Source organism: Vigna unguiculata, chromosome 9, assembly GCF_004118075.2.
Source record: "Vigna unguiculata cultivar IT97K-499-35 chromosome 9, ASM411807v1, whole genome shotgun sequence".
NCBI lineage: Eukaryota > Viridiplantae > Streptophyta > Magnoliopsida > Fabales > Fabaceae > Vigna > Vigna unguiculata.
The window spans coordinates 43,278,518-43,523,223 of NC_040287.1; the positions used below are offsets into that span (position 1 = coordinate 43,278,518).

Sequence of the window (244,706 nt, forward strand, 5' to 3'; positions counted from 1 at the left end):
TCTAAAATTATATAATTTTAAAAGAAACCAAAAAATCATGCAAAACTGCACATATGTCTTGGTAAAAAGGTTAATTATAATAAAATAAAAATGTTAAATATATTTTTTATCTTTTAACTTTTATTAAACTTTAGAGGTAGTCCATCTTTTAAACTTTTGTTCAATTTAGTATCACATATTTAAAATTGTATGGATTCAGTTATTTCAACAAATTTTGGTGAGATTTATTTAATGTTTTAAATATATTTCATGATAATATTTAAATTATTTAAACCGTTTGACACACTTTTGCGTCAATATCAGTTGAAAGATATATTTGAAATATTAAATAAATTTAAAAAAATTTGATTAAAAAAATTAAATTCATACATCACTAAAGATAATGATTAAATTTGACCAAAATTTAGAAAAGAAAAACTAATATAGACATATGACAAATATAATGAACATAGAGCTATCTACATAATTTATTTATTTTCAAATAGTGAAAAAAGAGAACTTTTGTTCCACCACATGTTTTTATTTTCCTTTTCTTTACTTCTGTATTTATTCTTTTAAAATGAAACTCACGATTTATTCAAATAGGAAGACTAATTTAAAATATAACCCTCAGCCTCATGAGTGTGTCTCGTACCAATTAGGCTTTCCTACAAACTCAACCAATAATTTGTCTTTCCAAAATGTGAAATATTTTCGGAAATGTGAAATTTTTGGACGTACCTGGGATTTCATGGAAAAAGAAAGTGCCGTACAGTTTTTGGTTGGTGGCCAAAAGTTATGAATTTTTTCTTCACATTTAACACCTTTGTAAAGCTTTCATTTTATTAATTTCACTCTATTTTGATAAATTAATAATTACAAATATTTCTATGCTTACTAAATTAATAAATTAATCCGTAAGTTATAATCCTTCTATTTATATTAAATTTAATTTATTCTATAATTTATAAAACATATCATTTCAATAAATATAAAATACTTTTTTATTATATATATATATATATATATATAATAACTCTATTACATATTTTTTAAAAGAAAATTAGTGTACATATTTGGTGGACAATTTATCATTTTAATATAAAATATCTTCTCTAGTATGCTTTTTCTTATCCAAACATCTAAAATTGGTAATATTGGTCTATTTAATTTTGTGGCTTTTAAAGTTTAAAACTTTGAAATTTCAATTAAAAGAGAGTTGTCAATTTTAACATTTTTATTTATACATGTATGTGTACTGATGTGATTTTTAAAATTATATAATTTATTGTAAAAAGAGAGACTATTTCAAAATAAACAAGTTTTAAAAACAAAAACATGCTAAAATAAAAACATTTTTGTTTCCATTTCAAAAAAGTAAACTTTTAAGAACATTTGATAATGTTGTTGTAAATAATCTGAAAGGGTTAAAAAATAAAATTAAAGAATTAATAAAAACTTCAAGATTTCGTTGTATTTATAGTTACTAATATATCATTTTTCATTTTAATGGCTAAAAAATACTATTGTTAAAAATGAAAATTAAAAATTTTAATATTGAGAAACATATGACTTTATTGGATATAGAAAAATATAAAAGTTAAATGTAAATAGATGGTGTTTTTAAGAGTGAAAATGGAACAATAATGATATATAGTGGTTAACAGTAAGGGTGGCAATTAGGACCTGACTCGCAGAAAAAATGCAAGGCGGGTCAGGGCAGTGAGCCCGTAAGTCCGCATAGGCCCGCGGCTCGTGCGACAGCCCGTGCGGGCCGGCCCGCAAGCCTATATAAAATTAAAAAAAAACTTGAACTTGTGTATATTAATTACTTCTTTTATGGACTCTTGTATTAACGTTTCAAATTCTTGTATAACTGAAAAAGATAAGTATTATGTAAGTTTTAATTTGCTAAAATTGAAAGAATACATTGTGTATGTCATAGTATGAATATGATGAAAATGTTGAATTATCAATTTATCATCTAATTCTCCAAAGTCTTTACTTAATTTTGTGAACTTCTTAAAGTTTTCCAATTTTTAAACATTGAAAGTTTTATCATAAAAATTTTAAAAAATTTTTAAAAAAATAAAAATGAAAAAACGGACCGGCCTGCAAACCTGCAGACCAAGTGATATGCGAAACGAATTAATATTTTCGACCCACACAAAATATACGAGACGGAACAAACCAATCCGCGTTACGTAAACTTTATGCGAGCCAGATCTAAAAACGGATCGGACCGACCCGCATTGTCACCCCTGGTTTTTGTGCATAGGGACGTTGTTAACCGGGCAAGGTAAGGATGGTGTGGGTTTTTCACGTATTGTGGATGGAAAACGAGGTTCATTCATAGGATATCATCACTTATTATTGTTGTTATTTTAGTATTATGTCCCACATTCATCAACTTTATCTGCCACTAAGGGGACCAAACACTGCAATGGCCCCACATGTTCAAATCTACACTATATTTTTTTCATCATTTCACCGTTTATTTCCCAAGACTCAGGAATCCACACCAGATCTTTAATCATTTTAAAATTACTTTTTAAAGTATTAAAGATCGAAGTTAAAATATCTGACATGATAAAGTATAAAAAATCACTCATACTATCATAAGCATGAGAAACAATGAACATTACACAAATTATGGTATTAAAGTGAAGAGTAGTTTGTATTTTTCTTTTTGTAAATAACGTTAATGTTCCCAACTGTTATGGAAGTAGAATAAAGTTGAAGTGGCCAGCTAGAAGATAAATGTAAAACTAGTTTTTGACAAAAATACCGGTTTTAGTATAGAAAAAACGGACTGCATTAGTACCACAAAAAAGTCAATAACAAGATAATTGTGATTTATATATGACATAAAATGTTTTACCAGATCCATTTATTTAGAATAATATAATTAGAAAGGAAAAATCCAAAAAAAAGAAGTAATGTACGTATCATATAACACTCCTGTAGCAAATATTAAATATTTAATGAGAAAATTATTACACTTTTAACCGTCTTAAATAGTTTTATATCATGTTTCTGTTGGAAGTCTCACATCGATTAGAGATAAGGTTAATTCACAATATATAAGTGGGTTCAATTCTCACCTTACAAATTGATTTTGTGGGGTTGAATTAGGCTTAAAAGTTTACTTCTAACATAGTATCAAAACCGATTCCACCCGATATCGGGTCGTCAACGGATCACCCACTAATTTCTAGTTCCACGAGATTCTCAGCGTGAGGAGGTGTGTTGGAAGTCTTACATCAACTAGAGATAAAGTCAATTTACAATATATAAGTGGATGTAATCATCACTTTACAAGTCAGTTTTGTGGGGTTGAATTACGCTTAAAGTTCACTTTCGGTATAGGTTTCTATAGATACTTTTGATTTTATTGGATTTGAATGGTTGGAATCACGTTTGGGTTGTAAAGATCAAGGGAGAGAGGATTAATTAAGAAAGCGATTTGGAAATAATAGAGGCTTAAGTGATTAATCCATTTATTTGGTTCACCAAACAAGACTCTGGTCCACGGGCGTGTCTAAGGCAACTGTTTCTTGTCCACTACTGTTTGACTATTGACTATTTGGCCACTAGATTCCGCACACACACAGAATGTACCACTCATCACTTTCTCAATTTTGATTTTGCTTCCGCCATTTCAAAACTTTAGACTAATCAATTCCTTAATGCCAATACTTCAAATATAAAGATTAGAAACTATGATATAAAAATTTAGGGAAAAAAAAAAGGAGAGTAGAGATAAATATTAAAATATATAATGAATAATAATTGATAAATGATGTATGTGGAGGGCGAATGAAGCATATTATATAATGAAATGAATGATGTAATAGGGTAAGGTAATGATGGAGAAGGGTAGAATTTGAGGATTGAAGATAAAATGGAATCTCAACGGTCATGATGTATAGAAGAAGACAGTGTCTGTAGCAAGGTGGCAGCGTGTAATAATCGCGTAGGAATCATAGACAACCTTACCCTCCATCTTTTCTTTTCCTATTTTTCAACCATAATAAATATTAATTATTTAATCTTGCAGTGAATAAAAATAATTTTGGTGCATTTTGGGAATAGTAGCGAAAGAGAGAGGGGAGGCAGACACTAGCACGAGGAATGGACCAGAAGCAGTTAGTAGCACTAGAATAATAAAAGAAACCGTGGGCCCCAGAGGATATGAATTTTCCTCTATCTTCCATCAGGCCCACAATAGACTGGGCCCACTCTTCAAATTCTTGGCCGCTTGTGGGCTCGTCGCGGATTTCAAATCTATTTTTAGTTTCCGCCTTTCATTCCTTGATATCCTCCACGTGTCATCTCATCTCCTTCTCCCAAAACGCACACATCCACTAATTAAGCGACAATCTTTAAGTACGTGGTTCAAACGTTCCAAAACTTTTTCTTTTTCTGTTTCCTTTTTTTTTTTGAAGTTTTGCAACAACAGACTCAAACACAAACACTCTTTGACTTCCTATTAAATTATTCACTTCCTCTGTTATTGTTGTAGATATGACACGTTATGAGTATTAATTATGAAAACATTTTGAAAGCAATTATGTTAACTCGTAATAATAAATGATAGTCGTGAGTTGAATGAAAAAGTACATTCACAATCCCAATGTATCCACTAAAGTTTAGGTTTTGCATTTTTAAAGAATTTCAAAAATCATAAAAATAAATATGACTTATCTATCATGAAATAAATATTAAACATGAAAAGTAATAATTTCAAATTTTATAGGAAATGAACTAAAGCAAAAACATTTTATAAGAACTAAAAATAAATTTTTTCACTTATAAGACAAAAAGTAATGATTAAAATATTTAAAATATAAAGAAAAGAATTAAATTACATTAACCAAAATAAGAATTCCCTAATTTTATATGTCAAGCCATACTTTTTGTTAATTTAAAGATTTGCAAGCTTAATTAACTTTAATTTAATGTTAAATATCAATTTCAAAAATTAAAATCGTCACTTTCTCGTGTTTGTGTTTTTACATTTTTTAAATTTTATAAAAATTTGAGTTAAAATCAATAAAAAATATATAATTAATTTTTAAAGTAATTATTATATGTTAGTTAGAAAAATAAAATATATATATAAAAAAGTTTTTAAGATAAGGTTTAATTAGTCAAATGATACCTACTTTAGTTTAGATGTATCATTGTGATATTTGCTTTTAAAAATGTGTCAATCAAATCCCAACTTTTGAAGAAGTGTCTCAATTAGATCAATTCCAGACAAAAATTATTAAAGCCATTAACTTAATAAATGACTTTTACCACTAAATTTTAATATAAATATAAATACTTAATTTTTTAAGTCATTTTAAATATCAATACCGTTAACGATGTTAATAATTTTTTTTCTAAAAATGATCTAATTGAGACATCTTTTCAAAAATTGAGATTCTGACACATTTTTAAGAGTGACAAACTAACACATGTAAAAAAAAGTAGGTACGATCTAACTAACTAAATAACAGTTAAAGATAAAAGAAATTTTTATAATAACAATTAAGAAGAGATTGTTAGAATAACAATAATTAAGAATAAAAGTGTAAATATAAAATATGAAAAAAAATCTTTTTTATATATTGTTATAAATTACATCTATCTATGTTTCTTTTTACATATTTATCACATGTATATAAAATATTCTCTATGTGTGGTGGGTGTATTAATGAAATATAATTATTAAATTAAACAAGTTTTTACACTAAGGCACTATACTTGCATCATGTGCATTCATATCTATTAGATACCGGTACGAGTCACATATTTTCTTTATCAGCATTAGTACGAGTCACATGTTAATGTTTACACCTTTTTTTGTTCATATCCTTATGATTTTTTCGTTTGTTATTTTCGTCCCCTACAACAATAATGACTTCTTTAATTAGGTTCATTAATGTGATTCTATTTAGCATTTTATTTCATGTTAATTGACCCATTGTTGTAATGTTTACTTACTATATATATTCATTAACATTAAAACATTTTTTTTATGTCTGTACGAATTGAACTTTGCAATTATGTTACTTATAAATAGTCATGGAAAAATATTTCTTTTAAGGGTTTTTTTGTACCACAATGGTTTTTGCTTTTTTTTTTTTTTTTAATTCACCCACAAAACTAAGACTTTCATTTGAGAATAAAAGATTTACTTTATAAAAAAAACAGTAGGACATTTATAAGAGTAAAGTTTAATCCAATGATTTGGCAAATTAGATCAAATCCTTATGTCAAATTAAAAAAAAAAATGCGGTATTAGTTGTTATTGAAATTAAAACTAAAATCTATAACAATAAAACAATAAAGAAGATTTTTTTTTTTATATCCACATTTTATAATACCTGTTTTATTTTTAGTTATTTTAAAAATTTATTATTTTATAAATAATTTATTTTTAATTATTTTTTTAGAAATCTCTTTTGTCTTAAACTATTATTTAAATTTTCTTTTTACGTATCTTTTTTTATATATTTAAAAACTATTTTAAAAATTATATATTTGTTATTGATCTTAACTTAAATTTCTTAAAAATTAAAAAATACGAACACAGACGTGACAACGTCCGTGTGTTCGTTAGTTAAAATTAAAAAGGTTAAAAATATTTATTAGTAGTACTTTATTATTTTACAATTTTCTTATAGACATAAAAATCTGGTTGAGAGATAAGCTCTTACTAAAAAAAATAATTAGATTAGTTATGAAGAAAAGTAAATATTCCCTTTCAACAAGATTATCCAAAAAAGTTTTATAAGTTAAATCTTTTAGTTCTCGATTTTTTTTAACACTCTCAAATAATATATTAATTATTTTGGGTCTATTCTTCTTAAAATTTTCCCTAAATTATAAATTAAATCATTTAATGTTGTGAGAGGTCTCATATCATGAAAACTTATCCTAAAATTTACTTTTCATGTTATAACATAAATCTAATATTTTGTCTTGAACCTATATCCCAAAGTTTTTTTTTTTTTTTTTTTTTTACTTTAGTATTTGAGAAAAATATTAAAAGAAAATTATCTTCAGTATTTATTTTTCTTATTTTTAAAACAGGTAATCTAACCGTTTTCTCTTTGACATTAAAAAGGAAGTTACGTAATTTTCTTTCTTTATTTTAATTGATAATGTTTCTTTCCTATTGCTAATTGAAGAACACATCTAACACTTTTTTATATATTAGTAAAAAATTATAATCAAATTATGGAATATTTGTTCATTAATATATAGTGAATATTTCAGATTGAATAAAATGATTCGTAAAGGGTAATATTACAAATAATAACATATAATAGTACATATAAAATTTGTGTGATTTGTCATGATTATAATTATATTTTATTTTAACTTTAATGTTAAATAGCTCACCTTATACCTTATTATGCAGTTATTAACTTCCCACTATGATTATAGTTAATATACTTCAAATTTGATATGATACGTAAATATTCAAAGTTAATGAATTTAATTATTATGGATTTGTTAAATTATATAAGTGTTACTGTTAATATTTTTTTATGTAAATCTAAGTCTTGTATATTTATCAGATGATAATCTTTAGTATAATTTACTTAATATTGATATTCTACTTGTTATATATAAATATATATATATATATATATATATATTTATTTATTTATTTGATAGGGTTAAATATGTTTTTGTCACTTTAACTTTCAGTGAAAATTGAAAATATTTCTTCTTCGAAACTTTTGACTAATTTAGTTTCCCAACTTTGGAAATGTATGTATTTAGTCATTTTAATAATTTTTTAAGTTTATTTAACGTTTTAAACACATTTCATAATAATGTTTTAGTTGTTTACATCGTTTAACTTATTTTTGCTTTAATATTTATTGAAAAACATGTTTAAAATGTTAAATAAACTTAACAAAATTTTACTAAAAAGATTAAATTCATCAACTTTTAAAGATAAGGAACTAAATTAGTTCAAAGTTTCGAAGAAGGACTAGTTCTAATTTTCACTAAAAGTTGAGAGAACCAAAATATATTTAACCTTATTTAATATTCTACTTGTTATATATATATATATATATATATATATATATATATATATTTGTATTTGTGATTGATATAGTTTAGATTTTAAATAAAAGTAATTTGTTGTGACTTGTTAATTAAGATGTTTTTTTTTTTTTATCAAAAACCTGAAATGAACCTTTGTTTGTAGAAGTGACAAGATTTTATAAGTTTGGTGGAATTTGATAGACCTTATTTGATTTTAAAATTAGCGTCAACTTTTTCGTCTAAACTTTTTTTTAGCATACGCATTACGAAAGTTGTGATAGAAAGTGTAACGCATAATTTGAAATTGCTTTCAAGGTGGCGATTATACAGAGAGTTTGAACTATTTAGAAAATATTCCATTTCATGAGAAAAAATTAGTGTGAGTTGGTATAATAGCATAAAAACTGTTTCTCTTAAGCGGTTGTCATTTCTCAGATTCCTTTTGTTTCTTTTCTTTTGTTTTTATTTTTCTCTTATACTCATCATACAAACAGTTGAAAGACTGGATGAGAGAGAATTTGGGGTTCAGAAAATTTTCAGATTATTATTATTATTATTATTATTATTATTATTATTATTATTATTATTATTATTATTATTATTATTATTATCTATAACTATATATAAAGGGGATTCCCTCTTTTGTGTCCACATTTCATAATTCCAACTTTACCCTTTATAATTTAATTATTTATTAAATTTTTAAAAATTAACGGTTACTTTTACAAGTTTTTATAAAACTATTTATTTATCTCCTTCTTCTTTTTTCTCCTACTATCCATCAATATTTATTTTTCTCATATTTTCTCCATATATTTCACTTTAATTTTTATAAATATACTTTTATTTTGTTCATTAACTTAATAACATTACAATATCATCAATTATTAATATAATTCAAAAAATGCGTACATACAGACGCGATAGCGCCTGTGTCTACGCTAGTTATTATTATGATTATTATTATTATTATTATGATTATTATTATTATTATGATTATTATTATTATTATTATTATGATTATTATTATTATTATTATTATGATTATTATTATTATTATTATTATTATTATTATGATTATTATTATTATTATTATTATGATTATTATTATTATTATGATTATTATTATTATTATTATTATTATGATTATTATGATTATTATTATTATTATGATTATTATTATTATTATTATGATTATGATTATTATTATGATTATGATTATTATTATTATTATTATTATTATTATGATTATTATTATTATTATTATTATTATTATTATTATTATTATTATTATTGTTGTTGTTGTTGTTGTTTCGGGTGTAGGGACCTAGCGCCACTAAAAACCACTTCAATTTTACTCTTCTTTTCTCTATGTCTCCTCCCTTCGTAATCTGTTGTAGCTTCTTCGTCAAGAAATCTTCCTCTTTGCTCGATCGGTTGAACAGACGATCGGGGTACCTGTCTAAAAGGCTTCGATGCTTGCTTAAGTCAGTTGATGGACCGATCGGTGTATAAGTATAACTGCCGTAATAAATTCGAATTTAAGATGCTCACCAACCTACCTTTGGGCCCTATTTATAGTTTCCGGTGGACATGTAATTAGGGTTCCTTAATCACGACCCAATGATCCTTTAATCAAGATTACTTACTTGTTTAATGTTAATTAATCTAGCTGACTGGTCTCGTTTGGCTGATCGACCGATGGCCTCTTGACTAGGCTGGTTATCTTCTGAGTTTAACAACCTTAAGTGAATAATTAATCTATATGGCCGATCGACTGATGATCATACGTAAAGCACTACGCGAATCACCTATGAGGCTGATCGACCGATGGATCTCCATGGGTTGATGCGTGATCAACCCGGGGATCGATCAATCGACGGTCCTTTACGAGGTAACGCGTGATTCGTCTGTGGGACCGATCGACCGATGGTCCCTTACGAGGTAACGTGTGATTCATCTGTGGGATCGATCGACCGATGGTCCCTTGTGAGGTAGCGTGCGATTCATCTGTGAGGCCGATTGATCGATGATACTTTATAGTTCATCTGTGAGGTCGTTCGACCGATGGTCCTATTTTATAGACAAGTCCTTTCGATGGACCAGATGAATGTGCGTTGTCGATGGTCCGATAGGACATACAGTACAATTATTATATTTTTTTTTATTATTTGGCACATTTTTTTATATTTTGCATTGTCGTTTGGAGGGTGTGAGTGAGTGATATAATTTTCATAGAACAAAAAGTGAGAAGGTACCGTAACCAACTACTTAAGAATTTATAATCTATTTAGATGGGATGTTCTATAAATTTAAATATATTGAATTATTTTATTTAGATAGGATAATTTTAATTTCATATTTAATCAATTATTTTAATTTCAAAAAATTATTTAATATTAAAATAAATTCAATAATTAAAATATATCATTCATGTAAATATAGTGAAAAATTATGTATAAGATCAATATCACTTATACAGAAAATACATATAGGTATTTTATTTATAATAAATTAAATATGGACTAAGTTCAAATTATAAATAATGATAGAAAATACATAATAATATATAAAAGAAAATAAAAGATAAGATATAAAATATATAATATATCTAAACCTTTTTCTTAAGTGAGTGCATATATAAATTTAAGTTTGTTACAAATATAATTAACAGTATAAATATATGTTAACTGATGACTTGAGTTAATTCAGAATAATTTCTCAAAATAATGTTTAAGACGGGTTTAAATATAAAAAATTGTAAAAGACTAAATCATTGTGATAAACTCAATTTTTGGTATAGAGAATGCTTATTAACAAAGTGACTACAAAAAATAACTTGAATCACACGGGAATATAATTGGAAGTAATACCAACATTTTGTGCGATCGTCTTTTTTTAACCTGTAAGGTATAACACGTATATGGCAGAATTGTGAAAATTAGATTAGAAAATCTTTTGTTCATCGTAAATATAATAAAGTATGACTAGTGGCGGATTCTAGTGGGGCAGGGAAGGGCTTGGCCCCCCAAAAATTTTAATTTTTTTCAATTTAATATATATATATATATTTAAAATTTATTAAATTGTAGGTAGTATATTTTAGAAATTGATGAAAATTAAATTGTGTAATTTTTCATTTATTTTATAAAACACAACATTTAGTGTTAATAGATAATAAAATATAAAATTAAATATAATAAAGAATAAAAATATTTAGATTTAATTTTTTTTTGGTCCCTCTTTTTGTCAAAAATTGATCCTACAATAATGTCAATTATACCAACAAAACAAATCAAAGTTTCAATTTTAATAAAAAAAGTCATTGATTTGTTTTTAAAAATTTAAGAAATTTATCGTAAAAGATCAAATTGTATCAAATTTCAATAATTGAGACCAAATTGAAACTAAAAAAACTACATGACCAATTTAACATTTTTAAACCAAAACATGAATCAAAAGAGTAATTAAACCAAATATTTTTTAACATAATTTTTATTTTCTTTCACATTATCTTTTTAGTTCTTCACAAATTGTAATAATTTCTCACTCTGATATTGTAATCATTTTTTACTCTCATATGTTTTCTTTTTGTTTTTGAAGAAAAAAAAGTTATAAACAAACTCATTATTTTTGTTCTCATTTCTCATTTATTGCATCCCTTTCTTGTCTCTTGTCTCAATAATGAAAAACATTATTTTTTATCTCATGAGTTTTTTTGTATATTCATTTTTTTTATGAATATAGAAGAAAAATAAATAATATATTATGTGTTTTTTCATAACCAATTTTTAATTATGACTTGATTATAATGTATTTTTCTTTTAATAATTATGTGTCTCAATTATAAAAAAAATACTATGATAAATTATTTTTTAATGTTATTTACAAAAGAAAAGTATATTGACAAAGAATAAAAAAATAAATTCATTTTTTAAAGTGATAAAAAAAGAAACTATTGATGAAAAAAAGATAAACTTTTTTTCTTTATATATTTTAAAGTATTAGACTAATTATCAATTCAGTTAGAGAATTTATTTTTTAAAATATTATACTAATAATCGAATCTAATAATCTCAAAATTATATTACTTTGGTCTTCTACTTTTTTATCAAGAATATGACAATGTCTATATGTGCGAATAACATGAAATATTTAAAATCACATAAATAATGTTATTTTTAAAAATGCAAAAACAGAGGAAGTTTTCATACTGGCATAAAAGAGAGCATGGGCATGAATTTTGAGTATAAACCCAAAATTTAGTTTGATAGACTTTGTGCGTTTAAAATATAACGTTGCTTATGGTTGTAGTGAGATTTTGTGGGAGGTAACCATATAATAGGTTTATGTTGTCTTTTTCATTTTTTTGTGTTTTTCTGCAAGATTTGAGACAACCTCATTATCCTTATTTATTCATATTTATTATCATTGATAAGAAAAAAGGACATTGTTCTTAATTATTTTCAATAGATGTTGGTCCGCACTATTTTTCAATATTGTTCTTAATTATTTTCAATAGATGTTGGTCCCCACTATTTTTCAATTGGATTTTATCAATGTTTTTTTAGATTTTGTGGACACACAGTGCTGCAATCTTGCTGTTTACTTTATATGATTAATTTTGATGGGATAAATGGTCACTTTAATATAATAATTATTAATATATTTCGCTTTTTAGTTTAACACACAATTTATACTAATAATAATAATATTTTTTTATTTTTTATTTATTTTATTAATAATTGAAGTAAATTAGTTTTTAATAATTGTTGTATGTTTTTATTAAAGAAAAAAATTAATATTAATATATAATTAACTTGAAGACTTCTTTTAATATTAAATACATATTAATACTAGATTTTTTTATGGTTCTTGATTAACATTAACTGAAATTTTTTTATTTTTATTTTTAATGACATAAATTCAGATTATTTTTCAACAATATTTATTTGACAATTTTTTTACGCACTTTTCAATCGGTGTTTTTTCTGGATCGCAATAACTTAAAATACTTATTGTTAATGTTAGTTTAGTGTTTTACTAATTGATATTATTTATTTTTTACACTCCTTTAAATCATCTACTATTTATATTTTTAGGTTGTGTAATACTTTTTTTTTTCTTCAACTTTTACAATTTTTTACATAAAGAATATTTTACATTAGGCACTCGTTTTAAGTCCATGAAAAATCAAAGTTGTATCCGAATTTCTTTTTCATTTGTCATTTTAAAGAATTTCTTTATAAAATAATGTTCTTTTAAAAAGAATGGAACCCATCAGACACCTTATTCCCGACTTTTAAAAGTAATTTTAAGGGTTGATACAGAAAAATTAAGAAATACATTGTGTTTCCCTTTACATTATAGTTTTGTTATCTTTCTCGTTTATTAATCTTGCCTGATATATTTTTCATTTATTTTATACACAGATACACTATGTATGAAATACTGTATATATTTAATATGTTAATATATTTATTTTGAAAATAATAAGATATATTATGTAATATATATATATATATATATATATATATAAAAAGATGTATAATAATTTTTTAAATCTAAATCTAAATCTAAATTATTTTATAAATTATATATTTTATTAATAAGTATTTAATATATCTTAAAATATCATATACAAATATGTGGTTAAGTTTAAAGTCTACTTTTAATATGTATCAGAGTTATTGTTTAAAAGAAGTCTATCATAGCGAGATTTTTTGGACATTCTGTTTCATCCGCTATCGGACCCCGCTAACGAACCACCCATTAATTTCTAGTTCCACCAATGAGATGAATATACCTCGGTGTAAGAGAATGTGTTGAAAGTCTCACATCGACTAGAGATAAAGTACTTTCATATATATATATATATATATATATATATATGGTACAAATCTCACTTTACAAATAAATTTTGTGGGATTGAATTAGATTTAAAATTCATTTTATGCATGATCCAAATTGAATCAGCTCATAAATTTTAAATAAAATAAATCATTTTACTGTCCAATAATAAAATAACACACGTAGCATGTATTGACAGAAACATAAACACATAACATTTAAAAAATAAAATATAGTAAAAGACCCCTTGTCTATGTTTTCCATCGTATTATGCCCTTTGATAATTTATTTACCGAAAGCTAATACATTGTTACGTTCTCGAAAATGTAGATAATGTTTTTAATATTGTCTTCTTTTCTTTTCTTTTCTTTTTTTTTTGCTGCCCTTTCAATTCTATACCTAACAATTGTTCTGACGGTATCCAAATTTTGTATTTGTTCTCTCATAACTTAAAAAAGTTCCTCAGATTGCATCCATTTAAATAATAAGATTCGTTCTTAGGGTTCGCTTTTTGCAATACTAAATAAAGCATGACGCAAGCTGATAAAAAGTCACAAATAAACAAACAATTTCTCACTTGCGTGTGCATATAATTTATGTGTTTTTAATACATTAGTATTGTCTCTTTTTTTCATTAGTTAAATTACTAGTTTTGAAAACAAATTTTACTTATTAATCTAATACGTAAAAATATTTCGTTTTAACATATACCATTTAATCCATATAAATTTAACAGATGGAGAAAACAATTACGAATTTCATTATAAAATTACAAATATTAAAATAAATTATTTTAAATACAAAAAAATAAAGTTTATATATATATATATATATATATATATATATATATATATATATATATATATATTACTATTATTATGACATATTACGAGCATCAATTTTAATTATTATTGTCTTTAGTCATTATTTGGTTATAATTGTTTTTTTTTTATCGTGGTAACTTGACGATAATGTTAAACAACTCGTTAGAGTTTCACATAATTACCAAAAGACATATATATGAGGAGAATTAAATATTTAAGTTTGCTGGTTAGTAAGTTTAATATGATTAAAAAAAATTCTTTTGTTTTTCAATGTTATATATTCACGTACAAATTATAAAATTAATTTTATGATTTACTTTATTTTTTCATAATACATTTTTTATTTACTTTAACAAATATTAATTTTAAAATTTTTCTATGACACTCTAAAAGTTTGTACAAAGTTTCTCAACGCAAAATGCAACCTAAATTTATACAAAAATATACACAAAAAAAAACAAATATTAATACAAGGCTAGTTAAAATAAAAAAATAAGTTATATTTGCTTCGACGTTCTTCCCATATGTGTCACATTGTAAAAAAATTGTCTTTGAACTTGTTATCCCATAATATTTTAGTTTATGTGACTTACATTTTAGTAAAGCATGAACATATTTATTATAACATAAATGTCGAAACTTAATTAACAATAATTCACATAAAACCACAAATTCATACAAGATGTATAATCTTCATGCAAGATAATAAATCTATATATTTTAAAAGTTTTACCCCAAACCAAATTACAAAATACAATCAAATGCATTTAAATCATTAAAATAATCTAAAATTTGTTCAAACATCATTCTTCATGTGTTTCGAGTTATTTTTAACAAATCAAACAATATAAACAAAATGATAAGAAACAAATTACACTCAATTAAAGCACATTAAAAACTCACTTTAATAATCATATAGTTTAACTTTCCTAACCTGTAATATCTATCCTTAAAGTAAAATTTAATCTACACAAATTAATCTACGAAAAACTTATAAACCTAGAATAAAGTATTTAAATATAACGAAAATTTAATGACAAAATCATAAGAAAAAAAATAAAGAATTAAGAATATTTAGAGCAATTTGAAACTTATTTTGTGTAGAAATTTCATAGCATATGCATGTTACTTACATTCTTTGCTACAAGAAGGTATGATCAGATTATTAAAGAGATAGAGTATGAAAAAGAAAAATAGTAAGAAAAAAAATGTTTAAGAGAGAGAAGAAAATAGTAAGAGGAAAAGAGGTACTTCAATTTTTTATTCAGAGTTATATTTAAAGAATTTTTGTTATTTTTTTTTTTACAGGATACTCAAATTTTGAATTAAAAATTATAAATGACTTGATGAATACTTTTACAAAGAAAAATTATGAGGGTGAGCTGCTTATATATGGTTACGCATATTAGTTTATTAACTTCTATAGATTAATCCATTTTATTTTATGTTTCACATATTTAAACATATTTAATGGAGGACTAAGAAAAATAAGATAAACCAATATATATTTCCAACCCTATTTTTAATATGATAATTTCTTATTTCTCAAAAAATGGGCCCACAACATAAGTTATTATAATAATTAAAATATAACCATTTTAAAGTAAATGAATCCATAAAGCAAGGATAAGAGTGCACTTGTGGCATTAGTTAACATGCAAGTGGTGATATTAATAGCAGACTAATTATATGGATTCATCTATAATACAAACAAGAAAGGAATATAACCTAATTTTATGAGTTATAAACAAATTATTTCAACCTCATTGTTAGTAACCTAATTTATGAATTATAAAAACCTTAATTTTATTAAATATGGGCCAACATAAGTTATTATGAATAAAATACTTTCATCCTAATTTAAATATGATAATTTATTATTCCATAAAATATGGGTCCACACAAGTTACTACAATGAGTAATTAACTTTCAATTATTTTAAAACAAATGAATCCGTAAAGTGAAGATAAGAGGGTGTATATGTTTTAAATTTGTGTTAAAGTTCCTCTAATCATCTTACCTTACTTTAAATCAACTTACTTGTATCACTTTAGTTTAATTAAACTTTCTCTAACTTTATTTTCTACAAAATAAAGAAACTTTTTATAAAAAAAAATGACTACAAGAAGACACTATAAAAAGCTCATATAAATAATCAAAGATAAAAGGTACATGTTTCATTAATTAGCATGCAAGTGGTGATATTAGTAATCGATGGAGTAATTTTCTATTATAGACTGAATATACGGATACATCTACAAAATAAAATAATGTGAGTTAATTTGATGAATATATATATATATATATATATATATATATATATATATATATATATATATATATATATATATATATATATATATATATATATATAATTATTTCTTAATGACTTGATTTAAATAAATTATTTTAAAACTCAATCCTACTAAAAGTAATATTACTATAATAAGTTATTACATTTAAAATACTATCTACTTTGAAATTTAATAGTCTTAGTATAATATTATCTTTAAAAAACAATTTAAAAGATTTAAGGAGGGAAATATAGTTTGATATTCGTTCATAAATGATACAATACTATCTATTATATATCTAAGATAATGTTAATGTAATTAAATTACTGAAATAGATATTTTATTTAACCGACACGTATCTTAAATTGAGGTTATATTTGTAGACATTTGATGGTCGGGATCCTGCAGTGAGGATGACTTTTTTCCTTCTTCCTTTCTAAACAATTACAGCCATAGTGATTAAACTTTCTCTTGAACAAACTAAATGAAACGTGTAACCCAAATTAACCACCTTAACCATATATATATATATATATATATATATATATGCTTCACAAATATCAGTCTCTAGAAGTCTCAAGACATATAATAACTCCTCATTTGCCACCATATATTTGTATTCTCATCAAAATTTTATTTACACTTTAATTATATTTATTATACTCAATAAACAATATTTATCATAATATTTAAATTATTTTATATCACTTTCAACCCACAATTAAAAACTTAATTATGTTAAATTTACATTTTCGGCAATTAATAAACTTATATACAAATAATATTACAAATATAACCAAAATATAAAAAAACACAATATATAACAATAGTTAATTATACATAATTATATCAATTATATATTTGTTTAATTGATGTATCTATTACATATAATTAAATTAACAATTAAAATCTTTAAAATCATTTATTTATAAATAATTAATTTATATATAATATTAAAATATGTTTTCAAAATAATAAAATTTAAAAACAAAACACAACCGTGTTAATGCACGAGTTTCCTACTGGTTGGACTACTAAAACCAATCTTATAAAAGGAATTATTATAAATTTTTTAAAAGAAATATATTTTGATTATGAAAAGTTAATTAAAATAAATGTTTAATAAATTTGAAAACTAGATGTATCGCTCGTTGAAACATAAAGTGAGACATGAATTAATGTTTCAGGCTCATAAAACATATTATTTTAAGAGTTATACTCATCAATTTAAAAAAGGAAGTCATAACAATAAAATAATATATTGTATATTGAAATATCAATAACTAAATAAAACAAGATTAAAGTGTAAGCTTACAAAATTTTTAAATTAAATATGTTTTTATCTTTTAACTTTAAGTGAAAATTGGAATTAGTCTTTTTTCATCACTTTGAGTCAATTTAGTCATTCAACTTTAAAAATGTATGGATTTATTCATTTTAATAGATTTTCGTTAAGTTTATTTGACGTTTCAAACGCATTTCAGGATAACATTTGACTTGTTTACACCGTCTGACACATCTCCTCTTTACGTGTTAGGTGAAATAATACGTTTAAAACACAAAATAGACTTAACAAAATTTAACAAATAATCTTTAAAAATTTGGTTGAAAAAACTAAATTAGTTCAAAATTCCAAAAATGAATTAATTCAATTTTTTTCTAAAAGTTTAAAGACCTAAAACATGTTTAATCTTAAATTTTCTTGTTGGAGTAAAAGTTGTAAGAAAATTAAAAAGAAAAAAAAAACAGTTCCATACAATGAGATTTACAAAAATAAATTGAAACTTTGTGTAATAACTCTTGTAAGAAAAATGACTAAGTAATTTTATTTTATTTATGGATTTTGACCTAAAAACGAAAAGGAAGTATATTCAAAAGATCGTTCAAACACAACACGCATTCATTACTCAACAAAAGATTGCACCAGATTTGCTGCTAAATCGTTATAAGTGTGGCAGCAATAAAAAAGTGGGTGATGAAATTAAAACAAAAATGGTTGGTAGTAATGATTCAGAGAAGGCTTTGCGAAAAAGAGAGAGTAAAGAAATGAAATTAAAGAGAATAAAACAAGAAGGGTGATGACGCAGATGCATAGAAAACTTTATGATTCGGCATGCACATATGTGGAAGAAAATATGGCGAAGAAAAGAAGGAAAAGAAGGAAAAAGCGTAAAACCCACTTGGATTGTATTGGCCATGTTTGTTTAAGTTATCCAAAATAAAAGAACATGAAACGAATTTGTGTCCTAATTTTTTCTGGTCATGCATCATCGTATACGTCGACACCTTCTGATTAATTGCTTTCTCCCACATAATGCTACAACCATTATCGTTTGCTTTTCCGACAAACATTTTTTTCATACCACACCATTCACGCAAACACTGTTCACTTCCTATGCCTTTTAAAACTGAAATTGTGGATATCATATTCTGCACAAACATAACACTTTAAATTATTTCTATTTGATGTTCGTAACCAAATATGACAACTAACAAAACGAGACAAATTTTTTATTATCTAGTGGTATATGAAAAATTATTGCTACAAGGTCATGTTATTTAAATTAAAGAATGCTAGAGTAGCGTATTAAAGGATAATGGGTCATGTTTTGAGGGAGATCATAGTGTCAACACCAATTTCTTTTGGATGAATAAAATATGATTTGAAAAAAATAAATATTTAAGTAATTTTGAAGATTAGAAATTAAAATAAAAACTTTCTGAATAAATGTAATAGTGTTCCTTCTTTTCTTTACTTGAGTTAATTATCTCAAAATTAAAAAAAAAATTATTGGAAACTTGAAAAAAAAAGGAAAAAAAGGAAAAAGAAAAAAGAAACGAAAAGAAAAACAAGAGAAGAAAGGGAAAAGAATAAGGCTGAGCCTTTTCTGTTTGGCCCAACTCTCTCTGAAAAAAAAAAACAGTCTTATGCTTATTTAATTTTATTTGTTGTTTGCACCTCAACTTTTTACAATTTTAAAATCTCATCTTTCCTTTTTTCCATTTTTACCCCTCCTTCCAATGGGCTTATTAACCCAACTGTTTTTCACTATTCACACTCCACATACTTTTTGAAAAACCTAACCTGATTATTCTTTTTAATAAAACAAGCAGACAGACCAAAATAAACCTAACTTTTGATGAAGATTAACGGAAGAACCTTAATATGTGTGAACTATTTTTCACCTAAATAATGTGGATTTAATATTGATTGTTAATGAGAGTACAATTTTGATCTTTCTAAAAAAGCAATTGAGTATAACTTGTAAGAATATGTTACCTTATGTGTGTGAAGTATTTTGTTAATGACTAACTTTTGTTACAATATTTAGTGAATTTTTCTGTTTAGAAAACTGAATCCGAAAAAAGTAGACGTCTATCTGATAAAAAATATCGATCCTGTTGGAATATTAATTATCATTAGCTATAAGGTATCCCTTAAGGTTATTATTTTCTGCTTATATTCAATTTGCTAATGAAAATAGTCAAGGTTGCATAATTGAACAATGACATATGCAATTAGTAACGTAGCTACTTAATTTTTGGAAAAAAATAAATTGTATGAATTATTTTTTATAATTTCCAAAGTCGGTAAAATTAATTACTTTTATTAAAAAAAGTTGAACCAAGATTAACATATGGTTTGAGAAAATTAGACTTCGATCACTTAAAAAAGGTCTCATGCTCAATTAGCAAAACATTACACAATCTGTATTCCTGTCATGATGAAGAAAATAAATATAATTATAAATTAGCGATGAGATTTTGTGAGTGAGTTTCATAAAACAAATAAGAAATGCATATATGTAGATGAGTTTGATAGTTATGAAGTGAATACTTTATTTTAAAGAATAAAAGAATAAAATAATAAATCTCATTTACGGATGAAAAAATTGACGGCTAATGCTATTTATTCAAAGTCACCAACGTATTGATAACATACAAATCTAATTTTAATATAAAACCAATCTTTAAAAACAATCATTCCCAACTCATTGTAGGGGAATTCAATTGAACTGATAAAAAAATAAAGAAACCATTTGAAATACAGAAATGTTGGATTATTTTGTTTCTTCTATAATCAAACTGTTGATATAGATTTGTGGTTTGACAATACGAAACCAACTTATCAAAATTAATTATTTAAATACAATTACATTATTTACTATTTTACTCGCATATAAGAAAACTATGTGAGAGAAAACCTTACGTACGTAAGTTTATACTCAAGTCCATGACATTAACACATTGTTTAACCTATGAATGCAAATATAGATTTAGATTGATTTGAAATATTTACCATGAACATCTCTATACATGCAGTGAAATGCGATATTTCAAATAATTTTTTTATTTCAAGAATTCTGATTAAAGTTTTAACAATAAACTAACTCCGACAGTATTAGCTTCGGATACGATAGCAGAAATCTACTAATTTAAAGATGAACTAATGGAAACCATATTCAAATTACATGGGAAATTGCCTGAAGTAAATATTTCAGGAAGCATAAACCAATTAAACCAATTTCACCAATTTCAACCAGACTGAAAAAGTGCACAAATAGCTACCGTAGTTGAAAATTAAATCAAGGACAAACAACTGAAGCATATTACAGCTCACTTGTAATACTCAATTGACTGAAAATAACATTACTGGGACTCTCGCTAGTTATCTAGAGTGTGTTCCATTTTTGTTTAATAATTACCAGTAAATAGTAACTTCCTTTCATTTCAGTTCTTAGAAGTTAAGTTGCACTGCATCGATATCTATCCGGTACCTGATCAGAGATCAGCATAACCTTGTTCAGGCATAAACAAGTAAATAGTAACTTGTTTCTTTCATTTCAGTTCTTTCAATTATACGATTCATTTTTCACCTAACCATGAACAATAAAATTATTTAACATAAGAAAAAAGCTATAACCAATTCCAAAATGGAAAGACCCATGAAATACGTTTGCATTGCTAGCCAAATCATTACATGCACCAGTTCCAACAGCTCAAAAATCATATATAAGGTCAGATGATATGGCATAATACAATCAATAAAGAAAAAAATAAAGGAAGCTTAAGGAAGCTTTATTAAGTAAAGATAGACCTAATTATACAAACAAACACCACGAATGGCGAATTGAACTTTCACACAACTGCTAATGCCTGAAAATGCTGCCTGAACATAGCTAATCTCGAAACAACTAATAATTACCTCCCTCACCCCCTTTAAAAGGAGGTTAAAACAGATGGGTGGTCAAAGAATATTTAGCAGCACAACTCCTTTCTTAATCGGCTCTAGACTGGCCAGCACGAGAAGACAGGATAATACCCACAATGAGACCATAAAGGGCAAGAGCTTCAGCAAAAATGAGGATGAGAATCATTCCAACAAAAAGTTTTGGCTGCTGTGCATTGGCTCTGCAGAAGTAGATTGATTCAATCGGTAATATTGCAAAAGGAGAATCAACTACCAAATCCAACAACAAATACAATGCTACAAAACGCAAATAGATATATATTCCATGAAGGACCATGTGTTATTTGAAAGTTGAAAAGGGTAGAGACACATTGAACTGTGCTTCCTGAAGGAATGGTTCAGCAATGCAAAGACGTACGCAGGAAACAGGGCAATGACGTCAAATGCATGTACAATGTATTTTATGCAAGGGTTGATGGATCCAAGAGTTGAAAATGTTGCATACTATAAGATAAGACCTTAAAATATCAGCAAACAAGAAACAAGTGATATATCAGAAAAGAAGTAGAAGAGGGTTATACCTAACACCAGCATCACCAACAATACCAATAGCCATGCCAGCAGATAGCCCAGCCAAGCCACAGGCAAGACCAGAGGAGAGATGTGCGTAACCATCAAAGAGGTAATAAGATTTGGCCTTGGGATTAATGCCGGTACTAATAATAACAGCGATAATAAGGCCATAAATACCCAAAACACCAGCCATAACAACAGGAACAATGGACTTCATCACTAGCTCAGGTCTCATCACACCCATGGAAGCCACGCCCACACCACTCTTTGCTGTGCCATAGGCAGCTCCCATACCTGTCAACAATTCAAATTTGAAAAGAAATTCCTAATAAGCTTAAAATCTTATCACTTCATATTCGAACAACCCTAAGATTCGATCAATCACTTTCACAAGCATCAGAAATTACTCTTTGTAAATGAGATTATTCCGATTTCCTCACAGACACAGATCAATCAATTTTCAGATTTCGTACTATTAAACTTGACTATTTGCAGTAACTAAGTGAATCTCAAACATCAATTGTTCCAAATTTAACAGTCATGACCTTATACACCTAAAGGAATATCATAATTAGGAAGATGTATACGGTTCTGATAAAACAAAAAATTGAATTAAAAGTGAGATTCACAAAATAATTATTTAAGTAATGAAACCATAGACACGGATCTAATCGAAGTGAATGGGGAAACGAAGAGAGTGGATTACAGGAGAAGACGAGGGCAGCCGCGGCTCCGAGGAAGCCGAAAAACGGTGCCGTTTCATCACCGCTGAAACCAGCCATGAGCGTTGATGGATCTGCAACGACGTCGGATAGATCTGAGAAATTCAAAATCTCGGGAGAGACCGATCTCTGAGGGTCTCGATGATTCTGTTGCCGTGATGAAAACGTGGGATTTCCACGTCTATTCCCTTTATAATCACACGTTTTGTACCCGACTTGAATCTCAGAAAACGGGTCAAATAACCCGTTTTTGTAATACTCTTAATCTGATGGGCCTCCAACTAGATCCAGGCCCAATCCCAATCATCGACTATATATCCCCTAGTTCTAGGTTTTAGTCTCCATCCTTGCGAAAATTCACGTTAATTTTTTCGGAAAAGAGAATAATAACAAACTTGGATAACTAATTATAGTTGTTTTGGATACTTTTACTTGTGACAATAACTAATTATAGTTGTTTTGGATACTTTTACTTGTGACATTTTAAAGAATTTTTTATGTATATCATCTTCAAACGTATCTTATCTGTTTTAATAAAAATTACCGATTAATATTTCATTATATTTTTAATCATCACACTATCTATACTTTTCATTTTGATTTTTTAACAAATAACTATATTTAAATAAAATATTACAGCTCTGAGCAAAAACTCAACCCCAAAAGTGAAAGCCATGTATAAAAATACACTCTTTTTTAATTTCATATCACCATCCTGTTTAATGATTCGTTTTACGAAACACTTATCATATATTAAAGTAACTTGACAATATTAACTTCGTATCAATTATTTAAAACTAAAAGTTATCTAATCTTTTTAAATAAACATAACTAAAATTTAACTTATCAGATTTTCTTTTGCGAAAAATCATTTATTATTCACAATTATTAGTGAATCGAATACAAGTACGAATAATTTAATAAAATCTTAAAAATAATTATAATAGTACAACACAAATGAAAACTTATAAAAAGAGAAAGAGAACAGTTATAAAAAAATATATAAAAGGATGTTCTCTAAAATTTAAATCAAAAAATAAAATTTTAAATAAAATAAATAAAATATTAAAAGTAATTACACACATTTAAACAATACAACACTCTAAAACAATCGGGTGTCTTTAAAATTTAGAATTCTCATACCGTTAATAGAACACTAACCTTAATCTATGGGAGATAAAACATAACAGAGCACTAACCTTGATCTATAGGAGATAGGTGAATATGTGTTCTTCAAATTTGACCACGTTTTTCAATCTATCTCTTTGTCTTTCTCTTCTCTTTTCATACTTTCGTGATGAGTTACTGTAAAAAGAACATTATGGCTATAAACAGAACCTCAATCCCTTTTATAAACCAACGTCCATCAAGTTGATTTATATTTTATCTTTATTTTATTTTATTATCACTTCTCATAATAATAACCAATAAATCTTTAAATTATATTAAATCATATTCATCGTAATATTTCAAACACTTCATAAAATTACTTATATATTACAAACACTAATAGAATTAATTCATCAATTAATTTTAACAAACACTTCATAAAATTACTTATATATTACAAAGTTATTTTATTAAATATATAATGTACGTGACTTATAAAATGTGTAAATAATGTAAGTCTTTTATAGTTGTACTAGCGTAAACACATGCGCTATCACACCTGTGTGTATGTATTTTTTAAATATGCGTGTTATATATGATAATATTGTAATGTTATTAAGTTAATATATAAATTAAAATTATATTTATTAAAAATGAAGTGAAATATATGACAACAGATGAAATAATAACCATTAATAAATAAAGAAGAAGACATCCGAATTTATAAAAATTTTATAAAAGTAACGGTTAATTTTTTAAAATTTAATAAATTATTATATTTAAAAGATAAAACGGGTATTTTGAAATATTGACACAAAAAGGGAAATCCCCTTTATATATTGTTATAGAAAAGTAACAGTCAATTTTAAAAAATTTAATGAATTATTATATTTAAAAAATAAAACGAGTATTTCGAAAATGTGGACAAAAAAGGAAAATTCCCTTTATATATTGTTATAGATTTGGACTTTTTGAATTCGATATTAAGTTGAATTTAAGTAGTATATTATAGTTTAAAACAAATAGAAAATTACGTGAATTTGCGAATTAAAGGATGTTAATAGACATGTGTAAAAGTATATATCTGTTTCCTTCTCTAACAACAAAAAATGTATATAAGTTTTTAAAGCCATTAACTTCTACTTTTTCTTTCCCATATCCAAAATCTCGTTCTAAAATTCTATTCGCTTCTTTGATTGTTTGTTTATAAATACAATATAGTTAAAAGATATGATGAAGCAAAAACACGTGTCTTCCATCTTGGCCCTTAAAACTTTATTTTCTTTCCATCTTATAAATAAAAACAAATCCTGTGATATTTGTTTGTCTTGTTTATTTTTCCTTATGTTATATTAATAATACGGTAGTTATGATGTACAAATACATGTATTGCAACTGTAATACAGAGATACAATATATATATATATATATATATATATATATATATATATATATATATATATATATATATATATATATCGAATATATATATAATACGTGTCTGATATAATGATATGTTAATCTTAACAATAATAAAATATAATATATAATATATGCATATTAAAAAATATATAATTTTTTTAATATAATAAATATATGATTTTTTTTTGAGTCCAAAATAAAATTAAATATATTAAATAATTTCAACGTAAAAATTTGTATCATTGTAAAAACATTATTAGTTTATATATTATGTACTTTATTTAATCTATTAACTTTTACACTTCCAATTCATTTAAAAATATAAGAAACTAACTTATTATTTTATTTGGAAAAAACAATTGACACTGTGAAAATGGAATTCATATTAGACTTAACTCTATCTTAACGGGGTAGTTTTGATAGTTGTATTTTAGTTTCATGTTAATGTTCAGTTTAGTAGGATTATTTTTATTAATATTAGTTAAAGTACCATATATATGATTTTTCTTCCATAGTTTTTCTCAATTATATATTTTAAATAAATTTTTATAATTAAAATAATAATTTTTAAGTAATCGTTCATCTAAATTTAATCGATTTGGTCACTTTTTTTAATTAAAAAATTACTTAACAAATAAATAAAAACGAATTGTATTAAAAATATTATAATTATTTATACTTAATTTTATAATTACAATAATGATATTTTTATTAGTTTTATTATCATACAAAAACTGAATCTAAATGCACATATATTTTCACTAATATTTTAGAAAGGCATAAATATATAAAGTATTTAACACATATTTCCGGTTTTCAATTAGACAATCACAAATAAAAAGAAAAGAAAACAAACAAAACAACAACAAAATTGTAAGCCAGTTATATCTCCAAACAATAAATAAATGAATTGATATATTACATAATTTACTAACAACTCAAGTTATTAAAACTCCTTCCTTCCCATCCAGCCACATTATTATATAATACTCAAGTAGTCTTACAAGTGTCATGTACGTGTATGTCACAAAATCTATGTCTGACTCAGATTCATCATATCTAATAATTTATCATAACAGACATAAAACCAAATAAAGGAGACATAAACTAAGTATATAAAGAATACGAATATAAGATTTTATAAGAAATAACAATTTGAATAGTTTACATGCTCACTATTTGCATCACATCGTTATTTTTAAAATCTATATTTCTAAATGATATTAGTTTTTTTTTCTTTTACGTACATTTACAATTGTAATTATCATTGGCTCATTAATATATATAATACACGTTAATTGATTACAATGAAGATAAAGTTATGAAATCAATGAATAAATATGAATGATTGAGTTTTGTCACAGATAATTAAAATACAATAATTAAAATTTTTAAAAACAACTACGGTAAAAAACATAATTCATATAACATTACATTTTTCTTATATTAATTTTCCACTAAATATATCTCTCTAGTTTAAAAGTAGAAAAACCAGGTTCATAACTCCATGTGACTTGTAAGTTCGGCCAGTGCATACAATAAGCAAAGGAACAATATGATACTCCTAATTTGGCTTAAAAATTATAATTGATCAAATAATTTGAATCAAAATAATTGAAAAAAGAAATACATTATCTAGATACATACGACTAGACACCTAGTAGGATGATAAAAAGAGAAAAAGAAAATACATATTCCAAGTATGAGATAAAAATTGGTATATATTGATTTTAGAAAAAAAATGAGTGTTTAAATATTATTGTTTACGAGAAATTATTTAATGACTATTAGATGGTGCATTTCTTTTATATCTTTTATCAGTTTTTGAAATTTATCTCCTAAGAAATTATACATTCTCACCCTCACATAGTCATGACATAAAGCTTGAATTTGAACATAGTAACATGATAAGTATAAACAAAATTTACTTCAATATCATAAATTGTCAGGATGGCCGAGTGGTCTAAGGCGCCAGACTCAAGTTCTGGTCCTCTAACGAGGGCGTGGGTTCAAATCCCACTTCTGACATTTTTTTTTTATTTTCGTTTACATTTTTATTTTTTCAATATACTTCTTTTTCGTTTTTTTTTTCTTTTCAAAGTTTATTTTTTCTTTCCGTTTCATTTTTATTTTTTCAATATACTTCTTTTTCGTTTTTTTTCTCTTTACAAAGGGACAAGACATGACAGATATTTTCTTTGCGTTTCTTTCATTAAACCCTACTTTTCTGTCCTAGCAAAGCAAAGCGGTTAACCCACCATGGACGAGGAGGAACGTGCTAAAGGAAGTTCTGTCTCAGGGGTTGTCGCCGCCGACCAAACCCCAGAGCAACTGGTCTCCAGGGCCATAGCCCCCGTCAAGAAGAAATTCCTCCGCCCTCCTCCGGTTCGGTCTTCCGCTCCAGACGACGACGTTTCCATTCCCACCGAAAACAATAACTATGTTCTGGCCATGGAGACAAAGTCTAAGCGCCAACTCAAACGCGAACGTCTTGAGGTACGCCAACTTCTCATTTGCATGCCTCCGCAAATGCAATCTCTTTCCGCATTTTCAAACTGCTGTGAAACTTTTGAACGTTACAGGGACAAAAGTCGGCACAAAACCTATGTCCCGAAATTGCGAAGACGGGGGATGTTAGTTCGTGTCCTTATAAAGACAAATGTCGTTCGAGCCATGATTTGGAAGGCTTCATGGCGCAGGTAGGTCTTGCTTCGTTGTTTGGTTCCGGCATTGGTTTGTTTACGAACTGATTCCGATTATGTAACTACTAGTTATCATCATCTGCAGAAACCGTCTGATCTTGAAGGAGAATGCCCGTTCGTTAAATATGGAGTATCCTGCCCTTATGGCATAGCGTGTAGATTTTTGAATACGCATGAAGGTGGTGTGCCTTCTGGCGATCGAAATGGTCTGGAGAATAGTTCCGAGGTGAATGGGTTGAGGAAGGATACTCAAAGGCTTTTGTGGAAAAATAAGATGAACTTCTCCAAGGCAGATGCCAAACTCAAAAGTCTCGGCCTCCTGGTATTTTATTTATTCTCTCCTTTTCGTTGTGTTTCATGCATGTTTCATCCATGTTTTCTTCTCCAAAAGGCCATCAAAGATGACGGTTTTACCTGTTGTTGGGGAATAAATTATATTCTAAATAAGGATAAAGAAGTGTGTGTCTTTCTTGCCATTTTTGTTACATTGTTGGCTTTCAAGCAAGTTACTCAATTAAGATGTATTTTTGTGGCACTTGAAGATTTCTATCTTGAACTTAACTGGGTGGATTCAAATGTTCAATTCCCATGTAAATTGTGATTATCATGCTCCTATTTTTTATTTCCTAAGTGTAAACAGTTATGAAATTCTGGTTTTAAATTGCTATTGTTAGTTTTCCCCTTTGGTCATAGTCCATCACTAAATGTGGCTTTGATGTACATCTAACCTCCTATTCGTTTTCAGTTATTTCTGTTTCATGTTGATCAAACTATCTCTCTTTTAAAAATTGTTGTAGGGACGGTCAAAGTCAAAAAGGAATGACTTGGAAAATAAAGAGGGAGTTGACACTGGTTCAAATAAGTATGATCATTCTGATGATAGTGGCTCTTGTGTTGTTACGTCTGACTCAGGTTCTAAGTTGGACTGCCCTGCTGAAGATAGAAAATCTAAATCTGATGAACTTTGTCCCCTGAAGCGAAGAAAAACTAAAGAAAATTGTGGTCCTAAGGAGTCAGAAAATGAAGGTCCTAGTTCAACTATAGTTGTTGCAGTTGATGATTGATATAACTTGTGTAATATGTCCAGTTTGTGTAACTTGACTTCGTATCTCTGAAATAGGTGTTACTGAGAAAATTGTTGAAAGAAGATGCACCGAATCTGAAGCTGATGCTATAGTCCCAGAAACTGATCTAAGCCTGAAGCTTCACTCGCGTGAGAAGAAGCTTATTGATTTCAGGAGGAAGTTGTATCTTGCACCCTTAACTACTGTTGGCAATCTCCCTTTTCGGAGAGTTTGCAAAGTATTAGGTGCTGATGTGACTTGTGGTGAAATGGCAATGTGCGCAAATCTTTTGGAGGTAACTATATGGATTTTTTCTGAATGGTTTAAATTTAAATAATTTTTCTTTCTTTCATCTTCTGTATAATGTATACCCTCTGTCCGGAGTTTGTTCCCTGGCGTATTTGCTACTGTGAAAGTTTTACCAAGTGCTTGATGTAACTTGGGTAATGTGATATGGGTTCAGGCACCTCCCAAAAAGTTTGGTTTTGCCGTCTTTTCTTCCCAAAATTTAATTTATCAAGTTGATTATATCCTCTATAGACAGATAACGTTGAAGGGATGCTTTTCAATGTAAACTCCTTAAGTTTGGAAGCAATAACTCAATGTTTGCCCAAAATTCTGTTCTGATGATGATATAAAATCAATAACGTAGAACTTGATACATTTTCTCTGATCCTTCATGTTCTATTCTCCATAACTCGTATTCTCTTTCCCAACCATCTGTTTTTTCTTTTACGGCCAAGCTGTATTTACGTTCTATTAGTTTTGATTTTACTTTGTTATAGGGTCAAGCGTCAGAATGGGCATTGCTAAGACGACATTCATCTGAAGATTTGTTTGGTGTACAAATCTGTGGGGCATATCCAAATATTGTGGCACGAACAGTTGAATTAATAGAGCAAGAATGTACTGTAGATTTTATTGACATAAATATGGGTTGCCCTATTGACATAGTTGTGAATAGGGGTGCTGGATCAGCTCTTTTAACAAAACCAATGCGGATGAAAGGTATCGTAGAAGCAGCTTCGGGTACAGTGGATAAACCAATAACTATCAAGGTATTTGACATGCCATACTGGACTCTATGATTTGTCATCCTCTGTCTTTTGGCTCTGAAACTTTTTGAGCTTGGTCATATCACCTATGATTGAAAAAGAAAGTGTCTTATCATACTTCTTAAAACTCCTTAACGAGCTTTCTAAAAGTGTGCACAAATCCCTTATCTATTGAACTAGGTACGGACTGCTTATTTTGAAGGGAAGAACCGCATTGATTCTCTGATAGCAGACATTGGCTCTTGGGGAGCCAGCGCTGTGACAATACATGGTAGGTCACGTCAACAACGTTATAGCAAGCTTGCTAACTGGGACTATGTATACGAGTGTGCAAAGAAAGCCCCTACTACATTGCCAGTAGTGGGGAATGGAGATGTTTTCTCATTTGTAGACTGGAACAAGCACAGAACTGAATGCCCTGAACTTGCTACGGACATGATTGCTCGTGGTGCACTTGTTAAAGTAAGTATACCTGGGTTCAACGACCGTTATCTCATTTATTTTAGTTTGAGTACTAATATTTTGACCTGAGATTTTTTGAAAGCGGGATTTATTGTTTTATTATTAAAAATAATTTTTATTATATACAAAAGATATAAGATTTATGTGATATTTGTTGTATAATAATTAACTCATTTTCTAAAGTTAATGAGTATTGACTTGAATTCATATGTATTGTAAATATTTCATAATATCTTGCCATTGTATAACTGGGATTGAAAGTAATTATGGAAAAGTATTTTCAATCCTATCTTTTCTTTCATTCTAAAAATAGCAACATATAGTTGACCATGTCTGCATAACAGATGTGGAAGATAAAGTATAACTTTCGAAAGTGACTGACATTGGCTCCTATTGATTGTCATTGCAAAAACATAGTGAGACTTAAAATGGTCTCTTAAAATTTAAAACGTAGTTTTGACTCAAAATGAACTAAACCCTCTCTGTGTGATAAATATCATGTCATTTGTCTTCATTGGTAGCATTATGGGATTCTGACCTGGACATTTTCTTAATTGTATTAACTAATGGCTGTGGTGTGCAGCCTTGGATATTTACGGAGATCAAGGAACAAAGACATTGGGACATCAGTTCTGGCGAGCGGCTAAATATTCTCAAAGATTTTGTGAATTTTGGTCTTGAACACTGGGGTTCTGACACAAAAGGTATACTTTCTGCTGTGATATAATTACGATAGTTGCGTACTGCAAAATGAAGAAAACAAAAGCAGCTGTTGAGGGATTTAAATGTCTAGTGCAAAGGATGCAACGATTGTTTTGGGCTAGGAACATGTCGCTTTGGAGTGTCATTTGAGACTGTCAAATTTGCTTGCATGAATGGATATATAGTGCATAATCAAACTTTTACAGCAAGTATTATTGTTTATGCTTTTGTTCCCAAGTTTTTAAGTATGCCTATCTTCTTTCACCCGCTTTTCCCAATTGTGAAGTTTTATTTTTTATATTGTGCTTGTAGGCTAGGAACATGTCGCTTTGGAGTGTCATTTGAGACTGTCAAATTTGCTTGCATGAATGGATATATAGTGCATAATCAAACTTTAACAGCAAGTGTTATTGTTTATGCTTTTGTTCCCCAGTTTTTAAGTGTACCTATCTTCTTTCACCCCCTTTTCCCAATTGTGAAGTTTTTATTTTTATATTGTACTGCAGGGGTTGAGAGAACAAGGCGGTTCTTGTTGGAATGGCTTAGCTACTGTTGCAGGTATATACCTGTTGGTCTTTTGGATGTAGTTCCTCAACGGTTAAACTGGCGTCCACCTTCTTACTATGGTCGTGATGAGCTTGAGACACTAATGGCCTCAGACTCTGCTGCTGATTGGGTATGCAGTTCCCTTTCATTTCAAATTATTAATTTCAAGTCTCTCTCAGTTAATTTCTTTAGGGAAATTGAGTTCATGGAGAGGCATTTTCTATCATGTGCTGCTTCAAACAGCAGAACATGTTTTTTTATTAAACATAGGATGTTAGGCGGCAAGGAAATGTTTCTTGTGAAAGATGAAGATTGAGACTAGGAACACTTGCTAATTATTTATTTACAGTCTTACAATTTATCTAATGATTTCTAATCATATAGTCTTTCAAGTTATCTTCAATTGTGCAAATAGGGGTAATAATTAATTAATGTTTTGGCTGGTCTAAAGGCTTTATAGTTGAGGATGAGAATGTTGCGTTGGATGAGTGTGACATACTAGATAAGATTACGAATGATTGCATTGGAGATAAGATGGGGAAGGGTAGCACCTACTGACAAAAAGTGGTAGAATCTCTCCTTAGGTGATTTTGGCATGTATAGAAACCTTCAAGCCAGGTCACTAATTTATATACATTAACTAATTAACTGATAGTCTCGGCTATTGCGCTGCATCACCTCTGAAAGTTATAAAGAAAAAAGGAGTATGACTAGGACAAGGAAAAAAATACCAATAAGCCTACAAATATGAAAACATTGTACTGTGGCAATAAATTTAATGCAGTACTCTGTTCTGTGCTCTTCCATTTTTTTTTTTCTTAATTTGCATGTTACTTTTCATATATTTTTCCCCATATATATTTTTTCCTCTTATTTTACATATTACTTTTCATGCACAGATACGAATATCAGAGATGTTACTCGGTAAGGTTCCTGATGGGTTTACATTTGCACCAAAGCATAAATCAAACGCATACGATAGAGCTGAAAATGGTTAATTCTGGGGATGCTAATTTTGATGAGAACCCTTTTCTTCTGAACAACTGCTGACTCATGAGGAGACATGTGGTGTGTATTTGACTATTTGATGCTTTTCCCTATTTCTTTCTGCCCCGTGTTAGCTGGAAAATGCTGAAGAGACATTAGGCTGCATTCTTATCTATTTGTTTCATTGGTGGAATTGTTCATCATTGACTTTGACTTTGATTCTTCAACCCACATTCTATAGTTTCAGTCCTCTCTACTAAGAGACTGCACATTTAATAAAAATTGACATTTGAAGTGTAAGCATTAATTGTTTAGGGTGATGCGAAGGTTTAGACTGGGGTCAATTTTGACATTTGTGCTCGCAATACTCATTTATGTGTTGGGGTGGTTGGAGAGAATTTACATTGGAAGTGACCCATGCTTAAATGTGTTTCAATTTATATAAACTTATCGGTTCTTTCATTCTAGGCTGGTGGGGAAAAAGTGAATCAATCACACGCGTCATCGACCATTCTATTCGTGGTACCATGCTATTCGTGAAGTGTCCTCATAAGTCACAATACTTAATTTGACTGCACTAATAGAACGACACGAATGAATTAAGGTTTTAATATGCTGACAAGCTTTATAACATGGAAACAAAGGAAAATCACTAGTTTTTTTGCACGTGCTTTTCTTTGTTTGAGGAAAATTTGAAATAAAAGTTATTATTTTTTGTTTTGGATAAGCGTTGTGTTCTTACACGATTTATTTTTTTCTGTTTTGGGTAGAGATGCTTCTCTGTTCTACGTAAAGACATTATTTCGTTAGTTTTTATGTTCCACCAATGCAACAGCATTTTTTTTTTTTAAATTGGGATCGACCTCACCTTTTGTAAAGCGCGATTTTTTCTATGTTCTTGGATAGAGATTATTCTCCTTCCTACTTTGAGATACTATCTCTTTACAAATAATAGTTTTTTATAATTATGAGGAAAAAGTAAAAATAAATGGTAAAATAGAAAATATTAAGGGCTGCAAAAAGTTACTAGGATGTTACTATTGAGATGTTCTCTCCTGTTACACAACAACAGTTATTTTTAATTTGGGATCATCACCTTTTGCGTTTTGGATTGAGACTATTTTGTTTTAGTTATTATTTCGTTATTTTGATGTTGTTTAATAAGCCGTGTATGAACAAAGTTGTAAAAAATGCGACATCCCGCCCGTGTCTATACTGAAGGAATAAGGCGATGCCATTGGTAACAAAACCAATTGATTATCACTAGAAACTACTTTTAATATTATGACCTTGTAGTTATCCAACAAAGCACATTGTCAAATCTTAAAACATAGTTTAATCATAACAACAAATCAAAGGTTACAACTGGTTTAAAGATGTATGAAAACATAATTAAGTTTCTCCTCTCAAGCAGTGTTATATACTTAGATATAGAAAATTAACAGTCCCTTAAATGTTTGAAACAACTATGTTTCATAGTTTATTCTATTTGAGTAATTTGAGGAACTACATTGACAAAAATCATAACTTCAGAATTTAATCTGGTGTGTCCCTCCAATTCTAAACAAGGAGAGAGTTCCATATATGCATATCTTAACACACTTGCAGACCAACAAAGGGTACTTATTAAGCAGGGTTTTTGGGAATTCAGATTACTGTGTATAGTATAGTTATAGCTTGTAGTAGTAGTAGTAATGTGGTGTGTGGTTTGACATATTTATCTACTCAACCCAACGGTCAATTCCCACTTAGCTTACACTTACCCAACATAACAAAACAGAACATGACAGAAGCATTACCCTTTCTCAGACACTAACAATCTTATTCTCAGACACTCCCTCCTGGTTTCTAACCCAACCCTCGTTCTCAATAGATTTCAAACTCCCATTCAAAGCATCGTCCCAATCAAACTCATTGAGGTTGCTGGTTTTAAGTTCCTCCGGCTGAACAGGGTATTTTCCGGAGAAGCAAGCATAGCAGTAGTTAGGAGCATCATCCTCCAACAACCTCTTCAACGTGTCCAAGGGAAGAAAAGCGAGGGAATCAGACCCAATAAACTCTCTTATCTCCTCCACACTCATCCTGTTGGAAATCAACTCCTCCTTACTGGGGGTGTCGACGCCGTAGTAACAGGACCCAACAATGGGTGGACACGCAATCCTCATGTGGACCTCTTTGGCACCCGCTTCCTTTATCAGCCTCACAATCTTGGACGATGTGGTGCCCCTCACAATGGAGTCATCCACCACCACAACCCTCTTCCCTTCGAGCACGCCACGCACCGGAGACAGCTTCAGCTTCACCCCAAAATCTCTTATTTTCTGCGAGGGCTCGATGAAGGTCCTCCCCACATAGTGCGACCTTATCAACCCCTGCTGAAAGGGAACCCCAGCTTTTGCAGCGTAGCCAAGCGCAGCCACCACCCCGGAATCAGGAACCGCGATCACTACGTCGCACTCGACGGGGCTCTCGGTGGCCAGTATTTCCCCGAATTTTCTCCTGGACTCGTACACGGACCTCCCGAAGACAACAGAGTTGGGAAGCGCGAAGTATATGTGCTCGAAGATGCATTGCTTTGGCTCCGGATGAGTCACGAGGCAGAGGGATTGGATTCCGGTGTGGTCCACCACCACAACCTCACCCGGGTTCACCTCTCGCTCGTACGTCGCTTCGATCAAATCCAGCGCGCATGTCTCCGAGGCGAAAACCACAGCGCCGTTGCTTCTCCTTCCCATCACCAACGGTCGGAACCCGAAGGGGTCCCTCACGGCCACCAGCTTGTCCTCCGTGAGGAACACCAGGGAGTACGCGCCCTTCAGATTCTCGCAGGCATCCACGATTCTCAGTAGGAAAGGTCTGTGCTTGGAGGTGGCGATCAGGTGGAGCACCACCTCGGTGTCGGAGGTCGTGTTGAAGATGGACCCGTTGTCTTCCAGTTTGGCGCGCAGGGACCGGTAGTTCACGAAGTTTCCATTGTGCGCGACGGCGACGGAGCCGAAGCGGTAGCCGGCGACGAAGGGTTGGACGTTGCAGAGCCTGGAGTGTCCCGCGGTGGAGTAGCGGACGTGGCCAATGGCGCAGGAGCCGGGTAGCTGAGAGAGCTTAGTCTCGTCGAAGACGTCAGAAACGAGGCCAACGCCGTTGACTGTGTGGAGGACGTTGTTGTCGACGGCGACGATGCCGGCGCCTTCCTGGCCGCGGTGCTGGAGGGCGTGGAGGGCGAGGGAGCAGAGACGGGAGGCTTCTGGGTCGCCGTAGATGCCCACAACGCCGCACTCTTCGCGAGGCTTTTCGTCATCATTGAAGGAGGCGAAAGTGTTTGTGGTTTTGGTGCATGGGAGAGGCAGAGTGTAGCGGGTGGAATGAGAGAGAAGGGTTTGAAAGGAGTTGGTGGTGGTGTTGAGAAAAAGAGTGTTAGTGTTGACGCTGAAGCTTTGTGTGTTGAAGAAAGGGAAAGAGGGTTTGGAGTGTGAAGAGGAGCAGAGGGTGGAGAGATTAGACGCGGCCATGATAAGAAGAAAAACAGAAGCACGATAAGAAGAAGAAGAAGAAACCAGACTAAGGTATTGATATTTAAAACACAAACACTTTCTTAGTTGTTCACACGGACCCACCAAACACCTCTTTTTCACCCTTTCTCATTTCCAATATTCCCCACCTTCTTTTTTTATTCTAATCATTCTTATTTTTTTATTCTTCTCCTTCGATAATATCCTTCTCTTTTTATTGCTATCTACTAACTTTGTACGAGTGAGTCTAACTTATTTATTTATTTATCTTTTCGTTATTTAAGTCAATCGTGTAATTTTAAATAAATTCTCGAGACGCGCTATAATATATAAAATATGAAGATAATTCAGTTAGGGTGATATAAATTATATCTTTACTATAAATATCCTTGTTATTAAAATAACAATAATGATATAGTTTTCTTACAGGTAACAATTATTGATTCAATTAAGAGATAAGAATTAAAATCAATATCTTTTAAAGGTACAACGGCTTGAATAAATAAATTAGTTTTTTAAACATGGAAGATACAGTATTTAATTTTAATATTGTTTAGATAAAATGGAAAACCCAAAAAAATTGTAATTGATCTTTTATTTATTTTTATTACTTTACCATCACATGTCTTTTTCTCGTTCTACTTCTTCGTGTACCCACGTATGTCTAAGTAGGATAACTCCTTAATGTTCTCATTAAGCACTTCTTGTCTTTTGGATAATCCAATGTCTACAACACGTCAGAGTTCATGATCAGAATGACACGATTCGCTGCATTTTCAATTTTAATTCCCCTCTTGTTATTTCATTCAAGCATTACATCTTTAGATTAACTTAATTATTTCAATTTTTAAAATGTCATATTTTTTCATTTATGCTCTTCATAAGATCAAATGATCTAATTAATTCAAATTAAAAAGTGATTACTTTTATAAGAAAAGGCAACAGCATTTTTAATTTGAATATTATAATTAAAAGCAGAAACAAATTGCATGATATTAATGACATTGTTAAATAATTATAATGCATATCTTTTCCGAGAGACGGGTAGTTTCATGTTTTAATATTTAAACATTATTATTATTGCTGAATAAAAAAAATAACATTTTTTATTTGCTAGATTGTTAGATTTTTAAGGAGTACTTTCTAATCTTTAGTCACGTGAGACCTAGACTCACACTTGGATAACTCTGATATAGGTTTTTAAGGAGGGAGAGAACAAACACTAATAAGACCTGAATTCAACTATATCAGACATTTACATCACTCTCAACCCACAACCTTAAGGCACTGGGTTCATGAATCTTTATTCTTATATAGTGCTCTAGTTTCTTATTTCTAGTTAATGTGAAACTTAGACTCACACTTTGATTCCTAACAAGAATATCTTAACTTACTGTATATAATAGGTAAAAACTAAGATTTTTTTAATTAAGACGAAAACTGTGAGTATAATTTTTTTTACCTTATGCATTAGAATTTAAAATTTTGAGATAGAATCATATTCATATTCAACTAAGATAAATATTTTAGTTTTTTTAAAAATTATTTAGATTTCAAATAGATGTGAATTGGAAATTTAATCCATGATACTAAATGTTTCAATTATATATATAAAAAAAGAAACTAAGAAAAAATTATCTTTTTAATGTCTTTCTCACCTTGTTTAATTTTATTTTCTTATAACATTATTAATCCCATGTCTTTTTCACTCCATTTATTTTACCTTTTCTTTCTACCTCTTCCTTACGCAGCAACGCATTAAGTATTTTATTATTATATAATAACACGTCAGAATCAGAGCAATGCAATTCGGTGGATTTCCAATTTTAATTTGCTCGTTGTCATTTAATAAAAAGATTACATAATTGAGTTAATTTAGTTATGGTGTAGTTTAAGTCAAAGTTTAATTTTTATATTATGTGTGCTCACGTGATATAACATATATTACGTGATGGGATAACTTTTAAACTAAACCATCAAGATATGTTATTTTATATCTAAATAAACTCAAGAACATATTGTTATTATCAAATAAATCAAGATGATATTAATAAACCAGAAGATGTTATTATTATTAGTCATCAGCTGGATTTATTATAATAGCGAAAAATACTTTTTATTATATAATAAAAAATATATAATTGAGACTTTGAAATTAAATAATAATATAAAAGATTCTTAATTAGCAGATTTATGTTTAACTTAAGATGAAAAGTTAAGCTCCAATTTTATATTAGAATGAAGTATTAACTAATCAGTTTTACAGTTAAACACTTTAAAATATTATATTAATTAAATAATAAAGTAAAATTACTTCGTAAATTTAGATTTGTTGGTAGAAACTTAATATTATTTGATTTCCGAATATAGCATAGGAAGAGATGTTTTGTCTGTCTTAAAATAAAATGTGAAACACTAACATTGGGAATCTCCTTGTCAACGAAACTGACCGTTGACCATGTATTCGAATCTGAATGAGATTAGATTCTTGCTTTGTCGATGAAGATGAACGTACGGGATTGCTTTGTTAAAAAAAAAAAGAAAATTTGAACTGTCTTTTTTATCTGAATTATTAAATGATATAAAATTATTAAATATAATTTGAAGACATTTTTTAAATATAAAATTATAACTTTTTTTCAGAGTAAATAATATCTTAAACGTGATATGATATTCTATAACTCTTAAAGGTGGAATTGTGGGAGTAAATATGCAATTTATACACGACAAGTTTGTATTAACGTGGAATCAGAACCTACCTTCAACTCCATCGCCACTTGATTTTGATGATTTCCGAACCAAATACATGCATTAACCACAAAAGATGTGAGATTAAATAAAAAAATTACGCGACATTCTGTATTAATTTTGGGGTAATTATTTAAGAATGTAATTAAAATATATTAATAGTATAATGATGTTCCATTAAGAAGCATATTATGTATAGATTATATAAGTGAATCTATTCCCTGCTAAGAATCTGTGTTGATAATAAGAATGTTGTGATAAAGATGTTTTGGTATTTAGTTCTCCAATGCCCCGTGGCCAAGAGAAATGGGTAACAAACATAAGGACCATAAAGGATAAACTTAAACAACACCCACTCCACTTCCCATTTTCATCATTAAGGAGACGTTTCTGTCACCAATTTCAATTTCTATCTTTACAAATATGGAACTCCATTTTCTTTTTTATCATTTTTATATAACTATTTCCAGACATGTTTTATTCTCACATTATCCTCTTGATTCTACATGATTTTATTTTGTGTATCAAGGACATGAGTAACTTATATTCCCATGACAAGTCAAGTTATTCTTTAATTTCTCTTATAACTTCATTTCTTTATTTTTTGTTTTAATTAATTCGGAATTTAGAAAATATTTTCAAGAATGTGAACATTTCGATCATAGTATTCCTTCGAATATATTTCTAGAAATGCAAATTTATAATTTGAAAAAAAACAACCCATAAATTTCTCAAGATTTTCGGCTATTCATTGGCCGTTATATTTCACAAATATCGTTGTTACGAAGGTGAGTTTTATTTGGGAGTACATTTTCAAACTCTCCCTTTTAGTATTATAGGACACTATTGTAAGCATTTGATTGCATTATTAACTGTGGAAGGTTTAAGTAGAGCATTAAACTTGACACTCACATTATTTTAATCAATTTAAAATAATTAGTAAAAATTTGATATCAATAATATGGTCATTAAAAGAAGCATTTGTCTCCTTTCTTTTCTATTGCAATAATAATAATGCCTTGACGGGTAAAACCAAGCGATGGAGAGAAACTGAGGGGCACCTCAAAAACTCCAAAACCAGTTTTCACAGACCTTATTTGTACGAGAACCAGATATGGTTATGTGGTGAATGGATTGAACTAAGTTAGAACAACTATGATGAATGCGTTGTCTTGTTCTTATAAACCATAAAGCCCGTAAAGACCCAGTTTCAATCAAAAACATTCTTGAAACCCTCTTTCAACTGTAACATTCTTCACTTAGGAACAAGCAAGAGGACAACCTAGTCTAACAGGAACAAGAGGGAGTAATGTACTGCTATCCAATGACCCACAAAATTGAACGAAATCCATGTAAAAAGAAAGAAACCAAAATCACATGTACATGGATCTAGTTGAGTGTAATTTGTTGAAGACACCTAAATTTGGATAGCAATAGAAAGCATTATAAATTCCATTTGCAAGAATAAGTAAAGCAAGAAACAAGAATTTACACAGCAAATCCTCTTGTATACTGACATCCTGGGTTAAGTGATATATGGGGAGAAAACCCAAAAACCAAAATTTGGTCTACATCACTTCGGGGTTGACAATGCAAGGTCTTTGTATTCAGATGATATTCCACTTGAGAACACTAGAACAGCATGTTTCCACCAAGCATTTTAGTTATGTGTTTCCGAGCACTGCACACAAGTAATCCATTTGATAACTGAATGAAATTGAGCAATCTTAGGGATATAAATATAAAGCATATATGTATGTAGCTTTCACAAAAACCTAGCAGAAAGTTTGAGACTAACTATTTTTCTTCGACAAGAGTGCTTAAAACATCCCTAGATGCAGCTGTTTGACATAGGTTCATTAAAACATACCTATCAAGATTGAAAGATCAGTCCCAAACAGGCACAGTGAGTGTACTAATGCATTAGGGGCATCTATTCCACGTAAATGACACCTTCTTCAGGATCTTCCCCATCCCAATCATCGTCATCCTCATTTGTTGATGAATCCAACCGCTCCTTGTTTTGATTCCCTGAACTCTTCTCATTCTTTATTTTATCCAATATTGCAATCACCTGAAAATTACAGTGTTGTGGATGCATCAGATTAGTTATAGCTCAGAGTGGCCACCTACAATTTGCTGAGACTTGGAAAAAGAATGACATGCACATGAAAGGATGCCTCATCGGTGAAGATATTTAAATTCGTCTCGGAATTATGAGACTCGCAATTCCACCATGAGAAGCAAAAAATGTAGATTTAGGGTCCAAGGAACACCCCCGTCCCCCAAATCAAAAAATCCAAAAATTAAAAAACATGATGTACCAGTTTATGCACACTTCAGATTGCTGTATAAACCATGTAAAGTAAAGTAGCAAAAAAAACAATCAGATACGGCTTCAAATGGCAACCATAAGGTCTTGGTTTTGGATTAGTCACCGACCAATAAACAACCTTAACGGATGTAAGAAAACTAAAGGATCTTGCAATTGTACCGACAGACACAAACACACAAGTAAGAACGCATACCCTGCTTCCTTTCTCAAAAGAATCATCCTCAATAAAGCGTATCTCGGGAGTTAAGCGCAACTTCATACGCTTCCCCAATTCACTGCGGACATACTTAGCCTTTGACTTCAAGCCGGCAATGGCTACTTCTCTCCCTCTTTCATCCCCAAAAACAGAGACAAAAACCTTAACCACCTACATGTGATGTTTGGCGAGTAAGGAAAGCATTGAATAGCGGTTAAGGAATTGAAGAGAGAGAGAGAGAGAGAGAGAGAGAGAGAGAGAGGAAAGATGCCTGGAGATCACCGGAGACTTGGACATCGGTGATTGTGGTGAGGGAAGAGAGGTAACGGTCGGCTCCTAAGGAAGTTTCGGGAAGAATAGCATACTGCAACACTTTGTCGGTGAGGAGCATATCAGAGAGCTCTCTCCTTATTTGCTTGGCCACCATTTGGACTCTTCTGGGATTGGCCATGCACCTTATTCTGGAACCAACCACCGCCATCCCTCTCACAATTCGCATTGGGGTCACCCTCACCGTCACTGTGCCTGCGGCAGCGCCGGCGCCGGGGAAGTGATGGCGCCAAGGATAAGGATTCGGACAGGGACATGATGCAACCACTGCGGGGTGAAACATTGCTATCACTACACTGCTCTTTGAAGATTAGATGCAGAGGTAGCAACCAAAGAAGACGCAACATGTTTTTTAATCTCTCAACCCGGCCCAACACAAAGCCCAATTATAAGCTTTACCAATTTTATACATGGCAAAAAAAGGTGTGACTGGTGTAGGGGTAAAAATAAGAAATACAAATTTTATGGGGATGTAGGGAGAAAAAAGGGAGGTGAAAGAAGGAGCGGGCCGTATTGTAGCCCAAATTGTAGCCAAGGCCCTGATCATGAAAATGGATGGACTTTTTTTTTTCAAAACAGATTTTATAATCCAAAATATACACACTAAAACACTTAACTGACTTTTTTTTTTTTTATTGAACCGGCTATTCGAAGATGATTCTTATAATATATATTAGCGATGTTGAACAATATAAATAATAATGTATTTCATTTTTTTACTTCAAATTGTAGGAATTTTATACATGGCAAAAAAATTACAATACATTTTACAATACCACACTTAATTCAATTTAAATCTGTTTTTCTTTCCGTTTTTTTTTTCAAATCTCTTCCACTATAGTTGATATATAATCCTTAATTTAATCTGACTATTGTCATCGCAGAATCTTTTCTGTTATCACTTATCTAAACGATCTCTTCAATCGGGTCAATATTTCTTTCACATGTTTTTGTTTTCATTGCTACCATTCGAATATTCGTATAAACCAGTATTTTAATCTATTTATTATGAAATAAAAATTAACAAATTCAAGAAATTAGCCAAAACTATGGATAATTCGTTAGTTATAGTTATATTGTAAAAAAGAAGAAGCAAAGTGTAGACTTAAAGAGTTCATATTAAGTAAAAGTAATTAAGAAAAATAATATAAAAAGAAATATCTATAAATCCATTTTGTCTTAAAGTTGAAAATTAAAAATAATATGATATCTTATATATATATATATATATATATATATATATATATATATATATATATATATATATATATATATATGAGATCACGTGGGCAAAATTTGTAATTAAAAATTAAATTTGAGTATAAGGGAAATAAAGAATAAGTATGTATAGAAATGCAATGGGCAAGGTCACGTGGGCGCATTTGATATGTTCCATTACTCTTCTTTCCTGTGGGCCCCATCTCACGTGTTCCTCTCTTCCCTTCCCTCCAACACTGGGCTCCTCCGCACCCTAACTTTTTTTCTAACTATCATTCACATTTTATTTTTCTCAATCTTCAATTACCATTTTTCACAAATTCAACTCCTTTTCATCATTTTCTTTTCCTTTTCTCCTCTCGATTTCTCTGAACTCACATAATCAGAGGTCATGTAACGAAATTAACGGTTGGTCTAAAGAAAATTTGAAAAAGCTCCAAAGGTACTATGTAGCTGTCACATTTTTGTGCGTTTTTATGTTACCTTCATAGCATAACTGATCACTTTTCATTATGATAGATGATTCGATAATTGTACGGCGAGAATCACCATCTTGGAACGCTTAATTATTGAGTATCATTATTGTTGTTCTTACTTTCTTTCTGCCACGCACGTTCAACCATTATTATTTGATTCCTCCATCATTATTGACGTCTAAGGTAGTTCAGCATTTCACTGCGGAAAAAGGGATAACCGGGTAAGTTTGACTGCTATTTGCAAGTTGTAGTAGTCAAGTTAAGCACTTCCTAGAAAGAAAAGAAAAAATTGAGAAGATTGAAAGAAGGTACATGGTGAGTAAGATGCGATGATGCAAATTGAGAGAACCACTTGCGATATGTAGCTCTCAGGAATGCGTTTTGGAGAGTAACGTCGGAAATAATATGAGTGTGAGTCAAAAATTTTACGTTGTATAGGATAGATAAATTTTACGTTGCAGTTTGATTCTAATGTACCTAGTAGAAAAATGATAACTTTTGATGTAGGAAGATTGGGATATAAAGCATGAAAGCAACAGAAGAGACATTTGTTTTGGTGACGAACAGCAGAATGGACAAAGAATGAAACAGAGCATTAAGAGAGTCTGATTTTGAACGTAAAGGATGGTGTGGTTTGGATGGTAACATATGCAATAGACGAAGAAGTGTTCTTTCGAGGAAATAGGCGAGAACATGGGTGGGGCACTTTGGGACAAAATTCCAATACACAAATTCCTAACTGATGTGGATGTAGATGCAGATCACAAATATTCTTCTCAGTACGCATATCCCAAACTATTTACGATCTGTAAAAACTAAACACAGAAATGGTGACACTTTCTTTTTGAATCATTCACATTTATATGAATTGTACTAAATGTAAATGCACATGTTTTTATTGGGTGTTGGGGAGGAGAAGATATTGTTTTGGAGGAAAGGGAGTTAAAGAACAGTGGTGAATGGGAGAATCTGTTTGTGGCTCTGAAAGGAGAAGAAAGAAAGAGAAGCATTGATTAATAATGAAGATAGGACCATTAAGAATTGGCAACTGGTCCTTCTCTGCAAAAGGAAGGACAGTTCCTTTCAAGCTCTGTTTTCATGCAACTGCATTTTTCTTTAATTAGTGCCAACCATCATTTCAAGACTCTACTCCCACTCTTACTTTTCTATCTCAAAATGGGCTAAATATTCTCAACCATTAAATACAACTTCATTTTGTTTCTACATTTGTTACTTTCAAACTTAGTTGCCAACATCTTATATACAAATATTAGTTGTTAATTTATTAAAAGTCCCGTGTCGATTAGAGATAAGATCAATTCACAATATATAAATAAGTATAATTCTTATTTTATAAATCGGTTTTGTGAAGTTGAATTAGACTTAAAATACACTTTTAACTTAATGAAATAGCTAAACTCATGATCTTTTTCTCTTTTACCTTTAATCTAACTATTAAATTGTCTTATTATTTATATGTGGATTAATTAATTAAAGTGAATTCATTTTAACTTATATCAAAATTTGTAATTCTTATAATTTAATTTAATTTTAATGAATAAGACTGAATTAAATTTCATATTATTGTATTCACTTTGTATCAAATTAGTAATGCCGAGAAACTTTGAATGTATAAAAACATAGTATTTTGAAATGTAAAAACTATAAATTGATTTCACTTTATTAATTTAATATATTCTTATATTATAAATTTGGATATCTAGTTTAGAGAGTGAATGCTCTCACCTTCTCAATTCTCAATTAAAAGATTCTGTACAGAATCTTATAAAATGTACATTTCAAACTTTGCAACTACTAAACAAAATTCTCTAATCTCAACCTATTGACCTTTATCTATATAACTCGTTTTCGTTTTGTTATTCAGGTTCGTTTTATTTATTATGAAATATAATTTAACATAATTTATATTTAAAATATTTGTATATTATAAAATTTAATTATATAAAAATAAATATTTTTGTGTATTAACAAATCACGACCATTTTTATATTTATAACTAAGTAAAAGTTAACCTGTGAACACTCTTACTATTTTATTTATTTGTGTTCCAAAAAAGTTAAATTGAGCAGTGAAAAAAGGGACATAAATAAAGCATGTGACCAAGTTTGTTGTTTTGTATGAATTTTTTAAAATATAAAATTATGAGAGTGAGATTAGAGAGGACAAAACACAATGAAGACAAGAAAAAATGTAAATTAGATTATGCAACTCATCTTTTACCGGCGGAATTTAGGATCTCTTTGTTCCTTATTCTTATTTTTAAGAAAATAAAAACAAAAAATGATAAAAAAAATAGTTTTCAAAACCAATATCTCTTTCTTAATTTTAAAATAAAAAAAATTATGACAATTGTATCGTTTGTTCGTGCTGTTTCATTTTTTTGTCTTCTTTCATCCTTAACTCGTTAAAGTTTAATTTTTAAAAATCATTTTAACTAATCAATTTTAAAAATTAGAAAACCAAAACACACATCTTAATATTCACCATACATATTATGTATGAATTTAATTTTTTTACATATTATAAATTTAATTTTTTCATAGTTTTAGACACGAATGTACTTGGTTTTCGTAAAATAAAAAATAAATAACCTAATAAAAATATTATTTGCACATTGCAAACAAAAATAAAAATAATGAGTTTAATTTCAAGGTTATAATTTTTTTTTTATAAAAATCAAAATCATAACTTGTTGTCCATTTCACTTAGATTAAATCATATTTAAATCTTCAATAATTTAATATAGTTATATAATTTTAATTTTTACAATAATTAATTACATTGATAATGCATTAAAGTAAAAGTTATATTTAAATTACTTTCAAAAAATAAATTATGTTAACAACTAAAATACAAGTGATTATTATAATAATTAATTATAAAATATGTTTTTTAAAAGAATAAATTTTAACACTACTTTAGCTGGTTAGGTTGATTTTTTTAATAATACATTTGAGAAGAAAGGACATGAAAGAAAGCCTGACGGAGCAATGTCGTGAAGGTAGAAGGCCTACTGGTCATGAACTTCTTTTCGCGGAGAAGAAGCAATGACGGTATTCGGGGAATAAGCATCGGCTAACTCTGTGCCAGCAGCCGCGGTAAGACAGAGGATGCAAGCGTTATCCAGAATGATTGGGCGTAAAGCGTCTGTAGGTGGCTTTTTAAGTTCGCCGTCAAATCCCAGGGCTCAACCCTGGACAGGCGGTGGAAACTACCAAGCTGGAGTACGGTAGGGGCAGAGGGAATTTTCAGTGGAGCGGTGAAATGCGTAGAGATCGGAAAGAACACCAACGGCGAAAGCACTCTGTTGGGCCGACACTGACACTGAGAGACGAAAGCTAGGGGAGCAAATGGGATTAGATACCCAGTAGTCCTAGTCGTAAACAATGGATACTAGGCGCTGTGCGTATCGACCCGTGCAATGCTGTAGCTAACGCGTTAAGTATCCCGCCTACTATACAGATAAATTATAAAACATTTGATATTGTAAGTAGAGGTACAATCTAAATCTAAGAAAAGAAGCACTCATTCTTTTCTTTTTACTACTTCGATATGTAAGAGAACTATTGACTCTGAAAAAAATAAAAAAAAATGTTACCCACATGATGAAACTTTTAAGTAAAATGTAAAAAGTTATATAATATAAGAAATTAACTATTTTGTAAGAAATTATACGAGATTATTAAGCTGTGAATGATGTAGAACGTATAAAAGACATGTTAAGTAAGCAAGTTTGGGGTGAGTTTAGTTATCTAACTCATTGTTTCGTTAAGAAGAAAGAAATGAAACCAGAAAAAAAGATCGAAGCTTTAAATAAAAGATAAAAATAAAGAAAATAGTTTGTTTCCATGTTAATTTTTCTTTCTTTATTTTGAGTAGATTTATGGGTATATATGGTATGTATACAGAAATATATTATTGTTTAAAAGTGTATCTATTTATGAAGATGCAAAAGAGAGTATTGAAGAACAGAAAAAAAGTTAAAAAAGGTTAGAATAATTATTAGAAAAACATAAAAATTGAGGTATCAAACTCATAAAACAATGTACTCAAAATAAAATACATAATTAATTATATTTTGAAGATAATCCATTATATTATAAATGTAGTTATTTTTTTAATAATACAAATCATATCAATTTTTAGTTTTTTTTTTTTTTCAATCTGTTCTCCACACAGGTAAAAAGTAACATGATTTTATATTAGTTCTGTTTGGGGCGTGGACATATTCTTCCTTAATATGGAATCATAGTATGTGATGTGGGCCATTCTACCTCCTTTTCTTATTTTAAAGTTCAACCAGATATCCGTACACATTTAAGTACACCACTTTCTCTCACTACTGTTTCTCCGTCCCCTTCTTTTATTTCTCGTTATTGTAAACCGTTTCAAAAATTTTCACACTCTCGTCTGGTCAGTTATAATTTTTTAGAGTTAAACTGAATTTTAGAATCGGTTAATCTCAAAATTTTGACTAATTTAATTTTTTATTATTTAAAATATATAAATATAAATTTTTAAATAAATTTTATTAAATTTATTAATATTTCAAACATATTTTATTATAATAATTAATTTAATATTAAAATAAAAATATATTAAATAATATAAAAAATTCAAAATATAATACTAAAATATATATAAAACATTAAATCAATTTAATAAAATTTAATTAAAAATATTAAATTTACGTATTTTAAAAAATAAAATAATAAATTATTCTAAAATTTTAAAATAAATTAATTTTAAAATTCACTTGAACCAAAATAATATTTACTCCTAATTTTACACACTTGTGGTAAAACTTTCGTTTGTACTTTTTGTGCAAGGAAAAAAAAAAAGGAAACTTTTTTAGTTAAGTTTATGAATGATTCTTTTTTATGTTGGATACAATATTATCTGTTTCTGTCCAGGTACAAATCTTAACAGAGAAAGATTTTTGTACAGGGAGAGAGTAACAGAGAAACAGAGAAAGGTATCTATCTGTGAAATCAAACTTCCTAGATTCCATTGAAAAAAACTAAATTCTCTCACAGGGCAATAGTATAGAACCCCTGCGAGGAAAATTTGACGAACAGCGAACCCTTTATACAATTTTCACCCCTAGAAATTCCTCATGGGGACAAAAAGTTAGAGTCTCATGATGAACATCTAAAAGCCCAAATGGGGCTAGCTGTTAAAAAGCAGAAGAAGAAAAAAAAAAAGAATGGGACAAAAAGACGCAGATCGTGAGAAACACAATGCATAGACGGTGAAGAGAGATTGACGATGGGTGTTAAAAAAGAGAAGCAGAAGAAGCTTCGTCTTGGCCAGCCACCTTGGATCTCTGTTCTTAATTGTTGAAGCAATTGATCTCTGATCATCGTAGCGTTGATGTTAGAGAGCGGAAAACAACTTCTTGGCAGGGGATAGTGAGTCCCATATCGTGATCGAAGCCAAACTCTTCCTCGGCCTGTCGAAGGAGGGACTGAAACTGAGGGTGAGTCAAAAAGGAGATGGGGACAATGTATCTACTTCTGTTTTCTCCGACGTAGACGGCGAAATGGCCTTTGGGAACATCGAGGGGAAGAGCATCATGGTTGTGGTCGTAGTCGTTCTTCTTTCCCAGGCTGGAACATCTCTTGAGGATTTGTTTGAGGACTGTGGTTTGAGAGGTTTTGTTTGATTTTCTGATGGCCATGTTTTGAGGGAGAGAGAGAGAGAATTAGAAGTTGATGATGAAGAAGAAAGAAGGTGAATGGGGTGTATTTATGAAGAGAAAGAGAGGGCACGGGTGTTTTGGGGTATGTGTTTTTGTGGAAGGACATGGTGGGAACCAAACCACTGTCCTTCACTGTTCTATGTTGGTCCTCCCAATGCCAACGTTGACATGGACCCTATCTATACCTCCACTTTCATCTCTTACATCATTTCAACTTTTATTTCTTTATTAACTTATATTTTTTAAATACTTTTAATATATGGGCATATTGAATTATAATTTAAATATATAATGGAGGAATATTTTAAATACATAATATTTCTATATGGCTCATAATTTATATTGTGCTATACCCTAAGATAATTTACTTTTATAAACATTCTCAACTATACACCTATCTATCATAAATAATAATCAACAAGTTAAGATACATAAGATTAAAGGAAATAAAATATTTCTCTTTTAATTAGGGATGTACCTATACATTCTTATTCTCGTGTAGATATAGATCACTACTGCTATAAAGCTCAATTACTGATGCTTTTCTAAAATTAAAATTTAGCTTTAAGAAAATAATAAATTGAAAGAAAATGTTCTCATAAATCTTGAAAAAACATTTTGTTGGTTTTTTTAGATAATGATATTTTTACAATTAAATTTTGACAATTCCTTTTATAATTTGAAGTGATATTTTTTAATTAATTTAGAATATTAAAAAATGAAAAAAATGTAAAATTAAAAAAAAATTGTTAAAATTTAGTTCTTAATTTTTTTTTCTTTCTTAAAAGTCATATACTAAAAAGTATTTTCATTTATAATTATTATATTTAAGTATTTCTGATTTATATCGGATAAATCTACGGGATTTTGATTTTGTAGTTTGTGATCGGATGTAACTGGTTCTTGATGAAATTCAATTTTTATTTTTCGAAACTTTTTATTTCTAGTTTTGTTTTCGAGAGACATATATCAAGCAAATTTCTCATCTTCTCCATTCCCCTTGAGTCACGTTTCGCTTTAAGTAAAAACTAAAGTATTTATTCACATGTAAAATCTCGTCCTTACTACATTATATCATTTTGGGCGTATAAAACATAAAGTATTTTTTTTTTTGCACGATCAAGAAAAATTATGGGTTGTAAATGTACTTGTGTTTTTTTCCCCCCCAAAATATACATATTCAGGAGAACAGGAAGTACTGTTACTTTTAAGAATATATGTTATCTCCGTACTTGTTAACTTATATTTGATTATTATTGTTTAAAAAATAAGCTTGCTGGAGTAACAGTGAAATATATATATATATATATATATATATATATATATATATATATTAAAAAGATAGAGAACGTCATTAACTTATATAAAATTAATCGATGATTAATAAATATACAATATAATACACACACTATGCGAAAAGAAAATAATATATACGTATTTCTGTGGCTTATATCGCACACCTAACCCCACCGACCCTTACCCCTTTGGGTATTTATATACGATCAGTGGCTATTCTTTAATTACAACAAGCAAATAAATTTTATTTTATTTGTACGCATCTATCCCCACAAGCACGCAAAAATCAAGACATGCCACCATCATACGTTCATAAAATTTCCTAACAAATTATACCAAGGAAAGAGGTGAAGACAAACACGCAAATTAAATAATAATGTAGCAAAGACAAATAAAGAAAATAGGTATAAATTATTTATTTTTTAAGATCAACATGTCACAAACTATAATAATTTATTTGGTTTAAGCGTTGCAGGGGAATTAGTATCACCTGACGACGGACCTACAAGTACTCTCCGGTACAACCTGGTGATGGTATTGATTTGGATTTTGCGATTGTTGGTTTTGTTTTGTGATGCTGCGACCTCATGAATGACACGTGAAATCAACTTCAATCCGACATTACACTCAATGCAAAACAAAACCAACTTTGCAGAAACCCATGTGTGTTCCTAAATTCTCCTACTTTCGACGGTTTCAACTCGGTACCATACTAAATACATCGTTACTTTATCCTCAAATCGAATACTAATCTCACCTTGTTCATCTTTTGCATTCCCGTTTCGAACACTGCATTCATGAGTGCAGCTGGCTTCCCACTTGTTTTTCCTGCAAAATATTATTCATGTCCCACTTTCATGAACATGTCAGTATCATGTAGAACTCAACATGTTCAGTGTCATACCAACAGTTAATCTGCATCAACATACGGATAAACCTCAACCGTAATAGACCGTGACAGTTCAAGATCAACACATGCACACGATGTTGTTTTTATTAAATTTTCTCTCAAAATTTACATTTTTTTTTCTCACTATCAACTTCAAAGCAAACCTGATAAAGCTATTACTATGTATCTTCCGAGAAAATGCTTCACCACCTTTCAGTTGCACGAATAATTGGATAAGAATTTGAGTATTTGGATGGTAATTGCACATGTCTATATTGTGATTATTTAAGAAAAAAAGCAGGAGAAAACAAGCTAAGCTGTCATGTAAGTTTTGAACATGAACATGGATTTGGAGAGGTCATGCTCAACGTGGTTGGTTCTTTTTTTCTTCGGAAGAAGAAAGGGATAAGATCAAAGTATAAGAAAAGTGGTAATTAAAGCTATTTTTTTGTTGTCAATTTCTCAACCTACATATCACTACTTCGATGTTTGCTACTACAATTATAAGTGTCTCAATACTGCAAGCTTTCCCATGTGGTCCTGCCTAAACATCAACACTATATACAAAAATTGTTACCAGACACAAATCTATATCAGATATATACCACATTATAGTGTTCTAACCCTGCCTTCGTTTTTGTTTTGCTTCTTTTTTACCACGTTTCCTACGCTGAAAAAGTGATATTCGAAAGCTAAGTGACTCGTATACGGCAGTGTCCTGAAATTTCTGTGATCTGTCCTCCAGCCTTTGTTTTTCTCAGTGCCAAACAATGATAATATTAAGATCACACAAAACACTTTTACAGGACAAATTCCAACCACCTTTACAATTTTGCTTGTTCAGAAAATCAAAAACTAGTACACAATATACCCAACTTAAAATATCTGGATTGCATAAATTATTTGCTCACATTTTCACAAAGATGAAAGATGATTAACTGTACTAAAAATTCTCTTATTATATTCTCTTATTATATGTGAACTTTTTTGTAAATTTGTTAAAGAAATTTGTAAGAATTTTTTTTTTGCTATTTTTTGTATGAATCTTAATTGGTAGGTAATCTCTTCCTGAGTAATTATTTCTTATAAAATTATAAAATTCGTAAGTATTTTTTACAAAATTTTTTACAAAAAATATTTTATACAAAAAATTGACAATAATTTTCTACAATTTTTTTTTCATAATAAAATTTGTTAGTATTTTCTGAAAAAAAAAATTCAAAAAAAGATTGATAAAAGAAATGAGTTTTTTTAGTAGTGTTAAAGTGAGATTTTAAGGAATGCACTAGTTCATTCAATGAGTGAAAGTTCTTTTTTTCTTTTTTGCAACAAGAAACTAGTTTAGTGAATGTTATCTATCTTGTGAATGTAGATTTTATATTAAATTTTTTGGTGTTATTATTTGTTGAACATTAAAAATACATTATATAAATATTTTAAAATTCTTTTTAATATATTTTAAAACTTTAAAATTAGTAATCATCAATATATTTTAAAGATATAATAGAAAAATAATACAGAAAAAATTAATAGACATTCCAAATTGATTCCTTACACATACTCGATGATCCGTGAATGAGATTAATTAGAGAAAAATGGGAATGATTGAAAAGCTGATAAATTTGCAGCAAAAGCTAAGGAGATTAATTGAGCATAAGGGATATTGTTTTAAGTTGATAGGGACTTTACCTTTCATGTGGCACATGAAAGCCATGTTACTCTTGCCCCTAAAGTTCTCTTGTCCTTAAAGTTCTCTTCTCAAAACAACATACTGAGGTAATTGTAGGGTCTCGTGGTATGGTTTCAACAGCTTTTAATAACTACTATATATCCGAGATCACATGTTAAAATAAAAAGTTCAAAATTTCAACTTTTTTAAGTTATGAAGATTAATCCATACGATACCGTTTCGAAGTTACAAGTAAAATGTTAGTTTCTCTTCTAGAATATCAATTATTCCTTACGGATTTTTCTGCGAAAATTATCTGCAAGAAATAATTTTACGCAAGCCCTTGGAAGCTTCTACCAAATTGTACCATGTACATACATTTTGAGTAATTTTATTTGAATTTTTATTAAATTTGTTTTTTCATTGAGTATTCTAAACTTTGGTATTTTCAACTGACACTACATGTAGATCTGTTAGGTTTTTAAGGAGGGGGTTCACCTGGAGAACAAACACTAATGAAACATGAGTCCAACCACATAAGGCATTGACACTACTCTCAACCTAAAACTTTAAGACAATGGGTTTATGAGTCTTTATCATTATATAGTGCTCTACTTTCTAATTTCTATTCAATGTGAGACTTAGACTCACACTTGGATTCCTAACAATCTCCCTTCAAGGGTGAGTCCCTTCAACGTACACCCCCTTCCAGCAAGCCTTAAGACAATGAATTTATGGATCTTTATTCTCATATAGTGTTCTACTTTCTCATATCTAACCAATAACTTAGACTCATACTTAGATTCCTAACAATATCAATATACACAATTTGTTTGTTAGTTATTTGATTTTATCAATGAATTATCCACAATTAAAAATTTATCGGTAAAGTAAATGTCGATAAATTTTATTAATAAATTTTGTAATTTATCAATAATTATCAATTCGTTGATACATATTTGTCATTAATTACGAAAATTCTTATATGCAAAAATTCTTATATTATGAGTTTCTGAAATTAAACTTTTTTTTATTACTTGAGTGATGTGAGTGTTATATTGCAATGTGAAAATAGGGTGAAGTTTTATAGTGAATATAAACGATATTAATTAACATAAAATGACATATGATTTTTGTTAGTTTAATTAAAACATAATAGATGATGTTACCTACATTAATGATGGTGAGGACAATAGTCCCTTAGTTGGTGGAAGATGATGTTATGAAAGTCATTGTGATGATAGACATTATCGAAAGGCATGACAATATCAATATTCAATACATTTATACATTTTTAGTTAAAATAATATAAATTAATTACTTATAATTTTACATGAATCACAATATCATTTCATATTAATAAAAAAAAAAACAATTAAGGAAGATAACTGAATAAAATAATAGTGAAATCATCTGATAAAAAAAAATTAAAAGTAGCAACTCAATTAAAAAATATAAAATTTTGAAATACTCCATAAACAACCAAAATTTAATAAAAACTCAACTAAAAATATCATAAATTTATGAGAGAGTTAAAATTAATGAAGCCCAACTTATTAACTTTTTAAGAGGAAGAAATTCATTGTTTTTATTTTACAGCTCCAGAACTCCTATGTTTACAACCTACAAAAACGATATTTTTATAATTTTATAACATTGAGAAAAGTGTTCGTATAAATTTTTTTTGTCAGACTTAAATTTACTTTTAGTGTTTAAAATTTGAGATAAGTATATTTGTAACGTGTCCAATGATTTTTTTTATTCTTATGCACATGTAGTAAATATTGATACACATATTGGTTTTTAATCTTTAAATGTACACTAAAAGGGAAATAACGATCTGTAAAATAATAACATGAAGGGAAATAATCTTTATTTTGATAATATAATTCTTTATATTATAAAGGTATAGAAATTAAATTAATAAAATAATAATATAAAAGTATGGGAACAAATTTTATGCTCAAATAATAATATTTTTGAACTTCTTAATATATTTGGCAGACATTGGATTGAAAAAGACAGTTGGAGAGTTTGGATAAAAGAAAGATGTGTTATAAGAATAAAATTGATTTGGATAAGTAGGTTTGTGTTGTGTGTGATGGAAAATATGAATTATTTTATAAAGTACAGATTGATATGATATGGTAGAGATGGAAAGTGGTTTCATTTGGTAAGCAACTTTGGAACCACATAAACTAACAAGGCTATGTATGTACATCCATGGGGACCACCTTAAAAGCACATTAGATAAACACATTCCTGCCTTTAGAAGATAGACTTCAGATTATTTATGTAAGGATATATATATATATATATATATATATATATATATATATATATATATATATTAATTATCATAAAAATAATTTAATGATATAAAAATAAGTTCAAATTCATGAGTCAACTTGACTTATAAGAATTCAAACTAAGTTGGATAAGAGAAAAATTATTTTTTTAAATGTGAGAGGAAGAAAATACGAGTTAAATAGATTTAAATCGAATGGAAGGTGGATCGATTCGCAACTATCAATAATTTTTTATTATTTTTCTATATTTTTTATTATAATTATTTATTATTAGTAATTATGTAGATCGAATATTTTTATTTTTTAAAAAAGTTAAATATTATTCGATATTATTTAAATAATTTAAATATTTAATTAAATAATTTGTTAAATTATATTGATTAATGTTTTTATTTTGAACTAATAATGTTTGATGGAATAGATAAATATTTTAATTGTACTATTACGAGAATATGAGTTGAGTCGATGTATTTTTAATTATACTACAATAAATATATAAAATAAATTAAAAAATAAAACATCATGAATTAATCCACTAATCTACTTAATCGTACTAAGTTGAATCCATATAGTTGAAATTGATTCACATCGGTCTCCCCAAACTTATGTCTAACATTATTAGTGATGGGGACAATCATCGGAAGAGGTTAAAAAAATTTGTTAGGAGGATGAAAATAAGATCAGTTTAAATTATTTAAGATTTATCAATTATAATTAAAAATACTTACATGGTTATGAAAATTTATTAAAGAAATTAAAATAAGTTATGGAATTCTAATTAAAACAAATTTAAATAACTTATCACATTCTAATTGAAATATATTTTATAGTGATGGTGTAGATTTTAAACTCTTAATTTAGACCATGAAGTATTAGTTTAATTTTTTTTTAATTTTTGTTTAGAAATAGTGAAACCCTTCCTGGGCTCAAGGCCCAATCGTTTTTCCTTCTCTTTTTTCCCTCTTTTCGTTTGTTTTTTGTTTTCAGAAACAAAAATAAACTTGTATGCTTTCTCTATTCTTAGTTGTCACATATGTACACATATAACAGACTGCACTTTTGAATCATTTCGGACCGAAAATAAATTTGCATAAGAAATCATCAAAGAGAATATCATGAATGATCTTAGATCCGAATCCTGTGTTTTGCTCTCTGCTAGTTTACATGGTGCAGCATCTAGAGAGAATCCATTGAACTAGTCAGTGACCTGAACCCAACTGCATCCAACATCTTTCGTTAGCCCTCTTGTTTTGATCAATAACCTCAAGTTTCCAATTTCTTCCCACATTCCAAACCTGGCATATAGATTTGACAGCATAATGCATATCCCAACATTTTGAGGATCTAACTCTAGAGCCCTCTGAGCTGCCAACTTTCCCAGCTCTAAATCCCCTCGATCCACACAAGCACTGATTAGAGCTCCCCACATTGAAACAGTACAATTTCCCATTCCCTTATTGAGTGTGTCATTCAACAATTCCCATGCCCTCTGCAATTCACCACCCCTACAAAGTAAATCAACCAGGCAGCTGCAATGTTCTGGACCAGGATCTAACTTGAACTCATTGGTCATTGATTCAAAATACTTGACACCAGCATGAACTTGACCAGTGCGACCACAAGCAGATATCACTGTCAAGAATGCTATTCCATCAGGCCGAATTCCTTCCATCCCCATCTCATCATACAAATCAATCACTTCCTTGTAATGGCCATTCCTACCGTACACTCCCAGCATTGAAGTCCATAACACAATGTCCCTGCTTCTTCCTTCTTTCCTAATCTCCATCCCAACCAACTCGAACACTTGCCGAGCCTTCTTTGCTGATCCACACTTTCCATACATCTCGATCAACGCGCTCTGAAGAAACACATCACTCTCTACATCAGGTGTCGTACGGAGCAAGTAACCATGCACTTGCCTACCCATTTCAACAGCAGACAATCCGGTGCATGCACGCAATGCTGCTGATAGAGTAAAGTGATCATGCTTCAATTTCAACTCGTGCATCTTCCTAACAAGTTCAAGTTCCCGAGCCCAAAGCCCAGCTTCGCCATAACCTGACAAAAGTGCATTGGCACACACAGTGTTCTTCTCGGGAATTTCATCGAACACAAGGGCCGCATCTTGTACATTTGACAATTTGGAGTACAGATCGATGAGAGCACTACCCACAAATACGCTAGAAGACCAACCTGATCTTAGCACCTGGGTATGTATCTGTTTCCCAAAATTAAGATCTTTGACTTTGGACGAAGCGGTTAACGTGCTACACAAAGCGTAGGTATCTAACGGGACTCCGTTGGTGTGCATGAAAGAGAAGGAGGCGACAGCGAGAAAGGGGAAACCTTTGCGACAGAAATAAGATATTATGGCGTTGAAGTGTAATGGGTTGGTGGAATTCATGCATTTGAAGAAGTTTTTGAGCAAGTGAAGGTTATTGTGAGGGAGGCATGCTGCGTATGTGGCAATGAGTTGGGTGTGGAGATGATGGGAGAGGAAGATCATGCCTGTTCTGAGTAGCTGAGCGTGGAGTTTCTTAATGGCCGAGACATCGCCACTTACACCAGATTGGTGCAAAAACTCGAATATGTTGGACTTAGACATGTAATATGAAAATGAAAATGGAATCAAGAAGAGTCGATCCTGTTAATGTTGATGCTGGCTACATTCACAAGATTCAGGGTGCATAAATGCTATTGCTCAATCATAAGACAGAAAATGGACAAAAAGTAAGCAAGATGGAGAAACTAGATATCATGCAAAAGTTATTACAAAATTAGGACGAAGTATTCAACTATTGAAGTATAGCACACCACATACATAACAAAAATCTATAAATCCTGAAGTAGGGTACAATACAATAAGCATCACTGTTCCTTCGTCCCGCGAGACCTCTTCCTTTACAAAAGTTAAAATAATTACAAAATCATTAGAGGATACACATGTAAATAGACATAAATTTTAAAATTAATCTATCACAAAATCTTAGATTAATTTAATCGTTCGAAATATATAAATTATTTTTTTTAATTAAATTTTATTAAATTTATTTAATATTTTAAGTATGTTTTATAATAATATTTTACTTAATATTAAAGTACAAATTGTCAGATAATATAAACAATTTAAATATAATTTTAAAATATCTATCATAATTACGAGTAAAAGCTTGGCTTCAAATTCCCAAAAAGAACGAAGCGGAAAGCAAAAATGGAATGTAGTAATGTTTTCATCCGTTTATAGAGTTATTTGCTATGATACAAGGTAACCTGAAAACCCAATTACACAGTAAACCTTTCTGCAAGGGGAACTTTTTCTTAACCCCACTTCGAAAGGAAAAAAAACTATGCAACAAAAAGCATCTTCAGATTTACTTTATCTGCATCATGTCATAGTTGAAAGGAAAAAAAAAAACTATGCCACAAAAACCATCTTCAGATCTACTTTAGCTGCATCATTTCATAGCCTATGTAAGCCAGAGGTGATGTTATCAAAAATATCTTGTGTGCATGGAATGGTAAGGCCACCCATTGGATGATTGAATCCAAATTCTTCCTCTGCTATACTTAACAGTTCTTGAAACGAGGGTTGATTCAACACTGACACTGGTATCACAAATCTCTTCTTTTCACCCTCTCCTACGTACACAGCAAAGTACCCTTTAGGCACATCGAGTGATGTTGCAGCTGCCAGATTAGATCTGCGAAGGATGTGTTTGGCACCGAAGGAAGTTGGAAAACGAATAGCCATCATTGTTAGTGTTGTTTAGAGCTTGCAAGAGAATTGAGTTGGTGGAAAATGCTTAGTACATTGTGTGCATTTATAGATGAAAGCATAGGGTGGAAAGAGTGGGTTTTTATTAGTGTGGGACATATGCATCCAAAAGATCACGCGGCTTGTACTCAATATAATCGGCATGAAACGCGTTCCTGACCCTCTCTTCTTATTTATTGCACAAACTCACCACTTCTCAGAAAACACCTACACTTGCCTCCCCAAATTGATTTAACATACATAGAATACTTTATGATCACTTTTGAGAATGACTTCAGAAACATTATAGAATTCACTATTTCATCTTTTTGTTTTGGTCGGCGAGTAATAAAATAATTCATCACTGTTTATCTTATCAGTTACACTGATAATGAATTTTTACCGGTTGATATTATTAGATTTACAGATAAAGTTTTATTAGGAAAATGTAACACCAATGAAATCTAAATCCAATCACATAAGATATTGAAATTACTCTCAATCCAAAATCTTAAGACAATAGGTTCATGAGTCTTTATTCTTATATAATATTCTATTTTCTCATTTTCAACCAACATGAAACTTACAATCACGTTTGAATTAAGACTCCAACGTTCAGAAATAATTTATCTTCAAACACGGGTGCGTCTACTGTTTGTTGAAAAGACGATGCAAGTGCAATTGCTACCATTCTTTTGTACGTTTGAAATGTAACTGGTTGGATTGGATCCACGTTTCACCTCAAATAGACAAAAATCATCTGATTATTAGCTGTGCAATAGCATATACTGATTTGTACCAAGTCATAAACTCATAATGCAAGTTCAAGATTAGAGTGTAAACACCATTGATCTAATCATAATTAATGCGACTCTACTTTTTTTGATAAGATATGTATGTAACTGGGACAGTGACTTGATTAGATTTTCATTTGGGTATAGTATCAACCACCACTTTGTACGATGGAAATTTAATTGCCTAAATCAACGTTTCTGTCATCTGAATATTCGACTGTACTGCTCCAATCAGAATGTAAGTCCAGGGATTGGAATTCTATGGTCAATTATTTCCTAGTCAACTTTCCAAGGCTAATTAAATTCAAATTAAATTCATACTGCTTTTAGACTTTGATTTATTGGAGGCAATTGACCGATGTACATGGCTTCAGTTGAAAGAGAATCCTTACATTCCTATAACTTACATCACTTATATTCTTTCTTTCTTCTGACTAAACCCTAAGATACTACTTGTTAATGTGCCAAACAACATACATAGAAACTTCTCAGTACCTTAAATCCATTGACGTTTGTCTGTTTGGGTCAAATATAGCTACAACTTGCAATATGCTCTTAATGGAGATGTTTGTTAAATTGTTAATTAGTTGTTAATCACCCCTCTAAGAAGTACTATAAACACATACAGCTCAAATTCCCTCTCAAATCTTTTAATATATCAGTATAATGCGAATCTTTTATTCTCTAAACTCGAAGACGTGTTGCATATCAAACTTGTGTGATTCGTATCTCTTTTGGAAGTTATGATAGAAAACATTTTGGGTCTTCCACCATTAATTTTTGAGCTGTTAACTGTGCTCCGTTATCAGAAGAGGAAGCTTCTCGGATCCTACTTAGTCGATTTGTGTGGTGTGGACATCATGCTATATTGTGATAGTACTGTCTAGTGCTTTTTCAAGGAAGGCTTCTTGCCTATTATATATTATATTATATTATTATTATTTCACCAATAATTAAATTAAGAGGTATTTGTCATATCATTTTAATTCAATTGACTACTTAGTTGTCCACTCAATTATTGAATGATTCCTGTACGATTCCTAACTTAAAAAAACCATGTGCCCCAGTGCTTTTGTAGGAAATTTTGAGAATTTAACAATGATTTTGACATAAGGATATCAAAGTTTCTTTCAGTTCTAGATTAGTACGTAGATATATACAGTGAAACACACCATTGAAGAACCAAAAGAAAAGGAGATAAAAAAAAAACTGTAAACAACAGGGAATATAGTGAAGTTTGTAATCTCATTGTTTTTGTACTGATGTTCTTTGCCAATGATACAATTAATGTTTCATATTAGAAACCTTTCAGCAGGGGTAAACTTTTGTGACACCACATGTTGAAAGGCAAAAAAGGCAAAAAAACATGAAGAAAAAAACTGTGATATGATAAAATGCAGATCATAGCCTATGTAAGGTGGAGGTGATGTTAAGGAAAAATTCTTGTGTGCAGGGAATGATGAGGCCACCCAGTTGATGACTGAAGCCAAATTCTTCCTCTGCTATACTCAGAAGCTCTTGAAATGAAGGGTGGTTCAAATATGAAACCGGTATCACGAATCTCTTCTTTTCACCCTCTCCTACGTACACAGCAAAGTGGCCTTTGGGCACATCGAGTGATGTTGCAGCTGCATGATTTGCGAAAAGACTCGATCGCCGAAGAATGTGTCTGGCACTCAGAACACTGGGCAAACGAATAGCCATGTGTGGAATATAATGGTATTGGTTAGAAGTTGGAAGAGGTTAATTGAGGTGTGTGGAGAAAGTGTGGGATATTGTGTGTGTATTTATAGATGAAAGCGTGAGGAAGATTAATTGGTGTGGGACATATATGCATTGAAAAGAACGCGCAGTGTGTACTCAAACTTATTGGCCAAAACGTGTTCGTGAACTTCGCTGCTTCTATGACCAAGTGATCATGTCTTAGTGAACACATGTACATGACTCCCACAAATTTATTATTTCAACAAACGTCACATAAATGCAAGCTTCTACCTCTTTGTACGGTGGAGATGCAATTGGTTAGAATAGATCCACATTTCTCTTCAAATTTCGTCTTATATTTTTGGACTCATCGATCTATAATCTTTTGATTCAAGTCCACTGGTTGATAAAATCACAATTTGATATACTTTTTCTTGACGATCGTGTGAGTATTATTATGAACAGCTCTTTTGTACGATGGAAGTGTAATTTGTTAGATTCACGATATTTGGCCTCAGAAATCATCTGCAAGTATTTGCCGTGCAAAACATGTACTGAATATACATATACTCATCTGATCGGAATGCAATTTCCGTGATCAATTATTTCCTAGTCGCATCAAAACTGAACTACTTTCAAATTGAATTCAGACTCGATTTGTTCAACACATAATATCATTTATTCCCACCTTAATCCTTTGGTAGAATAAACTAATGAGTTAAATTTTATTTCTAGATATTTCATTTGCTATTTTACTTTTATGTAGATTACCATATATATTGCGTCAATTAGACAAAAATACTTTACATAATATAAAAAATAAGGGTGTGAAAGTGAGTCAATCCAATTCAGATTGGTTGGTTCATTACGGGTTGAATTATAAATAGGTCAGCTCAATCTAACTCACTTTTTTGGTGAGACATAAATTTTGCAATCCGATTTGAGTTGGTTGGTTCACTTACGAAATATCTTTTATTACAATTTATTTTATATATTTATTATATTATAATAAGAGTGAATTAATTCAATTTATTTTTTATAATAGTGGAATCAAAGTGTTCACTTAATTCTCAAAGTATTATTGTAAAGATAAGTTAAAGATTAAAGTATCAAGGTATATAACTTCATAAACAAATAAATCAAACATTCAAACGATTCAAATATTATAGAACAACCTTCTAGTATTTAAAAATATGGGATTATGAACCTATATAGTTATAAATAGTAAATAATTATAACAAAAAAAAATTAAAAAATTGTTGGTGGGTAAGTGGGTCAACCCACTTTCAACCTGGCTCAAACCCGTCTAATCCGTGAGTTAAGTGAGTCGTATTCTATTCAATTGGCTTTCGAAAAAAAGTAAAATTTTCTCAATTCAACCCACTCCCGTGGTAAGCTGGTTTGGCTTATGGGTTAGAATCCATTTTGACATCTCTAATAAAAAGGGTATAAAATGTTTTATTATCTTAGAATGTATTTAACCGAGTCTCATCAAATTTCTTTTAGAAGGAGTGATAGAGTTGCCTAGTGGAGAGAAGGAAGAGAAGAGATGAAAATGTCGTGGGTTTGATCTTTCATGCTAACAATTTAGAGAAATAAAATTAATTTGGTGGGATTTAAAAGAGATGGTGGGAGAGGTTCTGACTTCAATTCTTCCTCTAACAAAAACTAAACATATTATAATTGCTGATAAAAATCAAATTCCATTAGAATCATATTTTCTTTAGAAGTTATAATTCATTGCTTATTCATATTGGCTGCACTAACGATTAAAGAAGCGCATTAAAAAAATTTGAACTGTTAGTTTTTTTAGTGATATCAACATTTGTAAGGAAACGATTTAGCTTTAACCCTTATGCCCCATCTAATTTTTTTGCCTGTTGGCGAAGGATTGAAATAGTCTGTCACAGTCTATTCAAACCTTCAGCCACGTGATGGCGCAAACTGTACAAGAATATATTTGAATGTGTTGTATAATTGTTATTTTGAGATAAAAAAAGAAGGAAAACGGTCTATTTCACAAATAAATTAAGAGAGAGTTTCGTATATGCTTAATTAGTGCAATTTGTTTTCGTAACAAAAATGATTTCTCTTAAATCAAAAGGTATTTTCCACATTTTAATTCGACGGACTAGTTTAGTTTGCCACTCAATCAATGAGTTGCCCTTTACAATTTCTAAACATTAAAAATATATAACATGCCTATAAAGTGTTTTATGAAGATGTGAGGGTTAGTTTGTTACTCTACTGCATTTTTTTTCTGCCAATTACAACAATTTCACAATTTATACCCGTGAAGAGTAATTTTATCCTCATTATCGATTTTGCTAAAAATATGTTTAAATATATATTTACTTTTTATAATTTTTTGGTTTTGATAATTAATAGATATAAGTTTTTTTTAAGTTATTGTAAGATCTATTTTTGATTTAATATGTTTATTATGTTTCATGGAATCTTTGAAACCTAAATATTATAATCTACGGGATTTGTTCTCTGCAGTTATAGATTCAGAGAAAAAAAAAAGAGGAATCATTAACCCATGGTCCACTTAAAAATAGTTGAAAGTTTAACATGGTAATTGAGAATTTTAAATCTAACTTAACCCTAAAAAAATCGACTTGTAAAATGAAATTTATACCTCACTTATATATTATAAAATTGGCTTATCACTAGTCGGGGTGCGACTTCCAACGTAAACACAAGGAATAACATCAATCTCGACAGTAAGCCAGTTGTTCCAATCTTCAAAAATATCATTAATTTTGAGATGTTCATTGTATTGTAAGAGTTCACTCATTGTTGCTTGATATTTCGTGAATACTTATGATATTTAATATGCTGACAGTGTATCTGTTGGGGAATTTTGAGTATGCTTCATGTCACTTTGGTAAATAAAGTATGTGTTGAACTACCCTAAATACTCTCATTTTATATATATTCATTATCGTTGATAAAAAGAAAATATTTAAGAAATAAATCATAGGAACTAAAACAAAATTCATATAGGACAAGGAAATACGTAAACGGAAAGAATTTAGATCGATATAAAGTTGATACATGAAGAACAAAATGGTTGAAATAGTAATTAAGAAAGAACAACCAAAGTGGAACATATATAGTAATATCTCAAAATTCAACAGCATCATAGTAAACTTTTCTGCACGAGTATAAAGCCCATGTGAAAAGGAAAAACCATAAAACAAGAACTGTCTTGAAATTTAGTGTTCGTGCATGTCATGGCCTACGAAAAGCAGAGGTGATGTTAAGGAAAATGTCTTCTGTGCATGGAATGGTAAGGCCACCCATTGGATGATTGAATCCAAATTCTTCCTCTACGATGCTCAACAGTTGCTGAAATGAGGGTTGATTCAACACTGACACTGGAATCACAAATCTCTTCTTTTTACCCTCTCCTACGTACACAGCAAAGTGCCCTTTAGGCACATCGAGTGATGTTGCAGCTGCAATAGATCGACGAAGAATGTATTTTGCACTCAGAACACAAGGCAAACGAATAGCCATTACAGTATTATAGTGTTTGTTAGAAGTTCAAAGTGTTTTTCACAATTGGGTTGGGTGAAAAATGTTTAGGATATTCTTGTGTATTTATAGACGAAGGTGCGAGGAAGAATCAGCTCTGAAGGTGGAGAATAACGTGGGACACATGTATTCAAAACATCATGCAGTGTGTTCTCAAACCTGGGGGCAAAAAGGTGTTCATGACCTTCACTGCTCATTTATTGAAGGCGATGCTTTTTATGCTTTATTTGAATGGACTCATGAAAAATAAGAGTGTTTTAAACAGAAGAAAATAATAAAAATTTATATTATTTATATTACCTAAAAGAAAATAACACATGAAGGAAATATTTTTGTAAAATCTTGTTATTGCAAAATATGTTATCTGAAATTGTAAAAATACCACCGCGCCATTATATGTTTCAGTTCCTGGACAACCAAAACATATAAGACGAGGTAAAAATCAAGATCTGACTAGTGTTTATTTTTGTCATTATTAATACATCATTTTTGATTTGGATATTACAACAAATATGATTGTTGAGTTGTTACAACAAGATATTCATAATAAATTATGGAATTTTAAGATCATTCTTTTTTCACAGTTATAAAGAGGTGGTCTTGTATTCTTCAAAAAGAAGACGATTCAATTCATATCTCTTTTTCTTTACGGTTTCTTTTCATCTCTTCTCCTTTATATCTTTCCTTTATTATCCTAAATTATTCATAGTCTTTTAAATAATTTATCTTACCAATTTCTATCATGTTCAAGATATATCCGAAACTTTTTTGTTATACCCTAAAATATTTGTACATGCACTATAGGATCGTTTGAATACGCCTAAAAAATTTACATATCTGTGTTCCCATATTATTTTGACTACAAATATGTGAAAAATTTGTAGTAATTGGTAGAGAAATTTAGGTGGATAAGAAAATGCATTGGTTAGATTAGATCCACATTTGATTTCCCTGAAATATGATGTAATTGGTACATTAACAACATACACTGATCTGTACTCCTTTAATGAAAGTACACTGATTGGAGGGTGAAAGCCATTGATTTGATATTTGTTGACAAGATGGTATAAAAAGGCCATAGATCATAGATGAAATTTGATTAGATTGTACGATGAAAATGCGATTGGTTAGATCCATATTTCGCCCGCAAAAACCATCTGCATATTTATCTGCCGTGCAACACTTGTACTCATTATACTCATCTAATCACAATTCACCTCCACTAATTCCTATTCCGATTCCCTCATCAATTATTTTCTTGTCACCATCCAAACCTTACCTACATTATTCAAATTTAATTCACATGGCTGTGTTGCTCTTCAATTTATTTGAAACACTTGATTCATTTGTAAAATATTCATCAAATTATGCACACAAGTATTTACTATAAATTCCAGAATACAGACTTCAAGTTTACACGCAAATCGAACCAAAAGAAAATGGAGAAAAGAAGTGTTAGGTTTATAGAGATAAATTATTGAGGATATCAAACATCGATGAGACTTCCAACTAATCAGACCTGAGATTTAGAATTTAGAACAATGAGATCTGAGTCTAATTACATAAGACATTGATACCACTTTTAATCTAAAATCTTAAGGTAATAAATTTATGGATGTTTATTCTTATATAATGCTTTATTTTCTTATTTTTAATCAATATAAGAATTAAATTCACTCTTAAATTTCTAAAAAAAAAAAGTAACACATGTCTTTCATTGTTGGTTTTTTGTCGATGGAATTTAATCTGAAACACCAGTTGCATAGTAAAACCTTTCTACCATTCTAAATGGGTCAACTTTTCTTAAGACAATGTTGAAAAGAAAAAACCATGAGACAAAAACAGTCATATCATAGTCAGATTTACGTTGGTGACATGTCATAACCTATGTAAAGTTCTTGAAATGAAGACTGGTATCACAAACCTCTTCTTTTCACCCTCTCTCTCCACTGATTTTGCAGCTGCATGATTTGCAAAAAGATTAGATTAAAATCATTATTTCAGCACGATATTCGTTCAAGTTTTTCTATATTTTGTAGGAAAGATTTTAGGCAACACAGACATAGTTAATCAATTCCTAGGTGACATCACACCATTCAAACTTTATTCATTTTTTGAAAAAATTAATGATTTATGTGTAAAACTTAATAAGAACAAATGTGATGATGTATCTTTCAATAATTTATATTTTGTTGGGTGAAAATACAAGAGGTTAGATTACATCCACGTATATCTTCAATTATAATTATTGGCCGTTCAAGACATATGTACTGGTTGTACTTTTTTCAAGAACTGATATAATATTGGTATATCAGATCTTCATACTTAAACTCTGAACTTGGAAATCTATATCGACAATACAATTAGGTTTAAAATTCATTATTTTATAAGTTTTAACTCTGTGAAATTGTGTACAAAGCTAATCCTATTATAGAAATTCATTTTATTATTTTTTTCTGAAGTTTATCCGGAAGTGTACCTTGGCATAACCACGTTACAGCTGTTTGACGTGAAAACAGATAAGATCATCGTACAATACTTTTAAAACTCAAGTGAAGACACTTGGCAAATGAATAATAGCCGTTAATTATAGTATTGGTTAGAAGTTGAAAGAAGTCATTGTTTTCCACAATTGAGTGGGTGAAAGAGGTTGAATGCGTGAGTCTGCATGTGGAAATGGTTTATGAGTGTTGGATTATATTTTTTCTCACATACGAGAGTTATAGTCATAGGATATGATTATAATCATAAATATTGTAATTATATATATATATATATATATATATATATTACATTTGTATTATATATAAAGTATTTAATATTATTTTTATCTTTAAAATTTTAAAACAGTGGTGTTATAAATCTTTATTTTGGTTGAGAATAGTTTTGTGAGTTAAAAAGTCTCACATTAGATAGAATAAACAAACTTAAACATTATACAAGAATAAAGATCCATAACATCATTTTCTTAAAGTTTTGGAGTAAAAGTGGTGTTAAAAGTCTTATATGTGTAAGACTAATGTCATATAATCATATAGAACCATAATCTCTTAATATCTATAACCATACCATATGAAACATAACCTAACAATTCTTATACAGTATTTAACTTTGTCTATTATATCCAATGTAAAATTTTTAACACACACTTAAACTATTTATAATAATCGGTATGGGCATTCAAAATATCGGTGGCTTACCAAATTAATTTAACATCGGTAGTAAAGTACGCTCTATCAATCAATTCATTATTCAACTTTTGTGCTGATTTATGATTTTTTTTTGTGAAAAATATCATCTAATATTTTGCCGTGCAAAACATACTCTTCCATTCATATTCCATTCATAATGCAATTCCATTTATGGGAAAGTAAAGCCCATGGATCTAATCATAGTGGAGTGTACCATTTGTTGACAAGATTGTGTAAATGATTAGAGTTCCATGTGGGTAGAATATCAACACACTTTTTTGTGCCATGAAAATTCAACTGTTTGGATCATATTTCCCCTAAAAAACAATCTAGAAATTTGTCTTACAAAGCATGTACGAATTATACGGATCTTATCAGAATGCAAGAACATGGGAATTCCGTGATGAATTATCCTCTGGTCACCGTCAAAGTTTAGCTAGATTCAAATTATTATCACACTACTGTTTATAGATATAAGTTGCAACATGTTTGCACAGCTTTTAATGTTTATCAAACTTTTCTTGCGATAAAGTTCACATTCCAATTCAGATACTTATATAGTATAACTTCATTGAAAGTGGATATTTTCTTCCCATCTTAATGTATATATTTTAGATAAGGTCTAAATCTAAGATCATAGAAGTTTAAAATGTTCTAAATACTGCATTTCATTTTGTGTCAAATAGAATTTGAAATATGCTCTCTAGTTGTTTCAGTTCATTAACTACCCTTAAAAAAAATGAGAAATGTTTGTTTAAATAAATTATAGGGTTAGTCATTTTGCCACTTAATTGCTGAGAAACTTTATTGTAAGAAAGGGTGTATTCACTTAAATCGATGAGTTTGAGTGGATTTGATAATAAATTGTGTGTTGATTTTGTCAAGAGATTTAAATGTGATAAAAAGTAGATTTATAAGTAAAGTTTGTCACTAAAATTTTTTATAAAGTATTTTTTACAAAATTTATCACCAAAATGAAACTTGAATCCAACCATATAAGACATTAACACCATTCTGAACCCAAAACCATAAGATAATAAGTTTATGGATCTTTATTCTTATATAGATTCCTAACGACTTTTATAGATGAGTAATAGTAATCCTTCGATGGATTTTCTTACCACTTTTATTAAAATATTAATGAAGAAATATTTTCTTATAATTTCTTTCTTGGAAAATTTAAAAGTAATAATATTTTCTTAAGCTTGTAAGAGACTCCACTAACCACACCAACTGAATTTATCAAAGCAATGAGAATGATAATTAACGGTGTAAGAGGATTGAAAGACTTTCAATTTTTCATTTGAATTTTTATTTTATTTTTTATTTTTATTTCGTAAATTGGCCAACCCTTATCAATTGGACTCTTTGTTGTTTCAGGCTTTACATTGGTCCTATACAAATTCAGAAGAGCAGCTAGCATTACAAATTTGAAACAAGTGAAGTGAAAGTAACAACAAAAATAAAATAGATAAGATAAATGTGGTGGTATAGAAACATTGAGTTTTATTTGGGGAAACCTATGGTTGATTCCAGAAACTTGGGTTGGGTTGGCAAAGGATAAGATTGATCATGTCTCCTATTTTTTTGAACAGTAAGTGACTGTACATATTTCTGGAAAAAATTTGACTATACATAAAATGTGTAGTCACACTCTTTGCAGTAGCAATTGTTTCAATATTAGCTGGCTGGCTATGCTTAAATATTCTATCATCACTCTATTCCAAATCAGTCACAAACTACATCAATTTCTTGTGATTTTAGAATTCTTTCAATGGGTGATTGTTTGCTCTCTGAGTTTTTAGTATAATATTTTAAAAGAGCACAAAAGATAACATTTGCCATGTGTCACAAACAGAATTAATTAAACGCAAAATAAATAAAAGACAAAACAATTAAACTTTTGCATAAAGAAGGAAAAAAGAAAACTATTTTTAGAAAACTCGTTTGTAAAACAAATTCCTAATTTCTCATACGTCAACTTATACATCTTGATTTTTAAATAAATTAAATGAGGTTTTTTATATAAAATTAAATGCAGTTTTTTTCTTTAATGTTATTTCTATTGTTGTACTTTCTCTTAATTTGTTGTTGTAGTTTGTGCATCAGTGCATTTTGTGTTCTCGAACTCACCTTTTACGTTTTGATTATGTCTTAACAAGTGATGATAATAAAATATTATTAATTTAATATATAAAATATAATTATTTATTAAAAATAAAGTAAAATGTATCAGAAAATAACTCTTGATAAATAGAGAAAAAAAGAAGAAGTAGAGATAAATCATTTCATAAAAAAACTTGTAAAAATAATGGTTAATTTTCAAAAATTTAATAAATAATTATATTTTGAAAGGTAAAATTGGTATTTTGAAATGTGGATACAAAAGAAGAAATCGTCTTTATATATTGTTATAAATTTATTAAAAATAAAGTAAAATGTATCAGTAAAGATTCAAAATAAAGTAAATTGTATCATCAAAGATGAAAGGATAACTGTTGATAAATAGAGAAAAAGAGAAGAAGTAGAGATAAACCATTTTATAAAATAGCTTGTAAAAATAATTGTTAATTTTTAAAAATTTAATAAATAATTATTTTAAAGTGTAAAATTAATATTTTGAAACGTGAAGATAAAAAAGAAAATCTGTTTATATATTATTATAGATGAACGTCCTTGTCACATGACTTAAAATTGACTAATCCCCGAAACTGTACAATAATACTTGTCTACAATGTGGATATAAATGGTATTTTAAGGCTTTCCTGTAACCAAAAACATTATACTGAAAACTATATTGTAGTGAGTGAACTTCTTAACTACTATACTGAAAATTAATTCTAATCATTAATAAAGAATAAGTAAAAGTATTATCTAATCTTTTTCTCATGATATATTTGCCCTAATGTTCATAGTTATGAAACTATAGGTTGAAAAACAATTTAAATAAGGTAACTCAAGTAATTAAAATAAACGAAACCATACAATAAGAGATATCTCAGATGATTAAGATAATTTAAAGGAAGTGTCACTCAAGTTTAGAAAAGCAAAATCAGAGTTCTGCATAAGTTAAAGAAAAGTACACTTAAATTCTAGTTGAGTCTTCTGGGTGATTTCAATATATTCAATAGATTACTAATATAGCTATGTGACACAGTTAAACTCACATGCTTTATACTTTATTTAGAATTACTTCATAGCATAGGTTCATAAGGTTCATATTCAGTAATTAAACTGAAAAGAAAAACCTAATGCACAAGTTGTATCAATTAGTCTATTTGGTGATAATAAGGATGTTTTGTTGCATGAATTATAGCTGGTTCAAGCGAGAAGCTACGTTGAAGAACACAGTCTCCTCGCAGGGAATAGTGAGACCACCCATGGGGTGACAGTAACCAAACTCCTCTTCAGCTTGTCGGAGCAATTCTTGAAATAAAGGCTCGTTCAAGAACAGCACTGGTATCAAGAACCTCTTCATTTTCTCTCCAACATACACAGCAAGATACCCTTTTGGGACTTCTGCATCCTTGCAAGAGGATGTTTGGCTTCCACTAAATGATGATCGTCTTATACCAGGTAAGCGAAAACCCATTGTTTTTCTGTGTTTCTGAACTCACTGATACGCAGAATGATATCAAGTGCTTATTTCTTATGGCATTAAAATGATCTGTGATGTTTGTGAATCAAATGAAGGGTATATATAGGTGTAGGAAACCCTATATTTACTGAGTTGGTTGGTTGATGAATTATGATAAACGGGGTTCAGTGGGAGACAGTGTTCATCATAGATGACATGGTGTTGGGATGAAATTTCATAACAGATGACATGAGATATCAGAAAATATGTCCCACATTTTAGAAAGTAGGCATAGGAAAGAGACATGTAATAGTTCTTCACATGTTTCAAAAGTATGCTCCAGAAGACATAAAATATTTTGTACACTTGTAATATGAATGGCTAGTACTTCAGATAATACTTATTCTAAATATACACCACACGATATTCCATATATAAACTGTTAAATAAATAAATGTTGAGATTGTAAATCAAGGAGAATGACATTTCCAACGAATAATAGTTATTTAATTTTCCATTTGACTTTGTTGTTACCGACACATTATATGGTTTTGTGTTGAAATGAAATGCTATAATTATAGAAACTTGTGTACACGTAATATGAAGTGTGATTCCTGTTGTCGTGATCCACACTTCGAAGTAGTTAATGTTTGAATATTGACTCTGGCTGCCAGGAGCATGAAATGGAAGACAAGTGATGAAGGATGATTCAAAATCAGCAGCTTCTGCTTTCTCACAACTAGCTATACTTTGACGACAAGTCCATGTGAATTGCATGGGAAGTCCTTGTGATTTTAGTTTTAACTCTTCATCATCACCCTAAGAAGACTTTGTTTTCTTTTTTCATATATTGAGTGTAAGCTAATTGTGTCTACACTGAATGTGTGATTAATGTACTTTCTTCTTGCAGTATTTGGTCAGAAATTTGTATGAATTTTAACAGGAAGGAACACATATCTCCAAAATAAGTAGGGTTGAGCTTGTACATCTATTTGTGTTCATTTAAGTAGACAAAACTTAACAGATAACTCTGAGCAACATTGTTTAACAATATTTTCATTCAGATTACATTTATTAATTACTTAATGAAAAAAAGCCTGCTATACAAAGTCTCAAACCATGTTATAACAATTACAGTTCTGGTTGCAATTGCTATTGAATCAAGAAGAACCTCTTTATTTTCTCTCTAACATACACAGCAAGATACCCTTTGGGATTTCTGCTTCCTTTCAAGATGATGCTTGTGAGCTTTCTCACTTATATTTAAACTTGTTGATTTCTTACTTCAGTTGACACTTAGACTCTAATATCTCTTTGCTATCAAACATATTTTCTAACTAAAAATACGAAATCTGAAATTGGAAACTTCCTACAATTCCAAAAGAACCTGTAAATATCACTTTGTTCACGGGTTTACCATTGATTTTGGAGAAAGAAAGATGATTTTATTCAAAATCAAGAATATGTGTCGTTTTACAAAGAGAAATTAATGTGGAGTGCACAGTAACTCCATCCTTTATATGTTAATATATTGGAAAGTTTCCACACTAATGTGATGTGAGTGGATACATATAACACAGATATTATTTTTAATTCAAAACCTTAATACAATTCAATAATTCAAATTATATATTGTTTATGTTCTTCATTCTGTTATGAGTGGAACTTCCTACTATCTTTGAATTCCTATCACTCTCCTTACTCAGTTTGCTCAGATAAAGACGGTGATAAATTTTCATCTAATTTTAAGTCCCTGGCAACAAATATCGTCACAACTTGATTTTTTCACATAATATGTTCACATTGATAGTTGAGTTCCGTCCTGAGTTTCTGGAAAGCTTTTATATGTCTGTATGCCTTAAAACAAATGAACTTTCATGATGGTCATAACTTTAGGCATGTTACAGGACGGTGGAAAGTATTCTCATGCATTCTTGATCCACACTAGTGTTTCTAAAATTGTTTTATTGTGATTGTCGACATGAGATATTAATAAAGCACTCCTTTTGAAATGTATTGCCTATGAAAGTGTCCTGAAATTGGGTGTTTCACATGTTTCAAACAACTACAAACATATCAAATATTCTGTTAAAACTTTTGTAAAGCGACTGATATCTGCTAGAACTTGGAAGTTTCACATGGTCTACACCCTAAGCTATAGGTAGAAGTTGTTGTTGACTAAGAGAATTTATAAAATGTATATGAAAGCCACTGGTTGATTACATGGACTTGGGGCAGAGAATAGAATTCATGAATCATTATGTATGATCTACTATTCGTGTACCGTATGACTTTGAATCAGTCATTCAAACAAAGGTTTACCGTAGCCTACATAGAAGTTTCGTTTGAATAATGTTCTGAAATACAATATTTTTGTTTTCTATCTTACATTATTTGTCACTGGTCCAGAGAAATTTAAAGCAGAAAACTAGTCCTAATTGGACAAAGTATGGTAAACCTGACTCTGTATTAGTTGATTTGTTCACTATCTTTTTGACTAGTTAATTCCATGTTCATATCATGTCTCTAAATGAAAGGGAATTTGCTTATTTGTCAGTCACACACTTTGCTAGTAGTAAATGGTGTTTGTCATTTGAATACAAGGGTATTTATGATGATTCAAGGAATGCTAGCTGGCTGATGGAACCTGAACTCATGGGTCACTGTTTTCATATTCTAAGACCACTCTATTCAATTCAACATATATAGAATGTGCTTTCTCACTACTATTTTGATGCGACAAACCGTGTGAAGTGAACAGGAAGTCCCTGTGAGTCTTTTTTTCAGCTCTTTCAAAGCTTCACAAATAACATTAATTGGTGACTAGCACATTATTCTATGGTTGGATCAATTATTAGCATACCCCTTTCTCCATTTTGACTTCAATCTGTTCAGGTAAAGACGGGTTAAAAATTTTCACGTAAGTTTTATTCCCTGGTAGCTTTCTAACACTGTATATGCAACACATTGTAACTTAGTAAGGTTTTGTGCTTGTGAAAGAGAAAAACATGTAGGAAACATATGTTCTTGAATTTTTCAATCTAATAAACAATTTTTGTAACAATTTCCAAAGAAAGAGAATGAAACAAATTCTTTACAAGTCTTAAGAGAATCCTGCTATACACAATCTCACTACTAATGTGTCGGTACTCTATACTTTGAGCTTCAGAGTCCATTCAAGCGAGAGGTAACATGCAAAAAGACATCTTCTGTGCAAGGAATTGTAAGACCACCCATTGGATGATTGTATCCAAATTCTTCCTCTGCTTGACTCAGCAAATCTTGAAATGAAGGTTGGTTCAAGTATGTCATGGGGATCACAAACCGTTTCATTCTCTCTCCTACATACACTGCAACATAGCCCTTTGCAATGTTTATAGCTTTTGAAGATGATTGGCTACTACCAGTAAATGAAGCCCTTCTAATTGCAGGGGAACGGAAACCCATTTCAAATGTCTCAAAGAGCAAGCTAAAATTCACGAATACCAGAAGAAAGTAGCTAAGTTTTGCGGTGAGTTTGCAAATGAGTTTAGTTGGTTATGAAGGAAGACAATATATTTATACATTTTAGTTTTTCTTGAAATCTGTTTCCTAGAGAAATGATATGGTCCATGAGATGAGAGATCACATGGTGTTGTCTCAGATGCCTCTATGAATTATGAACAAGTTCATTAAGAGTGAAAACCACAACTTCAAAACCAGTGGCTTATAGATACTCACAACCAACGTTAAATAAAATGAGATATGCTCAGGTTCAATTCTACTGTTTTTGTAGACATGCAGCAGACATGCCACGTGTTTTCTTCATACAGACTCAATTCTATATATTGCTGATAAAACCTCTCTGGGTGACGCGTTCTACGGTAGTTGATAGCAGTGGATCATAATTATTAGGATCCAGCACGGAATCTTTATCCAGAGTTCAATCACTGTTTGTTTTGACATGCAAATTTTATGTATATAAAATCAAAGCAGAATAGTACGTGATTGGAACCATGGAACCACAAGGCGTAAATATACACTACTGTCCTTAATATAACCAGTCTTTTCATGAAAGTCTGGCAACAACTGTCCTTTCATCTTCCATTCATTTTAATCTCAATAATATGTAACTTGTACTGATAATGGTTGTTTCATTATTATTATCTTTTTTTCATGAAAGAATGATTAGCTAATAGCAATTTATTAAGTATATCACTTGTTGCCGCAGAAGCATCACTATGATGCTATTGATTGAGGCACTGCGAGAAGCAATGACCCCTAGGAAGTGAGTCTGAACTTTAGGTGCAGAGAGAATGGGAAGAACCACAAATTTAAGAGGATATTTGTTTTATGGTGCAGAGTAAACAACGGACCAAAAATGATAGAAAAGTGTTCCCAGTGGTTAAGGCTGTTTCAGATAAGTTAGGGTTCTCAGTTTTGCTCTTGGACAATATGACACTGCGTGCAATTATAACCAATATATTCGGTGTGGTATGTTCAGTATCTTCAAAAGAATCATGCTCTCAAATTATAAGCCAGCTTATACGCGTATAAGCTTTAAATTGAACATACAATAAGTACTTAAAATATTTAAATTGAATGATATCTAAGAGAAGCAAAAATATGATAACCATCTCTTTTCATTACTTTCTGGTTAAAATCTTTCCACTCTTAGTGGAAGGGGTAAAAAAAACAAAAATGAAAAATCCTCCTGTACAATTTTTTTCTCATCTACTCTAATAAGTCTCCTTTAGCATGAACTATAGCCCATTGAAGCTAGAAGTGACATTGAGGAACACATCCTCCTTACAAGGAATCGTGAGACCACCCGTTGGATGAGAATATCCAAATTCTTCTTCTGATTGACTCAGTAAATCCTGAAAAGTAGGTTGGTTCAAGTATGATATTGGAATCACAAACCTCCTTTTGTCATCTCCAACATAGACTGCAAGAAAACCTTTTGGTGGGATTTCAGCACCCTTGGATGCTCGTTTGATACCAGGTAAACGGAAACCCATGATGTTTTTTTAATTGAAACTCCGAAGTAAGAATGATGACAGAAAACTTGTAGAGGAAAGTATCTCGTAAACTTTGATTCTTGGGAGAGAGATTGGGTTGTGTTGTTGTGATGAAGTGGTTAGTATACATATATATATATATATATATAAATGATCGAAGTTAGGTTTGGTGGATACTATTTGGTGATATTATGAAGCTGTGTATATGGGCCATTTGATGTGTTAAAGTGGGATACAAACAAACAAGGGTTCAAAAGATATCACATGGTATTGTCTTGGAGGCCTTAGTCAAGGATAGTGATTGCTTGTCAGATCGATCAATTCAAGTGGGTCGAATATTCTTGAGGATGTGCTGACATGAGGACCACTTCAAAATGAACATGTCGGAGAACCTGTCACTTGTGTAGTATCTGGTATTTTCTGCATTTTAACTGTTTGGATCATGCCTCCGAAAGAGTGTCTATTAAGTCACATTATGCAGATGTCAAAGACAGGAGAAAATGTTAAATTCAATTCAAGTGTTGTACAAGGAAGCAAGATGATTATATAAAAATGTAGGTGTCAAAATGAAAGAAAATTAAGAGAATATTGTTTCAAAATTTAACTTTAAATCAGGGATATAGAAATCCTACTGTGGCTCCAGAATTAGCTAGTCTTCATGTCTTATATATTTTCATGCATAATGTAAGTTGAACACCAAAGACTAATAGTAGCAACGTGAAATAAGATGAGATATGCTCTGGTTAAATTTAGTGCATAATTCAATACCTACATCTTTTTCTATACAACAGACATGTCTACGCGTTTTCTTTATATTGACAACGCGACTCAATCCTAGCATATATTGCTGACACCATCATATGTCGACAAATTAAAAGGTAGTTGATAACAATGGATCACAATATTTGGTGCCATCAACCTTTATCAAGAACTCGATCACTGGTCACTGTGACCTAAAGATTTTATTTGTAAAATCAGAGGTAATTAGTACATAATCTGTCGACAATTTGAATTGTCGGTTATTTATATTTAAGCTGCATGATTTTAGTTTTTTCAAGAAGTTTAGTACCAACTGTCTTATAAGAATCCAAGTGTGAGTCTAAGTCCTACATCGAGTAGAAATAAGAAAGTAGAGCACTATATAAGAATAAAGACCCATAAATTATTGTCTTAAGATTTTGAGTTGAGAATGGTCTCAATACTTTATATGGTTAGGTTCAGGTCTTATTGATAATGAGTGTTTTAGGCAAAATATTAAAGAAGAACGATCTTTAACAATTTTTTTTTTCTTTAGGAGATTTGATGTTTTTTTAGTTCAGAACTTCAATTTTGAAGTCCAGATGAATGATGACAATCAATTAATGATTTTCCAGTAAATTACTTTGGTAGAGGTTTATCAGTCACTTCTTGTTGTTGCCCCAAAAACAACTAACAAACCATGTGATGATTCTGATTGATTGGGACAGTGCATATAACAATAATGACACTTGAATTTTAGGTGCCGAAAGAATGGTAAGAGCCACGAAATTAAAAAGATATCCCTTCTCTGGTGCTTAGAAAACCAGGAATAAGATGAACCACATATTATATAAGAATCTGGCAAAAGGCTAAGGCTGTTTCAGGATTGATATAAGTTTTCCAAGTTTTGCGCATGAACCACATATTACAGAAAATTAATGCTCTTAAATCATATGCTTATACAGATTAACTTAGAATTCAAGAATTAAATGAGATTATAACAAAAACTAATGTTGTATTAATCTCTTTTAGTAACTATACCATTGACACCTCCACTATCCACTATGTTGAATGGTAAAGGAAAAAAAACAGTATGTAAAAAAGATCTAGTCTTGAAGAAAAACTGTAGTACGCAATATATCTAAAATTGGCGCAAGGTTTCGCATGTATTAAAAGATTCATTTACAAGTTGTACAAAATTGCCTGAACTATGTTAGGATTAGGATCTTTAGTATTGTGAACTATAATCTGTTCAAGCGAGAAGCTATATCCACGAACATATCTTCCTTGCATGGAATCGTGAGACCACCCATAGGATGATAGTAACCGAATTCCTCTTCTGCTTGGCTCAGCAATTCTTGAAATAAAGGCTCGTTCAAGAAGGACACTGGAATCAAGAACCTCTTCATTTTTTCTCCAACATACACTGCAAGATACCCTCTTGGAACTTCCAACACCTTGCAAGAAGATTGTTTGCTTGCACTAAATGATGATCGTCTAATACCAGGTAAGCGAAAACCCATTGTTCTCAAAGTAGTAGAAGGAAGCAGTCACTTTAGTTCTAATGCTTGAGTATGAGTATGATTTATGTTGCTTATGAAACCAGTGAAGGGTATATATAGAGGGTGTAAACTTTTCCCTGGCTTATTGGATGGTAAATGTGCTATTCAATGGGCTTTGGTGGGAGACAAGTTCCTTAAATATCACATTGTATTGTCCTGAAGGATTTCAATGGAGGATTACATAATGACACACAATTACACGACCCACCATTTAGAATATAGACCTACCAAAGGATCCTGTAATGACCTACTGCTTCACTTGTTTCAGACAGCTCTAAAACATATCAAATCTTTTGTTCTTGCATAGGGAAACTGATAGCTGTTGGTACTTGAAATTCCACCTATTAAAGATGAAATCTACTTTGAAGCTGTTACATGATTGTGACAACGTTTCTAATGACATTATCAGTTGCTACAATATATCTTAACATTAATATAGAATATGTTATATTAACATTAAACTCATGGTACAAATTTTAAAATTAAAAGAAATTAAATATAGTTTAGTCAGTTAATGGGACGCTAAATTTTAAATTTTAAAAATTTGGATGTATTTATTATTGAAGTTATTAATTTCAAGTAGTTAACTATATAGAAGAAGAAAAGTTCATAAATTATCTCTTTCTACAATTTCATAAATTCAACAAAAAGAAAATTTTGCGATTATTTTTGCTGGCTCTCATGAATGTATCACTTGATTATAATCCTCTTGGTTGAAAATGGAAAGGCTTGTTCCTTGGCTGTCTTGAAAAGACTGCAATTATGCAAAACTAATGATAATGTAACGAAGTCAATGATTCAATATTTAAAATCAGCGATAGTGTACTATTCTGCTATGATCTTGCAGGTATAAAATCTACAGGTCATAACGATTAATTATCAAGCTCTTGATGTTGTTCTGAGTATATTGTCCTAAGATTTTCTTTGCATATGGCAGAATAATTAGTTGAACTCTAATTCATGAGCGGTACCAAACTAGCTTTGAGGGTTTGAGAGTTTTCCTAGTAAATATTTAAGGAATAAGTTAATGTAGAACACGAAGGTTTATGTGTATTGTGTAACTTCTGCTAATGATAGTAAGCTAACATGAGGTAAATAATATTTTTAAATTAATCATACAGTTAATAAGGGTTCAAATAAGTAGGTGAAAAGAGACATTGATTGATAGACAGACATGAGTAGGAAATAAGGAAATAAGGAAATAATAGAACCGTGGATGAGAAATCAATTGCTGCTATATATATTCAATTTATTTGGATCAGGATTTTTCTTGTTTTCCTTTATCAATGTTGTGAACTGTAAATTACTTTACAGAGGATGACCAGTATGGTTTGTCCCAGAAGCAACAAACAGGTCATGTGATGATGCTGATTGATTGGGACAATGCAAACCCTTAGAAATTGAGGCTGATTTTACGGTGTATGTAGAACAGGTAGAACCACTAGATTAGGAAGATATTTTATCTATTGTATCAGGTGAACCAAATATTTTAGAAGAATCTAGCAAATGGCAGGTTCAGGAAAGATATATGTCCATGTTCCAAGTTTTGCTCATGAACATATATATATATATATATATATATATATATATATATATATATATATATATATAGGTAATACAATAGTTCTGCAATTATAACAGTTTATATTAGATATAAACAATACCTCAAATAACAGAATTCAAAAAGGATATAACAAAAGTTAAAATGTTGAATAAATCTCTTTTCATTACTCTCTGGTTAACATCTTTCCACTCCTAGTGGAAAAGGTAAGGAACAAAAATGAAAAATTCAAAGAAATTTTCTCCTGTACAATTTTTTTCTTTTTCTAATCTACTCTGGTAAGTCTTCTCTAGCATGAGTTATAGCCGATTCAAGCGAGAAGTGACATTGAGGAACACATCCTCCTTACAAGGAATTGTGAGGCCACCCGTTGGATGAGAATATCCAAATTCTTCTTCTGATTGACTCAGTAAATCCTGAAAAGTAGGTTGGTTCAAGTATGATACAGGAATCAGAAACCGCCTCATATTATCTCCGACATAGACTGCAAGAAAACCTTTTGGTGGGATTTCAGTGCCCTTAGATGCTCGTCTAATACCAGGTAAACGGAAACCCATTGTGTTGTTTCAGATGAAAGACACAGAAAACTGATGTAGAAGAAGGAATGCACAAACTTTGATACTTTCGAGAGAATTGAGTTGTGTTGCTTGTGAATAAGTGGCTAATAATATATATAGATGAACTCAGGTTTTGTGGATACTATTTGGCGCAAAAGTTAGAAGTGGACGAGCCTTTTGATGTGTTCATGTAGGAGACAAACAGACACGGGTCATAAGAGATCACATGATGTTGTTTTAGAGACTACAGAGAAACTCAGACGTGTGCTCTACATTTGTTGGAGATGTGCCAACATGATGACCACTTCAAAAATGAAAGGGACGTTACATGTTGGAGAATCTGTCAATTATGTAGCCATGGTAAATTGTAATTTGTGATTTTGATAACATTTCAATAAGTAAAACATGTGATACCATACCCTTCCACGAATGGTATAGACTGTGCTAGGTGCTCGTTGTCTAGGGTTTCCTTTCAGTGCATGCTTTATTGAAATAACTTTGATGACATACAAGTCCATATGAAGAGCACAAATCCTTTTGAATAGTCTCTTTCAAACATTAAAAAGTGACTAAAGATGTTGTTATAATATGTGATCAGTCATTGATTTATCATATTCATTTCTTTTCAGCTTGGCTAAGCAATTCTTGAAATAAAGGCTAGTTCAAGAATGACACGGGGATCAAGAATCTCTTCATTTTCTTTCCAACTGCAAGATACCCTTTTGGGACTTCCACTACTTTGTAAGAAGACAATGAGGATCTATGTTACATATTCAGGTTTTGCGCCGCAAGAGAAAGCTTAAGAAGCTGCATTAGTAAATACCATGCATATTTGAATATACAGTTTTTTATTACTTTCTTATTTGGGTAGAGATGAAACTGAAAATACCCAAAATTTGTTTGTTTCTGACAATACAATAAAAATAGTATAACCAAAATAAAAGTTGAGCTGAAAGAAAGCAATCTCATAATTTATGTGAAGAAAAAGCCTCTGATAATCTTGTATTCATGGAATTCTGTTACAGTATATCTTTCCTGAAGAACAAAATGGAAAGATGAAAAAGTATGTATGTATATACATGGTTAAATTTTGTCATTTCTACACAAACAATTAGTTGATTCTGTCTATCGCCTGTGCAAGCGAGAAGTGACTTGAAGGAAGACATATTCTCTGCAAGGAAGTGTGAGGCCACCCATTGGATGATCAAATCCAAATTCTTGTTCAGCTTGACTCAGCAACTCTTGAAAAGAAGGTTGGTTCAAGTACGATATGGGAACCACAAAACGCTTCTTCTGGTTTTCTCCTACATACACTGCTACACTTCCCTTTGGGATGTTCACACGCCTTTGAAACCCACGGAAGCCGAAACCCATTATGCCTGATCCTTATTTGGTGTGAAAACAGTGATTTCGAAGGAACTGAATCGAAAGTGTTTGATGCTTAGAGAACGCTTGGACTTGAATTGCTTGGGACTAACCATGAGCCTATGCATATATATATATGGCTAAGGAGGAAACTTTGCCATAGATTTGGTACAGAAATTATTCATGAATGGGGTCTAGTAGGAGACATTAGCATAAAGGATCACATGATTCTGTCTCAAACATCTTTGTCAAATATCTATAAACATCTCAGATTAATGGTCTCGTGAAATACATGAAGGGGCAATGGCCAAATGGGTCTAATGAGGGACATTGGCATGAAAAATCAGATGATTCTTTCTTAAACGTCTCTATCAAACATCAACGTACAGCCAACACATTTCCATTTGAAACCTAATGCCAGTCTGAAAATTTTAATATCATGACTTATTTTTTTCGCGACATGTCTACGACATCTTAATGTTTGATTTGTCTCCATACCAGAATCCTTCATATAAGGTTTAGAAATTGTGGCAAAAGTGGGCTCCAATATAATTTTATATAAAATAAATATTGTATAGAAATCTGCTCGGATTGGAATATATACAATTGTTAAGGTTTGATTAATTGTTGGCTGCAGTTATCTTCTGGAAACATCAGACAAGGAGTTATGGATGCTATTTATATAATCCTAAACCACCTAACAAATCCTCCTAACACCTCCAGAATAAAGTGAAACACAAAAATCTCAAAGTGGTACTTGAATTTTACTTTATGATTGTGACCTGGAACTTATTGCGCTTCATTAATTTCATCTTCATCTACGTTGTTAAATCCTATTGTCGTTTATAATATTGAGAGTGTTTTGTTTCTCTGTTTCGTGGGCAAAGAGAGTGTTATGTGGTTTATCTGAGACATTACGTGCAAAACACTGATTAAAATGACCGGAGAGTGTGATGATTTCAATAATGTATTGCAAACATAACTTATCCTATTAACAGACAGGGTTTTGTTTAATATTAGAATTTAAAAGAAAAAAGTTTGCTTCTGCTTTCTGCAAAAGGAATATGAAGAAGAAAGCAACAGTACAATGATATCCCATGAAACAGATACATCATTTTCTAGGATATGATTATACAAGAAAAACTCTAGTTTGTCCACCTAACAACATGGAATAGTTGGCAGAGCAGAGAAAATCTAGAAAGAAACCAAACTAAAATTATGTAGAGAAAAACAAAAGGAAATATAGGCTTGGTGAACATTTAACATAAATGAAACGAAATTATAAACAAATCTATGCAAGTTTAGGGTTTTTCAAATTTTACTTAGAAAAATGACAAGTTTAGAAAAATTGAATTCTATATCAATTCATTTTTTTTACCATAATACATTGATTAAATTAATGTGATAATTTAATTAAATTAATATAATTATTTATTAAATTTATATATAAATCAGTATATCAATTTTAATATAAATACTACATAATCATTAAAAAATCTTATAAAATTTTCACAAACATCACTCATCTTCTCGTAAAGAATCAATCCAATAATAACTTTACCATAAAAAAATGACAATTTTAATTTTGAACCCAAACAAACAAATTACAGATAACCAGAAGCTAGAATCAGAATTAAGCATGATAGTCCAGACTAAAGATGGTAAATATAATCCCAATCTCTTATTCATAAAGTTTCCATATTTTAATGCCAAATTATAAAAAAAAATTCGCATCTCAATATTTGATGTTAATATTCTTATAAGGCTGTAGTAAAGAAGTAAAGTGTTATTTTATTCTTTCACTGGTTCTTAATTTTTGAACTACGATACTTTCCCCCGCACCCAAATAAAACAAACTATTTACCACTTTATTATACAATATTAAATATTAATAGTTTAATTTAAAAAATAAAAAATATATTACAATATTAATATAGTTAATTCTTATCGTTGTTCATTTTAAACTCTTAAAAGTAATATTCATTTCCAGTCTATTGTTTAAATGTTGTTTACTCTAGTTTTAAAAGCCTGAGTAACGTCTCTTTTTGGCGGGAAGAAACGTCTCATTTTGGCGGGAAGCAACGTTCCGCTTGCAATAAGAGAAAGTTTTTCCGCTAGATAAAAGCTTGAGTCCATAGTAATTTTTCATTTCACTGTCACAACTCACTAATCATCAAGCACCATGGAGAAACGCAATCTCCGAAGCTCCAAGGTCCAATCGCCAAAGCCCGTTCAATTCAGTTCCAAGACGCCGGACAAACTGTCGCAACGGATCCGCAACCGCGGCGTCGCGCAAGGGTTGGCAGACATAAAAAAAGTCTGCAAGGGTTTACAGGATCGGAAGCGACGCGGTGAAACGAAATCGTTACCGCCGCAAAGCAAGACTGTGAGAAGGCAGATCTTACAGTGTTCTTCTCCGAGTAAATCCAAGAGTACTGACGATCATCCTTCCAAGCTTCCGGAAAAGTAATTTACATTTTAATTTTTTTAATTTTTGGATGGTTTAAAAAATATATACTGATCATAGTTGTGAGTTTCATGGTTTGTTTGCAGATATGAAATTTTGGATCATTTCTTCGATCGCTTGGACACTTTAATTTCAATGTTCTCTCTGAAAGGGAAGACGCCATCTTTTACGGAAATCAGTTCTAGAATTGAATCTTTAACAGACAGGTACGGATCGCTTAGGTTCTTTTACTTGTAATCAATAGCAATGTTTCATCTTTTATTTGTACATGAAATGCTCGTTTATGCTTTTTGGTTTTACACTCCGTGGTCAGATCTCAATCACACCCATACACTAAAAAAATATTACATGTGAAAATATTGATTTCTTTTGTAATCACTTAGTATTCTCTTACTGAGTGTATTAACCTAATTTGAGTATTCTAAAATCAATAACAAATCCTATCTCACAGTCAGCAAGAAGGTCATACTTTAAATGTTTTGATCTAGGTCTCATCCTGCACTATCTATACTGGAGTAGTGTCCAATAACAGAATTGTGTATTTTTTTTAATTTTTGTTTAGGAGGTTTACTCACGGCCATCTAGCACAGTTGAAATTTATCTTGCCTGAAGCTATTGTTCTGAAGAAGTTTCTAGTGCATGATGAACGGACCAGTTGTATGAAGCCAGATATTCACATTTCTTTAGCCCCTGAGGCGGTAGAGTCTGATTCGAAGATGCCCCCTCAACGTGGGAGAGTGTCATTGAAAAAGTTGTTTCACGCACGGCTTAGAGAATTTTGGGAATCGCATCCTGAGGTGGGTCACATTAGTTCCATCTAGAATAACTCTTTAATAAGATTTACTGTCAAGCATTTCGTATTACTGATTCAATTTTGCCTTGATTTTTATTCCTCCGAGCATTACTCTCTGGCTGTCTAGTTTTGTTCATGATTGTGATTGTTATTATGCAAAATTACTATAGGTGTTCAATCCTATGATATGCGAATGGAGTAGTCGTGTGCTCCGTTGGGAAAATCACGGTTCATAAATTAGGATAATTTTTAATGAATCCAGTCTAATTTTTGCAATGAGCAATTGCTATCTCAATCAGAATAATTACTTTTGAACAAATCAAGATTATTTTTTTAATAATGGGCAATTACTACCTCAATCAGAATATTTACTTTGTAATATCTCAATCAGAATTTTCTATGCATTTTATTTGGTCTGAAATATACTTCTATGTGTAGGGTGATGAAATTCCAGAAGGAACTTTGCCAGAGCCATTCAATCGCCCAAAGAAAGTCAATATTTTAGACACGTTGGAAACTCGTCTCCCAACAAAATTATCACTCTGCATGCGCTATAATGACATTGTCAATAATGTAGAGTCTGATAGTATAGATGAAAATAAGTCTGCTGCACCTGTAGAAACATCAATTGAATTGCCTAATGAGCATCTAGCAGCAGCTTCTCACATTGCTCCATCCTTTAGAGCAAGATTTTCTTTGAAATTTAAACAAAATTTAGCAGATACTGTACAGCAAAATTCTCAAGTAGATTCAGTACAACCCTCCCCAGCTAAGTTGGCTTCACAAGCAGCTAGAACTGAAAATTGTTCATGTGCCTCCCTGGAATCATCCAGTGAAAATTGTGCAACATGTGCCTCTCTGGAATCATCATGTGCTCCCGCTCCCAGTTCTTCTCCATGCAAAACCGTCGACAACACAGAAAGCGAAGATGGGTCTCTCGATAATATTGATGCCATGTCAACCCCAGCAAGAAAAAACGTCGAGTACATAGAAAACAAAGATGGTTCTTTCAAGAGGATTGATGCCATGTCAACTCCAGCTAAACTTGTTTCTACTCCAATTAGATTGATGAGTGCCACACCTGCCTTGCGTTCAACCAAAAGAAATCTTATGAGCCCAGATGACCACCCAACCAGTTCTTTGAACAAGTTAGCTAGGCGTCCACCTCGCTCAAGGTCATTGGTATTTGACACCCCGGTGAAGAATGAGGATGTTGTGAATGAAGACAATGCCGGTGGATTACCAATAGATGATGATATTTTTGACATCCTCCCAGGAAAACTTATCCAATCGGTATGCCTTTTCTTTAACAATGTGCTACTTTCATTTATTTATTTATTTATTTGGTAATAATGGATCCTATGGTTTTAAATTTCTCATTTGGAAGTGGACTGAATAAACATTGTTGTACTCGTTAGTATTGAACCTTTGCTCCTCCATTTTTTCTTGTTGTACCATGAACTAGAATTAAAGTATGCTTCACCATTGAGTAAGTATGAATCTTGTGTATAATCAGCCTCACTTTTATTAGTTTGCCCATTTAATGTGCATTTCAATACAATAATATTGGGTCTAGTATCTGTTTAGGTTTACTTTGACCCTTTGCATTAATGTGATCAACATTTACTGTTCCTCTTTCAGATTAGAGAAAAGGAAAGAATGACAATGGAGGAAAGAGATCCAGCTATCACTCAAGCCAAGAAACGGAAAAAAAATATAGCTAACCTTCCAAAGCTCTTTGACATGATTCGTCTCTTGCTTCGACAGCGGAATTGTATCACTAAAATGGAGCTTGTAAGCAAGATAATTTCAAGCCACAGCGATATTGTTGACAGAAGTAAGGCACTATTTTATTATGTAGAAATGATTTACTATTTTATAGTTTTTCTTTACACTAACTAAAGCTTTTCTGGTTCGTATTTATAGGTGAAGTTGAAGAACAGTTAGATTTGTTACAAGAACTAGCACCGGAATGGATTTCTGAGAAGCAGGTCTCTAGTGGTGATTTGCTCTTATTGTAAGTTCCTTTGACTTAGGCGCTTTCTTTTAAATCTACTATTTTTAAGTGTGTACCTTGCCTTTTCCTTTGTTTTTGACATTTTGGCATGTGTTTTTGGTAGCATAAACAAAATGTTGAACCCTGAAACCATTCGAGCATCTCTTGAAGAAGCGGCATAGTTGAGCAACAAGACAATTTAATTGATGTACCCGTTACAGGTGTGTAGATACATTATTTATTTTTCGAGAGAAGCTTTACATGTCTAATATATATTTATTTTGTAGATGAGGTTGTGCTTTTGTAAATGGTGAGTGATTCGACGGAAACATTTAATTGTATTTATTTTTTGAGAGAAGCTACCTTAGCCTTTAGATGTCTAATATGTCTTTTTTTTGGTAGACGAGATTGAGCTTTTGTAAATGGTGAGATTCATGAAAACATTTAATTGCATTAATGCATCATAATTAAGGTGTTATAAAACTTCTTTCATACTCACGGCTGTGTATATTCTAAATATCTTTTCATAATATAATAATGACAAATCAAATATGAAAATAAATGTACAATATTATCAAGTGTTTAATCTGGAAAATACATATTTATTAATAATAATGGTATAAATTTTATATAGTAAGAAATAACAATTTTTGACCGTCTAAAATATAAAGGAATAAATAACTACATTGATATTTTTTCTTTTCTTTTAAATTTAATAATTTTCTTTTAATATTTTTGTGATTGGAGGCAATTTGCTAGACATAGAATGAATTGAACTATTGAGAGAATAAAAAATTATAGATAAAAAATAAGAGTTCTTAAAATAAAATGAAACTAGTAAGTAAACAAAAAATAGAAAATAAGCTTTTTGAATTATCTAGTGAATAAATTAAGGCTTTAGATGATTCAACTTTCTAAATTGATATAGAGTTCTTCATATAAGAAAATTAATTAATTAATAAAAATATGAAAAATTTTATGAATGATTCAATATTTGTCTCGAAACAATTTATTTTAATAGAATTAATATTTATGTGTTTTGGGAATACAAGAGAAATCAATATCGATTTATTTTAAAGAATTAAAAGAGAAAATAAAAAAATTGTATTGTGAAATAAAGTTTCTCTTAAAAAACGACATGAAAGAAAAGATGAATATATATAACAAATTAAAGACTATTTTGAACAAAAACATCAATAAAAATAATTTATTTCATCTTTATGAATTATTTCATTACTATTACTATTTAATTGTATTTAAAACAACATTAGTTGCAAAGTAACTGCAATTTAATTATTATTTACCTAGATCATTTTATTATTTGTGAAATTTAATTATATATACACTGTCAATATCATAAACATATTACTAACCAAATTAATTCTAAGAAAACATTAATTTCATTTAGTATTTAATATAATTACTATTGTTTCTATTATTATCATCAGATAAGATTTTACTTGTCATATTTAATTTCCATATGCATTTATTAAGATTTTATTCAGTATGAACTTTTAAATAACGCCTAAAGTTGATAAAAGTTCAATTTATGAGATATCTTTTTATTTTTTATTTCTTACATCTCCATAATTTTTAAAATAATTATTTTACGTTTTGTAAAGGTAATTATTGAGCTATCTATCTATTTTGAAAAACGTTCATAACATGATTTTTAGAATATAATTTCAATAACAAACTTTCCGGAACATAAAAAATACATGTTAGAGTGAACATTTTGGAATAAATTTTCAAAACAAGTTTTTTTAACATATAAGATATTTGAAATAAGATTTTCTCTCTAAATCTCCAGAAGAAAGTGAAACACAAAAACCCCAAGTGGTACTTGAACTCTACCTTCTGATTGTGATCTGGAACTTATTGGGTTCCATTAATTTAATCTATAGACTATATATTAATCTTTACGTTGTTAAATCCTATTGTCTTTTTTGTAAAAATTGACATGTAAATTTAATGAAAGTTGATATTTTTTTATTAACAAAGCTGAAAATTCTCATGAAAAATCAATCCAACAATAACTTTACCATAAAGTAATGACAAATTTAATTTTGAACCTAAACAATTAAATTCCAGAAAACCAAAAGCTAGAATCAGAATTAATAAGCATAGCAGGCCAGACTAAAGATGGTAAATATAATCTCCATTTCTTATTCCTAAAAATTTCCATATCCAGTGCCAAATTACAAGGCAGTAGTAAAAAAGTAAAGTGTTATTTTATTCTTTCACTTAATTTTTGAACTACGATACTTTCGCCACCATCCAAATAAAATAACTATTTACCCCTTTATTTTATTATGTAATAGTAAATATTAATAGTTTAATTTAAAAAATAGAAAAAGATATTAAAATATTAATGCAGTAAATTCTTATTATAGTTGTACATTTGACTATCTTAAAAATTAAAATAATTTTCCAGTTTATTGTTTAAATGTTTCCTTTGTCCTAAAAGCTTGAGTATTAGGAGCAAGCGACAACGGCTCAAGAAGCAAAGAAACGAAAATAAAATTATAGCTAACCTCCCTAATCTCTTTGACATGATTCGCCTCTTGCTTCAACAACAGAATTGTATTACTAAAATGGAGCTTGTAAGGAAGATAGTCTCAAGCCACAGTGATATTGTTGACAGAAGTAAGGCAATGTTTTATGTTGAAAGGATTACTATTGTTAATTTTTTTTTTCAATTAACTAAAAGCTTTTTTGGTTCGTATTTGTAGATGAAGTTGAGGAGCAGTTGGATTTGTTATAAGAACTAGCACCAGAATGGATTCTTGAGAAGCATGTCTCTAGTGGGGATTCACTCTTATTGTAAGTTGCTTCTTTTTAGCACCTTTTTTTTAAATTTACTTTTTTATCCATGTGTCTTGCCTTTTCTTTTGTTTTTGACTTTATCTCATGTGTTTTTAGTAGCATAAACAAAATGTGACCTGAAACCATTATTAAGGGTGGCAAACAGGCCAGCCCGGTCCGTTTTGGCCCGGTCTATGTGGCCCGTCAAAAAACGGGTCGGGCTGGGCTAGCCCGTCAAACAGAAATGGGTCAAAAGTCACAATTCGTCCCGTATAGGACGGGTTAACGGGCTGGCCCATCTAGTTTTTTTAATTTTTTTTTAATTTTTTTAATTAGTTTTCAAATTTTTTAATTTGTTTTATTTTTTAAATTTGTTTATATATACATATAAATTATTATTAAAGTCATATTTAATCAAATAAAATATTATTTTAACTTTTAATTGATTAGTTAATGTTTTTAATTAGATAAGTTAAAATAATTATTAAATTTACATATTAAATTATTTAATTATAACTAATAATTCAAATTTAATTTGTAGGTGTTAATGATTTAAATTACAATACTATTATATATTTATACATTTAAAATATGTAATCTAAAAAATTAATCTTTTTAATTACTTTTATTTTATTTTATTTTTTTAAAACGGGTCAACGGGCCAGGACGAACTGGCCCGTACTTTGACCCGTCAAGTTGACGAACTGGACGGGACGAGCCAGAACGGGTTGACGGGCTGGCCCGTTGGGTCCAGCCCGTTTTGCCACCCCTAACCATTATAGTTGAGCCAGAAGACAAATTAGCCCAATGTAAAGTTCACATGTGATTAAATATAGTAGTATTTATTTTGAGTAGCTTGTTTGGAGCTTTAAATGTTTGATATATTCTTTGAGTAATATTTTAACATCAAACTTGTTTACTCTTTGATATTACTTTTTATTACATTTTATTCTTTTTCTCATTTACAAATACCAAATTTTTATGACTATTTTACTGTGTATCACATGAATATAATATATGTCAAATATCATTACTATGTTATTTTTATTAGATCAAGTTGTACCTTTGTGATCTATGAGATGGATGGAAACAATTAATTGTAGATCACATAATACATCATAATTTAAGGTGTCAGGTAGTTCCCATCTTTTATGTTGATATGTATATTCATTAAAAAAATTTATAAAATAATAATCACAAAAAAAAACAATATTATCAAGTATTTATTTAAAAAATATATATTTATAATTAATAATTTTATAAATTTTGTAAATAGTGGTCTAAAATAACTATATAAAAGAATAAATATATCTACATTGACTTCCACAATTTTAATATTTATTCGTTTTTAAATGTTAATAAATGTTAGAGAAGGTATTTTTGTGATTAGAGAATTTGCTAAATGTAGAAGGAATTGAATTACCGAGAGAATAAAAAGTTATATATAAAAAATAAGTGTTCTTTAAATAAAATAAACAAGTAATTAAAAATAATTTTTTGAATTATCTAAATAATAAAAGGTTTAAAAGATTGAACATTCAAATTGATAGATAGACTTCTTCATATAATAAAGCTAAAAAATTAATAAAAATATGAAAAATTCTATAAATGATTCAATATTTGTCTCAAACAATTTATTTTATAAAATTAATATTTATGTATATAATTTAGTCTTTTTGCTATATATTAGTACGGGTATAGACAGTAATCATGGGGATGCAAATAAAAGCCCAAGATTTGTGAGAGCTACGCCCTAACTGTGGAATAATTGAATTATGATAAAGTAACTTATCTACAACGCCGAATTGTTAGATAGAATTTAATTTAGATCAATGAAAGTAATCTATACTTTAATTTATAGTTTGTATGCAAAATGATGAGATTAGAAGGGAATTATTCAAATAATTCAGTTTGAGAACAAATATTCACAACACACACTCAAGAAAGATGTGAGAATAATAATATGATTAATAAGTCATAGACTCTTATAATTCAGAATTCTATAACTTTTATATGGTGTGAATTAAAATAAGACTATTAATTCTAAAGTTGTTTTTTTATTTCTGTTATATAGATCATTGTTTTCTATATTTAATTTAAAAAAATAAAATTAAAAAAAAATCAAAATTACGTTAATCTCTCAATACCATATAACCATATCACAAAATTTGAAGAACAACGAGATTGAGTCTCATAAACATGTTTACATCAAGTTAAAATTTCAATATTTGATTCATATTCAAATTTTAAAGCCTTTGTTTTTATATTCCATTAATCTATTTGAATCATGTCAATCTAACTCCGTTATTTAACAAAGAAGATGGTTATTTATCGAAAAAAAAAATTAGAACTAGTTAATGATAGGGAAAAAAAACAGTTGATAACTTTAAAATTTTGAAATAAACAAGAAAGAGAAATTGAAAAGTGAGATAAAATGATTTTAAAAAATATTTGATTTTTTTATTTAAATTAATAACTAAAATAATTTTTATTATTAATTGATTTTTAAATTAGTCACTAAAATTTAAATACCTAGATTTTGACTACTTAAAAAAAGTTGGTTTCTAAATACATCTCTAATTAAAAAATTAGTTACTAAATTAATTTCTAAACATTTTTTTGTCATAAAATCTATTATTTGATAATTTTCTTATAATATATATATATATATATATATATATATATATATATATATATGTGCATTATCTTATGATCTTTTAAAAAATTTAAAAATTAAAATTTCTAATTATTATTAAAATAAAAAATATAATTAAATATAAAGAATAAAATAATTTATTGATAAAGATAAAATTAAAAACAAAATGTATATACCAAAAACTAGTTACCAAATAATTTCTAAAACAATTATTTTTATTAATAGTTATATATATTTTAACTAACTTGTTGAAGTATACTTTTTAAATTTCAACTTGAGATATGTGTAGGGACCACATAACAAATAACTAAGTTGTGCTTTGGTACATTAAATGTTTAAACTTTTATCGTTTTATAATGTGATTAATTAAAAACCAAAAAGAAGTTTTTATATTATTTAATCCTTATTTCTAAAATTAGTACATACGCAGACAATAAGAATATTTTTAGAACAAAATATTTAACTTTACTAAAAAAGACAATAATTATGTTTGGATGGCTATGACACATTGGACAAAATTTGCACTGCTCGAGGATTAAAATACAAGAAACTGCAAACATGCACTGTTGCAAATAAGATTTCAATATTCAGCTGCTAACTGCATTCTATATAGGTATATATAACACTAAGCATAATTGAATACACTATCATAATTCCATTTTTCTATTACTATCGGATAAGATTCTACTCCAAAATCTGATTAATCATCATCTACAATATATAGATATAGAAGAAGATGATAACTACAAAGGAAAGCTGCAACACTGAACAAGCAGCATATGAATGGCAGAAAAATGAATTTGGTAGAGTTCTGAGAAATCGTAGTCAATACTTATACATATATAATAAAACTGTGTACAATGAAATACATCTTATGACGTATTTGTGTTAGTACGTATGAAAAAAACTGTGAAAATGGCGAGAAAAGACAGAGAGAGAGGAAATTAATATATGTTTCAGGAACGTAATTGAGAGGTGAGAGAGATGAATGCCTCTTCTTTGCAAGGGATAGTGAGACCTCCCATTGGATGATTGTAGCCAAATTCTTCCTGAGCTCGGTTGAGCAAATCAAGAAACGAAGGATGGTTCAAGTAAGATATTGGAACCACGAACCTCTTCTTTTGAGCCTCTCCCACATACACCGCTACGTGACCCTTCGGAACGTTCGAGTTGTTTCTATTATGCAGATGCTGCTGCCACTTCAATATCTTGTTCGCATGAACAGCCATAAATATCGGAAGACGAATACCCATAACTAACTGTGATTGTGGTTGAAGTGAAGATGATGCAACGATTGAGTTTGGAACTGAGAGACTTCAGTAGTTGTGTGTATATATATTGTTGCAGCAGAGAGAGAGAGAGTGGGAAGCCATACATTTCCAGAAAGGATGTTCAGAGGCACAAGAGAAAGAAGGACCCACTTCATGAAATTCAACAAAACGCTCACATGCGAGAACAGAAAACTGCGAAGCACACTTCAAAATTCAATCTTGAATCACCCACTGTCTTCAAAACAGCGTGCCGTACACTGAAAACAAAAATTCACATGTGATGTGATGTGATGTGAGTCCTCCAAAACTTAGGAACACTCGCTCGCCGTAATTTGTATTAAATGCGCAACATAATCACACATCCGTACTACCACATATCTACGAGCTCTTTCTTACTGCATTTTGTTCAGCGTTATAAAAAGATATCATAATAATATAGTAGAATTGGCCACCATATCAAATGGTCAACAAGCACATGATATCGTACTTTTTAACTATATATTTCGCATAAATGAATTCATTTGAATTATAAAAAAAAATATTCATTTGAGTTAACTATTGGTAAAATTTATGTGTATTCTTCATCCAAAAAACCAACATTATATTGATATTAAAGTTTATATACATAAAGTTGACTAGATTTAGAAACTGAGAAGCAGCTTTGATATCATATCTAATTGGAACTTGATTTTTGGGCAAACAGAAAGTGGGAGTGTGAATAAAATATAATCACAATCTGGCAATGATGAAGAAGTGGAAAATATAATTTAAAAGTTGTCCTTTTTCATTAAAGATGATAAGAGAATCAGTATCGAGAAGCACAAACGTATGAATATGCAGAGTGCATGCATGTGGGTAGAAGAAGGGGCGTGGGTCTCTCAATTATGCAGAGAATGGAGATGAATGATCATAATAATGTTATTGACTGCAAATGAGTTAACAACTTCCAATTATGTCAATGTTAGAACTCATAAATACCTTCCATTATCAAATTCCTTTTAGATATCAGAAACATAACCTTAGGGCAACACTATTCACTTCATAGTATTTCACATTGCATTATAATATACAATATTATAAAAATACTTTATTACTAATGTAATAAATATAATCTAAATCTTGTTTTGCTTTAACGCATAGGGTTATGTTATATATTTTTTCATTTTAACATAATTTTTTAAAATTTTCATGTGAATCTAATAATAATTCCTACTTTTTCATTTAGTTAATACAAAACTTTTAAAACTAAATCTTAAAGCAAGTACCAACCAATTTTTTAAAATGAACTAAATGATCTAAACTTAAAAGATAAATTACTAAAACTAAATTTAGAACGATAAATAACTAAAATAAGATAAAGCAAAATAAAGTATATTTTTTATTTGTTTTCTTAAAATGTAAGCTTATGAATGGTTCAAAAGAGAGATATAAAGGACCAACATTTTTGGTGCCAACATTGGTTTAAACAATTAATGTTTTGATTGCGTTAATGTTGGATATGTATTTGATGGGATCATAGTTTCTTTGATTAGGTTTGTTGATAGATTCGGGAATCCTTCTATCTCAAGCTAAAATTTTTTGTCTTGTAGTTTCTATTTATAGTTCGTATATACGTTGTATTTCTTTGTGAAGTATATCGTATCTTAAAACAGAAGCAAGAGGTATTTATACTGACCAGTTGCTTGTTCAAGAAGTGAATACGTAGAGTCAAACCTATGGTCAATCAAGACAATTGGTAATGTATACTTTAGGACACACTTTCCAATGTCGAACTATATTTTTCATTATTTTAAAATTACATATTTCTCTTTTAAAATATTTATGTTCAAATAAATAAACATAAAAGACCAACTTGCCTACCTAGCTACCTACCGCTTTCAATTATTTGAACGAACATAGATTTCCAAAGTTGGATTTAAGAAAGACAGGAAATCAGTTTTTTATTGAAAAATAAAATAAAATGCGATAAAATTCTATTATGTAAAATTAAAAAATATTATTTGAAATACCTTAATCATACAAATTTTATTATGAATTATTTATACTAAAACATTATATTAATCACATTATCTAAATTAGAGTTCTTATTAATTTAGTTATAATTTGATTTGACTCAATTTAATCTAATTAGACCTGAGAAACAAAATATATATGTCACTAAAACTAACCATAACTGTTTAGATAAGGAGATGTAGAATTCACAAAGTTCAGTTACCATCACATAGTTCAACTACTTTATTTGTTCGTTATATATATCTTTCTCACATTTATATATCGAGGAATTAATTATAAATAAATATAGTTATTTTTTTTTCTTCCATCACAATCCACCCCAAATTGTTAACATCATTCTACAAGGAAGTGAAGAAGATGAAGATGAGAAATCACAGTGAAAAGGAAATGAAGTGCAACACCGACGCTTATCTGAAACTAATCTGAATTGGGCCATTGGCCCAAAGTCAAGATCTATATATTGGGATTAGTGGTCTCCGACATGTTTCTACTTTCTCCCTCTTTAATTTCATATACCTAAAAATATCACTCCATCACAGATATTTTATTATATCATAATCTACTTTGAAATTTCTTATATCATACAAAAACTTTCATGGATAAGAAAGTGTGTGACTTTTTTTTCTTGTTTACTTACTCACTTAAGAACTAGAATGTAAAAAACCTGGAATTTTTTTACTAGACAATTTTTAGCAGTTAGATGTTGGGTTAGTGTGAGAGAGCATGGGTCTAATTTATACATAAACAACTCTTAATTCAAAATTTTAAAATAATAAGTTTATGAATAGTAACTTCAAATTATTACTACACATGTTTGGAAAAAAATTGTTTCATTAAATATCTTCACATAGTATAGTTAGTACCATACTAAGTTTTTTGAAGTTCAAATGTCAGAGTAAACAAATGAATCATTTAAAAATCATTCAAAACTCTTTCATATTCTTCAAAAATATGAATTTAAAGAAATTATTTTACAACCATTCTACTTGGATTTTGAACTTCCTGGACTTATATGAACATCGATATATTCAAAATATGAAATAAACTGTTATTAACAAATTAATTAATAATGGCTTAGGAGATAAAATGTGTCAAGTTGACTAATTTTTTATCACATATCTAATATATTATTTAGTTACATCAACATTATAACACCTAATACGATTATGACATTAATCAAAGGATTAAACTATACAGGCCTATATTAAATTTGAAAGACTACTTCAACCCACTCTTTTAGTATTCATATTTACTTTTGTACTCATTATTTTCTCATTCACTTACTAATTTGAGTGTTATTCACAAATAAACATTATGAACTGATGTACTTATTTCTCGTTATTGTCAACAAATTGTTCATTAACTAGAAAATTGAAAATTTTACCTCACTAATATTTCAGTTTAAACACAGTCAGTGTTAAAAACTGTTGTCATTAGAATATAACTTCTAAAATAAATACTATAAAAATTATTAAATTTATTAGCCGTTTAAAGTGGTTAAATTGTCCATGCGTGAATTTTTTTTTTTCACACAATAATTTATTGGACTGAAGTTAGGCACACAGAGAAAATGAAGAAAGAATATATAAAATCACATCAAATAAGAACTAAAAGTACAAAGAATTTCACTACGAGAGAGAGAGAGAGAAGAAAAAGGGACAAAGCAGGTCTGCTTGGTGGTGGATGAAATAACTTTCCAATTGCTAAAACAAACAGGACCAACATTTTTTGAGCACATGTTGTGTTTGCTCTTTTTCTCTTACATGTTTATATGTGATATATGATGAAGATTTACATGTATATACTTTGGTCTGGGGAGCCACGTGTGGGGTTCACACTTCACACCATTGCTGACTGATACAATAATGACCTTCTTCCTTTCCTTGCTCCTGCTCTTCCACTGCGTTCAAACTCATTAATAAACTAGTCACAGGCCAAAGGGTGTTACGGTATTAGTGTTTTTGTGTTGGTGTTGGTGTTGGTGTTAGTGATAGTGTTAGTGTTACTTCTCTTTTAGAGGTGAAGGGTAGAATGGCGAGTAAGCGGAAAAATGGTGCGAAGGGAGAGATTGTGGATGGTTCCAAGATTATGGAGTTGGTGGGAAATGAACAGGTTTTCAGCAACTTTGTGGACAATAAGTTTGAGGAGTTGGATAAGGACAGAGATGGGAAACTCTCCATGAAGGAGCTTGAACCTGCTGTTGCTGACATCGGTGCTGGCCTTGGTTTGCCTGCTCAAGGCACTAGTCCTGATTCAGATCACATCTATTATGAGGTCTTGTTTTCTTTCTTTTTCTTGCCCAATAATCCCTACTTTTTTTTTCCCTTTTTGGGTTTTTGTCTTGTTTAGAAAATATCTTGGATTGGAATCTTGGCAATATTGTTGTGTGTTGTGTTGGGTGGGGGTTAAACTTAAACATGAAAGAAAATATGCATACATGTCTTTATTTGAAAGAAATTACTCATGAATGAAACAATTCTTTGTCAATTGTTTATGATTCCCACTTGGAAAACAGGTTATAACACTCGAATCGGTTGCTTCAAAGTGTCTAACTTGCTACCAAGATTGATGTTGTATGGGGCTGCTTGGCTTTTTTTTTTCACTTTTTTGCATTGGCTTACGCTTTGGCAGTATTCCGAGTGCAGTTTATTTTAACTCTGTCCATGACAATACTATCATGATGATGACTAAGAAAAAATAGCTAATTTATCACCAATAATAAAATACTCACTACCGTCATCTAATTTGTTTGAGTTCCCATGTCTTGTGGATGTGGTTTTCCCTTTGTTAATTTTTTTTTCTCTGTGGCTGTGGCTCCTTTTCAGAGAAATATACCTGTTTAGTGCTTCTGATATTGATGAAGAAACAGTCTGTGTCTGAACTAGGGATAAAAAAAGTCTTCAGTGACATTTCTCAAAATTATTGTTAATGTGGTGCTTGCTTTCTAGAATAAGTTCTCAAAATTGACTTCTAGCTGGCCCCAGAAGTTTCATAATCCATGAACCATGTTACCTTGGTAGGTCCAGTGGAAATCTGCCTTATCTGCTGCAATTACTTGCCTTACTCTATTTTTGCTTTTAATTTTCTCCATGAAAGCGGAATCTGGTGACGTATGTAGAGGAAGAAACAGTGTTAAGCTGGCAATTTAGCAGCTAATATATGTTAAACCAGACTTGATCTAGACCCTCCTATTGAAGAACTGGGAATTGTTATTTTATACTAGACTTTAGAGAATCAAAAAGTTAAATCTGTTATTGTAGTTTTGATTTGGATTAGCAAAAAGTTAATCTGTTATTATAGTTAATGATGAACTCCTGGGACCCAACCCAAAATGCTAGTGCCAGCTCCAATGCTCCACATGTGCACAAAAAAAGGTGTTCCTTTAATAGCATGCTTTGGGAAAAAGCAAATTCCTTACCTAATTTACTCTGCTAAATATGGGCAATAAAAAATTTAGAGTACAAGACAACTTAGCCCCAAGAAAGAAAAAGAAGCAATATGTTTCTAAATTTATGACGTGATATCATTCAATGTGGATTTACCGGTGGGCTTTTTCTGTTGCTGATTTTCCTTCATTTCTATTTGTTATGAAATATGATGAAGTACTATTATCATGCTAGCACTATATACTGCCCAGCAAAATTTACCCAGTGGGCTGTAATTGTTCCCAGAAATTGATTCACTTTTGTGGTACATAGGTAAACCAATATGTGTATCTGCATTAATTATCTTGATCTGAAGAAGAGTTTGATCTGTCATTATATTTTCAATAAAAGTACTCAAGCTCCTTTCACAATTTCTGCATGTACTACCCAAATTTCCATGCTTTAATTTGAACAAATAATGGAACAAGACTATATGAGTGGAAAATTCTATTGACCTTGTGTATAGGTCTTGAATGAGTTCACCCATGGCAAGCAAGAAAAAGTAAGCAAGATGGAGTTCAAAGAGGTCCTCTCAGACATTCTTTTGGGCATGGCTGCTGGACTAAAGCGAGACCCTATTGTTATACTTCGCATGGAAGGGGAAGATCTACTTGAGTTTGTGAATGGTCCAAGTTATGAAGCAGAAATGGCATCCATTTTCTCTCAGATTGAGTCCCCAAGTGGATCACTTCGTGAACATGTAATTGAAGCTTTTGGGAGACTCACTGTTGATCAAGGAGTTCCTCCCACGTCAGATTCTTGGGTAGATGCTGCAACTACTCTGTCCTTGAATGGTGTTTCTTGTACACAATTAAGTGCTTGTTTTTGAAACTAGAACTTTGTGTATCAAAACTTGATTATTTACAGATATGTCTCAGCATTTTTTTTCTTTTACTTATCCTCCTGACTAGCAATTTTTCATGAAGGTTTTCAACAACGTTGTGGATCCAGCACTGTCTCAAGCTGGGCCTGCTTTGGACAAACCTGCTGCTCAGGAGACATTTTTGGAAGAATTTAAGAAAGTGGCATTCAGTGTGGTTGATATTCTTAAAGAGAAACCTGTCATTGTCGCCCACAGTGAAAACACATTTGATGGACGCGGCGTTAAGAGACTTTTATCCAACAAGTTTGAACTAGAACGGGTTTATTTTTATTGTGATTCATTTCAATATCTTTCTTTCTTTGAATTTACTCATCCATACATGAAATTCATCGATCTGTCGCATGATGCAGACTTTGAACTTGGCTTTAGAGAATCTGCCAAAAGATCGCAATGGAAAAATATCAAAGGACTATCTGCGGGTGGCACTAGATCTGGTGTCTCCATCTGCTGGTTTGCCTCCAGTTGGTGCAATTGAAGAGGTATATTACTAAATGCATGCAGACAAAGACATCCTCTTTCCTACTTAGGTTCATCTATTTGGAAATTGCTTTCACTCTATTGAATTCTGTATGCTGCTAGATAGTTAGTTTTGTTAAAGAACTAAACTAGGCTGAAAAAATATAGGACAGATTAAGACATTTTCTATTGAAATGTTGGCATGAGTCACTTCAATGCTAGTGTTTATAAAAGAGATTGACACATTTGTTTATAAATTGATGCTGCTGTATTATAGGCTCAAAAGTTTTAGTTGGCATGAATCAGTGCTACAACTAGTTTTTATTTTTCCTCTTGGTCCATGCCATCATATCATGGCATACAATGATATCTTCTTATAAATGTTGACTTCATTTTCTTGAGCCAGAGATTAAAAAGCCGCGTGTTTGATTTGACAGATGGATAAAGTTATCGTTGAAGCCTTTAAGATGGTGAATGCCGATGACACAAACACGGTTACAGAAGAAGAATTCAAGAAAAGTTTAACTGAAATATTGGGGGGTATCATGTTGCAGTTAGAGGGCAATCCCATATCTGTTTCTTCAAACTCAGTTGTGCATGAGCCTTTAGGCTCATCTTCTACACTCTTGCAGCCATCTTCTAGTGAGACAGCATAGTTGTCTCAAGTTTATCACCGGTCAAAAAACTAAGTTCAATCATTTTTCTTATTGATGCAAATTGTTACTGGCATAGTCTCTTTTCAAGAGTCACTTTGTATGCTGTGGGATTATTTATGGATCTGAAAATGATAGAATTCCATTGAAAAAAAAAAAAAACTCAATTATCCTTTGCCGGGCGTGTTTATCACTTCAGTTGTAATGTAGATAGATGTCTTGTAGGCCATTGATGGTGACATAAACAGCGACTTAATATAATAATATGACATGTATTTTTCAAATCAGTCTCTGAAAATACATACCAGTAGTTGGAAGATTATTGGATGAATAGAACTAAGGAATAGTTATAAATAAAAAATAATATGGATTATGTTTCGCATGCACCATCTTTTATTGGACCTTTTGTTGTTTTTACATATATCAACAATCGCAGGCAAATGGTTGTGGAAATTTGGGATGTGCCGGCAAGAAGATGCCTTAAGTATGCAAGGAGTAAATATATCTTTGACTTCATTTATCACTTGATACCTTTAGTCAATAAAAATAGAGTCTAACTTGTGAAAAGGTAATTATTTATAAAGCAAGATTGAAAAATTAGATGGTTGAAAGAAAGTGGTAGCGAATTATTGAAGATCGGCTGAAGAACATAGCTGTTGGGTAATGATGCAGCATTACATAGCTGTTGGGACATAGTTGGATAATGGATAATGTATGTGCGTAAAAATCTATGGTTTCATGGCACTATTTAAGCTAGTATTTTTATCAGTTAAGATAAATAGACGAATCACAATCCTTTCAGATATTAAATATGTCCTTTCACACATTCGGTTGCTAATGGACAAAGACAGGAAGCCATGCCTCGCAACACAACAAGGCAATTCCATGAAGACCGATATATTGTGTTTTGAAATGTAAAATATTACATCACAAACAAATATTGCAAACTTTTTAAAGGAAAAGTAAACTTAGGTTGGTGTTTTTCTAAACAATTGGGATTTGAAAAATGGAATTTTGATATTTATTTATTTGTGGTTAACTGTGAATAAACGACCATTTAACCACTTCAATTTACGAAGATTTTGATTATTTAAATAAGAATTTAAAGATTTTAGAGAAAAAAATCCAGAGTGCTACATTTGAAAATTGAGGGATATAATAATAGAAGACTTAACGTTAGGACTTAGATAGCGTTTGGACTTCACAGACTCTCAAGAGGCTGCAACAACCAAGACAAGGGACATACAAAAATTCGTGATCTATCTACTTCTCACACATGGAATGAAAATTTTCATTGGAAGTTTGTATCCACTTTCAGGTGGAAGGAAGTTAGAGACAAAAGAAAACGGAAAAGAAGAGATTTTGTGAGATTAAATTAGATTTAAATTCTGTTATCTTAATATACATTGTTTAATTCCAAGATCAGGTTTACTTGATTTCTCCCATGATGTGGTACTAAAGGAGGACAGGTAGCATAACCTAGGAAGGAACAAACAATACATAAAGCTGTCTCATGAGAGATGAAAGGTGTAATTTTCTCAAAACATTATTGTGTAGCTTAGCATATATGTATCTGCGTGGAATATATGAATGGTGTCTATAATGTTGTTCAAATTCAAGATTTGTCTAGTCGTATAAAGTAGGTGATATTTCCAATGACATCTTGTTTGATATTTAGTGCTGTATAATAGGAAGCAACACATAACGGGTTTCTCTAGATTGATAAACAACTTATTAAATAAAGCCACCCAAACCTACCTATTTTCAACGCTAACAAAATGGTGCTCCTTGTTCCTACGCTCAAGTTGATCATCTTTTTTGCTCTCTTCGTTTTTTCAGGCAATGCACTTCTCCTTTATCTGCTGCTTCTCTTCTGTTTTCATTACATAATCCTATGCTCTTGTCTTTCTAACTGCCTTATCTTCTTCTCTTTGTTGTTCCTTTCTTCTCTTTTGCTCATTTAGCTCTCAATATTCTCTGCAGATTGCTTTGACCCTTTGGATCCAACCGGGAACATTTCCGTAACTTTTGACATTTACCAACGTACAGATGATGGATATCTGGTAAGTACAATTACACACTTAAACTGCAAATTGATTTTTGAACCACATACTTAGTACTTCACAGTTATGATGATGCACAACAAAGCGCAGCAAAAATTCCCCTGGAACTATACACCATATATCTGGTGGTTTGCAAATTACACTAAATAGAAGCATTTGAAGTTTATTCTTCTGACACCAACTAGTTGATTAAGTTCTACCGTTTTGTTGCATACAATATAAAACAAACAATGAAGCACACAACTAGAATGTTGTTTTGTTGTTGAAATCTGAACTAGAATCGAGCTTGGAATGTAATGTTTTGTGCAGGCAAGGGTGAGACTTGAGAACTACCATCAGTATCGGCATGTGGAGAAACCAGGGTGGAAGCTAGGATGGAGATGGGCAAAGAGTGAAGTGATATGGTCAATGAGTGGTGCCATAGCAACCGACAGAGGGAATTGCTCATCTTACAGCGGTTCTCAGATGCCACATTCGTGCAGGAACGATCCCATCATAGTTGATCTCTCTCCGGAGGTCTCAGAAAACAGGTCAGAGCATTGTTGCCGTGGTGGCCTCCTCTCTGCCTGGTCTATTGATCCTTTCGGTGCATTCTCTTCATTTGAACTTGAAGTGCGCAACGTGGGAGATAACCCACTTGGACAACCACCTAACAATCTTACATTGATGGCCCCAGGTCCTGGTTACACTTGTAGCCCCCTTCTTGACACTCATCCCTCGGTCTCCTCAGATTTTGGGGGACTAAGACAAGTTCCTGTTCTCAGTAAGTTAATCTTCTCATGCCATGTAATGTAACATTCTCCTGCAACAAGTGGTTTTTCTTTTGAACTTAGATCACAGTCAATGATTAGTTTACTAAATTTTGCACTTCAGGAACTTGGAAATCAACATGTGCGTATTCAAGTTTCTTAGCAAACACATTACCGGTATGCTGTGTTTCCCTCTCATCATTTTACAACCCCGTCGTCACATCTTGCCGAAATTGCAGTTGCGGATGCAGAGAAGCATATAAAAGTACAGCTTCTTGCATAAGGTGTGTATTTCAATTGCTCACTCACATTTGTGTGAATGCCTTTGTAACTTTCATTCCCTCTCCCTATTCATTTGGGTGCTTATCTTACCAGGCCTGGTTCCTTGTCACGGTCCAATGAGGACAACACGATTGAAACCGTTGAATGCACCGACCACATGTGCCCCGTTCGAGTCCACTGGCATTTCAAGAACAACTATATGAACCAGTGGAGAGTGAAGCTTACCATTTCTAACTACAATTACAACAAAAACTACTCCAACTGGAACTTGCTGGTCCAACATCCTGGTTTCACTCAAAAAACATCAACCTACAGTTTCAACAGCACTAAACTTCCCACCCTCGGAATCCAAGGTACTGTCTTCATGATCATACACTTCATTTAACCATAGCTATATTAATCAAAAACTCAAAATACTCTTACTGTGCAGTTCTAATTAAGAAATAAATCTGTGGCAGATGGAGTTTCGCTGTTTTGGGGAATAGATTTTTACAACAATGAGCTATTGCATTCTGAAAAGGCCAAAGTGGGTGTTGTGACAACAGAAATACTGTTGGATAAAGATCCAAATTCTTTCACAGTAAGTAATGGATGGGCATTTCCCAGAAGAATATATTTCAACGGTGACAACTGCGAAATGCCTTTACCTGACACGTTTCCTATGCTGCCAAATCGTAGCTCTACTCTAGCACCTCCTTATTATGGTTTTACTCTCTTATTCATCCTTTTGTTTCTTCCCCTGTTAGTCTCTTGGGTTTGAACATACCTCATTTTTTAAGAATGTTTTGTGTTTTCTTTATATACATATTGGAAAATTGTAATTCTATATATTATAAATTATAGATTTCTAAAACGCCATAATCTTATTAGAAAAAACTTGTATTAGTATACAGGAACAAATATACTCTAACAGTATGCTATATAATAAATTAATGACAAAAACTATAGTAAATTCCATCTTTTATTTTTCTTTTTTTATAATATGTTGATATTTTACATTCTATTTATCGGAATAAAAATGAAGTATAATACGAATAAAGATGTTGGTGGTACAGATTGAAATTTTGGAATTTAAGTTTAGTTTAACTTTAATTAATCAATTTCTAAAGTAATGATTTTAGTCACTTCTATATTATAATCTGATCTTATTTTTTATATATAAGTTCATTAACACGTTTAATTTTGATTTTAATGGAAAATTGTAGTTGTCAGTTTTGCTCTTTCTCTTCCTCCCACTTATCGATTAACTCATCTTTTTCTTTAATTTTCTCCAATTTATCGTCATTTTACATGAAATTATAAAAGAAATTAACAAATTCACGAATAAGTAGAGACGACAAATAATTTACATTAATTTAGTACAAATATATGTATATATATATAGATAATACTTATATTTTAAATAAGGTATGAAAATAGTACGAATATATATATATATATATATATATATATATATATATATATATATATATATATATATCATCTCATACTTTTCCGAATCTTCATACTCATTTTTTTTTTAATTTATTAAAACACATATAACTTATTAGGTAATATAAAAAATTGATATTTACTTTTATTTGATTTTTAATTTCGTAACTTGTAATATGTAATATATATATATATATATATTAAAATGGGAAAAAAAGAAAATAATATCATTTTGACATTAGATACTTAATAGTATCATGCTTTTTTATAGTGAATTTTAATTTTTATAAAATAATAATAATAATAATTAATATTTTAAAAAATAGATAGACGGGTATATTTTTTAACATTAGAAATGAGAGTGAAATAAAATTTCATATCAACTTAATATAAAAATAAAATTTTACATTGAAAATGAAATGAAATAATCAAATTTACATCAAAACCCAAAATAGAAATATCGGTAATAAAATAGTAAAAATCAGGTATAATTAGTCGTATAATACTCAGTTTGGGGTTAGGGTGTTAGGTACTCGATTTAAAAAAATGTCAATTGCATCCCAACTTTTGAAAAAGTGTTTCAATTAGGTTTCTTCCAGATAGAGTTGACTAAAGTCGTTAGTCAACATGCCACGTGTCAGTCTGTGATTTTTTGATTTTTTTTTTAATTTTTTATTTTTTGGAAAAAAAATAAAAATGCCACGTGTCAAGTCCCTGTGTGTGACACGTGGCGTTGTCAGTGCCACGTGGTATTGCAATGTCACGTGTTAGTGTCATTATCAGATGTCATTGTGTTGATCTCGATTTAGTCCCCATATATGTCTTTTTGTTTCAATTTAGTATCTAAATAAGTGTATCTGATTCAATTTTGTCCCAATTTTTTTTAATAATTAAAATATTTTTGTAATCCATTTTTTATAAGATTAAAAATAATTAAGTATAAATATTTTTACAAAATTAAGTACTAATATTTATATTTTTCTTCTTAATTTCAGACCAAATTTATTATTTATATAAATGTTATACGAATATTTTTTATTAAAAACGACTTTTTAACATATTACTTTATTAATTACTTTTTTATTAAGTACTCATGTTTTGTTAATTTTTTTTAATAGAACAATATTGTCTCTTACTAATTTTAAACCAAAATTTCTATTGGTTTGAATGTTATACTAATTTTTTTTATTATTAAAAATGACTTAATAAAATAACTTTTACCACTAAATTTTAATATAAATATCAAATACTTAATTTTTGTTAAACTTTTATACTTAATTACTTTTAATTTTATAAAAAAAATGGATTTTAATTATGAAAAAAAATTGGGACAAAATTGACTCAGATACACATACTTAGGTACTAAATTGAAACAAAAGACATACATGGAGACTAGATCCAAATCAACACAATGGCATCTGATAGTGATATTGACATGTGGCACTGACAATGTCATGTGGTACTAACAATGCCATGTGGTACTAACAATGCCACGTGTCACACACAGGGACTTTACACGTGGCATTTTTTATTTTTTTTCAAAAAATTAAAAAAAATTAAAAAAAAAATTAAAAATTTTTAAAAAAAATAAAAAAAACTACAGACTGACACGTGACACGTTGACTAACGGCATTCGTCAATCCTGTGTGAAAGAGACCTACTAACCCCACATCGGGTACTATACGACTAATTATACCTAAAAACTGTCTAAACCAATAATATTTTAAGCACTTAATGAAAACATTTTTGATAAAAATTTGATTAAAATACTCAATTTAAGAGAATTAAACTTTATATATATATATATATATATATATATATATATATAATATCAACCATATTTATCATTTCATTTTCATGGACATATTAAAAATTAAAAAGAGATATTTTATTGTTGAAAAAAGAAAACAGTGTCATAGCGCGATAAAAGAACCAAGAATCTGCAGCAAAACAATCAGAGAAGAAGCCATGGCGGGTCAACCCAAACCTGATATCCGACCCATATTAAACATCGTCATCGTCGTTGGTAACTTACACGCCCCTGTACGTTATGCTTTGCAGTGCTTTTGTGTGATGGTGTTAATGTTAGTGTTGTATTGAATGGAATGAACAATAGCTATGGAGACGGAAGCACTTCCCATCGTCAATAGATTCCGGCTCACTCAGCATCCTCGCTCCTTGTCTGTATCCTCTCTCTCAGTTTACTCTGAAATAACTAATTAATATATATATATATATATATATATATATATATATATATATATATATATATATATATATATATATATATATATTATAAAAAGATCCTTAAAGATTGTACAAGAAACACTCCAAAATATTTTTTTACAAATCAGTGTTTGTTAGTAATCTGCTTCTATTAAATAAATTGTCAATTTTAAGGATTATTTTATTAGTTTTATTAATTTTAAAACTAACTTGATTAACGATTAGAATTTCAAGGAAAATTCACTCTTTTGCGATCTCTTTCTCTGCTTAGTTTGTCATACAAGTTTTATCTTTTTTTTTTTTTAATTTATTTTGGTCAACCTTCAGCTTAAAAGAAATAGAGCATTGATGCTATGCTGCTTACAAATCTTGGAATTTCCTTGGTGTAGTTTTTGAACTAGTTATCTATTTGGTTTCTATTGAGGAGATTGAAGCAAAGTGGACCTTTGCTTTTCACATATTTACAATAGATTGAAGTTTCTATACACAATGGTGCAGGTTTCCAGGAAGGGTTCCTTGGGTCCGTTATCATGGGACATACAAGGATCTTAGTATAAACTTGATTTGGCCTGGAAAAGATCCAGCTTCAGGTAAGATGTTTTCTCTTTTTGCTTCGATTCTTCGTGCACCACTTCTAACCACCCAATTATCGGTTGCTTTTACAATTATCACTAGTTAATTTCATATCCGATTCTGTTGGAGATTCTACTTGGATCGTTGATATAATTATATTATCACTCTTTTAATTTTATGATTTTGTAACCAAGTTATGTTTAAATATAAATTCTAACATTTTATAAGAATCTATGTTAACTGCTGTTTGAATTTATCTCATCATCAGCTATTGGACCATTATTAAGTATAGTGAGTCCTACGAACTTCTCATTCCAGGCACGAAATCATCTCTTAGGGAGCCCCTAGTTTTATTAGTTCTGTAAGATTTAATAAGGTTTAAACTCAAATTATAAGAGGTTCAGGTTCTTCTAAGTGTGGGCAAAATTTGTGATGGGCCACCGTTGTTAATTAGGTTAATGATGTATTGATTGTTTGGAAGAAAAGTGATAAGCTGGGAAGAATGAACGAGTTTATGTTCCAATCAAAAACCACTATGACCAAACAATAGAAAAAGAATAACAGGGTTTTTGCTGAGTTTTGTCTAGATTAGACTTTCTTTGTTTCCTCATTGTGTTACATGGGTGGTAGTTTGGATGTCTCTTAGAACAACTATAACATGACCCCACCTACATAAAGAGAGAAAGTGGCAATTTGTTTTGCCTGCTACTTTGATTTGACGAGTCTTGATCCATTTCTTTCAGGGGTTGATAGTATAGGCACAATACCATCTGCTCTTGTAACATATGCTGCTATTCAAGCATTACAACCCGACTTGATCATCAATGCAGGCACTACCGGTGGCTTCAAGGTTGGCACTGTCTTCTCCCACAGCATAATAGTGTTAGACTTGCCGGATTACTAGTTTTGAACTCTCAAATGTCTGTTATACTTTTCGCATCTCTTCCTGGGTTAGTTTGTTTTGATCCTCTATATTTGAAATTATTGACGTATTCATTTTTGCAATAGTTTATGGTAACATGTGGTACAATGTTTTGAATCTGACCCTGTATTCTATGTTAAATACTGCTTCTTATATTTTTCTAATTTTTTGTGATGAATGAACTTATAACATAAGTGTTTTATGGTAAAAATCAATTGATCTAATGCATTATTTGTAAATGGTCATTGATTTGATGTCTCATAATTTTATGTATAAATTGTTCTGGTATGAAGAAATTGATTACTAAAATGTATTACTGTGTGAATGGACAATATGACTGTGGCATGTTGATGACAAACTTATTTTCTACCAGCATGTGCAGTTGTTGTACTTCCTCCCCCACTGGTGTACATGACTCAAATACTAACTCTCAGTGAATCAAAATCTTATGATGATTATACAAGTTGTTAAAAATATTATGATGCAGCTATATGCATGTGTGTGTACATGAACATATTTTTCTAAATAGTGTTTATTGTTGAATGTTTTCAGGCCAAAGGAGCTAGTATTGGGGATATTTTTATTATATCAGATTGTGCTTTTCATGACAGAAGAATACCAATACCTGTAAGTGTAATTCCTCTTGATAGTTCTCGATTGTTGTTTTTTACACTCTTCTCTATTTGGAAGTGCAGTTGGCTGTGTCAAGTTTTTATTTAAGAAAGCAATTGATGGAATAATCTATAGTGATGTTAGTGTTTTGGTACTACGTATGTGTTGGGGGAGAAGGTGTGAAGCGTTAAGAAAATACATCCTTTCTCTGTTTTGGCTTTTGTTCTATCTATGTGGGATGCATGTCTCTCTTTTAACATGTATCTCTTCTTTCCTTCCAATAATATTATTTAACTAGGAAAAAGAATAATAGTTGAATGATTTCAGCATGATATACCTCTTATTCTTTATTTTCTCCTTTGATCAAATAGAAAAAATATGAGTAAGTGTTAGAGATCCTACATCGACTAGAAATAAAGTCAATTTATAGTGTCTAAGTAGAGACATTTATCACCTTACAAGCTAATTTGATGAGATTTAGTTAGACATAAGCACACTTTTTAATATAGTATTAGAGCTTATCCTAACGAGGTTTGTAGGACCTATTGTGTTACTCGCTATCGACCACTCACAAATATCTCATCTAATGTACAAGATGTACGTACCTTGACATGAAGGATGTGTGTAGGAGACAACTTTTAACAAGTTTGTTTTTTAAGGATGATTTGGGCTTAAACTCACTTCTTAATATTAAGTATAGTGGTTGACCTATCTATACCATTTGTGCAATTGCTATATACTAAAAGTATGTCAAGTTAGATTTTAATCAAGAGGATTACATACTATTTTTCTCTTAGAGTTTTCAATTAGTCGATTAGGAATCTTATTGACAATTATTTGGCTAGAGACTTAGAGTGATTTATTTCAGTATTTCTTGGTCGATAATAATGGATTTTAAATTTTAAAACTTCTGTTGAGATATTCCATTTGTGAGTTGAATGCTAAATAGATGTATGTTTTCAGGTTTATCTTTTAAGCCTTTTTGGGGGTGAGGGGTGAACAAGAACAAAGTTGCTCCGTGCTCACAATGTAGTGAGTAAGAAGTTTTTCTGTAAACATTAATATATATAGACATGAAATGTCTTTTGCAGGGATTTGATCTGTATGGAGTTGGTTTACGTAAAGCCTTTAATACACCAAACCTTATAAAGGAGCTGAATCTAAAGGTGAGTAATATTTGATAAAATGTATACGCTTCTGCTGAAAACAAAACTCTTCATAACAGTTAATCTTGCCGATCAAAACAAAAAATTAACAGTAATCTTATTCAAAATTCATATTGCCAACTAAATCATGTGCCATCTGTTAACCAGATTACCTGGATTGAAAGAGATGCAAATGCCATCTTGCAAAGTTTGTGCATTCGAGCACAAAAGTTATCTTCCTGTTTTTATGACTGTCTTGACTTGACACTTTGGAGTTCATTTTGGATTAGATTCTTACTGTTAATAATATCCGTATGATTAGACGTTCAAGGATTAATTTTGAAGCCAACATATTATAATCTGCCCAAGAGAAATGTTAGGAATGCAATCTTCTATACATTATTTTGAACACACTTTTTTTGTTGACTAAAGTTAATTGGAAATCACATAAATCACAAGTTTCAACCCCTAAAAGAGTGTGTTAGAAGATGTATATTAATGAGTGAGTTGCTAACACTCGTCATGTGCAAAAAAATGTCTAATCTATTTTATTTTTTATTTGCCTCGTTGGACAACCATCTCTGCTGATAAATTGGAGATTTACATGTTTAATTCATTTTCAGTCAGTCTAATATGCAATCAGTGAATGATGAAAGCAAACCATTTTATGCCAATGCAAAAAGAAATTGTCTAGCTTCTGCCAAGTTGGTGACCTTTACTTTGTTCAGGTCATTAATACATTTATCTCTTGCTGTTTATATACTTTATGTTTATATTTCTTCTTTTGAGGCAAGGTGGTGCAGTCTTGGCATAGTTTGAACCCATACCCAATTTAGAGGGAATTGAATTGAACCGGTTTTTCCTGTATTACCATTAGTGTTAGATGAGGTTACAAATGCATTGCTGCCTTTGCATTAATATCTTGCAAGTGAATAAACAGCTTTAACCTAGATAATAATAGTAGTCTTCACACCAGATAAATATCATACTCTGGAACATGGTTATGTTACAGTTGAAGATCAAATACATGAACATGTGCCTTGATTTGCTACACTGTGTATTTGTTGCCCAATTCTATAGTTGTTTTTACGTTACTTATGTAAGACTTGAACTTTAAACGACATTTGCTCATTATTTTCAGGTGGGTAGATTGTCTACTGGTGACTCTTTAGACATGACACTGCAGGATGAATCATTAATCATGGCAAATGATGCAACAGTTATAGATATGGAGGTAAACTGATTGGCACATTCCACTCATATTGGGAATTGCATGAATCCACATATTCACAAATAACATGTTGTGTCATCAAATAAATCCCCATTTAAATATCAGAGGACTGAATAACTAACTAGTAATTGTTCTGATCGTTCAATTGTGAAATATATAGGCTTAACTCCCAGTTTCAACATTTTCTTCCAGGGAGCAGCTATTGCTTATGTTGCTGACCTTCTGAAAGTTCCAGCAATTTTTGTAAAAGCTGTAACAAATATCGTTGATGGCGACAAACCGATTGTAGAAGAGTTTCTGGAGAATTTGGCTGCTGTAGCTGATGTGCTTGACCCGGCTGTTGAACAAGTTGTTAATTTTATTAATGGAAAATCGGTATCTGAACTTTGACAAGGAAATTTCATCTTCCAAGTTGTTTTGTATTCAATTATGGTGGGCTCAGGCTAGAACACTGTCATTATTGATTAGGAATTTGTTTGTGAGATTTAAGCAAAATTAAACTCAGTATAAACTGAAGATATTGCATCCCTTCCTCTCTTCCCTCTTTTGTACTATTCTGACGTTGATGGCTGTGCAAGTTATCTGCTAACATTTGTGACATTCACTGTAAACATGTACACAAACCAAGTTTGGACAAAATAAAAAACTATGTATAGAATAATTGTTTTTTGGCAGTTTATTGAGAATAATCATTGTTTCACGACAAATGTAAATTTATATTTAATGGACCTCTGATCAAACCCAACAAAAACTATACTTCCAATTATTGATTTTACTTTTAAATTCTTCTTAATTTATTTTTTTCAAATATTCATTTAAAAACTAAGGATAAGTTCACGTAGTTAGAAAAGTATATTCAAATGAAATATATTCCTGTACCAAAAGAAAATCAAAATATATTCAAAATTAAATAACTTATTTACTATTTAGGTTTAAGTTGCAGAATGTGATTATATTTATCCAAAATCAGGGAATGTCGTACTTATTTTTGCGTAGAGAAGTGTTTATTTGTTTTTATTCCCTGTATTTATCTTTTGCTTTTATTTGGTATTATCGATCTAGGTTAGTGTTATTTATAATATAAATTACATACTTATTGCAGATAGATATCACATAGTAATTATATTAACTTAACAACTATTTTGGAAATCACAAAAGGTTATGTTTTAATTAGCTAACAATATAAACTATTTTACAACCAATGGTGTGGATATATTACATTTTATTATAATTTAGTAATTATATTTTTACTCCTTTTACAAATTTTAAAATATAATTTTAGTTCTCCAAAAATTTCATCTTATTTTTTTCTCATTAATTTTGGAATACTAATGTTTGTTCTTCTAAGTGTGTATTTAAGAGTTTATAATCATTATTTAAGTGTGTATTTAAGAGTTTATAATCATTATTTAATTATTGTTATTAGACATTAACTATAAAGACGTTAGTTGAGAAATAAATAAATTAGACAAGTGATTAATAAGTTGAATTTTTCGACACTACCCAGATTAAAAAGAAAAAAAAAACTTGAGGAACAAAAGTACAACAAAATGAAAAAAATTTACTGGCCAAAATAAAGTCATATTATTTCATATATATATATATATATTATTTCTCGTGGGGAACAGAGATAGAAGCGAAAAATAGTACGAATCTGCAACAAATAGTCATGGCTGCGCTTGGGGACCAATCAGATGCTCCTCCTCCTCCTGACCAGCAAACCATGGCTGCCCAGAACAAACCCATTTCTAACATCGTCATCATCGTTGGTACCCTAAGATGTTATGTTATCTTCAATTTTCTATTCTATTTAATTGTTCTAATATTAATGTTAATGTTGTACGGAATGAATAACAGCTATGCAGACGGAAGCACTTCCCATAGTCAACAGATTCCAGCTCACCGAGGAACCTAATTCTCCGTCTGTATCTCTCTTCCTCTCTTTTCTTTTCTTAGGTTTTAAGACTACTTACTGTAATTAGTTAATCACCTTCTTTATTTCTTTTACTTTGGCCTAATCTTGGGTGAAATGAAATATTGTATCATATTATGTTGTTTACTAATTATTTTTTAATTCCTGCAGCATCTTAGAATTGCTTGGACTAGATTTTGTTTTTTTCTTTTTCAATCAATTATTGATTTATTTGTTACTGCGAGGTTGAAATATAGTGGACCTTTACATTTCACATATTTACATTGATTGAAGTGTCTGTCTTTGCACAATGCTGCAGGTTTCCACAAGGAGTTCCTTGGGTCCGTTATCGTGGGACATACAAAGATCTCAATATAAGCTTGATCTGGCCTGGAAAAGATCCTGTTTTAGGTAAGGATGTTGGTTCTTGTCAATTTGATTGATTGGAAGAAATGTGATGGGATGGGAATAATGAATTTGCTGCTATGAAGCTTTTCCTAATCAAAACCTCTAGGAAGAAATATAAAAACATGATCTCTGCCCCTTTAATGAAGTCTGGACTATGTTTCCTGATTGTGTTACATCAGAAGTAGTTTGAATGTTAGTCGGTATAACTGTAACATGCCCCCATTTCATGTCTTCAAGGAACATAAGGAAAGCAGCAATTTTGGTTTGACTGCTAGTTTTCATTTGACAGGGTTCTGATCTATTTCTTTCAGGGGTTGATAGCGTGGGCACAATATCATCTGCTCTTGTAACATATGCCGCTGTACAAGCATTACAACCAGACTTGATCATCAATGCAGGAACTGCTGGTGGCTTCAAGGTAAGCACTGTCTTCCCTTGAGCAATAGTCTTATGGTAACTGATTTTCTAGTTTTGTATCCCAAAAAATGTCTGTGCCTTGTGCTATTTGTTGATCTCTTCGGTGTTTAGCTACTTTTGATCCTCCTTCCTGTGAAATTGTAGTCATATTCATTTTCAATATATGAATTAATTATCTGTTGCAATGTTTTTCATTTTTTACATACCCTCTTGGTGTAGTTGATACAACTGTTTTTTTATTACAGGAAATCATTGTCACTGTATAGTACACGCATTTCAAAGAAAAAAATTTCATGCTGTAATCTTATGTTAAATAACTTTTTGTCTTCTAAAAGATGTTTTTATAACTTACAATAAGTGATCAAACAAAGTTAAACGAAAAACATAATTTACAATCAATGATAGCCATTGATTGTGCTTTATAATTTTATATAGATTTTTTTTTGTAATCAAAAAATCGATTAAACTAAAATGCATGACTATTTAAAGTGGATTGACCGACCATATGACTGTAATCTATTGATGACAAGATTATGTTTACCTGCCTGTGCAATTGTTTGACTTTCCACAATTGATGTACAAATAACAAATAGTAACTCTTCATATTAAATTCAAATCTTATAATGACAGAGTATGTAGTCAAAAATATAATTTTGCAGTCACAGACAAATGAATTTGTATATGCATGAACATATTTATCTAAGTGGTGTTCATTACTGGATGCTTTCAGGCCAAAGGAGCTAGTATTGGTGATGTGTTCATTGTATCAGACTGTGCCTTTCATGACAGAAGAATACCCATACCCGTAAGTGTTTTGTTATGCCTCTTGGTAGCCCTTGATTGCTTTGTCTTTGCCCCCTTCTCTACTTGAAGTATGTTTGACCATGGCAAGTTGATATTTAAGACTGTAATGCATATAATATCTATTGTTTGTTGTGGTGGTGTTTTTTTTTTACTGTGTACTGGAGGAAAAATGGGGAAAGAGAATAAGAAGAGTATCATTTTTGTAGTTTGAACTTATTTCTATCTTCTTAGGATTTGGTTCATTTTACATGTGTTCTTCTTTAATTCTATTAATGCTCTATCTACAATAAAATTTTAACAACGTCAGTGTTATATAACTCATCTTGCTCTAGTTCTTAGTTAACCATCCAAGAAAAGTTTGAGAAAGAGTAATGTGATTGATCTATCAGTATCATTAATTTTGACTTATTAACTTAGTGGGTTAAATGCTATGTTTTCTTTTATAATTTTCTGTTGGCGCAGTTAAGAATCTTGCGTATAAACTATTGGCAGAGAGTTACCATAACATATTTTAATATTTTTCATTGATACTGGTGAATTAATTTTTAATTCATTGATAATTTGTTTCATGCTTGCAATGTAGTGCAGTAGAAGTTTGATATGTTTGATATCTTTTGCAGGTTTTTGATCTGTACGGGGTTGGTTTACGAAAAGCCTTTGAAGCAGCCAACCTTGTAAAGGAGCTTAATCTAAAGGTGAGTGTTATTTGGTAATATGATTTGCTCTTGAAAATAAAACACTTTATTTAAAATTCACATTCGCAAGAAATACCTTGATATCACAAAATGTTGTCATCCAAAATTCTGAGTTAGGTTCCATTTGTTAACCAGATTACCTAGATTGAAGAACTGCCCGCTCATTTTTGTGAAGTTTGTACCTTTGATCACACAAATTGTGTTGTTTTTCTAGGATTGTCTTGGCTTGATGCTTTGACTAGGAGTTCAGTTGAGATTAGTCACTCCTGCTGACATCTTGGTTGCATATGATGTATGTTTAGACTAGTTTATGAATCGGTATGTCTTGTAGGATAAACATTTCTGCTGATAACATGGAGATTTACATGTGTAATTTATTTTTTCTACTAGACAATGTCAAGCTATGAATTATAATTTATAAATCGTAGATGAATGGAAAAAATATAAACCCTTTTTTTTATGATAATCTAAAGTTTCCAGGTTGTTGACCATTACTTTTGTCTAATCATTAATGTATTTATCTCTCTGATATTGCTTATTACCTTTATGTGTTCTTTAGAGGCCGGGCAATACACTTTTGTCTTGTATATTGGTGTATGAGGAGGTTACAAATGTATTGCTGATTTGCGTTGAAAATCTTGCAAATGAATAAATAGCTTTAACTTCAATTATAATAATAGTAGATCACTTTCACACGAGATAAAACATCCTAGACAGAAGCAAGTTGATGTTCCATTTTACAGTTCAAACAGATGAAAAATGTACTTTGGTTTGTTTCATTGTGTTATTGTGGCCAGTTCTTTTGCTTAGATTAATTGTGCAGAACTTGAACCCAATTAATATATGTGCATATTTCAGGTGGCTAAATTGTCAACTGGTGACTCTTTAGATATGTCACAGCAGGATGAATCATCCATCATTGCAAATGATGCCACAGTTAAAGATATGGAGGTAATCTGATATATTTGGTTACTTTAGACTGTGGGATTTTCTGTTAATCTATGGGGAATGGCATGAATCTACATTTTCACAAATCACACCTTATTGCATAAAATAAACCCCCGTTTAAATTGCAGAGAACTGAATGATAACTAATAGTAGTTCTAATTTTTCCTTGTTGAATATTGGCTTTAACTCCCCGTTTCAACTTTTTCTCCAGGGAGCTGCTATTGCATATGTTGCTGACCTTCTAAAAGTTCCTGCAATTTTTGTGAAAGCTGTGACTGATATCATTGATGGTGACAAACCAACTGCAGAAGAATTCCTGCAAAATTTAGCAGCTGTAACTGCTAAACTTGACTTGGCAGTTGAACAAGTTATCAATTTTATTAATGGAAAGTGCATATCTGAACTTTGACAACCCAATTTCAGATTGAGTTTTGTCATAAGCAATGTTGCACCGTGGGCTCCAACTGTACACTACCATCATTGATTGGGAATTTGTGAGAATTAAGAAAAAAAATACAAACTTATAAACTGAAGAAATTGCCGCCCCACCTCTCATGTGGTCTCTTTTGTAGTTCTGGTCTTGCAAGCTGTGCAAGTTATCTGGCAAAGATTGTGGCAATCATTGTTAACATGTACGATGCTATATATTTCTAAGTGAACCACTTAAAGGAATATGTTTGATTATTGTCTCAAATTTTCCATGATGATGGAATGATTGAGTAACGATTTTAATAATGAAGTGTGTCCTATTTCATGGTTGCCCTCATATGTTTGGGATATGAATTTGCCTTATGGCCTATGAATATTCGTTGTTCAGGCCTGAGGCAATCCAAATAGCCTTATTTCTTATACAAACAAACATGTAAGCTCAAGCACATGCCTTCCTTAGTAATGTGCACAACAAAAAACCTTATCTTTGTACTTCGTGGCTCTTGAAATGCAGTGAAATTGGTCTTTAGTTAATGTTTGGGCTTGTCTTTGCAGTACATATAAAATAAAGTATATGATTAAATCTGGGAGATACTTAAAGGTGCTCCCTTAAGTATCTGTGTCTGACTTAGTTTTAGATAAATATCTGATCTCGTGTTAAGGAATTGATTATAGTTTAAAAATTAATTGAGACAAAATAAATTTTAGTAGCCTTTTAATTAAAAATAAAATTAAAGTTTTACTACAATCGTACTTTAAAAAAAAAAGAAGGAAATATTTAAACATAAATTACTCTACGAACTCATTTTTAAATTAAAATCAATTTTTTAAAAGCTTACTAAGACACTTTACATGTTTAGTTTAACTTATTTAATCTTGTTTTATTTAAATTATTTTAGTGCAAGTAAGTGGTTGTTTCCCCATTTTAAGCGTTACCAAATTTATATTTATATTAAAATTATATTGAATGCAGTGGTATAACCATAAGATATTTGGACCATTTTTGTATAACATGAATTTTCATAAAAATAAAAGTTTTGTTTTTAAGTTCCAAAAGGTTGAAAGTATTTATAAAAGGTTATCAAAGTGTGTGTTTTATAAAACTATTGTATCAGAACAAAATTTATAAACCTCTTAAAAATAATACCTCATAGTATTTAACTATAACTATAGCTATTTAGTCCAGCCTTAACAAAGACGTTTTTCCCTAACTCTAATACCACCTTTAAGAAATTATTTTGAGATTTTGCACTATTTTTTTATCTAGTCCCTCAATGTCACGTACTAAGGTATCGTAAGATTTCATTCAATTTTTGCTTTAATAGTATATATAACTTTAAGATTTTAGGTAACTTAGTGTAGGTCCAACAAATTATTTTTTTATTTACAATTGATTATTTAAAGAAATTTTAATTATCGAAAAAATCAAATATCGAATTAAGAATATTAATAATTGGTTTTTAATTAATAAATTTTATACGACACTAAAAACACACCTAAAAGAATATTAAGAATCCAAATTAAGTTAATGGTTAAAAACTATATTAAATTTTATTTTTTAATTCATGCTTTTCATGTAATATCGTACTAATGAAATCATATAATTTTTAGTGTTGATAGGTGTTGCTCTTTTTTCTTCTCTTATTATGTTCTTCCATTCGCACTTCCCTCGGTATTTTTTTTATTAATTTTTATAGTTATTAAAATAATTATCATCAATTAAATAAAAGTTTACAGAGATTTTAATTTAATTCTTTTGCATTTTTAAAAAATATTCATGTGAAATACAGAGGATAACCAAACTGATACAATACATAAAACTCCCAGATGTTAATTTTGGACACGGAATACAAACACCTTTAAAAAATACCATTATCTAAATGTTATGGAAAAAAAAAATAATCCCTTCAAAGTTCAAAGAACTTTATGACCACTCCCACCACCCTCATTGGCTCAAGTCAAACAGTTAACAAAGCTTAAAATGCAGAAATGTTCTGTCAACAACTGAATTTCTTCAAGACCTGAGCAAATAGACACATCGTGTGTATTATAGCATTTCCAACTACAAATAACGTCTCTTCAGCATAAATATCTAGTTTTCCATTAATATCTAACTTTACAAAGAACCAGATTCTTCCAAGGAGCCAAACTCTTCCAAACAACAAATATAGCTTGCTTTATGTTCATGTAAATGCAAATATGCAGTGAAGTGAATCACACCACTCCAGAAGGTAGACGGAGAACAAGCTGTCCCCCGAAAACACTGCAATAAATTATGTATCGTAAGAAAAAGAATCACGCTAAAAGAGGTCAAAATAGAAAAAGAGACCTATATGATGCACTCAACCAACCTTTGAACATAATAGTAACAGAAATCTGCCAAGATAAATGTCTGAACAATTTCTGAAATAAGCACCATTGACGGCCACAATCCATACCCCAAGGCAACTAACAAATGTCCACGACTATCCAACACCTGTTACAAACAAGAAATGGTGATTTGGTAGGACACTACCAATTTGCAAATCCACAAAGCTGCCACTAAAGTACTTTGCTAAGAACAGCAAATTAATAATCTGCTAGCAAAGAAATTTGATTGAATTTAAAAGATAGAACATACAAACAAACCATAAAATGAAATCAGATACAGGCAGACTACATGGTCCTACAAAACTCAATACATTTAGAAGAAAGCTGTTATTATGCCAATCCAGAAATGTCCATCTTAGTGATAACAGACAACAGGACAAGCAAGCAAACAAGTGACAACTGAATTTGAAAATGGCTCATAGAGCTGACTAATGCATTCACAAATTTTAATGAACTAATCATCATACCTGAAGAACCCAATGAGCACAACTCAAGAATCTCGCCACGCCCAGGGCAAATACATAGTGTGCCGTGAATGGCTCAACAATCTGAAAGCATAAAGGGAAATAATGAAGAAGGAAATAGTAGAATTGTATAACGTAAATGACATGTATGATGCATGTTGTTACATACTTTGGTGTTCTGCATGACTCGAAGTTGAGGCAGTACCGACACAGCTTCAAGATATACACAGAATGCCCAGAAAATCCTGTTCAATAAATGATGTGAAGTTGATGGATGAATAAACAAGGCTAACACAGCACATGGTACCGCCTGCATTGAATTTCAAAAATAGAACAGGTAATGCACAAGTATATAGCCTTTTAAGTTGAGTAAAAGAAAAACAATGTAGAATAAGAAGCTTATAATTTTGAAGTGATTACCACATGGTATATAGCAAAATTGTCTTTCTCGTGCATGTAACTAGATCTCAATTTAAAACGAATCATGTATATAACCCACACTGTTGTAGCAAAAGTAGCCAAATCAAGAAGGGTGTGTATATCATATTCCATGACAAAACTGCAGTACAGCCTAACAGCTAAAAACAGAGCCGTCAATTCCTGGGATTTGAGTGATAATCCTGCACATCACAAAGAATATAACAAAAAAAAAAAAAACTGAATAGTGTTTCTTCTTTTCAAGCAACAATGCAAGAAAATAAAATCAGTCAAACAATGCCATTAATGATCCAATGGGAACGTTCTGAACCAAACAAAAACTCGATGCCATAGGTAGGTAGGTCACATTGAGTTAAATATTAATGCATAGCGCAGAGCAATTGGAAATTTTGAAAAGGAAATTGCAGACATATTAAATAAAAATATAAAGAAATTGGATTTAATAATTTTAGCTTGAAAGATTACGGGACTAATCGTTGACAGAAAAGGAAAGGAAATTAAAGAAAGTGGAAAGAAGGGATAAGTAACCGGCACAAGTTTTTTCTTTGATGAGCTTGTAGATGAGAACAGAGATTCCAAGAGAATGAACAGCCTCGGCGGCGACGAAAAGATTGTCGTGGTCGTGAACGATGATGCGAAGAAGGACGAGAGCCGTCATGCCTAGCAAGACGGCGATTAAAGCCTTCGCCTTTGGTGGTTGCCGCCGCATCCATGTGATGATTGCGTGGATCGTTTTCTTCCCACCCCTCATGATCCCTTCTTTTTCTCTTTCGCTCTCGCTTTCTCTCGTTCCTCCGATTCAATTAATTTGTTCAGTTGTTTATTATTTGAATTGAATTGCGTTCCTTCCTAATTGAAATGGTTGCATGCGTTTCCCTCCCCAAATTCTGAATTAGGGCACAACTCAATCGACTCCAACGTCAGCTTCGACTTTGAGTCGCTGCAATTCCCCACCCAAACTGCCAGGGAAAAAAACCCGTTTTGCGCACTTTTCGCGATCACAGATATAACACTGTTGCTATTATTTATCTTAATTATTTTAGAATATCAAATTTGTAATTCAACGTTCGTGGTACGTTCTTAATGAATACTACCACACGTTCCCTTAAGCTATACAAGTTAAAATAAGACCATGATGACAAATTTTGAAGTATTATCTTTTATAAAGTTTCTTGTCTATGATTGAAAAAAAAATCCTTCTTAGTGTTGTGTTTGATTTTATTTGAATTGTATTAAAAGTTCTTAATGATATATGAAAATTAAATAGATTTAAGTTAGTCAGATTTTATTTAATTTAAAACTTGAATTACAGTTAACTTTATTTTTCATATTCTTACACAAATTACATAATTTTATCATCAAATATATATATATATATATATATATATATATATATATATATATATATATATATGAATTTGGTTCGTCGATGTTAGAATTAAAATTTGAAACAAACTACTTGAAACAAAATCCAAAAAATTAGTTTTAATAAATTTTTAAATAATTTTTTTGGATTAATTAAATTTTAAATCTCTTAATTTATAATTTATATATAGCATATGTCTAACATGTATCTCTTTATCTAATTTTAATTACTTTTATTTGGACAGTTGAGTTGTTGAATTGAGTTTTTTTTAATGTGTGTAATTATATGTGGATTTCGTAACAAATAAATACACGAGTTTCAAATTAAAAAATTTGACATGACTCAATTATATTATAAAAATATCCATTGCATGATAATTTTACTACAAAAAAAGTTGTTTAACGTTTTATTGTATGAATAGTATAAATAAATATTTCATATCTCGTGTAATACTACGGGTAACTTAACGTTTCATAAAAAAAATAAAAAAAAAGTATTTGTCTTTCTTCTCACTAATTAGTAAGACAAATTTATGACCATTGTTTTGAGTTGTTATAATTTTGGAAAGTATTTTTTTTTAATGTAGTGAATTAATATAATTGAATTGGGTAACAGTTTTATGTTAAATGTAGCTCAATTCAGGTAAAAAAAATAAATAAATATGGGGTGAAACATTAATTATCTACTAATTTTTTCATACAAAAGATAATTACATATTATATAGATGTTGTTTTAGGAATATTACGAGTACACATTTTATACATCAAATATAACAAGAAGTAATTCGTTACAATGAGCGATTGCATTACTTTTTTTATTATAAAATTATTTAAACAAATTTATGGTTACTGGTTTAGTTTTTTAGTATTTTAAAAATTATTGTTTATTTGTGTTATATATCGTGTAAGAAACATTAAAATATTGTTTTTTTTTCTAAGTTAAAGAAGTGATAGTATTTTTTAACCACCGTACTAAATCATCCAATCTCAGTTACGGTTGAGTTACGTTATTACTAAAGGTAAATTTAATTAGTTGGACTGGAAATTCATCTGAATTAAACTCATGTGAATCACTTACACCTTGGTTGATAAAGTTTAACAGAAAAATGTTGATAACAATTCGTAAATTCTAGTAAACGATAAAATTCTAATCTTATTTGAGAAAATAAATTCCCTTGACTGGTATGATTTGTAGTGAGGAAGGAGCAGGCATGTATAATTGTAAGAAATTGGCGTTAAGCTTTGGACAGAAGGAACAGGAAAACACAAGAAATGCAATATAGAAAGCATCAATGTGGTGTTTCTGGCCTTGATCTTGCTGCTGTGTTAGAAGTTGATGAAGGAAAAAGGAAGAGAAGTGAGTCTCACAAAGTCCATGAGTTTGATCTCTTGAGTAAAGGCTTGAGTAGTTTGTCTTCTTCGAGAGCCACAAGGCCTATATGGGAAGGGTCATCGAGCATCATCCTAGCCGCCAAGTAGCCAGCAATGGACCAGGTCTGGAACTTTCGAGCCTGCTTCCCAATGTATCGCCCCCCCTTTCCGTCGTAATATTCCGGCCAGTTATCCTTCAGCAATTTACCCTCAGCAATTTGAAGGGCACGTCTTGCAATTTGGGGTCTCCCAGTCTTTATCGACGCAGCAGCCAGAAGCCACAACAGAACTATAACCACCACAAACATGTTACTGAGGTTGTAATCCAGAATGGTAGCATATAGAAGAATGAATGAATGAATACCTGGCCAGGATCCCCCGTTGTGGTAACTCCATCTAGTATTTTTAGGGTCACACCCTGTTATGATCATCCATTCATGGCTGTCTAGAGCTGGATAACAGACTTTGACAGGCATCTCCCCAATCAATTCCTCCCACCGTGATTCTATGAGATCCATGATTGCAGTTGACTGCTCCGGAGTTGCCATGCACGACAAGATTGCAACGCAGTTCCCGAGGCAGAACCACCGGAAATCCATCCTGGCTGGGCTCACATTCCCAACGAAGTATCCACCAAGTTGCGGCATGAAATCGAACACCCAATCTGGCAAAGATTCTGGAATAACATTGAACTTGTTCACTGCAGTATGTGAGTACTCTTCTGTTTTGTACCGGTATACATCATTGAGTTGCTTCAGATCCAACCAGAAGTGGCTCCTCATATGATAGCTTAAGGCATGCAGCCTTTTCACAATTCGCTCCATGAACTCTTTCCCTTCAGCGTCTTGCTTAAGCAATTGCAAGGCACATCTTAGAGCCATGAAGAACAATGCTTGAATTTCTATTGGATACCCATAAACACCCTGAAATCATACACAAGTTTTAAGGAAAAGGATACATGTTTAGTTTCGAAGAGAGCAGACAAGGCAAAAATGAGGGTGTCATAAACATCGGAAAACTCACCATTCTGCGATCAATCATGCAGCATCCATCAGCACATAGTAAAGTTGGAAACGTGTCAAACCCCTCTGACAGACATAGACTCAGGATCAAGCGCATACCCTTTTGACATTCAGGTTGTTCGGCCAGTGAAGAGTCTCCCGTAGACTTTGTGTATGCACGAAGTAGTATAATCCACCAAAATCCAGAATCAACAGGAGCGACCCTGCCTATCGCACTTTCACCAAAGTCTGCTATAAGAGTTTCGTGGTTTCTGACGGGATCATGGAATACTTTAAAACTAGCTGGCATCACCCCTTCTGCTAGATGGAATCTGTCAATCTTTTTCTCCCACGATTGAAGGCGAAGTGTCTTTAAAATAAAATTTTTAACAATTTCCGGTTCACCGTGCATCAGAAAAGACAAAGCACTTGGGACAAAGTCTCTCACAAACACCTATGTACAAATACGGGAATACCTTTATTAGAGCAAAAGAAAACATTGAAATGGGGAGACAGGGAAAGAGAATGTATAATGATCAAAGCCACTGACTGATCAGCGTGAAAGGAAGTATAAACCAAAATGATGAAAAAGACAAAGACTAAGCTGTAGTATAAAAAGAAAACATGGCCTACAAGTGTAGCCAAAATTAAAGTACGTGATGAAATTGTGCCTATTTTCACTATCCCCAGAAACAGAGAAAAAAAAAAGACAATATAGAAGAAACAGAAATATCGAGGATATGACAAGGTCTTGCTACCTGATCATAATTAAGTTGCTCATCGGAACTATCCAAAGCAGCAATTGTACCAACTGGCCGGCCACGAAAATATACCAAGGAACGCCTCAGAGCTTCCCAAGCTTCTGATGTTAATGAATGTGACTCCCATGGAGCTGATCTTGGAGTATTGATGCCAGACTTTGACAGAGGGGAATGTATATGATCAACATGTTCTGCCAGGCGAGAGGAGATATCAATTTTTGAGATCAAATGGCGTGGAGAAAAGCCTACGGATAGTTCACTCAATGATCTTTCATCACATGATCTCTGTCTCTCTATATACAAAGACCTGGGCCTATCTAATGCTTTTGAGAAATCAAATTCCTCCTTTTCTGCCTCTGAACTCTTTAAACTTCCTTTCTGAGACCCATCTCTCGGAATGGATAACATCTTCCAAAATCTTAGCACTTGCAACAGCCTTGCTCAAAATTCTGCTCAAGTAAGTATGTTGACATAAAATTAACATAGAAGTACCACACCCTTAAACTGCTAAATTCCTTGTTTCTCACAATTCATAAGTCAGAGGCACATAATTCCAAACTTGTGCACCATTCTCTTAATCCGAATTCATAATGATATTAGTTCAGAAACACGGTTCCCAAAACTGATACTACATGAAGATTATAAACACCAATCTACAAGTGATTAACTTTGAAAATACCATCACACTGTTCAAATTCAAGCTGTTTGTCGTTACCAAAAAGAAGTAAAAAAAAAAAAAAATCAAGTGGTTTTAACTTCAATTATATATTCCCAACTTTGCAACTCCAGATCCCTCTATCAAAGGCACAAATTATTTTCACTATTTTTTTTTTGATTAATTCTAGAAAGGGTCACTTCTTAATTAACTAGCAGGTCAAATTTCTCCCAGATGCTAACTGAAAAGTCTCATACAATTTGACAATCGCAAAAAGATAACCACGATGAGCAAACAAAACAAGCCAACCTCAAAAAAGAAGGAAAAACATTTAAAAGAAAGGGGGTAACTGGTAAGGAAAGTCAAGAAATACATATAATTTGGTAACGAGATATGGATATGCATAAGAAGCAGCATTGTAAAATCTCCACGGTTGTAGAACGCTATCAGAAAAAAACTAGCACGCTGCCATCAAACAATTAAGGATCACAAAACTTTCAAGATTTGCGTTTACGCATCATGCTCATCCCAAAACAATAGATTCATGCAAGCTAAAAAATGTGTAGGAAGGATGATGCATGACAAAGAGGGTTGATAATTGCTGAACGGGTCAAATAAGATAATTATTTAAAATTGCAAAGAACTAAAGAAGAGAAAAACTAACCCACCCCACAAGTTAGGAGATATTATTTTTTTTTTCTCTGGGTTTACAGTGTAAAGTTGTAGAGAAAGAAGAGAAGAAGTTGAAGCACGTGAAACAAAAAGGTCCTCTCTTTCTTTGTTTCTTTATTTCTTTATTTCTCTGTGTGATTGTGATTTGTGAAGGAAACGAGGAGTGAATGAGTCTGTTTCTGCATCATCTATCTATGATATGAAAGGATGCATCATGGGACATTTGGGTTTCCACGGAGGGGCTGATATTGTGGTGCTACGTCGGATCTTAGTCTTCTCCATTTTCTCTTACCATCATTCTCACTCACCCACAAAGTCACGTTCAACCTTCAATATTCACATCGCCTTCTATTTTTTATTTATTAAATTAAATTTTTTGTCTTTTTATTTTTTCTCCTTTCATTATATCATTTACCTTTAAGTATATTAGAGTGAGGTGAAATTTACAAAATTATCATAAATTTGTTAAATATAAAAATATAATAAAATCTTGCTATTGAAATCATTACTATCTACGTAGCAAACATCTAAACTATTATCCGCATTTAAGTATTGTCCACAATAAATCGATATGCCAAAAAAATGTTTATGTACAAAAAAGTTTATATGTTCACAAAGCCTATAAAATCCTAAAAGAAATATGGTAATGCAATAATCTCTTTGACTCTTACCAATGAAAGTCAAGGGTCTCTCAACTCGTACCTTTGTTCACCTCGAATGCTTGAGTCTAGTCTTAGGAAAAGTACAAGAAATTTTATATGCATCTTTTGGACGTTTTATCTTCCCGTAAATGTAGGTAAAATTTTTCATGTGTATTTTAATTGAATTCATTTATAATATTCTAAAGTTAAAACACCTTTACCTTGGACTACCACTACCAAGAATTCACAGAAAAAAAAGTTTTAATACCAAATTAATATATATATATATATATATATATATATATTTAAACATAGATAATTTACTTTTATAGTATTTTACTCTTATAAATCAAAAACTATTTTCTTTTTATAATATTTGGACTACTATACATATATTTAATTTAAATCTCAATAAAAAAATACAATTGATTATACTTTATTAGTTGAATTGATTGTAATGGGATACTTCAAAGTTTTATTATTAAAAGAGGATTCAATGTATACCAACATGAATGAAATAATATAGAAAATAAGATTCATCATACATTCATACTATAATTCTATAAGTATTAATAAAAAGAGAAGTGATAGGCATGAAGGATCACACAGTTTTCATCGACCTGGAAAAAACAAAAGATCTTTGCATATCTTTCAGGTAACACACGAGTCATAAGGTTTTGAATACTTCTCCCAAAAACACCGATTTAGTTATTTTCAACAAATTTTGACTTTCTTGTGATAGTACAATATTTCACATGATGGAGTACTGCGAGAATCTTTATGAAGAAGTGGCGTAGCAGGATTTGAAGGGATGAAACTTCAAATGACCATTGACGCCTTTTCTGCCACAACATCACAAACGACTCATTAACTTCTGTGCTAAAATTGAACCACTATATATATTCTGTGCCATTAGAACTGTAGGTTAGAAAAGCTTTTGGGTTTGTTTATAGGTAAAAACTCTTGGATAAGAATCACATTACAGTGATGCGCAATAGAAACAGTTTATAGTGCGGTTTAAAGCCAAATTCAAAATTGAATTCCTTTTCATAATAAAATGGTTTGTCCCTGTAACAAGTCCAATTTCCAAAAAAGTTAGTTCAATTGATAATCTTAAACACATGGCACACAAACCATGAAATTGGCCCCCACGTGATGGTGCCTGTTTTAACCATTATTGCTGAATGTGATGGCTTACTAGAAAAAGTGGTGAGAGCAACAATTATCCAACTATCTAAAGTTGTGAGGTGGGTATTAGTCTGGGATGTGATGATGAGTGTTTGTTCTATAAAAATCTATAGGGGAAAGAAAGGCTTCTCCTTGGTATTATATATATCTGCTTGATTGAATTAAGAATCTGTAAAATCCCTTGGAGAATTTGTGAGGATGGGTTACTACTGCTATAAACGCAGGACTTATAGCAGTCATACCTCAGATGTTATTGTGATGTTGGGCGTGGCCTTGATGCTCCTCTGCATACCATGGCTCTTCACGCGTGAACAAGTGGTGGTGGTTGAAGAAAAGAAGACGAATTGGTCAGCTTTCATCACGCCAATACTCGTACTATTCATCCTGCTTTTGCTTTCACTCATTGGATCTCCAAGGAGGGTTTATGCAAAGCCAACGTGCTATAGGTGTAAGCATGGCTGTTACTGTTACTGGTAGTGTCACTCCAACACCTGCTCCATCCATCATTGGTATTGTCTTCTCTGCTTAACCATTATTTCATATATTCTTGTTTATGTTAGGAATTCAAGTTTGAGGTTAGAGATAAGAAAGTAAAGTATTATACAAGGATAAAGACTTATAAATCCATTATCTTAAGGTTTAAGGTTTTGAATTGAGAGTGGTGTTAATATTTTATATGGTTGGACTCAAGTCTCGTTGGTGTTGTGTCTCTCCAATAAAATTTCTCTATAAAATCAATATCTTGTGTAATTGGACTCAATTCTTGTTAGTAAAATTGTATCAGAATACTATGATATATGATCATAAATTATATATACCGTTATAGTTTCGTATGAACATAAAAGTGTGGCATTGGGTATGGGATCAAAGCTACAGGGTGTTGCGGAGTTAGAAAAAGTTTGATTATAATTAATTTGTTGAAGATAATTCCAATTGCTTGAAGGGGAGGAAAGAGAAGAGAAGAGGAAAAAGAAAATGGATTGATGAGATGAAATGAAATTGGTGACTTATTACCTAATTTTGTCCCCACTGTACCTCAATTATTTCTTTTATATCGGCCTCAAGCGTTGGCTTTTAAGTGTATTACGCATCATTCACCTTATACAGGAACTACTTTAGTTGCTTCTATGTACAACATTTACTTTACTAATAATTAACATATAATTTATTTTCATTGCATTTGTCCTTGCATTCTTTATCTATGAACATTTTTGGTAATATTTGGCTTTAGAAACTTTCATGAATCTATAAATATTTTCACAATAATATTTTTTTTTTTTGAAGTTTTGTTTGCAAGCCACGAGGGAATGGCAGTGTTAGCGAAAAATTCGTTTAGAAAACATGAGTTTGAAGAGATATAATGAAAAAGATTGTTTAAAAATTAAAGTAATTTTTTTAAATTAATTATTTCTGAAATGGTTGCTTATTTAAATAAATAGAAAAAAATGAATTATTTTTAAAATAAACATATTAGATAAGCTTATACAAAACATAAATATATTATTTTACCAAATAGATACTTAAAATAAATAAAAAGAAACTCATCGAATGTGTACAGTGGGCCAAGAATAACATCTGTGCGCGGAAAAGTCACGTATGTATGGAGGAAATTTCTGCGTATACGGAGAAAAGAAAAAGACATTAATTACAAATTTTATTTAAAAGAAGTATAAAATAATAATTTATACACAAATTAGTTTTAACTGATAAAAATAGTGATTTTATTTTTTTCAAAATTTTATATAAAAAATAAATCTTTAGGAAGTGTCTAGTGTGATTACAAAATTCTAGCTACACATAAGGAGATCAAAGAAAGTATTTTTTTTATAATTATATTTATGAGCACTTACTCTTGGTTTATCTATTTTCTTTTTCATCCACTTTACATTTCATCTCAAACATAAAAAATAAAACTATCTAAAATTAAAGGTTAAGTGTAGTTTATTTTCTTTTAAAATATTTTTTAAGAACTAAATCATGGCAGTGTTCTGAATTCAAAAGTGGCAATAATTTATTTATGATTAACTCTACCACATCTCAACAAACTTAAAGTCGAACATTAATACTGTCTGTAAAAATAAAATTTTAAAAATAAATTGTCGATGTAAAATTAATATAAATGAAAACGAGATTACAAATATAAACTATAATAACTTTACAAACCATAATTCGCTTAATCCTTTAAATAAGAAATTGTGAGAGAGTTAAAAGAAACGCATAAAATGCTATATGTTTGTATCATCCAGTTTATTAGAAAAGAACAAAAGTGATGGTGGGACTCATGTGTTCAACATCCATATAATGGATAAGATTTGCAAGTAATATTAAATTCACTTAATTGAGTTTTGGGGCAAAAGTTTCAATCCGTAATTTGCGATTTTTTTATAAACTTTTAATACATATTTTTTATGTGTAATAATATGCATAATTCTTAAGGTTAAGCGAGGAGGTTGATCCATTTAAGCCATGAATTTTGTGAAACAAATACAATTTGTAAAAACTAAAGTCCTTTTAAAATATATAAATGGTTTTTTTATAGTAAAGATTTCTGCGGGTACATGTCGAAAATGGCTTTTCTCGCATTACCCTAACTCTATGTCTAAGAGAGAAATATAAATCAAAGAAAGATAATAATAATAATAATAATAATAATTTATTTATAATTATTTTTTTTAATTTAAAATTATAATAGATATTATTATATTATTGAGAAAGAGTGTTAAACAAATGTTTTTTAACGGCAGTGTCAAACTAACTTTTTCCTATAATTTACTATGACAATTAAAAACAAATTGCACCTGTTGACGGAATAAAAAACTTTGTTTCATTTACCTATCAGTGCATTAAAAATGATAAAATAAACACACATAACGTTTATTTATATACACGACAATAATAAATATATATACATCTATCTATGAATTTATATATTTTATTATGATTTGAAATTTTAATTCGACCAAATTTAAATAAAATAGCATATATGTATATAAAAAGTAGAATTAAAGACAAATATTAATTTAGTATTTGATTGATGTTATTAATGTAATATTTATATAAATATGTGATATTTTCATATAGTATTAGGTATTATTTTTATCAAATATTATATCATTAAATTAACTAAAATATAATTTTATTGTTAAAATATAGTCGCGTTATACGTTTTTGTTTTCACAATTTTATTTTGGTTCCTATAAATTTATTTTTTTATTTTGTTCTTTGTTATTTGTTTTTTATAAAATTATTGAATATATACGGATATGATTGATTGATAGGGATATAGAGATGTTCCAGCTCAGATTTGAAATGTTATACTTTGTTGCTTGTGTCAGGTTTACAGAATCATATTGCACTCGATTTTAATCATCGGCTCTTATATTATTTGTTGGATTTATAGAGGATATTTATGGATATTTTATTTTTATACAGTATTCTGTTTTTTAATTTTTAATTAATGTGAGACTTAAACTCATATTTAAATTTATAAGAATTTGTGTTGTAAATAACTCTCACATTCCATATTTAATGACTTTAGAATTAGCTAACATTCACTATGCAAACCTACCATATCAAATACATTATATTAAGTAGATACTTGTAGAAAAAATCATTTTAAAAAATTAGTCTTCTTGAAAATTTCAAATCTAGCAAAATAAAAATATATAATCAATCAATGGAACTTTTTTAAGACAGCAATTAAAAGAACATTTAGGATAGACTAAAATAAGTTAAACATATATGTAATTTTATTGACAAAATTTAAAATTATGTCTTTTACTTATGGACAAATATTTTCTTGCTTTGAAAAAATTAGAGGATGAGAGGTTAACGTTAAAATTTGTCTGCATAATAATATCATTAACATATAGAGGTAAATTCGTATCTGCACCTTGTGAATTAAGCCTGTGTTATTTATGTCCTCCAATAAAAATAATAATAAATTTTTCATATATATATATATATATATATATATATATATATATATATATATATGTTTTAAGACACAAACATAATACTAATGAACAATAGAGGTTACGTAAAAATGAAATAACGAGTGATTAGTATGTAAAGTTCATGGAGATTCATTTCACATATAAAAGTTATGTTTAATTTTATTTTTATTTACAATAACTGTAATAATATTAAAAAATAATAAATGTTGAACTTCACCAAGTGCAGACCTCTTTTATATATATATGATTCTTATTTTAATTTTTAAAATAAAATTAATTTCATTTAAAAAATATATGTAAGATTAAAATATATAAACACTAAATTTTAATTAAACATCTATTTATATATATTATAAAAAATATGAAATCGTACCTAACTAAATCAACAAATACATTAACATCTATGCTTTCAATACTAAAGAATAAATCAAATACAAACTAACTGGTCATGAACAACATTTATATGTAATGATGTTAATTTATTTTTAACTAATTATATATTAAATAAAAGACATTTACACACGTAAGATTAATCCAATTAGTATAACCTGTTTTCCTTTTTCTGACAGGATAACTACAAGTGTCTTAATTTCAGTGGTGGGGGCAACCCTCCTAAATGGTAATGAATTGGGCAACAACCAGGTACGCATTAATTTTGACAATTTTTTAATTTTTTAAATGATTTTAAAATATTAAAAATGAAAAAATAAAAAAATAAAAAACATTAAAAGATATACATAAAATTATAAGAAAAATTATCAAAATTTAATAGTAAAAAAATCATTTTTCCATTCACAGTTTAATCTATAAATTCAAAAACCATTTCATTAAAAAAAATAAAACTTTGTTTGTTCTACAGTACACACTAGCCTTCTTTAGGATGTCCTACCTAGCTACTGTCACTGACTCTCATCTTTGACTCTCATTTCACACTCACACAAACTTTATTTCCCAAACAAGCTTCTTCACGTTTAGCTATATAATATAAATCTATAAATAAAACAGAACAAAAACTCATCAATTCCACAACACGATTCTCACTTCAAATGGCATACAGTAGAAGTAGAGCCTCCTCTGTTTTGAACGGTTTCACTCTCAACCCCGTCCCATACCCCGTTTTACACATCTTATCACTCATCCTCTTGTTCCTCGCCATTTCATCGTATTTCTCCTATCAAGAAGTGCTTGAAGCTGTTCAACAACAACTGGGGTGGATGCTGTTAGCCACACCGCTGCTGCTAATACTCATGCTTCGTTGCTTATCGTCTCTCCATACTTCACAATGCTTCTTTTTCAACTCCTCGCCATGGGACAGAACAACGACCACGCACCACTTCCAATCAGAGGGTACCTCTCCTTGGGGTGTTGCCGCTTTCATTCTCCTCGTTCTCCTGCTTCTGCACTATCACTCCACTTTTCTTGATTCCTGGTTTGTTTGATTTTGTTTCGTTTCTGTTCAGAGTTTCTTTCTTTCTCTACACTTTATTTTCTCTGTTTCCGTTTGACTTTATTACTTATTTAGCGTAAAGGTTGATGCTACTACTAGCCTGATCATTATTGTGTATATATAAGTAGATGAACAGATCATGGTGCTGTATGAATATGAATTGGTTTAAGGTGCTTCGTAATGATAAAGATGATGGTGGCAAACTATAGCACAGGAAAAAAAATTATATAGAACGGTTTCATACTTGCGTTATTGGTGGTCAAAACTTGTTCCAGTATTTCTGCTGAAAAGATGGTGAAGAAACAAATTGTTGTTCATTTGTGTATATATTTTTTAAAATAAAGTAATTCGGCATCATTAGTTTCTTGAGAATACATATTATATTTGAACGTTGTCTCTACATTCCTTAGACAATATATATGCGTTTTTGAAGTATTTTTAAAAAGTCACTTCTCAATCGCCGGTCAACATATATGACATTGGAGAATGCAAACAATAAAACGAATTAATATTTTATTCTTAAGTAATAACTTTGATCGTTGTTTAAATTTACGAAGGAGTTACAAACAAGAAATCGTAGTGTGTATATAAGATGTAAAATACAGAAAGTGAGTTGGAACATAATGAGAAGTTTTTGTATTTATTATTCAGTAATTACATAAAGAATGAAAGTGGAGGTTTAGTTGGAGTCATGGTCTGAATGCGTTGAAGTTGAAGCTTGCAGCAGTAGTAGAATATGAAACGATGAAGAATATTAGGAGGAGGGGTAAGAAGAAGAGGAAAAACTGAAAGCTGATGGCTGTGCTTTGGAGCTGAGCCATGTAGTCTTTGTAACGGGAGAAGGACAACAAGGCAATGACAATGCAAAATATGGTAAGTAAATGCCCTGAAAGAGAAGAGCCATTGGTCATGGTTCCACCCGATTTCCATTCTGGACCCCTTCTCTTCGGGAACAGGAACATCATTTTCTCCTATTCTTTTGTTTTGCTCACCACACCAAGAAAGCGCTTGCACAAACCAGGACTCTCTCACAATCACAAGCACAAACCTTGGTTGAGTTTTATAAGCACAAACCAATGTTTCTGTATTGGGTTTGGCATATATTCTTTGAGTTTAACCAACATAGAACACAAGTATTTACAACTTGGTTGGCAAGGTATCTGTGTGAAGAAGGATTGAAGGTCTTCAACACGCATTCCAACATGCAAAGTGGCTATAAGAAGATCGTTTATCTCTGAACCCTGTCATAGCACCCACGAAATAAATACCAATATAATCTATATTTTTCAATATTTATGTGTTGCGTACAACAGAAGTTCGGAGACGCTTTATGAAACCACATTCCTAATATTTTCAGGAATATAAATATTTAAATTTAGATTTAGAGAGTAATATTTATCATAATATCTGATTGTTTGAAAATCATTGTATTTTCTCCTTTCTTATGAAAAATTAATTTTTGTAAGTGCAGGTGACTCTTCATCCAACTTGATATTGAAAATTTTCATCATGTATTTTAAAAATCATGTATATATATTTTTAGCATTTAAAAATATGATTTAAGAATATGTTATTATAAATGAGAATAAACTTTGTTTACTATATTCCATATGTATATATTTTTTCTTATAATTAATATTCGTTATTCTTTTATCGTTTTTGAATTGAAATATGAAATCTATGTGCAGATATATTAAGCTTGAGTAAGATTAGAATAATCAAATATGTGTACAATTGAGTAAGATTGTGTCCTGGAATAAGATTCTTATGAAAGAAAAATTATAATATTCTATTTTTGTCTTTTGCAAAAGAAATTAAATTTATCTATCAACTTTAATACATTCGTAAGTAACAATATAATGAAGAATAAAAAATAATTAGTGATATAAACTAACAGTCTATAGTTAAAAGTGAAATTGGAATTTGACTTGTTTAAATAAGATGTGAATTTTGAATCTTCTAATAGAAAAAAAGGATATAACTGAATACATATAGAAAGAATTGTGATTAATGAGAATCACAAATCTTAAAAATGATTACTTCTAAAAATATGCTATATTTAGTTTTATTAAATAATACCTGATAATTGAATTGGGAATTTAATACTCCATCATTAAATTATTGATTAACAATACGTGGATAAAATATTGTATTCCGATTGAATTTGAATTTCTGCTGAATTTTTTTATATTGTTCTTCTGTGTTATTATAAAATATTAATTTATTATTAATTTTAACGTTTTAAAATATATTAAAAGAATATTTAAAATTTCAATACGTTTAACCGAATACACCATCCAAAAAACTAACGAAGAATTTGAACTCATCGCAATTTTGCAAAACAGTTCCTTTTCTCACTAAGACCAAAAGGTTAATTAACTGGTTTATCTCAGTATTCAACATCGTAACCATTACAGTGTTTATGTATTCTGGCAGAAAAATTATAGCTAGCAACTCCACAGTTCCAATGCTTTCGGTTTTTCTTCAATTAAATCCATGTGACGCTTCACATGGTTTAAACCAGACCGCAGTTAAAGATTAACCGATGTAGTCTGTTGGCATAAGTTTTCGTAACACATGCATGTGTGGTCATATGTGGGAAGGGATTCGCTATCTACATTTGATGGTATGTCATAAAATTTAGTTTGTTGATGAATGAATGTGGCTCACACAAATGGTATGCATGGTGGTTTATCTTAACTCTATTAAATGTACAAGTCAACTAATAGTAAAAATTATACTATTTGATCTTTATATACAATTTAATATTTTAAATGGTACTAATTGTGCTTTTTTATAAAATGAAACGTAAAAAATAAGAAAAATCCTTATACAAATTCGTGAACTTTTAAATTTTGAAACTCTGATTAAAATGTAAATAAAGTACATCTCACCAGAGCTCCTGAACAATGTAATAGTAACATAGCCAAAATTGTAAAAAAATATATGAACAACTTATAGTGGGTTGTGAGCGATTTATTGGAGCTATTTGGTAGGTCGAGACAGATATTCATAAAGATGCATTAAGCATTTGGTTGAGGGCTGATGCATCAATGATAGATATAAAGCCATTTTTAATGTAATTTTCACAGTCAGTAAGCCATCCATTCGTTATAAATTAAGCTCTCCAATCTCAATCTGCTTCATCCTTTCATCTCTCACTTCCAACTCTACCTTATTCTTTCATCTGCTGTTCTTCGTTGCCATTTCCAATGCAAATTTTCATCTGCTTCTGTTTGTTGTCTGTGTTTTTTGTGGTAAGTGGCTCCAGCAATGAAGAACACAGGACGGTCCAGGTAGTTGGCCAAGGAGAATGCGCAGACTGCACCCATAACAATATTAAGACTAGTCACGCTTTCTCAGGTACCTTCTCTTATATTATGTTAGTATATTTAACCATATAACTTTGTTTAATTCTTCGACCATTCATTCATATATATTATACAATAAACTATTGGTTTTAGCTTTTATTTATGCTACTAGTATGAATCCTGTGCATTACCTGTGTGTAGGACTACGTGTTGCAGTAAACTGTAAGTCACCTCATGGAAACTTCAGAACGAGAGGGGTGGGTGCCCTTGATGAATATGGAAACTTCAAAGTATCCCTTCCGCAGGACATGGTAGAAGACGGTGAGCTAAAAGAAGATTGCTATGCTCAGCTGCATAGTGCATCAGCTGAACCTTGCCCTTCGCATGGAAACTCAAAAATTGTGACTAAGTCAGTATCTGAAGATACACACACCCTTCAGCCTGCTGCGGGAAAACTCACATTCTCATCAGCTATGTGCACTTCAGCCTTCTTCTGGCATTTCTTCAAACACCCTGAGTTCCCCTTCCCTCCCAAAGATGACCACCCAAATGACCCTCTTCCTCCTCCTGTGCCAGTCCATAAGGAACCTCCTTCAACACCAACATATAAGAAACCTCCAACGAATTCTCCATCTCCGGTTGTCAAGAAACCAAACCCGCCAAAGGAAAAGACACCTTCTTCTCCCACTCCCATTTACAGGCCTCTTCCTCCGACTACTCCCATTTCTGAACCCTCTCCCACTACGCCGCCATTTTTCAAACTATTTCCTCCTTTCCCATACAAGAAGCCGTGCCCACCTCTAATTCCCAACATGGAACCTCCAAAGTACTATCAACACCCATGGTTTGGAAATTGGCCCCCCTCTCATTCATAGACCACTCTCATTGCACTAGCTAGCTTGGAGCAACATTTTATAACATACGTGTTTGATTTTTTTTTTTTGTTTCTATCTGATTATTTCTGTGTTAGCAATGGTGTTGGGATTGATTATTTTCAAATAAAATCCATGTCAGTGGATGGAGAATATGAGAGCATGGAGAAAGAGAGCATAGAAAAACAAATGATTGAGCAATGTTGTCTGAGAATGTTTGGGTTTGTTGATGAATTTGAATGTGATGAGTTAATTAATAAGTAAAGACTTTTATGTTAATCTATGAAATAATTCTGTATGATTCCTGTGGTAGCAGAGTATGTGATTCTTTGTGGTTTATTGATTTTATTGGAATGCACGAAGAAAAAAAAGTAATGCAGGAAGGATCCACGGAACCTTTCCTATCAGTACCTGCACTCTTATAATTAATATTTGGGCTTGAAATATGGGCTTAAGCCCTGTAACTATTTACAAAACATTTAGGTACAAAAATTATATCTAAATTTTATAAGTTTTATGTATTCATAAATAACTTTGTAACTCGGAAAATTTCTACTCTTTCTCTAATAATTTCATTAATTATTCACTGTTTTTAAATAGCTTCAACATGTCATTTTAAAATTTTATTTTCATGTCTTCCTAATTTTGTAGATCCAAAATTTTTTTTTCCTAATAATTTAATTAATTATTCAACATTTTAAATATTTTTAGTATTATTTTTTATATTTCATTTGGTAATACCAGCGGAAATCACATTCTTTCCAACTTTTATAATTTACTTACCTTTTGTAATTTATAACTTCTAACGTATATTTAAATAGGTACAAAAACATTTAAAAACTTTTTTATTTAGTATAAAATTATATCTAACTTGATTAGTTTATAACTTTGTAGTTTCTAAAATCGTATTTTAATCCCTAATAATTGTATTAATTAAATATTTTTAGCATCTTTTTTGAATATATATATATATATATATATATATATATATATATATATATATATTACAAAGAGGTGATATAAATTTATACTTTTAATCTACTATATGATATTCCTCATTTTCGTGTACAATTTTTTTTTTTTTAATTTTGTCGGTAAATATTGTATTTTTTAACATTTAACTATTTTTTCTAATTTCATATATTTTTTTTAATGTAACCAATTTTTTAAAACTAAACTAACTTTTTATTATAAAAAAAAACTATTTTCAGTTTTATTATTTTAGCATTTAATTTTTCAATAACTACTCGTTCTAAAAGAATTGTTTACTATTTTTTGTTTCAAAATATTCAAAAAAGTATTTATTTGAAAAAAAGAAAAAAAAAAAAAAAAAGGTGCTTGGTCTATGGGATGAGAGAAAGAAAGGGAGAAATAAGATGCATCAGATCTTAACTGTAGTGAGTACACCTATTCAGAGAGAGCCACGTGTACAAAGATCTCGCTATTTATACTCCTTCCCCTTCCCTAACTCAGTAAGTCCTCGCCTTTGATCTCTCTCACTCCTTCAACTCTCAATTCAATTGCAACGCAACAATGCCCAACCCTAAGGTCTTCTTCGACATGACCATCGGAGGCCAACCCGCAGGCCGCATAGTCATGGAGCTCTTCGCGGACACCACTCCCCGCACAGCCGAGAACTTCCGCGCCCTCTGCACCGGCGAGAAGGGAGTAGGCCGCAGCGGCAAGCCCCTCCACTACAAGGGATCCTCTTTCCACCGCGTCATCCCCAACTTCATGTGCCAGGGCGGAGACTTCACCGCCGGAAACGGCACCGGAGGTGAGTCCATTTACGGCTCGAAGTTTGCGGACGAAAACTTCATCAAGAAGCACACAGGTCCTGGCATTCTATCGATGGCGAACGCAGGACCGGGCACGAATGGATCTCAGTTCTTCATCTGCACCGTTAAGACGGAGTGGCTGGACGGAAAGCACGTGGTGTTCGGGGAGGTGGTGGAGGGCCTTGACGTGGTGAAGGACATCGAGAAGGTGGGATCCAGCTCCGGCAAGACCGCCAAGCCCGTCGTCGTCGCTGACTGCGGGCAACTCTCCTAGACGTGCTCATGCAAACGGTGTCGTTTTACTGCTTTGTCTTATTTTATTTTAGTCTGTTCGAGTTTTGAGTGACTTGAGGTATTTCTGTTAGGGTTTCTACGTAGAGTAGTATTCCTTCCTATCATATAACTCATACTACTGCTACGTTAAATAAAGTTAGGTTTAATAACTTTTTAATCTTTAATTCCTACTTCTTTTTTGCTTTTAACATCATTTTAGGCTTTCTTTAATATTTTATTCATTACTATTTAATTCTCCACGCAACTTATACAATCTATAACAGTAATAAATAATTGTTCACTGTTTACAATTTTTATTAATATATGTAGTTTTCATTTAAGGAAAATCATTTCCATTTTTTTAGTAAATATTAAACAAAGCAATAACTTTTCGTTGCTACATTGGACCTAAACAATATTTTAAAACGCTGGTTTATCTTCTACAGAAAATCATCGATTATTTTTTATTTTGTTGTCATGGAATGGAACGCAGAGAACAACGATTTTTTTTAAAACGATGGATATATGCTACACGAGTTACTTAAAAATTTTGGATTGACCTTTAGATTCAGTAAGGTATTGTTTGAAATGTTTTAAAAAACGTAAAAATTGAATTTAAATGAAAAATATTTTAAAATTTAAATTATATCAATAAAATTAAGTTTAGTCTTAAATATAATAATTTGATATATAAATTAATATGTTTATTTTAAATAAATAAGATTTTTTTTTTAAAAAAATATGGAATTATACTATAAAATATATTTGCTTATAAGTTTATAGTCTGATTCGATCTAAATTAATATATTCGCTAGATTAAACTTTTAGATAAGAGAGGAAACTTATTAATTTAATGATTTATTGATTAGATTTATTTTGTATGAATTTTAGACTATTCAGTTGAATCAAATCACATTATAAATTATGCCTCCTGGAACAGACATAATTAAAGAGAGAGTGTTTAAGTGTATGTTAGAGACTTAGACTACATATGTATTTTGTTTGTAAATTCTCAATTTTAGATAAACAAGGCGTTTTGATTTAAATATAAAATAAAAAAATATTTAACTAGTTTTTCCATATGCATCTTTGAAGTAATTTTCTTATATACATTCTTGCAGTATCAAAATAATATTTGATTTGTTAAGACTTGTCCAGTGATCATAAATTAGTCATTGATAGTTGATTTTGAGATATTGAATGAAATATATTTACGAAATTTAAAAAAATGCATTAAATAAATTGTTTTTGAAATGTTTTTTAAAATTATGTATTTGATCTAACTTAACCCAATTATAATTAGGTTATTAAATTAAAAAGATAAATTTGATTCAACCCGATTATATTCAATTATGTTAGATTAAAATTAAATTATACTCGGACAAGTTAAACCCCTAAGTTACTGGGTTATCATTTTGGGCCGCACTTGTTATAATTGTTCCACCATCTCACTTTTTCTGATCTATAAAAGATTCTTGTCTATATATTATATCATGGATAGATTATTGTTTTGGATTGTATAATTTAAAAGTGTTTTCATGAAAAAGATAATTTTTCCAATGCACAATCCAGAAATCATTATTAAAGATAAAGCGATAATTTCTGGAGATGGGGTGCAGAAAGAAAACCACATTGGGCTGGGTTTGGGGTTGGGATTGGGCTATAATAGGAGCTTCTCTGGATTTGGGTATATCTTTAGCTGTACTTGGGCTGAGTTGTGTACATAAAAGAATATGTCAAATGAGGAGGTTTCCTTCAAAATCGTAATATTAATTCCACCATAATGCATAGTTTCCTCCAAACGTGAAACTAACTTGTTATTTAAATTCACTGGATAAGTTAAATTTGATTATTTTCAGTTACTTATGATGATTAATTAAAACATAAATACACGCTTAAGGGCTTCAATCGAATACTTAACTGTACGTGACAATCGTGTGAAGAAATCAGATTGCAGCATGAACGAAGGCATACATTGTCGCGAAGCAGAGTGTGACGAGGGAAGCTTCCGAAGAGGAAATGATGAAAAAGTGGTGAGCCCCTTTGATGAGAAGAGAGTGAAGGTGAAGTGATAGTGACAGCGACAGTGATGGGGATTGCAGAGAACTCAAAGGGGTTGGTTCTTGCCGTCGCATCGGGTGTGTTCATAGGAGCAAGCTTCATTTTGAAAAAGAAAGGTCTTAAGCAAGCTGCTACTCACGGAACTCGTGCAGGTCTTCATCCTTTTTACAATTTCAATTTTTTGCGTGCCTCGTTCTGATTGCTACGAATGCATGAAATGAAAGTAATTTTACCTACAGGAATCGGAGGCTATTCTTATCTACTACAACCTTTCTGGTGGGCTGGCATGGTTACAAGTATTTTTTCTTTTTTTTCCTTCTCTGCTGTTACCATTCATATAGCCTTATTATTATGCTTTTATTTGGATATTCAAACTCACTGTTATTGATGGCAGTGTTTATTGGGGAGGTTGCTAATTTTGTGGCTTATATATATGCTCCTGCACTTCTGGTTACTCCCCTCGGCGCACTCAGTATTATTGTCAGGTACCAGTGCCTTAGATTTCTTCTCATCAATCTTAATATGTTTTCACATTGTGAATTCCTGTTCAAATTTGTTCATGTGTGCGTTGGGATAGTGCTGTCTTAGCCCACTTCTTGCTGAAGGAAAAGCTTCAGCAGATGGGGATTTTGGGATGTGTGTTCTGCATCGTGGGTTCAGTTCTCATTGTCATCCATGCACCTCAAGAACACGCTTTGAATTCTGTACAAGAAATATGGGATCTCGCCACTCAACCCTGTTCGTTTTCTTTCTCCTTTCCTTATTTTTAATTACTCTTGTATTAAGTGTCGATTCTGATAATCTTATTTTTGTTTCAACAGTATTTCTTGTTTATGTGACCGTAACAGTGTCGGTCATTTTAGCCTTGATTTTGCATTTTGAACCTCGCTATGGTCAGAAAAATATGCTGGTCTACTTGGGAATTTGTTCATTAATGGGCTCACTTACGGTACTTGTATTTCACCGATCACTGTGATGCAAGCTTTATTTTGATATTTTAAAGCACAGACTAAGTATATGCTGACTACACTATTCAGGTTATGAGCACAAAAGCCATAGGAATTGCAATCAAGCTTACATTAGAAGGAATAAGTCAATTAACGTATCCTCAAACTTGGTTTTTTCTTGCCGTGGCTATCATATGCATCATTACACAGTTGAACTACCTGAACAAGGTGAGTCCTGGATAGTTACGAAATTTAGCCAGATGCAACCTGTAATTGAAAGCATAAATATTATGAATTTTATATTTTTGTGCATGAAAAATTGAGTTCTTGCACTTGATACAAACTTAATTGTACACACGATTGAAATTAATGCGTACAAAAATGGTTGTGTTAGTCTTTAGGCTCTTTTGTTCCGAAGATTTATTATTTCACTTCCTAGTTACAGACAGGTTAACTGAATTCTAATGTTGTTTTTACTGTCATCATATTTCTTTGCATATCAACCATCTATGGTTTATCTTGGTTTCCTTGATCTGTTGTTGACTAATCTTGTACATTTTTGCTATATGGAATGGAACTGTGTTTCAGGCACTGGATACGTTCAACACAGCTATTGTCTCTCCTGTACACTATGTCATGTTTACAACTCTGACTATTATTGCTAGTGTGATAATGTTTAAGGTATCTTGACATTTTCATATTCTGGGATTCCTTCGGTGCTATATCGAACATCTTTTTTTTAATTTTCTGTGCAGGATTGGTCTGATCAGAGTGCAAGCAGCATAGCCTCTGAAATATGTGGATTTATCATTGTCCTTTCAGGAACAATCTTATTGCATGCCACAAGAGAACAAGAACAACCAAACATGCGAGGTACTAGTTATGTTACTGTCAATCAATTGCGCACACCCAATTGGGCAGACCCAAATCCTGGAACAAAAGACTCGTGATTGTAGCTTCTATTTGCTACCTAATGACTCTCAAATTTCCCTTTTCCTTATTTCGTGTAGCATATGATCTATGTGCATCACAGTTAGTTAACTTTAGACTTTGTTGCAGGGTCCTTAACATGGTACATTGGTGAAGACCTGGTGAAGGGCATTGAAGATGAACGCCTGAACCTTATTATACACAGTTCAGATTACGTTGAACAGTGACATTTTCGGAGGTTGATGTAAGAGAACCTGTTCTCATAGCATCTTCCAACAATGCAAAGATGAACCAAGAGGGTTCATGATTTGGAGCATTTGCAACCTGCGTAGTTTAAGCAATGTAGGTAGTTTGAATTATAAAATGTGTGATTTAAGCAAATCCTTTCCAAAATAAAATTGGGATTTGAATTAAAATAGGTAGTTTGAATTATAAAAAGTAAAGAAGGAATTAAAGAGGAAGAGATATAATGATGGAGTGAATGGTTGTTGGTTTTTTTGGCTCAAAATAGATGGATGTATTTGCATCACATAATGAATGAATGAATTTGAAGAGTAGTGTGGAAGTAATAAATCGAGGCATTGACATGTGATATTGTGGTTGGAAAGAAGAAAAAATTTCTAGAATTTTAAGCAGATACAGTTCACATTCACACACTAGGGAGCTTATTTTTCCGACACTTCGGACTCTCTTCATTAATGGTGGTGGCTACCTTCACGGCTCACTAAATACTCATCACTGCTATGCCAACGGCTATGCAAATTACCATTACAACTTGTAATAAACATGTTTTCTAAGATACAGATTTTTAATTTATAATTTGGTCCCAGGATGTCATAATCTTGCACGTTTCCTTCCATAATTTCCGCTCCTCCTGAAGGAACACATCCACCCATCAATTATATCTGTGGAGATTTGCTTCTTCGCTGTACTACATTACGTAGACTTAAATTGTCCCGTTCATATTTAAATTATTTCAAAATAAAATTAAATACTTTTTTATCTTATTTTTTCCATGAGAATTGAAGATGGATATCAATAAATTCATAGTAATTCACAAATTCTTCAATCAGTTGAGGTAAATCTCTTATTATATAGATTTTTTCACTTTGAAAACTTGTTTCTAGTCCCACTGACCTAATAAAACAAAATTAAGGAAATGATCAATAAACTATATTACCTTATATCAGCTTATATAAATATGTAAAAAAATACATATTGCTTCTAATTTGATTCTTATAAATAGGATTATATGCATATTAAGTTTTAAATTTATAATTGCTTTTGTTTGAGTCTTGAAGTGAAGATTTGACCTAATCAGTCATAATAGTATCGTGTACAAGATCATTTTGAAAATTTTAAACAATTTAACAAGGTTAATTAATCATGCGTTGTATTGTTCATGGGTCTTTGAATTGTTTAAAAAAAAATCAATAATTGTCATCGTACTTTATATAGAGATAGTCAATAGTATGTTTATTTTTTATTTTTTTATGCTCGGACCTATAACTTAATTACAAATTATTGTAAGTTTGGAGACCTAGTTAGACGCTATGTATCTATTTAAAACCTACATATAATTTAAAAACTGTCAAATTAATTTAACCTAATTTAAATAGCTTCATAATAAAAGTTGTTAAACAAGTTTAAAACGTATGAAATGTCACTCTTTAAACAATATGATATGGTCATGTTATATTACTAAATAACTCTACAAAAATTGTACAAAAAAAAAAATCTATTAAACATGAAGAAAAGTTTTATTCTCTAAAGAAGGAAAAAAATACTCCTTTTTAAAATTCAGAAACCAAGTATATTAAATTCAAATTAGAACAAATGAGGAAATTGACTCCAACACAAACTCCTGGGTTAATTTAATTTACAAGAGAAAAAGGGTTTTTAAAAACAATTTTGCTCCTAACTTTTTTTTCTTTCATTGACAACGTTGATTTTTATTCTTAAAGTCATCGGAATGGTGAATTATTACGGACATTAGCGTAACATGCTTGCTTACATTCTATACATGGTTCTATTTCGATACTAGCTAGCGATCTACCATTAATGAATGCCGTACCACCCTACATGGTCCAATCCCATTTGAAAAACGATATATAGTGCAGCATTAAATGTAGCAGTTGAGGGTTGGAACTCAGAAATGAGAGATCATTTAGTGCTCTTTCACTTTTTTCCTCACTTTGATTCAACTATTTAAGTGTTCCTCACACTGTGATCACACCAATCCATTTCTTTCTTCCTTGTTTTTTGCTTAGTGGGTTTCCATTCCAGCATTCATGGACTTGCATGTGAAGCGTTTCTTAGCAGCATTTCTCATTCTTGCAGCAGCCATTCATGAAACGCAGGCAGACACCATGGTCACTGGCACTGTCTTCTGTGACCAATGCAAAGACGGACAGAGATCCCTTTTCGATTATCCTGTTAATGGTGAGTCAGATCTAACTCCTTCCACATTTTTGCTCTTGTCTCTGTTCATGGCGTATTCATAGTCTTTCTGAATTATGCTTTGAAAATGTTTACATCTGACCTTTTCTTACACTCTTAATTCACAAATTGTTTAGAGACATGATTTATATACAACTGTGTTTTTTGACATCATCACATAATGCACCAAGTACATGTTTCTACTTTTTTTATCTCCCGTGCTAACATCTTGTGAGGTGAAAGAAAGCTTGTTCTTTTTTCCTACTTGGGATAAAAAGTATGGACAAGTCAACCCCTTTATTCCTTCAATAAATGAAGTTTGAAAATATTACAGGTGGCCAGCTGGTAATTTAGATGTTCAATAAATAATGTGGTAACCATCGATCAGATTACTTTTAAAGATCAATGTTCTTAAATTTCTTTTGCTCCCTCTTGCTTGCTACAGGTGCAAAAGTAACTCTGTCCTGTGCTGACAGTAATGGGGAAATTACAATGTCAAGAGAAGAAACAACGAACTGGTTTGGAAGCTATACTATGAGGTTTGATGGTGCACCCGACTTGAGTGGTTGTTCTGCAAGGGTCTCAGGAAGAGGAGAAGGGTCAATGGGTTGTGGTGAAGGTGCTGGTCCCTCCCAAAATCCCAAACTCATGTTTAGGATGTTTGACATGGAAATGTATACTGTGGATTCTCTCCTTGCTCAGCCTTCACAACCTATGCAGTACTGCTCAAGATCTTCCACACCAGTGTCAGCACCAGTCACACCACCTAATTCTACTCCACATTTCAAGCTACCTCCAATGCCAGAATTCCCTCCATTACCATCACTACCACCACTACCATCATTGCCACCCCTACCACCAGTGATCTTTGCTGAGGCTTCAGCATGTCCATCAGAGTAAGTTTATACTACCTTGTCATGGGCAAAGTTCAATTGGTTCCACGTTCATAAACAAGTTTGATTACAATATCCATAATTTTCTAAATTTTCAGGAAGTGGACACTGTCAGAATACAAATGCTACTGGAGGGGTGTGAACCGGGACACAAAAGTAGCAGTGGCTTTTGGAATGGTTGCGGCAAGGAGATATGGAACAGACATTACACTGTGGCATGGGTTGCAAGGGAAGGGAGACCCTTACAGGACTCTTCTCAGAGAAGGAATCACTGCACTTCTTAACTCATATAATAGCTTTCAATTCTCTTATCATCCTATTGGGGTGCTCCAACACATGAATTTGGCTTTGATGGGTTCAACCAGGACTGTCCTTCTTACTGCTCTACGTTTCAAGAGAGCAAATTCTGGTGCTGGGAATGTCACCTGCAAATTCACCACTTGCAAATAATTTATAGGCTTCTTCCCATATAGCAGGTTTGAAAAGGATTGTTTTTGGGGAATAATCAGTTTTATTTCAAAGGTTCTCCGCAAAACTTTTGATAAAAAAACTTCTTAACCTCAAAAATAACCAATTCAAAAATGCAGGATACAAAATTGAATACTCTTCAATAGCTTGTCTTTATCTTTATTCTATATATGGAGGTTGGTGCTTTATGGTATTTCACCTACATAGGCACTTGTAATGGCTAAGCATTTCCTTAGGCTTATATATCTCTGCCATTGTGTAGGATATTGTTACCACTTACAAGAATCTAAAAACTCTACTCAAGGAAAAAAAATGAACTAATCTATGAATTTAAGTACTGTGCATTGGGGTTCTTTCGGCCAGCATTGTTTGAATGAGAAATTCTGTAGTCAATAAATAAACATGACATGCCTTTCCCAAGCAATTGCTATTTGTCAGTAAGTCCATCCTCATTCCGCGTTTCAGGTTCAAAGCAATTGTTTATTCTTTAAGTTTCTATCTATCTACATTTAAATTAACGAAATTACATAGAAGCATTAATCACGTTCATAATTGACTATTAATGATTCTGTACTGTTAAATATTCTAATCAACATTTTATTAGAAACACCTAGCATTATAAAATATTAGATACATACTAAATATAAAATATTAAACACCCTGCATAATTAAAATGTACATATTTTTGTTGGACTTATTAACTTTAGTTAACAATAAAAGTTTCAACTAATCAAACTGCTTAATTATCTAAAATTTGAAAGAAGTTTTGCTTTAGGAATGAGAAGATCGAACGCATGTATCAATGAAAATATAGTAATAATGTTGTTCAAGGAGGCTTAAACACCACAATCTTCTGAATTTTTACAAACTACACTTCCTCCTACAAAAAGCTAAAAAAGTCTATTGACTAATTTCGCATGATTTTGCCCGTTCTAGTTACAATATCATTCAATATCATTCAGCTTTACTGTTAACAGTCTATATACTCTCAAGCAACAACCACCAATAAAGCAAAAAGATCGAGAAGTACTGTTAACAGTCTATATACTCTCAAGCAACAACCACAAATAAAGCAAAAAGATCGAGAAGTACTGTTAACGGTCTATGTAATCTCAAGCAACTAACTACAGATAAAGCAAAAAGATCGCGTAAGTATGCACATTCGATTTATTCGTGCTTACGCCGCGACATATTCCTCCACTTGTCCTTCAAATCAACCTGATAAAAATAATTAGATCAGTATCAAAAGATGAATTAAAAAAGAAAGTATATATCAACAGCTTCTTAATAAACTTACCTCCGTTCTTCCTGCAAATATATCTTTCTCAGAATTTAGGATTAACTTCCAATTTCCCTTGCCAAACCTATACATGTAAAACAAGTATAATGAGGATGGAAAATCGTTTTGAAATGGTAATTAATTCTACTTATATTCTCGAATGAAGTAGAAAGGGTATAACAGTTGCAATTGTAAAACAGCATATCAAGAAAAAAAACTTATATAGTCAAAATTCACAAGAAAATCATGATTTCCCCAGTTTAGAACAAGCAATTACTTGACTACGCCTTCTCTGAGCGTCGCCTCTTCTAACTGATTCCACCTTCTTGCTTTTCTCCTCATTTTAGTTTCTTTTGGTTCATACTTCTTCAATGGAGAAAGATTTCTCCTCTTGGGACTAGGCAAATTAAATCTACTTGCACGGTTTGATGTTCCACCCTCCAAGCCATCTATTGACTCATCCCACTGCAAAAAGGAATCAATAACTTATACACTAATTTGAAGGCAAATTAAAAAAAAAAATGAACAATACAAAAATTACTAAAGGAGAAAGAGGCATGAAAGAGGTTGAATATCCAATATTATCCAAAGAGTCAAAAGGAATTGGTTATCATAATAACAAATTATAATAAGAAAAAAAGCACACAATTACCTCATAAACATCAGCAGTTGTACTTTTATCCACTAAAATAAATCTTCGATCAGAACTCTCAGTGATAAGAGTTATTGGTAAAGATTCCTTCACCAACAACTCCCCAGAAATGGATTTTCCAGACTGCAAAAAAAAAAATCAATAAATGATACACTAATTTGAAGACAAATTCAGAGAACACAAACATTATTAGAGGAGAAAGAGACAGTGTTAGATTGTCATTCCTATAAATAAACATCCCGTCTTTTCCAAAGAATAAAAAAAAATTAGTCATCATAATAAGAAATTATAATAAGAAAAAAACACACAATTACCTCATTAACACCAGCAATAATATTTGTTTCCACCGAACAAGGACCTTGGTCACAATTCTCAAAAACAGAGGTTTGATTATCGTTATCAGCCGCAACACTGCTACACTTCAGACTTCCTGTTGGACAAAATGAAAATATCACGAATTTAATTTCTAACTACTATGACCATAAAATCAAACCAATAACAGTTTACATGTGTTTAAATAACAAATATGACCTATAAATTAGTAATTGTCAAAGGAACAATCTTATTGATCACATGTTATATACTATCGTCTCAAAATTGTTGGAGCTAACAAAATGCAGAGAGTAAGGAGATAGGGAGGTAAACAGAGTATTAAGAATTAGGACGTATTCTCATTAGCATTATTATAATGTATATGTATAAGAGTTATATACAGATTACAAAGGTAACTACTAATTGTATTATACAGTTAGTTACATAACAGTATTTGGATTATACAACAACATTCTAACATATTTCTAAGTTTTTCAAATCTATGTTGTCTCAGGGGCTTTGTAAAGATGTCTGCAATCTACTCTTTTGTGTTGCAGTGTATCAACTCAATCTTGTTCTTCATAACTTGATCTCTCAAGAAGTGATATTTGGTCTCAATATGCTTGCTCTTCTCGTGACTAACTAGATTCTTGGATAAGTCTATTGCAGACTTATTATCCACTTGCAATTGCACAGGCTTCTTGTATTCCAGTCTTAATTCTTTCAAAACAGATTCCAACCATAGGCATTGACAGGCTGCTTCTGCAGCCTGCTTTGCAAGAGGAAAGGGCCACCACGCTTTGCTTCTTCGAGCACCAAGATATTAGTGTTGTCATGTACTTAAACTAGTACCTAAAGGTGTTTTTCCTTTGAACCTTGTCCACACACCAATCAGTGTCAGACCATGCTTCTAGTACAATGTCACGCTCATTTGTTTTTCTTGGATAAAATAGAGCCAAATCTATTGTGCCCTTCAAGTACCTAAGAATGTGCTTTGCTGCCAGCAGATGTGGAGCTCTCGGGTCTGTCATGAATCTGCTTATCAAACCCACTCCATAGCTGATATCAAGTCCGCTATTAAAAATATACTGAGAGATCCCATCAACTGTTTATAAAGTGTTGCATCAACAGGTTTCTGATTTCCTATAACTGGTATAGGAACAGCATTGCAGTCTGTCATCTTAAATCTCTTTAATACCTCTTGTATATACTTTCTCTGGTGCAGTAAGATCCCAATAAGTGAGTGCACAACTTCAAGACCTAGGAAATAGTCAATGATTCCTAAGCTTGTCATCTCAAACACAGTATTCATATTCTCCTTAAACCGTTCAATCTCAATCTCTTCATCACCAGTTATCATCAAATCATCTACATAGAGGCACACCAGTAGCAAATTTTGCTATGGTACACCTTCACATAAACTCGAAACTCAACACTGCATGTGTCATCAGGAATGAATCAATGCATTTATTCCAAAGGGCGTATAGGGCTTTCTGCCTATAAACCTTCTGCTCTTCTCCACTAACCTCGAATCCAGTTGGCTATCTAACATAAACTTCCTCTTCCAAAGGCCCATTCACGAAAGCTGACTTGACATCATATTGGCATATTTTCCAATTCTTCCAGCTAGCTATTGAAAGCAACAATCTTATTGTCTCCATCCGTACTAAAGGTGCGTAAACCTCAGTGAAATAAATCCCATGTTTCTACAAAAACCCCTTTGCCACCGGCCTTGCCTTATATTTGGCAATTGTGACATCTGGTCTGGACTTGGTCTGGAAAACCCAGGATAGATCAATTGGGCTTTTATGCTTTGGCAAATCAACCAACTTCCATGATCTGTTTTTTTCAATGGATTATAATTCCTCCATCATGGCTTTCTTCCACTCTTTCATGTCAATTGCTTGCTTCCAAGAGATGGGCTCAGTGTCAGCAAGTAATGTTATGTGTGCAAGGTCTCCATTGTCAGTGACTTCACTGTCATGGAATAATTCATGACCGGTAAGCCTTGAAGAGGGGAATCTAACTCGTTCAGATCTTCAAACAGCAGCTTCATTACCTGTTGTAACCTCTGTGCTTTCTTTTGACACCCACTGCATCCTCAATAATACAAGAAACACTAGCCTCTCCTTCATTCTTCCAGTTTCATTCTGCAAATTCCATAACAAGAACATCGCTGCTAATCACAACAGAGTTAGATGTACAACCTATATGCACCAGTCAGATGATATCCAATGAGTATAAGAGCCTCACTCTTATTATCTAGCTTCTTCCTCCTTTCATCTGGGATGTACGTATATGCTAAGGATCCAAAAATCCAGAGGTGATGTACCCTTGGCTTATCACCAATCCAAGCCTCTTTAGGTGTGTTGTTTTTCAACCTTTTGGTTGGACTACGATTAAGAATATAAGTTGTAGTGGACACTGCTTTCCCCCAAAACTGGTGTGGTAGATTTTTACCTTTGAGCAAGCATCTAGTCATGTCTACCATTGTTTTATTCCTCCTCTGAGCCAAGCCATTATGTTGAGGTGTGTATGGGGCTGTCATCTAATGTTCAATGCCTTTGTTTTTACAAAACTCAACAAATTCTTTGCATTTAAACTCTCCTCCTCCATCGGTTCTCAAGATCTTCACTCTCCAATCTTACTATCTTTCCATCAAGCTACAAAAGTTGCTAAAATTGCATAAAGCCTCCTTTTCTTTCAATAAGTACAGCCATATTTTCCTAGTAAATTTGTCTACTAGGATAAGGAATTACCTATTACCTTTCAGCCAAGCCATTATGCTGAGGTGTGTATGGGGTTGTCATCTCATGTTCAATGCCTTTGTTTTCACAGAACTCAACAAATTATTTGCATTTAAACTCTCCTCCTCCATCGGTTCTCAAGATCTTCACTCTCCAATCTTACTATCTTTCCACCAAGCTACAAAAGTTGCTAAAATTGCATAAAGCCTCCTTTTCTTTCAATAAGTACAGTCATATTTTGCAAGTAAATTTGTCTACTAGGATAAGGAATTACCTATTACCTCCAAGAAAGACTGCACTAAAAGGTCCACACAGGTCTGCATACACTACCCCAAGTGGTTGTTTGGCTCTGTGAACTGTTGCCTTCTTGAATTCCTTGCGATGATGTTTGCCCATAACGAACCTTTCACAGACCTTCTTGGGGGGTTGTATATTTGGTAATCCACTCACCATTTGATTGCTGCCAAGGAGTTGCAAACTCCTAAAGTTTAGGTGACCATACCGATAGTGCCATAACCAATCCTCCTTATCATTTTTGACAACATTCATGCACTGTACTGCTATGACATTCAGGTTGATTCTGAATGTGCGATTTTTAGACAGTGGAGTCGTGAACAACAACCTCTTCTTCTCATCACACACTTCAATGCACTTCTTCTGCATACTCATGGTGTACCCTTTCTCCAACAATTGCCCTAAGCTCAACAAGTTATTCTTCATTGTCGGAACATATAGCACATCACTCATGAACGCGGTTCTTCCGTCTTTCTTGGTTATCAAGACCTTCCCGATACCTTCTGCAGTGATTGTGTTGTTGTCAGCAAACCTGATGTTGCTCCTCGCATTGGTGTCCAATTCAATCATCCAACATTTGTGTCATGTCATTTGATTGGAGCAACCAGTATCCAAGTACCATGTTCGGTCACCCTTTCCATCTTCTGTAGTTGTTACCATCAAAAGAACTTGGTCAGAATCAGAGCTTTCTTCTTCATGAACCAAGTGGGCTTCCTCGTTCTTCTTTCCCTTCTTGTTTTGATTAGACTCATTGTGCCAGCATTCAAACAAGGGTCGAACTTATCACAAACATAGCATTGCACCTATTTTCGATCAACACTCTTTCTTTATTTTCCTCCTTTGTATTGTTTTCACCCCTGTGCTTGGAGCCTTCTTTTTGCTTGTTGGTATTGTCTAGATCTAAGACACTCCAGATCTGCCAGAGCCTCTGCTCCGCTAAATCAACCTCTAAACCCTCTTCTTTCTCTGCCTCGTGAGCTACTACTGGTTGTTCTGGCTTGCAAAGCTTGTTCCACACTTGTGTCAACACCTTTTCTTTCAAGAATCCGCTGATCATGGGCTTCCAGGAAATTCTGGAGTTCCTCCACTGTCATTTTCTCCAAGTCTCTAGTGTCCTCAATAGCTACTACTATATGATCATATTGAGGGGTTAAGGTCCTCAACATTTTCATCACAAGCTGTCATGTCGTTAACAAGAGCTTGGAGTCTTCCGAAGTACCCAGCTACTGTCTCCTGCCCATACATAGAAAGCAGTTCATATTGCCTTCATAAAGACCAGATCTTGACCTTCTTGATTCTTCCAGAATTTCCATACCCAACACACAACATATCCCACGCTTACTTGGTTGTGCTAGCCTTTGATATCTTTTGGAACACGTTTGCTGACACACATTGATGCAACAACATTCTTGCTTTGCAATCCAGGCGTTTCTTCTCTCTATACTCCTCCTTTGCTCCATCATCTGCATTCTTTGATAGCTCTTTGAACCCAATCTTGACTATCTCATGTACTTCTTGAAAGCCCATAATAGCTTTCATCTTCACGCACCAGTCACTATAACCCTTCCCATCAAATACAGGGAGGGTGCCTGTCATCATGCCTCCTGCAGCCATTGTTGCACAGTGACAAACATTTGACGTGTACTTCGATTTCTTGCGATCCCCTTTCAAGGAACCTTGCTCTGAAACCACTATGTTTGTACTGACAGAATGCAGATAGTAGGGAGATAGGGAGGCAAACAGAGGATTGAGAATTGGGACTTATTCTCATTAGCATTGTATAAGAGTTATATACCGAATACAAAGATTACAAAGGTAACTACTAACTGTATTATACAGTTAGTTACATTTGGATTATACAACAACAAAAACATTAAAAAAAGAAATAAAATATTAGGGATAATAAAAGTTTAACAAAACATACCGGGTTCCAAATCGGTACGGGCTTCATCTAAAAATGCTTTGACCTTCACCATGGCATCCCTTTTAGTATCTATGGAGGCCAACCTTTCCATTACTTCTGAATCCAAAAGTGAAGTTTCAATGTCCTTTCTCCACTGCTCCAACTCCCCTGAAAGCAGAACACTCTCTTTTCCGGAACCGGAACTATTCATAAGCGCAATCCTAACTCGCCATATCCTGTTCACGGCATCGAGGTAGAGAGGATTGTGGTGGTGGCGACTTAATTTCAGATACTTGAGCGTGCATTCCACCGCCACGGCGCAGTAGGCGGCAGTCATGGTAGCGGGGACCGGAGAGGCATCGCAGCAAAAGAGTTCCGCAAGGAGCTCGAGGGTATAGAGAAGGGGTTCGGTGATGGAGTGAGTGGAGAGGTAGTGTTGAAGAATTTTGAGAAAAACGGTCTTCTTGTTGCGGGGCTCAAGACCAAAAACTTGGCCGATTCGAAGCGAATTTTTTAGCATGTTACCGTTAATCTCTGTGTCTGGGACTCTATGAAGAATGTATTCAAGCGTCCGGTTCACAAAATCATGCTTTGACTCCATCTGCTTCCACTTCCCTCACTACTTCCAATCTTTTTCTTATTTAACCCTAACTTCCATCTGCTTCAACTAACCATCCGCTTCGACTTCCCACACTAATTTAATTTGTTTTATGTTATAAAATAATATATATCATGTAAAATAAAAATTAATATATATAGATAATTATTATAATCAATGTTTTCCAAAATTAAATATTTTTGAAATATATAGTATTTAATTAGTCAAATATATTATGAATAAAAGTATTTATTTTATTTTAGAAAAAAAAATTTAAGTATGCATAAAAAAATAAATGTTAATTTAATTTAATAAGTTATTATTATATGTTAATTTAATAATAATAATATATCATAGAAAAGTAAAGTTAGTATTAGAAAAAAGTCACAAAATATATTAATTTAAATTTGAAAAAAAGTTATCTACATTTGTTATAAAAAATTCTTAACAAATCATGTATATGTATACGTAAAAATATATACTTGATTACTATTTTTTTCAACTTTGTCAATTTAATTATAATATTTTTTTTTCAATTTAATCATATTTTTTGTCAATTTTATTTTATTTGATTTTTTTTAACATCATTTAAATCAATAACAGAACAATAATAATTATGTATTATTTTGTAATTTTGTAATTTTTATTATTTATTTATTTTTTAAATTTTTTAAAAAAATATTTACGAGAATCAATGTTGTATATTAAATTTGTTTCTTATATTTATTATTTTTTTTGTTTAATTTAGTTTTAGTTTTATTTAAAATTAAACAAATTTATATCTTCAAAATTAAAATTAAAATTATTTTTTATATAAAAATTATAATATTTTTTATTAAAATTTATATTTTTATTAAATATTTTTGTTTAAGATTATAAGTTTAAAATTAGAAAAAAATGATAACAATGAAAATTAACAACATTAATATGAATTCTTAAATGTTACATAATTGTATATTTTGAATACAATAAAACTATTTATAATTAAATATTATTCTTTTATCTTTTAGCTACATTTTAAACAAATTTATTGAAATTTAAAATTTAAATTTTTTTTTTCCGAATAGTTTATTTCACAATTTCTCAACATAACATTTTAAAAAATGTAAAATATTAATCTTTAAGTGTGCTAAATTTAAAGTTGATTAAATGTTAAGAAAGTACTTCCAAAAAATACATTTTCCATATAGTTTATTTCATAATTTCTTTACATAACATTTTAAAAAATATAAAATATTAATCCTTAAATATGCTAAATTTTAAGTTGATTTAATATTAAAAAAGTATTTTCGCGACACTTTAAATACACAATATGAAGATCTTTACTTAGAACTAGAGTTACATAACTTTCATCATAAATTATACTAAAATAAAATTTAATTAATTAATCAAGTGTTAATTAATTGATCCCAAACATAAAACAGCAACAACTTTGATTGCAGATGCAACTAAACATGATCCATCATCAAATAGCAAATGAAAAGTCCCAATAAGTGACACTATGTTGCCCACAACCAAACAAATAATTCAAAATTCAAGTGTTGATGAGTCCAACCGTTGATAGAAAAAATATAGTCCAACTTTTTTCCATTGATGAGTTCAAATTCAAGTGTTCCATAATATATTACGACTTTGCCTTATACATTTTTTTTTCTTGTAATTCAAACATGTTATTGTTCGTGTAACATAAGGCGCCAAAGATGATTTGAAATTCAAATTTAAAATTACAGTCCTAATTTCAAACTGAATTGAGTTTCTTTTTTTCAAAAAAAGAAAGAGTAACACGCAAGAAAACCCTAAACCCCAAATACATCATCCAAAAAAATGAACTTGAAAGGGGTCACAGGTCTGCAATACCTCAAATAGCACAGGTCATCATTGTACAACATTGATTTACTGAAAGCCTAAAACCCTAAACAAAATAACAGAGGGAATTAGGTTTGCATAGATGTCCTGCTTCCAAAACATTTCTCGAAGAAATAAAGCAAAAACTTCAAATGCAGAAGAGGTCAGAAAAAACAGAGCAAACAGGAAATGGTGAAAATTCAGAAAAAGAGTGAAAGACGTGCGAGAGAAAATGAAAATGCGAGAACAAAGCATAACACAGAAATTTCCAAATTGGTGAAAATGAGCAGAGTATTTATGTTGACATGCGAATGTAAATAGTCAAAAGAAAATAAAGGAACATTCTAAAATTAAATTTCAAAATTAAGACGGTTAAAATCTTTAAATTAACCTATTACATAAAAATTTAAATCAAAAACAGTAACAGATTAATAAAAGAATTGAAGTTAAAAACGTAACGGACTAATAAAAGAATGAAACAAACTCATAATACAATTTAATATGATTAAATTTTAATTTTATAAATAAAATTCATTTTGACATGTAAACATAAGATTTAATATAAATATAAAAAAAAATTGTGTTAATATATAAACAATTAATTAATTGCTAAACTAGTAAATGCATAAATATAACAAATAATAAAGAATTAAATATACTTACAGACACTTTAAAAAAAAATGTACTATTAGATTTGTAAACCAAATCTGATTTCGAAATGACATGTGAATAAATATTGAATATAAACAATAAAAAGATAAACGAAAAGATATATTAAAACTGCATTTCAAAATCAAAATAATTTAATGTCAAAATACATTAATCGAAAAGATTGATTTTTTTTTTCTGATTCAAATTTTGTCCTTGAATAAAAATGAAGGCAGTGAGGGCCAAAACATGCTTTAAATGAGATAGAGAAGATTCACACTAGAGTGGCAGATACATGCCAAGGAATTATTGCCACCACGAAAATCAATGGTTAAGGACAAAATAATCTCCCATTAGGATGTGAAGTTTGAGGTTTCAGTTTACTGTAGGAGCAACCTAGAAGATAATTTCTATGCTGTCCATGTGTCTAACTTTTGGTCTCTTTCAACTGCTCCTTATGTGTCGCAACAATTTCACAGATAAACCAAAAACAAAGATGAAGACAGGTTTGAACAGGACGGGCATTACAAGTGGACCAATCAGAGCACTGACCCCTCACCATTAATCACCATTTTCACTCCTTAAGATATAAACCACACAAAATTTCACCCAAGTCCTCATATCATAATTTCACTACCTTTGTCCTATTCTCAACCCTTTTGGTTAATAATTGATTAAAAAAATTAAAAAATCCATTTTGACTTCTCTCTGATTCATCCACGCTTTCTTTTGTGTGGCTTAAAATAACACCAAAACAAATGAAAATAATTAATGCTAATGCTCATTATTTTTCTTAAAAATTGTTATGGATTCTATCGTCAAGATCAGGATACAATCGATTGATAATAACAACTATTGATGTTGTCACTCTAGTATTGCTTGTATGATTTTTTTTTTTTGGGGTAAACTTTAGTTGTAACTTTTTTATACTGGGCTATTATTTTTATACACTAATTTTGCAAACTACTCATAACTTGAATTTCAAAATTTAATTTAAATAGAAATTCAATATTTCTTGTTTGTATTAATTGTACATTGTTAAATTGATTAAACAAATTATTGTGCTGTAAATTAATTTCTTATAATGCAAATCTAAGTGGATGTCAGCTTAAATGGATGATCCATCTCCCTACCAACTTTATCTACAGCTGTCAGAGTGTCCACCTCAGAAAGAAGAAGAAAACGTGTTTTTGTATTTTATTCACAAATAATATTTATTACTTTACATCCTGTAAAAAATATTTTTCTAATTTCATTTATTAATATAATTTATTTATTTTTAGTATAAGCTGCATAGCTTTTATCGAACTATATATAATCTTATCATAAACAAACAAACTACTACCCACAGTATTTAAGGGTTTTGATATTGTGACAAGATCTTTGATATTCCAACTGTTAAATTAATTAATTAAGTAATTAAAAGTTACCAAAAGAACTGTTCGATTAATCACTGGCCATAAAGCACTTGCATCAAAACGTTTAACTACAAAAAAACAAAAGAGTACACAACTCAGAACCTTTATGGTGGTATTAAATTTTTCTTACGAACTGCAAATTGTATTATTTCTGAACGAAAATGGTTCAGAAGTTAGGAGTAACCAAAAACATTAAACTAAATTCCTATTTACGAAAAAACTACTAACGAAAAACAGAGGTGCATGTAATAACAAAGAGTTTCGAAAACAACCAAAAACTTATCCTTACTAGTATGAAAAACAACCCTGTTTGAAGTTTTGTTTTGCAGAGTTTATATATATATATACGGTCATCACCTAACGCGGGTAGTTGAGTTTAGTGGTGAAGAAGCAAGTGGGGCTAGGCAAAGGTGTGTGAAGAAGTGAAGAAAAAAGTCCTGTGGTTGTTGTTGCGGTGGGTGGTGGCGGTGCAGTGAAGATGGGTTCTCAGGTGTCTAAACAGATGGAACGGAGAAAGACCATTCACACAGAGAAGAAAGTTCTCTCCGATCTGAAAACGTCCGGAGAAGAGTACCCTGGTTCCGAGTACCGCCCCCAAGACAGGAAAAACTGGATGTCTGGTCTGAACCCAGAGAAACTCCACATCAACCAGATCGTGTGGCCTGGGACGCACGACTCTGCCACCAACAAAATCGGCATCCCCCTGGTGACTCGCCCTTTCGCTCAGTGCCAATCCCTCTCCATATACCGGCAGTTGGTCCTTGGTACCCGCGTCCTTGACATACGGGTCCAAGAAAACCGTCGCATCTGCCATGGCATCCTCGTCACCTACAGCGTCGACGTTGTCCTGAACGACGTGAAGAAGTTCCTGTCTGAGACACAGTCCGAGGTGATCATACTGGAGATCAGAACAGAGTTCGGGCACGAGGACCCACCCGAATTCGACAAGTACTTGGAGGAGCAGTTGGGGGAGTTTCTGATCCCTCAGGACGAGGGCGTGTTCGGGAAGACGATCGCGGAGGTGTTGCCGAAGAGAGTTATCTGCGTGTGGAAGCCCAGAAAATCGGCCCAGCCCAAAGCAGGGAGTCCTCTGTGGAGTGCGGGCTTTCTGAAGGATAATTGGGTGAACACGGATCTCCCTTCCACCAAGTTCGACGCGAATTTAAAGCACTTGAGCGAGCACCCGGCCGTGACGTCGCGCAAGTACTTCTACAGGGTGGAGAACACCGTGACGCCGGTGGCTGATAACCCTGTTCTGTGCGTGAAACCCGTTACACGACGCATTCATGGGTACGCGAGGCTCTTCATCGCTCAGTGCTTCGCTAAAGGCATCGCGGATAGGCTTCAGGTTCTCTCCACCGATTTCATCGAAGAGGATTTTGTTGATGCCTGCGTCGGTCTCACTCATGCAAGGGTGGAAGGCAAAGCCTGAACTCACCTGTTATCGTTTCTACCTGTTTCATGCCTGTCAGTGATGCTTTTCTTTCTGAATTTCTTTTTTATTTATCTGTACATTATATATAGATTCATGAATCTGCTCTTGTACTCTTCATTTGTTGCTCTGTAAAACGTGTATAGATTGGATTCTGAACTGTGAGGAATTTTCCGAGAATGTCTGTCAGATGTGTGTGCTAAATAAATCGAAAAGGTCTTTCATTCTGTCATCCAATTATCAAACATGTTCTATAATTGTTTGTACAGTTTCAAAACTTTAATTATTTATAATTTCAATAAAGATATTTATTTGGATTATAAATATTATTTTTACTCTATCAAGTATATGAAAAAGCACAAGTTACTTCTATACATTTTTTTAAATACAAGTTTTGAAAGTGAGTTTCCTATATACTACCTGTTATTAGATGTAGTTGTGGGTGTATAGGAAAAACTGCTTGTGTAATTTGTGACTCATGGATCTTTGATTTTGATATCTGATGTAAGATGATGATTTTTTAAGCAGTCAATAGTTATTGTTCTTGTCAAGGGGTAGAGAATCTCCAATTAGATCATTTGTGAATATGAATTTGAGTTTGCCCTCATTAGAATGAATATTCATAATTGTAATTTGGATTATTGTATTCTTAAGTATAAAGAAGACAATTTTAACGATTAATCATAATTTTATGTAGTGATAAACTGTTCAATCTAACGTTTAATGTTTGATGAATTATGGTGTAAATTAAATAAACTATGTTTGATGAATTAATTGATGTAAATTAAATAAATTATCTAATTACTTAGATTAAGTGGACTAAATCACACTTGAAAACTAACAAGACGATTGTAAATTACCAAACTTTAAAATAGATATTATTGGAAGTATGATAGGAGATCTTAATCATGTTATTTAACAAAGTTAAAGTTATAACATTGAGGTAACATAATTTTTATTCAAGATTTTAATATTATAAAAAGAAACTAGATTTTGAAAATGTTTAAAATGCTAAAAAATATTAACAAAAAAAATCTCAACAAAATATTTTAGAATAATAAAATTGATGTATAATTGTAAAACTACTATGTGTAAAAAAAATGTCAAGATGTGACATATTTTAGAATAATAAAATTGATGTATATTTGTAAAACTATTAGGTGTAAATAACGATCACAACTTAAAAAATTGAACGTATAAGGAATGGGCTTTTAAAGTTGGACATGGACCGGAGATTATAACCAAATTTGGACCAATATAGGTCTGAGTGGAGTGTAGACCAAAACAAAACTTGGTGAAACCTGCCTTTAACATTTGAAAACGGCCTCAATTTAAAACAAAACTATATTTGGACTAAAGACTGTTTGTTTATTTAAAAAAATTATAGACTTCTTCTAGTAAATATATTATAAACTAGTATATATGTATATATAATAATTTTATGGGACCTTATAATTATGCAATATTATTTCATTTTTAATAATTATCAAATTCTTCATTGCTTTAAAAGAGTTTTATTTACAAATTTCAGCATCTAAAGACACTTATTTTACAAATTTTCTTATCTTTTACTTTCAAATCATTTGAAATATTTCAAAACATATAAGTTAGCCTGATTTTAAATAAACATTCACGTTCCATAATGAGAAACTGATTATTATCTAACATCAATTTTAAGGTAAACAAGCATATTTAATGACTTTTGCATTTGTAGATAAAAATATGTATCCGAAAAGGTATCTAAAAAATTATCCATCTATGTCCTTGCACAGAAGACAACATTTAATTGAGGAAGTGCATTTGAAGGATTTAATTATATAGGGAAATTTGAAAAGTAAGATTATTAATGAATAATTATGATTAAAAACAAATGTTTGGAGAGAAGGTTGTGGTTTTGGATTGTTGAAGTTCCCATAAATATATTTGGGTGATGCAACGTTGACCTAAATATGACGTAATTTGATGCAAGGGACCCAGCACGTGCTCAAAACAATCATTCACAACCCTAGTTGATTCATCCTTAAGTTACAGATTACTTGATTCCGACCAACGGGAACAAACAAAAAAGAACAACAATTTCTTATATAAAATAAGAGTTTATAAGGAGAGAGAAGGGGATGGATTGATCATAGATTAACTTTATAAATATTCGATCTAAATTTATTTTAAATTTAAATAATTAGACTACATCTCAGAACTAAATTTATTTTTCTATATAACTAGTTTGAATTTCTTTCTAAATCTAAATTTAAATATTTATATTAAGACTTAAATCTAAATTCAAATATTTAAATCAAATTAAAATTTTATAATTCATTTTTTTATAAAATAAATTAAATTAAATTTTCTCAAATTTGTATGGTCAGACCTGACACTATCAAATTTTGTACAAATTATAAAAAAAGTTGGTACTACATGGATAAAAATATTTAATAAAATTATTCATTAAAGTTATTTATAAAAATACTAAATTACATCCTTTTTATTATATAAGAACCAAATTAAGAATAAAAAGTAGAAGATTAACTTGATTTTTTTACGAAAAAATAAACCAAAAAGTAATTTAACCAAAATTTTAACTTTCTAGAATATTGATCGAAGATTCACTCAGTTTGATATTGATTCTCAATCGCAGTGTGGATTGTTATAAGAGACACAAGCTTAATATCATTTTGATATGTATTGTTAGTCATTTGAAGAAACACATTATTTTCAGAACTTAAATATAATTACTTTTATAACAAAGTACTATAAATTTTAATTAGTGTTGAAATTCTACAGATTCTTCATTGCATATCCCTTATCTTATCTGAAGAAGAACTTAAGGGCGTTCAAAATCCCAGAACAGTTTTTGTTGTTGACAATAGTTGCTATCTTTAAAATTTTACATTATAAAATTCTCGACCATCCATACTCTTGTAAGACATACGGCATTAAATTTAGTTCAAATATCTTTTGTAATTATTTTTTCAAATATTCATAGTTAAATATGATTTAAAATTCTTATTACGATTTATCAAAAACATACCATTTTTTTTAAAAAAAAAGAAAAACAATATTTTCAATATATATATATATATATATATATATATAATTCCAATACTTACACAAAATTATAATTATCAATCAGAACACAACTCTTTTTATTTAAAAATATAACAATTCAACGTTACGATTCCATTGTTAATATTTAAACATCTTCATTACGACCATATAAAAAACAAGTAAACCGGAAAAGATAGAAAGATAGGTGTGATCTCTTTGAAAAAAAGTTAATGGTAATGGACAATGAAAAATTTATAAAAATAAATTTCAAGTGCAATTCAGAACAAATGTTGCGCCATATTGACAATGTATTGAATGTATGACAAAGTTTTACGAAGAACATGGAGTTAATCATATGTATTAATTTCTTCAACCCTTATTTGTCAACTACATATGTATTGTTAATTATCCTTTTCTTAATTCAAATTTTAAACATATAAAAGTATCTCTAAAATTTGTTATCCAAAAGTATACACTTTTATCATTTTAATTCAAGGCAGCAAATAATAGTTTGTAACTTTTCGACTAAAATTAAATTATGATAATTTTAATTTACACTAAAAAGTCAAAACATCTAATCGAATTATAAATTTCATGATAAAATAAAAATAATAGATAAACGAATTAACAATAAAACGTGAAATTTTATATTCAATACATTGAAACTATATTATATTAAATTAATTCATATTTACAATAATGAGATCATCTTTTTATCTATCTGTATGCGCCAAGGATTCAGCACTAGCCTAGTTAATATATAGTTTTTTTTAGCTTGAATACACATTCATTCAAAAGAAACAAGTTTTTCATAGTGTATGGGGTTTCAACATTTGTTGACGCTAGCTAGGTTAAACAACCAATTCTTTCTTCAATATATTCTCAGTTTAAAACTGTTTTATTTGTATGAAATAATTTTAATGTTATCATCTTTATTATTCACCAGTGTGTAACAATAGCTGTTTGTAATACAAAATTAACATATGATCCAATACGTTTTCTAAATTAGAAAAAAAATGATCTATTATGTTAAAATGATTTTAAGGATAAAAAAATGGGGAATGATGTGTTAACAAAGTTTTTCTTACAAACTTTTTGACAAACTACTAATTTAGATAAAAAAATATTATTTTATTACTTTATTTTAGTTAAAAAAATAAAAAAGTAAAAAATTTAATTCTATTTTAAGGAAGTTTGTCAGCTTTGTCAAAATACTTTTTGTCAAAAGATTATTTTCCTAAAAAAATATCGATATCCGACTTTGAGGAGTAAAATAAATAAAAAATTATATAAACTAAACTAAATTTAACCAATTTGATAGGAAATAAATTCAATATTTTATTATAGAGGTACATATTTTGATTGCATGTGGAACAAATTTTACATATTAGTGTGTTAATATTTATACATATTAAATAATTACCTTTCACTAAAATAAAATTTTATATAAAAAGCATGTTATATGTAGGTAAAATAAATATATAAAAAATTTATTTTTTATATCCTATTTACGCCTTTTAGTTTCTATTTTCAGATTTACAACAGTTTCATAATCTTTTTACCATTTTTCCCCTAGATTTCTGAACAATTATACTCGATTTTTAAGCGGAACATAATTTTAAATACTAAAATGCTAATATTAGCATCATATACAATACTATGATTTGACTTACTATTTAACTTATCATGTCTCTCTTACTATCCTTTTGAAGTAAACTGTACCAAGACGTATAAAGTAATGTAAAGAGTTTTTTTTTTTTAATATATATAGATTTATTAATGATAAATAACAGGGTTTTTTGTTGCATTAACGAAATGCATGCTGGTTAAATTTTCTTAGAAGATTCTTCCACATTAGTTAATTGGGATTAGTGTAAGATTTTGTAATTAGTTAATTTAATTTAATTGATTGCAAAGGCGCTTTCTCTCTCATAGTGGCAGCGTGTAAGCCGTACGCACGTTCGTTGAAGAGATAATAGGAGTATCCTCCGTGGCGCGTGTAACTAGTTTCCCTACATGACGTACGATTTACGAAAGGAAGAAGGCGTAGGATGAGAGCGTGGAGTACAATCGGTGGTGTATAAGGTGAGGGAAGAGAAGGAGTTGCCCTTGGAGAGTACTTGAAAGGTTTGGACCAACCATTTGCTCTAACTATATGTATCCAGACCTGTTATTGCAGTTTTTAAGACAACCTGGGAGAAAAACCCGTCGAACCATTTCCATAATTTCCCCCCCTCAGTCACTTACCCGGCGGCGCCACCGTCACCGCCACCGCCAACCCTCCATGACCCAAACATCAGCCAAACAATACCACAACCTCTGAGACAGGAATCTCGTACATACAAATAAATTTATTGATCAATCCGAAACGTTGTTTGGTCGCTAGCGAGCGAGCGCGTGAGGGTCCGCTGCAACCATGTCGAGCATCGTCAAGGAGATCCTGGCGAGCCCGATACAACTGGCGGACCAGGTATCGAAGATGGCGGAGGAGGCCCAGAATTTCCGACAGGAATGTCTCGAGCTCAAATCCAAAACGGAGAAGCTCGCAGGGCTCCTCCGCCAGGCTGCGAGGAACAGCAGCGACTTATACGAGCGTCCCACGCGGCGCATCATCGACGACACCGAACAAGTCCTGGACAAGGCCCTCGTACTCGTCACCAAATGCCGCGCCAACAGTGTCATCAAAAGACTCTTCACCATCATCCCCGCCACAGCATTCCGCAAGACCTCCATGCAGCTAGAGAATTCCGTCGGCGATGTCCAGTGGCTCCTCCGCGTCTCTGCGTCCGCCGACGAGCGTGACGACGAGTACCTCGGGCTTCCCCCCATCGCCGCCAACGAACCCATCCTCTGCCTCATCTGGGAACAGGTCGCCATTCTCCTGTCCGGCGCCTCCCTGGACGAGCGCTCCGACGCCGCCGCTTCATTGGTTTCGCTGGCTCGCGACAATGACCGTTACGGGAGACTGATCATCGAAGAGGGTGGCGTGCCCCCGTTGTTGAAGCTTCTGAAGGAAGGACATTTGGAAGGACAGGAGAACGCTGCCAGAGCCATTGGGCTTCTGGGGAAAGACCCTGAAAGTGTGGAACACATTGTGAACGCCGGTGTTTGTTCCGTGTTTGCCAAAATCCTCAAAGACGGTCATATGAAGGTTCAGGCGGTGGTGGCCTGGGCTATTTCTGAACTCGCTGCCAATCACCCCAAATGCCAAGACCATTTTTCCCAGAACAATGCCATACGATTGCTCGTTAGCCATCTCGCCTTCGAGACCATTCAAGAGCATAGCAAGTACGCCATTGCCAACAAGCACAAGTCCCTTCACACCTTAGTTTTGGAGAGTAATAATACGCAGGAAGAAGAAGATGATAAGAACGTTGTTGGACGTCCGACGGGGGCCAACACATCCAATCAGATGCACAACGTGGTTTCCAACACCATGGCAATGAAGGGCATTACCCCAAAAAATAATGCCACCCCCACGGGTAACCACAACAACACCGGCGGCGGCACGAACACCAAAAAACCTCACGGTGGGACACAGCACGTGTCAATTGCTGGGACGAGTATCAAGGGGAGGGAATACGAAGACCCCATCACAAAGATAGAGATGAAGGCGATGGCAGCAAGAGCCTTATGGCAACTGGCGAGGGGTAACTTGAGTGTGTGTAGGAGCATAACAGAGTCAAGGGCTCTTCTGTGTTTCGCGGTTTTGCTCGAAAAGGGTCCCGAAGACGTCCAATCTTATTCCGCAATGGCGTTGATGGAAATAACGGCCGTGTCGGAGCAACATGCAGAGCTGAGACGCTCTGCATTCAAACCCACCGCCCCTGCCGCCAAGGCTGTTCTGGATCAGCTTCTTAGAGTGATAGAAAACGAACAAATTGACCTTCTCGTACCTTGCATCAGATCCGTTGGTAATTTGGCGAGAACTTTCAGAGCAACCGAGACAAGACTGATTGGGCCATTGGTGAGGCTCCTTGACGAGAGAGAAGCCCATGTTAGCACGGAAGCCGCCATTGCTCTGAACAAATTTGCTTGCACGGATAACTACCTCCACGAGAATCACTGCAACGCCATCATAGAGGCCGGTGGCGCCAAGCACTTGATTCAACTGGTTTACTTTGGTGAGCAAATGGTTCAGATTCCTTCCGTGACTCTCCTTTGTTACATAGCGCTCCACGTCCCCAAGAGCGAGACGCTGGCACAGGAAGAGGTTCTGATAGTTCTTGAGTGGTGCACCAAACAGGCACATCTGGTGGAGGAACACGGCATTATACAACTTCTACCAGAAGCCAAGAGTAGACTCGAACTGTATCAATCAAGAGGAAGAGGATTTCGCTGAACTATCAAACATATATACCTACCTACCTGCTCAACCATCAAATTGCTTGAGTTTATGTATATATTCCAGGGTGCTTGCCCCCTCAAATTAATCTTAGGCACATCGTCTTTTTGTATCCAATAGAATATATCTATAGAAAAGCTTCTTCTGTGTTCTTATTCAAAATCCTCCTCTTTTCTTTCTTTCTTTCTCTCAACTTTAATTAATCACACTCCTGCATGACATACATGAGACCATGTTTTATTTTTATCCCAATATTATATTACACTCATGTGAAGATGTTGAGATGGAGAGAAGCCATATGGGTGCACTGATAAAGGTCACACACAAAGAGTTAGAAGCTAGGTATAGGAGTACTTCCCTCAAAAGAAACTTTGGCGTTTAATTTTTTGTAGCTACCTATAAGCTTGGGAAATCGATATTAGACTCATCCTTCTTTTCTATAATTTTCTTTAAAAACCTTGTATGATTGTTTCTATCATTGGACAACTTTTTCTAATTGTTTTTCTGTGATTTTTTTTTTTTTTAAATAGTTATCTGCTACACGAGATACTTTTCATTGTTTTTTATTCATGAAGTACTTTGCTTACATAGTGGACTGTTAGATTGTATTTATTTTTGGATATCGGTTCCATTCATTTGAAGGATAATGTGTGAAATGAGTGTAAAAATATGTTAATGTTTTTTTCCTTCTGTTTTTTAAGTAAACCTGTTTTAATGTGTTGGTATTTGTTATTTGTGAAATGAGTGTAAAAATATGTTAATGTTTTTTTTCCTTCTGTTTTTTAAGTAAACCTGTTTTAATGTGTTGGTATTTGTTATTTGTGAAAATAGATTTGTAAATCCATGAAAGAAATTATAAACATTTGTAAGTTTATAGTTATGTTTTGAATATAATTAACCTGAAAAATGATTTATATGTGTAGAAAGTCAATATATTTATGAAATATAAATGTTAAACTTTCTAAAAATATAAAAGATAAATTATATATAAAAGTAAAATATACTTTCTAGAACTATATGTAAAAATATATAAAGTATAAAAGAGTATATGATTTAGAGGTTGATGAAAGAAATATAAATATTTTTAAGTTTACAGTTAAGTTTTGAATATAATCAACCTAAAATTTATATGTTTAGAAAGGCGGTATTTATGAAAATATAAATATTTTACTTTGTAAAAATATAAAGAATAAATCATATGCAAAAAATATAATATATTTTCAAATATACAAAAATATGTAGAATAGACTCATTAAAAATACATAATAGTATATGAAAAGACTAGTATAATATATATTGTTAGACATATTTAATCAATGAATTGATAATTTAATAAATATCTATTTTACTTGATTTTGACACTTAAATATAATAAAATATTAGCTTAATCTTTTGTAAATCAACTATCTTCTACTTAGAAATTACATAATGAAATATGAAAAATCAATGTGATACTTTAATGTATTTTATGTAAATTGCATATAATTGAAGAATGACTAGTGAAGCCCTATAAATGTACCTAACAATTGAAAGATGATTAGATATTACAAATATTAATTCAAATATTAACTTTCACGGCTGATTGACAATTTTGGTGCTTAAGCAACCCCAGTAAAAGTTTACAATAAACCACATTTAGGAGTTGAACCATGAACCATGGAGAAAATAAATTTTTATATATCAAAAGCTAATTAAAATATTTTTATTACAATAAATGAATATAAAATAGTAAAATTATTATATTATTTATTAATTTTTTATAATCACTACATTCAAATTAGATTTAAATATATAAAAAATATTTTAATTAATACAAATATCTGAGATTCATAAATATTTTTGTATTTATTTAATAAATTTAAGGTTCACATATCTGTTCACTTTCGTGTAGAATCCTTTATTTTCTTCATTTATGTGTTTACCATTTTAATTTAAATTAATTTTAATCAATCTATAATCTATTTTAATTTAAAATAATTTTATAAATCAAATATATTTTTTATTTAAATTAATCACTCAAAATTTATTTTAACTTAATTTCTTCTATTACATTTTATTTTAAATTAATTTCTTTAGTTAATTTTTTTATATTTTAATAATAACTTACATTTTATTTTAAATTATTTTAAACTGATTATATTTTAATTGAAATAAATTTTAACCATAGAAATACATTTTAATCTTACAATTTTATTAATTAAAATATTTCTTTTCTTCATTTCTCAATCTGTTGTCATTAATTTAAACAAATATCCTTTGTTTCATTTTTCATCTTTTCCACTCGTTCAAATCCATAACAAAGCCTTAATAAACAATCTACAGTATATATGTTCATGAAACATGGTGTGATGTGTTCCTAAATCATAAAAAGAAAATAAAAGATACACACACCAAAAAATGCATACAATTTATAATATATGGATAATGTTTAGATTCGCCAATTACATCATTTACATCCATTGTTTGTAGACGTCACAAAATACACCCTAAAAGAGAAACATCAAAAAGTGTCAGAAAATAATCAAGATATTGGCACTGGTTATTTTAGAAGTTGATTAAAAAGTGCCATGCAGGTTACATACTTTTGGCTTGTGCTTCTCATTAAATCACAATTTTTCAAAGTTTATTCTACAATTCAAATTTGCAATGTACAAAATAAAGAAGAATAAAAGTATTACCTAGAAAAAAACTTAACATTGAAATCCTAGCATACACATGCTTTGCTTATGTAATAATTTTTCTATACAATGATGATAATAACTTATTTTAATTAACAATAGTCAATGAAGCGATATATTACATTTCAAACCTACAAAGAGTAGCTTTTCAAGTAGGGGTGACAATGCGAGTTGGCCGCCTCGTTTAGGCCCGTTCCGCATAAGGCCCGCACACCGCGAGCTGGCCCGCCCCGTCCCGCATATTTTATGCGGGTCACATACTTTGGTTTGCCCTGCATATACGTTGGCTCGCGGGCCGATCCGCTTTTTTTTTAATTTTTTTTTATGATAAAACTTTCAATGTTTAAAAATTGGAAAACGTTAAGAAGTTCACAAAATTAAGTAAAGACTTTGGGGAATTAGATGATAAATTGATAATTCAACATTTTCATCATATTCATATTATGACATACACAATGTATTCTTTAAATTTTAGCACATTAAAAATTACATAATACTTGTCTTTTTCAGTTATACAAGAATTTGAAATGTTAATGCAAGAGTCCATAAAAGAAGTAATTAATATACACAAGTACAATTTTTTTTTTTTAAATTTTATGCGAGCTTTTTCTACGGGCCCGCCCCGCATTTTTTCTGCGAGCCTGCGAACCGGACGAGGTCTTAATTGTCATCCCTATTTTCAAGTGATCATATTTGATATGGTCTTTCTTTCGATGAGAATTCACACGAGTGAAATTTTTAAAAAATGACTTATCTAAATATTTAAAATAAATAAATAAATAAACAATTTTGTATATATATTATTTAATTTTCTCGTTTCCAGGTGAGATATTAAGTGGCATTAATAAAGAAGAATAATATATAAAGTCACGAGATATCTTTATTCGAATTTTAATATATTATTTATATAAACTTTTTACTTTCATTTTTTTAATTTTATACTATTTCTCTTCTTTTATTTCAAGAATCGGTCCCACAAGATAATTGAGGCCTAATCCTGAAGGTAGTACCAGCTATGGCTTTTCTTTCCTTTTAATGTCACAACTCATTTCTGGAATTGTCCTTCTCAAGGTCTTAGGTCATGACAGACATTATTATGCCTTAGAAAAATATACAAACAAATCAAATTAATATTTATTACTCCCATCCCAGACACCAGACCACAAAAACCCATATGCACAACTAAAAAATTGGTTCTTACAAAATTCCCTTAATTAAAAACAAATTTTAAAAAAGGAAACTTTGAAACGACTAATTTAATTGAATATATCCACGAATACAAACAACTTTCCTTTCAAATTCATAAGCAAAGTTTAATAGGAGATTGAAGACTATTTACACAGTTTCCCTCAATTTGAATGAACAGAAAAATCCCAGTAAACCTAATTATATGTATGAGGATGTTCATAAAATCCATAGCCACAAAAGAGATAATCATCTTCATGAAGCAGCAGGATATATAAATGCAAAAATCAGATCATTGTTAGTTAATGCAGCAATCCATCAATGAAAGTTGTAATAGCAGTGTTTAGCATTGGAGAATGGCCAAATCCATGTGTCTTTTCCAATTAAAAGAAGATCCCCACAGAAATAATTCAGTAACAAAACTGTACACATAAAATCTATGGGAAGAACAGGAGCATGATAAATGCAGCAGATCAGGTATTTAAAGATTTGAACATTAAGGTAAAGCAGAGGATATAACGTTCATGATGCGCATTAAACAGTAGGAAGCAGAGTATTTAGCCGATGATTTCAGAACCTCACCAAAACAAACCCTCCTTTTCCCTAACCCAAAAACAAAGCAATAATAAACCCAGCAACTAATGGCTTTTAATGTAAAAAATAAATAAAAACGCAGAGAAGCCACACCCTAGCTAATCCTATATCTAAAGCGTAATCTTCAGAGTTTCAGAGTACGAAGACGAAAAAAGAAAGCAGAAGAACCACAAAACACAGAAGCAAGGCCCCACCCATCATGTGCTACTAAATCAACGCGCATTCGAAGGGCAGTCCCTCGCAAAATGCCCAGACTCCCCACAGTTGTAGCAGCTACCACCGCCACCTCCGCCACCACCTCCGCCGTACCTTCCACCGCCACCTCCACCTTGGCTGCAGTCCCTCGCTATGTGACCCGTCTCGCCACACTTATAGCAACCCCCTCCACCACCACCACCTCCACCACCATATCCACCGCCTCCGCCATAGCCACCTCCACCATATCCGCCACCGCCTCCATATCCACCTCGTCCTCCGCGTCCTCCGCCGCCATATCCACCTCTTCCACCACCTCCGCCGTATCCACCTCTTCCTCCTCCTCCGCCTCCGCCACCGCGGGTGCCCTGCACGGGCGATTCGTCAGGGCCGGTGACGTCAACGGCCTTGGTGCGACCTTCGGAATCGGAGTCGATTAGGAACTCGACGGACTCTCCGAGGGCGAGGCTGCGAAAACCGTCGGATCGGATGGAGGACTGGTGGACGAAGAGATCCTCGCCGCCGTCATCGGTGGTTATGAAGCCAAATCCCTTCTGGTCATTGAACCACTTCACCTTTCCCGTTACCCTCTGCTTCTCACTCTCGCTCATCTCTCCCTCCCCTTCGGATCTGATCTCTCTCTCTGTCACTGTCTGCTCTACGGCTCAAACTGCTCTGCACCTTCTGCCTTTTATACGTCACAATTTTGACCTACACTTCACTTTCACGCACTCCACCATCCAACGCCTCTGCTTTCTTCCTCTTCCATTTTCTTTCTTTTCTCAATTTTATTAAATTAAACCAACGGCTCAGATTCACTCTCTCCAATCGGACTCGGGCAATCCACGTCTCTCAATTTTAACTCTCGTTTATTTAATGCAATGCTAATCCATATGTTTTTCTAACAAGACAACATCAATTCATGAAATCTTAAAACAATATTTACTTTTCATACTTTCACCATTTTTGTCTTTTACTCTTTTACTCAAAACCAAATCATAAATACTATATATAACTCCTCATTTATTTTGTGTCATTTAACCATCTTTTATTTTTAAAATTATTCATTAATCTCTACGTATTATTTTCAATATCATTAAGTTATCAATTTTTTATATCACTTAAGCGAGTCACACCGAAACCTAATGTTCTTTCAATCTATACTTTAATGTGGGTCAATCTACCCACCAAATGTCATCAAACTATTAAACCAATAATGGTTTTCCAACATTATTTTAAAATATTATATATATATATATATATATATATATATATATATATATATATATATATATATCAACGAATAATTTAACTAAATATATAAATAAAATCAAATTTAATTAATTTATTAATTATTTGCTTTATTTAGATAGGAAAATCTCAGTCTTTTGATGAATGCAAAAATTTATACTATTTTTTGAAAGGTTTGAATTCGATAAATAATGATTCGTATAAGATAGTAAATCTCGATTATTTGGATGAGTACATAAATTTTAGACTCTTTGTCTTGAAAGCTTGAGCATGGGACTATGGTCCATATGAGATTATGAATCTCAATCTTTTTGAGCAGGATAAAAAATTTATGATCTTTATCTTAAAAGCTTAAGTGTCTGAATATGATCCGTCTAAAATAATGAATCTTGATTTTTAGAATTGATATTATTTGGATTTATTGGGCTTCAGGTTCATTTAGAACAATAAATTTTAATGACACCCCCCCACTCCAATCTATATAGTGAAACATAACTATTTGTGTCTCTATAAATTATCTACTACATTAAAGGAGACTAAAGGAGGCACATTGAATTTTTTTTTGGATTAAATCGATATTCAGATTCAAAAAAACAACTATAATTTCACAAAATTTACACTTTATTTCTTGTACTTTATGATTATTCATTTAAAACATACACATACAATTTATATTCTTTTAGTTTATTTGAATACATTTAAAATTTTTCTAGTTCTGGTTATGTAAAATAATAAAAATGAAAAGATATTAGAAATTATATGTATCAACTAAGAACCAATGTAAGATGTTAAGGAAACATTCAGTATAAAGATCTGTTTGTAATGAAATCCGTGAATACTAATAATCATGAGAAATGGCTAAAATAAATTTTGTTATTAAAATTTTCTAAGAATATTTATATACATTTTTTAAGATAAGATGATGTTTTATGAAAAAAAAAATAAAGTTTTCTATCGTGGTATTTTTCAATGCAATAAAAATTGCATTTTTAAGTACGAAAAATTAAGCTCAAACCTTGCAATAAAATGATTTTGCTAGCAACATTACTTAACAAACATTGATTTATAAAAATGTTATATTTGAAGAGTAAAAAAAAAAACACATACATTTTAATAGTTGCCTGAATATGGACAGTGCATACAAGACTCGTATGGTAATATATCTAGTCTCCCACGTGTATCTACTCGACATAGATGACACGATCAAATAAGTTTAGAATAAAATTAAAATTTCAACAATTTTTTTATAAATATACAACTAACTTATAGAAACACAGGAGTAGACATTTCACTAACGGTGAAGATTTATTCTATATGTTTTAATTACAAAAACTCAAATAAAATGTTATATATTGGTGAATCACTGAACTAAATGCACATTATATAGCCAAAAAAATCATTGAGAATACCAGGGATGCGATTATTATGTTAACATAATTTGGACCATTGTTAATGGCGTTGGTAGCTACTGTTTCACTAATTAATTTTTATAAAGTGTGTTGCAAAATGTAAGTATTTACATTGTACTGTGACATTGAATTTATAAATAGTCCCAAATTTTTTCAATTTATTTTAAACATAAATCCATAGTAGTAATAAACATATGTTAATTTTAATACATTTTTATCAAAACAGTTCCATTCTCGGTGGCAATAAATACATTACGTTTATTTTAATCGTTCAATAATTATTAAGAAAGTTAGAAAAAATATATTGCGAAATAAAAACATCAATAATTTATGAGATAGCTTAATTAACCCTTGCTAATGCCAGAGTTTGAAAGTGTTTGAAACTCGGCAACAATAATAGGGTACCGTGTGTTTCCAATTTTGTCTCTCTTGTGAGAGTGGGAAAAGGAATAAAGAAGGTAGCACAGGAAGAGAAAGACAAAGAAGTTGAAGAATGTGATAAGGGTAATTAAATAGAAGGAAATAGATAGAGAATCCAGCAGTGATTAAGTGGGAAGAGGATTGAAGAGTGGAGGAGTTAGTGAGGGAGAGGGGAAGGAGCGGTGGCGTTGAGTGGTGGCGGGTGGACGGAGGTGGGTGAGGGGCACTGGTAACATTTGGTGAAGAAACCGAATGTGTCAATCTGGTGTACGAAGTTAACCATACTAGCCCATCCACCGAATCCAAACCCTACCACCACAACCCACACCACCACGAATACGTTGATCGTGTACGCACCGGCCCATCTTCCCACCAACTTCGGGGGTTGCTCCACCGCATTCTGCATTGCATTGCATTCCATCAACAACCACATCAGATGAAATCAAATGAAGCAGTTACAAATTTCAATGAAAATGAATAGACGGTGGTACCTGTCGAGCAGCGGGTGATTTGAAGGTGAAGATGTGAGCGAGGGCGGGGATGATGTAAACGGTGAAGCTGACAAGAAGAGATCCAACGGTGGAGTTGATGGGCCCAAAGAAGGGGAAGACTATGGCCAGAAACCATATGGGGATCACCACCGGTAGCCTCGCAAGAGCACGCTTGCAGAGGCTTCTACACTCGTGTATTCCTATTGCTTTCTCCCACACCAAATACAGTGGCGTGCATGCAAACCCAAATGTTATGAACTGCACCATCCAATATTCCAAACCCCAGTTATTGATTGTTAATTGTGAATTAATTATGAGTTAGATACTTAATTAAATTCTTGCCTGGTGGATGAGCATTAAAATGACAGCCATGTCACGGAAGGGTGACCTTGGAAGGAGAGAAAAAGCGTTGGAGTGATCAAGAAGCATGTCTCCAAATGCCCAGTATACTGCTGCTGCCGATGGAAGCGTCAGTGTCAGTACATACACACTGGCCAGTAAGTATATGGACTTGAATTTTTGAGGCTTCCACATCGCATGCATTATCTCCCTGTTCCATCTCACCACAAAACATCATCATTTCCTCCAACAATTACTGTTCTTTTAATGTACTTCAATCAAACACAGTTCAAATAATCACAGGTGTGTTAAACTTTGCATTGGTAATTACCAACCAATGGGGGAGTTTACTCATTTTTAGGCAGAAACAAAATAGAAAAGAGTGAAGAGAACAACAAAAGGGGAAATTTTTTGCTTAATTTTGATCAGCTGTGGCAGCTGTGCTACAATTCTGAAAGTTACAAGAAGGAAAGCTGGAATTCTTCTGTCCTCATGATAAGAAAAGCATTAAAGCTGATCCATTTAGAAAAAAGAACCTTGGCTTTCTACAACCAAAAAGGAGCTCAAGGATTCCCCAGAAAAAAGGGCCCTTCTTTTGCATGCATGCGTAACAGCATTATTTTCTTTTTGGAAAAAAGTAATACATAACATCTGGAAAAAACGTCAGCATCAGAATTTTGATTTTCTAACCGAACATGAAAAGTTACGATTCTCATCTTTAAGTAAAAAAAAAAAGAAAATCCATGGGACAAGGACTTAAGATGCTCATGTGCTACATTTTTTGACAGCTCGTGTATGAAAAGTCAAGTTTGAGTATACAGAAAATGACCTTTAGCCCCACTTCACCCTGCCTCGTTATTTTGCCATCCAATTTATCATTCGTAAGTAGAATAAATTTATACAAGTATTATCCCATTAGCTGCAACATTAATGTATGCGTTCTAAGCAAAACCGAAGGAGGAGAAAAGAACCAGTTGTCAAAACATAAAAGATACGATTCATAGGAATGGTATCAGAGGTGAAATATGAGTCTTACACAGTAACGGCATGTCCCCCGAATGTGTAGAGAATGTTTGTGGCCCCCGTAAAATATAGAACCAATTTAGTCGGACCCGAATGCTTAACCCCTTCTACCTACACAATCATAGCAACATCAACATTCCATGTTATTATAGCAACAACCACTAACAAATATAAACATTCATATAGCATTTGCAAAGCTGAAACTATTACCTGGCCGTGGGTGAGAGAAGCAACAGTGAGGTACCAAGCAGTGTAAGTGGTCATGAGGAGGCCAAGAAAGGACCAGATTCTGTAGTTGTGGAAGGAAGGGATAAATACAGTGGTGGCACAGCATGCTCCGAAGATATAAGTCCAAGTTCTCTTATCCAAATTATCATTTATGTAATATATGTTGCTGCAAAAGAGTTAACCATGTTACTACCAAATGAGTTGCAAAAAGACTGAATTTTGCGTTGGAGTTAGATGATATATATATATATTTACCTTGCACAAGCTATGAGTTGGATAACAGATCCAAAAAGAAGAAATGTGCAGTTGAAGGCCAAGCCAACGTTTCTCCAGTGCTTCCCGAGGAGCCCGTCAAGAACCTCAAACCACTGAAAAAACTATGTTGTGTTAAACAGAAACATGAAAAGGGGAAGGAAAATTCAGATTTGAAAAGTGGGAGAGAGTTGAACCTGGATGACATGGTTCCTGAAATTGAATTTTTCTCTCTCTTTTCTGGTTCTGTATTCAACGTAGAGTGCGCTAATGAGGTAAGCAGTCCAGCAACCCAGCAAGCCGTAGAAGAGTTGAAAAAGGGTGCCAGAAAGCATTCCCAGCTGGGAAAATGAGTAAGGTAGCGTAAGCAGAACTTGAGCCACCTGACATAAACACTCTGTGTTATTTTGGAGGCTGTTTATGATAATATGATATACTTTGAGAAGAAAGAATTAACACATTTTGGGAAACCAACCTGGTTGGAAGCACAGCTAAACCAAGCATCGTAAACAGAACCACCATGCCACAAGAAGCTTAATAACTTGGATTTTATATCCCCAGTCTTCCCTTCACTTTCCATCTCCTCATAGTTCCCAACTATTACAGTTTCAACCTCTTTCTCCGATGCCATTTTTCTTGTTCTTCCTGATCGATATCACGATAACTTACTTTCTGTTACCACACTTAAGGTTGGTACTTGTTTATATTCTGTAGATGGGTTTGAGTACTGTGAACTGTGGGAGACAGGGTTGGGTTGAGATTGGATTGGATGAGAGAAGAGTTTAAGAGAGGAAGTGTATATATATACTGATATGTGCATCGCAGAAAAGGTTCTGTAAGGCTGTCAAAGGTTCTTCTCTAAGACTGTGAACACCCTTTTTGTGTTGCAAGTCTGAAAAGATTTAGAATAATAATCTTGTAACCTATTCTTTTCAATATAATATTCGTTATTCTTTTATATAATTAAAGTGACACATTAAATAATAATAGTATAAGTAGCCTTTGTTATCCATCTTTTTATAACTCAATAATTTAATTTATGATTCAATTAAATATTATTTTTAAATAATTGTCCCATTTGTTATAATATTTTATTAAAATTTGAAAACAGCTTTTGATGTAAAATCTTTATTGCTAAAACATCAACATTTTTTGGAACTAGGGAGTGTATTTTAAGATTAATTTTGTCGATCAGTAAATTTAAAAGGAGACAATTTTCTGTAAAGATGTTATAACAATATTATTCTGCATTAGAACTGTACATGCGATGATGGAGAATAATTGTTTTATGAGGCAAATACTTGATGGACCAAATTGGTGGACCAAATCATATTGCCTCATAAATTAGTTTGACCGAGTAAAAAAAAATCATCAGTTTTTGGGTAAATTAGTTGTAATTAAAAAAAAAATGTTTCATATTTGATCAACATGAGATTAGTTAATTTCCTTTCAAGATTTTAATTTACAATCCACGTTTGAAATTTTCTTCAACTTGCATTACTTCTTGTTTTTCTCTTATGTCGTATTTCCTTTTGTCTCTTATTTCCTTCAACTTTATATTCTATAATTTAATTGAACATTTTGTAGTTTTATTTCAAACTATTTTCAAGTTAATTGTTTTTACTTTTAATTCAAAATTTACATAGTTTTATCAGAAAGATTCTTTTCTTTTGTTACCGAAAGAACACAACTCCCACATTTCTTTGTTCTTTTCTTCTTGTAGCTAATATCAAATACAATGAGACAAAATAAATAGATAAAGGCATAAAGCCACCCCTTTACTTCAGTTTTGTCACATATTTATTCAGCATTTCCAAACCTTTAATTAAAGCGATCAAAAAGCTTAGAAAACATTATTTCTCATTATTGGGTAAAAAAAATCTGTTCTTTTTCTCCATGCTTTTTCTTCATTAGGTTGAAATTTTAAGACATTGGGGCAGCAGGAAAAGTTACCAACCCTCGGGTTTCTTTGTAATTTGAATAAGCAGGTTGTAGAAGTCATTGATCATTGTGCTTCCCCTCATCATGATAAACAATAATGGCTTTTCATTTTTTTTTTTCAATCAATAAAACATTATAAGCAGTGATTCTACAGATCCTGTCTTCACAAGAAAATTAAAGTGAGGAATGACAAAAAAACTTAATTACTATGTCACTTATCAGTTGCAATTCAAGAATTATATATGCAGTCATTGTTACGTACATTTCACTAGAGAGATATAACACCAATAAGACCTAGAGAGATATAACACCAATAAGACCTAGAGAGATATAACACCAATAAGACCTGAGTCCAATCATATAAGTTATTGATGTCACTCTCAATCCAAAATCTTAAAACAATAAATTTATGAGTCTTTATCCTTATATAGTGCTCTTTACTTTCTGATTTCTAACCAATATAGAACTTAGACTCACACTTGAATTTCTAACGGTGATTAATTTATTACAGTACATAATTATTTCATTACTTTCTTTGCAGGCAAAGTTATATATAAAATTTTGATTCAGTAAAAAAAAAGACTAAGGATTCTAGTCCTACTTTGTAGGCTCTGGGACCAGAAACATTCTCTGTTACATCATGTGTCTGCTTAATCACCTCCAATTTGCTGCAAATCTTACACTTAGTTCAATTTTGTTCGTAGCATAATAAGCACCTTGCCTCTCGTTGGTTTATGTCATCTCTTAATGACATTATTAGTGTTCTGATACATAGAAATATCTTTGTTATGGTTCGATTAAATTTTTACTCTTTTATTGTCAGGCCAAGTGGTGGTTAACGTGGGTGTCTGCATAATTAGTGCATTCACTCTGTTCTGCACGTTTTGAAGCAATTTCGAAGGCAAAATGATGGTTAATGTAAATTCCATGTCGTGATTCAATTATGAGTCTTTTCAGCTGATTTCCGAGAATAGATCTGCATCATGTTTGCGTCAGAACCCAACAAAAAAATAAAATGTAGACCGCATGGGTCATGTGGCGAATTGCAACCTTAATACTTGTTTCTCGATTATACATATGGTTCAATGAAGACAAGTTTTGATTGGTGCTTCTGTCATCAAGAACGAAGATTCGTGTGCATTCATTGCAAATTAATGCAGAGATTGATGTTGTAATAGATGCTATTTGAAATAAATTGTCTTTCTTGAATGGTCTTTGGTGGTAGTACTAACCAATTAATTCTACAAAATTGTGTTCTAAAATTTGAGTACGAAAAATATAATCTGAAGAATTGTTTCTTATTTTTATTTATTTTCATGTTTTGAATTAAATTTAAAGATATATTAAAAACTAAAAATAACTATATGTTACAAGTTCCACGTCAACTATTAGAAATAAGACAATTTCATAATATATAAATGAGATGTAAACTTTATCTTATAAACTAATTTTGTGAAGTTGAGTTAGACTTAAAATCTATTTCTAACATGGTATCAGGAGTTAGAACCTATCTTAACAACCACTTATAACACCATTGACATCCTTAACAACCAATATAAAATATTGCTCTGTCAAAATAATAAGAATTTTTTTCAATATCTTTGTGGGAATTATTTGATTAATCATCCAAATAATCTATTAATTGAAGTATTCATTCAAATTGTTTTTTTTTTTTTCCATCTTTGTTCATTCTCGATTATTAAAATATGTAACTTTTGTCTCTTTGATATTTGATCAGCAACAATAAAAATCGTTTAATTTATAACGTGATGATACCATAATCATGTGTCAAATCCATGTCTGTTTTACGCAAAAACTTTTAGCTTTGCTGCAGAATTTACCCTTCATAATGTTGTGCGAATCTGATGACTACACATTCTCTACTCATGCCAAACATAACATGCTTAAATTATGTGCAGCAATGATTTAGACTCCATATATGGAATTATATATACTTTTGGCTTTGCCATTCGCTATTTTTACGTTGCTACTTATTCTATGCATCAATAATGGAGACAGCGAAACAAAACCTGATTTGACTTCTGATTCAATTTCTTAACATGGGTGTTTAGTACTTTAGATAATCAATTCTTTGTCTCCGTGGTTGCATCTCAACTTTATTTGCAAAACTGGGTGTCTATGATTACATATGGAAAGTAATTAATTGAAGCAATTTCATGTCAATTACGCACTCAACAGCTAAAAAAAAATCACTTAAATATCTTTTTGGTCCTCATTTTCGTAGTGTTTGTTGCGGATGGTCTTCATTTTCACAGAATGTTTAAAATGGTCCTCATTTTTACCGAATGTTTAGAATGGTCCTCATTTTCGCAATTCGTGTTTTATTTGGTCCTTTTCTGTAACGACGTTTAAATCATTAATGGAACATTGTACAGGTGGCACGGTTTGTATTAGGGTGTATTACGTGTACGGTACAGGTGGCTAATTAATGTTAATTTTTCAATTTAGGGGAAATTTTGCAATTAGGGAAATTTCTTTATCTTCGTCTTTCTTGAGTTTAGATTTGCAGAGGAAGCAGCTAATACTTGCCATTTCATCATTGGATTGCAGTTGCACTTGCACTCTTCATAGTGGATGCAAGAGGCAAATCCATAATCACCATGCTCGAGGAAATCAGAGTTTATTTAATGGAAAGGTGGGTCACCCAGAGAAAAAAGGTTACAACTTTTGAAGGAAACATTTGCCCAAAGGTCCTTGACAGACTACATAAGGAAAAAGAGTTAACCAAATATTTGATCCCAAGGTTAGGTTTTTGTCTTTTTTAACACAATCAACTTATTCGTGTACTGATATGTGTAATGATATTTGCAGCTGGTCAGGAGAAAAGATATTTGAAGTGAGGCACATATATATCCATGGTTGGAGATAAGTACACAGTGAATGTGGATGCTCAACATTACAGCTGTAGGAAATGGCTTCTGACTGCTATCCCTTGCTGCCATACTATTGCAGCAATGAATTTCATCAATGTCAATGCTGAGGACTTCATACCAATCTGTTTTAGGAGATTCACCTATGAAGAAATATATCAATCCATCATCTTTCCAGTCAATGGTGAAGTCTTATGGGAAAGAACTCCCTACCCTGACGTCCATCCACCACATAAGAGAATCTTACCCGGAAGACCCAGGAAAAAAAGAAGGTTGGAAGAGTGGGAGTTGAGAAAGGATAACACACAAATCAGTAAAGGAGGTCATAGAAAAAAATGTAGCATATGCTGTCAGATTGGACATAACAGGAACGATTGCCCAAATAAGCCTGTGGATGAGCAGACTGCACCAGATGTCCAAACTGCTGAGAATGCACCAACTGCTGAAACTCAAACAACTCAACCACCAAGGAATGAATTGGAGAGTCAAGAAACACCACTACCAACACTAGAAGAACCATCTCAGCAGTTTAGAATGAAATTAAAGATTAGGAGGAGGCCATGATAGCAGCTACAAATGTCTTAATTATTTTTTAGAATTTCTGATGTAGAATTCATTATTGATGAACTGCATTTTGACTTTCCTTAAACTTCGTTCAGTTTCACTTTTGCCAAACATTGATGTAATGCATTTTGATGAGGATGAATTAATGTTATGAATTTAACTTCTTCCAGACTTATATCAATTTAATTTTTTCCAAACTTAAATCAATTTCACTTACTTCAATGCTCAGAGTAAGATGTCATTTTGAACATGTTGGGACTAATATCAACATAATCAAACAAATCATTTCTTCATTTAACAATAGTACAAAACAGATTGGACTTTAAAAGATTACACACAATAACAGTACGAATAATACAATAACAACTCAAGTGAACCCTATTACTAATTGCAGCCTCTTCTCAGCAACCTTCAATGACTTCTCCAAATCATTAATCTGCCTCATTTGTGTCATGATGATGACATCCTTTTCATCAACACCACCATTTGAAAAAGTTGCAGCCCACATTATTGGAACCACCACTCTGTAAATCAATAAACCAAAAATTAAAACCAATTTATTATTAACACAAAAATAAAAATAGATTGTACCCAAAATTTTCTACCAATATTCTTTGGAGTTCTTGTCATCCTCAAAGCAGCCATCTCTCTGCAACTACAAATCGGGGTTAATTCGTTTCTCGTTGAACCACCAATAGTGCACGAAGTGATACAACACGGTTGCCTCCAACGATTACAACCAGAGGTAAAGGAAGAAGATTGGGACCGTAACATACCTATATAATGGGATTGCAGAAAGAAGAAGATTGCAGCAATACCAATTGGGAATGGAGGAACAACATTGCCAAAACTCACAAACTGCCCAAACATTCCCTACCAAAACCCTAGCTCACTTATTTATCCACAAATATCTAATTAAGCCACCTGTACAGTACACGTAATACACCCTAATACAAATCGTGCCACATGTACAATGCTCCGTTAATGATTTAAACGGCGTTACAGAAAAGGACCAAATAAAATACGAATTGCGAAAATGAGGACCATTCTAAACATTCGGTAAAAATAAGGACCATTCTAAACATTCTGTGAAAATGAGGACCATTCGCAACAAATACTACGAAGATGAGAACCAAAAAGGTATTTAAGAAAAAAAATCATGCTAATTACGCATCTTTATGGACTCCATGTTCAGCTTCTGCTGCTGAAAAAAAAAATCTGTATCAAACAATTGAGTTAATGAAAACACAATTAGTCTGAGTGTGGATTTTATAATTGTGAAGGAAGAAAGTTTTAGAATTTATGTGTTGGTGGAGATGTTTGTAACATAATTTTCAAGCATCGCATGTGACCGTGAGTGTCAAGAAAAGAGAATATTGATTTGGGGTTAGGAAATTAATTGGGCAGAACAATGTGGACTTTTTGTACCCTATTTCTGTGACAAGGGTCTGCATCAGACAGAAGAAAAATTGCATTCTAAACCTTCAATTTTGATAGAATGTGAGATTCTAAACACTTCATTCATTCATCATGACTCTAGCCTCAAATTTGTTACATTTAAATACCTACTAACGTATACTTAAGGTCTCACTAAAACAAATTTGTTACATTGATTGATATGTTCGCTGATCGATGTTTCAGGAGAATGAGAATTTATGTTTGAAATCTTGTTTCCATTAATACAAATAACCACTTCAAGTACATTCAAATATTATTGTTAGTTTCATTCAACGAATTTAATTATATCACATCAATTGACAAAAAAATCAACCAACATAAACTCAATTTGAAAAAGATAAAATATTTAAAAACACAAAATAAAATTTTGATAATAATATACATAATTAAAAATAGAAAAATAATATTTTAACCAACTTTTTTTGACCCACTTTTAACTCATTACTTTAATTATCATTAGATCATCTTTTTTTATTCTTTTTAGTGATATGATGTGATGATCTAATGGTGATTGAAGTGTTTAATTAGAAGTGAGTAAAAAAAAATGGATTAAAGTATCGTTATCCTTCAAAATATGCTTAAAAATATGCAGACTGTGATGAAACTTTAATTATTTTTTTGTGATTCAATGTTAGGATATATTATTCAAAAATATAACGTTTTTGTTGATTTTGAATCAATATTTCAAGTTTGATTGTAACGAGACAACCTAATGTTGCTCATTGTCTAGCGAAGATGACACCACTTTTTCATGTCTTTGATCACCCTCGTTTATGTATTGATCGTATGATTATTAATTGAAAAATCATATGTTTGTGGCAAATATAAATATAAATATAAATATATATATATATATATATATATAATTAATATTAATTTTTTGGAGTGAGTGAAACATTTCTCACAGTCTATTTCCAATTATGCCTTCGTTGCAAACTTTATTCAACAATTAGATTGCTGAAATCAAATTAAACTTTTGGTAATTATAAAATATAATATTATATTTAACCGATAAAATTGAATACAGACAAACTTATGGTTGCTAAATAACAATTGAAGGTATCACTATCGTTTCATTATACATCGCTTTTGATTTTCCACCAGAACCTTACCACTATTAATTTTGTGATGAATAATTTATTTAATATAATTAAACAATTAATTTAATATTTTTTTGTTATAGAAGTGCTGTTATACAGTAAAACGGAACAGTGTCTGAATAGGATAAGTGAACCCAATCTGTTATAAGTGGGTGGTCCATTTGTAGAGAGATAGATGGTGATTGAAGAGCATATAGATAAATATAGATTAGTAATTCTTAATCCCACATTAATCTCAAAAGGGGTGTTTCGTGGATATCGAGAAGAGCATCGTGGTGGGAGTTGCAGTTATTAATGAATGTAATTGAAATATAACTAAGAATGATATAAACATAGTTTCACTAAAATACAAACATTACAACGCCAATCAATGAATCGAACCACACCTAAAGTAGCTTGCTGTATAAAGTGTGTCATTCAGTTCTTCAATTTGCAGAGCCATGGAAGACCAACAACAGTCACGGGAATTGGAAGCTGTGGTAGCCATGGTGCCAAGCCCGGGTATGGGACATTTCATTCCAATGATTCACTTCGCCAAGAGACTCTGCCGTCACCACAACCTCCGCATCGCTTTCTTCATGCCCACCAACGCGCCTCCTTCTGAGGCGCAAACCACCATCCTCACCGCCCTCCCACCTCTCATCTCCCACACCTTCCTTCCACCGGTCAAACTCACCGACATTCCACCCAACGCCAAAATGGAGACTATAATCTCTGTCACAGTCCTGCGCTCTCTCCCTTCTCTCCGCCACGCCCTCCTCTCTCTCTCCGCCACCCACCGCGTGACCGCTCTGCTCCTCGATTTCTTCGGCACCGACGCCTTGGACCTCGCCAGAGAACTAAACGCGCCCCCTTACCTCTTCTTCCCTTCCACCGCCATGGTTTTGTCTTTCGCCTTGAACTTCCCTCGCCTGGACCAAGACCTTCACTTCCGGGACTTCTCCAAGCCGGTCCACATCCCCGGCAGCACTCCGGTTCAACGAAAGGACTTGGGGGATGCGTTTGAGGACCGGGACGACGATGCCTACAAATGGCTTCTCCACCACAGCAAACGCTACTGGTTAGCAGAAGGGTTCGTGGAGAATAGCTTCCGTGATCTTGAACCGGACACCATAGACTTGCTGCTGAGGGAGGAACCGGGTAGGCCACCGGTTTATCTGGTCGGACCGCTGGTAGAAGAGGATGAAGTGAACATGGTTGAAGGGTGTTGGTGTTTGAAGTGGTTGGACGCGCAGCCACATGGGAGTGTGATATTGGTGTGTTTTGGTAGCGGCGGGACCCTGTCGAGAGATCAGACGGAGGAACTTGCTCTGGGGTTGGAGATGAGTGAAGAGAGGTTTGTGTGGGTGGTTAAGTCCCCCAACGAAGAAGTTGCAAATGCTTCTTATTTCAGCGAGGATAATGGTGCACACCCTTTTGATTTCCTGCCACAGGGATTTGTGGAGAGAACGAAAGGGAGAGGCTTGGTGGTAGCGTCTTGGGTCCCACAGGCCCAGGTGCTGAGGCACCCCTCCATTGGAGGGTTTGTGAGCCACTGTGGTTGGAACTCGATTCTGGAGAGTGTGGTGAATGGGGTGCCCTTGGTGGCTTGGCCACTCTACGCTGAGCAGAAGATGAATGCCGTTTTGGTAAGTGAAGGCATGAGAGTGGGAGTGGGAGTGGTGAGTGGTGAGAATGGGGTGGTGGAAAGAGGAGAAATTGCAAGGGTTGTGAAGATGGTGATGGAGGGTGAGGAAGGGAAGAAGCTACTTCACCGAATAAAGGAGCTGAAGGAGGCGGCTGCCACGGCTCTGAGTGACGGTGGTTCTTCGTCAACCCAAATTTCTGAATTGGCTCTGAAGTGGAAAGCCCAAACAAAAAGTGTGAAAGTGAAATAAGTTGTATGCTTCCGTGTAAAATTGAAAGAAGTTGCATGCTTTCTTGTCTTACTCTACCTGTCTTATGTTGTTTCAGTGTCTCTACCCACCATTATTATCTTCCATGGTGGGTGCTATAGATTCTTTAATGTCTATAGTAAGGTTAATAAGATCAATTCTTAGTTTACTTTTTTTTTTTTTATTCTTCTAGGTTTTATTTTATTTTATTTTAGGTATAAATACACATTTGGTATCCAAACTTTTTCGGAAAGTTCAATGTGGTACCTGAATTTTAGAAATGTTCAATTTGGTACCCAATTTTCTAAAGAGGTTCAATTTGGTCCTCTCCGTTAAGTTGGAGTTAACACCGTGTCCGTACAGGACACGTGTCAAGCCATGAAATTTTTATTTTTTTTTTAATTTTTTTTCAAACAATTAATTTTTTTTTTCAAAAAATTAATTTTTTTTTCAAAAAATTTAAAAAACTGTCACGTGTCAGTTTATCATCGTGCCACGTGGCAGCTTACAAGCATGACACGTGGCAATGTAATAGTTGTTTTCAATTTAGTACCCCAATTTAAATTTTTGGTTCAATTTAGTACCCAAATTTTTTAAAATGATCCAATTTCGTCCTTTCCTATTTGAGACCAAATTAGTAAATAAGCTTAATTATAATTTATATAAACATGTTAAAATAATTGTTTTGAATTTATACATCAAATCACTACACCTAAATATTCAAATTATTTTATTTTTTACAAGTGTAAAAAATTTCATGTATAAAAAATTACAAAGGTTAAAATGAAAAAAATAAAATAATTTAAGTATTTAGGTGAAATGATTTGATGTATATATTATAAAAAGTTATTATAACATGTATATATAGGTTGTAATTAAGCTTATTTACTAATTTGGTCTCAAATGGAAGATGACAAAATTGAATGATTTTAAAAAATTGGGGTACTAAATTGAACCAAAAATTTAAATTGGGGTACTAAATTGAAAATAACTATTACACTGCCACGTGTCATGCTTGTAAGTTGCCACGTGGCACGATGATAAACTGACACGTGGCAGTTTTTTAAATTTTTTGAAAAAAAAATTAAAAAAAATAAAAATTTCATGGCTTGACACGTGTCCTGTACGGACACGGTGTTAACTCCAACTTAACGGAGAGGACCAAATTGAACCTCTTTAGAAAATTGGGGTACCAAATTGAACATTCCTAAAGTTCGGGTACCACATTGAACTTTCCGAAAAAGTTTGGGTACCAAATGTATATTTATACCTTTATTTTATTATTTTCAAGATTTTATTATTTTTTTTTTAAATGTGTATCATCTTAAATGCAATTATATCATCGTATAATTCATAATTTTATATAATTTTCAGGACTATTTTACAATTTTTTCTAAATTGTAATTTTAATCTGTACTTTAATTGTCTTCAACTTAAAATATTAATTATTATAATTGATATATTTTAGATGATATATATTATTATTGTTTTGCTTTGTGTGGTTTTATTTATTATATATAAATAAGACAATTACATATATTGTTCGTATATGAATTGTATTACAGTTGTGGTATAATAATAAATTTATAAGACGTAATTAAGTAAATTTTGATTTTTTATTGAATTATAATCTGATCGGATATCATTGTATTAATATAATATAAATTCATTTACTAAATTAGATTGAGATTTTAAATTAGAGCATTTTAAGTGTATATACCATTTATTTTCATTGTCACTCTTCTTAATGTCTAATGTCTGAAAATTATTTTTTGTATGAATATTTTCTATGTGTTATTTAGATTTATTATATTTATTAGTAGAATGGTTTTTAACGTTATTAAAAGTATTTTAAATATCTTAAAATATCAAGATTCGCTTACTAAACATATAATAGTAAATAAATAAATAAAATATTGATTAAATAAAAATCGACCATAAAATAAAATAAAAACTGAACTCTGTTACCATGATAAGTAATAAAATATATTGGATGGAACAAAATGTATTATATTTAAGTATAGCAACCTCGAGATATGAAAACATCAGTATACACACGTGATTTTGTTTGTCCTTACTGATCCCATAAGTCATACATAGCACCAGATTTCTATTATATTATCTACAATAATATTTTAACTATTGACAATTTTTTTTTATAATTTTAGGTAATATTTTTTAAGTGGTTTTTATTTTTTAATTTTTAATATCTTAAAACCACGTAAAAATGTTATATCATGTTATAAAAAAATAATTAAAATTTAATAATAAAAAATCATTTTCAATTATACTACACAGACCCTAAAATGATATTCATATTACTTATACTACACTTATACTTATCACTCCTCTAATTATAAATTAAGTTATGATTTGACCATTCTTTACAACCTCTTTGTCTTTTTGTTATATAATTCTTAACTCAAGTATTGGATTGAGAATTTCATCTTATTCTAAAAAAAGAAGGAAAATATGTTGTAGACGCTGCACCCGTTGATAATTCAATTTTAAGGATATTTGGTGTGTTTGGATTACTATTTGAGCACCCCAAAAGTTACTTAAAGAGTATTGAAAGTCACGTTGACTTGATCATTCATTTTTAAGTTTTATGGAGTATTAAAGAAATCTAAATTGTGGTTGCATTCAAAACAATAATTTTTATGTTTTTCAGTAGATGAAATTCCAATTTCATTCAATTAAACTTAACCTTTTTAGTTATAAACCAAACACATTCTTAATCCTTCAAAAATTAACTTTTATATTTATAATATATATATATAAAACAATAAATGAAAATTATCTCTAGAAATTTGTTGAGTGTCAAACTAATACTAATAGTACTCAAAAGAAATTGAAACCATCACAATCCATCTTTTACATATTGGATTTGTATGTACCACAATTGTTATACTTATCAATATTTAAGGTTGTATGTACCACAATTGTTATACTTATCAATATTTAAGGAGTTAATGATTGTGCAGAAAGTATGTTTATATAAAAGATTAAATATGTTTTTAGTTTCTAATTTTAGTGAAAAATTAAAATTTGTTTATCTTTCAAACTTTGATACAATTTAAATTTTAAAAATAAACAAATATAAATATTCAACATTTGATAGATTTTAACTTAAATGTAACATTGAAACACATTGAAACATTGTTTAACACAAAAATAATTGATGTCATTAAATTAGAATGGTTATATTCACTTATTTTTTAATTTTTTGAATAAAAATATATTAAAACTTGAGACATGTAACGATATTTATCTATGATATAAAAGTTAATATCCTCTGTTTTTATTTAGAGGTAGTTGGTAATGTGAAACAAATCAAAATTTGTTACTTTAAATGGGTCTCGTTCAAAACTTGACTATATCCAATACCTTCAATACCTTGTACTTGTTCTAGAACTGAGAGACAAAACCGCCACTAAATAGAAATAGTTTGCCTATGAAGATTTTATTGAAAAATGTAAATAAAGTAAAACCATTTCCATTACAAAAATCCCTTGTTCCTTTTACCTATCGGTTTAATAATGATGACTGCATATTGTGGCGTGTAAGAACATGAGGAATAATTTATTATGATTTTGAATTGTAATGTTTCTCTTATACTATTTCATAATCGGTCATATACGTGTAAGACTGAAAACAGGAAAACAGTTGTAGAAAAAATTCTGAACACAGCATCTTCATTGAAGCAGAAGTGGACTAGAGAAAGGAAGAATTTGAAACTAGTGTTTGCAGTTATGTTAAGCAGCTAAGAGTGGGATCAGAGTGTAACGGTGAAATGTCTAGTTTCTTCACCTCGAGAGAGGGAGAATGTTGAATGTGTAGTCCTGTTGCCATAGTTGACAGTAACAGTATATTCTCCTAAGAAGCCATAAAAGCTATAGGAACCGTGAACATCTGCAACTCCCTCTACACGACCGGTTTTCCACTCTTCAAGGAGTTTGTCCACAACATCACCTGCTGCCAGGTTCTTGAAATTGTTGTCTGTCAGACACATTTGGTAGCACCCATTTGGATGATATGCTGTCCAAAGCATTATCCCATTCACAGAAGGATGTGAGAACCCTTCCCTCAACACTTCCTCCAAATAACTTCCCTACATGTTATCAAAATCACACTTCATTTCAGATTATCATAACCACCTTAAAATTCACATCATCTATGATAACTTACCTGTGAATCTCTATCAATTGTCTTGCTTATATCAACCTCAGTAAGCCAAATGGGAAGTCCAAGTGTTGCCAACTTGTCTAGGATGGCTCTGATGAGAGGAGGATTGGGTATTGTGAAGTGTCCCTCCAAGCCAATTCCATCCATGAAGATGCCATTTTTTTGCAGTTCTCTTACCCGTGAGATATAGGCGTCTACAGTGGAGTTTACATCGCTGCATGTTTCCACAACATTGAAGTCATTCATAAACAGGGTTGATAACGGATCTGATTCATGTGCAGTCTCAAAGAAATGCAATGTTGCATCTGATCCAAGCCTTTGCTCGTAGAAATCAAAATGAAGCATTTCGTTGCTGACGTCCCAGTGTATGAACTCATCTTTGTACTGGCTCATGAGACTTTGTATTCTGGAATTCACTGCAGATTGTAACTGGATGCCAGTGAGGTTAAGAACCCATGGAGGAGTGTATTTAGGGTCTTCCCAGAATATGTTGTGCCCTCTGGCTACGATATTGTTTGTTCGAACAAACTGTAGCATTTGGTCTGAGATGGTGTAATTGACCTTGCCTTCATCAGGTTCTGTGGCGTACCATTTGAGCTCGTTTTCAAAGACTGCAGCATTGAATCGTTTCACAAACCAATTCTGAACCGACACAAGAATTGAGTTTTGTCATGCATTACCTTGTATGCTATGAAATATAGTGTTTAGTGGGGTGCACAAAATATACAAACCTGATAGGGTACGTTGCCAAGAATAGTCTTTGCTATGGCAGATCCAAAAGGGAAGTCTTTTGAGATTTGCTCTATAGAGATGGAAGCTCCTTGCAATCTTCTACCGTTGCTATCTGACACATGAATCGTGACGGCACGCTTTCTTTTCTATATTGAATGCAAGTGGAAAACAAACATTTTATGAGAAAGTCTTGCAACATATATCAGTGTATTTGGTTAATAAAAAACAACTAAGCATTCCGTTATTTTGGTCAAATAATGAAATGTAACTCACAGTGTTGATCATATACTGTTGATTGATTCTCCATTGTTGCTTAGTGAATGGCTGGAGTGATGGGCTAGCAACTTCTATGTTGATGTCTTTACCATCCGCGTTCTGCATAAACAGAATTAAAAGAAACGAACCAAATATAGTAAAACTATCACCGAAGAGTTTTTTTCTGGATAAGAGCAAGCTATTACCTGGAAGAAGATGATGGATAAATTTGAAGGCCAGTTGAGAACAAAACCACCCTTCAGAAAAGACCAGCATCCAAGCTTGGCTGAAACTGTCCCAATGCAATCATACGTCTCTTTCTCTGTTTCCAAGGTAGCCCTTATCATAGCTGAACTTGAACCTTTAACTCTCACCCATGCTGTAACATATTGTCATCCACCCACATCATATCTAACAATTTTACATTCTTACTATTGAAAATGTCAACGTTAAAAAAGTTGTAATTAGAAACTATTGCAGCATAACATCATTAATCCGTTGTAGTCTAGTTGGTCAGGATACTCGGCTCTCACCCGAGAGACCCGGGTTCAAGTCCCGGCAACGGAAAATTATTTTTTTTCACTAAAAACTTCTTTTTTTTTTCTATTAAGCAGAAAATGATGTAATCATAAAGAGAAGAGTGTTAAAAAGACGATAACCAACCGGAGAAAGTGTAAATGGTGGCCTGAGTGAGATTATAGAGAAGGAGTGAAGGCACATAGCTGTTGTTAACAACGTAAGATGAAGCAATCGGAGACTGTTGGTCACTCTTGAGAACTCCTCCTCCATAAAGTGGCTCCCCTGGCTTCTCTTTGCACTGTCACAAATATGAATTAAATTCATAATGTTGAATGGGTTTTGTTCAAAAAATGTAATTACCTCAGTGTAGGCAGTGAAGTCATATAGGGGCCCATCTGCAACGAAGACACGAAACAAAGAATATTGAGAAGAATTTTATGAGTACTTAAAAGTTGGGTTTGAGAATAACAGAGGGAAAATGAGTAGGAAGAAGAACCATATAAAGGAGAAACCAGAGAAGTTGGTATTAGAAGGAAGAAAAGTATAAGGACATAGAAGGGGATATCTTGCATCCTTGGACTTATGAATCGGAAGGGAGAAGAAGAAAAAGGGTTATGAAGTTTGAAGAAAAGAAAGTGAGCATAAATACAAAAGAAATGGGCGTGTTGGAAGTACTGTATGCCCAGAGAACACGGGAGTGTAAGAAAGGAGAGACGACAAAGAGATTGATTGTACTTAGTAGCATTGGGTTGGTGATTTCACAAGGGAACAGGACCTCTGAATAAGTCCCTTCACATGCCATTGTTACGTTAACAAATCATAAATAATTAATTCATCTCACTCTTAATGCTGATATAGTTGTTCACCCTCCTCCTGCATCATTAATTCCCGATTCACCAAACGTTGATTTTTCGCAAAGTTAATTGGTGATGGTAATGGATTTGTATTGCTCATTTAATGTGTCTTTGAATTGCATTTCCATCTTCTTCCTCTACTCGCTCTATTATTCACATTGCTTTTTCGAATATGGATACTGTGCCACTCCATATCCAGTCTTATTATTAATACTATTATTAATGACCATTTCCTTGTTTCAAACTAATGATCTAAAATTTAAACTTTTGAAATCAAGATGAATCGTGATAGTACTGTCTTAAATCGTGAAAAGGTTTAAAATTTTGCGTACTTTTTTAGTCAGACAGACCGTGTCATTTGCACAGGAACAAAATATTAACTCAGAAGTGTGAGAAATGTGTGAGGCGGTCTTGGGTCACATGATCCTTAAACTGATGTGATGACAAATTTTTTTTACAAATAATGTAGCGATAAGTGAATTATGGATGGTTCAGAACTCATGTGAAACATCCTATGAGAGACCAAAAATCACGACCTTTCATCGTTTGGTCTTGGACAGCTGTTCAGGTGCAAAAGGACAATATAACATTATGCGATCGATTAATTAAGGAGTGGAGTTAAACGATGAAGGACACCAATCAATTTCACCTTCTTCTAAACAGAGATGGATGCAGATGGGGAAAAATAGTGTAAACATAATAAGTAACATCATATGTCGAAAAAAGAGATATTTAGTGAAATAGACATGTACAATTTTAAAGTGTCTACCTCATTAGTTTAAAGAGCTAATAGGTTTGTTCGTGTATAATTTAATGTATTAAATCTTCAATTTGTAAAATATGAATAAAAATAGAAAGTCGAAACATAAATAGATGTAGCAGAATGGAAGGAACTAGTGTTAATCACACAGAACCTGAATTGATTGATGGTTTAAACTAAAGAAACCATTTTTATTAATGTGGAGACTAAAACAGGTTATCTACTTTTGGTATAAGTGGTTGGGTGAATGGAAGTTATGGAAATTAGTTTAGATCACAGTGCATCGACTTGTTCATGACTGAAACTTTTGGTTATGTAAGAAAATTAATAACATTTCTATTACCGAAATGTACAAATCGTATCACCCAAAGATAAGACAATTTTATAATATATAAGTGAATGTAAATTTCACCTTACAAGTTAACTTTTAGGGTTAAATTAGACTTAAAAACCATTCTTTAACATGCTATCAGAGCAATAATTAAAAAGAAAAATTATATTCCATTGAGATTTCTTAAACATATAATTTCATCCGCTATTAGACCATCTATTAATATCTAGTCCTATGCACGAGATATAAATATCTCAGCGTGAAATTGAATTAGACTTAAAGTCCACTTATTACACGAATTTGTTTAAAGAGCTAGGCACATAGCTTCACTTGTGACGGAGAAAAGAAGTGGAGCATGAACTTTCCCAGAGAATGGTATTGCTTGGAGTGGGCATTGAATACTCATTAAGTGAAGTATAGGGTTGGCACGTGCTCTTCTCTTTTGGACCATAGGACCAACATTACTTCCCACTATCACCACAATGCACACCTCTTCCCACCCACCCTTTTAAATATCAATATCATGCATTATCATTTGCCATAAAAATAAAGAAAAACCATAAATGTTACTGTTTTAGCCAAAAAAAAATAATAGTTACGATCAGTTAATAGTTAATGCTCTCTGTCATTTCCGATAATTCCTAGTCTCCTTTACCTCCTAAATTGTTATTAGTTACCAGATTCCAAAAACCACCGATTAACTAGAATGTTTTCCTTTAAATGTTTCTCCTTTATTATATGTCTTCTTTTATTATTACAACTACTCAAAGTTATGGACATAATTAGCATTAATTTTACTGTCTCAATCGGTAATGGACTTAGTAATCCAACACCACGATATTAAACCTAACACCGCATAGTCATCTTAACCTTTGCATCAGATATAAAAGTACTTCTTTAAAGCCATTTATAGGCAATTAGAAATTGGAAAAATTGAAAGGAGTCTCAGAAAGCACATGAATATATGTTTGGAAGATGAGTATGTAACTGAAGTATGTTCCCTCTTTGCAGATTGGCATCATCAACCTGTGAAAATGTGTTGATTATTTTGGTAAAAAAGAGAAGAAAGAAATCAATATATTATCGTTTCTCTCTCAGCTGGGTTTCAGCGTGGTATGGGTATGTTCCTTTCGGTTCTGATCACAGCAGGCTCTGCGGTCCACGTATAATGAGTCTAAGGCATTTATCAAATTCACCCTTCTCAATCAAGCAAAGGTCACACCATTCTGTTTTTAAATTTCAATCATATCTCAACTCGCTAACACAATCTCTCTTCAATCCTTCGTCTGTAGATATCCCCCAAATGGTGATGAGAATCAAGTGAGTTCAACGTTCCATTAGAAAAATGTATTTTGATGTTTTGAATTGGAAATATCGGTCTTTTTACGTAAATTTAGTTCATGTCTCATTGATACTTGGCAAATATATCCGCTTTCGTGGTATTGTCTGAATTCGTTCCTGTTTTGTTGGAGAATTTCCACATTGACTGGGTATGGGTATGAGAAATTTCTGATTTTTTCAATTGAATATGGGGATGGAGATGAGATATACATATCCCGCCATAATACTTGTCCTGCCATATCCTTATCTTGTTTAAATTATTAAAATATTCACAATTAATTAAGTAACCTTATATATATATATATATATATATATATATATACTTTCTATTTTTTATTTCTTTTAATTATTTTGTTTGTTATAAAACTCATTTGCATCTTCAATATATTTTTTATCTTATCAGAATATTTATGTAATTATGTTAAAATGATGTATGTCAATTAAAAAAAAATTATTTCTAACATTTGAATATTTCTATCATTTTTTTATATTTTTATTTATTGTATATTTTTCTTTCACATGAGAATGTTTAATACTCTCAATTTAAGTGTTTAATAACATAAACATTTCATTTACTAGGTAATATAAAAAAAATTACTTCTTATTATTAATTTTTGTTTCATTTGAAGAACTTTCTTGTTTCGCTAAAACAACTTTTTGTTATTTCTCGACTATTGAGTATATATATTGATATTTGAAAAGTTTTCTTAGATGTCTAAGATATTTTTCATCTTATCATATCCTTAATTATACATTTGTTTTTATTTGTACGATTCTCTTCAATAGTCTTCAAATTGTTTATAAGACACATATTTGTTAATTTTTTAATATTTTTATTTTTTGTTTATTTTCATCATATAGAATATTATTTCGATATATTTTATCTAATTATTTTTTATTTTCTAACTTATTACAATCATACTTTAATTTTTTTCACTATTGTATACTTAATTTATATTTACTACAATATAAAAATTTAATGTAATTGTATACATAATTTTTTAAAAGATAGAAGATCTATGTTAAAATTTTATTATTATGTTTATTATTTGTTATTCTTTGTGTCATTTTGATCGAGTGATGTATTATAACTTTTATTAGTGTATAAAAAAGAGATTCATTAAAATTTAAAAATTGAAATAAACAAACATTTAAAATATATTTTAAAAATTTGAATTTTTTTCCTTTTATATTTTTCTTAAAATAATTTTAAATTTTATCAACTAGATTTCATTAATGTTTGTAAATTTAATAAATATTTTAATTCTCATAAAATTTTATTTGGTATTCTAATATAAAATGTAAAGAGTTATAATTTATTTCAAAGTATTTGATATCGAAGAAACAACCATCCTCCTACTCTTAAATAAATATTTGATAATATTATGTTTTCTTTACCATAATTTTTTATTATTTTATAAAAATTAATTAAAATTAATATTAAAGTAGTAAGAAAACGGATACGGATATGGGTACGAGATTATACCCGTTACCGTTATCCGGTGAAAATGAAGATAAGACAAAAATTTGATACCCGTTGAGTTTAGCTATGCAGATAGAGATAAATTTTATTTATAAAAATAGATATGAGATACCAAAACATGTCCCTGTTGTCATTCCTATTCAATACTACACTTCATTTAAAGTATATGATTGAGTTTTATTGAATTTACATTTTCATTTGTACATAATACGCTATATATAACATACTGTAGTAAACAGGAGTAATGTGTGAATTTGTGTGAGTCGATAGAAACACGATTTAAAAAAAAAAATAAAAAATTATCTGTCAGAGTTCTTCCAGTTTTTTGGCCATTAGCTCCGCCAGATAACAAAACCCTGCTTTTCTGATATTACTGGTCGTCTTCAAGTAACGTAATTGATTTTAGAGTTTGTCTTCACTTAAAAAATCATCAAAAGTTTTTTTTTTTTTATTTATTCGCTTAATTTTGGACAAATATATGTATATGAATATGTATATATGTTTGTACATATGTATATGATTATGTCTGTATTCGAATTCAACAAAGATCACAGGAGATCCATTGCTTCCTATTAGTAAAGTCTGCAATACTTTTGAATCAGATCAACAGAAGCAATTGCAAACATATACTTGCATATATTGAAAATCTTTGCCAACATATTGTTCTCGAAATTGGTTATAGGATAATTCTCTCCCTCCCTGCTGCTTGAAAACAAGACTGTTGCTGACAGACTGTAACCTGATTGCTTCAGAGCACAAACATAAAGAATGTACAAACCGCTTTTATTCCCAAAAAGACATGTGATTACCAGCGGAAATTAGGATATTACTGTGCAGAGGCGCCTCATATATCATCGCCTACTTGATGTGACTGGGTTTTTCTTGGAGTTTTTGCTCAAGTAGATTCTGTTGTAAACCATCTTGGTTCTGATTGATAGAAGAAGGTCTAAGAAGAAGCCCATAAGACAGGCTGCAGCCATAACTATGAATACAAGCCTGTAACAGTGAGGTCCAACACAAGTGTTGCCTCCTCCTGTGGTGGTAGTTGCCTCCATATCATAAAGAATGCCAGCTAGCAGACCAGAGAAGAGGAAAGAGCCAAGGGGAAGGTTAAGGATTAGAATGTTGTAAATGAGTCCGTAATATTTGAGGCCAAATAACTCTGAGGCTGTTGGCACAGTGATGGCTAGCCTCACTCCGTAGCATATGCCAACCATAATGGAGCCTATGTAAAGTGAACCTGGCACAGCCATGGCCAGTAGTATGTATCCCACGCCCATCAATATTTGAGACCCTGCATTCCAAAGGGGTCTAGGAGTTCCGCCTTTCCTGCAAAACAAAAACAAACTCGTCAAAATTAAAGAGTAAGAATTCTTGAACCAAGTTACATCTACAAAGTTTTTAGGAGGAACTTTCTTCTTTTACAAATCAATCCCAGAAAGGTAACATCTTTCTATAGCATCTTTTATTAGTTGAATGGGTTTTCATACCTAAATTTGGTGTAGTAGATTTCTAGTATCAAGAAGCTTCATTTGTTTTTCTGTTTTGCATATTGTTTTTAGTAGGGCGTGTGTAATTATATTGAATTTTTAAGAATACTGTGTATCTCACGTTGATTGAATTGAACTAACTATAGATTCAGAATAATCAAACTATTCTAAAAATTTCTTGTGTTCTTTACATCGATTTTTGTTTCTCTCTCTTTTATTGTTCTTTACCTTTTTGGCAGTTTAATACTATCAACTTCTTTATTCTTAAAAAATCTATGCAGAAATAAAAGAAAGTAAGGTATAAAAAGACGAATAATAAGATGTGACAAGAGAAAGGTACAAAAATAATAAATGTTAGATAAAAGGAAGGGACTATCATTAACGATTTAAGCTTTGGAAATAAATATTATGAATACAAAATTAATTAATAATATGATCATGATACTACAAAATAAAATTTAAAATAAAGTTAGATCCTAATTCAAATTAAAATATGCGAGCTTATTTTAGAGAATGTCAAAAGGTGATTGTTGGGCCACCTATATAGTATTCAATCTATTCTGAACTTGAGGGATGTGTATATATAAATGTGAATAACCTTAACAAGATGAACTAGTTTAAGTAATTTATTAGAGTGGAAGTAAAATTAATAAGAGGCATGAAATTGGGCACCAATGGTCAAACGCGTGAAGTTGCATACCTCCTACAATTTTTAAAACGGAAATGATATTTAGATATATATTTTTAAACTTAATTTTGACATAGTGACGTGTCAATCATTTTTTTATTTAAATTTTTTTTTTTTAAACTGAAACACGTGTGGGAGAAGATAGGGAAGAGGTTCAGCAAAGAGAACCCATAATTTTCTTATTTGGCAAGAGAACTGCAACTTGAGAGAAGAGAGAAGCAATGTCTCACGACGTCATTGAACAGAGAAGTAAGATCTGAGGTTTGGGTTCTCAACGGCGATGGGTGGTGGTTCATTTTGACTTTATTCTTTGTTTCACTCCCACAATCACCAATGATTCATTTTCGTTCAAATGCCATATGTAATTGAAATGTTTGTGGTTGGTTGTTTTGTGGGTGAGTTGTAGGGTTTTTCCATTCTATCGTTGTTGTTGGTGTAGATATTATTTAAGATTTAGGTTTTTTCTGAGTTGAAGATGACGACACTAGAACCACTCTTAACGGAAAAAAAAAATATGATAGCAGGAGTCACACGATATCATTTAGGATTTAGGTTTTTTCTGAATTGAAGATGACGACACTAGAACCACTCTTAACGGAAAAAAATATGACAGCAGGACTCACACGATGTGGGGATCTATGTGCAAATAGGTGAGGAGTTGCGCTAGAGTTTTTGTACAAATATTGGACAGTTCTGCAAGTATGAGACATAATGTTCAATGTACCTAATATGAACCATAAAATGACATTGAAGTCCTTATGAAGAACTAAAAAGTCTGTTAGACCCAATCTTAATGAAAAAAAAATATGACAGCGGGAGTCACTGACATGTGGGGAGCCATGTGCAAATAAGTAGGGAGGTGCGTTCAGGTTTTTGTACAAATACTAGACAATCATGTAAATATGAGACAACAACTTCAATATACCTAATGTCAACCACAAAAATCACATTGCAATCCTCATGAAGAACAGAAAGCTTCATTGGACCCAATCTTAACGAAAAAAAATATAACAGCAGAAGTCACACACATGTGGGGAACTATGTACAAATAAGTGGGGAGTTACGTTGAGTTTTTTGTACAAATATTGGATAGTTATGTATTTATGAAACATGTTCAATGTTCTTAATATGGACCACAAAAATGACATTGCAGTCTACATGAAAAACAAAAAAGTTTGTTGGACTCAGTCTTAACGAAAAAAATATGACAAAGGGAATGTCATTGCACATGGTTCCCCACATGTTTATGATTCCCTTTGTCATATTTTTTTCGTTAAGACTGGGTCCAACAAACTTTTTTGTTTTTCATGTAGATTGCAATGTCATTTTTGTGGTCCATATTAAGAACATTGAACATGTTTCATAAATACATAACTATCCAATATTTGTACAAAAAACTCAACGTAACTCCCCACTTATTTGCACATAGTTCCCCACATGTGTGTGACTTCTGCTGTTATATTTTTTTTCGTTAAGATTGGGTCCAATGAAGCTTTATGTTCTTCATGAGGATTGCAATGTGATTTTTGTGGTTGACATTAGGTATATTGAAATTGTTGTCTCATATTTACATGATTGTCTAGTATTTGTACAAAAACCTGAACGCACCTCCCTACTTATTTGCACATGGCTCCCCACATGTCAGTAACTCCCGCTGTCATATTTTTTTCATTAAGATTGGGTCTAACAGACTTTTTAGTTCTTCATGAGGACTTCAATGTCATTTTATGGTTCATATTAGGTACATTGAACATGATTTTTCATACTTGCATAACTGTCCAATATTTGTACAAAAACTCTAATGCAACTCCTCACCTATTTGCACATAGATCCCCACATCGTGTGAGTCCTGCTGTCATATTTTTTCTGTTAAGAGTGGTTCTAGTGTCATCATCTTCAACTCAGAAAAAACCTAAATCCTAAATGATATAAACACCAACAGCAACAATAAAATGGAAAAACCCTACAACTCACCCACAAAACAACCAACCACAAACATTTCAATTACGTATGGTATTGAACGAAAATGAATCATTGGTGATTGTGAGAGTGAAACAAAGAATAAAGTCAAAACGAACCACTACCCATCCCCGTTGAGAACCCAAACCTCAGACCCTACTTCTCTGTTCAATGACGCCGCGAGGCATTGCTTCTCTCTTCTCTCAAGTTGCAGTTCTCTCTACCAAATGAGAAAATTATGGGTTCTCTTTGTTGAACCTCTTCCCCATCTTCTCTCACACGTGTTTCAATTTTTTAAAATAAAAATGAAACAAATTTTTAAATAAGAAAAATAATTGACACGTCAACTATGTCAAAAATAAGTTCAAAATATATGTCGAAATATCATTTTCATTTTTAAAACATGCTAAAAGACCCAACCAAAATAACAAGAAAACGGGTCAAACCGACTTACTTGATGAAGTACTCCGAAAGAGAACCCGATACGATCCGACCGAAAAAGCCCCAAATACTGGTCAAAGACACGAAGAGGGACACATCCGAATAACCCAGCGCCAACCCGATTTGACCCATATTATTCATAACCGCCAACCCAGTTCCAACCCCGCAAAGAAACGACACGAACAGAATCCAAAAGTCCACGGTTCTCAGCGCCTCGCAAACCGTGTGCTCCTCCCCCACCGCCGGTCTTCTCTTTTCCACCGCCACCGCTTCCTCCTCTTCCGCTAACACATTTCCTCTCTCCACCTCACATTCATTTCCCTTGTCGTTTCCGCGAAGCAACGGTTCCTCACCCTGCCTCTCCAAATCCGGTTTGAACATGTCCAACCCACGCGCCTTCAAGTAAGAGTGGACCGGGATTCCCAACGGTGCCGCCAACAGAACAAGCAAACCGATAGAGAAAGCCCGAGACGCCAACAAGCTAGGGTTCGGCACGAAGCTGAAGGCCAAGAGGTAAACGGCGACTACGACGGCGACCGCGTTGAAGACCCCGAAATAAGTGGGCTCTTCGTCATCCTGGATGACGGCGTCGGGAGGAATCTCACGGAGGAAAAAGATTCCGGAGAGGCAAACGACGAATGGGATGAGAGCGAGCATGAGGAGAAACGAAGCAGGGTCGTCCGCGAAGAGAGCGTAACAGAGGTTGGTGAATATGGCGGTGCTCAATCCGACATAGCCTTTGAGAATGCCGGAAACAGGACCTCTGTTGCGGCGGAAGTTGCGGATACAGGTGACTAGAACCGCCGTGTTCATCCATGTAGTGCTGTTGCCACCGACGCAGAGAAATATGCACATCTGCATGAATTTTTGGGAATTGAGAATGTGCAATTTTAGGAAATTAAAATGTTCGTGATGAGTAATGAATGAGTAAGTGGTGGTAACCTGGTAGTAGGGGAGGGGTTGGATTCTTTGGCTGACGACGAGCCACTGAACGCCATAACCGACGAGGCCTTCGACGGAGCCGATGAGGAGAATGATCCAAGTGGGGAATTTGTCAGAAGCAAGCCCAGCAAGAAGCCCAAATGCCTTTCCAACGTCCTTGGCCACCGACAGATTGTTGAGTTCAACTTGCGTTAGATGCATGAGGGATTTCAGAGCGTCGGAGTAATTTGAGAAAGTGTAGTTGTTGCCAGAGATGGCTTGAATCCACACCGCCGCCACCAACCCAATCCATTTGCTCCTGCTCCAACTCCGATCACCGTCCATCTTTGGATTTTATTTGAGTGACTGCGCTTGTGTTTCTATCCACCGCTTCGACCATCCCATCCTCATCGCGATCTTATATATGCTACGAAAACACTATTTTCAGCACCTTGCCTGTTACATTACAACTATTTAATCACTCTAAATAATAATAAAATATGAAATAAAAAATTAATAAAAATGATTGCAGAATGACGGTATAAATTTTAAAGGTATCACCTTATCACATCCCTTGTTACTATCCTCTTTCCCACTCTACCCATTTTTTTTATTTTATTTTTATGAAATTAAAATAGATTAGATTAAATTAAAAAGGATTTTGAAGTTTAGCATATATGTCCAAATCTGAAAGCAACTCCACTTTTCTTTCAGTCGTTAATGTGTATCGTTTGCTGGGTGTTGTTGTATGAGGTAATTCTTTGTTACGAAGAGATTGTTTCTTGTTTAAGAAACAAATGTTTAGTTGAGGGAACTCGTTGTGAGATGGAAGACCTCTTCAACAGAAAATTTCACCAAAAATCTATTTATTTGGTTAATGATGATTTGATAGATTAATGAACAGTAATTACCATAATTAATGATGATTTGATAGATTAATCAATCCTAATTTTTTCGTTAATTATTATTTTGATCCTATGTCGTAGTGTCAAGTGTAATTACTTTATATTCAATTAAGTTTCTGTATTTATTTTTATTTCACTTAATTAAATTTTAATATTGTTTCTTTCCAAATTATATTATAATTTAATTTATTTATTAATAAAAATTGTACAGTATGGTCTACCGCCGGACCGCCGGACCATCGGTAAGACGGACCAAGGACCATCGGTCAAGCGGACCCTCATTTATGAAGACAACCGACAGGATACACGACCCATCGGTCGGGCGGCCACACCAAAACCTGGATCAATAATCAGGTTTAAAACGCAATTGAGCCATTATTAAGAAACCCTAATCACAGACCCAAACCAAAAACTACAAATAGAAGCCCAAGGTAGGTTGGTAAGCACACACCTTCAACTCGCATTTTATTACAGCATTTACTGCTACCTACCGATCGGTCTTAAACTGACTTAAGCATCGGAGCCTTTTAGACAGGTACCCCGATCGCTCGACCAACCGAACGGGAGGAGAGCCGAGCTACGGAGGGAAATGCAGGACTTGGATGTTAACTGTGGGCGGATCCGAGAAGAGCTTGACTGGATGACCGAGCGGCGAGAGAAAGAACTGTATAAGCTCATTAAGGAGGACATCAGACAAGAGGAGAAAAAAGGTAATTTAAGTGTTGATTGTAGGTGCTTGGTCCCTACACCCCGAAACAAAAATTAATAAATTACAAAATTTATTCTTTTATTATAAATATAATTTAATTTATGAAATTAATTTAAGTGGAAAAATAAATTAAAAGATTTAAAATATATTGATAATTCAGTTTAAATTTTATGTAAAAATTAACTTTTTTGTTGGAGACATAAAATTTATAAAAAAGCTAATAAAGGAGGATATACATTTTTCAATTATTTTAAATATTAAAATTTACAAATTACAATAACAACTTTATATATTTTGTTTTTATTTTTCTTTAGAGGATGAGCTTATATTTTGTTTTTATTTTTCTTTACATGATCAATTGGTTATTGCGGTCGATTGTCAATTTGATTGCGGACATGAAACATTTTGATCAAAATATTAGGAAAATTATAAGTTTTAAAGTTGGTATATTTTTAAATTTAAAAAAAAAAAAATTTAATATTTACTGATGTATACATTTTAACAAGTTATTTTAATATAGATATATAAATTATAATTAGATTTAATTATCAATTTGATCATTCGGGAAAGAACAATATAACTCAACTTTTAAAAGTATTGATTCAATTAAGCCAAAATAAAATAGATATAAGATTGAATCGAAGATATTAACACGTAGAATTGATACTGAATTGTGACACTGTTACTTTCAGATGATAAGACATGAACTTGATGTGTAAAAAAATTAAATTTAAAAGAAAATCCAAAATATTACAAAATACGCATGCAATGTACAAAGACAATGTCAATAATATTTATACAAATATAACGAAAAAAATCTAATTGAATTCTTTTAACAAAAATTAAAACTTAATTAAATAAAAAAAAACAAAATAGTTCCAAAATAATGTTTAAACTATTTAATTTTTGTTTGTAAGCATATAATTAATTATTTCAAGAGTGATCCATGTAATTTTCTATTTTATTTTATTCCATAATTTTTTAACTAATTATTTTATTTAATCCATATAGAAGAAACCTATTACGCAGCAGTATAAAAACTGGAACAAATTCTTAGTATATGATATATGGAACTCCTTCATGAGAGGTAAATTCATATACCACCTTCATCATTCGTATTTGTTCTCATTATTCCTTACAGGTGTAGCATCAATGACTCGATCAATTCTCAGATCAGTTACGTTTTTTAATTAATGTTTATCTCTACAACAATTAAAAAAAAAAAAAAGGTTAAGCAATTCGTTTAGACCAGTTTAGTAACATGTTACTTTTATCATTTTCAGCACGCAATTTGCCTACTTCCCCTATCAAACTCCGTTATTAATTTCAGAAGACATTAGACTTTGATCCAATTTATTTTACAATTTATTTCACATAATAGTAATTTATTTCTTAATATTATAGTTTCTAATTTGATACATGAGTGAGGCAATTGGTGAACATAGATGTAAGAAGGAAATGTAAAATTATAAAAAAAAAAGGTGAGATATAATGAGTGTTTATTTAGTCCCAAAAAAAAGGAAATTATCTTTTGACAAATTTTTTTAACAAACTTTTGACAAAGTTTCTATAAATAGAATTAAATAGATTATTTTTTTATTTTTTAATCAAAATAAAGTAATAATTGTAATACTTTTTTACTTCAAAAGGTAATTTGTCAAAAAGTTTGTCAAATTTTTTTGTTAAACTATCATCTTCCAAAAAAAATACTCTCTCTACAGTGAAAAAAATTACTGAGAGAGATATGATAGTAATAGAAAGTTAATAAAATAGTAAAAGAATCTAGAGAAGAGTCCAACAGGAATTGGTTTTGAGGTCCCAAATGGCAGGGAGCAAAAACTTGGTGCCCTTATCGCCGATAGCGTTGTAGGCAGCACCGGATACGGGGTCGACGGGTATTGGGCCGGAGGTAAAAATATCAGGGCACTTGCTTGTGGCTTCGTAGAAACGGTTTCCTCGTGCACTTGAGTAAAAGGCGTCACCCATAGGATTTGTGACTGCTCCGGCCAACCCTCCGGCCAACAACTTCACCATCACATCTGCTCCGGGATCTCCGCTTGGTGGCATCATCACTTGCCCTTCTTTTCCATTGCTCATGACGAATGGCCATGCACATTCAGGGCACTCCTCCACCGGGTTTCCCACGGCAACATAAGTTTGATTATCGATCTCACCGTGCTGGGCGCATGATCCTGCACACATCTCCGCCACCGTCACGCCCTTGGAGGCTACGACGAGAGTCAGGGTGTTTGGAACTCCGGCGGTTGCCGTGGGGATCATGGCCTTGATGAAATCTTTGATCAGGACTTTTCCGTAGGGGAAGTCTTGCAGGAAGGCTTGGTTTACCACCTTCACCGTGATCTTGGGAGCACCTACTGCACCTGGTACTGATTCTTGATAACTCTCCACCTTGTTCCACCATGTGGCCACCTGGGGTATGTTCTCGGCGGTGGGGGTGATGGTGTTGAGGGACCTGAAGAACGACAAAATGGCTCTCCTTTCGACCCTTGGAATTGGACCGTACCAGGCTATGCCAACTCTCAAGAACCCACCCAATAAGGGTCCTCCGTGGTAGGATACGGGTTCTGCTTCTTCCGCATCATTATTATTTGAAAAGGCCACTGGAAGAATGAGAAGAATAAAGACACAGAGAGCAAAAGAGACAAGAAGGTGTTTTGGGACGATGTCGACCATCTTCTCCTCTCGCTTTATTCCTTCTTTAGTGCACTTCACTCTTTTTTTTTATTTTTATTATTATTACTCGATGTCCAGTGCACTTATGTTCCTCTCATGCTTTCTTCACCTATTTATACCCCATCCTTCTTCTTCTTAAGATAGAACCCAGCCATTAACGGAGCTTAAATCTCCCTGTTCTTGCGCCTCCCCACTCAACCCTCCTTAAAAGAAGGAACTTCATTCCCAAAAATAATGGCTTTTCCTTGTAAACAGGGTTGTTCATGGACCATCCTCCACAAAGACATCATACTTTTTCATTAGTAGGTTGCATAAACTGTTTTATATCCACCTACAGTATTTAAATTTTGAAAAATGAAAAACCATTTTTAATAAAAAAATAATAATTTCCATACAAAAATAAAAAATTACTCTATTTGATAATTTTGTTAAAAAAATGTTTGTCAAAAAATTATTTTCTTAAAATTTTATGGAAACTGGGTATGTTTGTAGCCAAAAGTTATCACCAGACTAATTCAATGAAATATTTTTATATGCATTATCCAATATCAAATACATTCAAATGATTTTAATGTATATGTCTACTTGACATTAAATTAAAACTGAACCTGTATCTATATGAATGTTCAATCTCCAATAAAAAAACAAAAGTAAAATATATTCTAACAATCAAATTTTGACCACAATTTTTACGATCTTTATGTTACAGTATTAATTTGATCTTATAATTTTTTTTTTCAAAATCCACCTTGAGAAATGAAACACAGTAAATATGCTGTTTTATATCAAAAGATGAAATGTTATCGGCACTCATTACTTTTCAGCATGTTGACTTGTTTGGTTAATATTTTGAAGAAAATTATTTTGAACTAAAATATATAATGTCTAATAAACTAGTTAAAATATAACGTAATATTTTCAAAGCTTAAATATCAATAAGGTTATAACAAAGATATAAAACAATTTATTAATAACAGGATTGTATCTTGAGTTCTCCATACTTATAATTTTTTTTTGGCTTAAATAGTTATTTGGTCCTAGTTTTGGTCGACTTTTTTCACTTTAGTCCTACTTTTGAAATTGTTTTCAATTTGGTCCTAATATTGGTAAATTTTTTTCAATTTGGTCTTTTTTGCTAACACCGTTAAAATAGTTAACGGATGTGATCAGTAACCGCCACGTGTCATTTTTTGATTTTTTTTTTAAATTTCTTTTTGATTTTTTTAAATTTTTTTATTTAAAAAAATGTACATGTGTCAAGCCCATATCATGCCACATGTCATTTTTGTGATTTTTAATTTTTTTAATTTTTTTAATTTTTTTTAAAATTTAATTTTTTTAATTTAAAAAAAAATCCACGTGTCAAGTTAATATCATGCCACGTGTCAAAGTCAGTTTTTTATATTCAATTTGGTCCCATTAATTGTTTTCAATTTGGTCCTAATTTTTTTTTTAATTTAACATTTTTGTTCCTTTCCAAATTGAGACAAAATTTAATTTGTATATATTAAAATGCATATCTTTATTAAATATTTTAATTTAGAATTAGAGTTAGTTTAAAATTAAAAAGAAAAAAAGCAATAACACCATTAATTTAAAATTTTAAGAGGTTAAAAATATTTAATTTTAAACCAACTCTAATTTTAAATTAAAAATATTTAATAAAAATATGTATTTTAATAAGAATATTCATATAACATTTATATACAAATTATATTTTGTCTTTGGAGAGGAACAAAAATACTAAATTAAAAAAAAAAACTAAGACTAAATTGAAAACAAATAACGAATATTAGGATCAAATTGAATATAAAAATCTAATTATGACACGTGGCATGATATTAGCTTGACACGTAGATTTTTTTTAATTGAAAAAGTTAAATTAAAAAAATTAAAAAATCAAAATCAAAAATAAAAAATGACACGTGGCATAACATGAGCTTGACACGTGTAGATTTTTTTAAATAAAAAAATTTTGAAAAATTAAAAAAAAAATCAAAAAAATCACAAAATGACACGTGGCAGTTACTGTTCACATCCGTTAACGATTTAGACGGAGTTAACGAAAAAAAGTTGATTGAAAAAATATAACGAAAAGTATGATCAAATTGAAAACAATTTCAAAAGTAGAACCAAATTGAAAACAATTTCAAAAGTATAACCAAAGTGAAAAAGTCGACCAAAACTATGACCAAATAACTATTTAAACACTTTTTTATCTTAACAATTTTAATACATGTAATTTTAGTTTAGATTTTCACAATAACAATTATATATTTATAATATTTTTAATAATTATTATATATTTTTAATATACATATACATATATCACATATCATATTTTATTATTTTAAAATAAACGTGTATATATATATATATATATATATATATATATATATATATATATATATATATATATATATATTTCCAACTCTTTGAAAGTAACATTTTATAACTTCTTCAATATTAGTAAAATGAGTTGAATTTAGAACTTCTTTCGCCGACTCTTCTAACTTTTAGTAACTAAAATCGAAATAGGAGATGAAATGTTATAAACATTCGTTGCTTTTTAACGTATCTAATTTGAACAAGATTTACCGAAATTTGCTTTTACCGAAATTTATAGTGTGTAAGTATTAAACTAGTTAAAAGATAACTATTTTCGAAGCTTAGAAAGTCAATAAGATCGTAACAAAAACATGAAATAATGTATTAATAATAGATTTATCTTGAATTATCCATACTAAATTTGTCTAATATAAAATCTTAAATTTTTTATTTTTTCTTATATTTCACTTAATTTTTTATTTTTATTTAATATGATATTTTTAAATCACAATATTTTTAGTAGAGTTTATGATTGAATGAAATTCATTAGAACTGTCAAAACGGGTCACCCGACCCAACCCGACTCGGTTCGCAACGGGTTGGTTACTTAGTGAGTCAACCCAACTTGGCTCACTTATTAGCGAGCCAACAAAATTAGAACCTGACCTGACCCACTACGGGTTGGCGGGTTAAACGGGTTGGCTCACTTAATTAACAAAAACACACAATTTTTTTTCTTTAATCTCAAGAAAACTAAATTATAATTCCGATTAAAATCTAAATAAACTTCAATACAATCCAAATAAAATCCCAAATTATGTTAAACTCCAAATACAAACTAAAATCACAAAAATATAAATTACTATCTAACATTAAATCATTATTGTCACTTATCAAACTATAGTATTAGAATCTTGAATGAATAAATCCACAACATTTTCATCTCTTGAAACATCTTCTTTATCCCCATCTACAAAATAAATAAATATATATATATATATATATAATATACATATATAATATATATACGTATATATATATAATATAATATATTATATATATATATAATATATATATATATATATATATAATATATACATAATATCCATATATAATATTATATATATATATATATTAGTTTAATATATATATATATATATATATATATTAATTAAATATTTAAAATTTATTGACGGGTTGGTGAGCCATCCCGGCTCATCACGGGTTCAACCCGAATGATGAGCCGGATTCTTAGTGGGTTGTATTCATTTTTAATCCGTACCAAAAGTTGTAAATTTTTTTCAATCCAACCGGACCTGAATTCGTGATGAACCGGGTTAACTCGCAAATTATAATCCATTTTGACGGCTCTAGAATTCATTGAGATGGATGGATGAAATATGTGTTAAAGTCCAAACACTTCTAAAATAATGTTTATCATATCACCCGAAAATATTTAGTATATTAAAATAATTTAAAAGTTTGCTAAATATACGAAATACACTTTAACTTATATTTCTGGGCAAAGAAAATAAAATATCGAGTGCACCAAAGAATCTTGTCGTAGGACTAGAGCTTCTTTTACTTCAAAATTAAAATTCAAAGATTGGTGGATTAGATATGTGGAAACTTACACAACATTGTAATTAAATTAAAAAAAAAAAGTGTAGCAATTTCAATAAAAATCAAAACAAAAAAACATTACAAGAATTGCAAGGTCCACTCCTGTCCCCTTCGGGCATTAGAATTTCCCCGTTAAACAAAACTCCAACCTGAGCATGACTGCGTGCATGTTGGATTGGAAACAAGAAAAAAAAAATAATACTATGCTTTTATTTTAAAATCAAATAACTTTTGATTATTTTATTTGGTTTGAACATTTTCAATTTGTGCCCTCTGCAACGCCCCTACTCTGCAACTGGAGCCTTCTTCAACCTTCAGCGACTGCGCACTGTAGCGTTTTTTTACATTTGTGTAGCTGGGGCTAAAACGATTCTGAGACAAACACAGTTAGCTCTCCGCGATGGAGTATTACAAAGTTGCTATTTTTTGTTGATTGGATGCAACACGTTATAACGGGAATTGAAGCAATGCGAAAGGCGATCTCCTTTCTCGTTCAACCGCGATGCCTCCTTCTCGTCATTGTTTTCACAATTTTCTTGATTCTCGCAATATCTGGTTCTAGACGGGTATGCACTTTTTCTTTCTTTATTTTTTGCATTGTGGATTTGATTAGGATAATTGAAGCGGGGTTTCGACCTAATTTTTGATATGGCCATGAATCGGTCCCTTTGAGCCTATTGGCTATTGGAAAAAACACAAGTCCCACGTGGACTAGAGATAGTATGAAAATACATGATACAAGTAAGGGCAATCCTAGCTCTGTAGGGATTGGTGTAAACTACTTTGTAGGAATGGGATGTCGTCAATTTGATTTCGTTGATTGAATACTGGGTTGCAATGGTTTTAGGTGTAATTCAATTTCTTTCTTTCTTTACTTTTACTTTCCAAAATGAAAACAATGTAGTTCGATGTTAGCTTTTGCATTGCATTATGGTCCTCTGATTAATCTTGATCAACTCAAATCTATCCCTTTATTGGGCAAGATGGGGAATGGTGATGATCTTTTTGATAGCCTTCTGATGGCCACTTAATTGATGATACGGGTAGGGGTGCATAGGCAAGTTGAGTCTTCGGCTTGATAAATTGTGAAAAGTGAAGCTGAGCTGTAGAGTAGATAGTACGAAAATAAAAGAATGCACTTAGGTAATGCTATTGTTTTCTAAGAACTGTGATCACCATTGTGTGTTGATTGCACAATGACTTCCATATCACTAAAATTATTCTTGGATAACACAGTTTACTGATTTGGATTTTATGTATATGTATTCCCATGGTCAAGAATCTTGCTCGTGTTCTGCATTCTATCTACCTCTGTGGGTTATGGATTCTTTAGGAATATATGCAGTATGGTTCTACTTCTATGATCTGTCCATTCGTCTTAGGTTATGACTTCATCAGTAATTTAAATATTTGGTGGTATGATAACATACATATTAAGGTTCATGTTTTACCTATTTCACTTATTATTTACCACCAAGAAAGAAAGTTCTGAATTTGGTTTATGTAAATTCTAGGTCAAGTTTCCCACTAAGAAGGAAAAGTAAATTATAGTTTGGGTTTAACTGATGTTGCATGCAGGCATGTGAAACTTGCAAGTCCTATAAATCTCACATTATAATGTTTGTGACATTGTTCATCAAATAAGGTACAAGACAAAAAGTTATCCTTTGACTTAAGTAATTCTCCTGTGTTGTTTTAGTGTTGTACCTTGGTGTGTGTATCATATCCCCCCCATAGACTCTTAACTCTAACAACCTTGATTACAAGAGATATTTATATCCTTTTATTTTCAATTTGATCCAGGGAGTTCAGATTTAACTCCTTATGTTTCTTTACCATTCGATCTTTTTGTGACACTTCCTATTCCCTGTATGTCTAGCAGTTGTGATCAGAAGACAACACTAGATAAAAGATATTGGTAAAAGGACACCCCACAAGGATTTATTGCTTAAGTTTTTAGGAATCTTTGCTATTGATTCTTGCCAATTTCATTTTTAGTACATGATGAAGTAGGTTTTGTGTGTTATCTATGCTTCAAACTAAAAATGTATTGTCTAAAGGGGGAAGTAATCATGATTCTTAGCCTAACAACTTAACCTTTTAGGATAGATGTTAGGAGAGTCTGTCATTGATATGGTATCAACTAACAGCCTCTTTAGGATCAAGGGGGCATAAGTTCAATATTTTCTTTCCTCATTCTTGTAATGGAAAATGTCGATGCTTCAAGTTCAAGACTTTGGATAAGCATTAAGAGATATAGTCTCATTCATAAGCTTTGATTGTAGCTTTGAAATACAAACCACGTTCTTTTATCCAACATATTAATCATATATTCATGTGAAGTGAGGGACTTAGAAATTTTAAGCAATGTTGAATCCAATTATAGATTCAAGCTCTGAAAACCGTACAAAATTGTGCAAAAGATAGATTTATATGGCCAGTTCTTTACAGGAACAAATATTTACAAACCAAGACATAAAACTAGTAGAAAAAAATTTTGAACCAAACAATTTTGAGTTTAAACCTAAATGAGTGGAAGTTAACAATATTGGTAAAGTAACCCTAGCAACATGAAATTAAAAACCTAATGTGTTGGGTTAGAGTATTGAGCTTCTTTCACATTGAGTGTGGGTAACCTCGAACTCCGCAGGTAAAACCCGTTTAGTTTACATTACAGGTAATGCAGACCGGGTTTTAAAAACCCACATTTTGTTTTTAGCTTAAAAATATATACCCATACCAGCACGGAATGTGGGTTATATGTGTAGTTTGTGGTCTTTTGCCCAAATACCTGGTTCTAGGCATAAGTAACTAATGTTGCGGCAAAACTAGTAAACTGCTAATAAAATAATAAATAAAAGTAAAAAGTTACTTGAGGCTCATATATCCCTATTATACTTTCTCCATAACCTGGCTTTATCCCTTTTTGGCTGTACACTTTTATTAAGAGAACTCGCCACAACCCTCGCAAATTACACTTGTTTTTGAAACATTTTATTTGAAAATTCATGGTTCAATCATTTGTAAGTTTTTTTCCACATTCCACTTAAATTTCCCTTCTTGGCTGGTTATTGTGTTCTGTCAGTAGTAAAATTCACCTTTACTGATGTAGGTTGAAGAAAAAGTAGAAGAAGAGCCTGAAATTACAGACAGAGTATTCTTGGATGTTGATATTGATGGACAACGTCTAGGTTTGGAGCAATTTTTGTAATTTTTAATCAATTGTTCTCATTTGAACCAAACTAATCTACTGGGCACTCTGGTTAGAAAGATGATAAAAGCAAGAATTTATGATGTGTGTAATGCACTAACTAATGCAGGTAGGATTGTCATTGGATTATATGGCCAAGTTGTACCGAAAACTGTGGGTATGTATGTCTTTGATTTCACAATCCAATTCTTTAGTCTGTTACTCAGTTTCTTTAAGTATACGAATGGTGAGTACACCCATCTGTAGAAATTTTACAGTTTGTGACTTACAAGTTATTCTCTATGTCTATACTTCATTCTTTTGTCTGCCTGATGAATCCACCTCATTGGATATAATGGCATTTTACATAAGATTTGTATTATCCTAATGCATTGCAATTTTAATTGATTAAAAATCTTCTGTCTGCAGAAAATTTTAGAGCTTTGTGCACAGGTACTTGGAGTCTTCATGTTATTTTGTTAATTTAACCTCCATCTTGTTTACATACTAATTATGAGCATTGCATATTTTACAGGGGAAAAAGGAAAGAATGCCAATGGTGTAAAACTTCACTACAAAGGAACACCATTTCATAGGATAATATCAGGTTTCATGTTTCAGGGTGGTGACATTGTCCACCGTGATGGTAAAGGATATGAATCTATTTATGGTGGTACCTTTCCTGATGAAAATTTCAAGATAAAACATTCACATGCGGGTCAGTAACAGATTTGCTTGGATGCATGCATTTTATCTTCTTTTTTTTTTTAAAAAAAAAAAAAAACCTTATGTTGACATTTTTGTTCATTTTTTAGGTGTAAGATTAAGTTGTTGTAAATATGCTTCACGGTTGCAGGTATAGTCTCTATGGTGAATTCAGGTCCTGATTCCAATGGGTCACAGTTTTTTATTACCACAGTGAAGACCGGTTGGTAAGTTATTCCGCCGTTTAGGGAAATTTTTCAGACATTGCCGAGTCCTGTGAATTTCTACCTCTCCAGCAAAACCTTAAACAAGAATGTTGTTCTGGTAGGGATCAGAAGCTAGGTTGTTACAATAAATTGATATGAATTGGCTTGCAAACTCTGCAGGTTAGATGGAGAACATGTTGTGTTTGGGAAGGTTGTCCAAGGCATGGATACTGTGTTTGCAATTGAAGGGGGTGCTGGAACCTACAATGGTAAACCCAGAAAGAAAGTAGTAATTGCAGATTCTGGACTCTGGAAAGATACCCAAGAGTCTGTGAGATGAGTAAAGATGAGTTTCCTTCTTCAAGCGCCATAATTTAGATTTCTGTTTCTGTATCGTAGTATTAAATTATATTTCCCCTGTAAAATGTTTAGGAATTCTCGTTGGTCATTTTCCCCTGTTCCCTTGAAACAATACTGCGCTTTTTTTTTTTTTCCAGTTCATTGATTTTCCTTGGCTTTTCTTTATTGTATTTCGCAGATTTGATTAACACAAAGTTTATATTCTGTAGAGAAAGGGAAAGAAATTACTTTCCTGTTCATTAGCATAATTTTTAAATTTTTACTGATGTCCTTATAAATATATACAAGTTTGTTTTTAGTTTTTTTTTTTTTTAATTTCAGAACTGCTGATTTTTTCATATTTCATTTTTTAAAAATGTATCACGTTAAATCTTCGTATTATCTTCATCGATGTAAATAACTCACAAAACTTTAGATGACGTTAAAAATGACGAGTTTTTTTTTTTCTTTAGAAATTTTCTAGTCTAAGTTTCAAACTTGCAAAGATTAAAGTTTGATTGTAGCTCTTACAACAGTATTTTACCACAAAGTCGAAGTTCGATTTTAATTTTCCTTAGTTTCTAATTTCAATTCTAGTTCTTAATTTGTTATCTTATTTTGGTCATTTATTTAAATTTTAATATCTCATCCGCGTTCAAATTCATCTTACTAATTTAATCATATAATGATTGTATGTTAGAATCAATCACTAAAGAGGTTCAATCAGCTGAAACTTATCATTCCAAGCAAACACAGTTGCTTATGTATTTCCGACTTTCCATGTTATGGCATTTCTCATTATAAATATTACCAACATGTATTAATGAGAAAATTCTTAAATTTAATAGATAATGTTTTTTAAATGTTAATATTATTTTTATATTTTGAAATATTAAATTTTGTAATATAGTTTAGTTTAGCTATATTAAATATTAATATTTATAAATTATGTTAATAAATTGAATTTACTTTATCTTCTTAGTTATTATACTATGAAGTCTCACTTGAGTTTGTATTCACCTCAAATAACGCTAATAAAATTCAATTGATATGATTATGAAAGTAAAAATAAAAAGTCATCGGATAATGTATGTTAACATTGTAGTCAATGTAGTATATTAAATTTTAAATTTATAATAAAATATGAAAGTATATTGTGTTTCTCGTTCATCTGTTTTATTTATTAGAGCTGTCTTTGATATTTATCCCTAAAAAAAATTAATGAATTCCTAAATTAAAATAAATTTTATTGAGGATTAACATAATTTTTTTCATTGTTTCTTCATATTTAAGCTTTAATTTATAGACCCACTTGCAATAAAGTGTTTTCTTTTCAAGGATTAAATGTGTCATTTATACTATTGGTTATAAGAACATGAATTTCACTTCTATGATTTTTCTTTGTTGCTCATCGTAGCTTAAATATAGATGACAATTTTTTAAGGGGTAATTGTTAAAAAATACTTCGTGTTAAAGAAATTTTGATATGATTATTTTATAAGAAGAAATATATCATATAATTTGTATTTTGTTAAAAGGAAGATTAAATTGATTTCAGTGAATAATTGACATTTCTTTTCTTTTACTATAACACAAAAGGATAGAAATTACCACTTTATTTAACTATTCACTTTTTTGTTTTTTCTTATTAAATCAAATGGTATATCAAATTTTTATTTTAAAAATACAAGGTAAATCGCATAAGATGTAATTAAAGGATATATTTTCCTTAAAAAAAAAAAAGTCCATTTTCCTTAAACATGTAGGATGTAGTATATATATTGGTAATATGTTTGGCATCAATTTGCCAATTACATGATTAGACAAAATTATATGTTAATTACAAAATTACCGTTCAAAGTCAGTCAACTTCTATATTTTTTATATTTGTTAAAAATTTAAATGTGAATCCAAGTCTTATATTGAATAAAAATAATAAAGTTGAGTTTTATAATAAATATTCATAAATTTATTATCTTAAGTTAGAGATAATGTCAATATCTTATGTGTGAGTTAATCTCATGTTCTATTAATATTATATTTCTGATTTTTTCTCAAAATACTTAATATTTCAAAATGAATGTTACTACACAACACCTTTAACTACGTTTGTGGGCTGAGTTACTAAAGAAGTCATGAAACATGAAAAAGAAGTATGTTTAGAAGAGAGGATTTAACGAGATATTAACAAATTGATTGTTATTTTAACCTTAAAGTTCATCTTTATAATATTAATCTTCTTGTTTTTATTTTTGTAATTGAATTATTCTTCTCAAATAGAAACGATATGCAATCATTTTACACGCAACTTCGACTCAAGAAAGCTTCTCTTATATTTTGTCACCTTGTTTTCAAGACCTACAACCAACAAATATATAAAAGTAAAAAATAATAACCTAATTTTGAATGCATGTTTTTGATTAAAAGAAATTGACAGCAAATAAAATGGAGGACAAGATAGTAAATAGGAGGAAAGGCGAATGGCATTTGAGGAGCGAAAGTTTTATATATAGGGCCAGCTGTTGCTCTCATACCACCCGACCAACCATTTTCTGAAATCTCAGCACAAACAAAAATGGCGATGGCTTTCAAGATGGTAATTTTACTCTCTACCCTAATCAATCTCTTCAATTTCATCTTCCTCACTTTCTTTCACAATCAATGATTCAACTTCAGGCAACCACTGGAATGTGGGTAACCGATGAATGCAAGAAATCGTTCATGGATATGAAGTGGAAGAAGGAGCACAGATACATAGTGTTCAAGATCGACGAAGGATCCAGACTCGTCACCGTCGATAAACTCGGCGGCCCCACCGACGGCTACCACGATCTCACCGCTTCCTTGCCCACCGATGATTGCCGGTATGCGGTGTTCGACTTCGACTTCGTCACCGTCGATAACTGCCGGAAGAGCAAGATCTTCTTCATTGCATGGTGCTCCCTCTGCTCTACTATTTCTTCACGTTTTCTGCGTACAAAACAAAATTAGCCAACCCAGTGTCTCTCAATTATGATCTCTAACAGTTGTAGTAATAATGCCAAGGGAAATTGCCTCCAATAATGCCTAAATAAATTATTTATTACTTATTATGTATTTATCAGTAATTGAATTGAAATTATATATATATTTTTATCAGGTCTCCGACAGCATCGAGGATTAGAGCAAAGATTCTGTACGCAACTTCGAAGGATGGACTGAGAAGAGCACTGGATGGAATCAGCTATGAACTCCAAGCCACGGATCCAACGGAGATGGGTTTTGATTTAATCAGAGACATAGCCAAATAAAAGACATGGCTTTTTCGATTTTAATTACTGAATCCTAAGCTTATAATCTTTCTGTGTATCTTCAAATGTGGTTCGCGATGAGTTTTACGTCTTTCTTGTTCTGTATAATAGAGTTGTGAGGTTGAAGTTGATGTAAATGTATGTGGGGCGTGTCATCTTGAATGATATTAATACTATATCTACGTACTGTGCTTCAAATTAAATAACCTGAAACCAAGATATATAGCCAACAAAACTTCGTTGTAATTTTAGACACAAAACTAATGTTTATGCATTAATGCGTTATGTTTTTTTGTTTTTTTGTTTTTTTACTTTTGTTGTTATTAAGGTAAAAGACTAACAAAATCATTACTGTCGTGTAGTTATCGTTGTCTTACCTGATTGGGACAAAATACATAAAATTCAACACAATTTTCTCATTATTTTGCAAAAGTTTCCTCAATTTAAGTAATAACGTAGCACCTTTTACTGCAAAGGAAGTGAAAGGTAGGTATAATGTCGTATCGAAGAAGAAACAGTGTGTTACTGTGTTAAAATCTCAGGAGCTATAAATGTAGTTTGTTCTAAGAAATATAGTAATGTATTGAAACTGAAAAGTGAGCACATCCTCTTGGGGAAATTTTAGACGGAAACTTTAATTTTCTAATCTTATAAACATCTAATAAAAAAACTAATATTTTTATTTTCATAAATATATTTTTTGCAATTATTTAATATTTTTAAATGAAAGTATTATCTATTATTACTCATCCTCTTCCCAAGACTAGCCAGAAATGTCATTTTCAAATGAAAGAAACGTTTTAAAAAATTTTGGTCCCAAAATATTTTTTATTTTTGTTTTAAGCTTGTATGTACAAAGTAAAATAAAAATAGTAAATAATAAATAGACGTTCTTTGTTATTTTCTATATAAAATTTTGAAAAATTAGGAACGAAAAGATTACATTTTTTTTAGATTACAAATAAAATAAAGTAAACATTGTTTTTCAGATTACAAATAATCCTAATTTGTATGCAAGGTAGCTACAAATGATTGTTATATCCATTTGTGATAACCTTCAACTTTCTTTCTTTCCTCTTTCTAAATGTAGACGAGTACTCGGTAGAAAAATGTTTAATTGAAAATCTTCTATGTTACTTACCTAGATCTAAGGTTAACATATGTGTTGAGATTGCATTTCATTTAGTATCATAGAGTTTACTTCGCTTATTATAATTTAATATGGCCTAACTTTAATACATAAAAAACTTTGGTTCGCTAATGAAAAATAAAATAGTTTAACAATAAACAATAAAAGTAAGCATATTTAAATAATATTTTTGCAGTAACTAGTGATAATAAATAATGTCCATTAATATGGCTAATTTGATGTTCAGCTTCGTCCTTCAAATATACAAGTAGAAGGATTTAAGTAATCTATAATACTTATTTCACAATCTATCTTTTTCCAATTAATGAATGTAGGACTTCCGACAAAAATCTTAAATAAGTTGTTAACAATATAATTTTGTGTAGCTAAATTGATGGTGAGGTATCGTAGCAGTGGCGGATCTTAACCAACATTGTTGGGAGTGTCCAAATAATACATCCAAAATTTATACATTTTATTATTGTCACTAACACAATAAAAAATGAAGTATAAGAAGAAAATGGAGAGACATAAATACCAAAAATGATTTATCAATATACCTATTTAAATAATCTATTCTTTTATTCTTCATCAATATACCTATTTTTTAAAAAATACTAAAAAATGATTTATCATAATCTAATAAAAAATTGAGAGACATAAATACCAAAAGAAAATCCGATGATAATCAAATCACACTTAAAATTCAATTATAAAAAACACACAGTACAATCATTTTCTCTTCTATGTTGATAAAATAAAAAATTAATATAAAAGAGGCTCATTAAATAAATTATTAAACTAATATTTCACTATCAAGTGATACAAAAGAGAATTACTTTCTTCTTTATTTCTTCGAGAAAGGAAGAGAACAGTTGAGAGATGAAAGCAAAAATAATTGATTTTTTCTCTTCCGAAAGAAAAGAAAATAGGTAAGAATGGAAGATGAGAACAATTTGTAAGAAATTCAAGGCATAGACATATAAAAGAAGCTCATTAAATAAATTATTGAATTAATATTTCATTATCAAGTGAGACGAAAGAATTATCTTCTTCTTTTCTTCCTCGAGGATGGAAGAGAATAAAGGAGAAATAAGAGAAAAAATAATAGATCTTTTTCTTTTCAGAAACAAAAGAAAACAAATGAGAATTAAATATGAGAACAATTTATGAAAAACACAATCAATAATGAAAACAAATAATAAAAAATATCTTGATAAATCTTTTTAATCTTTATTCTTTATTATATTTGATTTTATATTTTATTATTTATTAGTATTAATTATTATGTTTATAAAAGAAATAAATATTTGATTTAATATTTATAAAAAAATAAAATCAAAATACCTAATATTTATAATAAAAAATTAAAATATCTATTGTAAAAAAAATTCAAAATTTTGGGGGGCCAAGGCCCCTTCCTGCACTCATAATAATCCGTCACTGCATCGTAGGAATAAATGACTAAGACGTTGACTATAAATAAGTGGAGTGTTGACTCATTTCAAATGAGTAAAATATTCAATTATATCATAATATATATATATATATATAACTATATATGAAGGGAATTCCATCTTTTGTGTCCACATTTCATAATTTCAACTTTACCCTTTACAATTTAATTATTTATTAAATTTTAAAAAATTAATGGTTACTTTTACAAGTTTTTATAAAACTATTTACTTATCTCCTTCTTCTTTTTTCTCCTACTATTCATCAACAATTATTTTTCTCATATTTTCTCCATACATTTCACTTTAATTTTTATAAATATACTTTTATTTTGTTCATTAACTTAATAACATTACAATATCATCAATTATTAATATAATTCAAAAAATGCATACACACAGGCGCGATAGCGCATGTGTTTACGCCAGTGTGTATATATATATATATATATATATATATATATATATATATATATATATATATATATATATATATATATATATATATATATATATATATATATATTTATATATATATATATATAATTTTATACATATCATTTTGATTTTATTTCTCTCATTGTTATGTAAAACAACTAAGGAGAAATAAAAGAAAAATATGACATATTTGAGGATTTATTTATACATGTTTTTTTGTCTTTACACGTGTATTTCCCAATACTTTATTTTCTTCAAAAATTACTTTATCTACTCTTATATAAATTTGAGTGAATGTTAACAATATGAAAAGTATTTCGCATAATATATGCCAAAACTGAAGTAAATTAAAGGTATGATAAAGCAAGTTTCTCTAAAAGACTTTTAAGAAAGGAAAACATAAAAAGGTGAAATTAATATGAATAAATTAAATAAGAAATAATAATGAACAACTACACAGTTTTAATGTATTGCAACGTGTTTAATGCATTTATATACAGAAAGTTGAAAGGTAGAAGAATAATGGAATGGAAGAGCTGTATTGTATTATTATTATTATGAGATTTATCTTTATCCATCCACGCACAACTCAAACTTTCCAGCACAGATTAACACGACAAAATTCAGCGATGACGTCAGCATTCAACAACCGCACACCACATTTTGTGGGTGGGACCCACAATGGCCAGTTATAGAACGACACTGCTTATGCTCCGCCGTGATCAGCTGCCTTTAATCTCCACCCTTCATCTCGCCCTCATCATGCTTCACTTTCTCAAACAAAATCATTTTTCCACTTTTTTTTTTTAATCAGTACGAGCAATGTGAGAATAAAAGAAGCAAAATGTATTTGAATTCCAAAACAAAAGTAAAAATGAGTATGCTAATTAATCAGTCAAAATTTTACATGTTTTTTTTTTCAAAAAATTAAATAAAAATTGACTTGCCTACAATTACATTTTACTATAAGTGACTTAAACGTTGTAAAGTATTTTTTTTTTTTTATGATGAAATAAGTCCAAGTGGTTAGTTAACCAACGTATATACATCAGTTTATTTATACCAGTAAATTTTTGTTAATATAGCATCATGCTATTGAACCTTGAATAAAATGTATACCAGTAAAAAAAAAAAAAGTTTAACTGGTTTTTGTTGTGAATATGAGTTATTTTTGTAAAAGTTGAAGATGTGGGTGGGTAGAAAAGGTAGAGAAAAAACACAACGATGATTAGGGCTTTTATGCGAAGCTTATTTTTGGAAGTAGATGAGAGGAAAACATTACATGACAGTTTATTGTAATATTATATAAGACGATAAAAGATCATTAAACAAAAATGCGTGAAGTACATGGGACACTCAGAAGATAACTCATATCACATTCATGATATGCGGTTTTTAGGTAAAAAATCCAGATAAAATACTCAATATATTTAAATATAACACTGAATAAAAATAACATGTTTTCCTCGATTATAAGAAAAAAGGTAAATGCCAATCAAAATAAAAGTTAATTTTAAAAAACTCCATCTTAACCATTATGACTTAATTGAAAATAATAATAATCAAATATAATTCTTATCATCATGGCCTACTGGACATAACTAGGGACTTTCATGCGAGGTTTGAATAAAATTTTGTTTGTCCAATGTTGCCAAATAATGCAAAAAGCGCAGTGACCATCTTCTAATATCCCATTCCCTCTACCTTCCACTTTACTCCCTCTATATACACTTTCTTTTACACCAATCACTAATTACATTACCTATTATATCATCATAGTTAAATAAACAGTAATACAATTCATAAAAGTTCAATGTGAGTGAGAAATAGAAAAGTTCATCATATTCCTATTTATATTATTATCGTTAGTAGTAATGTGATGGAGTATATTTATATCACTCCTCACTCAATAAACTTCACACATCTTAAGGAAATGGAAAAGATTGGTCGTTCCAGGTTACTTTCCTGCACATTCTTCATCATTCTCTTCGGTTTACTGTTTCAAGTAACAGCACACTATCATACTTCAAAAACATTCATCTTCAGAATCGATTCTGAATCCAAACCCTCCGTTTTCCCCACACACTACCACTGGTACACCTCGCACTTCGTCCACCCAACTCGCCTTCTCCATCTCTACGACACCGTTTTCCACGGCTTCTCCGCGCTCCTCACCCACCAACAAGTTGCTTCCCTTGCCCAGCAACCCTCCGTGCTAGCTGTTTTCGAGGATCGCCGCCGCCACCTTCACACCACGCGCTCTCCTCAGTTCCTTGGCCTCAGAAACCGCCGCGGTCTGTGGTCAGAAACTGACTACGGATCCGACGTCATCATCGGAGTCTTCGACACTGGAATCTGGCCCGAACGCCGGAGCTTCAGCGATTCCAACCTGGGCCCCATTCCTAGCCGCTGGAAAGGGGGCTGCGACACTGGTGTAAGATTCTCTCCTAATAACTGTAACAGGAAGCTGATCGGTGCGCGGTTCTTCTCCAAAGGTCATGAGGCAAGTGGCACGTTGTTTAACGATACCGTCGAATTCCTTTCGCCAAGGGACGCTGACGGTCACGGAACCCACACTGCGTCAACCGCCGCGGGCCGGTACGTTTTCGAAGCCAGCATGGCGGGATATGCATCTGGAGTTGCAAAGGGCGTGGCTCCCAAAGCGAGACTTGCAATGTACAAGGTGTGTTGGAAGAATTCTGGTTGCTTTGACTCTGACATTCTTGCAGCATTTGACGCTGCCGTAAACGACGGCGTCGACGTCATTTCCATGTCCATCGGCGGTGGCGACGGCATTTCGTCGCCTTACTATCTTGACCCGATTGCGATAGGGTCCTACGGTGCAGTTTCCAGAGGCGTGTTTGTGTCATCCTCGGGTGGGAATGACGGGCCCAGTGGAATGTCGGTGACCAACCTTGCACCCTGGTTGACCACTGTCGGAGCAGGCACCATTGATCGCGATTTTCCGGCGGAGGTTGTACTGGGAAACGGACGAAGACTCTCCGGTGTGTCTCTCTACTCCGGAGTTCCGTTGAAGGGGAGAATGTTTCCCTTGATATATCCCGGAAAATCAGGGGTTCTTACGGATTCGCTGTGCATGGAAAACTCGTTAGACCCAGACCTTGTGAAAGGGAAGATAGTGGTTTGCGACAGAGGAAGTAATCCGAGAGTTGCGAAGGGATTGGAGGTGAAGAAAGCAGGAGGAGTGGGAATGATTCTCGCGAACGGAATATCCAACGGTGAAGGACTTGTTGGAGACGCTCATCTTCTTCCCGCGTGTGCCGTTGGTGCTAACTTGGGAGATGAAATTAAAGCATACATTTCATCCTCGGAGAACCCAAGAGCCACTATCGATTTCAAAGGAACTGTGGTGGGAATCAAACCCGCACCCGTAGTGGCGTCGTTTTCCGCGAGGGGACCCAACGCGTTGAGTTCGGAGATACTTAAACCCGACTTGACGGCGCCCGGGGTGAACATTCTGGCGGCGTGGACCGATGCGGTTGGGCCTTCAGGGCTGGAGTCAGACACGAGAAGAAGTGAGTTCAACATTTTGTCGGGCACATCGATGGCGTGTCCTCACGTGAGTGGGGCAGCAGCGTTGTTGAAATCAGCGCACCCTGATTGGAGCCCTGCGGCTATAAGGTCAGCAATGATGACAACCGCTACGGTTCGTGACAACACCAACCGTCAAATGGTTGATCAAGCCACAGGGAATGCCTCCACGCCCTACGATTTCGGCGCTGGACATCTCAACCTCGCTCACGCCATAGACCCTGGGTTGCTTTACGACATTACCAACGATGATTATGTCATGTTTTTGTGTGCCATCGGCTACAGGCCCAGGTTGATTCAGGTGATTACCCGATCGCCGCATAAATGTCCACGGAGGAGGCCGTTACCGGAGAATCTGAACTACCCGTCCTTTGTGGCGGTCCTGCCAGCGTCGTCGTCCTCCAGAGGTTTGTCGTTGCGGAGCAAGACGTTCTTCAGGACGGTGACGAACGTGGGTGAGCCAAATTCTGTGTATTGGGTGAGGGTAGAGATGCAGGCGGAGGGAGTGACGGTGACGGTGAGGCCGTCGAGGCTAGTGTTTTCTGAGGCGGTTAAGAAGCGGAGCTTCGTGGTGACGGTGACGGGAGATGCAGGGAATCTAGTGCTGGGCGAGGCCGGAGCGGTCTTCGGGTCGCTTTCGTGGACCGATGGGAAGCACGTGGTTCGGAGCCCCATAGTTGTTACTCAAGCTCAACCGCTTTAAATCTTCCGGAAGTTTCGGTTGCTCCCTTTCAATTAATGTGGCACTTAGTCAAAGGTCAAAGGAATTTCCGCATCGTCGAAGAACAAAGATGCTTTATAGTCATTATTTTTCTTTTCAAGGTGTCGATGCTGTTATCCTTCAAAAAGTAAAGAAGTCAACATTAAATTGATAAACAGGATAAAGTTGTTTTTGCCATCTAGTAGTAAAGTAAACATAGTTGTATTTTATAATCCTAAGATGACTTAGGACAAAGAACTTAATTTATGAAATATATAATATCTTTCAACAACATCATTCCGAAGTATCGTATTACTTCTCATTAAATTCTGAATGGACAAAATTAATTCTAAATAAGAATAAGGATTATATTTTAAAGGCATGTTATTATTTCATAAAAAAATAGTAAATGATTTAAAAATATTTAATGGTTTTATTTGACTGGAATTGAAATAAGAGAGCAAAGATCATTCTCAACAACTCGTTGAAAGGTTGGTGAATTTGGATCATGATTATTTGTTTGTTGTTTGTAAAACCTTGAAATTGGATATATATAACTAGGCAGAGAGATGGAGACGGAGGTGCTTGAGTTACGGAAAAGCAAGGTTCCATTGGTGGAATGAAAAAGCAAAAGTAATGATAGGAAAGCTAGAAAGCAATTTATGTTATTAGTACTATAGGGGTGACCTTGTTTGTGGGTCACAAAACAGTCTTCATTATTGTCCTAATCGAATCGAGTGAAACAACGTCATTTTTTGTAATAAATTCACTCCAATTCTCTCAGCCCATGAAGTCAATGAAGGTATAGGTGTTGCATGAATATTAAGCATTCGAGAGTGTGGATATGTAGTGCATGGTATAAGTTAATGTTGTGAGGGAAAACGGAAAGGAAGTAGAATAGTGGTAGGGTGAGAGCTAGCTCTGACGCACGCTGCATCTATAATTCGTCTTGCATCTAAAATATGCCCTCAGATGCAACATGTCGTTAATCATTTTGAATTGCATCACATTAACGACATCGTCTGAAGTAGCTAACCATCTCTGGTTTCTTAGGTGTCCAATTCTCACAACACACAAGTATATTTCCTCAATGCTAGAATGAGTTCAGGTGTTCTCAATTGAGTTTTCGTGTGTTATTCTTTTTTAACGTATATATCAGGTAAGATATTAAAATAAATAAAAAATTAATAAATTCAAGTTTTGTGTGGTGTTAGTTTTGATCGATGCAAATGTGTAATATTTTATAATTTAAATTATTTAAAGTATATTTTAATTATTAATAAAATTTTCATTATTAATATAATAGAATAAATTAATATTAAAAGTAAAAGTAATTTAAATTTATTTAATAAAAATTCATTAATTAGTAAAAAAAATTATATAATATAGTGTGTGTTTTATATCTATAGCAAAATTTATAAAAGAAACTAGTGAACAATTAATTTATTTATTTTGGACGACGGTCAAAGATAAACCGAGTCAAAATAGATATTGATCCATTTTATTATTCTTGATTTTTATTTTGAAAAAAAAAATATTATGGTGTATTAATATAGGAAAATACTTATATAATTAATATTGACATATAAATCATGCATAATATAAAGAATTTTTTATTTTAATGTTCTATTGTCAAATTTGGATACATATCTAATGTTACCATAAGCAAATATTAAGGCATTTTTCATTATAGATGCTATAATGACTTTTGAAAAAATTAATCAAGTTAAATTTATTTTGAATTAAAAAAATTTATTAAATAAAACAATTTATCACAATTATTAAGCAGTATTCCATTCCAATTTTTTTAAAAATATATTTATTTTAATAAAATTCATTTTAATTCTAAATCAGTTTAGGGGTAGACTAATTGAGAAACCTAGTCTTATAATACGTATACGGGCAATGCAGTCCATTTATGAAGCCTTCCATTTCTGGCTTCGTAGAGCCCATTTCTAACTCGTGAAGCCCAAACCGTAAGCTTTGGTGGTTAGGCTTAAAGGCCCAATTATGATTTGTGCCCTTACCCGTATTAACAGACTAAAGGGTACCCAAAGGCTGATTATTGGGCCAGAAAAGAACCAGTTTTGTTGAAGTAGTGGAATTTGATTACCACAACCAGTCTCTTTCTTCATAAACCGCACCAATCCACACGGAATTGACCAAAACTCTATGGCAAATAAATGTTGAAAAGTTGTTAGTTGGTGTTTAGAGTGCTTAATGGTTTTTCCAATGTGACTACAAATCAACATCACATCAACATCTAATGCCGATGGAATTGATTGTGCTACTTGCTATAAGCCTCCTCATACAATATATTTTAAATTTCTCAAACTCAACCATCGTAACATGTCATCTTATCTTTCTAACTTTTCTTTATTATTATGTTTTTGTGAAAAACTGTGACTGATTTCAGATGCGTGAAAGTGAAGAAACTCACAAAACAAATCCAATAATTGAAGCTTACCGTTTAAAATGTCATTATCATATTTAAGCTCATGGTTGGTATGTCTCCAAACTTTTAGTTTAATTGTAGGATAAAAGGGCCCAACAACATGTGATCACAATGTCATGTCTAAAATCATTCACCAAACTTCCAATATTATATTTCTGCACCATTTCAGAAATCTACGAATCTTGGTGTTTTTCTGAACGGATGTTTGGTAAAATGTTCGCTGCAAAATCCATCCATATTCTCTTAGAAAGCACTACCTTAAATACCATCCACCCCTCTAAATAAAAGTTTGGGTACTGAGAACAAAGTAATTAACACGTGGTTTGAATGCTTATTTCTCCATTTATTAACGAAGAATGCAGGTAATGATAATGATGTGTTTCCGTGAAGGTATGTTAATTGGTTTGGCAATGCGAATGAAGGAAAAGTTGATTTAAGTGAGTGGTTGAAATTGATAATGATTTAAGTTGAACTTTAGCCCTACCTCGTCTAAAGAAATGCAGAACAAAAAAATAAGTAGGGTTTGGTAATTTGACGATAATGTTTGGCAATGTTGCTGGGTAGATGCGGGTGAGACTTGTGTACCCAACGAAAACAAACACAACATTCAAAGGTGTCAAAGGAGGAAAAACAAAAACATCCACAATCTTTTACCTCGTCCAAGCGCAAGCGGACACACTTCTCATTCAAGTAACATTCACTTTTGTGTTTTACATATTGTTCGTTTACACTGTATTTAGAACAGGACCCTAATTTATTTATTTCATAAATTTTCACTTTTTTAAATAAAATAAATTAAAATCAAAATTTCATAACTAATCGTATCAGAAATCATAAATAAAATAAAAAAAAAGGTATATAGAGTTTGCAGTTATTGATATATGATTAGTGTTGTTTGTTTTTGGTGTGCTTATCTAAATCTCCTTCTCATCATTTTAATGACTGACATGCCACCTAACTTTGAGAACTTTTCCTACCAGCTACGTTTTTGCTATCTTGCACCGGGTGCCAATAAATTATCCTGCTCCCACCCTAACTTGTCACCATCACAATTTGGTAGAGGGAGGCCTAGCTCTGCCCACCACCACTTTCTAATTTCCCAATTTTCCAAATTCCCAAATAAATTAAAATATTTGAAATATGTAGAAGAATTTATTGAAAGAATAAGCAGTTGAAAAAGAAAAAGAAAAAGAAAAAAAGTAGTATTGTGTTGTGCATTTAATATGAATAGGGCAGGGAAGGGTTGGGATGTTCCTTTCAGTGGTAACGTTTGGCAACTACCTATTTGTTCATTGCATCATATGGTTTGACAGTTTTGAGTTCATTGGTGAAGTTGGGAAAAACAAACCCAAAGTCACACCCAAAACACCACTCACATTTATTACGTACAAAAATTTCCTACCAATCTCTCTCTCTTGGGTTGGGGTGAAATGTTCTATCAATCATTTATGCTTCTGCTATCATTACACACTACAACTTGCCTTTTCTTCATCAACTTCACGTCAATTAACCCTTTCTTTCACACGGACAAACCCAAAAAACAAATCTATATTTTAAATATGATTAAATATGTTTTTTCCCTTAATTTTTAAAAAAATTTAAATTAGTTCATGTTCGAAACCTTGATCTAATTTAGTCCATCAATTTTAGAACCGGATGAATTTAATTCTTTCAAGCAAATTTTGTTAAATTTATTTAATGTTTCAAATGCATTTCATGATAGTATTTGAGATGTTTTGCACTTTTTGACAAATTTTTACTTCAATATTAACTAAGAAATTATCATGAAATGTATTGGAAACATCACATAAATTTAACAAAATCTGATTAAAATTATTAAATCCACACAATTTTAAAGTTAAAGAACTAAATGAGATCAAAGTTTTAAAAAAAAACTAATTTCAATTTTTACTTAGAGTTGAGAGATAAAAACCTATTTAACTCTTTTAAATACGATGACATTCATTTATTTATATAATATTTTATTTTATTTTATTGAACTACTAAATTTTGTTTTTCTCATTTTGTATATCTCTGTCCTTTTATGTTTCTTCCTCAAAGCCAAAATCCAAAGGCACCATTAAGGTTGATTCGGGTTTGTAGATGGGTAGTCTTAAAACAAATGACAAAGAGTGCTTTTGGGTTGAGAAGTTTCTTATTAGCTAATAAAATTCAACCAATTTATGTATTATTTTATTTCTTTGAATAATGTTTTCCTGCCTTTTGTATGGCCAATTAATATCTTTAAATGAAAAGCAAAAAGTCAATCGTGTTGACAAATGACAATGTGATTAGAATAAGATAAAGATAATACTGAGATGCATTATGTACCATTGTGAATTAACAAGCAAATAAGGTCAACTGTATTACGAAAAAAATCATATTTTTTAATAAAGTCGACTTTAAGCAGTTTATTTCGCGTCCCCATTTTTAAGTAATTTTAAAATGATGCTGTTTGTAAAAGAAATAGTTCAATGGTGATCACAATATTGCACAATCATTTATTTATGAATTATCGTGTATGATATATTTATTAAATTTTATAATAATTATCTTCAAAATTATATCACAATGTAATTCGATAATAATATTAATTTTTTTTATATTAGCCGTGTAAACTTTTTCAAAAGCATTTTATTTGCTTTGCTTTTAGATATAACTTATGTTGTGTTTGAGTTCAATTTATTTAAAGAAGCTATAATTATTGATTTGGTATTCAACTTTTTTATTTAGTACCACAATCTTATAAAGAGATTCAATTTGGTCCTCTTCTTTAAGTTGGAGTTAACACCGTGCACGTACAAGACACGTATCAAGTCATGAAATTTTTAATTTTTGTTTAAATATTTTTTTTTTCAAAAAGTTTAAAAACTGCCACGTGTCAAATTAGATAATTTCTAATTAAGCTTATTTACTAATTTGGTCTCAAATTGGAGAGGACGAAATTAGATCATTTTAAGAATTTGAGTACTAAATTGAACCAAAAGTTTTAATCGGGGTACTAAATTGAAAATAACTATTACCACTGCCACGTGTCATGATTGTAAGTTGTCACCTAGCACGATGATAAACTGATAGGTGGTAGTTTTTAAACTTTTTGAAAAAATATATATATATATATATTTTTAAAAATTAAAATAAAAAATAAAAAATTTCATGACTTGACACATGTCCTGTACGGACACGGTGTTAACTCCAACTTAACGGAGATGACCAAATTGAATCTCTTTAGAAACAGGACTCCAACTTAACAGAGATGACCAAATTGAATCTTTTTAGAAAATTGGGTACTAAATTGAACAAACCAAAAATTTTGGTACCAACTTGAACTTAACGAAAAAGTTGAGATACCAAATCAGTAATTATATCTTTAAAGAAAAATGTTTCCACTCAACTTTACCCGAATTATCGGTTCAATAAACAAATTAAATTCTAAAATACTAATTTTACAGTAACTAAATTAAACTTACAAACTTCATGTCAAACAATTGTATTAAAATCTTGGTAAGATTTTAAGTTAAATTTTTTACTCTATAAACTTTTAATCTTACTGTTTAAGTTTGAAAGATTCGTAAAGTCAAGGAGACCCCAGTAGAGATGGCAAATAAACCCGTCCTCGTGGGTATTGCCCGAACCCGTCCCCGTTTTGGTGGGGAATCCCCGCATTGACTGGGTATGGGTATGGGTATGGGGAATCCCCGACTTTTTCAGTTGGGTATGGGGATGTACATATACCCGCCATAATATCCGTCCCCGCCATATCTCCATTCTCGTTTAAATTATTAAAATATTCACAATTAATCAAGTAACTCCTATATATATATATATATATATATATATATATATATATATATATATATATATATATATATATATATATATATATATATATATATATTTTTTTTTTTCTATTTTTTTTCTTTTAATTATTTCATTTGTCATGAAACTCATTCTCATCTCCAATATATTTTTTATCTTATCATAACCTTTATGTAATTATGTTAAAATGATGTATGTTAATAAAAAAAAATATTATGCCTCACATTTGAATATTTATATTATTTTTTAATATTTTTATTTATTATAAATTTTTCTTTCACATGAGAATGTTTATACTCTCAATTTAAGGTAATATAAAAAAAATTCTTTACTTATTATTATTATTATTAATTTTTGTTTAATTTGAAGAACTCTTTTGTTTCATTAAAATAATTTTCGTTATTTTTCAACCATTAAGTATATATGTTGATATTTGAAAAGTTTTCTTAGTTCTCTAAGATATTTTTCGTCTTATCATACCTTAGTTATACAGTTGATTTCCTTTGTGTGATTTTTTTCGATAGTCTCTCAAATTATTTCTAAAACACACATTTGTTAGTTTTTTAATATTTTTATTTATTGCTTTTATTTTTATCATGTAGAATAATATTTCGATATATTCTATCTAATTATTTTTTATTTTATAACTCATTATTAATCATAATGTAATTTTTTCACTTTAAATTCTGTTTGAAGTGGTTAAAATTATATATATATATATATATATATATATATATATATATATAATGATATTTAGGAATAGTATATGATAATTCACTACAAAAAAAACATGAAATGGTGACTGATTTAGTCAGTAACCCATATCAGTCACTATTTTTCGTCATTGGTGGTAGTAGTTGATTTATTGTCTGAATCAATGACTAAATTAGTGACTGATTCAATGATCGAATCGATACTTGATTTAGTGACCAATTTAATTAGTAATTTATTTGTAATTTAATGACAAATTTTTTGGTCACTAATGATATTTCTATTTAATTTTAACCACTTCAAACATAATTTAATAATTAGTTCTCTAAGGTATTTTTTATTTTATCATACCTTAATTATACATTTGATTTTCTTTGTGCGATTTCTTTCGATAGTCTCTCAAATTATTTCTAAAACACACATTTGTTAGTTTTTTAATATTTTTATTTATTGTTTATTTTCATCATGTAGAATAATATTTTGATATATTCTATCTAATTATTTGTTATTTTATAACTCACTATTAATCATACTGTAATTTTTTTCACTTTAATTGTATAAATAACTTTTATTTACTACAATATAAAAATTTAATGTAATTGCTATGAATATTTTTTTGTCACTATCCAACATATATTAAAGTTCAAAAGATACAAAATCTATGTCAAAATTTTATTATTATGTTTATTATTTGTTCTTTGTGTCATTTTGATCAAGTGATGTATTATAACTTTTATTAGTGTATAAAAAAGAGATTTATTATAATTTAAAAAATTGAAGTAAACAAACATTTAAAATATATTTTAATTTGAATATTTGTTTTCCTTTTATTATTATGTTTATTATTTGTTCTTTGTGTCATTTTGATCAAGTGATATATTATAACTTTTATTAGTGTATAAAAAAGAGATTCATTAGAATTTAAAAAATTGAAGTAAACAAACATTTAAAATATATTTTAATTTGAATATTTGTTTTCCTTTTATATTTTTTTGAAATATTTTTTAATTTTATCAACTAAGTTCATCAATGTTGTAGTTTGCAAATTTAATAAATGTTTTGGTTCACATAAAATTTTATTTGGTATTCTAATATAAAATGTAAACAATTATAATTTATTTTAAGGTATTTGACATCGAAGAAAATCCTCCTAATATTGAATATTTCATAATATTATGTTTTCTTTACCGTAATTTTTTTTCTTTTATAAAAATTAATATTGAAGTAGTCAGAACACGGGTACGGGTACGGGTACGAGATTATACCCGTTACCCGGTGGAGATGGAGATGGGAAAAAAGTTTGATACCCGTTGAATTTGGGTATAGGGATGGGGATGAATTTTTTATGCAAAAATGGGTATGGGATAGCGAAATCCGTCCCCGCCCCGTTGCCATCCCTAGACCCCAGAAACTACAACAATATCTATTTAAGCAGTAATTTGAAATCAAGCTCTTTCCACGTGTCTTCTAACTGTCTCTGACCTGTCTCCTACTTTTTTTTAGTGGTTTTGTTTTAGTTCTAACTAATCACATTTATTATACTTAAAAAAAACTTTTCCCTCACAACTTTGGAGAAATACATATATGTTATTCTTGTATTAACCGATGCTGGTTTGAAAAATAACGGTTCTCTCGACAGAAAAACAGAACAAATTTTGTAAGAAGAAAAAAAAAAACATCGGATATGTTGAGAAAAACGTTAACAAAGTAGAGGTAAAGGTATAAAATATAGTGTTGGCATTTATGAGAGGTATTTGATGATGATGCAGACATGTTTGTATGTAGGTGTATGAGGCAACAAGTTATGCAGAGCACTAGCAGCAGCGTAGTGGTTTTGTGGTTTAGAAAATGGGTTTGTTCGAAGGTGAAGAGAAAAGGACCCACCATGTGATGTTGGTGGGAGTTGAACCAATTTAACCATCCAGAAAGCGGAAAGTAGAAAGAAGAGAAGAAAGCAAAGAATTAAATCAGAAACAAAATTCTGCTCTGTTTTTCAAATTGGAGTAATAAAATATAAATGTTGAAAGTTGAGAACCCTAATTTTGTTATTTGAAGGAAAGGGAAAGATGTAAATATCTGGTGGAAGCTTCTAATGTGTCTACCTAACACATTTGAAAATGAAAAAGTGTGGTGATGATGCTTCAAAAGTGACTCTCCCCATTATATGTGGATATGGCTTCCAATCACCTACAACCCACTTTCTCCTTTCTTCTCACTGCTATGTCATATCATATCTTTTTCTTTTTTTCTTTTTCTCAATCTTTCTAATTCCGTAACAATTTTTCTTACTTTCAGATTAATAAAAAATATGGAAAATTAATTTATGTTATGTTGGTAAGAGGATACCTTTCTCACATAACTATATTTAAGGTTTTTTAGAGTGTTAAGGATCAGAGGGTGACAGTGAACTTATATTTCCTCGGAAATTATATTAAATAAGTATTGATTAGTATCGGGATATCACAAATTAAAATTAAAATGAGGTGGTACTTATTCTTGTTATCGATGGTTATCAAAAATTTAAGTTTGAGTCTAAGTATTACATTGAATAAAAAATAAGGAAGTTAAGCATTATATAAAAATAAAAACACATATAACTCATCATCTTAAGATTTTTGATTAAAAATAATATCAATTTTTAATGTTTAAATTTAACTCACGTCTCATTAGTCATGTATTTCTCCAATAACTTTGAAAGGAATAAAATATTATTTATAAATGTCAATGATTCTGAAATCCATTTAAAGATTCGTTCTTATATGATGATTTTGTTCTAACCTCTAGCTATAATAAAAATGCCTTATTACTTAATAATGTGTATGATGAGCCAATGGAGTAGTTCCTTCGATTTATAAACATAATGCACTCAAAGAAATAAAAATAAGAGGAAGAATGATGATTGAAATATTAAAAAAAATATAAAATGATATTGCTAATATTGTGAATTAAAAAACAACGTTTTCAAATTAAAAACATGTATAAAGTTAGAAAAAGAAAAATTGCAATCTATTCAACATATATAAATACTCAACAAAAGAAAAATTATTACTTAACGTGCAATTTTACAATTGTTTAACAAAAAACTGAATTTTAACGAAAATTATGAAATGTTCAATTTATATGATTAAAATTGTAAAATTTTCTCCTTAACACATAACTTTCTAAGTTTCTTATCAGAGATGACAAATAAACTCGTCCTCGTGGGTATTGTCCGAACTCGTCACCGTTTTGACGGGGAATCCCCGCATTGACTGGGTATGGATATGGGTATGGAAAATTCCTGACTTTTTCGATTTGGTATGAGGATGGTTATGGAAATGTACATATCCCCGCCATAATACCCGTCCCCGCCATATCTTCGTCATCATTTAAATTATTAAAATATTCACAATTAATTAAGTAACCCTATATATATATATATATATATATTGTTATGAATTAATGATTGTCCATTGATTTGATACATTTACTCATATGATTCTTTACTCTTTATGGTAAATATTTGTATTAACTAAATTGATTTGTTTTCTTTATGGATTACATTTGTATGTATAAATAGGACTCTTCCTAACAATAATAATACACACAAATGAGTTGCTCCCTATTTTCTATGCTCTATTGTTTCTTCTCTTCTCTATTATCTAATATTTATTCTCTCTATTATTCACTTTATTTCATAACACGTTATCAGCACGATGCTCCAACCAATTGAGGACTAGTGAAAGCTTTTTCTCTATAACGACAGTGTTATGCGTGTCTCAATCCAGGCTCCTTCTAATCCTTTCTCAAATTATAATTTTACCTTATATTCTTCCTCTTGTGGTAAGAATTATTTAACTTTATCAATTTTCATCTCTGTCTTATTATTTTTATTTTTATTTTGATGGTGATTATTATTATTATTATTATTTTATGTGCTAGTTTTAAACACACGAAATGTTGCAAAATTTGGATTTGTGACCCTTGATATTACAAAGAAGAATTCCTTATATTGGATTTTAAATGTTGAAATATATTTAGATGCAATGGATATTGGGATACCATTAAATAAAGAAATAAAGCATCTAAGCAACTAATTTGCTCATAACAAAAATATTGTGAGAAGAGATTTCACAAATATTGTGAATTTATTTCATGCCTATGTATCGCTGGCTGGACAAAGCAATAAAGAATAAAGCTTTTGATGAAAAATCATGAGATCCGCCTAATCTGCTCCATTCCCAGAAGTGAATGCAGCAATCAATATTATGAATTTATTTCATGCCTTTGTATGGCTAGCTGGACAAAGCAATGAGCTTTTGATAAAAAATCAAGAAACCTGTCCAAATTGATTCTGCTCCATTCCCAGAAGTGAATGCAGTAACATTTGATTTATATTTTCATGATCGATCATGATCTTGATTTTGGACATGGTTATAAAGAAAATTTCGAAGACACATTTTGTCACCAGAAGTGGCACGATAATGTGAAAAAAAAGGAAAAGGAAAATGTGAAAATATTGACAAAAAGATGAAGGTATATATTATCATTACGATGGTAAAGGCCATTTGAGTTGTATTTATTGTACATCAGAGCATCTTACAAATAATGAGAAGAACATAGAAACACACTTTGCTTATGAAGATAGTGATTCTGATTATGGCCATATGGATGCTACTCATCTTGATATTGTTATTTTCTTTGCTAAAGCAAATGAAAGCATTGATCACCTAATTGATCATGAGAGTGTTGAAAAAAAATCTCATATTGATATTTACGTTTATATGAAAAATCTCTAATTTAAATTACGTTTATAATTATATATATATATATATATATATATATATATATATATATCTAATTTTTTTATTTCTTGTAATTATTTGGTTTGTCATGAAATTCATTCGCATATCTAATATATTTTTCATGTTATCATAACATTTATATAATTATGTTAAAATGATGTATGTCAATTAAAAAATATTTATGTCTCATATTTGAATATTTCTATTATTTTTTAATATTTTTATTTATTGTATATTTTCCTTTCACATGAGTATGTTTAATACTCTCAATTTAAGTGTTTAATAACATAAACATTTCATTTACTAAGTAATATAAAACAAATTCTTTACTTATTTTTATTAATTTTTGTTTTATTTGAAGAACTCTTTTGTTTTGCTAAAATAATTATTTCTCAACCATTGATTATATATGTTGATATTTGAAAAGTGATTTTAGATGTCTAAGGTATTTTTCATCTTATCATACCCTTAATTATACATTCGTTTTCCTTTGTGCGGTTTTTTTCAATAGTTTTTAAGACATACATTTGTTAATTTTTTAATATTTTTATTTGTTGTTTATTTTTATCATGTAGAATACTATTTCAGTATATTTTATCTAATTATTTTTTATTTTCTAACTCATTATATCAATCATACTGTAATTTTTTACTATAAATAACTTTTATTTACTACCATATCAAAATTTAATGTAATTGCCATGAATATTTTTTATTACCATCCAACATATATTGGAGTTCAAAAGATACAATATCGATGTTAACAAAATTTTATTATGTTTATTATTTGTTATTTGCGTCATTTTGATTAAGTAATGTATTATCATTTTTATTAGTGTATACAAAAAGAGATTCATTATAATTTAAAAAATTGAAGTAAACAAACATTTAAAATATATTTTAATTTGAATATTTGTTTTTCTTTAAATTTTTTAAAAATATATTCAAATTTTATCAACTAGGTTTCATTAATGTTTGCAGTTTGCAAATTTAATAAATGTTTTAGTACTCATGAAATTTTTATTTGGTATTCCAATCTAAAATGTAAACAATTATAAATTATTTCAAAATATTTGATATCGAAGAAACAACCATCCTCCTAATATTGAATATTTGATAATATTATGTTTCCTATACCGTAATTTTTTATTATTTTATAAAAATAATTAAAATTTATATTGAAGTAATAAGGAAACGGGTATGGGTATGAGTACGAGATTATATCCGTTACCCGGTGAGGATGAAGATGTCATAAAACTTTAATACCCGTGTGGTTTGGGTATGGGATGTGGATGAAATTTTTTGATGAAAATGGGTATGGGATAGTGAAACCCATCCCTGGCTCGCCCGGTTGTCATTCCTATTTCTTATACACTGTAAAATGGGTGCCAATATTAAAATCTAACTATTCACTTTTACAAAAAATTTATATTTTTCCTTCCTTTTCATATTATATAACGTGTAACTTTAACAATTACTTAATCAACTATCAAACTTACTATGGAGAGATTAAAAAGAAAATTAATCAATTGAAATAAAATAGATAAGTAATTATACCTGTAAATGATAGTAAAATATTTATTACATACTTTATTATTGAAAGGTAATGATAATTATGTTTGTAGATACTTAATTATTATTTATATTGATATAGCTATTACACATGTAGCATTTTATTTAATAGTCTAAAATTATTAAACAAAAATTTTATTATTGATATTCATTTAAGCATAGAGTAATAACATGTAATTATTAGATTACAATCATCCAAATAAGATATATTGAAATACAAATTTACACAACTTAATAAAAAAAATTAGAATTTTTCAAAAAGTTTGGTTACAAAAAGTTTAATCATTTATAAAAAAAATAATATTATTTAACCATACATGATCAATAATAACAATAAAATTTTCTTAAATTAAACGTGCATATTAATTTTGAATGGTTGTGGGATCATTTCACTATCCCTTATATGATTTAGTTACTCCCACCTTTTTAATTAATCTCATTTATCACACTTAACTATTTCAAGTTCTTTAGTACACAAATGAAAAAGAATTAAAGAGGTATTTATGCAGCTACCATATATATATATATATATATATATATATATATATATATATATATATATATATATATATATATATATATATATATATATATATTAGCCAATTGGCCAAGTAATTAGCGAAAAACATTCTTTTAATTGCAAACACACTTAATGAATGCAAACACACTCTGTGTTGTTGGGTTTGGTCAACTTAATGAAAAAGACCATTACATGTAAATCTGCTAACATTATTTCTTTTCAACACGTTTTTCTCAATTATTATACTATCATAAAGGACATTATTATGATGCTCTGCCCACCCAAAAACGTGTCACCAAATTTACAATCGCATACAAATATATTATTATCGTGGAAACAAAAATTATTTTAAGCCAACTCGGCTTCTAAAGTAATTTTGCATGTAATTGTAAAATTCTAAATTTGTAAAACTCCAATGAAGAAGTGGCAAAATACAATGCATAAATGATTCATGTAATGTACTAATTGAAATAATACAAGGGTCCCTAAAAGGTTGAAAAAAAAATAATAATGGGAAAAGCTGAGTAGGTAGGTCTCATCATGTGTACCGTTACATAGAAAAGTAATGAAGTTTGTTGAATGGTGACCTAAAAAATTAAATGTTAGTAGGATGGTAGAATATATACATATATATATATATATATGATGGATACGTTGTGCTACAAATAACACATCACTTCATGATCGCAATTTAGGTATCTATTAATTATTGAGCTCCCATGCCCTTTTTTCATCTCACCCTCTTTTTTTTTCACAGTTTATCCATTTACTTTTTTCATACCAACAACTATCACTCTCGTTTTTTCTTCTTCTTTTTTCTCTATAAAAGACAATCCCATAAACATCCTAAAGTACAAAGCAACCCCAATAGTTTTAAGTCTTCATGGTATGTACACAACCAATAAAAAAGAACAGAAAAACAAAACTATTAACAACAGAGTAGGCATGTTTCAAACTTTTCTTTTATCATTTATTGGTTCTATTTCGGTAATTATTACTGTAAGGGTGAGTTCAGATTTTACGTGAAATACAGAAAATAAAATTATAAAATTATTATCCTA

At 31.2% G+C, this 244,706-nt stretch overlaps 38 protein-coding genes and 2 non-coding genes across 43 annotated transcripts; 18 read left to right on the plus strand and 22 right to left on the minus strand.

The window, feature by feature from the left end:
• Positions 1-21,932: 21,932 nt before the first annotated feature.
• LOC114164685 (V-type proton ATPase 16 kDa proteolipid subunit) lies at positions 21,933-23,678 on the minus strand. Its single transcript, XM_028049432.1, has 3 exons — positions 23,476-23,678; positions 22,778-23,063; positions 21,933-22,417 (listed from the first exon to the last, which is right to left on the minus strand). The coding sequence occupies exons 1-3, from the start codon at positions 23,549-23,551 to the stop codon at positions 22,285-22,287; spliced, it is 495 nt and encodes a 164-aa protein (XP_027905233.1). The 5' UTR covers positions 23,552-23,678; the 3' UTR covers positions 21,933-22,284.
• Positions 23,679-27,967: 4,289 nt separating this feature from the next.
• On the plus strand, positions 27,968-28,051 carry TRNAL-CAA. The gene has a single exon. It is a non-coding gene; the product is annotated as a tRNA-Leu (tRNA).
• A 154-nt stretch (positions 28,052-28,205) lies between these two features.
• LOC114164684 (tRNA-dihydrouridine(47) synthase [NAD(P)(+)]-like) lies at positions 28,206-34,003 on the plus strand. Its single transcript, XM_028049431.1, has 10 exons — positions 28,206-28,519; positions 28,606-28,722; positions 28,811-29,047; positions 29,523-29,751; positions 29,846-30,084; positions 30,575-30,847; positions 31,025-31,306; positions 31,890-32,010; positions 32,515-32,684; positions 33,454-34,003. The coding sequence occupies exons 1-10, from the start codon at positions 28,283-28,285 to the stop codon at positions 33,550-33,552; spliced, it is 2,004 nt and encodes a 667-aa protein (XP_027905232.1). The 5' UTR covers positions 28,206-28,282; the 3' UTR covers positions 33,553-34,003.
• Positions 34,004-34,990: 987 nt separating this feature from the next.
• Positions 34,991-37,116, minus strand: LOC114163997 (amidophosphoribosyltransferase, chloroplastic). The gene has a single exon (XM_028048446.1). It carries the CDS (start codon positions 37,048-37,050, stop codon positions 35,347-35,349), a length of 1,704 nt encoding a protein of 567 aa, XP_027904247.1. The 5' UTR covers positions 37,051-37,116; the 3' UTR covers positions 34,991-35,346.
• Positions 37,117-41,006: 3,890 nt separating this feature from the next.
• Positions 41,007-42,991, minus strand: LOC114162402 (probable ribosome-binding factor A, chloroplastic). The gene is made up of 4 exons (XM_028046272.1): positions 42,601-42,991; positions 42,327-42,500; positions 41,669-41,872; positions 41,007-41,479 (listed from the first exon to the last, which is right to left on the minus strand). The coding sequence occupies exons 1-3, from the start codon at positions 42,940-42,942 to the stop codon at positions 41,732-41,734; spliced, it is 657 nt and encodes a 218-aa protein (XP_027902073.1). The 5' UTR covers positions 42,943-42,991; the 3' UTR covers positions 41,007-41,479; positions 41,669-41,731.
• A 6,230-nt stretch (positions 42,992-49,221) lies between these two features.
• Positions 49,222-50,200, minus strand: LOC114164298 (auxin-responsive protein SAUR50-like). Its single transcript, XM_028048910.1, has one exon. It carries the CDS (start codon positions 50,052-50,054, stop codon positions 49,734-49,736), a length of 321 nt encoding a protein of 106 aa, XP_027904711.1. The 5' UTR covers positions 50,055-50,200; the 3' UTR covers positions 49,222-49,733.
• Positions 50,201-57,433: 7,233 nt separating this feature from the next.
• On the minus strand, positions 57,434-58,846 carry LOC114163746 (pentatricopeptide repeat-containing protein At3g12770-like). The gene has a single exon (XM_028048040.1). It carries the CDS (start codon positions 58,844-58,846, stop codon positions 57,434-57,436), a length of 1,413 nt encoding a protein of 470 aa, XP_027903841.1.
• Positions 58,847-59,453: 607 nt separating this feature from the next.
• On the minus strand, positions 59,454-60,062 carry LOC114164337 (auxin-responsive protein SAUR21-like). Its single transcript, XM_028048972.1, has one exon. The coding sequence runs from the start codon at positions 59,993-59,995 to the stop codon at positions 59,702-59,704; it is 294 nt and encodes a 97-aa protein (XP_027904773.1). The 5' UTR covers positions 59,996-60,062; the 3' UTR covers positions 59,454-59,701.
• A 1,955-nt stretch (positions 60,063-62,017) lies between these two features.
• Positions 62,018-62,560, minus strand: LOC114164336 (auxin-responsive protein SAUR23-like). Its single transcript, XM_028048971.1, has one exon. The coding sequence runs from the start codon at positions 62,491-62,493 to the stop codon at positions 62,191-62,193; it is 303 nt and encodes a 100-aa protein (XP_027904772.1). The 5' UTR covers positions 62,494-62,560; the 3' UTR covers positions 62,018-62,190.
• Positions 62,561-65,617: 3,057 nt separating this feature from the next.
• On the minus strand, positions 65,618-66,055 carry LOC114164338 (auxin-responsive protein SAUR20-like). Its single transcript, XM_028048973.1, has one exon. It carries the CDS (start codon positions 66,016-66,018, stop codon positions 65,731-65,733), a length of 288 nt encoding a protein of 95 aa, XP_027904774.1. The 5' UTR covers positions 66,019-66,055; the 3' UTR covers positions 65,618-65,730.
• Positions 66,056-72,258: 6,203 nt separating this feature from the next.
• LOC114164339 (auxin-induced protein X10A-like) lies at positions 72,259-72,892 on the minus strand. Its single transcript, XM_028048974.1, has one exon. The coding sequence runs from the start codon at positions 72,817-72,819 to the stop codon at positions 72,538-72,540; it is 282 nt and encodes a 93-aa protein (XP_027904775.1). The 5' UTR covers positions 72,820-72,892; the 3' UTR covers positions 72,259-72,537.
• A 3,023-nt stretch (positions 72,893-75,915) lies between these two features.
• LOC114164342 (auxin-induced protein 6B-like) lies at positions 75,916-76,441 on the minus strand. Its single transcript, XM_028048976.1, has one exon. The coding sequence runs from the start codon at positions 76,249-76,251 to the stop codon at positions 75,970-75,972; it is 282 nt and encodes a 93-aa protein (XP_027904777.1). The 5' UTR covers positions 76,252-76,441; the 3' UTR covers positions 75,916-75,969.
• Positions 76,442-79,610: 3,169 nt separating this feature from the next.
• On the minus strand, positions 79,611-80,407 carry LOC114164340 (auxin-induced protein 6B-like). The gene has a single exon (XM_028048975.1). It carries the CDS (start codon positions 80,063-80,065, stop codon positions 79,784-79,786), a length of 282 nt encoding a protein of 93 aa, XP_027904776.1. The 5' UTR covers positions 80,066-80,407; the 3' UTR covers positions 79,611-79,783.
• Positions 80,408-81,774: 1,367 nt separating this feature from the next.
• Positions 81,775-82,666, minus strand: LOC114164588 (auxin-induced protein 15A-like). The gene has a single exon (XM_028049315.1). It carries the CDS (start codon positions 82,220-82,222, stop codon positions 81,965-81,967), a length of 258 nt encoding a protein of 85 aa, XP_027905116.1. The 5' UTR covers positions 82,223-82,666; the 3' UTR covers positions 81,775-81,964.
• Positions 82,667-83,215: 549 nt separating this feature from the next.
• On the minus strand, positions 83,216-83,674 carry LOC114164715 (auxin-responsive protein SAUR23-like). Its single transcript, XM_028049462.1, has one exon. It carries the CDS (start codon positions 83,594-83,596, stop codon positions 83,348-83,350), a length of 249 nt encoding a protein of 82 aa, XP_027905263.1. The 5' UTR covers positions 83,597-83,674; the 3' UTR covers positions 83,216-83,347.
• A 2,060-nt stretch (positions 83,675-85,734) lies between these two features.
• On the plus strand, positions 85,735-89,339 carry LOC114162270 (CDT1-like protein a, chloroplastic). The gene is made up of 7 exons (XM_028046095.1): positions 85,735-86,053; positions 86,141-86,260; positions 86,617-86,851; positions 87,286-88,140; positions 88,489-88,684; positions 88,774-88,864; positions 88,968-89,339. The coding sequence occupies exons 1-7, from the start codon at positions 85,770-85,772 to the stop codon at positions 89,023-89,025; spliced, it is 1,839 nt and encodes a 612-aa protein (XP_027901896.1). The 5' UTR covers positions 85,735-85,769; the 3' UTR covers positions 89,026-89,339.
• A 5,289-nt stretch (positions 89,340-94,628) lies between these two features.
• LOC114163971 (auxin-responsive protein SAUR21-like) lies at positions 94,629-95,991 on the minus strand. The gene has a single exon (XM_028048390.1). The coding sequence runs from the start codon at positions 95,555-95,557 to the stop codon at positions 95,261-95,263; it is 297 nt and encodes a 98-aa protein (XP_027904191.1). The 5' UTR covers positions 95,558-95,991; the 3' UTR covers positions 94,629-95,260.
• Positions 95,992-99,207: 3,216 nt separating this feature from the next.
• On the plus strand, positions 99,208-103,181 carry LOC114163970. Its single transcript, XM_028048389.1, has 5 exons — positions 99,208-99,862; positions 101,480-101,776; positions 101,940-102,155; positions 102,247-102,375; positions 102,790-103,181. The coding sequence occupies exons 1-5, from the start codon at positions 99,620-99,622 to the stop codon at positions 103,006-103,008; spliced, it is 1,104 nt and encodes a 367-aa protein (XP_027904190.1). The 5' UTR covers positions 99,208-99,619; the 3' UTR covers positions 103,009-103,181.
• Positions 103,182-104,805: 1,624 nt separating this feature from the next.
• On the plus strand, positions 104,806-106,859 carry LOC114164735 (COBRA-like protein 2). The gene is made up of 5 exons (XM_028049488.1): positions 104,806-105,068; positions 105,378-105,831; positions 105,942-106,101; positions 106,193-106,452; positions 106,558-106,859. The coding sequence occupies exons 2-5, from the start codon at positions 105,477-105,479 to the stop codon at positions 106,857-106,859; spliced, it is 1,077 nt and encodes a 358-aa protein (XP_027905289.1). The 5' UTR covers positions 104,806-105,068; positions 105,378-105,476.
• Positions 106,860-109,421: 2,562 nt separating this feature from the next.
• Positions 109,422-114,847, plus strand: LOC114196248 (5'-methylthioadenosine/S-adenosylhomocysteine nucleosidase 1-like). 3 transcript variants are annotated; one of them, XM_028086831.1, is made up of 8 exons: positions 109,422-109,556; positions 109,647-109,710; positions 110,255-110,346; positions 111,073-111,179; positions 111,804-111,878; positions 112,955-113,029; positions 114,150-114,242; positions 114,432-114,847. In XM_028086831.1, exons 1-8 carry the CDS (start codon positions 109,499-109,501, stop codon positions 114,627-114,629), a joined length of 762 nt encoding a protein of 253 aa, XP_027942632.1. In that variant the 5' UTR covers positions 109,422-109,498; the 3' UTR covers positions 114,630-114,847. The 3 variants fall into 3 exon arrangements, with proteins under 3 accessions (XP_027942632.1, XP_027942633.1, XP_027942634.1); XM_028086832.1 differs by having other exon boundaries at positions 111,160-111,179; positions 114,432-114,702; XM_028086833.1 differs by lacking the exons at positions 109,422-109,556; positions 109,647-109,710 and adding an exon at positions 109,947-110,141 and having other exon boundaries at positions 114,432-114,702.
• A 1,012-nt stretch (positions 114,848-115,859) lies between these two features.
• LOC114196149 (5'-methylthioadenosine/S-adenosylhomocysteine nucleosidase 2-like) lies at positions 115,860-120,189 on the plus strand. The gene is made up of 8 exons (XM_028086699.1): positions 115,860-116,008; positions 116,097-116,160; positions 116,471-116,562; positions 116,871-116,977; positions 117,707-117,781; positions 118,401-118,475; positions 119,334-119,426; positions 119,635-120,189. Exons 1-8 carry the CDS (start codon positions 115,909-115,911, stop codon positions 119,830-119,832), a joined length of 804 nt encoding a protein of 267 aa, XP_027942500.1. The 5' UTR covers positions 115,860-115,908; the 3' UTR covers positions 119,833-120,189.
• A 1,474-nt stretch (positions 120,190-121,663) lies between these two features.
• On the minus strand, positions 121,664-124,138 carry LOC114196140 (putative ER lumen protein-retaining receptor C28H8.4). The gene is made up of 6 exons (XM_028086684.1): positions 123,653-124,138; positions 123,107-123,306; positions 122,856-122,996; positions 122,690-122,770; positions 122,204-122,328; positions 121,664-122,115 (listed from the first exon to the last, which is right to left on the minus strand). Exons 1-6 carry the CDS (start codon positions 123,873-123,875, stop codon positions 122,067-122,069), a joined length of 819 nt encoding a protein of 272 aa, XP_027942485.1. The 5' UTR covers positions 123,876-124,138; the 3' UTR covers positions 121,664-122,066.
• Positions 124,139-125,574: 1,436 nt separating this feature from the next.
• LOC114162809 (probable alkaline/neutral invertase B) lies at positions 125,575-129,278 on the minus strand. Of its 2 annotated transcripts, XM_028046783.1 has the most exons (5): positions 128,946-129,278; positions 127,620-128,071; positions 126,884-127,315; positions 126,225-126,783; positions 125,575-126,149 (listed from the first exon to the last, which is right to left on the minus strand). In XM_028046783.1, exons 2-5 carry the CDS (start codon positions 128,028-128,030, stop codon positions 125,854-125,856), a joined length of 1,698 nt encoding a protein of 565 aa, XP_027902584.1. In that variant the 5' UTR covers positions 128,031-128,071; positions 128,946-129,278; the 3' UTR covers positions 125,575-125,853. The 2 variants fall into 2 exon arrangements, with proteins under 2 accessions (XP_027902584.1, XP_027902583.1); XM_028046782.1 differs by lacking the exon at positions 128,946-129,278 and having other exon boundaries at positions 127,620-128,933.
• A 9,913-nt stretch (positions 129,279-139,191) lies between these two features.
• On the plus strand, positions 139,192-140,648 carry LOC114162529 (proline-rich protein 4-like). Its single transcript, XM_028046450.1, has 2 exons — positions 139,192-139,544; positions 139,694-140,648. The coding sequence occupies exons 1-2, from the start codon at positions 139,394-139,396 to the stop codon at positions 140,365-140,367; spliced, it is 825 nt and encodes a 274-aa protein (XP_027902251.1). The 5' UTR covers positions 139,192-139,393; the 3' UTR covers positions 140,368-140,648.
• Positions 140,649-141,828: 1,180 nt separating this feature from the next.
• LOC114162530 (peptidyl-prolyl cis-trans isomerase 1) lies at positions 141,829-142,600 on the plus strand. The gene has a single exon (XM_028046451.1). The coding sequence runs from the start codon at positions 141,898-141,900 to the stop codon at positions 142,414-142,416; it is 519 nt and encodes a 172-aa protein (XP_027902252.1). The 5' UTR covers positions 141,829-141,897; the 3' UTR covers positions 142,417-142,600.
• A 1,691-nt stretch (positions 142,601-144,291) lies between these two features.
• On the plus strand, positions 144,292-147,159 carry LOC114162906 (probable magnesium transporter NIPA6). Its single transcript, XM_028046900.1, has 9 exons — positions 144,292-144,628; positions 144,716-144,772; positions 144,871-144,961; positions 145,054-145,214; positions 145,298-145,425; positions 145,514-145,651; positions 146,012-146,104; positions 146,179-146,296; positions 146,483-147,159. Exons 1-9 carry the CDS (start codon positions 144,505-144,507, stop codon positions 146,578-146,580), a joined length of 1,008 nt encoding a protein of 335 aa, XP_027902701.1. The 5' UTR covers positions 144,292-144,504; the 3' UTR covers positions 146,581-147,159.
• A 1,400-nt stretch (positions 147,160-148,559) lies between these two features.
• LOC114162862 lies at positions 148,560-150,487 on the plus strand. The gene is made up of 3 exons (XM_028046846.1): positions 148,560-148,795; positions 149,238-149,688; positions 149,784-150,487. Exons 1-3 carry the CDS (start codon positions 148,645-148,647, stop codon positions 150,133-150,135), a joined length of 954 nt encoding a protein of 317 aa, XP_027902647.1. The 5' UTR covers positions 148,560-148,644; the 3' UTR covers positions 150,136-150,487.
• Positions 150,488-151,027: 540 nt separating this feature from the next.
• On the minus strand, positions 151,028-158,026 carry LOC114163309. Its single transcript, XM_028047537.1, has 6 exons — positions 157,362-158,026; positions 152,399-152,514; positions 152,085-152,207; positions 151,710-151,897; positions 151,451-151,517; positions 151,028-151,371 (listed from the first exon to the last, which is right to left on the minus strand). The coding sequence occupies exons 1-6, from the start codon at positions 157,939-157,941 to the stop codon at positions 151,321-151,323; spliced, it is 1,125 nt and encodes a 374-aa protein (XP_027903338.1). The 5' UTR covers positions 157,942-158,026; the 3' UTR covers positions 151,028-151,320.
• Positions 158,027-162,035: 4,009 nt separating this feature from the next.
• Positions 162,036-163,549, plus strand: LOC114164118. Its single transcript, XM_028048646.1, has one exon. The coding sequence runs from the start codon at positions 162,328-162,330 to the stop codon at positions 163,279-163,281; it is 954 nt and encodes a 317-aa protein (XP_027904447.1). The 5' UTR covers positions 162,036-162,327; the 3' UTR covers positions 163,282-163,549.
• Positions 163,550-168,507: 4,958 nt separating this feature from the next.
• LOC114164601 lies at positions 168,508-170,780 on the plus strand. The gene has a single exon (XM_028049327.1). It carries the CDS (start codon positions 168,743-168,745, stop codon positions 170,666-170,668), a length of 1,926 nt encoding a protein of 641 aa, XP_027905128.1. The 5' UTR covers positions 168,508-168,742; the 3' UTR covers positions 170,669-170,780.
• Positions 170,781-175,007: 4,227 nt separating this feature from the next.
• On the minus strand, positions 175,008-176,042 carry LOC114196206 (glycine-rich protein 2-like). The gene has a single exon (XM_028086771.1). It carries the CDS (start codon positions 175,932-175,934, stop codon positions 175,341-175,343), a length of 594 nt encoding a protein of 197 aa, XP_027942572.1. The 5' UTR covers positions 175,935-176,042; the 3' UTR covers positions 175,008-175,340.
• A 2,245-nt stretch (positions 176,043-178,287) lies between these two features.
• On the minus strand, positions 178,288-181,501 carry LOC114162868 (auxin transporter-like protein 5). The gene is made up of 8 exons (XM_028046853.1): positions 181,212-181,501; positions 180,934-181,119; positions 180,740-180,852; positions 180,467-180,650; positions 180,270-180,367; positions 179,237-179,444; positions 178,895-179,152; positions 178,288-178,803 (listed from the first exon to the last, which is right to left on the minus strand). The coding sequence occupies exons 1-8, from the start codon at positions 181,365-181,367 to the stop codon at positions 178,561-178,563; spliced, it is 1,446 nt and encodes a 481-aa protein (XP_027902654.1). The 5' UTR covers positions 181,368-181,501; the 3' UTR covers positions 178,288-178,560.
• A 7,480-nt stretch (positions 181,502-188,981) lies between these two features.
• LOC114195952 (hydroquinone glucosyltransferase-like) lies at positions 188,982-190,740 on the plus strand. The gene has a single exon (XM_028086407.1). The coding sequence runs from the start codon at positions 189,131-189,133 to the stop codon at positions 190,565-190,567; it is 1,437 nt and encodes a 478-aa protein (XP_027942208.1). The 5' UTR covers positions 188,982-189,130; the 3' UTR covers positions 190,568-190,740.
• Positions 190,741-194,061: 3,321 nt separating this feature from the next.
• Positions 194,062-196,990, minus strand: LOC114162272 (endo-1,4-beta-xylanase 5). Its single transcript, XM_028046097.1, has 8 exons — positions 196,752-196,990; positions 196,616-196,650; positions 196,400-196,553; positions 195,943-196,115; positions 195,755-195,856; positions 195,481-195,627; positions 194,753-195,391; positions 194,062-194,675 (listed from the first exon to the last, which is right to left on the minus strand). Exons 1-8 carry the CDS (start codon positions 196,825-196,827, stop codon positions 194,340-194,342), a joined length of 1,662 nt encoding a protein of 553 aa, XP_027901898.1. The 5' UTR covers positions 196,828-196,990; the 3' UTR covers positions 194,062-194,339.
• TRNAE-CUC lies at positions 196,231-196,303 on the plus strand. Its single transcript has one exon. It is a non-coding gene; the product is annotated as a tRNA-Glu (tRNA).
• Positions 196,991-201,537: 4,547 nt separating the features above from the next.
• LOC114162358 (protein NUCLEAR FUSION DEFECTIVE 4-like) lies at positions 201,538-206,984 on the minus strand. The gene is made up of 3 exons (XM_028046214.1): positions 206,545-206,984; positions 205,616-206,457; positions 201,538-202,353 (listed from the first exon to the last, which is right to left on the minus strand). Exons 1-3 carry the CDS (start codon positions 206,866-206,868, stop codon positions 201,876-201,878), a joined length of 1,644 nt encoding a protein of 547 aa, XP_027902015.1. The 5' UTR covers positions 206,869-206,984; the 3' UTR covers positions 201,538-201,875.
• A 2,807-nt stretch (positions 206,985-209,791) lies between these two features.
• LOC114164724 (protein EXORDIUM-like 4) lies at positions 209,792-210,902 on the minus strand. Its single transcript, XM_028049472.1, has one exon. It carries the CDS (start codon positions 210,829-210,831, stop codon positions 209,920-209,922), a length of 912 nt encoding a protein of 303 aa, XP_027905273.1. The 5' UTR covers positions 210,832-210,902; the 3' UTR covers positions 209,792-209,919.
• Positions 210,903-214,924: 4,022 nt separating this feature from the next.
• Positions 214,925-219,491, plus strand: LOC114162123 (peptidyl-prolyl cis-trans isomerase CYP21-1-like). The gene is made up of 7 exons (XM_028045904.1): positions 214,925-215,348; positions 217,895-217,973; positions 218,103-218,150; positions 218,402-218,425; positions 218,508-218,690; positions 218,829-218,904; positions 219,064-219,491. The coding sequence occupies exons 1-7, from the start codon at positions 215,220-215,222 to the stop codon at positions 219,221-219,223; spliced, it is 699 nt and encodes a 232-aa protein (XP_027901705.1). The 5' UTR covers positions 214,925-215,219; the 3' UTR covers positions 219,224-219,491.
• A 2,206-nt stretch (positions 219,492-221,697) lies between these two features.
• On the plus strand, positions 221,698-222,715 carry LOC114164656 (actin-depolymerizing factor 5-like). Its single transcript, XM_028049394.1, has 3 exons — positions 221,698-221,818; positions 221,899-222,158; positions 222,362-222,715. The coding sequence occupies exons 1-3, from the start codon at positions 221,798-221,800 to the stop codon at positions 222,510-222,512; spliced, it is 432 nt and encodes a 143-aa protein (XP_027905195.1). The 5' UTR covers positions 221,698-221,797; the 3' UTR covers positions 222,513-222,715.
• Positions 222,716-227,396: 4,681 nt separating this feature from the next.
• Positions 227,397-230,065, plus strand: LOC114164655 (subtilisin-like protease SBT1.6). Its single transcript, XM_028049393.1, has one exon. It carries the CDS (start codon positions 227,413-227,415, stop codon positions 229,786-229,788), a length of 2,376 nt encoding a protein of 791 aa, XP_027905194.1. The 5' UTR covers positions 227,397-227,412; the 3' UTR covers positions 229,789-230,065.
• Positions 230,066-244,706: the final 14,641 nt, after the last annotated feature.

What these genes read in the sequence shown, in the direction of transcription:
- LOC114164340 (XM_028048975.1), bottom strand. Translation starts at nt 80,065, where the DNA reads ATGGGTTTTCGCTTACCTGGTATTAGACGATCATCATTTAGTGCAAGC.
- LOC114164601 (XM_028049327.1), top strand. Translation starts at nt 168,743, where the DNA reads ATGTCGAGCATCGTCAAGGAGATCCTGGCGAGCCCGATACAACTGGCG.
- LOC114162358 (XM_028046214.1), bottom strand. Translation starts at nt 206,868, where the DNA reads ATGGACGGTGATCGGAGTTGGAGCAGGAGCAAATGGATTGGGTTGGTG. An exon ending in AACCCCTCCCCTACTACCAG is followed by an intron (nt 206,458 to 206,544) that starts GTTACCACCACT and finishes AAATTCATGCAG; the next exon opens with ATGTGCATATTTCTCTGCGT. An exon ending in CTTTCGGAGTACTTCATCAA is followed by an intron (nt 202,354 to 205,615) that starts GTAAGTCGGTTT and finishes TTTGTTTTGCAG; the next exon opens with GAAAGGCGGAACTCCTAGAC.
- LOC114162270 (XM_028046095.1), top strand. Translation starts at nt 85,770, where the DNA reads ATGGAGAAACGCAATCTCCGAAGCTCCAAGGTCCAATCGCCAAAGCCC. An exon ending in ATTGAATCTTTAACAGACAG is followed by an intron (nt 86,261 to 86,616) that starts GTACGGATCGCT and finishes ATTTTTGTTTAG; the next exon opens with GAGGTTTACTCACGGCCATC. An exon ending in CAGGAAAACTTATCCAATCG is followed by an intron (nt 88,141 to 88,488) that starts GTATGCCTTTTC and finishes TTCCTCTTTCAG; the next exon opens with ATTAGAGAAAAGGAAAGAAT.
- LOC114162906 (XM_028046900.1), top strand. Translation starts at nt 144,505, where the DNA reads ATGGGGATTGCAGAGAACTCAAAGGGGTTGGTTCTTGCCGTCGCATCG. An exon ending in GTGGGCTGGCATGGTTACAA is followed by an intron (nt 144,773 to 144,870) that starts GTATTTTTTCTT and finishes TATTGATGGCAG; the next exon opens with TGTTTATTGGGGAGGTTGCT. An exon ending in GGATCTCGCCACTCAACCCT is followed by an intron (nt 145,215 to 145,297) that starts GTTCGTTTTCTT and finishes TTGTTTCAACAG; the next exon opens with TATTTCTTGTTTATGTGACC.
- LOC114163971 (XM_028048390.1), bottom strand. Translation starts at nt 95,557, where the DNA reads ATGGGTATTCGTCTTCCGATATTTATGGCTGTTCATGCGAACAAGATA.
- LOC114196248 (XM_028086831.1), top strand. Translation starts at nt 109,499, where the DNA reads ATGGCGGGTCAACCCAAACCTGATATCCGACCCATATTAAACATCGTC. An exon ending in TGGAAAAGATCCAGCTTCAG is followed by an intron (nt 110,347 to 111,072) that starts GTAAGATGTTTT and finishes CATTTCTTTCAG; the next exon opens with GGGTTGATAGTATAGGCACA. An exon ending in CAACAGTTATAGATATGGAG is followed by an intron (nt 114,243 to 114,431) that starts GTAAACTGATTG and finishes ATTTTCTTCCAG; the next exon opens with GGAGCAGCTATTGCTTATGT.
- LOC114164684 (XM_028049431.1), top strand. Translation starts at nt 28,283, where the DNA reads ATGGACGAGGAGGAACGTGCTAAAGGAAGTTCTGTCTCAGGGGTTGTC. An exon ending in CTCGTGGTGCACTTGTTAAA is followed by an intron (nt 31,307 to 31,889) that starts GTAAGTATACCT and finishes TGTGGTGTGCAG; the next exon opens with CCTTGGATATTTACGGAGAT. An exon ending in CTGGGGTTCTGACACAAAAG is followed by an intron (nt 32,011 to 32,514) that starts GTATACTTTCTG and finishes ATTGTACTGCAG; the next exon opens with GGGTTGAGAGAACAAGGCGG.
- LOC114163997 (XM_028048446.1), bottom strand. Translation starts at nt 37,050, where the DNA reads ATGGCCGCGTCTAATCTCTCCACCCTCTGCTCCTCTTCACACTCCAAA.
- LOC114162862 (XM_028046846.1), top strand. Translation starts at nt 148,645, where the DNA reads ATGGACTTGCATGTGAAGCGTTTCTTAGCAGCATTTCTCATTCTTGCA. An exon ending in TTTCGATTATCCTGTTAATG is followed by an intron (nt 148,796 to 149,237) that starts GTGAGTCAGATC and finishes TGCTTGCTACAG; the next exon opens with GTGCAAAAGTAACTCTGTCC. An exon ending in GCTTCAGCATGTCCATCAGA is followed by an intron (nt 149,689 to 149,783) that starts GTAAGTTTATAC and finishes CTAAATTTTCAG; the next exon opens with GAAGTGGACACTGTCAGAAT.
- LOC114162530 (XM_028046451.1), top strand. Translation starts at nt 141,898, where the DNA reads ATGCCCAACCCTAAGGTCTTCTTCGACATGACCATCGGAGGCCAACCC.
- LOC114164655 (XM_028049393.1), top strand. Translation starts at nt 227,413, where the DNA reads ATGGAGTATATTTATATCACTCCTCACTCAATAAACTTCACACATCTT.
- LOC114164339 (XM_028048974.1), bottom strand. Translation starts at nt 72,819, where the DNA reads ATGGGTTTTCGCTTACCTGGTATAAGACGATCATCATTTAGTGGAAGC.
- LOC114164298 (XM_028048910.1), bottom strand. Translation starts at nt 50,054, where the DNA reads ATGGCCATCAGAAAATCAAACAAAACCTCTCAAACCACAGTCCTCAAA.
- LOC114164118 (XM_028048646.1), top strand. Translation starts at nt 162,328, where the DNA reads ATGGGTTCTCAGGTGTCTAAACAGATGGAACGGAGAAAGACCATTCAC.
- LOC114164336 (XM_028048971.1), bottom strand. Translation starts at nt 62,493, where the DNA reads ATGGCTATTCGTTTGCCCAGTGTTCTGAGTGCCAGACACATTCTTCGG.
- LOC114196149 (XM_028086699.1), top strand. Translation starts at nt 115,909, where the DNA reads ATGGCTGCGCTTGGGGACCAATCAGATGCTCCTCCTCCTCCTGACCAG. An exon ending in GAACTGCTGGTGGCTTCAAG is followed by an intron (nt 116,978 to 117,706) that starts GTAAGCACTGTC and finishes GGATGCTTTCAG; the next exon opens with GCCAAAGGAGCTAGTATTGG. An exon ending in CCACAGTTAAAGATATGGAG is followed by an intron (nt 119,427 to 119,634) that starts GTAATCTGATAT and finishes CTTTTTCTCCAG; the next exon opens with GGAGCTGCTATTGCATATGT.
- LOC114162529 (XM_028046450.1), top strand. Translation starts at nt 139,394, where the DNA reads ATGCAAATTTTCATCTGCTTCTGTTTGTTGTCTGTGTTTTTTGTGGTA. An exon ending in GACTAGTCACGCTTTCTCAG is followed by an intron (nt 139,545 to 139,693) that starts GTACCTTCTCTT and finishes ACCTGTGTGTAG; the next exon opens with GACTACGTGTTGCAGTAAAC.
- LOC114164337 (XM_028048972.1), bottom strand. Translation starts at nt 59,995, where the DNA reads ATGATGGCTATTCGTTTTCCAACTTCCTTCGGTGCCAAACACATCCTT.
- LOC114163309 (XM_028047537.1), bottom strand. Translation starts at nt 157,941, where the DNA reads ATGGAGTCAAAGCATGATTTTGTGAACCGGACGCTTGAATACATTCTT. An exon ending in CCGTACCGATTTGGAACCCG is followed by an intron (nt 152,515 to 157,361) that starts GTATGTTTTGTT and finishes TTTGTCCAACAG; the next exon opens with GAAGTCTGAAGTGTAGCAGT. An exon ending in TTATTGCTGGTGTTAATGAG is followed by an intron (nt 152,208 to 152,398) that starts GTAATTGTGTGT and finishes TTTTTTTTGCAG; the next exon opens with TCTGGAAAATCCATTTCTGG.
- LOC114164588 (XM_028049315.1), bottom strand. Translation starts at nt 82,222, where the DNA reads ATGGGTTTCCGTTTACCTGGTATTAGACGAGCATCTAAGGGCACTGAA.
- LOC114162868 (XM_028046853.1), bottom strand. Translation starts at nt 181,367, where the DNA reads ATGGCATCGGAGAAAGAGGTTGAAACTGTAATAGTTGGGAACTATGAG. An exon ending in TCAGGAACCATGTCATCCAG is followed by an intron (nt 180,853 to 180,933) that starts GTTCAACTCTCT and finishes TAGTTTTTTCAG; the next exon opens with TGGTTTGAGGTTCTTGACGG. An exon ending in GGGGGACATGCCGTTACTGT is followed by an intron (nt 179,445 to 180,269) that starts GTAAGACTCATA and finishes GAGATGGAACAG; the next exon opens with GGAGATAATGCATGCGATGT.
- LOC114196206 (XM_028086771.1), bottom strand. Translation starts at nt 175,934, where the DNA reads ATGAGCGAGAGTGAGAAGCAGAGGGTAACGGGAAAGGTGAAGTGGTTC.
- LOC114162402 (XM_028046272.1), bottom strand. Translation starts at nt 42,942, where the DNA reads ATGTTTCACCCCGCAGTGGTTGCATCATGTCCCTGTCCGAATCCTTAT. An exon ending in AAGTCTCCGGTGATCTCCAG is followed by an intron (nt 42,501 to 42,600) that starts GCATCTTTCCTC and finishes CATCACATGTAG; the next exon opens with GTGGTTAAGGTTTTTGTCTC. An exon ending in CTTTTGAGAAAGGAAGCAGG is followed by an intron (nt 41,873 to 42,326) that starts GTATGCGTTCTT and finishes TGTAATTTTCAG; the next exon opens with GTGATTGCAATATTGGATAA.
- LOC114164715 (XM_028049462.1), bottom strand. Translation starts at nt 83,596, where the DNA reads ATGGGTTTCGGCTTCCGTGGGTTTCAAAGGCGTGTGAACATCCCAAAG.
- LOC114164342 (XM_028048976.1), bottom strand. Translation starts at nt 76,251, where the DNA reads ATGGGTTTCCGTTCCCCTGCAATTAGAAGGGCTTCATTTACTGGTAGT.
- LOC114163746 (XM_028048040.1), bottom strand. Translation starts at nt 58,846, where the DNA reads ATGTCTAAGTCCAACATATTCGAGTTTTTGCACCAATCTGGTGTAAGT.
- LOC114164724 (XM_028049472.1), bottom strand. Translation starts at nt 210,831, where the DNA reads ATGGTCGACATCGTCCCAAAACACCTTCTTGTCTCTTTTGCTCTCTGT.
- LOC114164656 (XM_028049394.1), top strand. Translation starts at nt 221,798, where the DNA reads ATGGCGATGGCTTTCAAGATG. An exon ending in TGGCGATGGCTTTCAAGATG is followed by an intron (nt 221,819 to 221,898) that starts GTAATTTTACTC and finishes ATTCAACTTCAG; the next exon opens with GCAACCACTGGAATGTGGGT. An exon ending in AAGATCTTCTTCATTGCATG is followed by an intron (nt 222,159 to 222,361) that starts GTGCTCCCTCTG and finishes TATTTTTATCAG; the next exon opens with GTCTCCGACAGCATCGAGGA.
- LOC114162809 (XM_028046783.1), bottom strand. Translation starts at nt 128,030, where the DNA reads ATGTTATCCATTCCGAGAGATGGGTCTCAGAAAGGAAGTTTAAAGAGT. An exon ending in GCATGATTGATCGCAGAATG is followed by an intron (nt 126,784 to 126,883) that starts GTGAGTTTTCCG and finishes GTATGATTTCAG; the next exon opens with GGTGTTTATGGGTATCCAAT. An exon ending in CAACGGGGGATCCTGGCCAG is followed by an intron (nt 126,150 to 126,224) that starts GTATTCATTCAT and finishes TGGTGGTTATAG; the next exon opens with TTCTGTTGTGGCTTCTGGCT.
- LOC114162123 (XM_028045904.1), top strand. Translation starts at nt 215,220, where the DNA reads ATGCAACACGTTATAACGGGAATTGAAGCAATGCGAAAGGCGATCTCC. An exon ending in AGTTGTACCGAAAACTGTGG is followed by an intron (nt 218,151 to 218,401) that starts GTATGTATGTCT and finishes TTCTGTCTGCAG; the next exon opens with AAAATTTTAGAGCTTTGTGC. An exon ending in GATAAAACATTCACATGCGG is followed by an intron (nt 218,691 to 218,828) that starts GTCAGTAACAGA and finishes TCACGGTTGCAG; the next exon opens with GTATAGTCTCTATGGTGAAT.
- LOC114164685 (XM_028049432.1), bottom strand. Translation starts at nt 23,551, where the DNA reads ATGGCTGGTTTCAGCGGTGATGAAACGGCACCGTTTTTCGGCTTCCTC. An exon ending in GGCTGCCCTCGTCTTCTCCT is followed by an intron (nt 23,064 to 23,475) that starts GTAATCCACTCT and finishes AATTGTTGACAG; the next exon opens with GTATGGGAGCTGCCTATGGC. An exon ending in GTTGGTGATGCTGGTGTTAG is followed by an intron (nt 22,418 to 22,777) that starts GTATAACCCTCT and finishes CTACTTCTGCAG; the next exon opens with AGCCAATGCACAGCAGCCAA.
- LOC114163970 (XM_028048389.1), top strand. Translation starts at nt 99,620, where the DNA reads ATGGCGAGTAAGCGGAAAAATGGTGCGAAGGGAGAGATTGTGGATGGT. An exon ending in ACAAGTTTGAACTAGAACGG is followed by an intron (nt 102,156 to 102,246) that starts GTTTATTTTTAT and finishes CGCATGATGCAG; the next exon opens with ACTTTGAACTTGGCTTTAGA. An exon ending in CAGTTGGTGCAATTGAAGAG is followed by an intron (nt 102,376 to 102,789) that starts GTATATTACTAA and finishes TTGATTTGACAG; the next exon opens with ATGGATAAAGTTATCGTTGA.
- LOC114162272 (XM_028046097.1), bottom strand. Translation starts at nt 196,827, where the DNA reads ATGCAAGATATCCCCTTCTATGTCCTTATACTTTTCTTCCTTCTAATA. An exon ending in CACCATTTACACTTTCTCCG is followed by an intron (nt 196,116 to 196,399) that starts GTTGGTTATCGT and finishes AATATGTTACAG; the next exon opens with CATGGGTGAGAGTTAAAGGT. An exon ending in TTGGCAACGTACCCTATCAG is followed by an intron (nt 195,392 to 195,480) that starts GTTTGTATATTT and finishes GTGTCGGTTCAG; the next exon opens with AATTGGTTTGTGAAACGATT.
- LOC114164735 (XM_028049488.1), top strand. Translation starts at nt 105,477, where the DNA reads ATGAGTGGTGCCATAGCAACCGACAGAGGGAATTGCTCATCTTACAGC. An exon ending in AAGACAAGTTCCTGTTCTCA is followed by an intron (nt 105,832 to 105,941) that starts GTAAGTTAATCT and finishes TTTGCACTTCAG; the next exon opens with GAACTTGGAAATCAACATGT. An exon ending in AGTACAGCTTCTTGCATAAG is followed by an intron (nt 106,102 to 106,192) that starts GTGTGTATTTCA and finishes TTATCTTACCAG; the next exon opens with GCCTGGTTCCTTGTCACGGT.
- LOC114196140 (XM_028086684.1), bottom strand. Translation starts at nt 123,875, where the DNA reads ATGAGGGGTGGGAAGAAAACGATCCACGCAATCATCACATGGATGCGG. An exon ending in CAAAGAAAAAACTTGTGCCG is followed by an intron (nt 123,307 to 123,652) that starts GTTACTTATCCC and finishes TGTGATGTGCAG; the next exon opens with GATTATCACTCAAATCCCAG. An exon ending in GTGCTCATTGGGTTCTTCAG is followed by an intron (nt 122,329 to 122,689) that starts GTATGATGATTA and finishes TGTTTGTAACAG; the next exon opens with GTGTTGGATAGTCGTGGACA.
- LOC114164338 (XM_028048973.1), bottom strand. Translation starts at nt 66,018, where the DNA reads ATGGCTATTCGTTTGCCTTGTGTTCTGAGTGCAAAATACATTCTTCGT.
- LOC114195952 (XM_028086407.1), top strand. Translation starts at nt 189,131, where the DNA reads ATGGAAGACCAACAACAGTCACGGGAATTGGAAGCTGTGGTAGCCATG.